Source organism: Notamacropus eugenii, chromosome 5 (assembly GCF_028372415.1).
Source record: "Notamacropus eugenii isolate mMacEug1 chromosome 5, mMacEug1.pri_v2, whole genome shotgun sequence".
NCBI lineage: Eukaryota > Metazoa > Chordata > Mammalia > Diprotodontia > Macropodidae > Notamacropus > Notamacropus eugenii.
In genome coordinates this window covers 274,277,060-274,565,417 of record NC_092876.1, presented here as the reverse complement: position 1 = coordinate 274,565,417, position 288,358 = coordinate 274,277,060, and the positions used below count along the sequence as shown (strand labels likewise).

General features: G+C 40.5%; 2 protein-coding genes and 3 non-coding genes across 5 annotated transcripts; all 5 read right to left on the bottom strand.

Annotated features, from left to right (window-relative positions):
• Nucleotides 1-78,705: 78,705 nt before the first annotated feature.
• On the bottom strand, nucleotides 78,706-84,361 carry HSPA8 (heat shock protein family A (Hsp70) member 8). Its single transcript, XM_072612906.1, has 9 exons — nucleotides 84,157-84,361; nucleotides 83,034-83,243; nucleotides 82,293-82,498; nucleotides 81,610-81,762; nucleotides 80,975-81,530; nucleotides 80,542-80,744; nucleotides 80,183-80,381; nucleotides 79,610-79,842; nucleotides 78,706-79,133 (listed from the first exon to the last, which is right to left on the bottom strand). Exons 2-9 carry the CDS (start codon nucleotides 83,236-83,238, stop codon nucleotides 78,948-78,950), a joined length of 1,941 nt encoding a protein of 646 aa, XP_072469007.1. The 5' UTR covers nucleotides 83,239-83,243; nucleotides 84,157-84,361; the 3' UTR covers nucleotides 78,706-78,947.
• Nucleotides 79,258-79,357, bottom strand: LOC140509446 (small nucleolar RNA SNORD14). Its single transcript, XR_011968760.1, has one exon. It is a non-coding gene; the product is annotated as a small nucleolar RNA SNORD14 (small nucleolar RNA).
• On the bottom strand, nucleotides 80,818-80,906 carry LOC140509448 (small nucleolar RNA SNORD14). Its single transcript, XR_011968762.1, has one exon. It is a non-coding gene; the product is annotated as a small nucleolar RNA SNORD14 (small nucleolar RNA).
• Nucleotides 82,006-82,096, bottom strand: LOC140509447 (small nucleolar RNA SNORD14). Its single transcript, XR_011968761.1, has one exon. It is a non-coding gene; the product is annotated as a small nucleolar RNA SNORD14 (small nucleolar RNA).
• A 7,344-nt stretch (nucleotides 84,362-91,705) lies between the features above and the next one.
• On the bottom strand, nucleotides 91,706-213,602 carry CLMP (CXADR like membrane protein). Its single transcript, XM_072612907.1, is given in 8 exon segments — nucleotides 91,706-95,068; nucleotides 97,665-97,803; nucleotides 100,142-100,264; nucleotides 101,213-101,380; nucleotides 110,444-110,645; nucleotides 127,697-127,854; nucleotides 213,339-213,381; nucleotides 213,383-213,602. Coding segments are annotated over 8 exon segments (1,245 nt in total). The 5' UTR covers nucleotides 213,494-213,602; the 3' UTR covers nucleotides 91,706-94,767.
• Between the last annotated feature and the right edge of the window lie 74,756 nt (nucleotides 213,603-288,358).

The following is a 288,358-nucleotide window of genomic DNA, read 5'->3' as shown; positions in this document are numbered from 1 at the left end:
GATTTATTTTCTTTTTTTAATGTTATTGCTATCTTTCATTTTTGTATTACCTCAGATGCTATGTCACCCTGGGCAAGTTACTTAACCTCTGCCTCAGTTTCCTCATCTGGAAAATGGGGACAATAATAACACTTATCTCTCAGGTTGTTGTGAGGATCAAATGAGATAAAAATAGGCATAGGTCTCTGCAAACCTTAATGCTCTGTAGAAATGGTATTATTATTACTATTGTTGATACTCACATTCCCCAGTATATTCCTTCTCCAACTCCTATTGGATACTTTTACTTAACTTCTTTCCTTGATGTAGAAAAGATTCATTGTGAAGCAGGGCTATGGGAAAAGACAGAAGAAATCAATAAATCATATTTTTAAAACTCAATTTACAACTCTACCAACAATGAATTAGCATTCCAATTTTCCCACATCTTCTCCAATATTTGTCATTTTCATATTTTGCAATGTTAGCCAGTCTAGTAGGTGTGATGTGATACCTCAGAGTTGTTCTGATTTGCATTTCTCTAATCAATAGAGATTTAGATCATTTTTCTTATGACTATAGATAACTTTAATTTCTTCCTCTGAAAACTGCTTGTTCATATCCTTTGACCATTTATCAATTGAGAAATGACTTGTATTCTTTTAAATTTGACTCAGTTCTCTATATATTTTAGAAATAAGGCTTTTATCAGAGACACTGGCTGTAAAAATTGTTTCCCAGCTTTTTGTTTCCCTTCTAATCTTGGTTGCATTGACTTTGTTTGTGTAAAAACTTTTCAATTCAATGTAAACCATTCTGGTGAGCAATTTGGAACCATGCCCAAAGAGAATACACTGTGTATACCCTTTGACCCAGCAACCTCACTCTAAGTTTGTGTCCCAAAGAAATTATACACCCACATATACAAAAATATTTATAGCAGCTTTTTGTGGTAGAAAAGAATTGGAAGTTGAAGGGATGTCCATCAATTCAGGAATGGCCAAACAAGTTGTGGTATATAAATGTAATGGAATGCTGTTGTGACATAAGAAAAAATGAGCAGGCAGACTTCAGAAAAACCTAGAAAGACTTATAGGAACTGATATTGAGCAGAACCAGGGGAACATTGTACTCAATAACAGCCACATTGCATGATGACTAACTTTGATAGACTTAATTCTTCTCAGCAATTCAAGGATCTAAGACAACTCCAAAAGACTCACAATGAAAAATGCTGTCTACATCCAGAGAAAGAACTTTGGAGTCCAAATGCAGATGAAAACACACTATTTGCTCTACTTGCTTTTTGTTGTTTTGTTTTGTTTCTTCTTTCCATGGTTCATCCCATTAGTCTTAATTCTTGTTTACATCTTGACTAATTTGAAAATACCTTTAATATGAATGCATAAATAGATCCTATTGATGGATTTCACACCATCTTGGGGAGGGGGGAGGACAGAGAGGGAGAGAAAATTTAAAACTCAAGAGCTTATGGAAGTGAATGTTGAAAACTAAAAATAGATAAATTATTTTAAAAATAGTCACATAGTCACAAATCAAATGTTCTATAACCCATCCTAGATATACAATGAACATTTGGTCAAACATCTCTCCCCAAAGACCTACTGAGCAAGCAATGCCTTCAATTCAACCTCACTACAGTTTAAGATAGAGATATGGTCTGGTTTCTATTTGGAAACTCCTTTTCCCAGTGTACAATGCACCTCTTCTGCAACTTATGGTCTTGAGAAGTTAACTACAGCATTGAAAAGTTGAATGATTTGCCCAGGACCACATGACCATGATGTATCAGGTTGAATCTAGGTATTCTTGGCTTCAAGGCAAACTCTTTATCCACTATACCATAATGACCCCTTATCATCACCTATTATGCTTGTTTTAATAAGATTCATCTTCACTGGCATTTGCCTCTTTTGTACCCATTCAATTATAAAATAATCTTAGAACTGGAAGTGCACTTGGAGGTCACTTAATTGACCTTCCCAACCAACAAATGAACCTCCTTTGCAACCCCTATTTGAAGACTTCTTGTGGTGCTCATTATGTGAGTCTCTTCCATTATTGGACAACTCTACTTATTAAAATTAATTCTTATGGAATGAAAATCTGCCTCAGTGTAGCTTCTGCCCATTGATCCTGCCTAGTTCTATAACTCTGGGGCTATGTAAAATTAATCCCTGCCCCTTCTTTTATGCAACAGCTCTTCAAATATTTGAGCTATGTTGAGCCTTACTCTTTCTTCTCCAGGGTAAGTCTCCCAAAGTATACTTTGCAGCATATGTGCGGTATAGTGAGAAAAACACTAGACCTGGAGTGAGTTTGGGTCTGAATCCAGCCTCTCTCACTTATTAATTGTGTAACCCTGTGCAGGTCACTCAGTGGCATCCTATTAAATGTTTAACAACTGGCTCTCCAAAAATTCATAACATACTTTCCAGTTTAATCTGCTTTATAATCAACAAAACAATAACTCAAACCCTGACTTATGGTGCCAGTTTCCAAGTTGTAAATGTTCATGCTGAAAATTTAACAGTTGGCTCTGTGAAGTGGTTAGAGCTACACCCCAAAAGTCCCTTCATTTCTCTGAACCTCAGTTTTCTCATATGTAAAATGAAGATAATAATACTGGAGGATCTATGTCATAAGGTTGTTGAGAAGATCAAATGAAGCAAATTATGTCATGTTTTGTAAACTTTAAAGAGCAAGACAGGGTGTCCCAAAAGTCTTAGTGCAGTTTAAGCTTTAGTAAGCTGGACCATGCCATATAAATGTTAACTGTGTTCATACATATACTTATATAGGTATATATATTTATGTGTGTGTCTTTGCATTATATATTTGTATGTGAAGTAATGGCTATACATCAACATAGGATGCATGAGATCTGATAGACTTGCCTTTTGAGAAGCTATGAGCTTAACTTTGATGACTGGCAAAATTCTATAATGCAGTATTAAATGGATGATGTGTGAATAAAGGATTAAAGACTTAAATCTGGAGACCTTAGAGACCATTAGGTCCAATCCCTTCATTTTATAGATGAGGAAAGTGAGACTGAGAGAAGCTAAGTAATTTACCTATGGTCATACATGTAGTTAGTGTGGTAGGCAGAATTTGAACCTGTCCTCTTGATTTCTAGCTTACTATACTATCTACTAGCCCATACCAAGGGGCAGTTAGGTGGCAAAGTAGATAGAGCACTGAACTTGGGATAAGAAAGACTCATCTTCCAGAGTTCAAATCTGGCCTCAGATAGTTATTTCCTGGGTGACTTGAGGCAAGTCACTTAGCTCTGCTTGCCTCAGTTTCCTCATCTGTAAAATGATTTGAAGAAGGAAATGGCAAACCACTCTAGAATATTTGCCAAGAAAGCCCCCCAAAAGGGGGTCACAAAGAGTCAGACACAACTAAACAAGAACAAAGCCCACAATGACCTACATTTAAAAAGGAAAATAGTTATGAACCTAGCATGCATTCATTTGCCCTCCCAACCCTCTTATTAAAAGCACACCATACCTAATTACCTTTATTTCCTTTTTAAAAGGAGTAACTATCATGTTACTGTGGAAGGAGTACTGACTTTGGAATCAGAGAACTTGAATGTCAGAAAACTGAGTCCAAGTTTTACAGAACAAATCCTTTCATTAAAGGGATTTGTTCTGTGAAGTTTGGATTTAGTCAACGGGCCACACTTGAGGACCTAAAAGGTCACACACAGCCTTGAGGTCATAGGTGCCCCACCCCTGATCTAGACAGCCTCTAAAATCCCTTCCAACTCTAAATTCATGATCAAATGATTAGGAAAGTGCTCTAGGTGTAGTTTACACCTGGATTTCCATGGGGCACTTGACCCAATTTCTCATTCTAACCTATCAAAGTTCTTTTGAATCCTGATTTCTGCCATGCACAGTTTGTGCTCTTTTTCCAAGTTTTTTATCATCAGTCACTCTGATAAACATGACAGTTATGCCTTCATCACTATCACTGGTGGAAAATGCCACATGGTCAAAAAGAAAGCACAGTGGAACTTTACATTCTATATCTCTCTCCAGATTTATCTGAATCCACTAATCAGTATGGTTTGTACCTGATCACCTGACCAATGATAATAACAAAACCTTTTCAAATAGCATATGGATTGAGTTGTCATCTTGCAGTATCATTGGCAAAGTAACTTATCTTCAACTTGATTTTAAACTAAACATCAAAGCTGAATACATCTGACTTCTGTGATTCAACCCACATCTTTCCATTTGCTCACTAGGAAATCATAGAGATTTTATCAAACATTCTGCTACTAAAGTCAGGTATTCTAGGTCTGTGGCATTTCCTTAATTCCTGCCACATTTCAGCCTAGTATCCATGGCAAAAAAAAAAAGTTATTGAATTTAGTGGTATGACCTGTTCTTAGTGACTCTATCCTGAACTAGCCACCATTTTTCTTTCCAAATATGCCTACACCATCTGCTTAATGATGCACCAAGTATTTCCAAGATTAAAGTCAAGCTATAGTTAGAATAAAACACTTTCTTCTCCTTTTTGAAGATCATGAACTATATCAATCCAACTGATTAGATTCTTGGCAGATAGGGAGAAAGGAGCCAATGTGTACACTCATATCAAGGGTTAAATCATTTAATAGAGACAATAGGAAAAGAAGGGCAGCATATCCTAGTGGATAAAGAGCTAGCCTTGAAGTCAGGAAGACCTGGGTTCAAGTCTTGCTTCTGACGTATCCTGACTATGTTACTCTAGACACATCACTTGTGTTACTCTAGACACATCAGTGCCCTGTAAGAGCACTAACCTGCATTGTCAGAAAAGATTCCTTACTCTAAACTCCCTATACCAAAGAAATTATAGGTCTAGTGGAGGAGGGGAGAAGGAAGGCAGGAAGAAAAAGAGAGAGTGAGAGAGAAAGGACTCCATAAGTATTTGAGCTATACCAACCACATAATTTGCCCAGGATTGTTGCCCCTGGGTTATACAATAGGCTTGTCCAAGTGTGAGGGCTCTTCACAACTCAAGGCAGAAGCCCAAGTTGCCATGACTTAATTATGCTTTGTTGCCAAGATCCACTATAGTCAAGTCAACAAGCATGTGTCAAGTGTTCATTATGTGTCAGGCACTGTACTAAGGGCTGGGGATACAAATACAAGCAAAAAGAAAGTCTTTGCCTTCAAGGAACTTATATTCTAATGCGAGGAAATAACAAATAAAAAGGAACTGAAAAGGGCAGGGAGAGAGAGAAAGGACTCATATACTGGCAAATTCCAAAGAGTGAGGCATGGCTGATCTGGGCCCTTCCTCAAAGTGAGGGTTCTGGGAGGGACTCACCAATGGGAGAAAATCACCATAGGGACAGAGGAAGGAGACAACTGAAGCATGGCTTATATCATAGTCTCACTGGAGGAAGAAGTACAACAATAACTAATTATCTCAATGGTGATTGGTCATACTACAAAGGAACTACATCTCAGACTGTATTTTCTCCAAGCCAATGCCATCTTAGGGAAATATCTACCATGTGTAAAGCTCTCTAGGGCATTAAAGAGAAATGGGTTCCTTTCCATCTTTGATCTGCACAGTGAGATGGACACATAAAAAAATCAACAAAGCTTATTCTTACTAGTTATCAAAGAGCAAGCATTATTCAATATAGAAAAGCAATGTACAATTGCTAATGTACCATCCATTATCCCAGACAGGAGTTCAATGACCACTTCTTGACCAGGCATGAAAAGCAATAAATTCCTCCCAGTAAGTACAGTTCAGCCACCTATGTTTACCAAGACAGACGTCAAGCTTTAGGTCATACCTCATAGACCACCCAAGAACAATATTTCCCTATCTCCAGTACTCTAGCACTTCTCCTTTTCTTCATAATTCTTTAAAGACAGCAGCAGCTCAGCAATCATATCTGACAGTTCTTTCCTAGAGACTTGAATTCTGCCATCTTGGTCTACAACTCCATGGCACTTTCTGTTTGACAAATCTGACTCTGCCCAGCATTTTTCTGGTAGAGAAATCAGAAGCAAAATAAGTGTTGAATACATCTTCCTTCTTTCTGTTGCACATTAACATCATCTGTGTCAAGAAGCAATATCATATCATATTATTCTTACCTCTTACCCCAAACTTAGCTTTAAAAGTTGTTTGCATTGTCTTGAACATTCATCACAAGATTTAGTTTATTCTAGATCTTAGCCTTCCTAATGCTCCTCTTCTAAGGTGACTTTGTCATTATCCTCCATTGCTTTCCCTTCACTTCCATCTTCCGTTTGTATCTCTTTGAAATCTGAGTTGGTCAGTTAGTTTTCTGTGTAGTCACATTGGTGTCGTTAAGTAATTCTACAATTTCTTCCTTCTCTGAATAATTGTGTTTATGCCATCAGAATTGTGTCTTATAAGCATCTGTTCTCCCTTGAGTAATCTTCAGGGGCCAGCTTGCAGAGTCTGGACTAGTAGCAGAGACAGACAGTTTCTGAAAAAAGATCTCTTAGATGAGGAGAGATCAACCCATCTGTCAGCACTTTCCTAGGTACTTTCTTATTTTTAACATTTCAGTTGAAGATATGGAATTGGGGCTTGAACATCAGCACTGAGGGGGTGAAAGAAGGTTATAGGATATAACCAGGGTCAAGAGCACATGTAAGAGTGCTGAAACTTTGTCTTTTGCTAAACTAAATAAACTAGTTGCTCGGAATATAAATGTAGAGGGTCGAAATAAGATGGGGAAAAGCCCAAATATCAGATGAGGATTGGATCTATAATTTTTTTCCTATTTTAACAATACTAAGCAAATTTCACATCAGTCTTTCTGCTACAAATCAGAACACTGCCAGGAAGATTTTGTTGTTTGTCCAGTTGTGTGAAGTCAGGTTGAGGTAGGAGGCATATGCATATGAACCAAAGAGTGAGCTCATACATGTACAGCAAAGAGAGGCTCTCATAACTACCTGCATGGTAGCTTGAGTATCATGCCACCTGGTGGACAAATCAGATGTGATGCTTCCTTGTTGGGAGCATCTTGTATGCATCCTGCCATCTTGTAGACTTGATGAAGGCAGAACCCAAGCAGATGTGGGTTGCTTCACTACTGTACATATGGAATGACTACAAAGTATCACATGAAGCCCATACAGTTGTCACATTTGTGAACACTATATTTACACCTTCATAAATTGTTTGTTCATGTCTTTTGGTCAGTGGTTCCATTGGAGGGTTTGAATTATTAGTCTTATCTATGTATAAGGATACAAGAACTGCTAAGAGAGTCTGAATGTCAGAATTTTATCTGATATCTTTATTGTAAATATTTTCCTAGTCTATTTCTTTTCCTTTAATTTTAGATATATTCTCTTTTGTTAGGCAAAATCCTTTTATTTTTAAAGGAACAAACCCATTGATTTTGCCGCCAAACCAATGATCTCTTCTATTTTTTTTATTGATAAAAATAACTGTCCTTTCCATAGTTAGGACACTTTCTGAAATGAAAAAATAGTACCCAGCTCAGGGATATTATGAAGTTCTGCAGTAGAGTGGGAAATTAAGCGATGTCTGCCCTGAGTCCTCTCCTTAGATGATCTGGGAGAAGCTTTCTGACATACACTCTTGACCCTACTGAGGAGGTGTGAATTGCAGAATTGATGTGATCTTGCAGAATGATGAGGTTTTGGAGACAATGACAAAGTCCAGAAGATCAGCCAGAGGAAAAATGAGCAATACTTAGGGAAGGCCACTACAAATTTATGTTATCTGATCTCATCTGGGCCCCCACTGCCACAAGGCAACCTTTCTTTGTTTCCTAATTGAATATCATTTCCAGAAAAGGCTCTCAAAACCACCTTCTCCCCCTTTCTCTTTATCTAAAGGTCTTGCTTCAGTTTACTGAGAAAACAGCAGTCTTCTCCAGGGGACTTGTCTCAAATCTCCTTTTCATTATCTTTTATTCTCTCCTCTTATACTCCAGTCTCTGATGAAGAGATGACCCTTCTCTTTGACAAGGCTATCCTTTCTACTTGTATGCTTAATCTAATTTCTTCCTATCTCTTCTAGCAGATTGTCCCTAAATTACCTTGCCCCCGCTCTAATCTTCAATTTCTTCCTGTTTACTGGATCCTTCCACTATTACCTAAAAGCATACTCAGGTCTCACACATTCCAACCCCCTTTAGCTATCACCTTAAGTCTTTCTATTTTCCCCCCTTTAAGAAGCCTTTTGTGTTTCTGCATTTTCTTCTTTTCTCTCACTTCACAACTCCTTGAATCTAGCATCAATCATCTACAATTACTTTCTCCAATCACCTAATAAGATCTCTTTTTTTAGTCTTTTTTTAAGTTTTATTTATTTTGGGTTTTTTCTTTTCCCCAAAGATCCCTTACCTGTCAAATTTAATGTCCTCTTCTGAGTCAATTTGATTCAGTAAACATTTATTAAGTGCCTACTATGCTCTGGGTACTGTGCTAACTTCTGGGGACACAAATAAGTTTTGTGCCCTCAAGTAGCTTACAAATTTAATGGGGGAAGCTGAAAAGCAGGGGAGAGGGGAAGGAAGGAGAATGATTTCTTTGGAATGGAAGCCTAGCAGAGCAGCTAATGGAGAATGTCTTCATCTTTCTTAATATATCTCGTACATGACACTCTGTCCTCCATTTATAGGGGCTGTGCACAGTTCCATGCCCAGCTGAAATGCATCTCTTACTCATCTAGACCTCATAGAACCCTTAACTTCCTTCAAAGCTCAGCTCAGGTACAGTCTCCTGCATAAGAACTTTCCTGATACCCTCAGCTGCTAAAACCTTTCTCTATCCACTCTTCTTCCACTTTTATATTCATTTTTTATCTACTTATTTGGGAACACTTTGTTTTCCCTGTAAATTCCTTTAGGGTAGGGATCATTTTAGGAGTATCTTTAGCTCCCCCCAGGCCTGGCACAAAGTACTTAACGACTGCTTTGGGAATGGATTGAATTGGGCAAAGAGCAAGAGCAAGAGCAGAAGCTCTATTTGAGCCAAGACAGCAGAGTAGAAGGATGGACCTGCTCTAGCTCAAACCCCATAGCCCATAAAATACCTGTAAAAAATGACTCTAAACAAATTCTAGAGCAGTAGAAGCCACAAAATGATGGAGTGAAAGAGAATTCCAACCTTAGACATCCTGGAAGGCTGACAGGAAAGGTGTATCACACCAGGGCAAGAGTAGAATGCAGCTTAGCCTTGGCTGTGCAGCAGACAGGATAGGAGTAGGCTTCAGGGAGCAGAATCACAGGCAGCAGCTATGGTTCCCAGATTCCTCAACCCACAAGCATCAAAGACAGCTTCAAAGGTCAGTGAGAAAGCTCTTTCACCTGGGTGAATCCCAGTCCCAGGGCTGCAGCAGCCACTGCTACAGCACCATCCATTTTTGGAGCCCTCAGTTGAATGACCCTGGGGGAACTGAGCAGCCAATCTGGATCTCAGTTCTGAGTGGTGGTCCAGGGGTGAGGAAGAGCTCTGGTGTGGTGGAGCTGGTGGAGACTTTGGAAAAGATCCTGGATAGAAAAGCTTGTGATTGCTCCCAGACCAGAGTGCAGGCCAGGAGAGAAGTAAACTTCTCTCCCTTGATTGTGCCACCTTGAGGAACTGAGAACCTACAAGTCCCTAGAGTATACCCTCCACTTGACAAAAGAGTAAAAAGTCAAATAACTGGCTGTGAAAATGCCCAAAAAAGGGGAAAAATAAGACTATAGAAGGTTACTTTCTTGGTAAAAAGGTATTTTCTTCCATTCTTTCGGATGAGGAAGAACAAACCACACTATCAGAGGAAGACATAAAAGCTAAGACTTCTATGTCCAAAACCTCCAAAATAAATATGCAATTGTCTCAAGCAATGGAAGAGCTCAAAAAGGATTTTGAAAATCAAGATGGAGGAAAATTGGGAAAAGAAATGAGAGCTATGCAAGAAAATCATGAAAAGCAAGTCAACAACTTGCTAAAAGAGCCCCCAAGAAATGCTGAAGAAAATAACACCTTTAAAAATAGACTAACCCAAATGGCAAAAGAGGTTCCAAAAGCCAGTGAGGTGAAGAATGCTTGAAAAATCAGAATTAGCCAAATGGAAAAGGAGGTTCAAAAGCTCACTGAAGAAAATAGTTCTTTAAAAATTAGAATGGAACAGATGGAAGCTAATGACATTATGAGAAACTAAGACATTACAAAACAAAACCAAAAGAATGAAAAAAATAGAAGACAATGTGAAATATCTCATTGGAAAAACAACTGACCTGGAAAATGGATCCAGGAGAGACAATTTAAAAGTTATGGGACTACCTGAAAGCCATGATCAAAAAAGAGCCTAGACATCATCTTCATGAAATTATCAAGGAAAACTTCCCTGATATTCTGGAACCAGAGGGTAAAATAAATATTGAAAGAATCCACCAATCACCTCCTGAAAGAGATACAAAAAGAAAAGTTCCTAGGAATATTGTAGCAAAATTCCAGAGTTCCCAGGTCGAGGAAAAAGCTTTGCAAGTAGCCAGAAAGAAATAATTAGAGTATTGTGGAAATACAATCAGTATAACACAGAATCTAGCAGCTTCTACATTAAAGGATTGAAGGGTTTGGAATACGATATTCCAGAAGTCAAAGGAACTAGGATTAAAACCAAGAACGATCTACCCAGGAAAACTGAGTATAATACTTCAGGGGAAAAATGGTCATTCAATGAAAGAGAGGACTTTCAAGCATTCTTGATGAAAAGGCCAGAGCTGAATAGAAAATTTGACTTTCAAACAAAAGAATCAAGAGAAGTATGAAAAGGTATACAGGAAAGAGAAATCATAAGGGACTTACTAATGTTGAACTGTTTACAAACCTACATGGAAAGATAACTTTTGTAACTCTTGAAACTTTTCTCACTACTTGGGTAGTTGGAGGGATTATATACAGAGGGCACAGGGTGAGTTGAATAGGAAGGGATGATATTTAAAAAACTAAAATTAAGGGGTGAGAGAGGAATATATTGGGAGGAGAAAGAGAGAAATGGAACGAGGCAAATTATCTCTTATAAAAGAGGCAAGAAAAAGCTTTTTCAATGGAGGGGGGAAGGGGAAGGTGAGAGGGAAAAAGTAAAACTTATTCTCATCACATTTGATTTAAGGAGAGAATAATATGCACACTCAATTTGGTATGAAAATCTACAGGAAAGTAGGAGAAAAGGGGATAAGTGGGTGTGGGAGGATGATAGAAGGGTGGGCAATTGGGAGGAGGGAGTAACTAGAAGTAAACACTTTTGGTGAGGACAAGGCCAAAAGAGAGAATAGAATAAATGGGGGGCAGGATAGGATGGAGGGAAATATAGTTAGTCTTTCACAATATGACTATTATGGAAGCCTTTTGCATAACTACACATGTATAGCCTATATTGAATTTCTTGCCTTCTCAGCAAGGATGAGTGGGGAAGGAGGAAAGGAAAGGAGTTGGAACTCAAAGATTTAGGAATAATGTTGAGAACTCTTTTTGCATGCAACTGGGAAGTAAGAAATACAGGTAATGGGGTATAGAAATCTATCTTGCCCTGCAAGAAAAGAGAGAAGATGAGGAAAGGGAAGGGAGGGGTGTGATAGAATGGAGGGCAGATTGGGGGAAGAAGAAATCAGAAATCATGGTGTTTTGGGGGGGAGGGGAGAGATGGAGAGAAAATTTGAAACTCAAAATTTTGTGAAAGTGAATGTTGAAAACTAAATATAAATAAATTAGTTTAAAAAATAATAATATAAACATGAAAAAACTTATGGAAATGAATATTGAAAATTGAAAACGAAAAATTAATAAATTTTGGGGGGTGAAAGAGCTCTATTTGGTCAGCCTAGAAAAGTGAAAACAATATCCAGTATGGAAGCAGGGTGATGGACTTGATGACCTCTGAGAGCATTTGACCTCTCGGAGTTTGAGTTCTTTCCTCTGTAAAATGTGGAGACTGGACCAGATGACTCTAAATCCCATGGTCCATCCAACTATTTTTTTCTAATAACCATCACTTTCATCTAACATCATTCATCCTGAGCAGAGAAATATCTACTTGTTTTTCCAAAGATCACTCTTAGAGTACAATATTTGTGTTCTCATTTTCACTCAGGTTCTTTTTTTAAAAAATTAATTTATAATTTATGGAATAAAACAAACAATTCCATAATATAGTATGATTTTTAAAAAGATGATTGCACATGAAACTGCACATCTATTATACAGAACTTGCTCTTCCTTTTAAATGTGTAACAACTACAATAATAACAATATATAATAATGATTATAAATATATAATACATAACACTCTCAGGTTCTGGATGGCCCTAGAGAAGGACCATATAGCCAATATTTTTTATCCCAATTTTTCTACTCTTGGCTCTAACCTCTCTGCTTTCCTCTTCTAGCCTCTAAATCATATCATTTATACGAATAAATTCTGTTGGACAGGCACAGTTTGACAAGGAAAATGTTCTTTGTCAATTCTTGTTCTTTTGGGGTTTAGGAAAAGGAGGGAGAAAGGTATTCAAAGCTTTTAATGGGTTAAGTCCCAACCAACCATGGAACTGGAGCAAAGAAACATGTATCAGCAAGAAGACCTGCTTCCATTCTTTTCTGATCTCAATAGAGATTACTTTTTAGTAGATGTCAGAATGTAATGAATTAAGATCCCAGCTTTAGGTCAGTAAACCTAAGATTTAGCCCTAACCCTACCATTTTCTCATTGTGATAGTGGGCCTGTCAATTTCCCATTCCTTCAGTTTTTTATTTGTGAAATGGAAAGAATTTACCCCTCAGGGACACTGCAGATAAAGGCAACTAGGTGACACAGAGCATAGGACTTGGAGCCAAGAATGCCTGTGTACAAATCCAACCTCAGATACTTATTAGCAGTGTAATCCTGGGCAAGTCACTTGACTTGTGTTTGCCTCAGTCTCCTTATCTGTAAATTGGGAGAGTTCTTCCCTCACAGGGTTGTTGTGAGGATCCAGTTAACCTATGTAAAGTTCTTTGTGAACTTTAAAGTGCTCTATAATTGCTAGCTATAATTAATACGAATCCATTATGAAGTGGACACACTTCATAGAAGCTCTATCCTACAGAGAGAATGCCTGAGCAAGTGCTGCCTAACCCCATGAGATCAGGTTAAAAAAGTATGTTTGTACTTAGTATCCTTCTCACCAGTGCCTCGAAAAATTAAATTATTCCCCTCGTATGATGCTAATGACTCCAAGGTCACCAGCTCAGTATGTATGTATGGGCCACAGTTTTGTTCTCCTCTATGGTCACAAATGCCTTCCATAAGCCCAACTCTTTGTCTTACCTTTGGTCAAAAGATAATGTCAATGATTCAGTATAAATTTGTCACCCCTACTTAAAGCACACCAGTAAGAGCTTTGTTGGGAATGTCTCTGAAGAATAGATAGATTGTTGTCATTCATTCATAGTTCTGGAAGAGAACTGCTGACATCAGGAGGGTGATGTCTTGACTTGCAAGTAAACTGGATTTAAGTGAGCCAAGGCTGTGCGAAGTCATCAGCCTCCCTCTCTGCTCCAGAGTCATCTGAGTCCAGTGGCAAGAAATTGGTTAGGCAGTGAGATGTAAAGCATTTCAGATGGGGAGATCATGTAAACAAAGATATGGAAGAAGGAATGGAAAAGACAAGCAGTGGAGGTTAGAGGTGAGTGTGTTCCTACCCCCCACAAAACATCTTTGTACATTGAGCATACCTGACTGTGGCATTCAACTAAATTATAAGGGGAACCAGTGTCTCCTAACTCCCTTTGCACATGGGTTTAAAGGAGAAAGTCTAAAATACAGCACAGAGCACTGGACCTGAAGCATGGAGAATTTGGGTTTTTTTGCAGTCATGTCCAACTCTTCATGACCCCATTTGGGATTTTCTTGGCAAAGATACTGGAGTGGTTGACTATTTCCTTCTCAGCTTATTTTACAGATGAGGAAACTGAAGCAAACAGGATTAAGTGACTTGCCCAGGGCCACACAGCTAGTATGATTCGAACTCAGGAAAAATGAGTCTTCCTGACTCCAGGCCTAGTACTCTATACACTGCACCCTTGTTCAGGTTGTTTAATCCCTCTGAGCTTCATCTGTAAAAAGAAGATAATCATCTTTGCAATATTTACTTCAAAGGGTTCTCAGAGGAAAACACTTTGTATACTTTAGATCGCAAGAGTAATGTGAGTTATTGTTATTAAGAATAGTCTGTCTGGGCCCCATCCTGGGAGTCGTTGCATAGTTGCCAACCTGAATTTTGTCATCTGCATAAGTTTGTGTGTGTAAGAATGCACAAGTTGCAATTAATTCCCAGCAAAGGCACTCCTCAAGTTAATTAGAAATGTAAAGTGTGAGTCTAAATGTTATGAGATTGTAAAATGGTTTAATAATGGGAACAATGAGATTGTGGCATATGCATTCTGGCCATGTAAATATTTTATAATGGTACTGCTCTGATTTCATTTGACTAATCATGCCATTGATATGCAACTGCTGCCTTGCAAATAGAAAGGCTGAATCGTGGCAGATCACCCTTCTAATGTCATAATTATTAATATTGGAGGGAAATGGAGATGCTACACTCTAATGGAGGTGACTTGGCCTTTCCCATTGACTGAGGGATGGCACCTCTGGGGGAAGAAGAGAGAGGAGAGACTCAAGCCCCAACATCTACAAGCATCTTGTTGGTTGGAAGCATGTAGGCAATCAGGCAGCCCAACCAATTACGACGACAGGAATGCCTGAGAGAGGAGTTTGGAGGAGCACATTCTCTAATCTGAAATAAAAATAACAATGTGAAAACACTATCTGAGTAGGACAGGTTGGAGAGATGATAGAGGACACCCCTGTACCCTGGAGTCTAGACAAGCAATAGACCAGTAGAGTGCAAGTGTATCTTGCCTCACAAAATTAGTGTATTATGTATGCCCCAAATATAAGTGACATTTTTGTAAAGGAAAGTACACTTCCTTTGTATCATTCTAAAGCCTATTCATGTGCTGAGAAACATGAGGTAGATAAGTAATATATACTTGTGCTCAGTGTTTCAAGTCAAAGGACTCTAGATTCAGTACTGGTTGCACCACATGGAAAATTCTACCCTAATTGCTTCTTTCTTCCAGAGAAAAGCTAGGACATGTTCAGATCAAAACAAACAGGATGACAAGAAGGATGCTAAACCATGTCGTGTGTGGAACAGTAGTCCTATGATACAGGAGCTAGGGATATTTAGCCTGGAGAAGACAAATAACAGACATGATCTTTGCCTTCATGTATTGAAGTGCTGTAAGGTATAAGAGCTAGTGGATATGGGATCTGCAGACTATACCTGACTGGGCCAAATCTACCTGCCCCCTATTTTTGTACTGCCATGAGCCAAGAATGGCTTTTACATGTAAAAACCATTCTTAGCTCACGGTAGTATAGAAATAGGCAGCCTGTCAGAATGTAGTTGGCTGATACCAGGAGCAGATCAATCAACTGATTCATAAACAAGCATTTAGTAATGGATATGCAACCTTTATTTTAAAGATTATATCATTTTAAAAAATCAGAAGAGAAGCAGATCATACACCTCTCACAGCTATGGGTAGATGTACTCTTAACCAAACAAGAGATAAAGGCAATTACAAAAGATAAAATAGACAACTTTGATTACTTGAATCTAAAAAGCTTCTGCACAGATAACATTAATGTACATAGGATAAGAAGAGAAGTGGTCAAATGGGGGGAAACATTCTTGTGTCAAATTTCTCTGACAAGAGTTTGGTATCTAAGATATATAATTTTTATACTAATAGCCATTCCCCAATAGATGAGCGACCAACGGATATGAATAATCATATCAAAAGAAGAATTGTAGAGTATCCTCCAAATTATGAATCATAAGAAAAATACAAATCAAAACAACCCTGAATTTTCACCTCATACTCTGCAAATTGGCAAGAATAATTTTTTAAATGGCAAAACTCCATGTTAGCACAACAATACTTTATTGGTACAGCTGTTAAATGCTTTAATTTCAGAAAACAATTTAGAATTATGCAAGTAAAATGATTAAAATATCTATACCCTTTGAACCAGAGACTCCATTACTTGACATACCCCAAGGAAGCCAGTTACAAGAATAAAGTCCTCATATACAATATATATGTATATATACATATATATATAACTTTTACTTATTAACTTACTAATTTTTGTGATAGATAAAAATTGGAAGCAAAGTAGATGCCTGACAATTAAGGAATGGCTAAACAAAATATGGAACATGAATGTAATAGAATATAGCTGTGCTATAAGAAATGATGTGTACCATCTAGAGAAAGAACTATGGCGTCTGAATGCAGATCAAAGAATATTATTTGCTCTCTTTTTTTGTTTTGCTATATTTTATTTTTTTTCTTATGGTTCCTCCCATTTGTTCTAATTCTATACAGCATGACTAAGGTGAAAATATGTCTAATAAGAATGTATATGTAGAGCCTATATCACAATGCACACTCTCTTAAGGAGGAGGAAGTGAAGGGAGGTGGAGAAATTTAAAACTTATGGAAGAGAATGTTGAAAACTACAAATAAATTTTTAAAAAGAAATGAGATGTGTAATGAATACAGAGAAGCATGAAAAGATCTATATGAACTAATAACAGAGTAAAACAAACAGCCAAGAAACAATATACACAGCAACCACAACAATGTAAAAAGGGAAAGGACAACTACATACCAAAAATCATGGGGATACATAACTTAAAGAGGCTTACTTTCGGGATTACTGGGACAAGTTTTCTGACATTGGAGGTACTTAAATAGAGGCTGGATGATCACCTGTCAGTTTCCCTTAACTTATGGGTTGGATGAGACTAGGTGGTCTTTAATGTCAGACTGGAAAGTTTGAACTTTGCTTCTGTAGGTTATAATAAGCTACGCTAGCTCTGTACTTTGAGGAAATTATTCTGACAGCAGAGCAGCATCCCGCCCCCCAACAGAATGATTTGCCTCCCATTAGAATGAGCTGCTTCCAAAGATAGGAATATCTACTTACTAAAACTCATCAAGCTGAGACTTAATAACTCCTCAAGTATATTTCAGAAAGGATGCCTGTTCAGATGATCTCTGTGATCCCTTCCAACTTTGAGATTATCTGATTCTTTTATTGTCCTGGAGAAATCCAAAGAAATGGGGATAAGGCACAGGGAGAAGAGAGATAGGTAACATAAAAGGGAAAGCAGGACTATGTGAGCTGTGCTAAAGGGACTTTCTAAAGTCCAGTCTGGCTGAGGTAGCCTCTCAGGGCATAAATGGAAGACCTCTAGATCTGGGGTCAGAAGAACTGGGCTTGAGAGCCGCCTTTGTCTCTTTCTAGCTGTATGACCTTGAACAATTTTCCCCCTCTCTAGATCTTGGTTTCTTCATCAGTAAAATGAGGGAATTGGACTGGATGATGTATCAGATCCCTTCCAGCTCTAACATTATGTAGTTCTTGGTTTTGAGAAGAGTAGGAGAGAAGAATGGAAGAGAGGGTTGGGGACCAAATAAATAGGTCCAGCCATATTGTACAAATACATACTTGTGTTTACTTTGTGTGTATGTATATGTAGTACATATATATGCATATTTGTATTTACTTATAGGTATATAAAATAAAATATAGGGGCAAGGACTGTTTTATTTTGTTGTCATATCCCCAGAACCTAGCACTGTTCCCTGATGCATTGTAAACACATTATAAATGCTTGTTGGTTGATTATTCATTCCTTTATCAGTATTAAATTTTCTTCATGCATGTATGTTTCTGATTGATTAAGAAGTGATCAAGAGTAGACCCAGAAGCTCTAACACTTTCCCTCCCCAATTTTCCGGGTTTCGGCTACTATCATACTTTGTAGGGGCTTCTCTGATGGCTCTCCCAGTAAAGAGCTTGCAGGTAGGTCAATTTAGGGTACAGTGACCTTTCTGTTTAACATTCTTTATTCATTAGCAAGGACTCAAGAGAAAAAGGACTTAGCTATCATGGCATAGAAAGCCCCAATACAGAAGTCAAGCCTGCTCCCTCTGGCCCTGACCTCTGACTTGCTCTGCCTTACTCTCCATTCCCCTGCACTGCTCTCCTACAGCTGAACATCCCTAGGGCTCAAAGCCCTGGTTCTTCTTTCAAGCCTAAGACAAAAGAGGAGCACAGCCTCCCTCCCTTTGTAACTCTTCTCTCTAGGGGCTGTGGTTAACATGTAATAATTGCACGTTGGACTCAATTAGGTTTCAGATTGCAAAGCAGATGCTGCTTTTGTGAGGAGGATGGAATAAGAGTATTGGCTATGGTAACTATGGAAGGCCTGGGACTAACCTATAGAGGCTGCTAATTGAGTTTTTGCTACTAATTTTTCACCCCTAAATGAACAAGAAAAAGGGCATCTTTGAGACTCATCTGCCGTGCTGGTCAAACAAGCAAAAGTCTCCAGATTTGGAAAATGAACATCCTAATCCAGGGGGAGATAAGACCTGTCTTTTCTTCTCCTCTATCTAGGGTCATGCTCTCCACCCCCTCCACCACCACCATCCCCACTCCCAAGAAGGAGTAATCATGCAGAGATTTAGTTCTTGCCACCTACAAAGGCAGGGTTGGCTGGCACAAGATGAAAGTGTCAAAGGTTGTAGAGTGGTTTGGGCCTTGAAAATTTTCAGGCAGTCCCACTCCCCCTGTGACTCAGATACTTTTCCTGTTTTTCCTCTGTGGCTGGGCACTAGAAGTGGGTTGAGGACCACAGACTGTGAAATGGACTGAATTTGCAGGTAGGAGGGATTTAGATGAGGCATTAGGTTAGCATTTTCTAGGGAGGATGGGTTGTGAAGCAACAGGGTACATTCATACTGTGCACACAGTAGGGAGATGAAAAGAACTCATTGAAAGAGAGATTGATCATGGGATGACCAATTTAGGCTTTTCTCCAATTAAACAAACATCTGCGATTAACAGCTGATATTTATGTAGAGCTTTAAACAGTTTTATGAAGTGTTTTACACTAATATCTCATTTGATCCTGGCATATAGTAAGCATTTAATGATGCTCAGTTGATTGATCAGTCTTTCACAATGTCCTACTCCAATTCCTCATTGTATTATGGGAGGTGACCCTAGACTCTTGAACACTATACTGACCAACCACAATTAAGCTCTATCAGGTTCTATCATACTGAAAAGATTTTGAGCATGGTTCCAGTAATAGACATTATCTGATTTCCAAGAATTAGTCTAACTAAATAGCCAAAGGTTCTTCACTAGGAGACATGACGTTCCCCCTTCCACTTTTGCAGTGATAGTAGGAAAGTGGAGGAAAAGGGCACAAAGGATGGCCAAGGATTATCCAGTTTTTAGACCATCTACAAATGTTTACTTAGCTGTGGGTTTTCTAAATGCAATAGCATTCAACTACCAATGAGTGGATATAATACTCAAGAAACTTAATCATATCAATCTTGATATTTTGTCTACATAAAAAAATAGAAAATTAAAAGGAAATTGCATTGAAAGATGGTTCACAATTTCTCCTCAGAAAATCATATAAAGGCTGAGTTGGTTCTGTCATCTGGCCAAAGGCAAGAAGAAATATCATTCTATAGGACATTTGGACATCTCATATGGCACTGCCCATGATAAATATTCACAAAAGCACCACTGTGAAAATAGTTGCAGTTTATGTGTCAACATCCATTACAGCAGGTGAAAACTGATAAATTCTTTTTTAAAATATTGGGGGAAAATGTTTCATGAGCAAGGAATGAGACAGGCCAATGACTTCTACACTACACAGAAGATTTATTGGTATAAATATCCTTCCTCCCATAAGTGTCTCATTTTTTACATCAATAATTTGTTTAAATAGGTCAAGTTGGAGTTGTTTTCTTTACATACCATGTTTTCTCATTTACAAAGAATTCAATAAGACCTAAATTAAAACAACATATACTTTAATAGTTGGTAACTTCAATACAAAGGTCAACCTGCATCATGACTACTTTGAGAAAATCATTGGAAAGTGTTAGAAATCAAGAGCAATAACATTAACAAAAACTGAAATTAATTACATTTTAAGGGAACAGAAACAACTTGTGACTAATGTAAAGGGGATTCCTGAGGTTTTGTCTGTGTATAGTCAGACTATCAACTTGTTTGAGTAAAAATAAAAATTAATAGAGTGATGGAATAAAGATTTTTTTAAAACCTTAATGTATGTAATTAAAACCAGTTACACCTAATCTATTTAAACATATTGTTGATATCAAACAATAGGAAATCAATGGAAGAAAGTATGCTAACATACAAAAGTATGCAATTTAATATAGAAGTTTAACTAATGTAAATCAATTACCATAGTGAGAAGGTACAAAAAATCCAAAAATAACATTAGTCAGGAAACACTGGATTTATTTGACAAGTGGAGGGAGGTGGCAGTTAAAGGCAATACCAGTTTATGATATAAACTCATTTGTAAAGTCTTAAGACAAAGGATAATGGAATATTATAATCAGTAATGCCAAATTTACCTTATGAACCGTTAAGAAGCTGTGAAAACACAACTTGTTTAGTGAAATCTTAAAAAGAAACGAAAGAAAGCAAAGTCATCCTGAGGGCATTCAAAGATAAAAATAGAAAGAAGATACAAACACACAGAAGATGGAAGAGATCTGCACATATTTTTATGACAAACTATTTTCACCATTAAGAACAGTAAAGTTACTACATTTGTATTCTAACATCATACTCCTGTATGTACTTTTAAAAGAAGTATGACTTATACTTAAGAAAACAGTTAGGAAAACCAGTTAGACTAGACTAAGGAGATAGATAGATAGATAGATAGATAGATAGATAGATAGATAGATAGATAGATTGATAGATAGATATAAATGTGTATATGTATACATATATAAATGTGTATATGTATATATGTATAGTATATATTGCCTTTATTATATATGTACACATGTATACACATATATTATAAAGGCGATACAATTTGAGAGTATTGAGGAATTGATTTTCAATGTATCTGAAGGAAGGAAAGATGCCACAGGATTGGGAAAAAAATCTCAGACCATATTATTATTACCCCCTCCCCAAAAAAGTGACCAAGAAAACATTAGTAACTATTATACTAACACATATATTCATTTTATAGCTATATAAAAATTTTATGAGAATAATTGAGGCCATTTTTGATAAGGATATTAGAAGACTTTTGCAAGCAATATTTTAGAATATATACCTTTTTCAACATCACACAATTGACTGAAAGATTCAGAGAATACAAAATCTAACTGTGCTTATTTGACCACTGAAAATCTTTTGATGCAATAGAATGAAGTACTACTTTGAAGGCTCATCTCCAACAAAGTGACTACTGAGCTTATGTCAAAATTATACAAAATTCCATGAAAGATGAAATTTTAAAAAATGACTTTATTTGATAACCTTTTGATAACTTCAGGTGAGGCATAGAGGATGTATGGAAGATTTTAAGATACATTTTTAAAAAGCATTGAACATTCTCATAGAGGAAATTCAGGGCAAGAGATTCACTATACATAACGAGGGCCATTGGGTTATCCTATAAGTGTGACATTGTACTGATGGTATCAAGCCCAAAAATATTGTGAAGCCTCTTGAGATTCATAATTCTTATGAAGAGCTTGGTTCATCTATCCATAAAGGAAAAACTAAGTGGATAAAGAATGTATATTCCTTAGATTGTGCTAAGCGGTTAAATGTACAATGTACAGAGCACATTCAAAAATGCATTTGTTTATTTGTTTAGTTATATCTTAGACAGACATGGCAAATGCCAGTGAGTTGGACCCAGAATTGAAGAGGAGGACAGCAGATTGGATTGCCTTTAGGAAACTGAATGATTCTTTTAGTTATCCCAATTTTCTCCCTTAAAAAAATATGCACTGGGTCAATATAACAGAAAAATGATGATGCTACCTAAATTAATTTATTGATTTTATGCCATATCAATCACACTAAAGAGGGATTATTTTATAAAGCTAGACAAAATACTAACAAAAACCATTTAGAGAAACAAAGGTCTAGATACAGGGGTGGGGAATCTGCACCCTTGAGACCACATGTGGACCTCTAGGTCCTCAAGTGTAGCCCTTTGATTGAATCCAAACTTCACGGATTTGTTCTGTAAAACTTGGACTCAGTCACACTCAAGGACCTAAAAGGCCACATGTGGCCTTGAGGCTGAAGATTACCCACTCCTAATCTCAAAGGAAATAATGAAAAAGCAAGTAGAAATGAAAAAAATAGCATTTTCAAACTTCAGATTATATTATAAAACAGATATAATAATAACTAACATTTAATTATCACTTTAACATTTTTAAAGTACGTTACATTTTATCTCATTCAATTCTTATTAAAACTCTTTGAGATAGACAGTATTTATCCTCATTTTATAGATTTGGAAACTGAGACTAAGAAAGGTTAAGTGCTTACCTAACCCAGTATATCACAATTAATAAGTATTCAAGGCAAGATTTGAACTTAGGACTTCTAACTCTGAGTCAAGCACTATATTCACTAAACCACACCAAGATTATTTGATACTGGTTTAAAAAATAGAAAATAGATCAATGGAAAACTAGATAAACAAGAATTAGAAAAAAAATGAGCCCAATATCCCAGTGTTTGATAAACCTAAGAATATAAATTACATGGAGAAAGGAAGTCTCTCTTATGCAATAGAAGCTAAGAGAACTGGAAGAGAATTGAGTAAAAAACAGTTTGAAAACAGGATTTATAACATATACCACAATAAGTTCTAAAACAAAAGCCCACATTTAAAATATCAATAGTTTTCCTAGAAACACACTTCAAACAGAAAGACACACAAAGAATTAAAATAAGGAGCTGGAGCAGATCCTTTCAATACTTTTCCTGTCATATAAAATATGAATCATAGAACACTACAGTGTTTGATGAACTGGAATTGAGGATCATTGAAAGAGCATTGGCAGGGTTCTGTGGTAGACATGAGTAGACTAAAACACACTTGAAACTAGGACTCATGAGGGAATGGTAGTATAAAGGATATCCCAACCTGAAAAAAAAAATCCATGAATGAAAAAAGTGAGCTGGTCATTTGATAAGAACAAGAGATAATCCAAGAAAATAAAAGACAGTCTTAGCACTTTGAATTAGATCACCTATGGCTAATGTAGGAGAGACCATGCAAGGGCAAGAGTCATATGGGATAGGTGGGAATGGATGGTCTGGGATCTTTATTGTTGGAGGAATACTCACACAGATGAGATTCACTTGAGCATTTGAACTCCTCACAAAGAACCTCATAGGTAGTACAAGAAATATTATTTTCCTCTTTTTCAAATGAGGAAACCGAGGCTCAGAGAAGAACTGACTTGCCCAAGGCTAGAAGCTGGAATTCCCTTGCTACCCCCTTCCCCTCTCTTTATTAAATTCAGTCACATTTTTAAAGTTCATTTGAGGTGCCATCTCCTCACAGAAGTCTGCCCTAATTTTTCCAGTTAAAAAAGACTTTTTCTCTGATAACATACCACTTTGGACTATTCTTGATACCCACTCTTCTAATTTGTATTATATACACCTATGTATATTTACCTAGGTGGCTAGGTAGTACAGTAGATAGAGTGCTGGGCCTGGAGTCAGGAATAATTGAGTTCAAATCCTAATTCAAACTAGCTATGTGACCCTGAGCAAGTCATTTCACCTCTGCCTGACTCCATTTCTCCATTTGTAAAATGGAAATAATAATAGTACCTATTTCTCAGAATTGTTACAAGGATCAAATGAGATATATTTATAAAGCACTTTGCAAACCCTGAAGCTAGTATAAATGCTAGCTTTTACCATCAGTATAAATGTATATACATATGTATATAAACATATGCACATATGTATATATACATACATATATATTAGTACATGTATAATCCCTCCTACTGGACTATAAGTTTCTAGAAAACAAGGACTATATGTTTCTGGCACAGTCTTCAAACTTTGGTCCATGAAGGCCTTTGAGGAAATTAGAAGAAAGTTCCTATAGAATGTCCTTTCCTACTTAGCAAAATAGAAAAAAATAGCACAGGGAAGGACCTTCTTGCAGATCACTCTATGTGCCAAAAAACAGTTTTAAAAATACACAAAAAAACCCTGTATGAGGAACAGATATAAATATATGAAGGAGATAATTTCATCATCCAATTTTCAGCCTACTAGATGAAATGAAACAGACACATACAATTAAAATACAAAGGACAATAGTTGATAAGTGAATAGAAAAAGTACACACAGAGTGACGGAAGACTAGTTTTCTTTCTCTCCATTCAATGAGAACGTTACCCAGACACTATGAGACACTGCTCTTAAAATCTGAAAACCATTCCTACCTCCCCCTGGGGGCCCCTGTCAGGAGTCATTAGACAACATTTCAAAAACCTCTGGTGCTTCTCTTATTCTTATTCTCTTTGGCTGAGATGCCAAAAGGGAAGAAAGCCAAGTGGAAGAAGGTGGCCCTGTGAACTCTGCTGTAAAGAAGCAGGACACCGAAAAAGAGGCTAATCCTTCATTTGAGTAGGGGCCCAAGAGCTTGGGCATTGGTCAGGATGCCCAGGCACAAAAGGGAGCTTACCCTTTTGTCAAATGGCTTGCATATGGCAGACTGCAGCATCAAGGCTCCGTCCTTACAAAAGTTTGAAGGTGCCAACAGTAATTAACCAGGTTTAAGATCATCAGACAGTTACTCAAATGATTAAACTGGCCCACAAGTACAAGGAGGAAGGAAGGAAGGAAGGAAGGAAGGAAGGAAGGAAGGAAGGAAGGAAGGAAGGAAGGAAGGAAGGAAGGAAGGAAGGGAGGAAGGGAGGGAGGGAGGGAGGGAGGGAGGGAGGGAGGGAGGAAGGGAGGAAGGAAGGAAGGAAGGAAGGAAGGAAGGAAGGAAGGAAGGAAGGAAGGAAGGAAGGAAGGAAGGAAGGAAAGAAGGAAGGAAGGAAGGAAGGAAGGAAGGAAGGAAGGAAGGAAGGAAGGAAGGAAAGAAGGAAGGAAGGAAGGAAGGAAGGAAGGGAGGGAGGGAGGAAGGATGGTTGCTGGCAGAAAGCCATAGGCAAGGGGGATGAATCTCCTAAGAGACCATCTGTCCTCCGAGTAGGTGTCAGCACTGTTACTACCCTGGTAGAAAACAAGGAAGTTCAGTTGGTGATGATTGCATATGATATGAACCTCAATGAGCCAGCAGTCTTCCTACATGCCTTTAGCTGAATAATACTGATTCTTTATGGTACTATAGAAAGTAAAGCCAGTCTCTTAGCTCACTGAGAGACTTGCCAGTCAAACCTTCATCCAAGTTAAGCCTGAAGTTAAGGGAGCCCTGGTGACCCTGGTAGAAGCCATCCAGATGAATCACAATAACAGACAGGATGAGAAGCATCTAGATTCCTAATCAATGGCTCGTGTTTCCTAGATGGAAAAAATGAAGGAATTTGGAACCAAACTGGGTGAAATGTACAAGTCTGACTTTTCCCCTGTAAAAATTAGCATTTCAACCAAAATAAAACAAAACAATGCAATCACTAACTGCCAAAAGAGAAGACGATGAACTAATTGAGTACTTGGAGCTCCGTCTGGCTGGGAAATCCTGAGGTGATGAGTTTATCACCTGAGTGAGGAAAAAGAATTATGAGATCTGAGGTTTGAAAGAAACTTCTAGGACCATTTACTGGAGTCCCTCCTTGAAGCATAAATTGCATTAACACCATCTTGACAAGTGATCATTCAACCTCTGCTTAAATATTTCCAGTGATATGGAACTCACCACCTATCAAGGCAATCCTTTCAATAGTCTGTTTTAAATGTCAAGAGTTTTTCTTTCTTTTGCACTGAAATCTGCCTCACTATAATTTCCATTCATTTGGTCCTGGTTCTGCTTTTGGGGCTTAAGCATAATAAATTCTCCTTTGCCATAGAGTTTTTCCTTTTTCATTCCGGGTTAGATAAATTCTTGCTCATTAGTACTGCTCCAGAGTTATGCTGCTAAGTGTTTAACAACTGGCTCTCCCCTTCCCCCCCCCCCAAAAAAAATTACTGTATACACTTTTAAGTTTAATCTGCATTGCTGACTTTTTCCCATCACTTTCTTGAGTCTAGACAATCAACAAAACAATAAATCAACCCCTGATTTGTAGCATTCCCCTCTTTCCAAGGTATAAATTCTCACGTTGAAAATATTAACAATCAGCTCTCCCAAACTGGTACAAGCTGACTTCAGAATACCACTGGGTGCTCTCTGAATTTCTACCCAGCCTAGGTCTCAAGGCTGTCTAAAAACAGGCAGAGTGGGAACTATTTCTTGAATATTATTTCAGGGGGACTTGTCGGAACCTCACCTGCTGCCTGAAACCACCACTATATCTTCATTCCTTTGGTAGGGCTTCCTCCCTTGCTAAAATGTAGATATTATGCCCTTGGAAGGCAAAATATATTATGCCTTAATAATAAAGGACCATATTTCTATTGTTTTTTAAAGTTGGCAGCACAAGTATCATTTTACAAATGAAGAAACTGAGGCTCACAGAAATAAAATTATTTATTAAAGTCACACTAGTAAGAGTCAGAGTCAATATTTGTTGGTGTGTGTTCATTTTAATACATTAGTTAAATTTCATTTTAATAATTAATTAACCATTAATTTTTTAAACACATTAGGAATATGTTTTGAGACTAGATCTCCCTGTCTCAACCAGGCTAGAAATCAGTGACCATTCATGGATATAATCCAATACGGATCAGCATAGAAGTTCTAACCAGTTCTGTTTTCTGACCTGGATAGCTTGGCCCCTCTTTTGGCAGTCTTACTGGACCTCTGCTTTGGAGGGCTTATGACCCAATTGGCTTTCTGCCCTCTAGCAGCTCAGAATTCCTGAACTCAAGCCATCCACCAGCCTCAGCCTCCTCAGCATCAGGGGCGGCAGTCCTCCCAGAACTACCATCTGAACCCGGGGCTCTTGTTTCCAAGTCTAGTACTCTTTCCACTACACTGCACTGTATCTTCCTCTTTTCTGGATTTCCCCTTCTCCTCATTCTGAATGAACTGGTCACAATCTTTTCTGAGAGAGGGTTTGGAGAAGAGGAGGAGGGGATTGGGATCTGTCTGAGCAAGTTGACAGATAAGATACCACTGAATGAGGGAAAGGAAGCTGAAAGAGGAGATGGGGCTTCGCCCACTTCATGATATTCATGGGCACAGACTTACCAATGGGAGGGAGTTTGTAGGGAGTCAGGGCTTGTTCATCCTAGTGGAGATCTGGGTGGGGGTGGGGAGAGGAGAAGGAGGGGACAATAGTAGGGGGTCCCTGATGTAAACACAGTCTGAATTTGCTTCCAGTCCTTTGGTTCCCCAGGCCTATCAAAGGGCAATTAAGCTCCTTCTCAGTGACCCTGCACTAAGGATGCATTTGCCTTTCAAGTCTTTTTTATTCCCGGTGCCTATTCTCCTCCCTTGTTTGGCTACTAATTAGGCTTCCCCTAATTAGACTTTTACAGTCACCTGTAATTAGGGCCATGTTTAGTGCTTTTGAATTGGGTACTTTTAACCTACAGTCGCTCTTGTAATTAGGGGCGGAGTGCAGGTGTGTGTGTGTGTGTGTGTGTGTGTGTGTGTGTGTGTGTGTGTGTGTGTGTATGTGTGTGTGTGTGTATGGATGTCTGGGTAGTGGGGGAAGGGCATTTGTTCATAGAAGTATGTTCGAGTGTGTGTGTATGTATGTGTGTGTACCTAGAGGCAATCTCTTTCTTTTTCCTGTTAAGGAAAGAAGGCTGGTTCCTGAATATAGTGCATAGACAAACGGGAAGGTCTTTTCACAGAGAACTGCTGATTCCTCCTGAGATGCTGCAGGCTTAAAGTCAGTCTGGCTCTCTGTGCCTCAGTTTCTTTATCTGAAAAAATGAAGGAGATTAGACAGACAATTAGGAAACTCCCTTCTGACTCTAAGTCCTATGAGCTCTAAGAATCCCTGCAGTTATTTCTGCTGAATTTTCAGCATTACTTGGAGAAAGGAAAGATCCCAAAGAGGTGTTTGAGTTCTGCAGATAATTAACTGGTGCTGCATTGCATAAATCACTGCCCAGGCTGAACCTAGAACACAGTTGGTATCCAGAGAAGTTCAAGTGCAGAGAGATCAAATGAAGGATTCAGCATAATTAGAAATCTTGGGAAAGGCTTTCAAGAGAAGGTGGTATATCAACTGGGCTCTAAAATTATGAATGCAAATTTAACAGGGGAAGAAGACAATAGCAGAAAAGGAATTCCAGCTAATGACCATGGGTAAGTCAATTCTCTAAGCCTCTGTTTTCTCGTCTGAAAAATGAGAAAAAGGGTGGTTTTGTACCTGTTGTACCCACTTCAGGGATACTGGAGATTTCAAATGAGGGGTTCAAACTAGGTCATCCCTCAGGCCAAAAGAAGAGGTTTTGTGAGTCTAAATAATTAAAAAACTATTAACTATTTGGGGAGGAAGATAGTAAATAAAGTATGAGAAAGAAACCTGACCCTTGCTTTCTTTCCCCTGAGGTCCTTGGAGTTGCCATAGAATTTAATCAGAAAACCACAGAATTTCAGAGTTGGAAGCAACCTCAACAACCAAACAAGTAATTCCATTACAACATACCTTGAAGAATGGTCTTCTGGGATCTTCTTGAATATTTTCAATTAGCAGGATACTACTATTTCCAGAGACATTCCAGTCTACTTTTGGGCAGTTCATTAAAGAAGTTACAGATGGGCTACCCAGTGGGTAGTAGTATGACTTTGTGGATATAGTCCTGGTTTGGAAATCAGAACAATCTAGTTTTAAATCCTGCCTCAAATATTTACTAAGGTATCTGATCCTAGGGAAGTCACTTAATGTCTCCAAATCTCAGTTTACTCATCTGTAAAGTAGGGAGAATAGCGTCAACTTCAATGGGTTGTGGTAAGGATCAAAAGAGATTAATGTATATAAAACATTTCACAAACCTTAAAAATTGCTATAATGCATATAAATGTCCATTGTTATTATTTCCTCCCAGAGTTTCAATTCCTTGCCTTAATGGAGATCTCTTAGCTGTAGTGATACACTTATTAAAAGAGTTTTCAAGTGTCATTTTTTTTTGGAAGTGTTCAGTTAGTCAAACATGAAGGCAAAGTCTGGATCTTATGAAAGGATGACTGAATCAGAAGTAGAGAGACCCTGGTTTTAGGAACATTTCTTTTACCTTCTTCCTAAATGTCCTAGATTCACAGAAGCACACAACTAGATCTGGTGACCTGCACAGCCCTCCCTCACTCAAAACAAGTCAAGTGCAACTCATGTCATTATTTTTCTGATGGCATGATCTTCTTCGGCAATGAAGGACGAACACACACACACACACGCACACACACGCACACACATATCCTAGATTAAATCACTGGGCTCAGCTTCCTCTCCTGTGAAATAAGGGGTAGGGCTAGATGTTTCTAAGTTTCCTTACAGTTCTGACACTCACTGGGTCTATAGAAAAGGAGAAGGACAAGCAGCAGTGTCCATAAGATGATCTCTAAAATAGCTACTATTCCAGAAAAAAAGTTTTTTGTTTTGCTTTGTTCTTTTCCCCATTTGAAGCAATTAATGCTATTTTATTGGCTTGGGTCACTTCCATTAGTAATAATTTTTTTAAAATCTCTGGCAAAGTCTTCATATAAGATATAATCAAAAGCCCCATGTGTGGACAATTGTCACACCAGTTTACCACAATAAAAGGCCAGGGCCTCATGATTACTAAAAAGCAAAACTTTTTCCCCAAGCCCCAATTCTTGAAGTTCTCTAATTTGAGCTTCATTCTTTTGTTTCAGGTTAATTAGGGTTTTCAATTCATTTGAAAACAATAATGGCTCACATTTCTATAGCACTTAAAGCTTTAAAGTTTTCCGGTCTGCAATACACTTTCCTTAGGACAACACTGCTGTGCAAATATAACCATCTCCATTTTACAGATGAGGAAACTGAAGATCAGAGAAGGTGATAACTCATTCATGGTCATGCAGATGGGAAGAGTTGGGGGTGGAACTGAAATTCTGGTCCGTAACTCCAGTACCATTTCTATGAATACACACGGCCTCTCTTCGGGAGCCAAAAATCATTCAATCAAATATTTATTAAGAGCCTATTTGAGTACAATACTGAATGGGAAAAAAAAAATGGACTTTTGAGAAGCTGGAAAACTTTCAGGTATTTGTAACAAAAAGACCAAAACTCAATGGAAAATTCTATATAAAATATCCAGAAGAATTATTAAGAAATCATTAAAGATTAATTATAAGGCACTGATTAAGGTCAATTTGTTTACTTATATGAAAATGTTATTAATATTAGTTATTGGTAGTAGCAATAGTATTCTTTAAACTGTAGTTTTATGTATGTTTGAAAGGCCCTCTGTTTTGGAGCGCTCATCATATTGGTGTCCAACTTAACGCAGACACCCAATTGGCTTTCTGTCCTCCTGCAGCTCAGAATTCCCGAATTCAAGCCATCCACCAGCCTTATCACCTCCCATCATTATAGACTATAGTCGTCCCAGAACTAATATCTAAACCTAGGGCTCTTGTAGTATTAATTTGAAATAATTTGAAAGAAAGGTGGGGATGAGTTGTGTAAGGATGAGATGATTCTAAAAAACAAAATAGGGTAGGAAAAGGTTGAAAGGAAAAATTATCTCATAAAAATGGAGCATGAAAGGAAGAACTAACACAGAAGAAGCAGGTAGGGGTGGAACCTTACTCTCATCTGACTTACAGAGCTAACAACATATTCTATCTGAAAAGGTTTAGAAATCTGAACTTCTAGAGAGTTGAGAAAACTGGAGAAGAGGGTGGAGGTGAGACTTTTAGAAGGGTATATTGATTAAGATTATGACGATGGAGTAAATAGATAAGGGAGGAACTTTAAGAGGGGAAGGTAAAATAAGGTAGAAGAGGGTAAAGACAAGATAAGGTAATAGGGATAGGGTAAAAAGAAAGGCTTAGAAGGAAAATGGTAAGTACAAATGAGACAGAAGGAAATTCACAAATAGCAATTATAACTTTGAATGGGAATGGGAAATGAATTGGGCAATGGGTGAATATGTCGTGGTATATGATTATGATGGCATATATATGATGTGATGGCATTGCAACAATGCTACAGGAAATGAGAGGTTCAAAGATTTTAGAAAAACATGGAAAGATTTGCAAGAAATAATGAAGAGCAAAATGACCAAACGCAGAGAACACTGAATACAGTAACAGCAATATTGTTTTAAGAATGATTTAGTCATTTTAACTATTATAAATACCCAAATTAACTACAAAGGACACATGAAGAAAGATGTCATCTGCATCCAGAGAAAGAACTGATGAATAGAAGTATGTATAGAATATTTTTACATATGTGTGTGTATACCTATTTGTATCTAATGGTAGCCATCTTTAGGGCAGGGGGAGGGGGAGAAAAAAGAAATGTACATTTCATTTTGTTGTATATTTTAAAGGAATAGGAAGTTGTGCATAGTACATTTACAATTTCATATATAATCATATTTTTTATTGGGCTATGTTATGGTAATGTTTGTTTTGTTCCATTAATTAAATTTTTTAAAAAAGAGACCGTGATATACCTTCGGGTGTGTTAGGCTCTGTCAGAGACACAAAGAGGGCTCTCTTCCTTCTGGGGGCTCATAATCTCATCTGGGAAAGAAGACATTCACATTCGATGGTGAGCTCCTTGAGGACAGGAACTGTCTTTTGCCTCTTGTTGCATCCCCAGCTAGGCATAGGCACTTAATAAATGTTTAGTGATTGATTGAAAAAAGGTAAATAGCCAATAAAGGGAAAAATGTGGTTAACTACCAAGGGCAGGGTACAGGCAATAAGCGTTTCAGAGGAGTTCAGAGAAGACAAACTGTTGAAGCCTGGGATGTTTATAAAGGGAAAGCAGAAACAGGGTCTCAGATCTAAAGGATAAACTGAGTTTGGATTAGAGCAAACGTTGGTCTGAACCTAGTAAGGAGACATGTAATAGAGATTAAGTATAAAGTTTTACTGAGTTCAGCTTGGAAAGCCAATTTTTACAAGTACAAAATGGGAGACGTGTAGGTAGATAGCAAAGTATCTGGGGGAAAAAAACAACCTAGAGGTTTTAATGGTCTGTAAGTTCAATACAAATCTACTTATGATAAAGCAGACCCAAAAAAAAAGCTATTTTGGGTTACCTTGACAGGCATGGCTGGAAATATGGAGTATCCGCAATCATCTCCCTGGTCAAACCACTTCTGGAGCTTTGTGGTCAGTTCTGGAATCACATTTTTGGAAAAAGTATTGATGAACTGGAAATCATCCAGAAGAGAACAATGAGGATTGTGAAGGGCCTTGGGTTCATGCCATACGGGAAATGGTTGAGGAAACTGGGTCTCTGAAATCAAAAGAAGACATAAGAGAGGTATGGTAGCTCACTGAGTTTGAAGGGGGAAAGGGATTAGATTTGTTTAGAAAGTACAACTAAATGGTGTTGCTAAGTGGCATGGTGGATAGAGCACAGGATCTGGAGTCAAGAGAAATTGAGTTCAAATCTGAACCCTGACTTACTAGCTGTGTGACCCTGGGCCAGTTGAAGGAGGGAAGGACCACGAGGAACAATGGGCAGAAAATGGAAAGAAGCAGATTTGGGCTTGGTGTAAGGAAAGCTTTCTAGATGTGGAATTGTGGGGTTCCTTTTATTTAGCTCTTAGAGTAAAAGCTGAATGCAGTGCTCAGGTGTGCTGCACTGAGGTTTCTTTTCCAAGTGTAAATGTGACTAGGTGGTCTCTGAGGTGAGATTCCATAAAGGAGAAAGATATTCCATATGGAAAGAAGGACAAGCCAAAGGCTCCAGGGTGGGAATGAACTGAGTACATGGAGGCCAGAGATTTGGAGGAGGAACATATAGGAGAGCAGCTGGAACAGTAGATTCACAATCAGGAGGAGGGTCATACAGAGGACATGACAGCTGGAGCTAGAAAGGGCCTTACAAGGCATCTACTTCAGTTTCTTCATTTTCCAGATGAGGAAGCAAAGGTGAAGTTAAATGAAGTAAAAAACCTAGAGATTATCTAGTTCAACCTCCCCATTACAGAGATTGGAAAACTCTATTTATCTGGGGCTCAGACAAGTGAAACGACCTCGTTTCTTTATATGTCTTCCTGGCATTTAGTATACGGCAGCATGACGCAGAGGATAGAGCACCAGACCTAGAGTCAGGATGACCTGAGTTCAAATCTTGGGCTCAGACACTAACTGTGTGGCCCTGAGCAAGTCACTTAACCTTGTTTGTCTCAGTTTCCTCATCTGTAAAATAAACTAGAGAAGGAAATGGCAAACCATGCCAGTGTTTTTGCCATGAAAACCCCAAATGGGGTCTTGAGGAGTTGGACACGACTTAAAAACAACTGAACAACAAGTGAAGATATCTGCTTGCCATTGTTCAATTTGCTCATAACCACACAAATAGTGGCAAAGATAGGATCACTGCATCACTGCAGTAACCTGTGGAGAACGAGGCTGGCATTTCCCCATAGGTCATACAGTGGCTGTTTCAATTAGATGGAGAATAGTACATTATGATGTATCAGTCCTTCTCACTAGAACATAGTTAAATTTGTCAGCTCTTTTCCTGAGGGAAGGTTAGAGATCGGGGAGAAAGTGAGAGAGTCCTAGGTACCTGGAATGAGGATACAGGGAGAAATTAGGGAAACCAGCAATTAGGGAGAAGGGTGAGGCTCAGGGACTGAATAATAATGATAATAATTAACATATGGTGCTTTAAGGTTTACAAAGCACTTTACACACGTCTTTTCATTCGATCCCCCACCAAATAGATTCTACAGCTATTATTCTCATGTAGTAAATGAGGAAACTGAGGCTCTGATAGATGTAGAGACTTGTCCATGGTTACACAGCCAGGAAGCACCAGATTGGTAGGTCTCTCCTTACTCCAGGTTCAGACAACTTTTGCCTACTTCACCATTTTTGGGGGGATCGCGTCAGAAAATCTAGTCCAGGAAAACCCTCTGTCATGGCCAGAGAGAGAGAGAAGGGCTTCTGGGAGTTAGTCTTCTGGCTGAAAAAGGTTGGATCTGGTTTTAAAAGTCTAAACAATACATAACTCTGGGGGGCCACCTGGTGGCTTTTTCTAGCTCAGGCAGAAAGAAAGGAGCAGCGCCATGTTCAGAGGAGTAGGTTGTTCCAAGTGGGACAGATTACTGGAAAGGTGGACTCTGTGGGGATGAAGGTGGTATGAAATGAGAGGTCACACGTGTGAGCTTAGTGCAAAGGGTTGGGGTAAGGTTTGGAGGCTGCAGCCTTTAAAGGGCATCTACTGATTTTTCTGAACCTCCTTTTAAAATTTTTATTTTTTAATTAGTCAACTGACTTTTTCATTAAAGGCCTGCTGTGCCAGGCAATGTGCTAATGGGGACACAAAGAAAGGCAAAAAATAGTCCCTCCCCTCAAGAAACTCGCAGTCTAATGGAGGAGACAGCCTAAAAACAATTACACAAAGAAGTTATATGGAGTATAAATCAGGATAGTCTCAGAGGGAAGGCACTAGGATTAAGGAACAGGAAAAGCTTCTCATTGAAGGTGGAACTTTAACTGAGACTTGACAACGATCAATAAACGTGAACATTTGAAAGACTTTGTGTGAAACCTTAAGCTTCTGGATTTTTATAATTATACTGAATTTAATCCAGTAGAAACAAAATTGTCCTATTTGCATCCCCTTCTGGACTTCTGTTTGTATTTTTATAATGCCTCATTGGGGTCTCTTCTTTCCTTCATTCGTTCCTTTTTCCTTTCTTTCTTTTTCCTTCTTCCCTTCCTTCCTTTCTCTCTTTCTTCCCCTTTATATTTGTATATTACTACCTACCAAATCCTTGGCCCACATCAAGGCATGTGTCACTAGGATCTTCAGGCACCCAAGGAGATTCCTTCAACTGTCTTTACAAAGGCTGATTGTGCATATTATAATGATCAGGAAAAGATCTGAAACCTAGTTGGAACTTTGCTTAGACTCTGGCTGTATGACTTTGTGCAGGTCAATCTCAGTCCTTGAGCCTTATCAATTATTATTAATTAATTCAACTAATTTATTATATTCAGTCAATTTGTTAAGCACCCTCTATATATTGGGTGCTGTGTTAGGTACTAGAGTTAAAGATAGGAACGAGATTTGTGATTTCATTAGCATTCATGATTTCCTTCAAGTAAGGAAACTCCGTCTACCCATACAAGTTGGTACCTTTTCTACAACTTAGGTGACAAGAGCATCTGTTCACCAAGTGCAGTGGGGACTCCTGGGGGGCCAAAAGGCCCTGTAAACTGTTTTTATTATAATACTAAAATATTTTTCATTTCTAATGTAGTAAATTTCAGTAGCTATAACCCACATAAACAAAAGTTCTTTAAGGTCCTCAATAATTCTAAGAGTGTAAAGGGTCTTGAAACCAAAAAGTTTGAGAATTGCCTGGAGAACTGAGGGGCTAAATAATTTGCCCAGAGTCACATAGCCATTACAGATCAGAGGCAGGATCTGAACTCAGAGCTTCTTGACTTTGAAGCTAGCTCTCTATTCACTAAACTAGGTGACGGAAAGGCAAGACTACTGAGCTTCCAGGCAGGAAGACCTGAATTTGAATTTTGCCTCAGACAGCAGCTTGTGATCCTGGGCAAGTCCCTTAACTTCTCCTAGCCTCGGTTTCTTTATCTGGAAAGTGGGGAGAATAGTAGAATTTACCTCCCAGGGTTGTTGTGAGGATAGAATGAGAATATATCTATGTAAAGCACTTTTAAAACCTTAAAGCACTATATAAAATCTAGTGGTGGTGGTGGTAGTGATGATGATGCCGCCATACTGTCCCTCTAGGCACTGGAAAGATAACCAAATGAAACTGTTCCTGTCATCAAGGTGCTCACATTCTATTGGAGAGACATGTACCTATATAAATATATACAAAAATTTTTAAAGTTATTCCGTCTTGATCTCTATATTTCCTGCCAGTAAGTTACTTTACCTAAAATTAAAGTCAGGATAGGGATGCCTGGGGATGGTGGACAAAGCAGGCAGAGCAGAAAAGAAATGACTTTCCCTTGACTTCACCAATCAGATTAAGGAGGTAGAGGCAAGCCTCCTATACATCCCAGAGCAAGGACAGTCCTATTGTTCACAAACATCTTTAACCATCCTAGCAGACCTGGCCATCTAAGCGCAAACGTAGTGTCAAAATCCCATCAGCGCCCCTGATTCATTTGCGATTGGGCTGCTATTGTCATCATTATTTTTAAGGGGAAGACTGTATTTCAGGGTTCAAAAAACATCTTTGGAGCGATCCTAATGGGAAGAAGATATTGATGGAAAGACACGGAGGGAAAGATGTCAGAAAGTTTGTGTTGGAGAATCTTTAAAAGTTGAAGAGGAGGTCAGGTAGGAAAAATAGAATATAAGCAAAGAATCCTGCAAACAAGGCCATTTCCACTTCCAAGAGTCATTTCCAGGAATCAGTCTCATGAATAATCACACAAGGCCTGTTCTGCCAAGAGCCATTTGTCACATTTATGCCAGGTGAGAGGTAAAGAACACTAGAGGGTTCATTTGTATTCTGGTGGAGAGGAATATTAGCTGGCTAGTGATGTTTTGGCATCATCAAAAGAAGGGTTTATCAAGCACTTCTTGGCGCTGTCTAAAGAAAATTCCTGTGGATTGACATGGTCCTATTCTTGAGACTGACAGCATTGCTCTGGATGTGTGGCTAGTGGATGGCCACATCACGGGGAAATACAACTGTGTGATGGGAAAGCAAACAAAACCAGGTACAACATGCTTGTCCTATGAAGATTCACTTCAAATACAGGATGTGACAAGATGAAAGAGGTCTACTGGTCATAGGAGATCCAGATCCAGCCAATGCACCATGAGAAAAAGCTGTAGGATTTTCCTTTGCTCCATCAAAGAAGACTTCCTGGAGAGAACTGATAGCCTAACCATAGATAAAGAGGTCCCGAGCATGGGCAGTGTTTCATGTAGTCTCATCCAAGGGCTTATTTATCACTGTGGGGACTGTCTGCTCTTCAACAACCACCCATTCAACCATGTTGCACAATCATCTAAAATGTCCAGATGTCCCACTGGGAGGCATATTGACCTCCCCATGGAAGTCCATAGCATCACTCTCTGTACTAGCAAGGAAATGGAAATCAAGAGGATGTCCATTAATTAAGGAATGACTAAACAAGGTGTGGTGCAAGAATATAAAGGAATATGACTATAAGAATATTTCCTATCTATTCATCCTTTCTTACAGAAACAATAAATACAAAGCATATAGAGAAGCATGGAATGACTTACGTGAATTCTTGTAAAGAGAAGTAAGCAGATTCAGAAAAATACTATACATAAGAACTACCACCTTGGGGGGGCGGAGCCAAGATGGCGGAGTAGAAAGATGCACATACACATAGCTCTGAACCCACAACCCACAGAACGGCTGCAGGGGAGCAACTCACGGTGAATTCTGCACGCAGAGGCCATGGAATATTGGAGCGAGGAAGATTTCTGTTCCGGAGAGACCTGCAAACCTCTCGCTGGGGGTCCTTCACGCTGCGGACTGGGCGCCAGGACTGGGAGCAGAGGGCAGCCCTGCAGCGGCCACGGCACCGAGAGGAAAAGATCCCAGCAGGCTTCAGGGACAGGATCTCCAGCAGCCATGCGGGTCCCTCCACCCACAGGTGACGGGGGTCGGTGAGAGAGTCTCTTTGGCGGGTCGAGAGGGGACTGGGGTGCCCCCATGATTTGGGCCCCCCCAGGAGGTAGAAGCTGAGAGGCAGCTGCAGACAGGGGCTCCCCAAGTGGGCGGGAGCCTGGATCCATTGTGGAAGGTCTGTGCATAAACCCCCTGAGGGAACTGAGCCTGAGAGGCGGCCCTGCCCAGACCTGACCACCTGAACTTAATTCTCACACTGAATAGCAGCCCTGCCCCCGCCAAAAGCCCTAAGGCGGGAAGCAGCATTTGAATCTCAGTCCCCAAACGCTGGCTGGGAGGATCAGGAGGCGAGGTGGGTGTGAGGGAATATTCAGAGGTCAAGTCACTGGCTGGGGAAAATGCCCAGAAAAGGGAAAAGAAATAAGACTATTGAAGGCTACTTTCTTGGAGAACAGACATTTCCTCCCTTCCTTTCTGATGAGGAAGAACAATGCTTACCATCAGGCAAAGACACAGAAATCAAGGCTTCTGTGTCCCAGCCCACCAAATGGGCTCAGGCCATGGAAGAGCTCAAAAAGAATTTTGAAAATCAAGTTAGAGAGGTGGAGGAAAAACTGTGAAGAGAAATGAGAGAGATGAAAGAAAAGCATGAAAAGCAGATCCGCTCCCTGCTAAAGGAGAACCAAAAAAATGTTGAAGAAATTAACACTTTGAAAACTAGCCTAACTCAATTGGCAAAAGAGGTTCAAAAAGCCAATGAGGAGAAGAATGCTTTCAAAAGCAGAATTAGCCAAATGGAAAAGGAGATTCAAAAGCTCACTGAAGAAAATAGTTCTTTCAAAACTAGATTGGCACAGATGGACGCTAAGGACTTTGTGAGAAAGCAAGATATCACAGAACATAGCGAGAAGATTGGAAAAATGGAAGATAATGTGAAATATCTCATTGGAAAAACAACTGACCTGGAAAATAGACTCAGGAGAGACAATGTAAAAATTTTGGGACTACCTGAAAGCCATGATCAAAAGAAGAGCCTAGACATCATCTTCCATGAAATTATCAAGGAAAACTGCCCTGAGATTCTAGAACCAGAGGGCAAAATAAATATTCAAGGAATCCACAGAACACCGCCTGAAAGAGATCCAAAAAGAGAAACTCCTAGGAACATTGTGGCCAAATTCCAGAATTCCCAGGTCAAGGAGAAAATATTGCAAGCAGCTAGAAAGAAACAATTCAAGTATTGTGGAAATACAATCAGGATAACACAAGATCTAGCAGCCTCTACATTAAGGGATCGAAGGGCATGGAATAGGATATTCCAGAAGTCAAAGGAACTAGGACTAAAACCAACAATCACCTACCCAGCAAAACTGAGTATAATACTTCAGGGGAAAAATTGGTCTTTCAATGAAATAGAGGATTTTCAAATTTTCTTGATGAAAAGACCAGAGCTGAAAAGAAAATTTGACTTTCAAACACAAGAATGAAGAGAACCATGAAAAGGTGAACAGCAAAGAGAAGTCATAAGGGACTTACTAAAGTTGAACTGTTTACATTCCTACATGGAAAGACAATATTTGTAACTCTTGAAACATTTCAGTATCTGGGTACTGGGTGGGAATACACACACACACATGCACACACACATAGAGACAGAGTGCACAGAGTGAATTGAAGAGGATGGGATCATATCTTAAAAAAAAAAATGAAATCAAGCAGTGAGAGAGAAATATTGGGAGGAGAAAGGGAGAAATTGAATGGGGCAAATTATCTCTCATAAAAGAGGCAAGCAAAAGACTCATTAGTGGAGGGATAAAGAGGGGAGGCGAAAGAAAAACATGAGGTCTACTCTCATCACATTCCACTAAAGGAAAGAATAAAATGCACACTCATTTTGATAGGAAAACCTATCTCACAATACAGGAGAGTGGGGGACAAGGGCACAAGCAGGGTGGGGGGGAGGATAGAGGGGAGGGCATGGGGAGGTGAATGCAATCCGAGGTCGACACTCATGGGGAGGGAAAGGATCATAAGAGAATAGAAGTAATGGGGGACAGGATAGGATGGAGGGAAATATAGTTAGTCCTATACAACACAACTATTATGGAAATCATTTGCAAAACTACACAGATTTGGCCTATATTGAATTGCTTGCTTTCCAAAGGGAAGGGGTGGAGAGGGAGGGAGCTAAAGAAGTTGGAACTCAAAGTGTTAGGATCAACTGTGATGTTCTTACCACTGGGAAATAAGAAATACAGGTTAAGGGGTAAAGAAAGCTATCTGGCCCTACAGGACAAAAGAGAAGACGGAGACAAGGGCAGAGAGGGACGATAGAAGAGAGAGCAGATTGGTCACAGGGACAATTAGAATGCTTGGTGTTTGGGGGGGGGAGGGGATAAAAGGGGAGAAAATTTGTAACCCAAAATGTTGTGAAAATAAATGTTAAAATTAAATAAAAATAAATAAATACATACATACACACATACATACATAAATAAAAAGAACTACCACCTTGGTACAGGCTCTCATCACGTCACACCTAGACTATTGCGATAACCTGCTAGTTGGTATCCCTGCCACAAGTCTCTCCCCACTCCAGTTCCATCCACCACTCAGCTCTCAAAGTCTGACCATGTCACTCCACTCTTCAACAAAGTCTAGTGGCTCTCCAACTATCTCCAGGATCAAATATAAAATTCTCTGATTTCTGAAACCCTTCATAACCTGGCCCCTCCCTAGCTTCCCAGTTTCCTTACACCTTACACCCTGACACTACCCTGAGATCCAGTGACATTGGCCTCTTGACTGTTTCTTGCACAAGTTTCTTCTTGCACTCAAGCTCCTGAACAAACATTATCAATAGATGTCTCCCATGCCTAGAATACCCTTTCCTCATTTCTGGTTTCCCTGGGTTTTTTTCCTCCAAGTCTCAGCTAAAATGCCATCTTCTAGAAGAAGCCTTTTTTTTAGATCTCCCTTAATTCGAGAGCCTTCCTGTCATGATTATCTCCCACTTATTTTATATATATCTAGTTTGTACATAGTTGTTTGCATGTTTTCTCCCCCATTAGAGTGTGAGCTCCTTGAGGGGAGGGACTGGTTTTTTGCCTTTATTTGCTTAGCACATTGCCTGGAGCATAGTAGGTACTTAATAAATGCTTGTTGACAACTTTACTACAACAATGTAAAGGGAAAAAATAAAAACAAGAAAATAATTTAAACAGAATGCTGTGAAATTATAATGGCCAAGCACAGTTTCAAAGACATATGAGAAAACACTTTCCCCCCCACCTTCTTTGCAGAGGTGGGGGACTATGGGTGTGAATCATTACATATAATGTTATTTTTTTTGATGTGTTGATTAGATCAGCTGAATTTTTTTTTCTCTGTTATCCTTTCTTATGAGTGATGGTTTTCTGGAAGAGATTTTTATATTTAGAGGAGCTAAAAACAAAAGATAACAACAAATATCTTATAACACTTTTTAAATGTCACACAATACGTGAGTGTTTCAAACACCTTAGATTTGTATGACATAAGACCCTCTCTATTCCACACTATTAGCGTTCAACTGGCCCTATCAGAGAACAAAAATGAAATTAGTTTAATATGGTTGATTTTTAGTGAATGCGTGCTAGCTTCTAATGATTGATTATTTTCTTTTTAAAATGTTCACAAAATATTTGACAACTCATTCCACAATGTCACTGGTGGGTGATCTCCATTTCTCTAGGATTCCTCAAAGATTATAAATAGCATTTCTCTGATCATTTTACTGCATTGTACTCTCAGAAGTCAGCCTTTCCCTCACTGGCCTTATGCTTCCCAGGACTCTCCCTCTCCTATCACCTTCCTTCTACACTCCCTGTCTCCTTCACCCATGGTGGCACAGAGGAAAGAGTAAGGGCTCTGGAATCAGAGACCCTGATTTTGAGTCCTGCTTCTAGCATTTATGACCTTTGTGATGTTAGGCAAGTAACCTCATGTCTTTAAATGAGAAAGTTTGACTAAATGATCTGAGGTCCCTTCTATTTCCAAATCTTGAATACAAATATAAGTTTACAACCAACTCACTCTATTTCCCCAACCCCAGGCATCACTCCCCAAATGTGAACCCTTATCCTGTAGTCACTCCCAACTTCTCTGGCATCTGTCTCTTTCTCTAAACTTAGAACTTCCACTCTTGTTCAAGCCCTAATCTCTTCTCACCTGGATTTCTAATTAGTCTCCCTGCTTCCAATCTCTTCTCTCTGCACTGTAGCCTTCACTCGGCTACCAAACTGATGTTCCTGAAACATGGATCTGACTAGGTAATTCTCTACTCAAAAATCTTCAGTGTCTCCCTATTGGAGGCAGGATCTCTTATTGGGGCAGGGACTACCCCCTCTGAGCATAGGCATGTACTGACAGTCTCTCCCTATTGCCTCTAGGATAAAATCCAAAATCCTCAGCCTGGCATTTGAAGCCCCTTGTAATCTGGTCCTCACACTATCTTTTTGGTCTTAGTTCCTATAATTTACATCTATGCATTCTCTGACTTACCACCTTAATCCATCCTCATTCCATCTTCCACCTCAGTGCCCTGGCACAGGGCCCCCCCCCCCCCCCGACTGGAATGGGCTCCCTGCTCACCATGGCCTGTTAGAATCCCTTCCAAACCCAGAACCTTTCCTGATTCTCTCTTCTCCCATCCACAATCATTAGTACTTTCTTGTTGTATAATGTTGTATTCACTGATCTGCACCCCAAACTAATATTCTACAAACACAGAACTAACCACTTCACTCTCTTGTTCAAGCTTGTCTTTTCCATTAGAAATATGTAGTGTCCTCCCAGTAAAATTCCTCGAGGGTTAGGAACATTTCATTTATGTCTTTGTGTTCCCAGCGCCCAGTACACTGCCTTGCACATAGTAGGCACTTTGTATTTGTTCAATTAACCAATTTCTTTCAACTGTGCTTCTACTTGCCTGCTTTTCAGTAGCCCCATTTTGCTAGGCTCATGGTGCAAGGTTGGATTTTTTAACAAATAGCTGCCAGCATAGTTGTACACTCTTATATAGAAACCACCATCTTGCTCTCTGGTGACTGTTCACCTGCTCCAGAGCCCACCCCATCATCCCAATCTCCCTAAAAGCTTTCAGCAGTCCACTAAAAATATCTGATGTTGACAGATGTAAGTTATCAATACAGAGACTTGAGATCACAGTGTGAGAAGTAGCCAGAGGCGAAGTCTTCATAAACAGCTCAAATTGGCTCTTACTCCACAGGTGATGCCTAGTTTATCTGGGTAATTGTAAAGGGCATTTTACAGCAAATCAATTAAATGAAAATCTTTTAAACCCTTTTTAGATGGGGTGGGGGAGGGGGTGAAGAGAGAGAACCTTTGTAAGTTAACAGGTGATTTTAATTGGAACCAGCAGTGTTATACCATGGTTTTGACCCTTTCGGTAAAGGCAGAAAAAGAAATCAATAAATTTCCATCAGCATTTGCTCTCCTGGAGCCTTATAAGTAGAATGGAGACACGAACCCCAGTTAATGGCTTCATCAAGCACCTCTCTGACTGTCTAACAGAATTAAATAGTTTTCAGGTTTGGTCGCCGTCCATTATCATTGAGATTAAAAATATCCAGGAGTGCCAGGGGGCTGAGGTCACCAGGGTGGCAGCCCAGGTAATGGATTCCTTGCCAGGGAAACTGTCCCAACCCCCTAGTAGCTGTGTTCCTCTAAGCACGTCTATCCCTTTCTGACTCAACTGGCCAGATTCTATAATCAGCTAAGGAAATGATTTCAAACTCTTTTCCCTGTTCTGTCTGCCCCATCCTAGACTTAAGATCTGAATGAAGCTGTCACATTCTCACTGAGGTAGCTGAAGAAAGAATCATATTTCTAGGAACAAATAAATAAGCAGTGGGTCCTTCTAAATATGTTAGTTAGAATGCTCAATATGCAAATTGAATGAATGAATTTGAAAAGTTAAGCATTTATTATGTGTTAGACATTACTGAACCATAATTTTTTTGAAGTATGCAGATGACAAAATGCTTTTTTGTTCCTATTGAGTTTCTTATTTATGAGAACTTTCAAGGCCACGGCCACACTCTCTGTATATAAACATATTCTATCCTCCAGAGTCATCATAGTCCAGTGGCAGGACAGAGTCAAGATGGCTGGCAATGGCTCAGGATGCAGTGGATGACCTTGGCGTATTCAGTGTCTAACCAAGCTCTAAGCACTCCACATCCCTGCTTCATCTGCTGTTATGGCCGTTGGAACAAATTGTTCTCATCTGCCCATTCCACCAGATGAAGTCTTCACATGCTTGGGGTAGACACCCCCCTAACTCACCAATGGGTTTGAGAACCCTTGGTTACCCTCAACCTGGTTTGGTTCACTTGCCAAAAGAGTTTACTAGGGTGTGGCTACTGCACATGGTGCAGTTTCTTGGAGCCACAGGTGAGAATTAGGCAGAACAGGTGGACACCAAAGGTGGAAAGAGCCTGGAAAAGGGCTCAGCAGCCCTTAGTCGTTGCTGAAAAAATTCTTGCTAGAGTCCTCCTTAATAGGCTGATCCTTCACCTGGAAGACAGGCATATACCTGAGAGCCAGTGTGGCTTCAAAAAGGGCCAAGGAACAGTCGGTATAGTGTTTGCTGCTGACAACCCCAGGAGAAATGCCAGGAACAGAATAGAGGTCTGTACACAATGTTTGTAGATCTGACCAAGGCCTTTGACACTATTAGTCATGAGGGCTTATGGAAAATTATGTCAAAATTTGGTTGCCCAGAGAAGTTCATCAATATTGTATGTCAATTTCATGATGATGTTTGCCTGGTTTCTGGATAATGGACAAAGCTCTTGTGCCTTCCCAGTCACCAATGCAGTGAAACAGGGCTGTGTGCTTGTTGCCACGCTTTTTAGCATGATGTTTTCAGCCATGTTGACAAATGCTTCAATGAGGATGAACCTAGCATCAAGGTCAACTACCATACTGATGGTAAGTTCTTCAATTTGAAAAGGTTACAAGCCAAGACCAAAGTGTAGGGAGTGTTGGTGCATAATTTTCTGTTTGCAGATGATTGTGCACTCAATGCAGCCACTGAAGATGACATGCAACAAAGTATAGATCAATTCTCTGCTGCCTGTGATAATTTTGGCCTAATAATTAACATTAAAAAAACACAGATGCTCCATCAGCCACCACCACACCATCCACCATCAGTTATGACAAATGGAGAAGATCTGAATGCTGTGGATAAGTTCACCTTCGTAGTGTACTTTCCAGAGATGTACACGTTGACAATGACGTTGATGCATGCATTGTCAGAACTAACTCAGTGTTTGGGAGGCTCCAAAGAAAGGTTTGGGAGAGAAGAGGTATTAGACTGATTACCAAATTGAAGGTCTACAGAGCTGTTGTGCTGATCTCATTGTTGTATGCCTGTGAAACATGGACAGTCTACCAGCTCCATGCCAGGAAACTGAATTGCTTCCATTTGAACTGTCTTAGGAAGATTCTGAGGATCACCTGGCAGGATAAGGTACCAGACACTGAAGTCCTTGCTGGAGTTGAACTGCCAGGTATTCAAACTATGCTTCAGAGAGTGCAACTCCAATGGGCTGGCCACGTTGTTAGAATGCAAAATGTACACTTGCCAAAAAGACTATTTTATGGAGAACTTACATGGGGCAGGCAATCACATGGTGCCCAGAAGAAACAATAAAAGGACACTCCCAAGGTCTCTCTCAAGAACTTTGGATTTGACTGTGCAACACGGGAGACACTGGCACAGGACTGCTCATCATGGTGTGCTCACATAAGAAAAGGTGCTGTGCTCTTTGAACAAAGCAGAATTGAGACAGCACAAAGTAAACTCAGGATGCGCAAATTTGGGATATCCACCCCAAATATTCATATGGACTATCGGTGCCCAACCTGTGGTAGAGCATTCCGAGCTCATATTGGTCTGATCAGCCACAGTTGGACACACTGAAATTTCACTTTACAATGGTGATGTCATTTTGGTCCTCTTCGAAGATGAAGAACAACAACCTACCAACCATGTAAACATCTACTTATAGTCTCTTAGCATGGTAACAAAAAGAGCAGCAGAAGGTGAAGATAAGCTAGGGAGTAAGATGAGGACACATGAAAAGAGTAGCTGGTTGGTACAGAGGCTATAGGAATCATGGCTTTTTCCCATCACCAGAGCCCTTGGGGTTCCCGGATATTACTTACCTGGGTGCCTGGGACTGAGATTATTAGATACGAGTGAGCACCAAGGAAAAGGCAGACTTGGAAACCACTGAGAGCTTGGAAATAATTGACATTAAATGACTATTGATTTAAAAAAAAATACAGACATTACAGATCTGGAAGAGACTTTTGACACCATCTAGTCCACTCTCTTCATTTTACAGATAAGGAAACTGAGACACAGAAAGATTCACTGACTTGCTCAAGGTTAGAAAGGTAGTGATAGAGGCAGGATTGGCTCTTCTCTCTCTATTACTCTATCATATGTACACCACACAGATATACATGTGTATATCACATGTGTGCATATGTGTGTACATGTGTGTATTATGTACGTGTGTGTGCTGTGTACATGCATATATATGTATATGTGTATATATATAATTTTTAATTGGCACTAATGATTTTGTAAGAACTTGGGTTTTCTCTGTCCAAAATTTAATATCCAAGTAATTAGGCTTTGCTGCTCATGGATCTTCACAATAAAGACAGGAATTCCAGCTAAGTGAATGGAAAATACCTTCTTATGACTTTTTTTCAGGCTCATTTTCATTTGAATCTGTCAGGGAGAATCTCCGGAGTATGTCAGAGTATATTCACCCTAAAATAGTTTGCTGTAACAGAGCTTTGTTCTCCACCCCAATGTAGGGATTGAAAAAGGAAAGAGCTAATCTTAGCCTGGGGCACTCTGCCTGGCTTTTATCTGCTGGGTATAGAGCTATGATCAAAAAACTTCCTTTGCCCTTATTAGAGAAAGTTCCTAGTCACTATGTCATAGCAGATTGAAGCTTCTACAACTTAACTAGTCTTGAAGAAATGAGCCCAGAAGATGGTAGCAGGGAGCAACTTTCAGCAGATATGATCTGCTCCAGTAAGAAGAAGAAGATCCATTCAGCCTAGAGCAATAACGGAACTTTTCTGGAACATTTCTGGATTTCTGGACAGCATCACAATGACATCATCTTGTTCCCTAGCTTATCTTCACCTTCTGCTGCTCTTTTTGTTACTATGCTAAGAGACTATAAGTAAGTGTTTATGTGGTTGGTGGGATATTGTCCTTCATCTTTGAAGAGGACCAAAATGACATCACCATTGTAAAGTGAAATTTCAGTGTGTCCAACTGTGGCTGATCAGACCAATATGAGCTCGGAATGCTCTACCACAGGTTGGGCACCGATAGTCCATATGAATATTTGGGGTGGATATCCCAAATTTGCGCATCCTGAGTTTACTTTGTGCTGTCTCAATTCTGCTTTGTTCAAAGAGCACAGCACCTTTTCTTATGTGATGTGAACTCCTTGTCCATAGTCTTACGAGTATTCATTCTCTCTACTGTTATACACCTACATACGTACATACACATACATATATATTGGTGTATTGTGCATGTCATATATACATATGTGTATATGTATGTTTATGCATCATATAAATGTATACACACATATATTTGTGGGAGTGTGCACCGTGGGTTTATGGGGAGAACATCACATTTAAAATTTTATTATTATAATACTCATTAAATGCCTTTCCTTTTAACTCATTTCCCTCTGGCTGATCAGATAAGAATAATAATAACATCAGTGGAGGCTTGTGAATTCTTTGCACACAAAAAAACTATGATACAAACCAAAGTGATATAAGTGAAAGTGGACCTGAGAGTGATGGAGAAGGAAATATCTGAGAAGGGAATATCTGAGTTGTGCCTTGAAAAAAGGGGGGATTTTAAAATATGGAGAAAGAAGGTAGTGAGGGTGACTCCATGATGGGTATGTGGGAAAAGGTGAGCAAAGACCCAAAGATTAACTAACCTTTCATTGCACCAAGAAGCGTTCGTTATCTTTGAATGAATGCGGAACCCAATGCTGGCTGCTGGAGAGGACTCAAATAAGCAAACAAAAAGGATAGAAATTGTAGACTTTAAGGTGTTTAAAATCCAGTCTAGCCATCAATTGGGGAATGGCTGAACAAGTTGTGGTACGTGAATGTAATGGAATTCTATTGTGCTATAAGAAATGAAGAGGAGGCAGACTTCAGAAAAACCTGGAAAGATGTACATGAACTGATGCTGAGGGAAATGAGTAGAACCAGGAGAACATGTGCACAGTAACAGTAACATTGTGTAATGATCAGCTACGATAGAATTAGCTTTTCTCAGCAATACAATGATTGAAGACAATTCCAAAAGACTCATGCTATCCATATCCAGAGAAAGAACTCTGGAGTCCGAATGCAGATTGAAGCAGACTATTATCTCTTTTTTTGTTGTTGTTTTCTTTCTCATAGTCTTTCCCTTTTGTTCTGATTCTTCTTTCACAACATGACTAATGTGGGGATATTTTTAATATGATTGCACATGTATAGCCTATATCAGATTGCTTGCTGTCTTGAGGAGAGGGGAACTTAAAATCTTATGAAAGTGAATGGTGGAAAAAAAATAACTGTAGACAATAAAAAAAAAGAAAGAATTATGGAGCCTTAATACAGACTGAAGGATATTATTTTCAATTTTTTCCCCATGGTTTTTCCATTTTGTTCTGTCTCTTCTTTCACAACATGACTAATAAGAAAATATGTTTAACATGACTTTGCACATGTATAACTTAGATTGCTTGGGGAGATGATAGAGAAGAAGAAAAATCTGGAACTCAAAATCTTATAAGAAAAAGAATGGTGAAATCTATCTTCACATGCAATTGGGGGAAAATAAAACATGAATGACAAATGAAAAATCAAATCAAATCAAGTTGGGAAGACCAACACTTATGCTGCATCTTTTATTCGATTGAATTAGGGGCCTGGAATGGGTTAGCTATTGTGAGGGACACACGGATGTGCTAGAAATGCTCTAGCCTTTCAGGAGCTCATAATTCAGCTGGTGAGAAAGGCTATATGCATAAGAAGTGGTTATACAGTCAGTCAGTTAACAAGTATTACTGACTTACTAATAGAAATGATATTATATACAAAGTAAACAGAAGATAATCTTTAAGGGAAGGCAATAACATAGGAGGAGACAAGGAAAGGTCTCCTGCCAAAGGTGAGATTTGTTATCTCTCAACTGAGAATTTGATTTAGTTCTAAAATTGTTATTTAAAAATCATTTATTTGGTCCTATGAGAATACTTCCAACTAGAAAAACAATCTGAAACACTGAGAGATAGAAGTTAAAGAGCACATATTAAGAGATGTTTAGGGGCCATCAAATCCAACCCCCTCATTTTATAAATCAGGAATTTAAGAATCAGAAGAATGAGGTTACTTATCTAAAGTCTCACAGGTAGTAAGTACTAAGTAACAAAGTCAGGATCTGAATTCACGCCCTCTGACTAGATTCACAATATTCTTTCCACAGTACCACTCATATGGCAGATAAGGAAACTAAGGTTCAGAAGGGTCATCCTCTCCTTGGGTGAGTTCAACACCTAACAGTATCTACAGGGTTATTTCTAGGGTCAAATAAGACAATGTATGTAAAGCACTTGGTAAACTGTAAGTTATCGTTATTTTTAAGCTTAATTTAAGTTTTAAGCTAATTCATCTCCTTTCATTTCTTCCTCCAGCTCGAGGGATTGGTCCACTAAGCTCTTTAGGAACATCAGAGGCAGTCTTGGCCAAGCTTTCTCATTTTTACAGATGAAGAAACAGAGGCCCAGAAAATGAAGGAATCTCCCCACAATCTCCCAGTCATCTCTCCATTGTGACCTCTAGTCTCTTCCAACATTCCTTCTCTGGACCATTTCATAAGAAAATAGTCATGAGCAGCCCTTTGAAAACTTCCTAAGAGTTTTCTTTTCTTTTTTTTAACTGTTAAGAGTAAAGGAGAAACAAGGAATAAAAAAGATACCCCACCACCACCTCTACCACCACCACCACCTCTACCACCACCACCACCATTGCCTCTACCACCACCACCACCACCTCTACCACCACCACCACCACCTCTACCACCACCACCACCACCACCACCTCTACCACCACCACCACCACCACCACCTCTACCACCACCACCACCACCACCGCCTCTACCACCACCACCACCACCACCTCTACCACCACCACCACCACCTCTACCACCACCACCACCACCACCTCTACCACCACCACCACCACCACCTCTACCACCACCACCACCACCACCACCTCTACCACCACCACCACCACCTCTACCACCACCACCACCACCACCACCTCTACCACCACCACCACCACCACTGCCTCTACCACCACCACCACCACCACCTCTACCACCACCACCACCACCACCACCTCTACCACCACCACCACCACCTCTACCACCACCACCACCACCACCACCTCTACCACCACCACCACCATTGCCTCTACCACCACCACCACCACCACCTCTACCACCACCACCACCACCACCACCTCTACCACCACCACCACCATTGCCTCTACCACCACCACCACCACCTCTACCACCACCACCACCATTGTCTCTACCACCACCACCACCACCACCACCTCTACCACCACCACCACCACCACTGCCTCTACCACCACCACCACCACCACCACCTCTACCACCACCACCACCACCACCTCTACCACCACCACCACCACCACCACCTCTACCACCACCACCACCATTGCCTCTACCACCACCACCTCTACCACCACCACCACCATTGCCTCTACCACCACCACCACCACCTCTACCACCACCACCACCACCACCACCTCTACCACCACCACCACCACCACTGCCTCTACCACCACCACCACCACCACCTCTACCACCACCACCACCACCACCACCTCTACCACCACCACCACCATTGCCTCTACCACCACCACCACCACCTCTACCACCACCACCACCACCACTGCCTCTACCACCACCACCACCACCACCCTCTACCACCACCACCACCACCACCTCTACCACCACCACCACCACCACCTCTACCACCACCACCACCACCACCACCTCTACCACCACCACCACCATTGCCTCTACCACCACCACCACCACCGCCTCTACCACCACCACCACCACCACCTCTACCACCACCACCACCACCACCACCTCTACCACCACCACCACCACCACTGCCTCTACCACCACCACCACCACCACCTCTACCACCACCACCACCACCACCACCTCTACCACCACCACCACCACCACCACCTCTACCACAACCACCACCACCTCTTCTACTACCACCACTACCACCACTATTCTTCCCCTTCTCTTTTCATAGATATTGTAGATCAAGGGTTCTTTTAGCCTTTTTTGGAATAATGACTCCCTTGGCAGTTTGGTGAAGTCTAGGAATTCCTCAGAATAATGTTTTTAAATGCATAAAATAAAATACATAGAATTACATAGACAGTCCACTGTATTGAAATGGATTTATTGAACATATTTTAGGTTTCTCTCATTGGTTCTAATTCTTCTTTACAATATGACTAATGTGAAAATATGTTAATATGAATGTATATGTATAGCATATGTTGGATTATACATTGTCTTGGGGAGGAGGGAGGGGAAGGAGAGGGAGAAAATTTAGAATTCAAAATCTTATGAAAATGAATGTTGAAAACTAAAACTTAACTAATTAATTTGAAAAATAAAATTAAAGTACCTCAAAAGTCTAAAAAAAAAAAATTTTACAAAACAAGTTCATAGATCAGAGGTTAAGACTCCTTCAGCAGTAGCGGGAAACATCTTGCATTGGTGTTAATGGTAGGCCTTTGTAACTTCATACAGTTTTCACTTCAGAAGCTCAGCTAGAGATGGGGTTCTAGGGAATGAGTCTACTGGCTGAGGGTGAGGTTGATAAGACAGCTGGGGGAACCAGGAGCAACCTAGAGTGGGAAGCAACCTTGGGTTTGTCTTTACCTTTCCCTCCGCTTACCCCTTCACCACTGCCTGTACTATCACCCAGAACCAATAACTAGTCTCAGGCAACTGGGGCTGTCAAAATCCAATAGAAACAGCTTGACTTAGTATCTAGTTAGGAAGAATAATTATTTAAAATTGGGAGCTACCAGATGGAAGGGGCTTCCTTTCCCTCTGTTGCCACACCCCAGGTGACATCTTTCCCCTACCCTGCCTTCCATGTCATTCTCATTGTGTCCTGGGAGCTCTGACCCTCAACCCAACTGATTGGCCTTACAGACGATTTGAAACTGTTTTCATGCTGCTTGCCTCAGTTATATTTTGGGACACTTGCCCCAGATGTGGAAAATTCTAGTTTTAATGGCTCTGCTACCATTAAAGACCCCACTGCCCTGACAGAAAGTAAAAGTGGAGACTAGGAAGGGGTATATGTCCCAAATGGCAGCAGCCACAGGAGGAGGGAGGAGGGAAGAAAGCAGAGAAAGCCTCAAAAAGACAAAAGAGAAAGAAGATTTCCTGCAGCCACTAGGCATTCCTAGATTGTTGAGTCCATGTAAGGGCCAAGAAGATAGAAGGGACTGCTGATTATATAATTAAATGACATACAGACAACATGTGATAGGAGTTCAGAGAAGGAAAAGGTTCTCCAGGTGACCTCCAAGGTATCTTCCACCTCAGTTTCCTCATCTGTGAAACTGGAATAGTAACTGGGCCCATCTGACAGAAATCCAATCAACGGGCCTTCATGGAAGAAGATCTGAAAAGGCTGTGGATAGATGGAGGAGAATTGAAAAGATTGTGAATGAATAGCATTCCAAGAAAGAATGAGAAAAGAAGGAAAGGTGAAAATGAGTATGGTGTGTTCAATGGATGCAGATTTCTACTGGAAATTTTGGCTTGGAGTCTTGGAAAAGGAATTTTAAAAATTAGCATTTGGGAGTTGAGGAGAGACACAGAGCTTGAGTCCACTTTCCACTGTACAGCCAAAATGGACAATTAGCTATTCTTTAATCTTATCCTCCACATCTCCTCTGGACCTTTATACAGCCCTGTCCCTCATACCTGGAGTATCCTCATTGTCTAACAAACAACTTTCCCCTCCTTCAATACCCAGCTCAAGGGACCACCTTCTCCACGAAGTTTTCCCAGAACCTCCACAACTAGAAGTGATCTCTCCCTCCTGGAACCTCTCCTGCCTTTCTGACCTCTCCTGGGCAATTCATTATACTCCAGCTTAGATTGTAGTTATTTGTGTACACATGTTTTTACCTCCTAACAGCACTGTGTCATTTTGCATCTTTGTATTCCCAGGGCCTTAATATAATTACAGGGTGCATAATAGATCTTTTATAAATGCTATTTGAATTCAAATGAATTGATTCCAGCCCCTTTCCCCTGCATGGGAATGGGAGGAGGGGAGAGGGAGAAGTAGCCTTCACCACACGTTCCAAATTGAATAGGAAGTTCCACTTTATTGTTTCAGGAAGGAAGGTTGCAACAGACATGAAGTCCTAGAATCTTAGGCTTGGAAAGGACCTCAGAGCTTATCTAGTAGAGGTCTCTAGTAATAACAGACAGCCTTTATATAGCACTTTACACAGATTATCTCATTTAATCATCTTAACACCACTGGAGGTATGTGCTATTATTGGACCCATTTTATACATGAGAAAACTGAGGCTAAGGGAAGTTAAATGACTTCTGCAGGATTTTGCAACTAGTCAGAGTTAGTGGAAGAATTTTAAGGCAGGTTGTCTTGACTCCAACTCTCACCCTATACCTAACTGACTGTCTAGTAGGTAGAGACCTGAGTTTGAATCCTCTCTCACACATTTACTAGCTGGGTGACCCAGGAAAGTTAACTAATCTCTTCATAGCTCAGTTTCTTCATCTACAAAATAGACTTATTAGCCTCCAAAATCCCTTCCAAATCAGTTTCCTCTTCTGTAAAACCAAGATAATAAATGCATCCATCTTAAAAGATCATTTGATCAATGATCAAATGAGATAATACATGTAAAGCACTTTACAGTATTAGCTACTTCAATTTGTCCAGGGCACTGAGGGGACAGGCCTAAGAATTTGGGAAACCATTTGTTAAGCTGCAAAATCACAGAATTTTAGTGCTGACTGGACCATTAGAGATCCTTCTAGGGCTTATTGTTGTTGATCAGTTAGTTTTCATTTTTGTCTGACTCTTTGGGACCCCATTTGAGGTTTTCTTGGTAAAGATGCTGAAATTGTTTGCCATTTCCTTCTCCAGCTCATTTTACAGATGAGGAAACTGAGGCAAACACGGTTAAGTGACTTGCCCAGGGTCACACAGCTGGTAAGGGTCAGGAGCCAGATTTGAACTTTGGAAGACTCATCTTCCTGACTCCAGGACAGCACTCTATCTACTCCAACACCTAGCTGCCCCTCTTCTCTTATGGATTAGGATAGTGCACCCCAGAAACCTGAAGTGACCTGCTCAGCATTTACCACTTTCCACTAAATCTCATTGTCGTTTCATCAATCAGTGCACAGATATTAAGCACCTACTATGTGCAGGTCACTGATCTATGAGCTGAGGACACAAAAAGAGGAATGAGAGATCTTTGAAACCTCTCCAGAATAGGTTCCCCTTTCAGCTTCTTTTGCCTGCTCAGTGTTTAGATTGTACCTGACTGGGCATAAAGTCTTGGGGAGAAAGAATCAATCAGAGTTCCAGGTCTGATTCTATTTCCAAAGGAGCCGAGAAAGCGTGGCGTCGCCCCTTTTCCCTAAGCCTGTGACAATCTCAACAAATAGGCTTTTAAATTAAGCAGTGATTTGGAATGTAAGTGAGTGCATTTAAGCTGATAAGAGAGAGAGAGATCCTAATGGCTGAAATGTTTGTCATATCACAAATAAACGGAGTGTTTCGGGGAGCCGCTAATGTAACTAATTTTGTCCAAATCCTCCACCGCTCTGCCAGAGAAGATGGGGTCAGTGCAGGTTGAGGCAGCCTAGAGCGAGCAGCTGTCAGAGGACTGGAGAGAATACTGATAGAGGGCTGCGAAGGCACCGGCTTCTCTCCCCGGGAAAGCAGCGCCGCATTGTGCCAATTAAGCTATGTCCTGTCGGCAGGTTGCTGCAAATGAAAAGGTAGGGAAACAAATGTGTTGCCCGTGGCAGCTCCCCGGAATACAGATTTCCTAGCGGCCCCATCCCTGAAACTGCCCAGCTCCCTCATCTGGCTGTCTGAGTTGGCACAAATCGCCTTCCCTCCGGGGACTGCATGGCCACGGGAGGAAATCAGCCCAGGGCATCTGTCCCCTCCGGCGACCACCACCCAGTGGGGCAAAGGCTGTTGGCTCCTGGGTCCAGCCCTCATTTCCAGGTTGAAGCTGCCTTTTCTGCCGTCGCCTCAATTCCAATTCAGTGGTTTTTTCCTCATCAGTCCTTTTTTTCCCGTTCAGCCTTCTGTGCAATCCCTTTGGACCACTCCCTAAAGCCATGTGTACTGTCTGGCCTGAGGACGATCCATTTTCTTCACAACTAGTCCATGTGCTGATGTTTCTGGTTTATTGAATCCCAGGGTGGCAAGGAGCCCCTCCATGTGAAAAGGGCTGTCAACTCGTGTGTGTGTGTGTGTGTGTGTGTGTGTGTGTGTGTGTGTGTAGGTGTAGGTGTTGCATGGGCATGTCATTCTGTGGTTCCAAGAGAGGGAGACTAGACTTCTCCCCTCCTCCCACTCCCTTCTCCAAGAAGACTTTTAATTCCTATCAGGAGCAGGAGCAGGAGGTTCTGGCCAACAGAATCTTAGCCACTCCACTCTCCTCAGAGAGGAATACCAGGCTAGAATTATATCTGCCTGTTCTCTTAAATATTGTTATTCCAGGTTTCCAGGTTCAACATAACTTCTGATTCTTTTTCAATATTGGAGGGAACACAGGACCCCAAGCTTTTTATCCAAGGCTTAGCTCTCTTCCCACCAAATACTGGTTCCACAATGAACATTTGTTGTTGTTTAATCACTTCAGTCTTGTCCAACGCTTCATGACCCCATTTGGGGTTTTCTTGGCAAAGATACTGAAGTGGTTTGTCATTTCCTTCTCTAGCTCCTTTTACAGATGAGGAAACTGAGGTAAACAGAGTTAAGTGACTTGCCCACAGTCACAAAGTTAGTAAGTGTCTGAGGCCAGATTTGAACTCAGGAAGATGAGTTTTCCTGATTCCAGGTCCAGCACTCTATCCACCATGTGACCTGGCTGCCCTCAATGAATATACATAGCAATTATCAAACAAGTCCATTCATCCATTTCAATAGTAAAACAGAAACCAGAGAAGGTATACATGGGAGAATAAATACCAGACAATACAGAGTGAAGGAACTCTCCCACTGGGAACAAGGTTTACCCAGCTCAACCAAGAGAGTCTTTGAACTCATTCAAGGAGAAGTTTCCCAAAGCCTCTGGTGTAGCAATCTGGGAACAGGGACATGATGTAGATTACTGCTTCTCTCATGTCTTTCTTCCCAGACTTTTCCTTCAGTTTCCAGAAGCACCCATAGTCAAAAAAGTCTCAATGACTCAAAGAAAGCTCCCTTTTCTCTCAGCAACTCCTACCTACCCCTCAAGCGTTCATCTCCACTAATGAATAGAGTTTCATACCAGTGGGGATTTGGAACTGGACTTACACCAGTTTCTACACAGAGCTTCTCTATTTCCTTTTAATATTAATCTTCTCCCCTTGTCTTATAAGTAGTTACGTGCTACATAATTTTCACCTGGCATAATAAAACTAGTGGATCTAAATTCATTTTTATTCTATGACTGTTACTTTTATGAGGCCATTCAGGCCTATTCTAAAAATCATATTTCTTAGGGGAGGATAATTTTCACCACAGAAGGCTTCTGTAAATTGAGAATAAGACCTCATGGTGCCCATGCATGTGGACAAAAGAGAACATGTATGAGAAACCTCAGTGAGTTGTTCAGTTTAAGTGGCAAACACCAACATCCTTTTTTGTGGCATAAGAAGGACTATGCGCTACCCAGAGTTAAAGAAGGAACTCAAAGGTTGGGTCTTGTACTTGCTTCTGATGGGTCAAAGACAGAGGGGATAAGGGAAAGACTCTCTCAGTCTGTTAACTCCCTACCCCTTAAAAAAAAGAAGGGAGAATTGATAAAAGGTCAAAGGGTATACACTGGCAGTTTTCAGAGGAATCAATCTAAGCTATGAATTGCCAAATGAAAAAGTGCTCTAAATCATTAATAAAAAGAGAAATGCACTTTAAAACAACTCCAAGTTGTGAACTTATCCAACCACTCTGAAGAGCAGTTTGGAATTATGCCCTAAGGCATATAAAAATGTGCATACCCTTTGACACAGCATTACTGCTTCCAGGGTTATATCCCAGAGATCATAAAAGTGGGGAAAGGACTCACATGTACAAAAATACTTATGGGAGCTCTTTTTGTGGTGGCCAAGAGCTGGAAATTGAGGGGATGCCCATCCGTTGGGGAATGACTGAACAAGTTGTGGTATATGAATGTAATGGAATACTATTGTGCTATAAGAAATGATGAACAGGCAGACTTCAGAAAAACCTGGAAACACTTATATAAACTAATGCTGAGTGAAAGAGGCAGAACCAGGTAACAGTCGTGGTATGTGAGGACTGACTTTGATAGACTTAACTCTTAACTCTTCTTAGCAATGCAAGTACCTAAAACAATTCCAAAGGACTCATGATGGAAAATATAATCCACCTCCAGAGAAAAAACTATGGAGTCTGAATACAGAGAGAAACAGACTGCTTTCTTTTTTGTTGTTGTTTTGTTTTGGTTTTTTCTTTTCTCATGGTTCCTCCCATTGGTTCTAATTCTTCTATACAGCATGACTAACATGAAAATATGCTTAATAGGAATGTATATATGTAGAACCTATATCAGATTGTGTGCCATCTTGGGGAGGGGAAAGGGGAGGGAGGGGGAGAAAATTTTAAACTTATGGAAGTGAATGTTGAAAACTAAAAATAAACAAACTTCGAAAAGACTGGATAAGATGACAAAAGGAAAAGGAAAATGCTGGAGAGGTTGAGGGAAAACAGGTAAACTAATGTACTGTTGGTGATACTGTCCATTGGAAAGCAATTTGGGACTATGTCCCCAAAGCTATTAAACTGTGCATATCATTTGACCCAGTAATACTGCTTACTCAGTCTATTTTGCTGTTCAACCATTTTTAGTCATGTCTGACTCTTTGTGACCTCATTTGGGTTTTTCTTAGCAAAGACACTGAAGTGTTTTGCCATTTCCTTTTCCAGTTCATTTTACAGATGAGGAAAACTGAAGCCAATAGGGTTAAGTGACTTGTCCAGGGCTGCACAGCCACTAAGTATCTGAGACCAGATTTGAACTCAGGAAGATGATTCTTCCTGACTCCAGGCCCATCAGTCTATCTGTTGTTCCACTTAGTGGCTCCCAACTAGTTCTATACCCCTAAAGACATCAAAGAAAGAGGGAAAGGACCCATATGTACAAAAATATTTATAGCAGTTTTTTTGTAGTGACAAAGAATTGGAAACTGAGAGGAAGTCCATCAATTGGGGAAATGATGAGCAAGTTATTGCATATGAATATGATGGAATACTATTGTGCTGCAAGAAATGACGAAAGGGGTGGTTTTAGAAACACCTGGGAAAACTTGTACGAACTGATACTAAGTGAAGTAAGCTAAATGAGGAAAGCAGTTTATACAATAACAATAAGTGTAAAGATAAACAATTTTTAAGGACTTGAGAATTTTGATCTATGCAATGACGAAACGTAATTCCCAAGGACACATAATGAAGCATGCTGTTCAGCTCCAAATAGAGAGCTAACTAATGGATTCAAAGCACAGTGAAGTATATTTTCTTCTTTTTCTTTTTTTAATAGCATGGTCTTTGCAAAAATTTATTTTGCATGACTACGCATATTTTTAATGAGTTTTGAATAGTTTTTTCTTTTTGCATCCTCAATGAATGGAAGAAGGAGAAAATTCAGAACTGACAGAAAAAATGGGATTTTTTTAAAGAAAACAAAAGGACAGAATGGAGCCAAAATGTGCTGGTGATTGAGAACAAATAAAAGGGCTCAAAGAAAGAAGAGTATGGAGTAGACAAGATGCCATTTAAAGGTAAGGTAGAAGCCACAGTACAACCAAATCCAAGAGTTTGGACAAAAGGCGAAAAAATGCATCAGTAATAGCAGTGCCCTAAAACTGAGTAAATTTGCATGACGTCAGAGCAGGCCTAGAGAGATGCAACTCTGTCTTGGGAACTTTGTATTCAGGAGGCTTTTAAAAATAGGGTTGTAGTCCTTCTTCACTGTTCCAATGCTCTGGCATTGCTATAATCCTAGGAAGAACTGGAGGATGGGAAAGGGGAAAAAGAAAGGGAAAGAAAAAGATGGAAAGGGAAAGAGAAAGATGATTGTGATGGAGGCATCACATACTCACTTTCTCTTAGTCAAATATAATAAATATCTAAGTGAGTTAATGTTAATATAGTTCTCTACTTCAAAGATACCTTATCATAATGGTGTGGATACTTTCTCCAACATCCACATTGCAAACTCACTTCATCCCTTAGGATAAGCCATCTTCATGAATTACTCTGGCTGAAAAATTGTCCATTCTTAGGGCAACTTTTTGATGATGATTCGTCTTAAACATAAATTGTCTGGTCCTCAGCCAACAGCCACTCAAACCTCATCACTCTGCTGGTACTGGAAGCCTCTCTGGGTCAGTGGGACCTGTGCCACAAAAACTGTAACGCATCCAGCACCGTGTCTGGCACATATTAGGGGCTTAATAAATGCTTATTTTCCTTCCTCCTTCCCTCCTTTCCTTCTTTTCTCCTTTTTTCCTTCCTTCCTTCTTTCCTTCCTTCCTTTCTTTCTTCCTTTTCTCCTTCCTCCATGTATAGCCTTCAAAAACTCAAGATAATTTCCTTGCCAAGAAGAGACCCTGGGGACTGTGTTTTTGGTAGAGGATAGAGTGCTATTCCTTTAGTCAGGAAGACCTGGTTCTGATCTTACCTCCAGTCCTTACTAGCTATATGACCATTTATAGTCCAACCATTTCATATCTCTGGGTCTATTTCCTCACTGGTAATATGAAGGAGATAATACTTTAGTAGCTACTTCACGGGGTTGTGAGGCTCAGATGAATAATGCATTAAAAGTGCTATATTTGACAGTTATTACTAGAAGAAAATGCACATTCCTATACTGCCATTGAATATTTTCTCATTTGAATCTCACAACAATACTGTCATAATTATTATCATTCCCATTTTGCTGATCAGAAAACTAAGTCTCAGAGAGATTTAAGAGCTTTCCTAAGATCACTCAGGTAAGATGTAACAGTGCTAGGATACAAATATAAGATTTCTGATTACAAGACTTTCCTCTCAACCACCCAACCTAACAAGAAAGGAGAGACTAAGTCACTAATAAGAGAAATACAAAGTAAGTAAACCAAACTGAAATTCCACCTTATATCCTTCAGGTTGGAAAAGATGACAAAATATGAAAAAGATAATTGATGAAGGGACAAAATATATCAAAGCCATTTCCATCTCTTTGTGACCCTATTTGGGGTTTTCTTGGCAAAGATACTGGTGTGGTTTTCCATTTCCTTCTGCAGATCATTTTACAGATGAGGAAACTGAGGCAAACAGGGTTAAGTGACTTGTCCAGGGTCACACAGTTAGGAAGTGTCTGAGGTCAGATTTGAACTCAGGAAGATGAGTCTTCCTGATTTCAAGTCCAGCACTCTATTCACTGCACCACCTAGCTGTTCTCCAGATAAATAAAAGGCATTGTTATTTATTATCATCATCCAAGAAATAGATATGTATAAATATATATCTATATTCCTATATCTACATATCTATATCTATACAGAGAGATATTGAATGGTGCCTATTATATGCCCAACACATTGTTAGGCACTTTGAGGGATGCAAATAGATATTAAATATCCTGGGCATCTGCTTTCAATGAGATCCATAGTGCTAGTATTGGTGGTGTTTTTAGTCAAGCTACCTGATGGATCAGTGGATGTCCCAGAATTCCATACTCTGTACCAAACCAAACCCCCATACCAATTACTGGAGGTTCCTTTGCACTCAGGGCTGAAAGAAATCATATAAAAATATAGAACTTTAGAGCTGAAGGAGATCTTAGAGATCAAGTGTACTGGGAAGAATAAAAAAGAAAATGGTTAACAGAGAATTGAAACCCAAGATAAGTGAGCAGATGATAAAAGAGCCCCTGGTTGCCTTCAGTGAATGAATCACTAGGCCCAGATGAACTACATCCCAAGATTCTGAAAGACCGGGCAGATGAAATTGTTAAGCCACTGTCTGTGATCTTTGAAAATTTGTGGTGAACAGGAGAAGTGCCGCAGGAGACAGACAAATGTCTCAGTTTTTTAAAAAAGGAAGAAAGTAGATTCTTCAGACTAGAAGTGAGTGAACTCCGTGTCCTTTCTTGGTAAAAATCCTGCCACGAATGATTAGAGGGGTAGTTTGTAAGCACTTAGAAAGGAAAGCGATTGTTACCAGACACGATGGGTTCACCAGGATCAGGAGATAACAACAGTCTTCTTCCCAGAAAAAACAAAATGGTGAAACACATTTCCCTTCTCTTGGTATAGAAGTGGGGGACTATGGGAGCAGGATGTTGAATATGCTGTCAGTCATTTTGTCAGTCAATTTTGTCTGACTTTTTTGTTATGAGGGAAGGTTTAATGGGAGCAGGATGTAAGTTGCAGATGGTAAATGACAGTGCTGTGATTTGAACCCAGATCCTCTGAATTCAGAGGCAGGATTCTTTTCACTGCATCATAAAATGTATTGCTTTCAACCACTTATCTCAATTTGATAGGTGGGATTTCTAGACAATGTGTAACATGCCTGGAGTTTTCTTAGTTTAAATGACCACATTTTTAAGAATTTTAAGAGAAATAGTTAAAACTTCTTTCCTTTTCACTCTTTCTCTCTCCCTTTCACTTTTTTCCTGTCTTCCTTCCTTCCTTTCTTTTTTCTTTCTCTTTCCTTCATTCCACTTTCTTTTTCTCTACCTTTCATTCTTTCTTTTTTCTTCTTTCCTTCCTTTTTTTCCTTTCATCCTTTCTTAAGCACAGGTCTTGCCAATCTAACCTTATTTCTTCATTTGACAGAAATACTAAACTGTTAGATCAGGGAAACCCAAGTTTCAACCAGGCATCAACCAATCTCTTGTGCTACCTTTGTTAACAAAGGATAAGATGTAGACTGGATGATAGTATGGTTTAGGATTCAGAAATGTCAAACATAGAGCCCACAGGCCCCATTGCTCCAGCAACACTCCTGAATGCAGTCCAGACCAGTTTAAAATATAATTTAGAATATTTAACAAAAGTACAAGAAAGCAAGGGCAGCTAGGTGGAGCAGTGGATACAGCACAACCCTGAAGTCTGGAGGACCTGAGTTCAAATGTTGCCTCTAACACTTAACACTTACTGTGTGATCCTGGGCAAGTCCTTTAACCCTGATTGCCTTGAAAAAAAATACAACAAAATATGTATAATGCTAATATGTGGTTTCCTAAGTCAATATGCAGCACTCAGGATCCTCAAGTATGGTTTCACCCCACCTTCTATTTGAGTGTGGCATCACTAGCTTAGATGCATTCAGACAGAAGGGGTTATACAACCAAATTCAAAGAGAGATCTATAGAAACCTGAAGAAAGGGTTTCTAATGATTCATTATAGGTCTTAGCCTATTGAACATATTTATCAGTCTCTTGGACGTAGTATAAATGACAAATGTATCAAATTTATGGATGATACAAAGTGGGGTGGGATAGCTCAAAGGAGAACTTAAAAGGGAGAATTCAGAATGGGAAACCTGTGGCCTCAAGCCACATATGGCCTTCTGGGTCCTTGAATGCCCTTTTGATTAAGTCCAAGTTTTACTGAACAAATCCTTTTATTACGGGGATTTGTTCTGTGAAGTTTGGATTCAGCCAAAGGGCTGCACTTGAGGACCACATGTGGCCTCAAGGCTGTAGGTTCCCCATCCCTAGAGATTAATTCAGTCAAATAAAAAAAGAATAAAAATTAAATGTAAAAGAATAAAATATATTTGCAAGGGATTAATGTAAAGATCTATAAGTGGATTAAAAAAATAAGAACACAAATATAAGACTGAGACAAAACAAGATAAGAAAACATGGTAAAGTTCATCGAGAAAAAACCTGAAGATTTTAATGGATAGAAGACCCTTGAAGGAAAGAATTTGTTTTTATACCCCCAGTAAATGAGGGAAAAAAAGATGCTGGAGGGTTGGAGAAGGGTAGCAAGGAAGTCCTGGGTTCAGGACCAGCCTTTGACACATACTAACTCTTTGGCAATGAGCAAGTTATTTTTACAAATCAGTGCTTTAGGCAACCATCCATGACAAGTAAGAGCAGATGTTGACCTGCATTGGCAGCAGTCATTCCCTCATCTGGAATTCCCTTTACTGATGGAGTCACTAGCCCCAGCCCTACCACCACACCCACTCCTCCTTGCTTAGCTCATTTTTTTTCCTGTTTTTGCAGGCAAGAAGGATGGTTCAGATCTGTGACTTTATTTATAAGGGAAACAGCCAAAGAAGAACCAATACAGACCTGCACCCACTTACAGGGTAGACTCTTGAGCGTACTTTTGGGGAGAGAGGGAGCAATTGGGGTGTCAAGTCACTTGTCCAAGGTCAGGCAGCTAATAAGTGTCAGATGAAAGAGTTGTACCTGGGTCTTTCTGAGGGCTAGGGCCAGCTCTCTACTACACTAAATGGCCTGTTGCCGTGCACAAAGTGTTGTTGTCGTTCATTCTTCATTCTCAAAGAGGATCAGTGACATCAGGAGGATGATGTCTGAATTTGAAAGTGAAATACATTTATGTGAGGCAGGGTTGTGCCAAGTCATCAACCTCACTCTCTCCTCCAGAGTCATCAGAGTCCAGTGGCAAGACATAGGGCAGGATAACTGGCAATAGCCCCCTGTGCACAAAGAGGTGTTTAGTAAATGCTTGGTGAATTTAATTGAACTGGGAGACTTTTCAGCCAAAAAGCTATTGTGATCTCTGGAAGAAGTAACAAGGGAGGTGATAGTCCTACTAGATACTCATAGATTACCTACTGAATACTACTGTGATCAGTCTGAAGGCACCACAGTTTCAAAGAGGTAAGCTTTCAAAAGAGAATGGCCAGGCAGGTAGAACTCACATCATCCAAGAAAAAGTTAAAAGAAGCAGAGTGGTTAGCCTGGAGAACAGAAGACCCAATTACCATTTTCAAGTATTGGAAACGCTGTTGTGACAAAAAAATCCATTTGATAGACTCCAGATGTTTTGGAGCCAGTTTGTATAGGCTCCCAAGAGCTCAAAGTCAATTGTTAAATTTTCATTTGTGAGCATTTATAACTCAAAACTCAGCAAATGATACTATAAACGAATTAGGGGAGCAAGGAATAGTATATTTGTCAGATTTATGGAGAATGGAGACATTTCTGACCAAACAAGAGATAGAGAACATTATAAAGTGCAAAATGGATAATTTTGATTACATTAAATTGAAAAGTTGTTACACAAACCCAATGCAACCAAGATTAGGAGGGAAGCAGAAAACTGGGAATTTTTGCAACTAGTGTCTGTGATAAAGGCCTCATTTCTAAAATATATAGAGAACTGAGTCAAATTTACAAGAATACAAGTCATTCCCCAATTGATAAATGGTCAAAGGATATGAACAGGCAGTTTTCAGAGGAAGAAATTAAAGCTATCTATAGTCATATGAAAAAATGTTCTAAGTCACTATTGATTAGAAAGATGCAAATCAAAACAACTCTGAGGTATCACATCACACCTATCAGATTGACTAACATGACAAAATAGGAAGATGATAAACGATGGAGAAAATGTGGGAGAGTTGGAACACTAATTCATTGCTGGTGGAGCTGTGAGCTGATCCAACCATTCTGGAGAGCAATTTGAAACTATGCCCAACGGGCTACAAAAATGTGCATACCCTTTGACCCAGCAATATCATTTCTAGAACTGTATCCCAAAGAGATCATAAAAATGGGAAAGGGTCCCACATGTACAAAAATACTTATAGCAGCTCTCTTTGTGGTGGCCTAAAACTGGAAATCAAGGGGATGCCCATCCATTGGGGAATGGCTAAACAAGTTGTGGTATATGAATATAATGGAATACTATTGTACTATAAGAAATAATGAACAGGAAGGCTTCAGAGAGGCCTGGAAAGATTTGTACGAACTGATAGAGTGAAAGGAGCAAAACCAGGAACACTTTGTACACAGCAACAACCCCAGTGTGCAAGGAATTTTTCTGGTAGACTTAGTCCTTCATAGCAATGCAAGGACCTAAAAAATTCCCAATGGACTGTTGAGGCAAAATGCCTTCCACATCCAGAGAAAGAACTATGGAATTGGATCGCAGAATGAAGCAGACCGTTTTCTCCTGTACTATGTTTGTTTTGTTTTGTTTTATGGTTTCTCCCATTCATTTTAATTCTTCCATGCAACATGACTAAGGTGAAAATGTATCTAATAGGAATGTATGTGTAGAATCTATTTAAGATAGCATGCCCTCTCAGGGAGGCAGTGGAGAGGGAGAGGGGAAGGAAAAGGAGGGAGGGAAAAAAATCTAAAATATATGGAAGTGATTGTAGAATACTGAAAACAAATAAAATAATTTAAAAAACAGCAAACACTACACATCTGGATTTGATTTATTGTTCTGTTGATTGTCTAGAAAAAAGTAACGGAGAAAATGTTATGGAAATTAAATTTAAACATATGTCATGGGTACTATAAATTAAAATTTTAAAAAACCCTTAACGTGAAAATTGCTGACCTTTAAGTGTCTCTGCTGATGAAATTTTTTTCTCTGCTAACTGATGTTCTAAACATATTTGTAGTCAAGCAATTTCCCATAGTTTATGCCAGGCCATGAGAATGTGAATTAAAAAAAAAAATTAATGAACTGAAAAAAGTGTGTCATAGGTGCAAATTTTTCAAAGAGTATTTGCCAGTTTACAAAGACCTTTACAAAGTGTTCTATGGCCTTACACAGTGTCCACACGTAGTAGGTACTTAAAAATGGTGACTGATTGATTTCTTTTAGTTTTGAGAAGCAGGTAGTACAATTATCCTTATCCTTATTTTACAGACAAAGAAACTGAGGCTCAGAGATTAGGTGATTCACTCACAACAATAGAGCCAGCAAATGTCAGAAGAGGAATTCAGTTTGCATTACTTAGTCTCTGAATAGAGAACTGGAAGCAATGTGTCTAAGTTACAGGATAGTAGCTTTCAGCTTGACATAAGGAAAAACATCCTAATAATTAGAGCTTAAGAGATCCTGAGCAACATCACGGAGGTGTTCAAGGGAAGATCAGATGGTCCTTTGTCAAGTGTTCCTCCTCAGATGTGTGTTAGACTTGGGGGCCTCTGGGACCTCTCTGCCAGCTCTGAGATTCTAGAAACAAGTGTGAACATCAGTGAGTCAATAAGCATTTATTAAACACCTACTATGTGCCAGTCACCCTACTAAGTGCTGTTTGTATAAGGAAATTAGGACCCAGAAACGTTGAGGCAGACTGGACATAAAAAAAACAGGCTGCATATTAAAAAAGTACTTGAATGAACATTAAGATCACCAGCCAGTGCCTGCCAGACTAATGAAGCTCTTTCCCATAAATATATCAACTCTGAGAGGTGGGCAAAGAGGACAGAGAAAATTACTGAGGGAGTTTCCCCATGTAAGGACCCCAAAGGCTTCACAGAAGTCTCCCTTTCTCCCAAGGTCTCCAACAAAGACTATTTTCAATTCAATAAACATGTATGAAGCACCTACTAGGTGCCAGGCACTGTGCGAAACACAGGTGGGAGCAGTGAAACTGTAATCTGGCAGATCCGTAGCAGTAATTAGTAGTAGTCACTTAGACGTAATGAAGGAGCTGAAATCAGCTGGGTTGCGGTCTCTTTACTCCCCCCTTACCCAATCAGTCTCTGACTCCCTCACCGTGAATCAATTGATGAGCGCCTGGCTAGGACCTAACTGTGATAATGAGGGGAGGACCCTAGGGGCCAAGGAAGGGGGGAGTCAGTGCCAACAAGATCTCTGTGGCCAGAGACAGTGCAATGCCCACTACTGGTCACCCCAGCCACTGGGGGTGGGGAGGGGCAGGGGATCCAGATGAAGGCTCCTTTCTGATCCCCGTTAATGGGTTTAATGAAATAATTATAATTCACACACATATACACACCCCAGCCCCCGCGGGATCGATGCCCGGGAGCCCCGCGCCCCTCTGAGAGTGGTGCCCTCCCACCCCCACTCCCAGTTCTGCGCAGCGGGCAGAGTGGGTGGAAGTGAATGCACTTGACCTCGAAGTTGCATTAAAAGAGCCCCATCGAGGGCAGTAATAGATTAAAAGCTGCCGCGCCCCCGCCCGCCGGCCAGACCGGTCGATACCCTCTGCCCCCCGCCTCGCCCCAATTCCGCCCCCTGCGCGCACGGGCAGCACCAGTCGATAGACCGTCAGTTGCCAGGCTGGCAGCTCCATTAATGCGAGCTCACAGAAGCGCCCGGCCGCGCGTTATCGCTTCGCTCGCTTTCAAATTACGCCCTAATGCGGGCCGGCGGGCGGCTTGTGACAGGTTAACACTATCTGCGATTTGTGGGATTGGACTAAACATTTCGTGGCTAAAGATTTCATCAGAGCCTTGATGACAGAAATAAACTGCTGCCCACAGGGAAATCACTCGGAATAATGAAATTAGGCTTTGCTGGGAAGTGGGGATGGAAGGGCTGCGGGTGGGGGTCCTCTGGAGAGGGAGGTCCCTTGGTGCTAGAGCCAGGGCTGAAGGGCAAGCGGGGCTGGAGGAAGGGGGGACACAGGGCCACAGCTGACCATGACTCCAGAGGGCTGGTGATGAAGCATGCTACCCACCACCTGACACAGAGGTGCCAAATGGGACCCATTTTTGGACCGGGTCAGTCCGGGAGTTTTGCTTAACTATACATATTTTGTTTTCTGTTTTTAAATGGGAGTGGGAGGGAGAGAAAATAAGTGCTTTTAAAATGACAAATCAAACCAAATGGTGGGGGAGGGGGGACAATGACCTCCATGTGACTGTGGTTTTTGAACTCCTTAGTTACAGTTAGAGGAACAGAAATGTGGCCTATACCTATTATAATACTTCCTTTCTACTTCTGCACAAGATGATGGGAATAAGTAAAAATGAGAAGAAAGTAGGCATGTGATTTATGCCATGGCCTGTAGTGGTCTCTGATTCCCTGGGGTGGGGGTGGGGATGTTAAGCTTTTGTTGTCGTTGTCCAATCCATGGGTTGTGTCCAACTCTTTGTGACCCCATGGACCATCTCCACTGTCTCCCAAAGTCTGTCCAAGCTCAGGTGTGTTGCTTCTATGACACTATCCATCTCATCCTCAAGTGTCTCCTTTTCCTTTTGCCTTCCATCTTTCCCTGCATCAGGATCTTTTCCAGTGAGTCCGTCTTCTTATTACGTGGCCAAAGTACTTAAGCTTCTGCTTCAGCATTTGGCCTTCCAGTGAATAGTCCGAATTAATTTAAGTTTTGACTGATTTTATCTCCTTGGGACTCTGGAAAGTCTTCTCCACCACCACAATTTGTAAGCATTAATCCTTTGGCACTCAGGTTTCCTCATGGCCCAGCTCTCACAGCCATTGTTAACGTTCTTCCTTCATGCTTGAAGAAGACCAGTGACTTTGTGGTGAATTAGATTTAAGTGAGGCAGAGTTGAAAAAAGTGGTCAGCCTCTCTCTCTCCTCTGGAGTCACTGAAATCCAGAAAAATCATATCTTTGGCTGTATGGACCTTTTTTGGCAAGGTGATGTCTCTGCTTTTGTCTATATGCTGTCCAGATTTGCCATAGTTTTCCGTCCAAGGAGCAAGTGTTTTTTAATTTCATGGCTGCTGTTGCCATTTGAGTGGTTTTTGAGCCCAAGAATATAAAATCTGACACTGTTTCCATTTCTTCTCCCTCTATTTGCCAAGAATTGATGGAGCCAGTGAGTAGCGAGGTGGTACAGTAAATAGAAGGCCAGCCCTGGAGTCAGGAAGACTTCTTCTTGAGTTCAAATCTGGCCTCAGTCACTAGCTCTGTGACTGGGCAAATCACTTAACCCTGTTTGCCTCAGTTTCCTCATCTATAAGATAAACTGGAGAGGGAAATGGTAACAGTATCTTTGCCAAGAAAACCCCCAAATGGGGTCACAGAGGGTCGGACACAACTGAAACAACTGAACAATGACAGGGCCAGGTCAAAAGCAGCCCCAGATCGGTCAGTGGCCCCATCAAGAACTAGTTTCAGGAACCCTTTTCTGAACTGTCAGACATATCCCATACCTGATGATTTCCCTTCCAACTGTGTGTGCTGGGGCAAGTCATTTAACTACTATGAGACTGTTTTCTCATGTCTAAAATGAGGGCATAGATCTAATGAGCTTTAAGGTTTCTTCTGCATCTACCACCCAGGATCCTTGTGAGGATACATTGAGACAATATTTGTAAAGTTCTATGTAAACCTTAAAAAGCTGTATTTTTTTAGCTGTTGTTGTTACCACTATGATTATTTTTTCCAATCTTATGTTTTGGAAGTAGCTGAACATACTTATTTTTTGCCCATTCGTTATTAAAATGCCTTGAGTATATTTGGAACTGAGTTCCTTGAACAACATACATTACATTCCAGATTAGAGCTTCATTGAAATGAGAATCTTCTGCGAAGCAAAATCAGTAGAACTGATGTATACAAAACATCGAATACAACCATTTAAATTTTTTTCCCACTGGATAGACACTGCTTTCATCAGTGGATGGAACTCTGGGTAAAGAATTTCCAGTTTAAATGTCTCTTGGATTTGGAGGGTGGGGTGGAGGAAGGGGCTTAGAGAATTGCCTAGGGGAGTCATAATTTAAATTACTTGTCCAGAATCATACACAGTCAGTAGATGTCAGAGGTGAGATTTGAACCCACGGTCTCCAGACTCTGAGACTAGTTCTCCATCCACAACAACTTGCTGCCTCTATGATTAGGACTATGACTAAGGACTGCCAGACTTTCAGAAAAACAATGTTTGCCTGTTTAGTTTTATCTTATTAACTGCTGTGTCTCATGCATGATTTCTACCTTATTTTGTCTGCTTATTTGATTATTTGCTTTTATTGATTGTCATTAAATTTGTAATTTAAAAAATGGCAATCTGGAGTTCTTGGAGGGGGGGAACCTTGCAGCATTCCCTATTCCTATTGCAAAGAGATACTGCCATCTGGTGGACAAAGGACACTCCTACCAACCCAAAACAATGTTAATAGAATTGAGTGATAAAGTCATCCAATCAGACCCTTTATCTCTATCTAACCACCTTTCCATGCCCCACCCATCCCTTGAAGGAAAAAGTAAACCACTATTTTTTCATCCTAAAGAAATTACTCCACTAACTACCAGTTCTCCATTACCAAACTTCACCTCTCCAACCCCCCTCACCACATACACACATACCTTTCTTGGATCTGCATTGGAGCCTTGATCATTGGGAAGTTTAGTGTAGTAGAAAGAACACTGAGATTTTAAAAGGGGTAGGGAAAGGGAGAAGAGAAGAAAGGGAAAATAGACCAAGTTTCAGTTCTACCAATTGCTTGCTGTATGACCTAGGTTAGACCACTAAGGCCAGGAACTTTTTTTTCCCATTAATAGGCCAAAACTCATGGAATATTATAATTGGGCATTCAAAAAGGCCAACGATAGACCAGGCACTGGGAAGAAAAAGACAAAAAAATAATCCCCATTCCCAAACTGGAAACAACATTAATCTAATCTTACACCCTTCATTTTATAGATGAACTCAAACCCTGCAAGCTGAGATGATCTGCTTCATGCAGAAATTGAGTGAGTGATCTAGTGAAGACTTGAAAGAAGGCTTTGTTTCTACTACTGCCATATTTATACCCAGGAGTCCTCATCAGGCACAACTATGAATGAAAGTGGCTATATTTGACATAAAGGGACGGTGTGGTGCCATAGACAGAACGCTGGATTTGGAAAGAAAAAGAAAAAAGCTGAGTTTAAGGCCTTGCTACTGGTGACCTGTGACCTACAAAGAGCCTCAGTTTCCTCATTCCAACCAGAGGGTTGAACTGAATGATCACCACTGTCCCTTCTAACCTTAATTCACAGAATAATAAAAAGTGCTACATGTATAATCTATTTCAGATTGCTTGCCATCTTGGGGACAGCGGATTGGAGGGAGAAAAATCTGGAACTCAAAATCTTATAAAAAATGAATGCTGTTGACTATAGTGAAAACGTATTCAATAGGAAAGTATATGTAGATCATATATAGAATTGTATGGTGTCTTGGGGAGGAGGGGGGTCATGGCGGGGAGGGGGAGGGTAAAAATCTAAGCTTTTTGGTAGTTATTGTAGAACATTTAAAAAATAAATAAATAAAAAGAAAAAATAAAAAGAAATAATGAATGCTGAAAACTATCTTCACATGTAATTGTAAAAAACCAAAATACTATTTACTTTTTTTAAAAAAGGAAATGATTCAATGGGGGGAAATTTGATCCTGGTGTGTGTTGGGGGCAGAGGAAGAGGAGGAGGAGGAGGGAGTTTATACTTATGATCTTCCTGTATCTTCACAGTTAACATTCATTTGTTTGTTTTTGAGGCAATCCGGGTTAAGTGACTTGCCCAGGGTCACAGAGGTAGTAAGTATCTGAAGCCAAATTTGAACTCAGATCCTTCTGACTCCCAGGACCAGTGCTCTATCCACTGAACCACCTAGCTGCCCCTAAACATTAATTTGTTTTTTTTTTTTAAATGCTTAGATTTTACCTGAATTCATTAGTACAGAAAGAAACAGACCAATTCTTTCATATTTACCCATTTTTTTAATACAAAGAAGTAACCATAATGTTATGATCTTTAATCAGTCCTAACCTGGGGGTATTTGTGATAAGATAGCACAGGGTATAAAATTGTAGACTTGAAATGGAGAAGATGAGTTCAAATCCTATTAGCTGTCTGACCCTGAAATCACTTCAGCTCTCTCAGCCTCAATTTCCGCTCCTGTAAAATGGACGTAATAACAGCACCTACCTCACTGGACTGTGGAGGATCAAATAACATAAGTAAAATACTTGGTAAACCTTAAAGTCTCAGATAAATTCTACCTATTATGATTACTGCTTTTCCAAACCAACTCTACATTTATCATATCTCTCCTTCTGGCCTCTGACATGGTTGTCCCCTGGGTCAAGGACTTCATCACTTCACTTCTTGCCTTTACTGTCGCAAAGACTGGTCCTCCTTCCTGGATCCCCTCTTCACTCTAGTCCTATACTCAGCTGTCAAACTGATCTTCCTTAAGTTCAGATCTGACCATGCTCAACTCCCACAATCACTTAACTCCAAACGCCCCCTATGACCTGCACAACCAGATAGAAACTCATCTTTGGGACTGAAAGCGCTTCATAACCTGGCCCTTTCCTACTTTCCAGTCTTACACCTTTCACCTCACCATTTCCTTAAGATCTGGTGACATGGGTCTTGTACTAAGGACACAATCTCCCCATTCCAGGCATTTTCAGTGACTGCCATGTATGAAACACTCTCTCTCATCAATGCCTCCTGGCTTCCCTGGCTTTTGAGGAGATGTACAAAACCGGTGTGCTGTGAGTTTGGAGGAAAGGGGGAATATGTCCTTAGAAATAGTAGCCTTAGAGGTCAAAGAAATGTAGTCTTCAGAGTTGCATAAAAAAGACATTCGCAATCTGATTTTATCTCATTTCCAGTCATTTTGGATTGGATTCTATCTCATTTTCCATCAGATATTTGGATGAGATTAACTAGAACATTCTCCTGCTCCACCAAGATAGTTTAATGAGAATAACTATAGGGAGACATCCCCACTGGAAAAGATCTGATCTTGGGGTGACATCAAGGCTATTTCAAAGTTAAGACATTCTCCCCTCAAAAAAATCACCTGACATCCTCTCCCTATAATTTAACCTCCCAAATAATGAAAGCAGCTGAGCAGACTCTTTTTGGCTTCTATGCTAAAGTTATGTTAGACCACTATATATGTATTTCTCTTCTGTGGAGTTGCTTTACCATGTGGCAACTGCCCATCAGCTGATGCTAATTTTTATCTTTTAGCCTTGTCTCTAGATTTATTGACCTCTAGTCAAATGAGCCTAGGTGAAAAGAATTACTCTCCATGAAGATCTTAGGCTGAGAAATTCCATTAGTCTGTGAGCTCCTTGAAATTTAGGACTATTTTTTGCCTTTGTATCGCTGCTAACTCTCATCTGGCCTTTGTAGTGCAAGTCCTCCAAGAGATTAACTACTATAGGTGCTTCCACTTTCTCTCTTCTCACTCTTCTTAGTCTTCTTAACCTCTTACAATTAGGCCTCCAGCTTTATCATTCCACTAACGTTGCCTTCACCAGAGTTTCTAATGATCTCTTAGTTGCCAAATCCAATGGTTTTTTTTCTTGATCCTCTTTCCTCTTGACCTCTCTGCAGCCTTTGACATTGTTGATCCTTCTCTCCTCAGGTCTTCTCTCTAGGATTTCAGGATACCACTCTCTCCTAGTTTTCCTCCTACCTAATGGACCAATCCTTCTCAGTCTCTTTTCCTGGATCCTCCTCCAGATCATACCTTCTAACCAAGACGTCCCTTGGGTTTCTATCCTAAGTCCACCTCCCCTTTCTCTCTATATTACTTCTCTTGGTGATCTCATCAGCTCCCATGGATTTCATTACCCTCTCTCTGCTGATGATTCTCAAATATGCCTTTCCTTCTCTAATCGCTCTAGTAATCTCCCATCTCACATCTCCAACTGCCTTTCTGAGGTCCTGAACTGTATGCCTAGTAGACATCTTAAACTAAACATGTTCAAACCAGAACTCATTATCTTTCCCCTAAACCCTGCCACACACACCTTCCCTGTAACTGTAGAGGGCAACACCATCCTTTTAGTCTCCCAAGTTGATTCCTAGAAGTCATCCTGGATTCCTCACTCTCTCACCCCCCATGCCTAAGCTGTTGCGAAGACCTGTCCATTTCACCTTTGTATGATCTCTCGAATATAATCCCTTCTCTCCTCTGACACTGTGCAGGCCCTCATGACCTCATACTTGGACTAATGCAGTAGCTGCTGGTGGGCCTGCCTGCTTCATGTTCTGCTTGATATTACAAACTCTTCATACCCTAGCCCCCCACTACCTTTACAGTCATTTGACACCTTACTTTCCAGCAGTACTCTTTTTTAAAAATTTGTGAAATAAAACGAGCATTTCCATAACATAGTATAATACAAAAAAGATTGTACATGAAACTGCAAATAAACTTTGCACAACTTGATATTCCTTTCAAATATACAAGATTATCATGTAAATTTCTTTCTCACTCCCATGACTACCATTAGACACAAATAGGTATGTATAGATAGATGTAGATATATATATACACATATGTGTGTTTGTATGTGTATATACACACATACATTCATATACATATGCACACATATATGTATATATTTATATACAGTTAATTTGGGGATTTGCAATAGATAATATGAAAGTCAAAGTTGTTTTTATAATAATATTGCTGTTACTACATACAATGTTGTCTTCATTCTGTTCATTTCGCTCATTATCTCATGCAAGTATTTCCATGTTTTTCTTAAATCACTGAGCGCATCATTTCTTATAGCACAATAGTATTTCATCACAATCATACACCACAATCTGTTCAGTCATTCCCCAATTGATGACATCTCTGCAATTTCCAGTTCTCTGCCACCACAAAGACTGCTACTAAAAACATTTTACAACATATAGCTTCTTTCCTTCTTCTCCTAATCATCTTTGGAAATAGACCAAGTAGTGGTACTGTGGGTTAAAGAATAAATCATAGAAACAATAATTTCATTAAAGAGAATGAGAATACTGAAACAACATATCAAAACCTGTGGGATATAGCAAAAGTAGTGATTAGAGGAAAATTGTATCTCTAAATGCTTACATCAGTAAAATACAGAAAGAGCAAACTAATGAATGGGGTATACAATTAAGAAAAACTAGAAAAAATAACAAATTAAAAATCCCCAATTAAACACTAAATTGGAAATCCTAAAAATGAAAGGTGAGATTAATAAAATCAAGAGTAAAAATCATCGAATTAATAAATAAAACTAAAGAGTTGGTTTTATGAAAAAACAAATAAGCAATTGGTTAATTTGATTTTTAAAAAGTCAGAAAACAAGATCACTAGTATTAAAAATGAAAAGAGTGAATATATCACCAACTAAGATCAAATTAAAGCAATTATAAGGAGTTATTTTCCCCTATTATATGACAGCAGTCTTCTTTTAATCCAGTGACACTGGTCTTCTGGCTGTTCTACAGGAAGCCTTCTCCAACACGTCTTATTTCCAAGGTCTTCTCTCTTTTAATTACTTGCTATTTATATCATTTTGTATATATTTGTCTGTATATTGTTGCCCCTCCCCCCACATTAGATTGTAAACTCTGAGTTTACATAGTAAGAATCCTTCATAAACGTTTTGTTGATCAGCACATATATAATAGGTGCTTAATAATGCTTGTAGATTTCATTTCAAAAGGCAGAGGAATCACAGTTTTGGGTGAAAAGAGATTTACCTATAGTCATATAAAAAATGCTCTAAATTACTATTGATTAGAAAAATCCAAATTAAAACAACTCTTGAGCTACTGACTCACACCTGTCATATTGGCTAATATGACAAAAAAGGAAAATGATAAATGTGGGAGAGAATGTAAGAAATCTCCACTGCTAGTGGAGTTGTGAACTGATCCAACCATTTTGGAGAACAATTTGAAACTATGCCCAAAGGGTTATAAAACTGCATACCCTTTGATCCAACAATAAATACCACTAGTAGGTCTGTATCCCAGAGATTAAGAAAAAGGAAAGGGACCTGCTTGCACCAAAATATTTACAGCAGTTTTCCGTGATAGCAAAGAATTGGAAATTGTAGGAATGTCCATCCATTGGGGAATTCTATCAAGTTGTGGTATGTGATCGTAATGGAATAAGCAGGATGATTTCAGAAAAACTTGGAAAGACTTACATGAACTGATACAAAATGAAGTCAGCAGAACCAGGAAAACATTGTAGTAAGAGCAATACTGTACAAGGATCAACTGTGAATGCTGTGAATTATTTAGTTCTTAGTAATACAGTGATCCAAGACAATTCCAAAGGACTTGATGATGAAAAATGCTATCCACCTCCAGAGAAAGAACTGGTGGAGAATGAATGCAGATCGAAGGATGCTGTTTTCACTTTTTTTTCATGGATTTTTGTAACGGGGGATGTCTGTCTTCTTTCACAACATTACTAACATGGAAATGTTTTGCATGACTGCACCTGCCCCTATATCAAATTGCTTACTGTCTGGGAGAAGAGGAAGGGAGAGAGAATCTGGAATTCAAAATATTTTTTAAAAAGCAATATTCAAAATTGTTTTTACATGTAGTTGGGGACAAAATATTTTTCAAAAAACAAAATGGAGATTTACAAATAGGCTCTAATTGTGTTTCAGATGTATTCAAAGGTCCTATGAGGTAACAAAAGGTCCTAAGTGACAAGTCCCCCAACAAGACTTGCTGAGTTGGTTTTGTACAATATGATTTTGTACCTTCCAAAGCAATTCTTTGTATCAAGTTTTTTGGGTATGTTATTCCTCCTTCTAGACTGGAAGCTTTTGTAGAGCAGGAACTGTTTGCTCTGGTTTAATCCTCTTGCCTTCATCCCTAGAATCACAGGATTGAAAATGCACCCATCATGGATTATCTAGTCCACCCTGATTTTGAAGATGAGAAACCGAGGCCCATTAAGACTTGTCCACGGTCACACTGGTAGTAAGGGGCAGAGCCACTATTCCATTCTCCTGCCTCCAAATCCGATGCTTTTTCCACAGTGCCTGTGAAATTATAAGTACTTTATAATATTAGTAGCATTATATCATATTAGGCATTAAAATGAAAAGTTTTTAATGACTTGGGGTTGACTGCCCTTGTTTCATTTCATGACATTCTCAGGAGAGCTGGAGTGCACTTTAAAAGTGGGGAAGCAGAAATCATGGGGATGAAGTTGACTGTAGAGCAGAGGACCTTACAAAAGAGGTGGGGGTGGCTTCTGTTGTATTGGAAAGCACTGCTCAACTTCTCTCCTGATGAAACAAGAGGATACAGAACTGTTAAATCTCAATCACCTCTCTGATGCTTCTTAGGAACTTAAGTCAATTGAAATGAGGATTGAGAATAAAGTTGACACTAGGGAATGCCCCTGAAATCTTAGTGTCCTAAACTGACCACTAGGTGGCTTGCTAAGTCTCAAAATCTTATGTTCTACTGTAAAAACAGAACCATTAACTCGAAGGGTTTAAGACCAGGGTATGTGCATAGATGTCTTAACTTGAATAAGGAAACAATTTTTAACCCTCACTAAACTTCAGCTTTGTAAAAACATTGTAAGCGATCCACAGGCTTCACCAGGCTGTTGGGGTATGTCACACAAAAGCTCAAGAAGCCTAGTACAAGTTAATTCATAAAATTGAGACTAGATCTTCTGAGGGTTAAGTGACTTGTCAAATATTTTATTTCCAGGGCACTTAAAAAAATGAGAAATGCCTGTCATCTGGCTCATTTGTGCCCCAGGCCTTACTTAGGCGAAATCAGGACATACCACCTGATTAAGAATGGGGATATACACCTATTTCTAGTACAAAGTTAACAGAATCAAGTTTCAAATAAAGAGGACTTAAGGACACCATGGCTGATGACAAATGAAGGACTTGAAACCAAAGGCCAACGTGCCCTTCTTGTACTAAAAATAGTTGTAGACAAAAGGGCAAGTGCTTTCCCTTCAAAGGCCAAAGCTTTGGGCCCATGTAACCGTGAAATATGACCTAGAGCTGTGCCCATGGAACCTCACTATACAACCAATTTTTCTTTTCCAGATTTAAATAGTTTCAGTTAAAAGCCAAAAATACATTATAGGAATTCAGATCACAGATCAGACCTATACACACTTTACATATCCATGAACCCTTCTGAGTATGAGCCAAACAGTATATGGCACAGCAAGTCACAAGAACCTTAGTATTCCCTCAACCCCACCTAGGCCCAAATTTTATCTGTTGTTTGGCAAGCTTCCCAAAAACCCACAAACCTGATAAAACTCTCATGGACTTTTTACGCCATTAACTAACGTAGATGGGATATCCTGCCAATCCCTTTTCCCAGGATCTAATTCAGATTTCTGAGACTCAGACTTAACAGTTAACTTGGCTACCATCTCATACTATGTTCAGCAAGATTTATATTAGCAAAGTCTTCCATTTCTTTTGTCCCCCATTGTGTGCTTTGAAAGACTAAGGTAAAATGATGTGCTTGTCTTGGCTTAAATGCAGTAGGACGCCCCCCCCCCATATAAACTCCAGTCCAAAACTATATCCCAACCCACCCACTTCTTAGTCTTGTTACAGATTTGGAATTTCTACACTATTTTTCATTATATACATATGCAATCACCATTAAGAAAACCCAGGAGTCATCTGTATGGTGCCAATTTTAAATAATTTTTATTCTCCAGGACAAGAATTGCATTTCCACTTGTTTACAGTACTGATAAAGTGCAATGTTGTTCACTTCTCTCCCCTCTGCACACATTCAAGTATTCAGAATGCCCAGATTTATACAGTAGCTTAAATGTTACTTTTAAACTGCCACTGCCTTGGCTACAAATTTTGAGTCCTTCAATTTTTGGAAAAGCTGTGTGGAATGCTCTTTCTTCTGTTGTTTAGTCCACCTCTTCAATGGTGGGTCCAGAAGAAGCACCTCCAGATGGGGCTGCTCCACCCCCAGGGAATCCACCAGGCATGCCTCCTGGCATGCCCCCTGCACTCTGGTACAGCTTGGTAATGATGGGGTTGCAGACCTTCTCCAACTCTTTCTGCTGATGCTCAAATTCTTCCTTCTCAGCAGTCTGTAACGAATAAAGTATTTCAAAAAGTAGATTCAGAATGTCTAAGACTAACTGGTGGGGATTGGGAGAAAGGGGTAAGGAAAAGATCTACTAAACAAAAATCTACCAAAGTTTTAGAAGATGGTCGCTCAGACATCCAAGGAAGGATCTTAGCCAACACAAGTCATGCTGCGACTTCTGGTGGAAACTACGAATGGTTTGGGCCAATACTATCATCACAGCGGCCATGGTTTTGTTGTTCGTATGTATGTTTTTTTAAAAACAGCTAGAGCCAATTAAGAAAAACTGGAAAAGAAGCCCCTGTGCTTTCTATGCTTGCAATCTCTGTAAACAATGTAAATAGAATTAGGAATACTCATAACTAATGTCATTAAATCACCAGATGAATTCAGTGTGGTTTAAACACTAAATTCAAAACTACAGTTAACTTTTGGCCAACACTAATATGCATGTTATTTCCCAGGACTTTGACATACCTGGTTCTTATCCAGCCAGTTGATTATTTCATTACATTTGTCAAGGATCTTCTGTTTGTCTTCATCACCAATTTTGCCTTGCAGTTTTTCATCCTCCACTGTAGCCTTCATGTTGAAAGCATAAGATTCAAGAGAATTCTTGGAAGACACCTTGTCTCTCTGCTTCTCATCCTCAGCCTTGTATTTCTCAGCCTCCTGGACCATACGCTCAATGTCTTCCTTGCTCAGACGTCCTAAACACAAGGAAATGTTTTTGCAGTTACAAACTACAATACTTCACTAACAACTGAAAATTAGGACGGCGCATAAGAAAAGCAGTGGTCGCTCAGACAGCCAAGGAAGGAACTTGGACCAACATTAGTTTTTAAACTTCTAGTGGAAACTACGAATGGTTTTGCTATCACTTTCATCACAGCAACCTCTTTTTTGCTTTTTCCTAACCATGCCGAGCCTTAATACTAACACCAGGGGTTTATTAACCAGTGTTTTAATCAGAAATTGGACATCCCTTCCTCCAGGTATTAAAATATCACTCCCCCAACACTTAAAATGAAAGATCGTGAAAAGCATTACCTTTATCATTGGTGATGGTGATCTTGTTCTCCTTGCCTGTGCTCTTATCCACAGCAGAAACATTGAGAATGCCATTTGCATCAATGTCAAATGTCACTTCAATCTGAGGAACACCTCTGGGTGCTGGGGGGATTCCTGTGAGCTCAAATTTGCCAAGCAGGTTGTTATCCTTTGTCATTGCCCTCTCACCTTCGTAAACCTTTAGAAAAATTAACACTAGTTAGCAGTAAGCAGCTTTACCATTTGCTAACCCCATCATACTGTGTACTCATGTAATGTATTTGTATTATTTACTGTATTATTTGTAATGCATTTCAGTGTCATTGGGTGGCACAAATAACAACCTGGCATGAACATACCTGAATAAGCACACCAGGTTGGTTGTCCGAATAGGTGGTAAATGTCTGTGTCTGCTTGGTGGGGATGGTGGTATTACGTTTGATCAGAACCGTCATAACTCCACCAGCAGTTTCAATTCCAAGAGAAAGAGGAGTGACATCCAACAGCAACAAGTCCTGCACGTTCTCAGATTTATCTCCAGACAAAATGGCAGCCTGAACAGCTAAGAAGAAAAAAAACATGTTTGGTAAAGAATATCAAAGTAAGACAAGATTTAACAGCATTGCCAGGCCTGTTCGCTCAGACATCCAAGGAAGGTACTTGGCCATCATCAGCAAGCTTCCGGTGGAAACTACGAATGGTTTTGGAACATTCATCATAGCGAACCTACTTGTGTAAAAATTACCCCTAAATTGGAAACCTAGTAGTACTAGTTTCAAGTAAAGAAATTACCTGCACCATAGGCAACAGCCTCATCAGGATTGATACTCTTGTTGAGCTCCTTGCCATTGAAGAAGTCTTGCAAAAGCTTCTGGATTTTCGGAATTCGAGTGGAACCACCCACCAGGACGATGTCATGAATCTGTGATTTATCTAGCTTGGCATCTCTTAAGGCCTTTTCCACAGGGTCCAGCGTACCACGGAAGAGATCAGCATTCAGCTCTTCGAAACGGGCTCGAGTGATTGATGTATAGAAGTCGATACCTTCATAGAGGGAGTCAATCTCAATACTGGCCTGGGTACTAGAAGAGAGGGTGCGTTTTGCACGTTCACAAGCGGTGCGAAGACGGCGAACAGCCCTCTTGTTCTCACTGATGTCCTTCTTGTGCTTTCGCTTGAACTCGGCAATGAAATGGTTGACCATTCGGTTGTCAAAGTCCTCCCCACCCAAGTGGGTGTCCCCAGCTGTGGACTTGACCTCAAAGATGCCATCTTCAATGGTAAGAATGGAGACATCAAAAGTACCACCTCCAAGGTCAAAGATCAACACATTTCTCTCAGCACCAACCTGTTAATCCAATGACAAGATTAGCTGAGGCAAAAAAATTGTGGAGACACGACATCAATCAAAATTCACAGCAGCCTACCTTTTTGTCCAAGCCATAAGCAATAGCAGCAGCAGTTGGCTCATTGATGATTCGGAGCACATTGAGACCAGCAATGGTGCCAGCATCTTTAGTGGCCTGACGTTGGGAATCGTTGAAGTAGGCTGGTACTGTGACGACAGCATTTGTGACGGTCTAGGCAAATAAGGTCAAGTTTAGCAAGTTGTTTTCTCAGCATTACTGGGTTAGCATATTACCGTGAAATTTAGGACACCTCAGGTTGAATAGTGGTTGCCACAAAATTACATGGCCTTAATTTACATCCTCATCCACAAAATTGGTATGGGCTTTTCAATTTCATCTGAAATTCTTTAGTTTGTTCTACAATGACCATTTAAAGCACTACCCAAATAAAAGTAATTAACAGTCAAATCAAGCTCGCTCAGACATCCAAGGAAGGTTCTTGCCATCATTAGGAAACTTCTGGTGGAAACTACGAATGGTTTTGGTACCAATATCATCACAGCAAGCCAGCCTCAGAATACCATATGACATAATATCAAATAGTTATTAAAATACACATACTAACACTTAGAAAACCTACCATAACTTGTACTTTTGACTAACTTTACAGGACTCATACTCAATATAATTTAGTCACAATTGCTTATTAGAAACGATTGTTAACTCACACCATAACCAATTTACTAATACTCAAGCTTTACCTTCCCAAGATAAGCTTCAGCAATTTCTTTCATCTTGGTCAAGACCATAGAAGACACTTCCTCTGGATAGAAACTTTTGGTCTCCCCTTTGTACTCCACTTGGACCTTAGGCCTGCCTGCATCATTCACCACTGTGAAAGGCCAGTGCTTCATGTCTGACTGTACAACTGCATCATCAAATCTGCGACCAATCAGACGTTTGGCATCTGAAACAAAAGGTTGATGAGGCCTTAGTTTTACATATTTCAATATAATTGAGCACCCCAACTTGGCCTATACCACACCTTTGAATTCAGTGATCTCAATCTAATTACTTTTCCTCACCTTTTGACATCGTATTTTTACCAGAAAGTTACACAGCAATCGCACTTCCTCTCCCAAGATATACTTAGTCCCCATGATTTGAGAATTTGTAATTTTTTCAATTAGTTTTACCTTCAATAAGAAATGCTATGTTGCCAAATGTTGTCTGTAACTATAAGGCATTTTACTCCTTTGTAACCAGGACAGGTTAAAAATCAATCTGAAATGGGACAGCTTGTGCTAGAAAAATATCCTTAAAATGAGGGTTTTGGGCATTTGCCCAGAAACTGTAAATGTAGTTACCTTAGTTGGTGCCTGGATTTGGAACCTTCACATTTTTTACCTTTGTCTTTTCTCAAGGTTTTATAACCAGCTAAGATTAGACTTACTAAAATTATGATGCCTCGTCATTTTAATTACTATGGTTTGATTTCTTACCAAAAACTGTGTTGGTGGGGTTCATTGCAACTTGATTCTTTGCAGCATCACCGATTAAACGTTCTGTGTCGGTGAAGGCGACGTAGCTGGGGGTGGTCCTGTTTCCTTGGTCATTAGCAATGATCTCCACTTTCCCATGTTGGAAGACTCCCACACAGGAGTAAGTGGTGCCAAGATCAATGCCAACTGCGGGTCCCTTCGACATGGTTTCTGCAATGATACAGGTTTATAAAAAAATATCAGTAATGCATCAGCACCTAAACCCCCTAGGCAAATAAATACCTCAACCTTGGCAGTTTTTTAAAATAAAACGCTATACGCTACAACATCGGGAGCAACCTCATCACCCCACAGGCAGAAGCATAAGTGCCAGAAAGGTTTTTTTGGCTGCGCACGTGGCCTGTGCCAAGAAAAGGAGGCAGGAGCTCCTCCCCACTTCCCCCTTACTCAAAAGAACAAAATGGCCTCAGTTATTTTTGATTGTTTCTCCTGAACTCCCCAGCCGCTGAATCTAAGTCAAGTTGCTTACTCCCTTTTTACGAACTGAGCATTTCTGACGGAAGCCGAACGGGCACAGCGAAAAGCCACGTGGTATACAGAACTACATTACCCGGCATGCAACCCGCGGCGCCCCCTGAACTCTAGCCACGCGGTCCGGGCGGAAAAAAAATCTCATTAGGACGTCCCCACCTTGACCCCGTGACGCCCGCAAAGGCTCCGGAACAAGTAAGTCCCACAAGGGCCAGCGTGTCCCCTCCCCCACCCGCCCCCGCTTGCAATCCCCTCCCTAACTGGTTCTCCCCCCTTTGCTTTCTGTTCCCCATGCCCCCCTCCAACCCCGCCCGCGTTCGACATTGCGGATTGCTTTGCGGCACGAATGAGAAAAAAAATTTTTTTTCTTAGCTTTAAAAACGGCAGTACGTTTTTTCTCCAGCGTATCTATCATAAGGTCGCCCCAAATCAGCCTTCTCTTAGTAGAAAATACACAGCTATATAAAAACCCCACAAGCCTTCCCAATAATTAAACTTACTCGATATTAAATGCACAATAATAAAGACTACAATGATGACAATGCACGTTAAGACTCAAGAAAACCATAAAAATCGTTTCTTTAGGCCTTACCTGGGGAACCGGGGGTCGTAGCTGACCGCTGTGGAGAAAGAAGGGCTGCTGCTGCGCTGAGTAGACCGGCTTCCGCCTGCCCCCCTGCCTCTTATACCCCCTCGCCGAACCTTCCAGAAAGGACCCGCCCATTCCGGATGTCCATCTTAGAGCTTTCGTCCAATAGATGACTGCGCCACCAGCTGCGGGACCAATGAATGGAGCCGTTCCCCTCCTCAGGCCGCGCCCCCTCCCTCTCATCCCGCCCCTCGTAGACGTGACGCGGATCCCTCCGCGTTCTCGAACCTTCATTTTCGCCCCCGCGGTCCGGCTAAGGAAGGGCGGGGGAGAGAATAGAAGGGAGAGGCGGAGCCAATGAGAACCCGCGCGCGGGAGCCCACAGTCTCTGGGGGAGGGGAGGAGAAAATGGAGCCTTGTCTGGTCTAGGAATCCAAGCATGCGCGCACGGGAATAAAAAGGAAGAAAAAAGAGTTGGGAGGCAACTGGGGAAAGAGCCAGTCACCCACCGAGAGTGGGCGAATCTTGGGGACCCCGACTGCAGCCGGGGCCCAGACTGAACCGGGAATGGGGGGATGGGAGGGAGGGAGGGGGAAGCTCTTCTCGGGAAGGGCGGAAGTGAAGAGGGAACAAAATGGTCGCCGGCTTTCGCCGGTTATCCCGGCTTCCTTTTCCTGACTGAGGTCGGGTTGCGCCTTCCCAGAGCCCTGGGCGTGCCGCGTTTTTTTCCTGCATTTTGGACCCGGGCGTTGCCTGGGCAGAAGAAAGAGTGCGCAGTGCCGGCCTTTCCTCCCTTCCCCCACCTACACGTGGTGGGATGAGGGCCAGGCTTCCGACCCCCGCTGGGCCCCACGTGGCGCCCCTCTTCCCCAGCCGCAGTATGTGTGTGTGGAAGGGGGGGGGAGGTCTTGTGGCGTACTGAGAGAGCTCTGCTGGGCACCAAAGCCCGGATGCCCGCCGTACCCGATCCCAGAGTCCCCAGGCCCCCACGCCCACGAAAGGACTTTGGAGGTCACCCACCCCACCCCCATCCTTGCGCCACTGAGGAGAAGGACCTCCGGGCACGCAGCAAGCGCCTCTTAAATCCAGTCTGGATCCTTCTAGACCGGCTCCCCCCCACCCTGGTCCTCTCTGGCTGATTTCCCCCATGTGGAAGCAGCTGCGGCCCGGCCTGGAACCTGACCCGGTCTTTTCAGTAACAGCCTGAGCTCTGCTTCTTAATGATGTTAAAGGGAAAGAAAGCCTGCCTCCCTTCCCCCCGCAGCCAGCCTTGTCCCCGAGGAGTTTTCAGTGACGGGCCCAGCTCGGCTCCCACCCACCCCCTCCCCCGCAGTTAGTTTTTTCTAGGTTCTAACCCAGGAGTCGACCTCTTCAGAGGACTCAGTTTCCCCCCAATGCCCCACGCCGCAGGGCCGTGGGGTAGCGTGGAAACACCCCAGAAATGACCAAGGGCCGTGCCCAAATTCGGTATCCTTAGCGTCATTTTCCGCGGGAGACCCCCTCCCCCAGCTCCTGTGCCAAAAGGTGCCTCCCTTTTTCTCTCTGTTCTACCCCATTCTTTCTCTCCTCGCCAGCGGGAACCCTAAAATGTAGGAAGGAGGGTGCCTGCTTGGCGGAGGGGAGGGAGGCAGACAAAGCCCGGGCTTGCTGCGGCTCGTTCCTCCCCAAGGCCCTCGCCTCAGTTAACCTCATGGTGGGGCAGAAGGATTTTCTTCTTGTCATGTCTATAAAATCCCCTTCCCTCGGCACTCTCCCCTGTGTTTAACCTTATTGCAAAAAACCTTTCCATTTCCACAGTTTCTCCTGCAGCTAGTTCGTAAATTTTAACACTTGGGATCTCGTCCAGCCCTTCTGTTTCACAAAGGAATGAAGTGAGATGCCAGAAGGTTAGGAGACTTGCCCAAGGTCACAGAGAGCGGGCTCGCTTTTCCCCAAGGGGACCTGGGATCTCGGGTTGCAGCATTTCTGACATCCCAACCTCCGCTTGCTTCTTTGGAGTGAGAATATTCAGGGTTTCCTCGTAAGGTGAGCAAGCAGAAGATGAGGCAGGAATCCCGAGCCGGGGCAGGGTCTCCTGAGGACAGCTGTGGAGCCCCTCGGGCAGCAGCCTGTCCTGTGAGCAGTGACGGAGCCGGGGACCCGGTTCTAGTTGCTTCCAGCTGTTGCTCGAACCTTGATTGTGTCCTTATTAACCGTAGTATTTCACTGTGGCCCAGCTGGGTACTGAACTTCCTCTCCCCTGGCCTCTTCTCAGAGCTGGCAACCAGCTCCGTACGTTCAGCTTCTGACAATAAGGCTAGACCCTGAAGAGGCCGAGGGCCTAGGACCATTCCCAAGGGCGAATCAAAACCACAAGTGGAAGCCACTAGTCCTTCCCTTTGTGTTTTTACGTTAAGGAAATTAGGTTCAACCTCAAGGGCAGCTTTAACATAGAAGAAGAACCTGCTGAAGGGGAACTGAGTAAAATGTGATGTAGAATGGGGAGAGCCTGCGGTGAAGTGTTGAAGAAGTTTGGGATTCATTTTAAGTATTATCCAGTCATGGGGTGGGGAGGGGGAGAGGAGTGTTAGACTAAAAAATAATCTATTTTACTCTGGAAATGATTCTGGATGGGAGCAATGAGCATTTAGCCACATTTCAATTAAGAAAAGTAAGGCTAAACTTTCAGCAATTTAAAATGAAGATTAGGCCATCTCTGAAAGTAAAGGAAACTAGTTTATGGGAATGTTGAGTCAGCAAAGGGTGTGGTTATTTTCTGTTTTTATACCAAGGAAGCTTTCAAAATCCAGCAAGATAGACTATTATGTTACAAACCTTTCTTTGTGGACAATGAAGGTTGCATGTCATTTGATCTATCAGTCCTGCCCTGAAGCCTGAAGATACAAAGGAAAGCCCAAGGCCACCATCCCTCCACTCTTATCAAGAATAAATTGTGAATTTGAAAGTTAACCAAAAGATTGATGTTTACATGTCGCCAAATACCTCAGGGAAATACAGTAGCTTATTTGATATCAGTCATAAAGAGTAAACAAACCCCTTTAGAATTATAAATCCTAATATGCACCCTCCAAATTACATCTTTAGTGTTTCATAACTTTATTAGATTCAGTATGTTACTGTTGATCATAGTTATCATTTCTGTATAGCATTAAAATGTATTACATACTTTAATCTGATCCACAAAGTAGCCCTGTGAGGTAGGTAGTGAAAGTATTATTGTCTCCATCTTACGGGAGAAAGCGAAGGTAGGAAGACCCAAGTCTTCTGTTTTTTACTTCCATGCTATCAAGACTTTTCCAGGTTAATTAAAAATTATTCCTTTTCACGAGCCCCACAATGTTGCCAAACTTGCCTTTCTTTCCATTTCTCACATAGGATTCACATGCATACTTAACAATCCCATTCTTTCTGATGAGATGGATGACTATCAGCCCTTTTCATTTACCCTGCTTCTGTACATCCTGAAGTCTCCTACATGGTTCAGTGGATAGAGTGTTGGACCAAGAGTCAGGAAGACCTGAGTTCAAATGTGGCCAGACATATTAGCTTTGTGACCCTGAGCAAGTCATTTAACCTTCATCTCAGTTTCCTCAAATGTAAAAAATTGGGGATAATAATGGCACCTACCTCCGAAGGTTCTTGTGAAGTGTTATTAAAGTACCTGGCATGTGGTAGGCACTTGATAAATATCTATTTCCTTCTCTCTGGTACTGTTGTCTTTTTACACGTAACCTAAGGAGTTCTTGGTCTTGTTATCAGTCCCATGGTGCACACTTAGGACTTCTGGACCTTTTCATCTGCCCCACAGTTGAAATTTCCTTTTTATGTTGTCTCATTCCTGTATTCCCCCCACCCCCTTCCCTGCCAGAGCATGAGCTCTTTAAGAATAGGAATTGTCTTGATTTTTCTGTTGGTGCTTAGCCCATAGTAAGCTCTTAATAAGTGTTTTTTCATTCATTCATTCATTTTATAAACATGGAAATGTGTGTACCATTTCCTTCTATTGAAATCAAACTCCTTAAAGGCAGGTACTGTTTTGTTTTTGTCTTTGCATACTTAGCACTTGGCATGGTGCCAGGCACATAATAGGCACTTTGTAAATGCTTGTTAGTTTGGTAGGAAAAGAAGTAAAATGTTTGGGAGATTATGGTGCAGTCAAAAGAGCCTGGAAATATGAGTTCAAACCCCAGCTCTAAATGTATGACCTTGAACAAATTATTTAACATGTCTGGGCTCCAATTTCCTCATCTGTAAAATGAGGGAATTGGATTAGATGGACCATAAGGTCCCTTCCAGCTCTAGAGCTGTGATCCAGTAAAGAAAGGTCTTACCACTGTTCAGAGACCAAAAGTGTTCCATTTCATCATATGTGAGAAGGAATCCCAGGGAAATGTGGATGCAACTTGTACTGATATTTTAACTTTCTAACTAGTCAGCTCTACTGGAGGACAATATATATTATGGAAATTCACAGATAACCCAAAATTTTTTCATTTTAGCTGATGGTTCCAACCTCCTCCATGATGTCTTATCTGTCCTCTGTGTATTAAAGGGATTCCACAAATATTGAGGGATTGATTTGGGTAGAGCTGCTCAACTGTAAACTGTATTGATTTCAGTTTCTATTCGTTTAATTTACTCTTCCCACACTCAAGTAGAGGCATCAAAGAGCAATGAAATAGAGATCAGCAGAGAGAGGAAGACAAATCAGCCTAAATAATTGGAAAAACACCTATAGACAACAAAAAGTTTTCTCAGGCATTTGAACTAGAGAACAGAAAAGGAAAATTGCTATTTTTAATAGTGTTCTGTCCTTATAAGGAAAATTCTTCACTTTCAGTAAAGTCTTGGGTGTGTGGAATGGGAAGAGTGTGGTGATGGAGGTATGCTAGAGGCAAAGGTCCTGAGACTTTAGGAAGTTGAAGTAATAGGAGACCATGATGTTTAAAGGGAAGAAAAATTGAGGTAAAGAAAGAGACTGTGAGCTATGTAGTAAAGTAACTGGAGGAAGTGACCTTGAGGACTATGGATAATAGTCAACAAGCATCTGGATAAGATGGAGTAAATTCTGAAGGATGCAAAGTGTATGTTGAGTTTGAAAATGGCAGTGGGGAGCAAGGAGTAAGGCACCTTGTCTAGGGCCTTAGAGAAGATGCCAAGATGGTGGCCAGTTTCAGTGAGCGCCAGAGGATGGAACAGATGAGAGGAAGACATGGATGACAATTTAACATTAATTATCAATTTAACAAATAAATAATATCAGAGGGTTACAAGAAAGCGAGGAAAATAGGACCTAGGGCTTATTTATAGTTTCACTGTTGTTCTTTCTCTCCTCCATCCCTCTCCTTTCACCCAGTTTCTCATCCCAAATGTTGCAGAGTGATGTGTCAGGGGCAGTTCACACTCTTAGAAAGGCATGGTCAGAGAGAGGAGTGTGATGGCCTTGGAACAGCGTATATGACAGAATGAGGGCATATCAGACATATGATGGTGAGTGGTGGGTAAAAAACAGCCCTCCTGTGACATTTAGGGCAAATCTGTAGGTAATTTTTATTTGGGGCTCTGGGACCATCTAACCTCTGTGGTGCCTTGTGGTTCTAAGTTTATGATCCTTTTAGCTTTATCTGGATTTTTCAACAACATCTGAAAACTACTGTGTCCCAAACTGAGTTTCCCCTCTAAATCTCTTTAACTGCTTTATTTCTATCAGTGATTCCATGTTGAACACTTTGGGGTTATCTTTCATTCTTCCTTTCTTTCAAACACTTCCCAAGCCCTGCCTATTACACCCCCACAATCTCTTTCACATCTGTTCCCTCTCTTTTCTCATTGCCATACTTCAAATATACCCCTTTAGACTAGACTATGGCAATAACCTCCTTATTGTTGCCTCCAATCTACCTTCTTCAGGCCACTACCAGACTAATCTTCTTTATGATCTATCTTCATGTGACTCACCATTTTGCTTGCAACTTTTCAGTGGCATCCTATGCACATGATGTAACGTTCAAATGGTCTTCAAGGCCCTCTCTGATCCTTTACTACCCTGCTTTTCCAACCTTATCTCATATTTGTTCCCTCTTTGCAATTTTTTCTCTGGCCAGCTCAATTGTGTTACTTACTCTCTGTGCCTCCCACACGCTGGTCTTTCCTGATACTAGTCATTGTTCATGCTGTTGTTTAAGCCTGAAATATCCATCCCTCTTAGCTAGTTTATTTCCTATCTACCCTTTAAATGCCACCCACCCTCAAATGCCTCCTATTCTTTCTTCCTCACCTCCCAGAATCTTTTGTTGGGCACTTCCTTCTTTAATTCACTTACCATCCACTATCTTTATCATAGTCATCTAGTACTAAATTTTGTCTCAGAGGACCTGTGTCCGAATCCTAGATATGCCACCTTGGGCAAATCACTTACACTCTCTGGGCATCAGTTTCCTTCCCTGTAAAAGGAAGAGGTTAGACTAGATGACCTACCTCCAAGGTCCCTTCTATATCTAAGTCTGTGATCTTATGTTTATAAGTTATGCTACTACAAGACAAGGTCCTATGGGAGCTGGTACAGCATTGTGCACACCGTATAGACTTAATGTTTTTGAATGAATAAATGAATGTTGTTAGTTTTCAGGCCATATGAGAAGGCTTTTAGTCTCTCTGAAACTGTTTCTTAATCTAGTGAACGGAGAAGATATTCCATCTATCTACTTTCTCCTGACCTGATAGTGGGTTGTAGAAATTAATCTTTTCATGTTAAGTAAATTCAAGGAATGGCTTTATTGTTTTTGTAATATCCCTGGCCTTTGCTGGACTTCTACAGTGTTTAGTGGGGAAAGGAAGCTGAGGTCATTACTCTGGAAACCCAGACTTCCAATTTTATTTTGTAAATAAATTGTATTAAGTTCATGTAGTTTGCAGACACCTGAAAAGTTAATTAGGGCTAGACCTCCTCCTGCCTTCCCATATCTGAAATGCAATTTTGTGTTGTGCTATCTTATCATGTTTTTTGTTTTGTTTTGTAAATTGATCATGTTCAGTCATTTTCAATCATGTCTCACTCTTTATGAGCCCATTTAGGATTTTCATTGCAAAGATATTAGAGTGGTTTGCCATTTCTTTCTCCAGTTCATTTTACAAATGAGGAACTGAAGCAAACAGGTTTAAGTGACTTGCCCAGGGTCTCACAAGTAGTATGTGTCTAAGGCCAGATTTGAACTCCGGAAGATGAGTCTTCCTGACTTTAGGCCTAGCATTCTATCCATTTCAATACCTAGCTGCCCTCAGATTAACCATATTCTAGTCTATTTCAGTCCTTCAGTTATTCATTTGAACAACAGGGCTGATAAACACTTTTCCCAATACAATTTATATGAACTGCAGACTCTCCTACTGCATCATCTTTATTTTTTTTTTAAAAGCTATTGATTCAGAAGAATCAAATAAATATTTGGCTTCCATATTGCTCAAATACAATCCCAGACACACTAAACACTATCAAGTAAGAGAGGAATAAATTCAGTTTAGCAAAAGAAATGAAAAAAAAAAGACATATAGCAACTCTACTTCAAAAGTTTATATACAGTGTAACATTAATTGTCTTAAATACATTAATATATAAAATTGTTTGGTTTATATATTTTATTAAAATGGTTTCTTTCTAAACATTATCAGCATTCCATTTTCATCCTCTTTTTTGCAAACCAAATAGTCCTGCATGCACAAAGTTTCTTCCAACTTTGGAGGTTTTTTGGTCCCTTATTAAAGAATCAATGGTTAATGGAATACAGATTGGAATAGCAATAGATCTGCCTTTATCTTCAGACCTCCAGAGTATTAGGTAAAGCTTCTCTAAATAAATACTCTAGCAGCTTTCCTTCCTAATTCTTACTTTCGGGGTAACAATCTGTGCTATGAATCTGTTGTACACTTCCATGGCCAAAAGAGTTCCAAAATAAATGGAGCATTGGACAGAGATTTTAGTCTTCTGGTAACTAGACTTTTTGGAAGAGCCAAATTTGTTTCTCTTCATGCAGAGAGGACAAACTTATATCGATGAAGGCATAGGCAGGAAACTGAGAGAGTATGGAAATCTGGGACACTAATCAAAATCTGAAATAGTTAATTATTGAAGATATAAAGGAGGCCTCCATGGAAAATCTAGGCCTGTGAATTCCAATATGATCTTAACTCAGTTGATGATGTTGCTGGATAGGTTCTAAAGCAGATTCCACAGAGTAATGCCTTGCTCCCACTACTCCACTTTTTTTCTGCTTTGTTTTATATAAAGCCAGTAAGGGTGTAATGCTTGAATATAATATTGTGTGATGAACCAGGAGTTAACCGTGGGAATGGAAAACCAGATTGTTGGGACAATAACCTTGCTAAGTACTTGTCAATGAAACTATTGTCGCCATTCGAATACATACTTTAATACCCAGACCCTCATTTGAGAAGCTATACATATATAGATTTCCATCTTTAGCTTTACCTTTTCTCTCTTAGGATTCTGCCCTTGTGTTCTACTCCACTAATTATTCCCAAGGACACCTCAGTAGACAGTGAAATTTGAGAACTGTATATGTGTGTTGTGGCAAGGGAAGGGGTGTATAGTGTCACCAGCTCTGGAAGGGGAAATTAGATCTACTTAAAGAAGAGATGCTTTTTGAAATAATGTAGACAAAACCATGAAGAAAGAAATTTGATTTGGCAGTACCCCAACCCATTCCCACACCCAACTTTTATTCACCATTCCTACTGGATTCTTCCCCTTCCCCATTAAGATGCTAACTGATAAGTGGTTAGCTGCCAAGGGCTTAACCTCTGAGCTAAGTGAGAGAAAATCAAGCCTGACCACTACTTGGCCAGCCAGCCCTCCTACCACAAAATCCTTTCCCAACTTTGGTTTTGTGTTGCACACAGTTACCTCTAGCTAAAGGAGCACTGATCTCTGCTAATTGTCTTAAGATTTAGACAAGTGCTGTCTTATTGGTCAGACCACCTACTTATCACCACCTGCTCCACCTTCCTGGCCCTATTCACTTCTGAGGCCAGGTACATTTTACGTTTCCTCCCACACCCTTACAGTTGTCTATCACCCTTGGAATATGAGTTCATTGTTTGTCTCTGTATTCGCCGTGCTTAGCCAGTGAAACAGCTTAATAAAAACTAGCTTCCTTCCTCCCCAGTCTCCCAAGACTGGGCAATACTTAATATTTACCATCAGAAAGGTTGTCAAGCCTTGGCCTGAAAGATCATTCAAAGCCCAAGAATACACAAGGTTTCTAGAGCCACAGCTATTATGGGAAAAGTAAGAGGCAGAATTCCCCAAGTGGAGACAGAACTTCTTAGAAACCTCTTAGCACTCCTTAGAAACAGACTGAAAAAGTCAATCCTCTTGTTATTCATTTGGTATTGAAATGTGGTTGTTTGTGGCCTCAGGAAGAGAAGACAAGGGTGGCATTTCAGGAGACTTCTATGACATTCAGAGGCAGCGCGGTGTGAGAGGCAGCATGTGAAGTGGGCACTAAACAGAGAGCTGGGAGAACTGGGTTCAAGTAGAGGGTAGCAATAAGTAATTGACTGAGCCCCTCTGAACCTCAGTTTATTCATCTGAAATACAGGGTGAAGAATATTTGCACTATTCATGGGATTGGGAGGGCCCAGGTATGTTCCAAAATATAAAGCCCTCTATAAATGTGAATTACCCACTAAGAATCCCTTCTAGCTTGAAGACCACTTAGTACTACTTCAGAACATGTAACGAACATTCTTTTCCTATAGAGATCCCCAAAGCAAAAATCCTGGTAGATAGAAAAGAAAGAAAAGCCAAGATTGCCTTCTAACTAGGTTCTTGATGTTTCTCAGAAATCCCTTGAACAAAAACACTATTTATATCATTAACATCCCTGGAAAGTTATCAGTTTGTTTGTTACAGAACTTTGCCATTAAGTAAGAGGATTCCAGGCAGGTGAAATATGGAAAGACTCCTTTGCTTCATATTTTTCTTGGACTGCTTCAATTCCCCCGTTAAAACTGTGAGCCAGGCCTCCCCACAAGTGAACTCAAATCAGGATGAGAGTCAGGGTTCTGTGTTTCAGTGTTCTTAGAAGTGGTGAGTCAACTAGACTGGGCAGGTGAGTGAATGCTAAGGCTGTCTGAATAATCCACATCTCTGTGGACCCTGTTTGGTTATTTGCATAAACCTAGTAATTCAACAGGTGTCAGTACAGGTGCATAGAAAATCATAAGCAAAACCCTTTTTCTTACTGGAAATAGTAAATCAGAGTAGTGATGCCAAATAGACTCTAGCATGCTCATCCCTCCCCAGGTATCCAGGCTAAGAGATAGGTAGGAATGAGCTTCTTTAGCCCATTCCAGTCTTAAAGCATAAAGAAATGCTTCTTTGTAGATTACTCAGTGTACATCCCATCCTTATTTGGTGCCCTTTTGAAACAAAGTACTCAGATGGGCACATCCTTTGCAATGTTTGCAGTCACCTCAATGACCTCTCTCCCTACCCTGAAGGGTTGGGTAGCTGGTGACTGAGTTCCAAGTAACCAGGAGTATCCCAAAACTTTGTCCATCAGGAGAGAATGTGGAAAGAGGATCCATCTCAACTCAGACAGTTTGGAAGGCTCTGCTCTGATTGGGAACCGTGCTGGGGATGGTCCCTGCTTTGGATAGGGTGGCATGATGGACTTTCTTTGGCTCTGGGCCTCTTGCTTCTGACCCCACCAAGCTGTAGGGGTGGGAGGCTGCCCCTGGTTGGGCTGCAGCCTCACTGGATAGTGTCCTCTGGCTTCGGGAAGCACTGTTGGCTGTAGAGCGAGTGGAGGAGGAGCCAGAACGGGAACTCCTGGAGCCGGAGGATGAGGAGCCAGGTTTTACAAGTCGAGCTTTAGGTGCCTCAGCATCTTCTCTGCAGACAGAAATAAGAGGGGATTAAAATTCAGGAGAGAAGGCCTGAATTTAAGTGCAGAGATGCTCTTCTCAAATCAATCACCATGCATTTATTAAGCTGTTACTTTCTGCTGGGCATTGTACTAAGTGCTGGAAGTAGCAATAAAAGCCAAAATTAAAAGAACAAACCAGTCCCTGTTCTCAAGGGACTCACAGTCTAATGGGGAAGACAACATGCAAACAACTATGTACAAACAAGATATAAATAGAATAAATTGGAAATAAATCTCAGAGGGAAGTCACTAGCATTAAGAGGGATCAGGAAAGACTTTTTGTAGAAGGTGGAAATTTGGCTAGGATCTGAAGGAAGCCAGGAGCCAAGGATAAGGAGGGAGAGAATTCCAGGCATTTGGGACAGCCAGTGAAAATGCCTGGTCAGAAGGTGGAATGCCCTGTTAAGAAACAGGAAGAGGCCCTATCACTGGATCTGATTCGTGGTATGCAGAAGGGAGAATAAGGTACAAGACTACAAAGGTTATGTGCCAGGTTATGAAGGGCTTTGAAAAGCCAAACAGGATATTATATTTGATTATGGAGATAAAGGAAGTGATTAGAGTTTATTTAATAGGGGGAGGTGAGTGATCAGACAAGCATTGTAGTAAGATTTATTTGACAGGTCAGTAGAAGACAGAGGAGTGAGAAAGACCTACTCCCAGGCATTATATAATGAGGGTGTGAATCAGGGTAGTGACAGCATCAGAAAAGAGAAAAGAATGTATGAGAAATGTTCTCAAGAGCTTCCTGCTGAGGGGTGTTGGTTGTAGGCTCAGCCCTAAAAAGAGTTACAGGAGTATGTGGGGCATTGTGCATTAAGGTAAGAGAAAAGGTGTTAGAGAGGTTAGACCGGAAGGTTTTCTATCAATGTGACAAGGAATCTGTTGAGGGGATGGTGTCTGCATGTTTGTGTGTATAGGACAATGAAGAGATCAAGAGGTCTAATAGGAAATGTTGATAGAAAACAAACAAGAAAAGAGAAAAAGGCTGAGAAATGTAATTCAGAAGCAAGGTCACATCTCTATGTGGAACCTTAGATAGGCTCTGTTAAGTGCACTGTATAGGTTTCCTTTGAACAAAGGTAGAAGGTTATGATAGGAAAGGGAATTACGACTTCCATTGTTTTGCCCCAGAGAACAGAACCAAGGGGTGGAAAATACCAGGAAAAGAGATTTCAGCTTTGTAACAAATGTGGAATAGACCTATTTGGCTAACAGTAAGCTGTTCATCTCTGTAAGTCTTTAAGCAGAGCTTAGACATTTGTAGTTGTAAAGGAGATTTATACTGTAAATAGATGTCAGACTAAATGATTTCTGAGATACTGTCCTACTTTGAAAGTCCATGACAATTTTTAGCATACAAATAAATCAGACCTGTAAAGTTGAGTGGGTGTCCTGGTCCTTGACCATCTTCTAATTAATTGTATAGCTCTTTCACCGTGTTTTCACTTTTGCTATCCCATTCAGTCCTAACAACAGTTCCATTACATTGGTAGGGTATCATTATTTTATATTTGAAGAAACTGAGGCTCTGATAGGTTTTAACTTGCTCAAAGTCTCATAGCTAGTTCTTGGCAGAATAAATGTTAGGACCTACTGGCGATTTCTTGTCCAGTGCTCTTCCTATTATATCCTGCTACCTTCTGGCTACTCAAAGAATTCTAGGTTTCTTTACTGTCTTAGGAGTGACCCAGTAAAGCTCTTTATTAAGTATTATGTTCTAAGTAAAAGAATATTCAATTTGAGGAATCTGATGCATGGCTAAGAGGCATTTAAGAGGAAATTGGGAGTGCTTGCCATGGTATTGCTGATAACCACAAAGCTAGATCTAGAATTCAATTCAACCAAAGTCACCAAACATTTGTTAAGCTCTTACTCTGCAGTACACTAGATGCTGGGAATAAAAACAGGAGTTTATGCTCTATTGGGGTTGGGTACAGGTGAAATATAATTTACACAGAGAAGTAAAGGTGGTTTGAGTGGGCAAAGTTATCAAAGTAGCACCTGAGCTTAGCCTCAATGAAAGTTCTCAGAAGAGAGAAAATTTCAGGTATGCAGGGTGGCTTATCAATATGGAATGTTGTTTAGGAACAGCTTGGCTAGTCCAATATGGCTAGAATGCAAAATGTGAGAGAGAAGGTTATACAAGGTAGATGGAAGCTAGATTGTTTAAAGCTGAGTTTTACTGAGTCCTTGAAAATCATCAAAGTTTCTTGAGCAGCAGTGTCAGGGTCAGATGTGTATGTCTTAGGAAAATTATTTTGGCAGCTATGTGAAGGATGGATCAGAGTAAAGAAAGTCTAAAAGTAGGGACACCAGCTAGCAGGGTATTACAGTGATCCAGATGAAAGGGCCTGAACCAGGTTTGTGGCAAAGTGAATACTGAGAACAGAATGTGTTTAAGATACGTTAAGGAAGGAGAATCAGCTAGACTTGGGGGTAACTGGATGTGGGTATTAAGGCAGTGGGAAGAAAAACCCTGAGGTAATAAGCCAAGGTGATTGGGAAACAGAAAAAGAAGTGAAATATCTAGAAAAGGTTTGGGGATCTTTATTTTTTTACCTGATTTCATTGGGTCTCTCTTCTTCATATCTATTCTTGTCTTTTCTTCGGATGAGCAGCCATATCAATAGGCAAATCAGCAAGGCTCCAGCCACCATACCCGTCACTGCACCCGCAATCATGCCAAAGCTTTGTACATCTGTTTCCTCAGAAAGCAGAATCAGAACTGGACATGAGCTGAGAAAATCATATACTTAGAAAACACCAACCTCAGACTGGGTTATGGAGTGCTTCCCTTTTGAGTATAAAACAACCACCACCATCCTTTTCTGGGGTGAGTCACTATCATTTTCTATATTTCTGCTACCAAATACTGAGCTCTGGAGCAACTGTTCTAGGGATTGGCAAATTAATAACCTTCTGCTTATATCCTTTTTCTTTCTTGTTCTCTTTCTTCTCCCTCCTTTCCCCATAATAAAAATGAATTAAAATGGAGTCCTTGGCTTAGAGTCAGGTTGAGATTTAGCCATAGGAACTTAGAAGTAGAATTCAGGCAGGGCTGGGACTTCACTTAACTGCTTGGTATTTCTCTTCCCCAGTTTATACTCGGAGCCTATAAATTTCTGTATCTAGCCCAACAACAATAATGCTAATAATAATAAGTAGTAATGGTGGTTCACATTTACATTGTATCCTTTAGTTTATGAAGTACTTTATTCACAACTTTGGGGAGGTGCTGAATGAATTGAGGGGACTAGAACATCAAGTGTAAGTGGAAATTGGGTGAACCACGCTGACTTCATCTTATGACTCAATTCTGGAGCTAGCTCAAATACCTTTTATTCAATTATGGGTCTAATTCAAATTTTTGTCTTATGAGAAAAGTTTATTCAATTGTGGGAATTGGGAGAAAACCTTATTGTATTGTTAGAACCTAGCCCTGCATATCTGGGACACTGGATCACCTCTACTTGCTGTTTAGAGACCCTTAACCAAGGACCGAAGTTATGCTGACCAGAAACTTAGTGAGATCCAAAGACTGATGCAAAGAGTTTTCTCACAATTGTACATCTCAAACAATCCATATGTCTTGTCTGAAAACTGACCCCGGACTGATCAATCAGTTATTTTTTCCGTGTTCATTTGATTGCTTACAGACATGTGGGAGGAGTGAGACACCTCGTTTCCTGATTTCAGGGAATTTCACATCTGTTCACTTTCACCTCCCAACTTGCAAAGTCCCCAATCTTTCCTTCTATTAGAAATTAGACTACCTGATGTCTTATTGTTTCCTTTTAATTAGTTGATCTTATTTGATTAATTGTTTTTAATGTATAAAAATGTATCTCCTCTGTATTCAGGGTTGGGGCCTAAGGTAAAAAGGTCTGGGCCTTGTTTGTTGGGCAGTTACCATGCATTGCCTAATCAATATGCTCGAAAGAACAAACCTTTGTTTCCTCAGTCTTGTCATTTTTCATCTGCCATAGGGATAGATAGGTTGGAATTTATTATTACCATTTTACAGATGTGAGAATGGCGGCTTACAGAGGTCAAGGTAGATTATATCTATTAAGTAGTTTGGGTTTGGAGACTCCCTAAACCAAGATTTTCACCCTACATCTGAAATGCCTGGAGCTTTTCTATTAAGTAAATCAGTTGCCCATATGTCATCAAATAGTTTATTTCGATACTAATCTGTAGTAGCTGGAACCCCTATGCCCATGGGGTTATCATATATATACTCTGACATCCTTTAAAAAAATACCAGCCATCAATTACTCTTAGAAGGGTTACACTGAAAGATCTTCAGATCGTGAGGCTAACAAACTGCTTACTACATTAAGTAGACCCTGATAGTCCCCTACATGGTTAGAGTATAGATTTTCCTCTTTGAAAATCGAAAACTATCAAACTGACCGTGGCAAATTATTAAAAAGCCACATTCAGAACTATATCTTTAGGGACAGTGTGTGTGTGTGTGTGTGTGTGTGTGTGTGTGTGTGTGTGTGTGTGTGTTTCAACTTATGATTTTTAAAAAATTCACAAGTATCTTTTTTTTCTCCCTTCTACTTCCTTCCTTCTGCTCCCCACCCCCCAGCAATCAAGCCCATCTTTGCAAAAAAAAAAAACAACACACAAACTTTTATTGTCTTTGATGAGTAGTGGTATAGGCCAACCAGAAGAAAGAAAGAGAGAGAGAGAAAGAGAAAGAAAGAAAGAAGGATTTTCTTTGGCTCCCTGTGGTCCTCGTCCAGAAGGGTAGTAAAGTTACTAAATACATTTGATGGATTGGTAAATTTTTCACCTTTGTTTGCAAGTATACTCCCAAGCTCAGGTAGAATAAATCTTCCCAAATCACCTGGAAAATTATGAAATCATTCTGGGAAAAAGAGCTTTGATCTTGACCTTGTTAATGCTTAGATTTTCTATCCCTGAAATATAGAACTTGGTACAGGGAGACTCAAAAGAACAGGACTTCCTTTTTCCTCTGCTGCTTTTCCATACTTACGCTGCTTCCACTGCCCTCTCATACTCACACTGCACTGTCACTCGAACCACACAGCTTTCCTTCCCCGCCTCATTGCGGGCTGTGCATTGATACAGTCCAGAGGAAGACAAAGTAAGATTCTGCAGCAAAACCCGCCCAGGGTTTTCATAGTCTTAACACAAAACAGAAAGACAGATTATAAGTTCTTCCTAGGGAGGCTCATGGTTACCTAAATTTTGCATCTTGAGCATTGTGGACATTAATAACTAATAAATAGAAGTTGATTGAATGACCAATAAAATTCACTATTAACCAATGGGGAGAAATTGGGGGGCATTTTTATTTTAGGTACCTTCCTAAAATTAACAAGGGATGATGGGTTTCTAGAGAATACCAAGTATGATAAAATAAGAATGACTTGGATTGCTCTATCCTTTCAATAAAAGTAATTTGAATTTACAGAGAGTTTTATTGTTTCAAGTTTCGTTCCTCATACCAGCATAGGAAAGTAATGCAAGGATTATTATTGACATTTTAACATTCCTACCATAAGGCAGCTAGGTGGGAGAGTGGATAGAGTGCTGGACTTGGAGGCACGAAGACGAGTTCAAATCTTGCCCAAGAAACTTAATAGCTTGGTGACTCTAGGCATGTCACAACATGCTTTCTGTACCAGTTTTTTTCATCCAGAACATGGGGATAACAACAGGGTCTACCTCACAGAGTGGTATGTAACAAACGTGAAATGCTTTACAAACCTTAAAACTATATAAATGGTAGATTTTGTTATTTTACAGGTAATTATCAAAGAGATCATATGATGGATCCAAAATCATACAGAGAGTTCATAGCCGAGCTGAGATTTGAACCCAGATCTTCTGGCAACAAATCCAGGGCTCTTTCTACTGCACCATACTGCCTCTGAATATCACATACAGCTTTCATGAAGTAGAGAGGGATCAGCTATCATATGTCCATTTGATAGATGGAGTAATTGAGTTCCTGCAACTTACTCAATACAGTGAATTGCTGGTAAATACAGATTTAGAATTCAGTTAGTTTACCTCCCAATACTAGACTCAATCTGCTAGTCTGATGAGAAAGTAGAAAGATGACTTACCAACCCTTGATTTTGGGGGCAGGTGCTCCTCTTCTCCCTCCTTTTCCTTGATGCGCTGCCAGTGGTACACAATAGGCTTTGTGCCCGAAGATGACTCACACTGCAAGGTCAGGTCCCCTCCCTCGGTCAGCACTCCTTCTAGCTCACATTTGGGTTTAGATGGTTTCACTGGCATCAGGAGAATAATCATTATTCAGTTAGCCACCAGAGATCCCAAAGGGTAAGACTCTGAGACAACTCTTAATCAATCAGTCATGTAATCCAGCCATGCTGTGGCTTTCCCTCTCCTCCCCTCCCTGTGTATCATGTCACCCTATTTCCCCTATTTCATAGTAGAGACAGTCCCTCCATCTTTCCCTTCACAAAGCACAGAAATAATTTTAGAAGAGATGTTGACAAGCATTAATAACACTATGACTAAGTTCAATAAAACTGGTTTTCTCTGGTCAGTTAGCTCAGCTGGTTGTAGGGTGGTGCTCATAGTCAGTAAACACTAATTAAACACCTAATTTATGGCAGTGAGGGAACACAGTGTATAGAATGCCTGGCCTGGAGACAGGAAGACATTCCAGAGTTCAAATCTGTCTTCTGACAGTAACTGTGTGACCTTGGGCAAGTCACTTAATCCTGTGTGCTTCAGTTTCCTCATCTATTAAATGAGCTGGAGAAGAAAATGGCAAATCACCCCAGTATCTTTGCCAAGAAAACCCCACATGGGATCAAGAGACTGACACAGCTAAAAATGACTAAATAACGATAACAATGTGAGGCAAAAGACACCCCCTGCCCCTCTAGGAAATAATGATCTAATCATACCAAATTTAGTCCCATATAAGGACTAATTGTGATTTTTGAATGACAATTTAAAATAAAGAAATGATGAACTCTTGATCTGGGATGAAGTGCACACAAGAGAAGCAAGTAAAAATATATTTGCCTGTAGTCTTGCAAATCCAATCAAAAGAGCTTTAAAATAAAAAGGAAAGGGAAAAAGGACTGTGAAGAGGAGAAAACTGCCTGTTACAATGAGAATACTAGCAATGGAGATGCTTGGTAAGAGGCAGAAATTGAAGAAAGTAGCCAACAATAAAACCCATTAGTCAGATGTCTATCTATCTATACATACATGTGTGAGCACACATGCACATGTGTGCGCACACACACAAATATGGGTAATAAGCAAGGTGAACCAGAGTGCCTAAAATAAAAGAAGCAAATTTGATTTTATAGGTATCACTAACACTTGGTCAGAGGAGATCTTTGACTGGAATAAAGCTTAAAAAGGGAAAAGCTTATCCAAAAGGATATACTGATGTAAAGTAATCCAAGAACCAGAAGTCTAGTAGAGAGAATTCTGTTGAAAATGAATGAAGTGAAAAATAGTATTCATATTTGTCAATGGAGTAAGTTAACAACAGGTCACTTAGACACATGCAGAAAATAGATGAAGAGTTGGAAAACATATCCCTATCCTGGCACAAGGGCATGATGTGGAAGTCATTGAAGACTTCATTCATCCAGATATCTGTTAACTAAATAAATACACTCTGCCAAAAGCAGAGCAGCTAGTTCCGTCTTGTTATTCAGTCTTGTCTGACTCTCCTGACCCCATAGGAGGCTTTCTTGGCAAAGACACTGGAAGGGTTTGCCATTTCCTTCTCCAGCTCATTTTACAGATGAGGAAATGGAGACAAACAGTGTTAAATGACTTGCCCAGGGTCACACAGCTGCTAAGTGTCTGAGGCCACATTTGAAGTTGGGAAGTTGAGTCTTCCTGACTCCACTGGCTACAATACTTCCATTTATTAAAGGGTCGAGTATTTGACAAAATGTCTTAGGGCCACAAACAAAATAAGGATACTGATAAATCCAGTTTTGACTAGGTAACTTCTCCATTTTCTACATATAGCAGTAGAGTATACATTCGAAAAATGTAGTAGGTTCGATTATTAACCCAGCCTTTTTTTAATCTACAATGTCCCTACCTAAAACAATAGAAAAGATATTGACTCTTTAATGTTTTCCCTTTCTGAGTTTTATTCCAGTCAGAGTTCCCCTCAGACTAAGTTTTAGGGATACCTATGAGATCATAGTTGCCTGTTTTGTTTTAGGCACTCTAGCCTGGTAAATTAATAGACAGCCTGATTAACTTGTACAGTATAAAGTCCTCCCTTGTAAATGACTGAATAGTTGAAAGAAGAGAGCCAGCTCTTCTTCATACAGCTACTTGCGTTGACACTGAACCAAGAACGATATAAAATTAGGGAAGACACCCCATTCAGATGTGTGCATAGAACATATATGCTTCCTTGGGCAGCAATGAACAGAATTGTAGGATTTAATTTTACAGATAAATATGGTTCCTGAGTTTACCATTTGGTAAACTGACCATACTGGAAATCTTGCTGGGTCACAGCTTCATTTTCTGTAAAATTTCTGTAAAATGAGAGATTAGACTAGGTGACCTCCAAGGTCTCCCCCATCCCCATCCCCCCATTCCAACACTATGAAAATCAGTCACCCAGAAAGCAGTTATTAAGTATTTATTGGGTACCAGGCATTTGGGCTAAGTACTGTCGATGCAAAGAGAGGCACATGACAGCCCCAACCCAGGGTCTAGGACATCACAATCTAAGGAATCCTGCAAGATAATAAAATGCTGAACTGACTGGGAATCAGAAAACCTGTTTTGGAATCTCTGTTCAGACACTAGCTGTGTGAGTCTGGACAAGCTCTCGGAATTTCAATTTCCTCATCTATACAATGGGGATAATAGTAACAATAGCCTCACAAGCATTTTTCTAAGGAACTAATAATGTATGTAATGCACTTTGCCAACCTTAAATTATTCTATAAATGGGACTATGGATTGTCAAATACAGCAGACAGAAGCAGACCAGGTCCTCCCTCCCAGATCCATGAATTGCCTGAGGCTGACCAGACTTTATCACTCCCAGCCTCTGATTATTATGTAAATGTCCTAAACTCTCCCTTCTGGGAACCCCAAGCTTTCTCTTATGGATTTTCAGTAGTTATGCAAAACAGTTTACCACAGGAAAGCAAAGAAAGTCCCAACTGCGTAGCCCTAGCGGCCCCTCTAACCTCTGCCCCAGAGCCCTTCCTCCTGCCCCCTTTTCCAGCTCCCCAGTACTTGCTGCTGCATCAGAATTCCTTGCCCTGACTAAAGACAAGTTTTGCTAAATTGGCTGCCTTCTCATTAATTCAAGTTGACAGGTTCTGTGAATGATGATGAAAATGGCTTATGACTCAGACTGTTTAGTGAGAAGATACTTGTTTTTATGTCTAATAGTCTGCAGACTAGTGTGTAGCTCTATCCCTTCCAACCATTTTGTTCCTACTGTTGTGCTCAGTTATTTCAGTCATGTCAACTCTCTGTGACCCTCTTTGCGGTTTTCTTGGCAAAGATACTGGAGTAGTTTGCCATTTCCTTCTCCAACTCATTTTATAGATGAGGAAACTGAGGCAAACAGAGTTAAATGACTTGCCTAAGATCACACAGCTAAGAAATGTCTGAGGTCAAATTTGAACTCAGGTCCTCCTGACTCCAGGGCATAAGCTGTATCCACTGCCCACACTTACCTTTTTGTATCCCTGGGTGCTTGGGTTCACCCACTAACATTTTACAAATGGCTCCATGTGGTGTTTTTAACTGAGGCCCAGCATGTATTTGGATATTTGAATGTAAAAAGAAGTCTGAGAAGCTTCCTCTTTAGGAAGTGCCTAGAACACTTTTTAATCAGTTGGCCATCATCTGCCCTTACAATTTCTTTATTATCCTTTTGTATTTATTTAATTCTTTGGCATTTTAAAACCTGAAAAGAGGTACTTGGGGTTAAAATGATTCATACCCACTCTCCACAAAGATATTAAAAGATAAATTAATTTTTCATGAGTATTTGAAGTTTTAATTCTTCTTATGCTTCTTAATTCTTAAAACTCAAGAGATGGGTACACTGTGAGCTACGAATACTCCAGAGATATTAAAAGGGATTTCTCTTCTTCATTCAGACCTCAATCAGTAGGCACTGTCATCCTCTCAAAAAGCCTAACACTGGACTGCCAAACAGCACTCTGCAGGCCAAAGGGCTTTAGCCAAAATAAATTTTTAATCAGATAAGTGACTCTGCTAGGCTTTTAGATGTTTGTTCCCCACTAGGTGAATAAAGTAATTTATTAAACTCAATATACTTAAATGGAAGCTGCATTATTCAAGCATTAACTTGTTCTGTGATCTTGGATAAGTCATTTCTCCCCTGAGCCAGCTGCCTTCTCTGTAAGGGGGATGGGGAAGAGAAGAGGTGATCTTAGATTTTGGCTGTATTAACATTTTATGAAGTGACTTAATTAGTCTTTTATCAGAATATTAAACATAAAAAATTATTCTTATTCTTCAAAGTGTTGATCTATTAATGTGGTTAAGAGAAAAAAATGGAAAACTAGCAAATAAAAAAACAAACCTATACTGAATGGAAAAGTATTAAATATCACATTATCATTCAGCAAGTTTCTAGGTGGGCTACCTTAGGACTGACATCATTTAAAAGTCCCTCCCCATCCCCCAACCACCTTTGCTTGTCTTCCCATCCTCCAACCCCTTCAGTTCCTGTCAGTGCTACTGAATAGGGTTAATTCTTAGGTTTGGAACTAGTCCTTACCGTGGAAGAAATGATGAAATATATTTAAAAACCCGTGACTAGGAATTTTTCCTAAGCAAAGGGGGCACGTGGGTTTGTGGTTAACATTCTAACACTGAAAACCTTAAGAAGTCTAAAAACTTAGGGATGAAGGTATCATTCATCTGCTGGGATACCTTCAGATAAACTCCCAAGTACATTAGATTTCTTGAAATAAGTGGCATTTTAACCTAAAAGACTACCTTCAGATTCCTTTATGTGAGAGTTAGGTGGTATGGTTAATAGAACACTAGACTCAGAGTCAGGAAAACTTGAGTTCAAATTCTGATGCTTCCTCATCTGTAAAATGGGGATAATAGTAGTGTCCTCCTCCCAGTGTTGGTGTAAGGATGAAATAAGATAATATTTGTTGTTGTTTTTATGGGGTATAGTAAACAAACGAAGTAATACAAATCAACAATCGATTGAATTTGATCTTTTTTTTCCCTCTACAATTTCATTCTGTAGATGCAGCTCTCATTCTTCAGTGTGGAGGGAGCTGTGTGTTATACTGTAATGATGGTTTGGGAGATGGGCTTCATAACTACCAAGGGACAGTTTATATAGTATGGATTTTTTGAGGAGGGGAGGAAAGGGTTATTTGTTAACTGTAAGTAAAAATAGGCCCTTCATCCTGTGGGGCTTCATCAACTTCCATAGTGATAGTGGCAATGGCAGATGGCATTATAAGAATCACACTTTTAAAGAACATCTACAAACATTTATCCAGTGATCCAATGGGGGTATCTCACCAGAGGAATTAGATCACACCTACACAACCATCTGAAGGTCTTTGTGTTTGGTCCCTTTGGGGAGAATTTACTGAAAGCTAGGGAATAGGTTCACCTAGGATGGTAGAACATGGCAGCATTTTAGTCTGTACCAGATGAGAAATAGCCACATATATCATAGGCAGGAGATTTTTTGGTTTGCTAAGGTTGCTAAGATTCTTCTGGAACTTCAGATCCTTAGAGACAGCAACTCAGGAAGTTCTAACCAATTGCTCAGTCTTGTTTTATTAATATATGAAATGCCTGCCCTGCTCCTTATCCTCTGAAAGAGTCTTGACCTCCCCTTGGGCTTCCTATCTCTCAGGCTCCCTATCTTCCCTTGTTAGTTGTCAGGCTCTAATTGTCCATTAGTGAAGCTAGATGACAAGGTAAATCGAGTCCCAGGTCTGGAGTCAGGAAGATCTGAGCTCAAAACCAGCCTCAGACATTTACTAGCTGTGTGACCCTGGTCAAGTCACCTAACCCTGTTTGCCACAGTTTCCTCATCTGTCAAATGAGCTAGAGAAGAAAAATAGCAAACCACTTGAGCATCTTTGCCAAGAAACCCCCAAATGGGGTCATGAAGGGTGGGATACAACTGAAAAACAACTGAACAACAACAGTGGGCCAGTAAAAATGTCAAGAATGCTAAAATTCAGAGGGAATTGAGGTTGGTGAGGAAAGCTAAAACCTAAAAAAGGGCTTTTTAAAGCCACACTGAGCAAAAGAAGAGGATCACAGAATAGATCTACTCCTCATGTGGGACCAGATAAGTATAAGAAATGACATAGAGAAGGAACTCATTTTAATTGTTTCCTCTGCCAAGGAATAAGATCCTTGGATTGAAAAGGTTGGAATAAAAATGGCTGATAAGAAGTTTAACCTGGAGGAAAACAAGGAAATAGTGAGAGAACCTCTAGTTGCCCTCAAAAAGTTCAAGGCACTAGGCTTAGATGAATTACATTTCAGGAGACTGAATGAACTGACAGATGTGATTGCTAAGTCAATACTACTGTTTTTCAAATGACTATGGAGAACCTGTTATAGGACTGAAGAACAGTGAATATGTCCTGGTTTCCTAGTTTTCAAAAAAAGAGATTGGATGGAGTTTGTAAGCTATAGGCCAGTAAGGCTGAATTCAATTCTTAGAAAAATTTGAGAATGGATTCTCAAAGGGATCGTTACTAAACAAGTAGAAAAGAAAACGGTGATCACAAACAATCAGTAGGAACTGGTATGTCAGATTAACCTCAGTTAATTTTTTGACAGGGTGCCTAGTTTAAGTAGATTTAAGTCAAAGCATTGACACAGTTTCCCTTGCTGTGTATGTGAACAACATGGAAACATTTGGATTAGATAAGAATAAATAGTATTGTGAATTTTGGGAGATTGGCTGAATGATTAAACCCAAAGAGTGGTTAGTAATGGCTTTAGGTCAGTTTGGAAGGAAGTCTGAAGTAGAATGATCCAGGGAGCCGCTCTTGGCCCTGTACTGTTTAAAATGTTGATGGATGCCCTGGGATAAAGGCATAGATAACATGCTTATCTAGTTCAGAAATGTCACAAAGCTTGGGGAAGGAGAGTTTGGAGAGGGGAATGTTTAAGTAATAGACTGGATGACAGAATTAGGATCCAAAAAAAAAACTAGAGCATTGGGCCAAACCTAATAAGATGAAGTTTAATTGGGACAAATGTAAAGTTTCACACTCAGGTTTAAAATAATCTTCACAAACGTAAGGTTAAGGAAGGAGAATTGGCTAGATAGTTTATCTGAAAAAGGTTCAGGTTTTTATTTTTAATTTTTTAAATCTAGACTGAAAGCTTAAGATGAATTATTGTATAGTATAATGGCCCCCAAACCCTAATATGACTTTTGACTTAGGGAAGAAAATACTCTTTCATGTATGCTCTGTCTAGGTGCCATATTTTAGGAAGGAAATTAGTAAATTGGAGAGCATGTAGTGTAGGATGACCAGGATGGTGAAGGGCCTCAAGATCATGGTATCTGAGGACTGACTGAAGGAACTGGGGATGGTTAGCCTAGAAAAGGGAAGATATTCAGTGCACAATGGCCATCTTTTTAGTATTTGAAAGGCTTTTACATGAAAGAGGATTCGATTTGTTCTGCTTGGCCCTAGATCACTTAGCAATGTGACGCAGTGAACAGAACGTGAATATGGTACTCATGCAGTTTGGCATGCTAGGAACCCTGAAATTCAAGGGTACAGGGTGTGTCTGCCTTGACCACTAAAGCATTCTTTCTGTCCAAGTACTGAGTTTATTAAGTCACAGGCTGGGTGGTGAGATTCCTAGTGAATCTGTGGTATTTGGGATGCCAGTACAAGTGCACCAGATTCTAAGAATCTGAGCATTTGATGACAATGAACTGATATTTTTATACAAAAAAAGACTGTAGGAAGATCTGGATGGGACTAAAGAGTGACAAGTAGCCTGGGGTGGTCTGGAGGCAACAGAGGAAGGGTCTAGATGGGATGAAGGAGTGTCAATTAAACTAATTAAGTAATCTAGGTGGGCTGGGGTAGGCCAGAGGCACCAGTGATCTGGGCTACTGAAATGTATGGGAAAATTCAGGGACTGAATTTGCTTTCAAAGACGTGGTATTTTCCCTTAGGGTTCAGATCCCATCCCCATCAGTACCTTGGGACCTGGATTCAAATCCTGACTCTAACACTTGCTACCAAGGTCACAAACTTGAGCAGTAAGATCTCCTAGTCTGACCTCCTCATTTTATGGATGTAAAAAGTGAGATCCAGAGATATTGAATGACTTGCTCAAAATCTTAAAGATCTTTATAAATAGGTTGTTATTGTCGTTGTTATCTATATCCTCTTTAACGCCCCACAAATAGTAAGTAGATCTTGGGTCTGAGATTGTCCTTGACTGTTCTGCTGTAGTGGCTCAGCTTCAGGGAGTCTGACTCAGACTTGGGAGTCAGGAAACAGGTGGGATTTAAATTGTGCCTCAGATATTTCTTAGCGGTGTGATCATGGGTAAGGTATTTTTTCCTTCATAGCATCAGTTTCCTTATCTGTTCATCTCACAAGGTTGTTGTGAGGAAGGCACAGGCTGTATGAATCTTAAAGAGCTTTGTAAATATGTTGTTATCTATATTCTCTTTAACACTTAACAAACAGCAAGCAGCAGATCTTGGATTTGAACTCACACACTCAATCCCAAACACAGCACTCTTTTTACTATATTTTCACCTCTGAGATTCTTTCTACCTGTAAGATTCTGTGATTGAAATAAAGGAATTCGGGAGAATGAGTTAAGTAGGATTTCAGTGATAAGGAAAACAGTTCTAGGTAAATATACATGGGGGGGCAATTATGTAGAGGCTGTTAGCTGTCTTTAACCAATACAGAATACGTAGAAATAGATTCCGTGGGCTTATGGGAAGGATGGGTAGGATTTAGGTTACACCTAAGAAATCATGTTCACCCTACAGAAGATTCTTAAATATTAGAATGTGTTGCCAAAGAGGATGATTAATTTTCTTTTACTGGTGGTGGTCAAAAAACAGAATAAGCACATTTTCAGAGGAAGATTTAATGGGGTCCTACTTGGAGATCTGGAGATGACCTCTGAAGGTACCTCTGAAGTAGATCCCAGCCTGAACGTAAATTCCTTGGCATTGCCACATAATGGAAGTGTCCAGGAAATGCCAGTCAGTATTGTGCATATATCGTAGGTCTACCTAGTTCATTCATGGCACGTAGGGGATTCCCCTAGGACAGCTGTCTTACCCAGGACTTTCAAGTTGACACGGTTCCACTGGTAGCGCCCTGAATTCTTCACTTTGCAGATGTACTGGCCCTCATCACTAGGCTTCAGAGGCTCAATCTGCAGGGAGGCATCTCCTGCCAGGAAGTTGGAAGCAAAGGCTACACGTCCTTTCTGCTCCTCAGTCAAATTATTATAGACCTGACGGCTGGAGTAGGTGATCACCTGTAGAATGGATAGGGGCAGGGTTAAATGGTGCAAACTTCAACCATCCTCACACATCCAAGAGAGGATCAAGGACACTGACATCAAGCACAGAGGTATAAACACCAATTTTTGCTTCTTCCCTACCCTGAACTGGAAGAATTTAGCTAAAGTACAAGTGCACTCTGCACTCACCTATCTTCCTGGCAAAATTTCTCTTGCACCTTAACCCATGCCTCTCTCCCACAAATCAGGACCTCTTTGACCCGACATGGCCCAGGCATCAGAATGCAGTCATTTTTTTAGTCTCCATCTCTGCCATGACCCTGCTAGACTGATTCCTCAGTGTCTCTCCCAGACAGCATTCTGGGACACTTGCCTGATGGCTCATGGCCATTCACCAGAAGTCTGTTGTCCAAACGGCAGAGCAGAAAAGAGAAACTAACTCTAGTTTATATGCAATTTTTGACACATACAACTAGAGGACTTATAAGGTGGGTTATATAACAAGAATGAGGACCAACAGATGGGCAGTTAGAGGTCTCCACTAGTACCCCCAAGATGACAAAAAATCACCAGAGGATATCTTTCATTAGGTTGGGCGGATATGGAAGAAAGAAGGATTACATGGAAGGAGATAAGCTTCAGCGGAATGAGTAACCATAATGATAAAACCACAGACCCAGCCAAGTATCAAAGTCAAAAACTTATCCAATCTTCAAACGCTTTGCCATCTGTTATCATTTCTAGTGCTACAGTAGCCCAGAGAGCAGGAGATGGATTATAGTTAATTCTTGGTTATCTGTGCCAATAATGGGAACATGCATGGATAATTCAAAAAAATGGAAATTTTCAAGGTTTTTATAGGTATCTCTAGAATGTATTTTAAGTAACCAATATACTTAACCTTTCAATTATATTTAGTCCTCTTACCTTATACCAACTAAGAAAAACCTCCCAAACTTTCAACTTTGTCATCCTCTGAAAGCTTTTGTCTTTCCTTCGCTGCTAAACTTCTAGAAAGAGTGACTCGCTTTCATCGCTTCCATTTCTTCACACACTGCCCAACTTCACTACTTGACTAAAACTTCTCTCCCCAAGATGACCAGCAACCTGTGAATTGCTGAATCCTTTGGCCTTTCTCATTCTGTATTGTCCTTGACCTTTCTGCTGCAGTGGATCAGACTCAGGACTTGGGAGTCAGAAAACAGGTGGGATTTAAACTGAACCTCAGATATTTCCTAGCTGGGTGATCTTGGGCAAGGTATTTCTTTTTTCAGAGGATCAGTTTCCTTATCTGTTAATCTCACAGGGTGTTGTGAGGAAAGCACACACTGTATAAATCTTTTTTTTAAAATAACACATTTGTTTTATTTAAAACAAATAAAATAAAAATGTCTACTTTAAGATTTGAAAAACACTGTATATCTTATCTCATTTGATTCTCATAATTATGGGATAAATATGATAAATATTATTGTCAGTCAGTCAATAAACATTTATTTATTTATTTTTAGTTTTCAACATTCACTTCTATAAGATTTTGAGTTTTAAATTTTCTCTCCCTCTTTCCGCCCTCCCCAAGACTGTGTAATCTGATGTAGGCTGTACTTATACATTCATATTAAACATATTTTCACATTAGTTATGATGAAAAGAAGAATTAGAACCAAGGGGAGGAATCATGAGAAAAAAGGGACAAAACAAAACAACAAAAGAAAAGGACAGCAAACAGTCTGCTTCCATCCGAACTCAGACTCCAAAGTTCTTTCTCTGGATGGGGATGGCCTTTCCATGAGTCTTTTGGAGTCGTCCTAGATCCTTGCATTGCTGAGAAGAGCTAACTCTACCAAAGTCAGACTGTATGAATCTTGAAGAGCTTTATAAATATGTTGTTCTTGTTCTTGTTGTTATTATCTGTATCCTCTAACACTCAACAAGCAGTTAATAATCACTTACTAGGTACCAGGTACTGGTGGTAGATACTGGAGATAAAAACTAAACAATCCCTATTCTCTAGTTGTTTACATTCTACTGGGGAGAAACATCATAAGCACAGATAATTCAATGAAAAATACAGACAAAGTAATTTCTGGGCTGGGGGTGGGGAGGGAAGTGGCACTAGCAACTTTGTAGGGATCAAGCTAGGACTCCTGGGGTGAGGGTGACACTGGATCTGAACCTTGAAGGAAATAGGTATTCTACCAGGCGGAGATGAGGAGGGAGAAGAGCATTCCAGGCAGAGGGAACAGATGGCCTGTGCAGAGACAGAGCTGGAAGATGGAATATCATGTCCAGGGAACTAGGCCAGTTTGGCCGGTACATGGTGTATATGGAGGCAAGTGCTGTGCAGTAACTGGATATTCTCTGTTTCCCTGGCTTTAGTGACAATGCTCTTTCCTCATTCTACTCCTTTCTAAATAACTGCTTCTTCTGCTCCTTACCTCCTTCATCCTCCTCATCCCATCCCCTAAGGGGGGGGGGGGTATCCTCTTTGGACTTCTCTTCTTCTGAGGGAGTAAGTACAGGGTAGTGGAGAGGCAATAGGTAGGGGAAAAAGTATTGAAGGAACCTGGGTTGGAATTTCTCTTCTGACATTTAATAGCTGTGTGACACTAGTCGAGTCTCTCAGCCTCTCTGAGACTCACTTGTAGATACCGTATTGTATCTATGTCATGGACTAGTGAGAATCACAAGAAAAAATGCATGCAGCACACTTTCTAAGCTTTAATGTCCTCAGCTGGGAATCATCTTATTCTTTATAATAAGCAGACAGAGTCAGGAAGGGCCTGGAAAGAAGCTCCTTGTATGACCAGGAAGAAGTCACTTAATATCTCAGCTCTCCAATCAAGGCTCTGAAGACTGCAAGTTACATGGGGCAGCTAGGTGGCTCACTGACAGAGCACTGGCTCTGGATTCAGGAAGACCTGGGTTCCAATCCAACCTTAGACACTTACTATCTGTGGGACCCTGGGCAAGTCACTTAACTCTGTCTCAAAAACAAACAATCAACTATAAGTTATATACTTATGGATGTGGATGGAAAAAATAATAATAATAATAATAATATTTGGGCTTGAGTCCCAGGTCTGCCACTTGGTAGCTCTGTGACCTTGGAAAAGTTCAATTCTCTGAACCTCATTTTCCTCATCTATAAAATAGGGGTTAATAATAATTTCACTACTTCACTGAGTTACTGAAAGGAGAAAGAAAACATTTAGTCAGAGTACTGGAATTAGCAAGACCAGATTTATAGAGCAGTAAGATTTTAGCCTAAATGTTAAGAGAAAGTCATAGGAGACTAGAAAGATGAAAATGTTCATCAAAGGAGGAGTGAAAACCTCCTTCTCTGGAGACTTAAGGAAAGAACAAATGAGTTATTTTTCTAGGCTAGGCAAAGGACTATGAAGTCAGAGACACAGTCTAGGAGAGCACTGTGTGTTTGTGCTTCATTGCCAAAGAAGACCATGCCATCAGAGAAATGATGACATGACTTGCACTTGACTTTGTTTTGAGTGAGGGAGGGTTGTGCAGGTCACCAGCCTCACTTAGGGGAGCATTACATTTGGAGTCAAAGACTTGAATTCCATTCACTATCTGTGTGATCTTAATAAAGTTATTTAACTCCTATGCGCCTTAGTTTGCTCATCTATTAAAATGAGGGAATGTTGGGTGACTAGATGATCACTAAGATCCTTCCCATTTCTAAATTTCTCCTTTGATTCCAGAATCTTACCTTTCTATATTCTCTACCCAGATAAAGATTTTACTCCACAATGGCTTCATTTATCACCGCTATACTGATGACTTCTAATTCTATTACTCTAGCCTCAGTCTCCAGCTCCCTGCTAGATCTTTTACCTTAATATCTCATTCTTATTTCTAGTTCTATATGTACAGAATGAAACTCATCACCTTTGCTTGTCCTCACTTCTCTTTTTCAGTTAATGACACCACTCTTGCGGTTTCATGGTATTTTGTGGTGGCACTGTCTCAAAGAATTCAGGGTCAGACCACCTCTAATCCAAATACAGGCATTTATTGAGGATTGATGTCCCTCAGAAGTGGGCTAGGTTCCAAGAGGAACCAGCAACTTAGTAAAACAACATAGGCAAATTTATAGTGTAATGATGCTGATTACATAACAGAAATTATGAATATTAAAAAAGCAGGAAGGATTTGTTAAGGAATTAGGTAATAGGGTAGTGGTCCCAGCCTCAGTGGAACTGTGCATGTGGTTACCCACAATACATATAGAAAAACCCATTTGGGGGGGTATACATGTATGTATGATAATGATATTATAATAAGCCTCTCTATGACATAAGTTCACCTAAAGGACACCTTTTGCTATTACTTTCCAGGTGCCTTCTTAGGGAAAGTCCCTTCTATTGTTTTGGGGTCTATATACTGCTTGGGCATCCTGGTGGCGCTGCTTTCTGATTGGCTGAGTATTGTGGTTGTGTCTAGGACTAGATGGATGTGACTGTGGTCGAATGCATGGACGCACTTGCTGTTTCTGTGAGAAATATGAGTTCATGGACATATCTGTTGTTATAGTGAGCAGTCAGGCATATATGAGGAAATTAGGGTGTTGAGTGGGGGGGGCAGGTCAGTGGCTATGTAGGGGGCAGTGGCTATATTGAGTCTAGGGGCCTATAGTGTAGTTAGAGCCAGATTGTGTGGTTAAATCAGGACATGCCTGCTGTTCAGTCGGGCCCATAAGGAAGTTAGAATATTGGGGCTGGGGGCAGCTTTATTAGGATTTCATTACCACCATCCTATTAATAGGCATGTATCAAGCACATACTATGTCAGTCAAAAAGCATTTATTAAGCACTCACTATGTGCCAGCCTTAGCACTATGTGTTAAGTACTGGAGATAAAAAGAAAAGAACTCGGTTATCTCTCAGTCTAGTGGGGTTGACAATGTGCAAACAGTCCCAGAGATAACCTCAAAGGGAAGGCACTAAGATGATGGACTAGGAAAGGCTTCCTATAGAAGGTAGGACGTTAGCTGAGACTTGAGGGAAGTTAGTCACCCCAAGCTCAAGACCCTGAGGTGATCTTTGATTCCTTCCCCACCATGTGGAATCAGTATACCTATAGTATACCTTCCCCACCCTAACATCACTCTTATTCAGATCTTGGGCCACCCTCATGCTAATAGCCTCCTTACTAGTCCCAGGGCTCTGTCTTTCTTTGCTCTACCCTCCACACATCTTCAAAAACAGACTTCCTGAGTAGGTCACCATCTCTCCCATCATTCTAGTTGTTGCTCAAAAGCTTTAAGCAGTTACCTGTTTCCTATAGGGGGCAAGTGGGTGGCCAAGTGTTTAGAGTACCAGGCCTGGAGTGAGGAAGACTCATCTTCCTGAGTTCAAATCTGACCGCAGATACTCACTAGCTGTGTGACTCTGGACAAGTCACTTACACCTGTTTGCCTCAGTTTCTTCCTCTGTAAAATGAGTTGGAGAAGGAAATGGCAAATCACTCCTCTATCTTTGCCAAGAAAATCCCAAATGGGGTCACAAAAAGTTGCACACAGCTGAAAAATGACTAACAACAACAAATTTCCTATGGGATAAACTAGAAACTGCTTAACTTGACATAATCTGACTCTAAATCTTATTTTCTGCTTCTCCCCTGAGTGCACTCTATCTTCCAGGGAAAATGGACAACTAGTTATTTCCCAGTCTTGTCCTGTATTGAAATGATACAGGCCTTTACAAGGCTTAGAATACACTCTGTTCTACTCTTTGCCTATAGAAATCTTTCCCTGCCTTCAAGGATGATCTCTGGTGTCACCTTCTCTATATGAAGACTTTTCTTATCTTCACAGCTAAAAGAGTTCTTCCCAGCCCCTCCCCCACCTCCAAAATCCGCAACTTCCTAGAGTACTTGGGATCTCTCTTTTGCCTCAATCACATTCTACCTTTCTTCAAACTGGTTTGGGTGCCTTTTGTATTCCCTCGTTAGACTGTAACCTGACTGAAGACAAGGGATGTGTCATTTTCATCTTTCTATCCCTAGGATCTCCCATGGTCTTACAAAAAAGTAGGTTCTCATTAAATCAATCAAATGGTGCTTATTAAACCCCTGCTCCTAAGACATTGTTCTAGGTGTTAGAATGTAAACTCAAGGAGTTGAGTTGAATTTTGTTTCATCTAATACTAAAATAAGTTTATATTCCCCTAACATATAGGAATTAACTACAGTAAAAAGCGGGCCTGAATATGCCCACATGGCAGAAGGAAATTAAATATTTAAATTAAATATTTCCTTGGTATTTCCATAGTGGCTGATCCATACATAAGTTAATAATAGTAATAGCTAGCATTAATACAGCACTTTAAGGTTTTGCAAACAGCTTTACATATTATCTCATTTGATCCTTATAATAACTGTGAAATTAGGTGCTCTTAATATCCTTATTTAACTGATGAACAACTGAGGAAGGAGGTTAAGATACTTGCATAATTATATACCTAATAAGAATGTGAGGGAGGATTTGAATTCAGATCTGTCTGCCTTTTAAGTCCAGTGCTCCAGCCCCTGGACCACCTAGTTGCTTCTTATATTTGTTAGTTGTCTTATCAATACCTCATAGAGATGAGATGTGAGTAAGGTAAGGCCATCCCCATTTTACAAATGAGAAAACTGTGGTCCTAAGAATTTAGATACCTGAATTCAATCTGGGGAAATAGGTAGGAGGAAAGCAGTTTATGATGTAACAACAATCCCAGAGATAGCTACAGTGATAAGGAAGAAGTGTTGCAGTCTAGGGGTGCTAGGAACCCTGGAATACAGGGGAACAGGGCAGGTGTCTGCCTAAACAGAATTCGACCACTCAAGCTTTCTTTCAGTCCAAGTAGTCGGTTTATTAAAATACCAGATGGGTGGTCAAGACTCCTAGTGAGACTGCTGTATTTGTGAAACCAACAGAAACTAACACGGGGAATCTGGGTTTGGGGTTGAATTCTCTGAAATTTGTTGGAAAGTTCAGGGGCTTTTCCTTTTAGGGGTCCAGGGCAAATCCCATCCCTTATAGAGGGACCCCAGTATGGTTGGAATATTTCAGTGACATGGGCAAGACTAGATTAAGTTTAATGGAAATTACATGGAGGATAATCTGGTTTTGCTGGCTGGTTTCTCAACTTTTAGCTTCTGCCTCCTTACACATCCTAACTTGACAGTCATTTCATTGATACTCCCACTAACACCCTAGAATATTTTATTCCTTTAACTTTTTGCAGCACCAGTCTGGCCAGTCCCCAATACTAGGAAACTCCAATCTTCTTTTAGCGGGCTGGAGAAAATAAGGAAGCTGACCAATTCAATCCACTAAAAACTCCAGATCTCTAACTTTAGAAGAGCCCTCGAAGTTTCAGTAATCCTTTTATTCATTCATTAGTACCAGCTCTTTTGTTCTAAACCTTTAATGGTCTCCAAAAGACTCCAACTTCTCTATTTTAGTAGATATTCTTGCCTCTAAAAACAAAGATTTGCCATCCTAAGTGAGCTTCCTTAACATCCCACCCCTGCCCCTCAAAACTCCTGGTAACCATTTTCTTTTTTTTTCCCCTCCCCCTTCAGAGGAGAAAAATGTTCCTATACCTTCCCAAAGTAAGGCTGCACAAGAATGAGGTTTAGCCTAGGGGCAAGAGGATTAGCCTTGGCAGTAGAAGACTAGAGTTTGAGTTCAAGCTCCAACCTTTTCTAGCCCCTTGGACGTGGAGGAAGGCCCTTTATTTCCTACCCCACACTTGTGAAGAAAGTGCTTTGCAAATCTGAAAGAGCTATTAAAACATTTCCTGGTTCTAATTTTCTCACCTGCCTCAAAACCTCTTTGTTCTTCACTCACCATCTTCCTATAGCAGAGGAAGAAATGTCCTTCTAATGAAGACTAATCCTTTCACCTTTTTTCCCCCTCCCAAAACCTTAAACCTACTGCACTCTGAAACTGGGACGCCAAAGGGTCCCTGCCTAAGGGCTCCTCTGGGCCTCTAACTTTAGAGTGATTATCAATAGTAACAGTTGCTGTTTTCCACCCAGCCAGATGTCTTTGTTTTTTTTGGCCTCGGTAAAGGGGCCATGCCCTGGTTACTTCTTAAACAGGCCTATTCAATGAATGGCCGTTGCCTCACCCTAAGTACCTGGAAAGACCCTGGCCTAAAGGGCTCAAGGTCTCCCAATGCATCCTGGGTCATCTCTAGTCATCCTGATGAATATCTGGTCACTGGATTTAGATTGCCCTGGAGAAGTAAGGCTGGTGATCTGGCACTGCCCTCTCTCACTCAAAACAAAGTTAAGTGCAAGTCATGTCATCGTTTCTCTGATGGCATGGTTTTCTTTGGCAACGAAGGACGAACACACAATCCTTTCACCTCCACCCTTATAGGCTCCATTAAACACTAGAAAGACCAGAGTTGTTAGAATGCAAAATGTACGCTTGCCAAAAAGACTATTTTATGGAGAACTTGCATGGGGCAGGCGATCACATGATGGTCAGAAGAAGCGATACAAGGACACTCTCAAAGTCTGTCTTAAGACACAGGAGACTGGCACAGGACGGCTCAGCATGTTGTGCCCACGTAAGAAAGGGTGCTGTGCTCTATGAGCAAAGCAGAATTGAGACAGCACAAAGTAAATGTAGCATGCGCAAATTTGGCATATTCACCCCAAATGTTCACACACACTATCTGTGCCCAGCTTGTGGTACAGCTCTGAGCTCATATTGGTCTGTTCAGCCACAGTCGGACACACTGAAACTTCACTTTTTCATGGTGATGTCATTTTGGTCCTCTTCGAGAACAAAGGACAACAACCAATCAACCAGAAGGATCAGAATTAAAGAATACCTGGAAGTGATGGGGTTCAGACTCTGGGAGCCTCCTTGAATCTTGAATCTTCCCACTTAATCTGGCCTTTCTTACTCAAATCTAATCCTTCCATTTGTTCCGGCAGTCTCAGGAAGACCATGGGCTTTTCATTATCTTTCTACTCACGTCTGTTGCACCCCCCCCACCCTTGATCCCATCAAAACCCCATTTCCCCAGGCTGCCGACCACTCCCATCAAGATCTGAATCCATCCACATACTGCCCCTATCAAGATCTCTGGATTGCCCCACCTGCTTCCCACCTAGGTGCCCCCTAGTCTGCCCCCTAGTCTGTTTGGTGATAGCCTCCAGTTGTTTCCAGCCTTTGATCCTCCTTGGATTCCCTCCTTGGACTTTTCCTCAAGACCCTTCCTAAATCCCTCCTCCCATCACCCTGGACTTTCCCCCCAGATCCCTCCTATACTCTTTTCTGTATTTAAGTCCCACCTTGCTTCCATAAAGGCGCTCAGATGCAATCCAGCTCAGACTCTGTCTAGCTGAGATTCTATCTGGCCCGCTTGTGAACACAAGCGTTACAAATTCTTAGGCTCCTTAAGAGGCAGCCCAATTTGGCGAATCTTTAATAAACTTTGTTTTCTATGGCTTTAAGAAGGCTTGAGTCGAATTCATTCGAGCACGACCCAGACTGTCTGTCGGTATTTTGGGGTCCCCCATCACCCCTCCACCTCGTCAGAAGGACCAAGCTGATAGATGCAATGTATTTTTTATAATCCGTAAGATACAGAAAATAAAGATAGGAAGATGAAAAATGTTTACTTCAAACTAAAACCATATCTGTTTGTAATTATTTGTATTTAAAGTACATAAATGATAGTAAAATGCTACAAAAAATTTGTGTCAAATGATGTGCCTGTTCTTTCCATTTTAATCATACCTCCCTCTTTCTTCTCCATCTCTGTCTCACAAGACAACTTCCTTTTAACCAACAAGGGCTATTGCCTTTCCCAAAGGACTGTTTCTTTATTTTTGTCTTTGTATTCTTAACATCTAGCACAGTGCACTCACTGCACGGGCTTTGTAAATGATTGTTGAATTGAAACCCTGCTATCTAATCAAGGGACCATCGTCCTTTTTTCTCTTTTCCCCTTCACACTCAAAATTCTTGTCTATACTCGTTCATTCAGTCTACAGGTAGTAAGTATTTCCTCTTTGACAGACTGTCTCATCCAAACTGTAGTTTGTAGCAGCGTAGTGGAATGGATGCAGAGCTAGTCTGAATGAACTGATCAACTCTGGGAAGCTGGACAAGCTAGTAGTACCCACTGGCAACCTTCCGAGTATGACTGGCAGAGCCAGTGCTGATAACTGTGAGAAGGAATTTCCTTAACCGGCAGTGGTATAGGAACTCTAGATCAAAAGAAATCACAAATCCTTCTTCCCTCGCTCCACAATGTGCCAGGTGCTATGCTAAGTGCTGGAGATTCAGAGATAAAAACAAAACTGTCCCTGCCTCAATTACATGTATCTATATAAATATATGATAATTATTTGGGGAGTGGTGGTGTACTATGAGTCTGTTGCTAGGGGAATGGAAAGTGAGATCAGTCTAGGTCTTATGGAGGTGACCTTTGGGGTACGCTTTGGAGGAAGTTAGAAAAGAAGTCTAAGGGATAGAAGTGAGGAGGGAGGATATTCCAAGCAGCCAGATAATCTATACAAAAGTACAGAGACAGTCGATGAATGTCCAATGGCTTTTTCTCATTCTCATCCTTGATCTCTGTAAAGCATCCAACACCTCTGCAGGTACATTCTATCTGTAAAACTCTGGTGACACTGCTGTTTCCTGGACCTCTCTTGACCTGTCTGATCCCTTCTCCATCTCTTGTTTCATACTCCATTAACCATAGGTGGCTAAAAGGCTGTATTCTGGAGATTCTTCTCTTTTTCTTATGTTGTTGTGGTTCACAACCCCATTTTGGGTTTTCTTGGTAAAGATACTGGACTGGTTTGCCATTAACTCCTCCAACTCATTTTTTAGATGAGAAAATTGAGGCAAAAAGAGTTAAGTAACTTGCCCAGGGTCACGTAGCCACTAAGCTAAATGTTTGAGACTAGATTTGAACTGGATTTGAAAACGAGTCTTCCTGATTCCAAATCCAGTGCTCTATCCATTGCATCACCTGGCTGCCCTTTTCTTATATACCAGCTCACAAAGTAATCTCAACTTCATGGGTTCAATTATCAACTCCATGCTGATGATTCCCAGATATGTAAGTCTAGCACTAACGGTTAACCTCTCTCCTGAGTTAGTGTGGAATCATCAAAAGAGGTCTTTTGGATAACTAGAACTGAATACCTCATAGGTATCTCAAACTTAGCACCTCCAAAAGAGAACTCATGTTGAGGTTATTACCATCCTCCCAGTCCCAGGCTCATAATCTTGGTATCTTTAACTCCTCACTCTCATACCTCCTTATCCCCACTCCTTACCCCACCCCAGCTCCATTCAGTCTGTTTGCAAATCTTGTTTTTGTAACATTTCTCGTTTAAGTTCTTTTCTGTCTGCTCTACACTACTCTCTACTCCCTAGTCTCTTGCTTGTACAATTGCAATCACCTTCTAATTGGTCTCCTGGGTTCAAGTATCTCCTTATTCCAATCTATCCCCCACTAAGCTACTACTCAGCCAGTGATTTTCCTAAAGTATAGGTCTTGACCTTGCCACCTCCCCCCATTTTTGTTGTTTTTGAGTTGTTTCTGTTATGTCTGATTTTCCATGACCCCTTTTAGGGTTGTTTTTTTTCTTGGCATATGCTCAGTAAATTTCAGCTTAAAATATAAACTTCAGAATAGACTACAAAGTCTTCTGTTTGGTATTTAAAGTTCTTCATAAGTTGGCTTCCTGTGCCCTTGCACTGCTGGTTGCCCATGCTGGGCTCCTCACCTCTGCCTTTTCTTTTCTCTGGCTTCCTTTAAGTCTCAGTTCACGTATCCAACTTCCTGCATCTGATTTTTATGATTTCAACCCCCTAACCCAAGACAACTCCAGACTCACATCTCTTAATTCATCAATATTTATTAACCATATGCTATGTGTAAAATCATTGTGGTAGGCAAGGAGGATTTTTAAAAAGCTATGATACATACCTTACTCTTCAGGAATTTACAACTTAATAGAGGAAAGACATGGAAAAGTAAAACTAAGACATAAAGGAAACTGAGATAAACATAAATGAGAGGGCAGGGCAAAGTGCTGTGTGATGATTGAGAGAGAACTCACTTTTACCTGTAGTAGGGGTGGGGTAAAGGAATGGGAAGTGTTGAAAGAAAGTCTTGGTAAGGTCTTTGCCCTAATGAATCTGGCAAGCTCAGGAAAATGAAATAAAAAAGGAATTTATTATAGCATGCAACACATACACATTGTACCTGGCTGTGCTAGGATTTCAAACCACCCACTGCTTTTATAGACAACTTGTCCTAATAGGAGCAAGATAATCCTGATGGGCCTTGTTGTTTTCAGTCTTGTCTGACTCTACATGACCCATTTGGGGTTGTTTTGGATATTGGAGTAGTCTGCTGTTTCCTTTTCCAGCTCATTTTACACATGTGGAAATTGAGGTGAATAGGGGTTAAGTGACTGGGAAAGGGTCACACAGCGAGGGAGTGTCTGAGGCTGGTGCTCTATTCACTTCAATACCTAGCTGCAAGACAATCCTACTAGGTACAGGTTTCCTAAAAGGGATGGGCCCTTGTATCTCAGCTCCTTCCACCTGCAGTATCACAGGGGAATGAGATGAAAGATAAGGGGGTGGGATGAAATAACGTGTGTCTACTGCCACCTAGCAGGAAATAGAAAAGACAATGGGATGGAATCCAGTGCCCTGGGGGAAGACTGTAGACTATGGGCTCACTCCAACTGACTTAGCACAATTTCAGTGGTGGTTTAGGTGAGATAGATAACTTCATGGAGGAGGTGGCCCCTGAGTTTGGCCTTAAAGAATCTCAGGCTTACCTTTACTTTAGATAGGCTTTATATTGGTCTTTACTCTTTTCCTGGCTCCATTCCTTATTCTCTGGACTTTCTCTACCATAGGCACCCAGGGACTTTTGCTGCTCTACCTCCCCCAGTTTTCAGCTTCCTTTTATAAATTGTCTTCCCCCATGAGAATGTAAGCTTCTTGAGCGAAGGATTGTCTTTTGCTTGTATGTATATTCCTAGAATTTAGCATGGTGCCTGACTTAATAAGAGCTTAGTGAATACTTACTTGACTTCACTTGACTTTACAAAGTTGCCTGTGTTCACTTTTAGAGATAGACCTGGGAATGATGAGAATCTATACCAACCTTCATGGCTAGCAGAAGCAGAGTAATTCAGGAAGGAAAGGTAGGTTGAGAATAGTGGACAAAAATAGTCTGGTTTGATTGTGACATAGAATATACAGATAAGTCTGGAAAAGTAAGCTGGAGTGAATTATGGAGGGCCTTGAACGCCAGATAAGGAGCCTATGTTTTATTCTGTGGGAATAGGAAGATGATGAAATTCTTTGTCAGAAAAAAAAAACCCTTCAATTCTAGGAAATGGGGAAATGATATTAACCAATCTGATTTGGAAGAACAATGAATAAAAACCAAACCCATTGTAAAGGACATTTTATAAATGATGAAAAATAATAATTATTAATGGCAATTATGTAACAATTAAAAAAACATAGTTGGCAGCTGTTGGCTTGTGTTTGCCCTTCATTTTCAAAGAGGACCATGGCATCAGGGAAATGATGACATGACTTGCAGTTGACTTTGATTTGAGTGAGGGAGGGCTATGCAAGGTCACCAGCCTCACTTTCTCCTCCTGAGCCATGTGGGTCAGGTGGCCTGATAATGGATCAGGAGGAATGAAGATGGCTCACGATGCAATGGGAGACCCTGGCTCTTTTAGGCGAGGTTCTTTTTAGGTTCTCACTTTGAATGAGGTAATGTCCATTCTGTGAACAGGCCTCTTAAAGAAGTGAGAGGATGGCCTCTTTAAAAAAAAATCAACCTGGGAGGGGAGGACCCTCAGGGTTGCTGGTCAAAAGAGAAACTGTTACTATCTACATTCACTCTGAGCCAGGAGAGCCCAAAATATAGCCATTAAGTGGTGCTTGACCAGGGACCTATTGTTGTCCAATCAAGGAGCTCCAGAGGAAATGGATTTAAAGTTTGGTCTTTGAAAAAAGAGAGAGAGAGAAATAAAGGAAGGCATCTATCAGTTACCCCAAGTTAACTGGGCAGTTTCTAGCCATCAAAATTGGCTCATTTGTCCTGTAAAGAGCCTGGTGGAATCTTCTATAGAAGCACTGTTGTTCAGTACAACTCTTTTCTTGGCAAGGATACTAGAGTTGTTTTCCATTTCCTTTTCCAGTGGATTAAGGCAAAGAGAGGTTAAGTGACTTGCCCAGGGTCACCCAACTAAGAAGTATCTGAGGCTGAATTTGAACTCTGATCTTCCTCATTCCAGGTCCAGTGCTCTATCCACTGAGCCACCTAGCTGCCCCGGGGCATTTTTGTTACTGTTCAGTTATGTCCCACTTTTCCTGACCCCATTTGAGATACTGAAGTGGTTTTACAGATGAGGAAGTAAGGCAGAAGAGGTTAAATGATTTGCCCAGGGTCACACATCTAGTAAATATCTGAGGCCATATTTGAAATCTGGAAGAGGAATCTTCCTTGACTTCATGCCTAGCACTCTATCCACTGTGACATTTTAAACATTTTTTAGCTGTGTGTGTGTGTGTGTGTGTGTGTGTGTGTGTGACAATAGAACAAGTTATACTTGTTAGGGTTTGCATAAGAGCAGATGGAGTAGATTAACTTTCTCGACGTTGTTTCTCTGTGAACAGTAGAAATGTGCACTAAACCGGATAGAATCGAATGTCCCTTTAGGTGACAATGATGGAAAACCTATTTGAAAAGTGTGAGCAAAGGAGTGGAGGTTGGCCTGGGAATCAAAATTCCTGGATTTTCTTTACATCATTCCTTCCTGTCTGGAGCCCTGAGTGTGTGAGATGCTCCAGCTTCTTTCTCTACAAAATGGAGAAAAACCACTTCTGTCTTCTGATCGATGTTCGGCCTCAGAAATGTAGTCTCAGTCATTGTGAAATTTTTCCTATGAAGGTTGTGTCAGGTTTGGTTACCTCCCTCTGGAAGCCTGAATTTTCAGATATTCCCAATGAGGCCCCCTTTGGATACTCAGTCTAGGCCCTTAGGCACAACCACTTGTCCTCTGCCTACTTTGTAAACTGACCTGCAGATGTTTCTATTCTCCTGAATGCAGGTGCTAGACTTCTAGTTGGCCTTGAGTTGATTCCTATGGGGTGTTCAGTGGCTAATGCTGAGTAGCCACACTGGCCGGAGCAATCAAAAGTTGCTTCCCAGGTCCTAGAATCACTTGTCTCCACAATCCAAATGATTTTTGCTTTGGCAAGGCTGAAAACACCAAATGTCAGCTTTATCCAGTCATCTTGGATATTTTGCAAAAGATAGGGCGGCTTCCAATCTGCTCTGTGCAAAACTGACAAACATCTCAGCATAGGCCAGGAAATTTGTACAGATGCCTCATGGAGCACAGAAGACACACATACACAGATGTGTATGTATGTATGTATGTATGTATATATCTATGTATGTATCTACTGTGTAATATACAATAGATATGATATTGGACATTACATCTATTACATTTATATTATATACTGTTACCAATGTATATATACACATATATGCACATACATATGTAATACACACATGTGTGTGTGACATGGCCAGTGAAGAAATTTGTTTTGTTTGACTGCATGTTCATAACAAAAGTTTTGTTTTCCCTTAATTTCAGTGTCAGGAGAGAGGGGATGAAGTTGGTGAAAAGGAGAGAAGATGGATTTTTGCTGATTGAAAAAAATATATAACTTAAAAAATGCTTCATGCTCTCTATGTGTGTTTCGGGAAAGGAAAGGTTCCAGAAAGTGACACCTTGTGGGAAGCAGGGAGGGTGCTGATGATGAAGACTGACTTGGGTTCATAAACAGCTGCTATCAATTAAATTTAAACTCCACTCTGCAAGACCTGCATCCACATAACTGATATTTCTTCTAGTTTAAACCTTCTCAGTGTCCCCTTGTGTATATTCTCATTGGTTCCAGTTGTAATAACTAGGGAAAAAGAAAAAGACCACACCCCATTTCTAAGCAGTTGCTATATCTTCTGAGAGACATATGACTTACGGAGGAAGCGGGGACATGTTGGCCGGAACAGAGAAGGCCAAGGAGTGGGAGACATGGTAGTGATCTTAGATTATTTGAAAGGTTATCACATGAAAGATGGATTAGAATTGTTCTGTTTGACACCAGAAGGCCGATAAGAGCAGTGAATGGAAACTGCAGAGAGGCAGATTATTGTTACCTTTTAACAACTGGAACTAACCAAAAAGGAATGAGCTGTCCCAGGAGGTACAGCCTCCCCAACAGTAGAAGTATTCAAGAGAAAGCAGGATGACCACTTGTTGGAGATTGTCCTGGGGGGAATCTTGATCAGATACAGATTAGACTAGATGGCCTCTAAACTCTGAAATTCTGCAAAGAATTTTTTTTTTACAGCCTCAAACTGATATTAAAATTAATGGGTCACCATAGTCCTTACTACCCCAAATAATAATAGCTAACATTTACATAGCACTTTAGAGTTTGCAAACTATTTTTACATATTATCTCACTGATCCTTACAACAACCTGTGAGACAGATGCTATTATTATCCCCATTTTACAGATGAGAAAACTGAAGCTGAAAGAATCGACTTGCCCAGGGTCACATGATAAGTGTCTGAAGCAGGATTCAAACCCAGGTCTTTCTAACTCCAAGTCCAGTATTCTATCCACTGCACAATTTAGCTGCCCTCAATATAAAAGTCCCACAACTAACTTGTCTTTCTTTACTTCCCAGGTATCCCTTGACATAAACATGTTACCCACTCTTTTGTTTACTTATGTAGTTGTTCTTCACCTAGTATTTTCTGTGCCCCTCTGCATCATTAATCCATCTTATGCTGTAGGTTCCTAAATAGCAAAAACAATAGCTGTATTAATCACCCCTTGTTCCATGCTAAAGGTTTTGGCACCATGATGGAGGAAAAGAAAGGAAAAAGGAGAGGATTCAGGCTAATGGTGGCTCCCACTGGTCAACTGGAAGCACATGCGAGCTTACCACTTTTTGATTCCCATCAGGTTCCATTAGCAACCACTCGATATCCAAGGTGTCTCTTTCTGGGAGCCCCAGCTGATGATGACAAGGCAAAGTGACCTTTTCCTCAGCCACTTTTTTGATTTCCATATGAGTCCCCCATGTTCCAACATAACAGGAAACTGAAAGAGAGAAATCTTGTCAGTGATGGAAAAATGGATGGTGACAAGATAAGGCTGGGAGATCAGGATCCTGGATTTTTCTTTTTCTTTTTTTTTTAATTTAACTTTTAACATTCATTTTCACAAAATTTTGGGTTACAAATTTTCTCCCCTTTTCTCCCCCCCCCCCAAACACCAAGCATTCTAATTGCCCCTATGACCAATCTGCTCTCTCTTCTATCATCCCTCTCTGCCCTTGTCTCCGTCTTCTCTTTTGTCCTGTAGGGCCAGATAGCTTTCTATACCCCTTTACCTGTATTTCTTATTTCCTAGTGGCAAGAACATTACTAGACAGTTGATCCTAACACTTTTGAGTTCCAACTTCTTTACCTCCCTCCCTCTCCACCCCTTCCCTTTGGAAGGCAAGCAATTCAATATAGGCCAAATCTGTGTAGTTTTGCAAATGACTTCCATAATAGTTGTGTTGTATAGGACTAACTATATTTCCCTCCATCCTATCCTGTCCCCCATTACTTCTATTCTCTTTTGATCCTATCCCTCCCCATGAGTGTCGATCTCAAATTGCACGCTCCTCCCCATGCCCTCCCTTCTGTCATCCCCCCCACCCTGCTTATCCCCTTATCCCCCACTTTCCTGTATTGTAAGATAGGTTTTCATACCAAAATGAGTGTGCATTTTATTCTTTCCTTTAGTGGAATGTGATGAGAGTAAACTTCATGTTTTTCTCTCACCTCCCCTCTTTATCCCTCCACTAATAAGTCTTTTGCTTGCCTCTTTTATGAGAGATAATTTGCCCCATTCCATTTCTCCCTTTCTCCTCCCAATATATTTCTCTCTCACTGCTTGATTTCATTTTTTTAAGATATGATCCCATCCTCTTCAATTCACTCTGTGCACTCTGTCTCTATGTGTGTGTGCATGTGTGTGTGTGTAATCCCACCCAGTACCCAGATACTGAAAAGTTTCAAGAGTTACAAATATTGTCTTTCCATGTAGGAATGCAAACAGTTCAACTCTAGTAAGTCCCTTATGACTTCTCCTTGCTGTTCACCTTTTCATGGTTCTCTTCATTCTTGTGTTTGGAAGTCAAATTTTCTTATCAGCTCTGGTCTTTTCATCAAGAATGCTTAAAAATCTTCTATTTCATTGAAAGACCAATTTTTCCCCTGAAGTATTATACTCAGTTTTGCTGGGTAGGTGATTCTTGGTTTTAGTCCTAGTTCTTTTGCCTTCTGGAATATCCTGTTCCACGCCCTTCGATCCCTTAATGTAGAAGCTGCTAGATCTTGTGTTATCCTGATTTTATTTCCACAATACTTGAATTGTTTCTTTCTAGCTGCTTGCAATATTTTCTCCTTGACCTGGGAACTCTGGAATTTGGCCACAATGTTCCTAGGAGTTTCTCTTTTTGGATCTCTTTCAGGCGGTGTTCTGTGGATTCCTTGAATATTTATTTTGCCCTCTGGTTCTAGAATCTCAGGGCAGTTTTCCTTGATAATTTCATGAAAGATGATGTCTAGGCTCTTCTTTTGATCATGGCTTTCAGGTAGTCCGATAATTTTTAAATTGTCTCTCCTGGATCTATTTTCCAGGTCAGTTGTTTTTCCAATGAGATATTTCACATTATCTTCCATTTTTCCATTCTTCTGGCTTTGTTCTGTGATTTCTTGCTTTCTCATAAAGTCCTTAGCCTCCATCTGTGCCATTCTAATTTTGAAAGAACTATTTTCTTCAGTGAGCTTTTGAATCTCCTTTTCCATTTGGCTAATTCTGCTTTTGAAAGCATTCTTCTCCTCATTGGCTTTTTGAACCTCTTTTGCCAATTGAGTTAGGCTAGTTTTCAAGGTGTTATTTTCTTCAACATTTTTTTGGGTCTCCTTTAGCAGGGAGCTGATCTGCTGTTCATGCTTTGACTTCATGTCTCTCATTTCTCTTCCCAGCTTTTCTTCCACCTCTCTAACCTGATTTTCAAAATTCTTTTTGAGCTCTTCCATGGCCTGAGCCCATTGGGTGGGCTGGGACACAGAAGCCTTGATTTCTGTGTCTTTGCCTGATGGTAAGCATTGTTCTTCCTCATCAGAAAGGAAGGGAGGAAATGCCTGTTCACCAAGAAAGTAACCTTCTATAGTCTTATTTCTTTTCCCTTTTCTGGGCATTTTCCCAGCCAGTGACTTGACCTCTGAATATTTTCCTCACACCCACCTCGCCTCCTGATCCTCCCAGCCAGCGTTTGGGGTCTGAGATTCAAATGCTGCTTCCAGCCTCAGGGCTTTGGGCGGGGGCAGGGCTGCTATTCAGTGTGAGATTAAGTTTAGATGCTCAGGTTGGGGCAGGGCCGCCTCACGGGCTCAGTTCCCTCAGGGAGTTTATGCACAGACCTTCAACAATGGATCCAGGCTCCTGCCTGCTTGGGGAGCCCCGGTCTGCCGCTGCCCCTCAGCTTCTGTCTCCCGAGGGGGCCAGAGCCATGGGGGCACCCCACTCCCCCCTTGACCCGCCAAAGAGACTCTCTCACCAACCCCCGTCACCTGTGGGTGGAGGGACTTGTGCGGCCACTGGAGATCCTGTCCCTGAAGCCTGCTCGGGTCTGTTTCTCTTGGTGCCGCGGCCGAGGCAGGGCTGTACTCAGCTCCCAGTCCTGGCGCCCAGTCCGCAGTGCGAAGGACCTTTTGCGAGAGGTTTGCAGGTCTCTCTGGAACAGAAATCTCCCTCGCTCCAATGTTCTGTGGCCTCTGGGTGCAGAATTCGCTGTGAGTTACTTCTTTGTAGTTGTTGTATGGGTTGTGGGTTCGGAACTATGTGTATGTGCGTCTTTCTACTCCGCCATCTTGCCTGGATTTTTCAAGTAGAGGGGTTGGATGACTGCTTGGTAAGGATGGCTTCATGTATCACTTTGGGAGATGGGGACACTTGGAGACCTCTTAGATCCTTTCTAATTTGGTATTCTGTGATTGTTTTCTGGATCCTAGAAATGAGGTTAGGAGTTCTAGGTTCAAATTCTTACTGATTATAATGGACTATGTTACAAGTTATTTAGCTTCTCTGAGTCTCAGTTTCCTCCTCTTTAAAATGGGAATAAAATTTTTCTTTCTTTCCTTCCTTCCTTTCTTCCATTTTTTCTTCTTTTCTTCCTTGCATTTTCCTGTGTTCCTTCCTCCCTCCATCCCTTTTTTCTTTTGTCCCTCACTCTCTCCTTCCCTTTTTACCTTTCTCACCTCACTGTCATGAGAATCAAAGACAATAATAGATCTTAAAGTACCTAGAAAAATGTGAGATACTATACAAATATAATGGTTTATTATTATCCACCAGAGTGGACTGATTTGAATCCAGAAATTGTTTTCAACCTCTGCCTTTGCCTGACAATTTGCTTCTTTCTGTGTATAAACCCTCCACTCCCATTCATTCTCACCATTTTTATTGCCATGGCAACATGAGATGTTGGAGGGTCATTTAGTAGATGAACAGACTCTTCCCAGAGTTCCTCAGGTTCTAGTGTCAGGCCCCCCTAGACAAACACACACTCCGGCTGCCACATGCAATAGCCACAGCTGCTGCTGGAAAAAAATCCCCTCGTCCTATCCCTTATTAGTTCAGGGAAGAACTGGTATTGGCTTATGTCCAACAAAGAGATTGCCTTGAGGGAGAAAGGAAGCTGATTCTCCTTGTTCCTCGTTCCCTACAGAATGAGCAGTTCTTCCTAGCTCAATTGGCTGTCGTCTTTCATACAACCCCAAGCAAAGGACAAAGGACCAGCCAGGAGCGATTGGTCATACGAATCCTTTAGCAAGGGCCCAGGGCACTGCTCCATTCCCACACATGTAGCATGACTCTGTTACATGTGCATGCCTCCTGAGCATACCCAGAGTGGCTTAAATGTATGCTTTGATTTATTCTCTTGAGTGCTTGCAGACCCTATACCAGCTATGTAGATGAAATCATCCTAACTGGGACAATGCACAGGGAAGTCCTGGGGCAAAGTGTCGGTGTCATATTCTCATAGTCATAGACTATTAGAGCTAGAAGGAACTTTGAAATTGAATCATCCAGACATCTCATTGTACAGATGAGAGAAACTGAGACACAGAGAGTTTCTATAAAAGACAGCATAGTATAGTAAAAATAGTACTGTACTTTCCAGTACTGTACTTTGCCTTTCATAAGTTTCTGTTCCAGTGTAGTGAACATATTAGATGTTCCCCATACATGGCATTCCATATTCCATTTCATGCCTCTCATCTCTGTGACTTTGCAGATATGGCCCCTCGTTTTTTGAATGAATCCTCTTCTCATCTCTAGCCTCCCTGAAAATTCAGTTCAGTACCCCTTTACCCTAAATCTTTCTGGATACTCTTTCTGTCTGGAAGTTTTCTTTTCATTTGCTTGTATAGAAGAAGCTTATAATAAACACTGTGAAAAAAATTATTTTTCTTAGTAATCTTGGAGACTCAGAGCTTGCCCCTAACCCCCTTTCTTCAAAAGTTCAGTTTCTTCTTCAGAAGGATATTACTGATAATGAGATTGTATTGAGTCTTCTTATCCTGGTCAAACCCCAACCCAAGCCTGAATTAATTTAATCAAAAGTATGGAAGTTCCCTTGTATTCTGCTTAGACTTGAGTGGAGGCAGATTCATCTGTCCAGATAGCCCAAGGCTGGGAGTAGTCTGTATTTTGGGGTGTGATCTGATAGAAGAGGTATTTCCTATGACTAGAGGTAAAAGCAATGATGGGGTGCTATCAGCCCCTGTTGAAAAGGTATAAACTGGACACCCCAACCCCAAATGAAGCCCAGTTCTAGACTGGCTTCCTTAGGGGGTCTCAGTCTTTAACTGTACCTTCCTATGCATGCCACTAGCTTGAGAGAAATAAAAACATGGACTCAGACAATCTAATGTTGTTTGTCTTTGTTAAATCAAACTCTGTCAGGTTGGCAACATACACGTGTAGATATAAATTCCAGTATAATATAAACTCCTCATAAATAAATAAATGCAAAGTGTGTATACATAAATTTATATAGTTATATATACATTACATATATAGTTACATGTAAATATGTTTACATATAACTATATGTGTATATGTATACATACATATGTGTATGTATATATATTATTATTCCATTAGAATACAAATTCCTTGAACAGACTCTTCCCTTTCTTTTTCCTTTCTTTTTCTTTTTTTTCCTTTTTAAAAAACTTTTCATCCTCAGCCTGGTGCTTAATAGCTTTGTTGAATTGACTGGGAATCAATCACTTTTACTCATTTTCTTTTATGCATTCATTTCTTCAGTGTTCTGAACACAGGATTAAACCTTTAATATGCTTGAAAATGAGATACAAATATATGCATCTGTTGTGGCTACTACCTTTACTGGGGGAAAGCTGCATAGTAAAGATAGTTTGCAGCTTTTTCCTTTCCTCCCATTCCCTCTCCTCTCCCCAAGCAATCTGACGCTATCGGTTAAACATGACGCACTACTTTTCAAACATGAAACCAGAACCTCTTAACTTAAAGAAAGTAACATCATACATATGGATAGTAGGTGCTCCATAAATAGCAAATGATAAAACAAGTGTGGAAATGCACCTCTGGGCCACTAGAGGGAAACACAGGCTCAATTATCCATAGCTGCAATCCCCAAAAATAAATAAATAAAATAAAAATGGGGGAGGGGGAGGCCTTGGTGTGATATGTTTAGGAAATCCAGGATATTCACCAAACTTGTATTTTTTTCAGACATTCTTCCTCCTCCCACAGCCTCAGCACCACCCGTCCCCCATTCTCCACCCCCACCCCAATCCAGATTTCTGTATCCAGGTGGCACTGTGGTCCATGAACCCAACCTAACCCAATTAAACAGAGAGGCCTCAGGTGCCCAGACAAGTTCACACCCTTGGCGGTGCTCACATGCTCCTTCTGGGCTTGGTCTGCCCTAGCCCTCTCAGAACAGGCAGATGAGGGTCAGTCCAGGACATTCTGGAGAAGAACTGTGCACTGAGCCACTTCAAAGAAGGAAGAAATGCCACCCCCCACCCAGTTACATCCCTTGTCGTAGGTTCTTTGTCTAAAGGATTCATTTTAATTTAGAAGGGACTTTAGAGGTCGTTTAATCCAGTCCCCTCACTTTACAGATGTGAAAAGTGAGATGACAGCCAGAATTTGAATCCAGAGGCTCTGAGTCTAGAATCTGCATTATTTCCACTGCATAAGTAAGCTGACGGTCACAGCAGTAAAGTAGTCCTTCTCAAATCACACAGCTAGTTAGTGAGAGAGACCAGAAGACCAGGGCAATGGAGAGGACCAGGATGCTCTGCTCTGGCCTTTGTCTCTGGGGAGGTGGGCAAGTGGGAGAGGGAAACACTGCCTACCTCAGCTAGAAGCTGGGAGGCATCGAGGTGACTCATGGGGTAAAGTGCTGGCAGGGAGGTCAGGAAGACCTGAGTTCAAGCTGGCCTTAGATGTGTCCTAGCTGTGTGACTCTGGGCAAGTCACTTAACCCTGTTTGCCTTAATCCACTGGGGAAGGACATGGCGAACCACTCCAGTATCTTTGCCAAGAAATCCCATGGGCAGTATCGTCCATGGGGGTCATGAAGAGTTAAGCAAGACTCAACAATTACCCCAGCCCATGCAAAAGAAATATAAGCTGGTCCTTCTTTTGTCTTCTCTTTCAAGGCAGTGTCTAACTCTCTGATGACTTCTGATCCCAACCATGGTAAGCTTTGAGAGGCCGGGTGGCTTAGTGGTCAGAGTTGTTCATTCTGTAACCTTGGAAAGGATTTCCAGAAAGAGACATCCCCATTCAAATACAATCACAGATCTCATGCCTGAATTTTAATGGGAGACTCTTTGAAGATTAAAAGTTTTCCAGTCTCAAAGGAATGAACCAAACAAAAGAATTCCAGATGCCTCAACAAGCAACCTAAGAATATTTTTGGTCTGGGAGATGGAGGGGAGAGGTTGCTTCATATTACATTACATGGAAATGGACCTCTTCTCTCTGCTCATTAGTGGGGTTCTGAATGGGAGGTGTGCATGTAGCATGACGCTGACAATCACAGCATGGAATACTGTCCTAATGCTATCATGTAATGGCAAACACACGTAGAAGGTTTATGGTTACAGAGAACTTTTTTATGTACTTTCATCTAATACCTTAAACAAACCTTCAGAGGAAATTGTATGAGCTATTAATATTAATGGTTTATGACTAATTAATAAATAACTTTTCATGAATTGATTTACGGTTAATTAATGATTTAATTAATATTAATTAATAATCATAATATTAATGATTTCTACAGATGAGGCAAGGAGAGACTAATTGACTCTTTCAAGATTACGTAATGATTAGGCATTAGAGCAGAAATTCCAATATGGTTCTGAAATCAAGTTCCATGAACTTCTCACTGTACCTGGCTGCTTTCTCACACACCTGAAACCCTTTCCCTCCCTTCCTCCCTCCCTCAATTTAACAAATGGTTACTAAATGCCTACTATACTTGAGGCATGGGGCTAGACAATGAGGATGCTACAATGACACAGATTCTGCCTCAGTCCAGTCTTGCCTCCAGTAAAATACAGTGGGAGGGGTAAGTCATATCCATGCACCTGTTGATAGCAAAAGGTGATGTGTGAAAGAAGAGTCCTGGCAAAATGCTACAAGAATTTTAAGAGATTTGGAGTTGGAAGGAACCTTAGAAATCATCTTCTTCAACCCTCTCATTTTATAGATGGGGAAATGGAGGCCCAGGGAAAGGAAACAACTTACCCATGGTCACACACCAGATGACCACTAGAGCTGAGATCAGGAGGGAGACATTGGTTTAGAGAATAAGATAGGATCATAGTAGGGCTTTCAATTAAATTCAACAAACATTTATTAAGTAAAAGGCTTTCACTACGTGACAGGCTCTGCATTAGGCCTTGATGGAAGGAGAGACTTTTAGCAAGTGAAGGGGACTAGAGGTTGGGAAAGAGTCCATTCTAGCGATGGAGATGGCATGAGCCAAGACAGAGAGGTAGCAAAAGACAGACTGAGGCTGGAGAGTAGTGAATAGTCCCATTTGGCTACCATGTAGGGTATGTGAAGGAGAGAATTATGAGAGAAGACAGGAAATGTAGGCTGGAGACAAGTTGTGTAGGATTTTGAATTCCAACATAAAGAATTCATACTTTATTTGGCAGGCAATGCGAAGCTAGTGACTTTTTGATTAGATGAGTGGTCTAATTTACAGTGATGTGGCAGGGTGAAGAATAGTTAGAGAGGGGGAGGAATGGAAGCAGGAAGACCAGTTTGAAAACTATTACACTTGTCCAACTGGTGCCAAAAACATTTCAGCAAGAGTGAGAAAAGGTACTTGTGGGCGGGAGTGGAGGTGAGGGAGATTTGCCAAACGTTGAAGAGAGATTGGCACTTAGGAACTGACTGGAAAAATCACCATCATCAAATATCTTCTGAATGTTGACAGGGTAGATAGCACCCTGGGATCTTAGAGTTATTCCCTGTCTTGGGTACCTTTATAATCCAATGTTGAAACAAGAGACCAGGTACACTATTATCATAATCTCAGGGGTCAGGGGTCAAGTCTAGGAGGAGACACACCAACCAGTTGTAAAGAGAGTAGTCTCCCCACTAGGACTTATGTCCATAAGACACTAAACAACCCAGTTTGATTCTCTTTAATAAATTGGGAAGTTATTTTTCTGTTAGCATTGAAGTATGAAATACTTGAATGATAACCAGTGGTAGCTGGGCAAGTCATTTACACTTACTGACCTGCTTCTTTATCTGTAAAATAGGGATAGGGCCACTAGGTGATACAGTGGATAAAGCTCTGGGTCTGGAGTTCCTGAGTTCAAATCCAGCCTAGCTGTGTGACCCTAGGCAAGTCACTTAACCCAGGTTGTAAATCAGTTTCTCGTCTGTAAAATGGGCTGGAGAAGGAAATGGCAAACTACCCTTTGACAAGAAAACCTTAAATGGAGGCTCAAAGGGTTAGAAATGACTGAACAACCACAAAAATGGGGATTTTAATAATACATAGCATTTATAAAGCACCTAAACTTTACAAATCACCTTATATTATCTCATTTTACCCACACAATAACCCTAGGAGTTGGGTGCTATTATTATCTCCACTTTTCACACAATAATAATGAACATTTCTATAAATGCTTATTATATGCCAGGCACTGTATAATTATTATTTCATTTGACCCTGAGAGATAAGTATCTTATCCCCATTTTATAGATGAGGAAACTTAAGCTAACAGAGGTCAAATGACTTGCCCAGGGTCACACAGCTAATAAGAGTCTTAGACCAGATTTGAATTCAGGTCTTCTTGACTCCAGGCCAAGTGCTATTTATCCACTAAACCACCTAGCTGCCTCTATGAAATGGAGATAATAACTTTAGTACTTAGTTCATAGTATTGTTGTGAGGATTAAATGAGATAATGTAAAGTGCTTGGCAAAGTTTAAATGCTTAGTAGCTATTATTACTATTACTGTTATTAATTAATGACTACATGCTCATTAATGTATTCCTGTTGCAGCTCATGTGTAATATTTTGCAACAAGAGGTTATAGCCTGGCACTAATCAGAGAACTTGAAATGCCTTCAATTTTGTGATCAGATCTTTTTTAAATGATCTGGAATATTAAAGTATTGATGCATTTCATTCAAGGGATAGAAGAATTTCTCAGTGGTCAGCTTATTATGGTGAGGTCTCAAAATATCAGAATTGTAAAGGACCTCAGAAGTCATCTAGCCCCAACTGTTCACTTACAAATGGGGAAACTGAGGTCCACAGAGGTGAAGATGGCCCATCATCATTCATGCCTAGTTAACTGAAGATGGAGGACTAGTTCCCAGAGCTCCTGACTTTCAGATTTAGGGCTTTTTCTTGTAGGCCACTAGGACACTCTGACTCCCACATAAGCACCAACCTATTTTTAGCATAAGTCATATACAAACAAGGGAGCTGTGCATATTGGGATTCAGAGAGATGATTTGGAGATTTAATTATGGAAGGCTTCCTAGGAGAAGAATTTATATTTGGAATGGAAAAGATGGCAGGAAAGCTTATATGTAAAAGAAGGAAGGAAAGGAGTGATATGGGAGCCAGCCTGAGGAAAGATGGGTTTCATAAGGATACCAGAAGATTTGCTGAGGTAGGTGTTGCCCTGGAATAGACATCTAGACATTCTGTCTGCCTTATGAAGAAACTTGGTGTAGGGGCTGGAAGGAAGGAAGGCAGGAAGAGTGTGGCTCAGATTCTCCACTACAATCTGGGCAAGATACTGAAGCTCTCTGTGCCTTAGTTTCATCATCTGTAAAATGGAGGTAATACTTGATGTAACCGAGGCAGCTGGGTGGCTCAGTGGATAGAGAGCTGGGCCTAGAGTCAGGTAGTTGTGGTCGTTCAGTTGTGTCTGATCCTCTGTGACCCCATTTAGGGTTTTCTTGGCAAAGATACTAGTGTGGTTTGCCATCTCTCCAGCTCATTTTACAGATGAGGAAACTGAGGCAAAGTTAAGTAAGATGCCCAGAGTCACAGAGCTAGTAAGAATCTCAGGCCAGATTACTCAGAAAGATGAGCCTTCTTGGTTCCCAGGCCCGTGCTCTATCTACTGTCACCTAGCTATCCCTTAAAGAGATAAGTGACTTACTTAAGGTCACACAGCTGGTGTTTGAGGTCAAATTTGAACTTCCTGACTTCAAGCCTAGCGCTTTCTCCATGTGCCACCTACCCTCCCTGGACCCCAGATGTCCTGAGTTCAACTGAGGCTTCAGGCACTAGCTGTGTGACCTTGGGTAAGTCACTTAACCTCTGTTTGCCTTAATCTACTAGAGGAGGAAATGACAGACCACTCCAGTATCTTTGCCAAGAAAACCCCATGGACAGAATTGGCAAGCTGTGGTCTTCAAGAGTTGGACATGACTAAGTGAACAAATAATGACACATGAAGTGTTCACTTCATAATGTCTTGAGAAGCTTAACTGAGGTAATATGTGTAAAGTGCTTTGTAAATATTAAAGCACCATATGAATGTTAGGCATTGTTATTGTCATAGAAATTTATTCATTAATTAATTTACTGAACAAGTATTTATTGACTGTCTACTAGGCACCTTGTTGGTGCTGGAGAAAGGAGGAGGATAGTGGGTATATACAAAGATAGTAATTCAATTTCTTTACAACAATTTGTTAACAGTTTAAGTGTCTATGACCAAGGCACTATTCTACTTCCTGGTGGATACAAAGATAAAAAAATGAAAAATATTATTTGTTCTCAAGGAGTGCTGCAGTTGCAGTCAGGAAGACCTGAGTTCAAATCCTGCCTGACATACTTACTAGTTGTGGGACCCTGGGCAAGACCCTTCACCTCTCTGAATCTCAGTTTTGTCATCTCTAAAATGAAGGAGTGGGTTTGATGGCCTTCAGGGTCCCTTCCAGCTCTAAACCTATAAGCCTATCAATGACTTCCAAAAAGAAGGTTTTATTATTTTTTGCTTCTACTGGAACACCACTATCCCTTATGAATGGTCACAAACCTATCCTTTCTTTTTTAATGGCATTTTATTTTTTTTCCAATTACATATAAAGGCAATTTTTAACTTTTATTTTGTGTGTGTGAAGTTTTTTCTTTTTAAAAAAATTATTTAGTATTTTATTTTTTCCCCAGTTACATATAAAAACAAAGCATTCATTTTTAAAATAAGATTTTGAGTTCCAAATTTTTCTCCCTCCCCTCCCTAGGATAGTAAACAACTTGATATAAGACAAACCTGTCTTTCTAAAAATCCATTCTAAAATTTATCAAGCTCAACAGCTTATTTTTATGCATATATTCTCTTACCCCCTTTTGAAAATCATGACAACATATGCCCATCTTCAGTCCAGTGAAGCATTTCTCATCTCCCACAGTTCCTCAGAGACCTCTGAAAGTAGCTCAGTCATCCAGCCCATGGCTTCTTTCTGCACTCCAGGACATAGTTGGACTGTCCTGGTGCCTTGAACTATTTGAGGACATTTTTATGCTCTTTTTATAATCTCCTTACTGATCATAGGTTTCAATTTCCTGCTCATATGTTTCTTCTTTCTTTCTTAATCTGAAGATCATTCCCCAAAGCAGAGAAAACAGGACTGAAATATTAATGTTGTTGATTGGTTCTGTCTTGTCCCAGACATTAATTCTCATATCCCCATTCCCATCAGGCAGTAATCCTATCCATTCCACGTTCTTTGTCTAGCCTTCAAGGTAGCTGCAAATGTACATTTTTATCATTTTCGGCTCATACAAAGTATCAGGCTTCTGGACAGTTCTTTCTTTTTGGCACATAGTTTATTAACTGATGTTTCCCCTGGAGTTGAATATATACATACATACAATAATCCCTAGCAAAAAGTTATTGGAAGGGTAAACTAGATGCTTCCCAAGTCATGTAATTAATTTCAAAACCTAATAAAAATAATAAAAATAGCTATGGTTGTTGGAAGGGTGGGAGGTGAAGAAAGCTAACAGTTATAGACTACACTGATAGAAGCACTGCCCCAGATTATGAGAGTAAAAACAAAGTTTTATGGTACTCTGTTCTGGTCAGATTATATCTGAAGTGTGTATCAAGGGGAGGGTGGCCAAGATGATGAGGGTTCTAGAAAGCATGTCTTCTAAGGAATAAGTGAAGGAAAAGAAGACAGTTATCTTGAGGGAAAAAGAGCTAAGAGGAGACATATTAACAATCATCACATATCTGAGGTGTTATAATGGAAGGAGAAATAGACTTATTGTTCTGTGTGGTTTTAGAAGGTGTAACTAGGACATCACTGACGGATCTGTGGTTTTATAGGTGTGAACACTCTATTAGTGCACAATGGATTAACTCCCTCCCCTCCGCCCACTCCCCAATTTTCTTATCTCATGTAATTCTTACTTATGTCTTTTTGAAATTTTTGATACATCTTGTTTTAACATTTTAGTCATTTCTATGTGTAATCTCCCAACTATCCAATAAACCTTTCCTTATAATTTAATAACAGCTATATTAATAATTGCTAAAATTGATTGAGTAATATAAGGTTTGCAAAGCACTTTACAAATATTATCTCACTTTGTCCTCACAACAACCCTGGGAGATAGGTGCTATTATTATTCCCCCCCCCCCCCCCCTGCCATTTGACAGTAAGAAAAGTGAGGCAGTGAGGCAGACAGATTAAATGACTTGCCCTGGATAACACAGCTATTATCTGATCTCAAATTTGAACTCAGTCTTCTTAACTTCAAATCCATCCTTCTGTGCCACCTATTTGACCGCTAATGCAGTCCATGTCTAACTACCTGCAACATTTTGTCCTCATAGTGCCCCACTTCTGTAAGGAAAAGCAAGAGGTATATATTCCTTATCTCTTTCCATAAATCCTCCTTGAGGATCCACTAGATACACCTAGTTCTCATTGGGCTAATACCCTTAAGGGTATCTATATAACACCTGAGACCTTCCATGAATCTAAAAATTAAGACCAAGGGGTAAAAATCAGGCAAATTTTGGTTTAAAAGAAGAAAGGATTTAGCATCAATTAAAAGAGGCCCAAGTAGTGAAATAATCTCTTTCATCTGGAGATGTTCTAACATGATCGAACAGCAATTTGTTAGGGATGTTGGGGATTCTGCAATGTGTAGGAGGTTAGACTAGGAAACTTCCAAGGTTCTTCTAATTCTAGATTCTATAAAATGCTTATAGATCCACCAGCTTCTATGTACAAGTCATGATGCTGGACACTTTCAGTTTGTCTTATCTCAGTCTATTAAACTGTATATTGTTGGAGAATGGGAAATCACTTTGTTTTGCTGTAGACAACTTGGGCTTATGCCAAGAGGGCTATTTGATTCTGAAGGCTATTTTGAGAACGATTTTGATATTGAAATTCCATATTATGCACAATTGGATTCATCACTGAGATTTTTTTTTTAATCCACAAGGGGGCAGAATTTACTTGGAGAGGACCTGTCATGTGTCTTAAGTGAATATGATCCATTTACCAGGATTATAATGGATAAATCATTACAGTCCATTGTGGTTTAATTTTGTGAAGTGCTTTGTATTTATTTGTGGTTATTGGCCATGGTTCTTGTCAGTGAAGTAAATTTTATTTTTTCATTTTCAAAGACCTATGTAATAAATGGAAATTCTGGAAGAAAGAGTCAGGCCATTAAGAGGAAGACTACTCATGAAAATAAATATCCATCATCTCAGTAACCAAGGCCATTGTTCCCAGTTTTCCAAGTGGGGTACGTGATTAATTTGTCTTTTGAAACAGCAGCTTTCTCAACCAAAATCCAAGAAAGAAATAAAAATATATAAAACCACCTTCAATTCTTACCTTCCTTTTACCTTCTCCCCCAACTCCCCACATCCCATCATTTGCCAAATCCTTTGGATGGTGCATCTGAAGTATATCTTAAATTGATTCAGTGGAGGTCCACCTTTATACATATATGTGTATGTACTTTCATGTAAGGCTCCAGAGAAACATTTTCACCTATGTACATACATATAGACACACCAGTCAGGAGTAACACACAGGAAAAAAAAGTGTGAATTTCTCCTTGGTGACCAGAATTAGACACTAACCTATTTTATTAACATATCTATTTATAGGTTTTATCTAATTCTAAATGCTAAGTTGCTTTCTAAACCTAAATCTTTTATGAGCTTCAGCAGAGAAATACAACTGGGAATGAATATTAAATGTAAAAGGATACATACTTCCTGCTAAGAAAAAGATTGCCAACTCTCTGTGGTACATGGTAATGGGACACTGGACTAGCGTGAACATTTAAATTTAGATAAACTCCATCAAAGACAAGCCTTCCAGTCAACTTTCATAGACTCCTTGCTTTCCCCATAACAATTGCTGTACCTTTCCCACTGCTCTCAAATCTACTAAACCCTGTTTGCCTCTATTTCTTCATCTATAAAATGAGCTGGAGAAGAAGATAGCCATCACCCTGGTATATTTGCCAAGAAAACCTCATTCACTATCCAAAGGTGATCTAGCACATACCTAACTGAGAAAAGGCCATCTCTCTCATTTCCATCCTGTCCCAGAAAGAAAAATGACCTTTCTTCATATTTCTTTCCTCTTAGCAGAGAGGTGGTAGACTGTGGGTGTGTCATGAGGCATACATTTTTAGTCATGACCGATATATTGATTTGTTTTACTCAACTGTATTTATTTGTTACCAGGGAAGGTTTTGAGGGACAGAGGAGTCTCTGGGATGAATCAGATGAGCTTAAAAAAACAAATAATTTCTTTTTAAAGAAGTGGTCTCCTTCCTTGACAAGGCTAAATCTCTTCTGTGTCTTAGATTCCCTCCTGCCCTTTGCATTTTCCTGGTCCCATTCCAGCAATCATCTTCTCTCTCTTGCTTGTCAGTTTTTCCTTTGTCGCTTGGTACTCAGAAGATGTTTGTTGAATGAATTAATGTGTAGTTGTCTGTAGGTCCTGCATCTGATACACACAGCCTGTATGACTGACTTTTTTGTGACCTTTCAGGACTCTATGCAATTCTTTTAGACCAGAGGTATCAAACAGCTCACAATACTCTGGGATCAGACTGAACCAGATTAAAATGCAATTAGGAAATATTTAACAAAATAAATAAAAATACAGTAAAACAGATAAAATTACATTTTAAAACTGTCAGTGGCTAATATGGAAATACGTTTTGCATGATTTCACATGTATAATGGATATCGTATTTCTTATCTTCTCTGTGAGTCAGGGAGGGCCTGGAAGGAGAGAAGGAATTTGGAACTCAAAATTAAAAAAAAAAATTAAATAAATAAATAAATTGGAATTTAGGGGGAAAAAAAAAACTAAGTCAATATGTGACCTGTAGGGATCCTTATGTATGGATGAGTGGCTCTCATTTCTATCTGAGTTTGGCACCACTAAAATTTGTAGTAGAGGTGCTGACCTACATTGATAAAAGGAATTGCTTCATCTGGTAGTTCCTTACATCAATAAAATGACAGGTCTAGTCCCCATTCCTAATCCTATTCCTATGCCTACCCTAGACCCTACCCCTATTCATCTCTATTTCAATTCCTTTCTCAAACTCTACCTAATGGTGGTTGCAAATATCTGATAAGCTTTCTTTGTTTAGGGGATGCTACAAGAATTTGTATGTATATGTGTATATACATGTATATTGTGTGTATATATATATATATATATATATATATAGGTGTGTATATGTGTATATATACGAGATTCTCACAAACCTGTATATTTTCATAACATTTCTAATTTGCAGACCCTTAAATGTAATGAGAGTTTGAACAATGTGATCTATTAATCTGTCTCAAAGCAGAGAAATGAACTAAATGACCTCTTTAGGTCCTCCTCCAAGATTTAAGATTCCAGAGCAGGGGTGGGGAACCCGCGGCCTCAAGGCCACATGTAGCCCTTTGACAGAATCCAAACTTCACAGAACAAATCCCCTTAATAAAAGGATTTGTTCCGTAAAACTTGGACTCAGTCAAAGAGCTGCAGCCAAGGACCTAGAAGACTGCATGTGGCTTGAGGCCACAGGCTCCCCACCCTATTCTAGAGTTTCATGGGGATATTCTTGCATTACTTAATTCTCTGATTCCCTGTCCTAGAATAGAGCAAAGGAGACTCTTTAAACTGGAAAAGACCTGGGAGAGTCACATAGTCCATCCCTTTGCCCGTGACCCATCGCAGGGAGGTTATTGCACAACATACCCACCCTTTCCTTTCCCTTTTGACTGCCAACACTTCAGGTCTCCCTCACTCTAAAAGAGATGTTTCTTTGACCTCGCTGTCCTGTGAGTTTTTTCTTTCCTTCACGCCTACATTTGAAAGAAGGGCTTTATACTTGCTGCCTCCATTGCATGCTGCCCTTTATTCATCAATACTTTTAGAATATCTCTCTTTCTGTTCCCTCCCCCCCAATTTGCTAAAATTGCTCTGTCAAGAGAGTCAAAGTGGTTCGGTGGAATCAACCAGAGCTCAGTAGGTTGGAAGTCAGGAGCCCTGAGATACAGCCCCATCTCTACCAAGTTCCTGTATCTTGGCAAGTCATGTTCCCTCTCTAGAATTCTATTGCTTGCTGAAATGAATATAATTGAATCTACAATATGAAAGAGAATGTAGATGATCTCTATAATCCTCAGTTTCTAGTCACTAATAACCATTTGTTAAAAAGCTGATTTATTCAGAATTTAACAAAAGTAAATAAAATGGACACTCATATATACATAAATATATGCATACTTATAAATATACGTACATATATATTAGAGCAGAAAAAACTGTACATGGAACTACAGATCTCTATTACATACAGCTTGTTTTCTTTAATAACCTTATTGTCAAATCCAGCTTCCTTTTTGTTTATCCTCTATTTCTGTGACCTCTTTGCTCTGTTTGACATGGCCAATTATCCTCTCATCCTTGAAATTTTCTCTGTCCTTTCTTTTCATGACACTGCATTCTCATGGTTCTCCTTTAACCTCTCTTCTTCTCTGGGGTCTCTTTTACCTACTCCCCTTCTTTAACCTGAGTCTTAAATAGCAATGGTTCTGTTCTTTCTCTGATGATGATCTCATTAACTCCTGTGGCTTCATAAAATAAGTAGCTTAGACTTTTTTTTTTAAGCACAGTGGACCAGAAATTAGAAGATCTGCCATTAACTAGCTGTGGGAAGTCAAGAAAGCTACTTGCCTCATTGGGCCAATGTCATCAAGGAATCACAGTCTTCAAGTTGGAGAGGAACTTGGAAACCTGTAGCTTGATCATGCCTGAATAGGAAGCCACCTTGCGGTATTGCCATGTGGTCATCCTGCCTCCCCTTACTCTGATCTGTAAAATGAGAGGGTGACACTAGAGAATCTCTTAACTTTTCATGTTGTTGTTCAGTTGTGTCCAACTCTTCATGACCCCCATCTTGGCAAAGAGACTGGAGTGGCTTGCCCTCATTTTACAGATGAAGAAACGAAGCAAATAGGGTTAAGTGACTTGCCCAGAGTCGTAGAACTAGCCAGTGTCTGGGGCCCAGAACTCTATCCACTATACCACCTAGCTGCCCTAACTTTCTATTATCTAATAGAATAAAACTAGAAAGAGCATCACCAGTCCTTCTCTCCCTCCAAGGGGAATTGAATGTATTTCTGTGTATGTATGTATGTGTGTACCTAGTTGTCTAAATCAAATACAATGATTAATTATAAGATCATTCATTTAGAGCTGGACAACACCTCAGATACAATTATCCAATTCCTTTATTTTACAAAGAAGGAAACTGAGGCTCAGAGATGTTTGACTTGCCCAAGGTCTCACACTGTGTAAGTTATATTTGCATTATCCATCATTTTTTATTATCCAAGATTCTGCTGGCTCCTCCCATTACTATGGAAAATAATATTAATAATGAACAATATTATTATGATATGAAATATGGATATAATATCAATATAATATTATAACATATACTATTAATAATAATGATATTAATAATAGCATTTTGAATTTTACAATGAGCTGTATTTGATATCTCATTTGATATTCACAACAGTCTCATGAGTGGGCATGTATATATATATATATATATATATATGTGTATTATTATCACCATTTTATATTTGAGAATACTGAGACTTGGTGCTGGTAAGTGAGTGTACGTGTCAGAGACTAGATTCAAACTCAGGTGTCCACTGGCTCTATACCTTATGTTTATTCTATCCTAACAGGCTGCCTTTCTCTGGATCACAGGGTCAGAGATCTGGAGTTGGTAGGGACTTTAGAGGTCATGTAATTTGAACACTTCATTTTACAGGCAAGATCCAGGAGGTTGTTATAAGCCCAAGATCACATGTGGGATTTGAATCCACACCCTCTAAGAGCTATGGGTTTCTATGCTCCCACTTACCCTGCTTCCATCATCTTAGGCTCTAACTTTATCCTCTGGTTCTTCTGCTAATACCTTTGTTGAATTAACCTCTTGGCTCAGCTCCCTCAGTACAGCTTTCTGCCCTGGAAGTGCATTCCTTTTGGGAAGTGGAACTGCTTGTCCTTATGGACCAGATGTTTATATTTACTGCCACAGAGTCTAAACAAAGGCACATCTCTTGCAACACCCTTAATTTCTGACCCATCAGAAAAGAAAAATTCTCAAATAGGAACCTTCCTTTCAAAGTGAAGGACCACTGCTGAGTGTGAAGGCAGGTCATGGCTGAGTTGTCAGCTATTTGACCACTTTCAACCTCTGAAGCCTAGACAGGAAAAAATAATAATAAAGAAATCCAAGATTCTAGCTTTGCCGAATTCCCCTGGGTAGGTCAAACAAAGATCTTTTGGCTTCTTTGGAACAGATTAAGAACAAAATACATTTTCATTAAACTCCTAATGAGAGTCCCAGGTTGAAGGCCTTTATTCCCAGTATAAAATAAGTCCCATGTTCCCACCCTTTGGCTGTGCTTGTAACTTTGAAGCTCTACCAGAGGCCTAGAGTCTTCCAGTAACAATATTTATTTAAATCTTCTATTTGCTCTGTGGTTGTTATAAGCCTAGGCTAGACCAACACTGTGGTTTTCCAGTATTAAAGTTGGATTCTTAAGACATTTCATATTGGCCTGCAGCTGTGACCCTTCTGGGAACGTGAACTTGACACCTAAGGACTTCTAGCAAGTCTCCAAATTTACCTTCAGTGGAAATTAGTGGCAATCTTTGTGTGCAGACACATGGAACAGAGGGAGAGGTAGGGTTCAATGGCCTTCCAAAGCAGGCTGAACAAGTACTCATGACCAGTGTATCACAAGAGAAAACTCACTAGACCAAGGCTCAAAAGACCTATGTTCCAATCCAGTTATGCCACTAACTAGTTGTGAGACCTTTGGCAACTCACTAGATCTGTAGGGGGCCTGTTTTCTCATTTTAAAAAAGAGTAGGTTAGACTAGATTGTCTCATAGGTCCATTTCTACTCAAGAATTTGGTTGCTATAGAAATATTAGAGGCAGACTTCTCTTGTGACATTTACTATTCCTGTGACCATGGGCAAATAACTTAATTTGCCCATACCTCTGGATAATTTCCTTAAATTTCTCTATCAAGTAACACTAGTTTTGTGACTCGGGGTCGAGATATTTAACCTTTATATGCCTCCTGAAGCTCTTTGTACAAATAGATTTATGCATAGTAGGCGTTTAATAAGTGATAATTGATACTTGGTCTCCAAGAAGAAAGAGGAGATAGTTATAATTATAGAATATCTATATACATTTATATTTATACAATTATACAATGTAGGTATGCTATAATTGTGATATTAGTCCCACAATTCCTTATAGTCAGAGACTGAGATTTTTTTTCATGCTCTTATATAATTACTTGAATCTAGAAGTCTCATTTCATTTGCTGGTAAATTAAATTTTTGTTTGGTAACTATAATAAAATGACTCCTTTAAAAACTAAAAAAAAAAGAGATATGGGGTAGGAACTGTGGGTGTGTAATGCTACATATAATGTCAGACTTTTTCCAGTATGTTGGTTAGTTTTGCTAAACTTCCCTTTCCCTATTTTTAAGTTCTTTCTTATAAGGGATAGATCCCCAGAAGAAGGAAGAGGGAGGGATACATTGCAAAATGTTTATTGTTCAGTCATGTCTGACTCTTTGTGACCCCTTTTGGGGTTTTCTTGGCAAAGATACTGGAGTGGTTTGCCATTTCCTTCTCCAGCTCATTTTACAAAAGAGGAAACTGAGGTAAACAGAGATAAGTGACTTGCCCAGGGTCATAGAGCTAGGAAGTGTCTGAGACCAGATTTGAACTCAGAAAGATAAGTCTTCCTGATCCCAAGCCTTGTACTGCAGCCTCTGAGCCATCTAGCAGTCCCAACAGCTTAACACATTGATGATTAGAAATAGAAGAAATCATGAAACTGGGCTAGGCTGGCCACCACCAATTTATCTAATCTTAAGTGGATCCTCACTACAGCAAGGCAAACATTTTGTTCCTCAGAATCATTTTGTTATCCCACTCTTCTGAACAACTATTCCAAACCTTCTTGTTTCTCCCCAAGCCTCCCGTGGCACCCTCTCTCCCAACCCCATCCCCTTAAGATCTTGTCTAATAGATCAGTGAAAAAAAAAATTAAGACAATTTGCTGAGAGTTCTCCCTTCTTCCATCCTCCTCATCTCACATCATTCAGACATCTTCCTCCACTGTGTCCTTCCCTCTGCTTTCACATGAAGATGTGGTTCTTCTTGCTAAGGCAAAGTCCTCTACTTGAACCCTGGGTCCTTGTGCCTCTAGAGTTTTCTAGCAAATTGTCCCCTCCCCAATCCCCCACACTTCTCTTATTGTCAATTTCTGCCTAACCACTTCCCCTTGTCTAGAAACATGCACCATGTCTGTTTCAGGGCAACTCCCCCATCCTGAAAAGATAAAATGTAACAAAACCTCACTTCTCTTCTCCTTTTCACTGCAAAATTCCTTGAGAAAGTTACGTGCCCTCGATACCCACACTTCCCCTCTTTTGGAAGCCCTCTCTCCAGTCACCAAGGATCTCTCACATGCCAAACATTGGCCATTCTCGGTCCTCATTCTTCTTGATCTCTCTGAAGTATGACACTATTGATCAACCTTTCCTTTCAGATTTCCTTCTTTCTCTCCTGCTTCTCTTCCTATCTGTGTGACTCCTCCTCAGATCCCTTCCCTAGTAATTCATCCTGACTGCGGGCATCCCCTTGCTGTCCTGTCAGTGTCGGGGTCCTACTCCCAAGTGTCTCCTCAGCCCCTCCCCCTTCCTCCTCTCGGTTTTGGCCATGCCCCCAACGTGGCTGGCCCCTCTCCCCAGAGCTACTCCTTCCAGGGCTTGTTTCTCTGTGTTCTTGAATTGTGTGCGGGCCACTTGTGGTGTCTCTCCTGCCCTCCCCACCTCCACAGACAAATGTACATTATGTAAAGATAGCTGTACTTAGAGGTCAGCTGAGCAGTCCACTTACTTAAAGCCAGAACTGTCTGTGCTCCAAGATCTAGAGCTCTGGCATTGAAAACGCTGCATAAGCAGAACCCTTTTCCACCTTCCTCCCCTCCACATAACTCTGATCCAGCATCACTGGCCTGCTTAGAGTCCCTAAAATAATGAAACTCTGTGTCTGGACCTCTGCCCATCTTCTACAGGAGGCCTTTCCTGGCGTCTGGCCTCCCCAACTCACCAGCTGTTAACTCTGCAAATCAATCAATCAATAAACATTTATTATGCACCAATTATATCTCAGTCAATGTGTTGAGCCCTGGAGACATATCCTGCCCTCAAGGAGCTTATAATCCAGTGAGGAAGACAACACACACAAATAAATATATACACAGGATAACCAGGAAATAATTAACAGAGGAAAGGCACTAGAATTAAGAGGGCTTGGGGAAGGCTTCTTTGTAGATGGTGGTTATTTAAAGGAAGTCCAAGAGGTGCGGTAGATACATATAGAGACTGATAGATCTGGAGATATATACACACACACACACACACACATACGTATATATATACATATGTGTGTGTATAGATACACACAGATACATCTATAGGTCTATAGCTGCATTTTGTACATATACCTATTTATATGTTGCTCTCAAATTAGAATGTAAACTCCTTGTGGGAAGAAATTGATTTTTTTCTCCATTCTCTTTATCCTTGTTGTTTAGCATGGTTTTTAGACTACAGTAAGAGTTTTATTGAGTTCAAGAGAAGGAAATCAAGGAGAGCCGGATATTTGGGAAGACTTATCAGAGAATCTTAGAATCCTAGAATCTCAGACTTGGAAAGGGCCTCAGAAGTCATCTATCCTTTTGCAACTTGAATTCCCTCTGAAGCGCTGCCAAGCAGTTGTCCATATTTTATTTAAGTACCTATGCTGTTGGGGAACTCTTTCTCACCATGTAATCTATTTGCTTTATTTTCTCTTTTTTACAGTATTTATTAATTTATTAACAAACATGTTTTAAGTAGCTACTATGTGTATGGCATTGTGCCAGGCTGTGTTGTGGACACAAAATTTAGGTAGTAGATTTTAGACATTTTATCTGCCCTCATGGAGCTAGTTGGAGGATAAAACACAAACATGGATCTCTAAAACACCCACTGTCACGTGGGAAATGCCTTAGAGAGGTACCAAACAAAAGGCCATGAAAGGATCAGGAAGGGAAAGTTATCACCCAAGGGGGAAGATTAGGATGGGCTTCGCGTTGGTGACTTTTGAGTTTGCCTTTAAAGACTGACATAGTCCAGTGGATGGAACAGTGGATTTGTATTTGAATTCAGAAAAAATCTGTGTTTTTCTGGAGCTAGTATTTTTTTTTGCAATGGACTGTCTGGTCTATATTATCTTTCCCCTCTTCTTGCCTAACACCTCTACCCTGACCCTTTTCTGAAACCATCTACTGCTAGTTTTGGAGGGCGGATAGTAGCCTAGAAGGCAGCTACATGGAACAGTAGATTAAGTGTTGGGTCTGGAGTCAGGAAGCTGCAAGTTCAAATCTGACCTCAGACACTTCCTAGCTGTGTGACCCTTGGCAAGTCACTTACCCCTGTTTGCCTCAGTTTCCTCATCTGTAAAATGAACAGGAGAAGGAAAGGGCAAACCTCTCTAGGATCTCTGCCAAGAAAACCCCAGATGGGGTCATGAAGAGTCAGACATGGTTGAAATGACTGAACAACAATAGTAACATGGAAACAGCAAGAGATTTTGGTCACGGGATATAAGTTCAAAACCCAGGCTTTTGTGTTCAACACCCAGGGGATCTTGAGCGAGTCACTTAACCACTGTTTGCCTCAGTTTCTTCACTTGTAAAATGGGCTTCATACTAGTACCTTCCTTCCAGGGTTGTTGGTAGGATCAAATGACAATAATATTTGTAAAGTGCTTAGTACTGTAGCTGGTACATAGTAGGTGCTCTCTAAATACTTATTCCCTTCCCTTAAAAAACTACACATAGTAGGCACCTAATAAATGCTTGTTCCTTTCTCCCCCTTATTTTATAGATGAGAAAATAAACCCAGAGAGGTGGGATGTGTATAAAGGATAGAAATCAGAACTTGGAGTCAAAAGAATTCTGGTCTCGAATACTGACTCCACCACTTAGTAGCTATGTGATTCGAGCTTCAGTTTGTTTCCTCATCTGTAAAGTAGGGATAATGATGGCTATTGTACTTACTTCACAAGGCAGTTATAAGGATCAAATGAGAGAATGTATTCGGACATATGTATATATGTATATGCTGATTATTAGTGTTATAATTATTAATCATTTTAGAGGCAGCATGGGACAGTGGATACAGTGCTGGTCTTGAAGTAAGAGGTCTGAATCTTGTCTCTGACATTAGCTGAATATGGGCAAATTATATAAACTTTCTGAACCTCAGTTTTCTTATCTGTAGAATGGGGTTGTGAAGCTCAAATGAGAAAATGCATGGAAAGAACTTTAATATGCCATATAAATGTCAGCTATTATCATTATTACTTGCCTAAGAGCACACAAAAAGAAGACAGAACTAAAAACCCAGACGAGTGACCCACATGGTCACTCTGGCAACCTCAGCAAAGCCAGAGACCCCCAGAGAAGGAGGGGACCTTTTTATGAACACATCAGTGGTGTTCTCTTACACCGTTCTGCTTCCAGACAGCAGAATTACATGTCTAAGTTTATAAATAAATGCTTCAGTACTTTTTCAGCATGAATGCTCCCTTCATCTATAAATACATACATGTATATGTGTGTGTCTATATATACATACATATGTGTGCATATATACACACATGTATATATGTGTATATAAATGTGTGAATATATGCATAAAACACATAGTCCAGGATCTGCCACCAATACCTTTTCTATTCTACTACAGACTTTTTTTTAAAAAACCTATAATAATGCCACATTATGGGGAAAAAAGAATTTAGCCATTTGGTTTTGGCATATTTGGTTTTTTTTCATCCATTAATGGGACATCAAAAATTCAGCCAGTGGCTTTTATTTGTTTTCAGAATAGCATTCCCTGTCTTGCCCAAGCTTTGATTTGATCCTACTCCTGATCGGCACTGCAGCCTAGACCTACTCATTTTGTACCTGGATGTCTCCTTCAACAGCCTGGTGGGTCCGCACTCTTAATCTCACTTGGCTGTACTGGTAAGTGTTTAATAACCAGCTCTCCACACACTCCCCTCCCAAACATGACAGATTTTTAAGTTTGATCTGCATTATTATTATTTTCTCCATCACTTCCTTAAGTCTAGACAAACAACAAAACCAAGAATTGAGCCCTGATTTGTAGCATTTGCTTATTTCTCAGATGTTAAAGCTCACCCTGTAAATTTAACAATCAGCTCTAGTTCCAGTGCACTGTATTGGTATGAAATGGATGTTTGGACATCCATTTCCTTTAGCCCAGTTACATCTCAAAACTTTTGAATGCCACCTGCCTTAATCTCCCCAGGAGTCCTGTGTGCTACCATGCCCAGGAAAGACTTATTGACAAGGAGTGGAGACTAATACATATAAAAAGGTGATTTCTTACTTTTCGAGAAATTCTTAATTCCTCTTAAATTCATTTAATTTCATCAAAATAAGAGACAAAAAGAAGGCAAAAGCACAACAACCTTCACTTTTGCTTTCCTTTCCTCCTCCCTTTCTTTGGTAAGAAGCATGGATTAAGGCCTTCTTTACTAATTATACTAGAATAGGATGTAATATCAGTCTTTCACACATAGTCCTCCTTTCCTGCTTCTGCATCTTGTTCAAGCTGCTTCACTGCCCTCTACTCTTGCCCCCCCCCCCCATCTCCCTTAAACTTCCTGCCAACGTTGGTGATACTGGCTGTTTTTATTAGCTACCTGAATACTCCCCCTGAAGAAGAATGGACAGCAGAGGAAGGATTTGGGCCTCAGTTCAAACAGGACTATTAACCACATCTAGTGACTGAATTCAAATCATTTCAGAATTTATTAATTACCTACTGTGTGCAGAGGGTGGGGTTGGGGGCGTTTACACTGCTAGAAAGTTTAGATAAGGGGCAGCTAGGTGGCATAGAGGATAGTGTACCCACCCCAGAATCAGGAGGACCTGAGTTCAAATGTGGCCTCAGAGCCTCTGACTCTAGCTGAGTGACCCTGGGCAAGTCACTTAACCTTGATTGCTTTCAAAAACAAACAAACCAAGAGGAAAAAAATAAAATTTAGATAAGACATCTTGCCCTAAAGGAGAATGGGTCTAATGATAAGAAATGGACTTAGAGAATACAGAATACAATAATATATTGCATTGTAATAACTATGATTTGCATCAGAGATGTGCAAAACAGGAATCTGATTCCCCTCCTCGCCTTCCACCCAAAGCCATGTATTTCCAGCCAACCTCCATTCTCTTTCAGCCACATTTTTCACTAGGAATGTTCCTCCCCGCAGGAATGTAGACTCTTTTGCTTTGTCCCTGTGAGTGCAAAAGCTTTGGCGGGCAGTGTCAAATTTAGAGGAATTTCTTTTAGAAGTAGGAGGACGGATTGGAGAAGGATGATGAGGAGCTGAGGTCCCACTGGGGAGATGGCTGCTCTCTTATGAATAAACAGTTTCACCAGAGGCTGCGTTTGGTCCATCTGCCTCGTGTTTGTCTTGGACCGAGCTGACCAAGAGGTCTTAGGGTTACTTTCTCCCGAGAGCTCTTGAGCCAGGCCCAAGGAGCCCTAGTCCCACTGCACACTGCCGGCAGCCTTCTGCTGCCCTGGGATTTCCGGAATTTGGTGGAGAGGGAAAGGCCCAGGCGAAAGCAGGCTCCCCCGCCCCTTCATCCCCAACCTCCACAGACCCCAACTCACTACTGCAAACAAAGAGGTCAACCCGGCTCCCTGGAGCTGCCGGGCTTCTGCGCCAGGCTAAAGGCGCCATGCCTCCTGATGGAAACCACATGTGCTCCTGGAAGCTTCCGACAACTCCCACCCAGACACCAGAGAGAACAAACTTGCTTTTTCAGTTCTCTCCTAGTTTCCAGACTTAGGTGCCTCCAAGGAACCTAGACCACTAGCATGCAAGCAGAAAGAGCAGTTTTTCTTTCTTGAGGTTTAATGAAAGGGTTTATTTGTTCCCAGTAGGTAAAGAGGGAGGGGAAGAGGAGTAGAAAAAAAATAAGTGTTCCCAATATAGAATATCATATCAAAAGCTACTGCTTCCAATGAGGCAGGTTGAGCTGCGGGCAGCCAAGGCTCCTTGCCATCTCTGCACCACTGGAGATTCCTTCAAATAGGAAGGAAACAAGCATTGATTAAGCATCTACTGAATGCCAGGCACTCAAGCACTTTCCAAATATAATCTCCTTTAATCCTCAAAACAATCCTATGAGGTAGTTGGTGTTTACCTCCTTTTTACAGTTGAGGAAACTGAGGCAGACAGAGATTAAAGGGTCACACAGGCAGGATTTGAGCTCAGGTATTCCTGACCTTAGGTCAGTTCTCAGGTGATACAAGAGGGCATATGCAGGACAGAGCTAGATAATGAGAACAGGGAATGAACATGATGAGACCCTTACCCTGAACACTTATGGGCTTAGCTCTACAGAACTTCTGAGCTAGGGAGATTCACCAGCCTTAGCTTCCTCAGAAGAAGGGATTTCAGGTCAAGGATGTTAAACAGATCACGTCATAATCCTTGGGTAATTCTACTGGAAACCCCCTTCCAAAGACAGCCATTGTTGAATTTTGGTTCAATCACCCAACCTGTTTTAAATCTACCTAATTGACTATTGTCTCCAGGGGTGGGTGGAGGCCAGTGGGGCCTTCTAGGTCCTTGGGCTCAGCCTTTTGATCGAGTCCAAGTATTACAGAACAAATCCTTTTATTAAAGGAATTTGTTCTGTGAAGTTTGGATTCAATCAAAGGGCTGCACTTGAGGACCTGTAAGTCCACATGTGGCCTTGAGGCTGCAGGTTCTCCACCCCTGGATCCCATACTTGTCATTCACAACAATAGCATGAGAAACTTTATCAATTTTTTTCTCTGAAATCCAGGCTTAATTACTTATACACTATTTCTCTGATCTGAGAGTTTAGTACTTGTCAAAGGGAGATAAAGTCAGTTTGACATGCTCTGTTTATTTTTAAAATATGTCCTATTAATACCTTTTGGTGTTTTTTTATTAATTATTTCTAGATGTATGGGAAGGCAGATGGTGGTGGCCCAGTGGATATAGTGCTGGGGTTGGAGTCAGGAAAAACTGCGTTAACATTTGGCCTCAGAACCTTTTTTGCTGTGTGACTCTGGGAAAGCCACTTTCATCTCTGTTTGCCTCTATTTCCTCAACTGTAAGATGGGGATTGTAATATCATCTGCCTTGTAAGGCTATTGTGAAGATCAAATGAGATAATATTTGTAAAAAGCATTTTAGTATAGTTCCTGGAACATAGTAGTCACTATATAAATGCTTAGTTCCTTCTTTTCCCTTCCCCATTCCACTTCAGAATTGAAGCCTCTCTGGTAATGAAGATGGACAATTAAGCGAAATATAACCAGCAATTGATTATATCTGGTAGTGGATGCAATATTTTGCCCAGAGGAGGAAGATACAGAGAGAGCTGGCATGCTTGGATTTTTGTCTGTACTGGGAAAAACCAAAGGGTTTAGAAGGGCTAGGACTGCTTCCAGTTGGATAAGATGATGAGGTTTCATTATCTGTTCCCTGAGACTATGATTAGTTTTTCAGTTAGAGTTTCATTGAATATTCATTTAGTTGTAGTTACTGTAAATATTGTTCTTCAAGTTCTACTTATTTCACTCTGTATCAGTTCAAACAAACCTTCTTCTATTTCTCTGACATCCTCAGATGCCATTTCTTGTGGTACAATAATATTCCATTATGTTCATACAACATAGTTTGTTTAACTATTGCCCAGCTGATGAGTACTCTGTTTGCAATTCTTGGCAACTACAAAAAATTTTGCTGTGATTATCTTGATGTATGTCAAACCTTTTCTTCTTTTTCCTTGTACGATTTGATTTTTTGGGGGGAAGAGGATTCTATTTTTTAAAACTATAAATGTACCCAACACCAAATAAGATGAGCATTTCTGTATATAAAAGGCAAAAAGAATGATATATGAAACTGTGAACCTCCGTTATATACAGCTTGTTTTTTAAAAAAAAAATTATATAATTATATAACATTTTAGATAGCTATTTAACATTTAATTATAATATATACTATATAATTATATAACAAACTTATAGTGTCACTTTCAAAGTTATTTTGCTTGTTCATATGACCTATCTTCATGAAGTCATCTTGGCTTTTTGTGATCCCCGTTTCCTTTTCTAGATGTTCACTAACCATCCTTTTGCATAATAGATTCTAGGGTTTTTTTTCCAGGAATCAAAAGTCAAGTTCAATGCCAGTGGTTCAAGGACTCCAATCTTGTGGGACATTTACCCTTCTCCAATTCTGTAGTACCTCTCCAAAATTTTTCAGATCATGACTCAGCAACCACATCTTCCAATTCTTTCAGTACACTTTCAGTACACATCTGGGCCATGTCCCTTGGACTCATCCTAGGGCAACTGGGTGCTCACTTACTCCTTATCAGGGATATCAACCATGTATTAGCCAGTCTTGTGCTATCGTTTCTTATGCAAAGATCATTCTTTTTGGGGAGAAAACAAGATAAATAAGAGTTGAGATGCTCTATCATCTGTCATCTGTTATCATCATCTTATCCACCTGGAAGCACTCCTAGCCCTTCTTCAATCTTTTGTTTTTCCCCAAATACAGATAAAAACAGATAAAACAAATAAAAACAGAATAAAAACAAAACTGCTCTCTTTCTCTCTCCCTCTCTCTCCCTCCCTCCCTCTCTCCTCCCCTCCCCTCCTCTCTCTCTCTCTCTTCCTCTCTCTTTCAACACCAACTCCTATTCTGAGCTTTAGCACTTTTGACACTTTTTAAACAGACCCTGTTTTTGTATTTATCTTCCACTATTTTATTTTATGTGTTTTTTTTTTTAACGCAAATTGAGTTGTAGAATGTTCCTTGTACATCTACATAAGTCTCTTTAAACACCTCTTCCTTTCCCTCTCTTGGAATTGTTTCTTTGTATTTTCAAAATTTCATTTTTGAGAGCTTCCTAACTCTCTTGGGCTGATTTTTACTCTAGAATTTTAACATCCAGAATCCTATCTTTGTCTTACCCCTTTGACATCTACTGTGCCCAGATTGAATGTGCATTTCAGACTATGCATAGGAAGGTAGACTAATTCTGAACTAGGAAACATCAAGTCCTGGGTTCAAATCCTCCCTCACGAAAGGACCATAAGAAAATAGAAGTAAAGGGGGACAGGATAGGATGGAGGGAAATATAGTTAGTCCTATACAACACAACTAGTATGGAAATCATTTGCAAAACTAAACAGATATGGCCTATATTGAATTGCCTGTCTTTCAAGGGGAAGGGGTGGAGAGGGAGGGAGCTAAGGAGGTTGGAACTCAAAGTGTTAGGACCAAATGTAATGTTCTTACCACTGGGTAACAAGAAATACAGGTTAAGGGGTCAAGAAAGCTATCTGGTCCTACAGGACAAAAGAGAAGACGGAGACAAGGGCAGGGAGGGAGGATAGAGGAGAGAGCAGATAGGTCACAGGGGCAATTAGAAAGCTCGGGTTTGGGGGGGGGAGGGGAGAAAAGGGGAGAAAATTTGTAACCCAAAATTGTGTGAAAATAAATAAAAAAAATAAAATAAAATCTACTTTTCCTTGGTTACAAAAAAAAAAAAAACAAATCCTCCCTCACACAATTACTAGTTGTGGGACCTGGGGTAAATCACTTAACCTCTCTGTCTCAGTTTCCTCATCTGCAAAATTAGAATTATAATAGTCTCTCCCTCACCAGGTTGTTGTGAAGATCAACAGAAATAAATATGTAAAGCACTTTGTCAATCCTAAAGTGTTATATAAGTGATCATTATCATCATCATTCTCAGCCACAGTAACAGCAGCAGCATCTCCTCCAAGATGCTTTCTGATTTCTCCCATAATACTTTACTTTGACATCTCTCATGCACTTAACAACATATTACATTGTATTAGAGTTATCTGTGCTATACAAACACATGCCATATACATAGTCTTGGTGGCACTTTCTTGTCTTAGCTATCTTTGTGTCTCTCCATTACCTAGCACAGAGGGTGGGTGCTTAATGCTGAATTGAAATCAAATGACCAGAACCATCTCCCCTGGATCACAACCCAACACCCTGGTCCAAATGCAATGATACAGACACCACAGTAGGGGAAGACGGTCAGTCACTCCAGGGCAGAGTTCTGTGGTAGAACAGTATAATAAACATGAGCTTCCCAAGTATTTTATACTCTCTGAGGTCTGACTCTACAAAGGTTCTCCAGCAAGGTTCTTTATTGCTGGCACAGAATGTTTTCTTGTTTTGGTGTTTTTAGCTACCACTGCACTGTGGCTTCCTGATAGGTGAGGGTGGTGTAAATGAAGGCCTAGGACTTGGGGTGAGTCTCCTCTATAGCTACGGGAAGTCTTTCTGCTCTGTTAGCTCGGTTTCTCTTTCCTGATGGCATACAGTTATAATATTAACATCATGGTGACATCACTCAACCTCTGTCTGCCTCAGTTACCTCTTTTGTAGACTAGGGATAATAATAGTACCCACTTCCTAGGGTTGTTGTGGGGATAAAGTGAGATAATACTTGGAAAGTGCTTCACAAACCTTGAAGTACCACATAAATGCTAGCTGCTGTTATTACTGTGAGTAGTATACCTGCCCTGAAGGGCTATGGACAGATCTCCCCTAAATTCTTTGCCTGTTTCTCATATAAAACTGTTCACAACATGCTATCATTCTGACTTGAGTAATCTTGACATTTGAACCATGGACCTACCCAGCCATATCATTTAGGGACCAATGACCACTGATTTGGGTAATTTGATACGCCATCTTCTCCTCCCTCGTTCTGACAGTAGATAGGGCTCAGTGAATGTTTATTGAGCTGAACTGAATTGAATCTAAACAAATGCTCAGTTATACGTGGGTATTAATGACTTTAGTAAAGTTAGGACATCTGACTTTAAAACCAAAAAATAATCAGTCTTCTCTGTAGACATACAGAACATCCTAACTAATGGTAATATTCACTTTTCTTCCCAGTTTCTTTTCCCTTTTTTAACTTTTAATATTCAATTTAAAAAAATTTTAACCTTTGATTTTTACAATTTTGAGTTCCAAATGATCTCCCATCTTTCCCCTCCCCTTCACTGAGAAGGTAAGTAATTTGATAAAAGTTGTACATGTGCCCATTTCCATGTTCTTTCCAGGTTCATGCATTAACCTAAAAAAGGTAGGATATATATAGAATGAGACAGTAAAGACATGAAATTGATTTTCATTTATGATTTATGGGGTCAGTCTTATTACTGTATAATCACACAGCACCCAAAATATATTCAAGAAATGGGAGCTAATTTAATTGACTTAGTAAAGCATAATTAGAAAGGCAGAAAAGAAAAATGACATACTATATTCCCAAACCAAATCCAATTTATTTTTGGATTATCTGATGTTTTAGACTTTCTTTTAAAATCATAGACTCTCAGAACTGAGAGACTTCAAAGATCATTTAATTCAACCTCTACCTAAAGCATTAATCATTAAGCAATTAATGTAGTAACATTCCTGACTAGTCATCATCCAGCCTCCACTGAAAGACTGCCACCACCTACCAAATGTAGCCCAGACTACTTAATCTCTCCCTGTACAATTTGGCCCTAACTTTCCTTTCTACTGTTATCTCACACTTCTTTCCTTCACATACTCTGTTTTCTCACTTACTCCCAGAACATACTTCACCCTTTCCTGGCTCCCAGACTTCACTCTTCCTTTCTCCTGGAATGCTTACCCTCTTCTCTCTACCTGCTGAAATTCTAATCATTCATAATCTGTTAGCTCAGGGGATCAGAAGTAGACAGTGACCAATTCCATCCGACCTGCTTAAGCTTCCACTGCCGTGAGAGGATTGTCCCTGCCCAACCACCTCTTAATGGTTATTTTGGGGCCCTCCTTCCTCAGAGTGAATGTACATAAGCAACTGGTTTTCTTTTGGCCAGCAACTATGAAGGTCTTCCGCTCCCAGTTTGTTTGTTTGTTTGTTTTAATTAAAGGGGCCATCCCTAGATTCACTTCTTAAAGAGATCTATTCAGTCAATGGACATTGCCTCACTCAAGGTGGGAACTTAAAAAGACCTTAGCTTAAAAGCGTCAAGGTCTCCCATTGTATCCTGGGCCATCTCCAGTCATCCTGATCCATATCTGGCCACTGGACCCAGATGGCTCTGGAGGAGAAAGTGAGGCTGGTGACTTTCCACAGCCCTCCCTCACTTAAATCCAATTCACTTTCAGGTCATGTCTTCATCTCCTTGATGTCATGATTGTCTTTGAGAATGAAGGACAAACCACATACAAAGAAATCAAATAGCACTGTAGTTGTTCCTACCTATAGCCTCTACCAACTATATGCTTCTCTTATTTGTCATGTTTCCTTGTATGGCTTTCTTTGAGCAAATGACTAAGAAGCTACATATATATGTACAGTTATTCTATACGTACTTCAAATTTATCATTTCTTTCTCTGGATGTATATAGCATCTTTCTTAATGTGTTCTTTATGAAACTTATGAACAATATTTAAGGAACAGATAGATATACTTATAGCCCGATGACCCCTTTCTCTGAGGACAGCAAGGTGGCCTGTGGCCTTTGACCCCAAATTTCTCCTTCCCCTCCTGCAAGAAGATATGTGTATTCTGCCTCTCTTTGAGTCATACAACAAAAGTCTCCTCCACAAAGGTAGGCCTCACAAAACCTATGAGACCCTATGTCCTCTCTGCTACAACTGGAACATACTTCTCCCCAGTGTCACTTTTAAGAATCCCTAATTTCCTTCAGAGATCAGCTTGTATACCCCACCTCCTACATGAGGCCTTTCCTGATCACCCCAGTTGTTGGGGTACCCTTCCTTAATTATCACAATATACATAGGTGTTTACATCATAACCTTTCAGCAGAATGTAAGCCCCTTGAATGAAGGCACAATTTTACATTTTGTCTTTTTATCTCCATCACCTAGTAGAGTGCTTCAGACACAGTAAATGTTTGTAGAATTGGATTGGATTGTGTGGATTTGTAAGAGAGAGGAGATTTTTGTGGGTTTTTGGAGGGTGGGAGTATTGGTTGCCTTCCCCTCCCTCCCTCCTCTCTTTCACCATAGATACTGGATCTTCCCAACTACTGAAGTGTTTAAGTCACACCAATTCTTTCTTAAGTTTGTTCTTTCTACTCCATTCTCACTACCACCACCATCATCCTTATTAAGTAAACTAGGCTCTTAGGTATTCTTCTGTCCTAGAATCTTTCTCCCCACCAATCCATGCTATATACTAGTGCCATGAAATGGATTGGGGCATATGCTATCCACCTGACATTTCCAGGCCTCAGTTTCCTCATCTGTAAAATGAGAGGATTGGCCTACATGATCTTCAAGGTCCCTTCCAGCTCTAAACCCTATGTTTTCTCCATGCAATTTCTTCCATTTAAAATCCTTCACCTGTAATTCAAGTCTTTCCATAGTTTAGACTAACCTACCTATCTAGCTTTCTCTCCTGTCAATACCCAACCTGAACCTTCTGGTCTAATAAAGTTTGTCTCTATAATGATAATAGGTAACATTTATGTAGTGTTTTAAGGGTGCAGTCCAGTGAGCATTCATCTATTGTTGGCGTTCTTCAGTAGTTTTCAGGTGTGTCCATCTTTTTGTGACCCCATATGAGATTTTCTTGGCAAAGATTTTGAAGTGGTTTGCCATTTCCTTCTCCAGCTCATTTTACAGATGAGGAAACTGAGGCAAGCAGGGTTAAGTAATTTACCCAGGAACACACAGCTAGTTAAGTGTCTGAGGCCAGATTTCAACTCAGAAAGATGAGTTTTCCTGACTCTAGGACCGGTATTCTATTCACTGCACCACCTTGCTATAGAAGTAATCTCTATTTTACAGATGAAGGCTTTCTCCCTAGAATTAATTTCAATGCAATTACAAAAAACATTTATTAAGTGTCTCCTTTGTTTCATATACTATGTTTAAAAGTATTCACTGTGGCTACAAAGATTTTTAAAAACTGGAATGGTTCTTGCCCTCAGGTAGGTTGAATCCCATAGAATTTAGAAACAGAAGGGGCCTTAGGGGTCTTTTCATTCACCCCCTCACCCCCATTTTATCATTAGGAGGGAGTTGGGAATCTAGGGAATCCTAAACCAAATTAAGATTTTCTCCAAACAATCTACAGCCCATATAGAATTGAGAAGGATGAGGTGCTTATGAGGAGATGATGAAGGGAGGCAGGATGTGGAGGGAGGTCTGCTATCTTCTCACACAAACATTCCTCTGTGCCTGGGTTAGCCTAGCTTTGGGTTATTTTATTCTTTCCTTTCACTGTTTAGTAAAGCTTTTGAACTGTGGCCTCCATTAAGGGTGGGATGTTCACAGACACACCTACTTCTCCAGGGAGCAAGTAGGAATGGTCAGGGTTAGACTGGTGTCAGCCACAGAGAAAGAGAAGGAAGGAACCTGGGTGGGAGAGCAGCTTTTTGGGGAGGGGAGGTGGTCCATGGCAGAAAGCTATTGATCACCCAGTGGCCTGGCTTCAGGGGCTGCTCCAAAGGAGAATCTATAGATAGGAGATGTTCTGTCTTTCCTTTCCTCCTGCTCCCTAGCTAACATTCCTTATGCCCCCAAGACATCAGCTCTTAAGGCTCATGCTTTTGATGTATTTAGTGAATCTCTGCTCAGCCAACATGTCACATTGAATGGGACAGCAGTGACAGACCCACTAATAGGTTAGAAAAGCAGAAGCTACTAGGGTCACTTCGCATATTTTCTCCCTTTTCTCTGCTCATATCTACAGAACTCCCTGGTGTGGGAAAACCAGGAGTCAGCTGACTTCCCAAGTCCTATTCACATCACCATGACTTAAGGACCTTTCAAATGCACAAAGCATTTTTCACATGCCAACCACCTTACAAAGATCATTGTGCAAGGATTTCTACCTCGATTTACAGATGAGGAAATTGAGGTACACTGAGATAAAATAACCAGCCCAAGATTACATAGCTAGCGATGATCATAGCCAACATCGATTCTCAAATCTTAGGATTCCAAACACAACTGACTTTCCCCTACACTGCCCTCTACAGGGCTTTATATAAATATACGAGGTAGAGAAGGCTGTGTAGAGTGGAGTGGAAGGGGATGGTTTGACTTCTCTCAGTCTAGCTAGGATAGGCAAAGACAGTGGCTGCCTGAATTGTACCATCACTTTCAAAATGTTCCCCCTCCCCAAAACAAAACAAACAACCCCCCCAGACAGCCCACCTTTCACTGATGCCTGAAATTCTGTCATAAATGATTTCTCTGAGTTAAAAGCAATTTCTCTCCATCAAAATGCAAATGAAAACATGGATTTTATTTTAAAAAGCTAGCATTTATATAACGCTTTAATGTTTGCAAAGTGTTTTACACTTTGATCCTCACAAGAATCCTGTAAGATAAGTGTATATTATCCCCAATTTACAGATGAAGAAACTGAGACCAAGGTTAAGTGATTTGTCCAGGGTCATGCAACTAGGCATAAGGTTTAACTGCTTTTAATTCAGGTCATCCTGACTCCAGATCTAGCACTGCATTACCTAGCTACTTCAGCTCAGCCACCATATAACTATTAAGTTGCTATTAGCCAGTAGCACTTGAGTGTGAATTAGTTTATCAGTTCCTTTACTGTTTCAGCTGAATGAGAACAAATTTTGAAAAGGGAAAAGGAGCAGAATTGCCAGGAGCAAGGAGAAGCATCCTGACAGGGAAAATGGGATGGAACCCAAGACCAAATTTAGCTGTAACATACAATTTGGCTAACACTGGCCACAGGGACCAAGACATCAAAAGGATGCTTAGTTTGGGAAAACATCTTTGAGGCACTCTCCTCTCAGCTGTGATACTGCATCCTCTTTAGGAGAGAGGCATCAGCTTCTTCTTCTACATACTTTGAGTTCAGACCTTGTTGAGGTCAGTATGGGATTCTTCCAGAAGACAGTTGTCCATTTCTCGGTGACCTGAGTGTCCCAAGGTGGAGGTACTCTGAACTTTTTGCAATTTTTAGGGGGAGTGGAGGGACCCAAACCTTTGGGAAGTGTACTCAGTCTATTTGTTCTGTCTGCTTTATGGGACATACTGCAGTTTATCCTGGAGAAACTGGTCTGACTCTCCATTTCCAACCATTGACCATCTCCCTCACTACGTTTAGCAAAGAGGATGAGAAAGTGGTCTTCTTTGGCAACGAAGGACGAACACACATACCTAGAAGAAAAATTCCCTCCCAACTAGGGGTCATCCATCTTCTCCTAGAAAAACTCTAGAAGTGGGGAGCACAGCACTTCAACAAGGCAGTCTGGTCCACCCTTGGGCAGCTCTGCTTACTAGAAGTGAAACTGAAGCTTACAGTTTCTATAGCTTCCTCAAATATTATTGTTCTGCCTTCAGGGAGTATGCAGTGTAGGTGCAATCTCTCCTCTCCAAAGATAACTCCTTAAATAGGGAAAGATAACTATCACAAATCTCCAAGTATTCTTCTTATCCCCGGGCTAAACGTCATCCCTCCATATTCTTTCACCTGGTCCCATACATATGGCATGATCTTGAGGCCCTTTCAGCCACCCTCCTCTGAATATTTTAAAAATTATCACTTTATTAGCAATGAATAATTAGGGGGCTTATATATACAAGTGTCCCTTACTTTTCAGATTAGCCTCAGCAGTAAAGTGTCAGATTTTAGTGAATTTTCAATCGTTAGTATTATTAAAATATTAAAAAGGGAATGAAGGGAGAGAAAAACATAAGATTAGAATCAGCTCACAGGGGCAAAAGTCAAAAGAATATGATTATTGTCTTCCAGTATTTAAGGCCTGTGCTTGGTTCTAGAAGGCAGAGATACTCAGGCTTTCTATCTTGCTAGTTCATCATCTTCATCATCATTATTTAGTATTTATATAGAGGGTATTAAAAATTTCCATAGTGATTTACCTATGTTAACTCATTTGGTCCTCACAATCACCCTGTGAAGTAGGTGCCACTGTTAGCCTCATTTTACAGGTAAAGAAATTAAAGCTGAGAGAAATTAAGTACTCAGGGTCACACAGCTAACGTTTGAGGCAGGATTTCAACTCAGCTCTTCCTGACTTCTAGAAATCTAGCACTCTCTATAGCCCCTAGCTGTCTCAGTGAAAAGAGAGCCAGGTGGTCAGTGGCAAAGGCTCATAGGTAAAGATCATTCTGTTTTTATTTTTTAAACATTGCCTTTTAAAAGTATTGCCGAATCATGCCCTTCCTTAACTATGCTTTTTTCATTCCAGGAAGGATGAGGTCTGGGGAGAGGGTATGATGCACTGTGAGCCACCTCCCTCTAGACACAGGATGCCGGGATTTGGAATTAAATGGGGCCTAGTCCAACCCACTCCTTGGTTAGATGAGTCATAGTCCTGATGGTGGCTTTTCCTTAAAATGATTTCAGGCATGTGACCAGGACACATCGAGAGACACTGCCACCCTTTCAGACTCTTCACACAAGAAGAAACAGAGATAACAAATATCTTGTATCTTTTACAAGAAACCTTTCTCAATCTTTCCTAATCCTAGTGCCTTCACTCTGAGATCTGTCTATATCTTTTTTGTATGAAGTTGTTTTAAGTAGTCTCTCTCATTAGACTCTGAGATCTTTGAGAGGAGGGGTTGATTTTAGCCTTTCTTTGTATACCTCACACTTAGCACCGTGCATCTCAAGGATCTCAGAGTCTTGACAGAGGTAGGGTGTGAGGCATGACATATGAGACATGCATTATATAAGACTTAAGGAGCTAATATATTTAAAGTGCTATATACATTTTAGTTATTATTGTTAATATTGTCATTATCATCAGAGGGGAAATGTGGTACAGTAAATACAGAGCTGACCTTGGAGTCAAGAAGGCCCTGGTTTATGTCTCACTTCTGACACTTACAGGTTGCCTGTGTGATCCTGGGTAAGTCACTGAAATCTCTTTGTGTTACCTGAAACTCTCTAAGACCTGAGTTTCAGAATATTTGTTGATCTGAATTGGTAAGGAGGGATTTTACTCACTGGGATTTCCTTCCACTAATGAAATCACAGGTCTCAATAATTATTATGATTTATTTCTATTTATTTGTCCTTTATCATTTAAAGTTCCGTATTTCTATATTAAGGTAATTGCTGTATTATAGCTCTGCATAAGTTGTATTTCTCTCTTCCTGCTCCCCCTTAAATCTATACTGTAAATTTCTTGAGGGAGGGCTTGTGACTTATAATTCTAGCCCCTAGCATGGTGCCGCCTGCAGAGGAAATACTGAATAAAAATTCCAAAATTGATTCACTGATTAAGGAGGAAGGCAGCTGGGAAAGGATGGAAGGAGGGAGCTGGGGCAAATTGTCATTCAGGGCATCCCTATAGGACTAGATGTGGAGGCTGAGAGAATAAACCAGCTAATAAGATGGGAAAAGGTCATCAGTGCTCTCCAAGAGCACCTTGTAAAGGTCAGCTGCTGTATTAATGGCACTCAGTCAAGGGAACAGAATAACAGCTATTAGTCTTCACCTAGAAGGCAATTCTAGGCTCACTGAATTTTTCTCCTCCCCTTCTGGTGATGCGTTGGTGTTGCAAAAATCACTGGAAAAATTGACTACAGCTTGCAACAGAATCAAAGCTACTTTCTTGTTTTCATCCGGGAGACAATTGATTGAGACGTTAGGAGGTGATCTCCTGTGTCTAGGAATCCTGCCTCTAGGCAAAAATATACAAACTACACCAAGGATCTGGCAGATGGTATAGGTCCAGAGCATAGGACTTAGAGCCAGAAGACTAGGTGCAAATTCCCACCCTGACACTAGCTATGTGACCCTGGGCAAATTACCTTATCTCACCAAATCTCACTTTCCTCATCTACAAAATAAGGATCATAATACTTATACTGCACACCTCATGGGTTGTCTGAACAAGGTCCAAATGGAAGAACCTCCCTTGAAGATGGGGAGGTTCTCTAGGTGTTGGGGATGACACATACTCATTGCATTGGGCGCTGGAAGACTACTTGGTCTCCAAAACAGGACCATGACCTCTCAAAAGGTGTAAGCCTAGTCCTCTGTATTGGGAAGAACCAAAGCAATAAAGACAATCTATCAGTTGGAGTATGACTTGCAACTGAAGGGTCAATTGATTGAGTTAGTTGGTTGGACTCGTGATGATGTCAAGTTATTTTTTTGCCATATTAGCTCATTTTCTTAGCATCCATGTTTTCCTCCAATGCTATATGGCTGTTGTGAAAAGAAACTTAATACTCCTATTCAATTTAATCAGTATTTATTCAATTTATTGTGATTTAATGGGTATTAGATTTGACTGGAATAGAGTTAAGTTTAATATAGTTAATGCTGTAAGTTTATGTGTTGTAATTGCTGTAGGAATAAGAGTTAATGTAGACGGCAATTAATCTACTATGCATTGAGGATTATATTACTTCTGATTGATTTATGAGATAGAAGTATAATATATTAATAAGGCCTGTTATAAATACAAGGGCATTTATTAACTTGTGTAAGAACTGGTTGTTAGCAACCCCTTCACCCCAATGAATTACTACCATCCACTCTCAAATGACGTTTTCTTTGTAACTACAACTTTGTTGGTCCCCCAGGATTGGTCAAATACTAGTGTTTGATGGCCTATGGAAAGCCCCTGCTGAGATAGAGGAAGGCTGATGATTTAGGAAAGATCTGATGACAAAGTAACTGATGGACGTTGAGCCCTTAGCCAATCATGGGAGCTCCTCTGATTCTGAAGATTAGGCAATCATAGGAGTTTTTGTGTTTCTGAAGGAACCTTCTAAGGTTTTCTCGAGTTCTATAAAATCCCTTAGCTTCTGAGCATCGGGGTCCTTGGCTGAGAGGAAGGTCTTGGATCCAATTGTTTAGAACCACCTACCTCCCTAATAATTGATATTTGTTCCAAGCTCTGCCTCAGTTGCATTTTATTGCAAATTAGGATTTTTGTAGTCCATACTATAAATCAAAGAATTCTAGGATTGTCAAAGAATTAAAATTGCAGGTGACCCAGAGGACAATGGAGGAACACTTGGTGGGTGTAATCTGTAGCTTGTTATCCAAAATGATGTGCTGATGAATTTTTGGGAGGACATGGATAATTACCCCAGATCAGAAGTCATAGATAGATGATGGAAAGAGTACCAACGTTGGTTAGATTTCTTCACAGGTCTTCAGTGAAGAGGGAACTTTATTAAATTATTTGTCAAGTTATCAGAAGTACCATGTGACCATAAATCTAGACCTGAAAGGGACCTTAAGAGTCATTTAGTCCACAGGGGTCAAATTTGTGGCCTACAAGTTGCCTGCAAAACTCTGTGACCAGAAACAGATTAAAACATAATTGGGAGATGTTTAACAAAATAGAATAAAATATAGCACACCATCGATAGTCAATTAGTGGTTTTCTAAGTCAATATGCAGCCTTCGGGGCATCCATGTTTTGATGTGAGTTTGACATCCTTGATTTAGTCCAACCTTTTCATTTTACAGTTGAAGGAAAGGAAGCCCAGAGGGGGAGGTACTTGGCCAACATCACAAAGGTAGTAAGATAATCTGAACCTGGGGGTTCTGAATCCATATCTAATGCACTTTCCATGACATTGTGCTGTCTATACTCTGGGTTTAACTGGTGGTGAAAAGTGGGGAAGGAATTGTCTCCATTTCAAACTCAAGGGAGGTTACTTCTTGACTCTACAGAGGGCAGACCCTCAGCAAAGCTGTGAAGTCACCTTAAGCTTTCTTCACCTTCTATTTGTTGCCTTTTTACTCCTTTGTAGTTCTGGGAGGCAGCTAGGTGGAGCAGTCGATTGTGTTCTAACCCTACCTTCACACACTTACTAGCTGTGTGACCTGGACAAGTCACTTAGCTTCTGTTGCCTCAGTTTACTCATCTGCAAAATGGAGATGGTAATAGCACCTGCCTCTCAGCTGCAGTGTGAAGATCACACAAGATGGTATTTCCAAAGTACTTTAGGCACACTTTAAGGCTATATAAATGCGAGCTATTATTATTAATAAAGTTTTTATTTCCTACTTAGGGGCCCATTTTTCTATTGCTTTATTCTATCCAAATCTTTCCCTAGAAAAGAATCTGGTAAACTCATTTGCATGGATAGGGAAATGATTGATAGTGTTGAACAATTTGGCCCTCCCACTGGTACTTTCACTTTATCAAAAGACCAAATCTTAATATAAGGAAATGAACCGTGGTTTGGGGAATTTCAGTTATGGGGAGGAGGGGCTCAGTCCTTAAAAATCTCAGAAGGGGGGCAGCTGCTTAACTCTGCAGATTGTATGGTCACTTTAGAGCTAAATGGGAATCTCAAAATTTAATTTGGTCTATTCAGCTCCTTTCAGACCTCCACTTTATAAATGAAGCAATAGAAACTCATTAGCATTGGGCACCAAGAGGGAGTGTAGCCCAGTGGATAGTATGTTGGTCTTGAGCCAGGAAGGTTAGTTAGAAGAGATCATATTTGTAAAGTGCTTAGCACAGGGTCTGGCATCCAGCAGGTGCTATTTACATGCTCGTTCCCTGCCTCTTGTTGTATTAGAATATGGATTCTTCACCCTTTTTGTGCTGTGAACCCTTGGTAGTCTGGTGAAATTTATAGACTCCCTCCTTAGAATCATGTTTTTTAAAATATATAGGATTACAGAGGAAACCAATTCTATTGAAATATAGTTATCAAAAATTTTTTTTATCAAGTTTTTTAAATCAAGTTCATGGGCCTAGGTTAAGAGGTCGTGGTCTGGAGCTTTAAGTTTTAAAATATATAAGATTACAGAGGAAAATGAATTATATTGAAACACAAATATCAAATTAAAAAAAAAAACCACCCAAGTTCATGACTCTAGGTTAAGAGGTCCTGGTCTGGAGATTCTGTAATTAAGTTTTTAGAATATACAGGATTACAGAAGAAATGAATTGTATTGAAATGGTTATCAAATTTTGATTTTCAACTAAGTTCATGGCTCTGGATTAAGAGGTCCTGGTCTGGAGATTCTGTAAGGTACCCTCCAGTTAGAACTCAATTATCCTGTGACCCAGTAGGAATAGGAAAGTCTGGTACTCACAGGGAAGCCTTCAGGCCTTTGGGTGAGGGATTGCAGTTGGCTACCTGTTATACTGAGGTGGTGGGAGTGAGGAGGTGATTCCACCAAGACAGAGTTGGCATTGGGGCAGGAGAAATCAGGAAAGAACAATTTCATGAAAGTTGAGAAAGGACAGAAACAAGAGAAGGAAGGGATGGTCGTTAGTGGCCATTCTAACAGAAACGTGAAGACTCTGAAGCTTATGTCCTGAGTGACTTTGCACAAGTCACTTAACGTCCCTGGGCCTCAGTTTCCTCATCTAGAAAACCAGAGAGTTAGACTAGATGACCTTTAAGGTCCCTTTTTGCTTTATGGGCCTATGACTCAGAAAAGGTCACTGAACTTGGTAATTAAGGAAATCAATAGTGATCTTGGGGAGAATAAATTCAGTGGCATGCTGGGGACTGGGCCCAAATTCTGAGGGGTTTGGGGGATGAGGAAAAAGTTTGGGAGTGAAGGAGAAAAGAGATGAAAAGTTGAGACAATGATTGGATGCATAGGGTCTCCAGGGATGTATAAGATCCTCCAGGAGAGAGGATCACAGCCAGAAGCAGAGGGGTGAGCCTTGTCAGAAAGCCAGGCCATCTCATCTTCTGAGACTGGAGGGAAGGAGTCAAGATACATATGTAAAGACATAAAGGGAGATGACTTGAAAGAAAACTTTTAGCTATTTGCCAATGCAAATTCCCCTCAGGGGCAGCTAGCCAGGGATGTTTGCTTACTGGAAATTCTTTTTTTGTTTTCCAAGTAAAGATTTTCTCCAGGAAACTGAATTCTTGCCATGAAACATCATTGGCTAAGTGGGTATGGGGCAGTGACATTCAGTGTAATTGACATTAAAATGTTCCAACATTTTTGAAGATTCTCCTTGGATGGCTGCTGGGGGATTTGATGATTGAGTCCATAGAGTTTCAGGATTCATATTGCAGCAAATGCTGACATTTTAGCTTCCCAGTCTGCTGGAACAGAGGGAGGCTGAATTATGACAGGTCACACTCTTGAGTGCAGCCCCAACCAGATTAAAATATAATTAGAAATATTTAACAAAATAAATAAAAATACAGTAGAATGTAGGTAATGTTAACATGGGACTTTCTAAGTCAAGATATGGCTTGTCGAGATCCTGATGTACTGTTTAGTGGACATCTTTTGTATTTGAGGTTGACATCACTGTCCTGGAATATATTCCATCTTTTACTCCTTCTCTGACTCCATTCCTACCATTCTTTTAGCTCCTGCTTCCTTAGGGTATGGGGCAATGGTATGGGATAGGCCAGGAAACTAGCTCGTATTTCACTGACCATACTTTGAGGCCCCTAGGTAGGTGGTGCAGTGGATCAAGTGCTGGGCCTGGAGAGAGGAACATTCGACTTCCTGAGTTCAAATCTGGGCCCAGACACTTACTGTGCGAACCTGGGCAAGTCATTTAACCCTGTTTGCCTCAATTTCCTTATCTGTGAAATGAGCTGGAGAAATAAATAGCAAACCAATCCAAGAAAACCCAACATAGGGCCATGAAGAGTTGGAAACAACATAACAACTACTTTGAGATGTGATCATTGGATTATAGAACCACAGATCTAGAGATAGAAGGCATTTGACATACAATCTAGTCCAACCCTTTCATTTTACATATAAAGAAAATGAGACCTAGAGATAAAATGACTTGCCCAAAGTCACACAGGTAGTAAGTAACAGAGTTAAGATTTGAATTCAACTCTTATGATTCCACATTCTTCCCACTGTATAGCTTTTCATCTTTGTATCCCTAGCATTGGAACGCAGTGCTAGAGCAAACAGAAGGTCAACCTTAGAGTCAGCAAGCTTGATTCAAGTCCTGAGTCTGACATAGAATAGCTATGTGACTGTAGGCGAGTAACTTAACCTCTCAGCCACAGACAGCTGTCCAAGATAATATTTGTCAATCTATGCCAGTGGGGAAAGTCTGTATTACTGGAGTTCCCACACAGATGAAATTACAGGTCTGGACCAAAAAAACCCTTCCAGCATCTTGGTATGGAATCTTTCTTATACAGAAGAGGTGTCTAATAAACGTTAGTTGAAATCAATTAAAAACCTCTAGGGAACATGCCTGTGGGGAAAGAAATGCTTCCTTGTTGATAGTAACATTACTTTCTTTCCTTTTTTTTTTTTTTTGCTAATAAATTTTTTTGATCAGGAGTCCTATCAAATCATTTGGCTAATAACCAAATAAATGTTTAGCAGTTTCAGAAGCATGCACAAAGAAGACACCATTTGCTTCTGGGAGAAGGGAAGAATTACTGGAGTTGAATGCCTGAGTTAATGAATGTGCTGGCTGCACTTTCCAGAACCAAGATGGAGCTGAAGGTTAAGGAAGTGAATGCGAAGGTAGGGAGGTGATGGAAATTCCCCAGGAAAGTGTGGTGGCAGGAATGGCTCAGAGGGCCCAGCCCAAGCCAAGTCATCCTTGCTTTGGGGGTTTCCCACCTATGATACTTGGGACTTTGGTGACATAGGTAGACTTAGCAATGACTTGGGAAAATCTTTAGTCATAAAATGATGGAGATGGATTAGATAATCCCCACTGGCTCTATGTCTATGATCCTATGATCTTGGGGAAGGAATTTGGCAATGGGACCTTTCTTTCTTCTTGAAAGAGAGGCATGGAATTGGCTTAGTGGTAAAGAGAGGGAAGAAAAGATGAAGGGAAGAAAGGATGGAATAAGCATGTTCTACACCTTCTATGTGCCAGACGCTGTGCTAAGCACTTTAAAATATGATCTTATTTGATCGTCACAACAACCTTGAGAAGTAGGTATTATTGTTTCCATTTTGTAATTGAGGAGACAGACAGAGGTGAAGTGATATGCCCAAGGTCACAAAGCTAGGAAGTGTCTGAGGATCTTCCTGACTTCAGGCCTAGCTGGTGAGGCCCAATACTCACTCTGCCCAGTGTGCCACCTAGTTGCCTAGAAAAGCTAGAAAGGACCTTATATAGAGACCACTTAATCAGATAATTTAGAACCAGAAGGGATATCATTCATTCATTCATTCAACAAGTATTTAATAAGTGCTAACTATATGCTAGGTACTCTACCAAGTACTTGGGTAACCAAGACAAAAATTAAGTTGTCCCTCCCCTCAAGAAGCTTATATTCACAGGTATGCAAATAAGTCAATGCAAAATGTAGATGAAGTTAATGAAGTCATTTCAGGGGCATTTAGGAGTAGTGGTGGTGGTGGTGGTGGTATGTTCATCCTTCGTTGCCAAAGAAGATCATGCCATCAGAGAAATGATGACATGACTTGCATTTGACTTTGTTTTGAGTGAGGGAGGGTTGTGCAGGTCACCAGCCTCATTTCTCCTCGTGAACCATCTGAATCCAGTGACCAGATATTCATCAGGAGTTCAGTGGATAGGTAGAGTGTTGATCTGGGAGTCAGGAAGACCTGAGTTCAAATATGGCTTCAGAGGCTGACTAGATATATGGCCTTGCGCAAATCACTCAACTTTTGTTTACCTTAATTCACTGGAGAAGGAAATGGCAAACCATCCCAGTATCTTTATCAAGGAAATCTTATGGACAGTATTGGCATGCTGTGCCCCTAGGAGGTCATGAGGAGTTGGACACAACTGAATGACAACAGGATGCTCTTGAGGTGAACCTTGAAAAAAGCTTAAGAGTCTAAGGGGCAGAGAGGAGGAGTGAGGGCATTCTAGGCACATGAGATGATCTAGATGAGGACACAGAGGCTCAGAGAGCATAAGTAACCTTTTCTAGATTAAACTGGAATATGGACCCAGATCTTCAAACCCAGAATTTAGTGCCTTTTGGGCTTCTCTGTCAAGTCACCCTCTCTTTCTATGGTGACCCTGTCTCTATGGGAATATGCAGGGTACTTCCCATCCTGAAAAAGAAAGGGGGTTCATCATAAATCTTCTAAGCCCACAATGCCTTTTTTTAAAAGGATTCATCCCTGATTTTAATTTAAGAATTTTGAGATGTTGTTTTGTTTTTTTTTAATAGGGATTCATCCCTTATTTCTTTTAGGTGTCAAGCATATGGTAATTTTTACAAAGGCAAGGGCTTTGAGATCCTTAGGGGAAGACTCTGCTAATGAGTAATTATTTAAATCAGCCAGCCAGACCATAATGTTATTTCACTTTCTGCCAAGAGTAAAGAGGCAGAGAAATAAGCCCACAGCAGGAATTCTGGGGAAGGACATTTCTTAGAAACATACTTTGTTGAGCTGCCTGACTTGGCTGTTTTCTTTTTTAATGATTTGCTGTATTCTGGATCATGTACCACAGGACTGTTTATTCAGGGGGGAAAATCTGCATGGAGGACCCAGTTATAAAACAGATGACCCTGGAAACTGCCTGTGCAGAATGATTTGTGATCATTCAGGTTTGAAAAGCTGCTCTGACTTATTGATGGACATAGCATCCTGGCCTCCATCCAGCTTCTTCCCATCACACTGCCTGCTTTGGCTGTTTCCCTTCCTTAGCCGCCCTCCTCCCAATAATAACATTATCTCATTTTACAGATCACAGGCCATAGTCTAGAGCAAGAAAGGACCTTAAAGGCAATTTATTTAGTTCAATCCTTTCATTATATAGATGAGGAAATTGAGGCCTAGAGAGGTTAAATGACTTGGCCTGAACTTACATGAGTGGCAAACATCAGAGGCAGGCTTTGAACCCAGGTCCTGCTCCATAGCTGGTGTTCTTTCCAACCTATGCTTTTTTTTTTTTTTTTGGAGGCAATTAGGATTAAGTGGACAGAGACATATAGCTGGTAAGTATCTGAGGTCACATTTGAACTCAGATCCTACTGGCTCCAGGTCTGGTGCTCTATCCCCTGTGCCACTTAGCCACCCCCATCCAATCTATTGTACTGCTTCTTAATATCCCTGAAAGGTAAGTACTACAGATGTTACCCTGTAGTTAAGGAAACTGAGGCTCAGAGTGATTATATATTTTGTTTTACTAGTATCAAAAGTGGATTCAAGCCCAGGAGCCTGCTGGGTCCAAAGCCTGACCTACTTCTTCTACTTCAAGAGACAGACATCTTAACAGCTCACATTTATAGTGAATGCTTATTTTACAGAGCTTTTACATACATTATTTCATTTGATCCTCCCAATGAGACTGGTAGTACGAATGCTATTATAGCCATTCTACAGATGTGGAAATAGAAGCACAGAGAAATGAAATGTTCCAGGTCACAAACCTCATAAGTGACAGCACAGGAAATAATAACTTGAATTCCTCTCATATTTACTGATTGGAGGAAGCTGATTTGATTTCCTTGGCATTCATAAGAGAGACAAGCTAGAGGGAGGATGGGGAGGGAGAGTAGGAAGAGAAAGGCAGCAGTTTGCTCTTCAACCAACCCATCAAACAAAGACTGCTAACCTGTGTTTATCATTATTAATAATAACAGCTTACAACTTATATTCTTGCATATTTTGCAAAGTTCTTTATGTGTCAGAGATTTCTTAACCTGAAGACTATGGACCATCTGACAGATTTTGGGGTGGGGGGGAGGAAGAAAAGGCCCTATGGACTTGAATTTAAAAATATTATATCTTAATTGTCATTAACCTCTAACTAAAATTTAGCATTTCCTTCAATTATTCTGAGAAGGGGTCTTTAGATTTCACCAGATTGCCAAAGGGGTCCATAACCCTAAAGGGTTAGGAACCTCTGGACTAGATAGTCTCTGAGGTTCTTTACGGGAGTCAAACTCAAATAGAAACCAACTCCATTAAACTGTACATAAGGATCCCTGGCCATATTGACTGCATATTGACTTAGAAAACCATATTCTATATTTTTACAGATTTTTATTTTTTATTTACATTTATCTATTTCTTTTTTTAAATTAATACACCAACACATTAAAATCAGATAGGAACTACATTTTAATATGGGTCAAGCCCCACTTAGGAGTGCTGAGGGCTGTGTGTTTAACACTTCTCTTTTACAGCTCTGAGATTCTGAATCTGTCAGGAGATTTGGTTACAAGTCTTAGCTTTGATTTGTTGTGTAGAGCAGCATGCCCCGAAGAACAGAGGTGTAAGGCAGTGATGGAGAAGGGGGAAGAAAATAGTGAGGTCAATTGTTCTTTGTTCAGGGGGTTCAAAGAATAAGGTAAGGTAGACTGAGGAGACCAATAGTTAGAGAGGAGGGCAAGAGCTCCTCAGATGAATTCCAGTCTTTACCCTAAACTCTAAAGTATTGTAAAATGAGTCACTTGAAATAACTACCTTATCACACATTTAATATTTTGTTCTGTAAAATGGAGATATGGCTATTTCACAAGAGCAATTTTAAATGTGATTAACTCAACCATTTTGTTATTCAGTTGTTTTAGTCATATTTGACTCTTCAAGAAGACCCCATTTGGGGTTTTCTTGGCAAAGATAGTGGAATGGTTTGCCATTTCCTTCTCCAGCTCATTTTATAGATGAGGAAACTGAGGCAAACAAGGTTAAATGACTTGCCCAGGGTCACACAGCTAGTAAGTATCTGAGGCCAGATTTGAACTTAGAGGGATAAGTGAGCCTGATTCCAGGAATGACACTTCATCCTCTGTATTATCTAGCTACCCCTTAAGTGATCTAATCTTATAGCAACGTGTGTGTTTTATCAATAAAAATCTCAAACTACTGATCAAATCAATGAAATCATGGTTTTGATTTTGAATCATAATTTTCATTGCTGTGGAGACCCTAGTGCTTGGAATATTGCCCATGAGAGGGAGGCAGCTGAAAGTTAGCCAGACAGCAGGCTTCAGGCCTTCAGGAGACACAGGGACCAGCCATGAAAGGAGATTGAAAGTTGCCAAGACTATTGGCTAGCTTGTGAATTTCACTGGACTTGAGAGTTGGGGAAACTAATTTCCCCCATTGTCTTCTTTGGTTTTTGGTGTTTTTAGTCTATGATGGGCATCTTCCTTTGTCTCAGTTACAGGTGATAAGGAAAGGATTCTTTCTGACTGTAACTGAAGGTCTCAGAGGACAATCAGAAGGAGGTCTAGGAGAAGGTTGGAGAGAAATGCCTCCATATTGGAGCCTTTTATCCATTTTCCCCCACTTTATTCTTTGTACAATAAATTGTGTGAGAATACAATAAAAAAAGGCACGACAAGTACTTAAGTCTATGAATGAAGTGGGAAGGGGAATGAGAGAGGGGAACCCAAATAGGGTAGGAACTCAAAAGCAAATTTAATAGTTTAGTGTTTTGAGATATATTCCATTTTGTCCTGTAGATTAATTTTGAACCTGGTTGTTGAGGGTTAGTCTCAGTGGCAAGCATAGGATGGATTTGGGCAGTGAGGGAAGCGGCCTAGGGCATTTACTGGCTGAGAGGCCTCTGGTGGCCATATGGCAGCCTTTTAAGAAGGCCACCCTACTCATGCACCAGACTGATCAAGCCATTTTGTTGGTAGTTCACGTAGCTCACCATCTGATGGGCCTTTCAGATATTGCCCTCTCTTAATGAATAATTTGCGCAGTGATGGCACTGTTTTTCTGTGTGCTTGGGGAAGTAGCTGTTGAACCACACAACTCAAGGATCCAGAGAGGGTGGTTGCAATAAGCGTCACATATAGATGAAGAAACTAAAGCCCAGAGCAAGTCAGTAACTTGTGGCCACAAATCCTCCATAAAGTTTTCCTGTTCTCTCAGGTGATAATCCCTTCCCCTCCCCCCAAACAATGCTTGATTCGCACCTACCTAATGAATTTATGTGTTATTTTGTATTGTGGTTTTTTGTATATGCATCCACTTGTGTATGTGTATATTTGGTCCCATCATCCTACTAGAATTTCAGCTCCATTGTGGGAAGGACAAAGTCCTTAATCATTCTGTTCATCCCAGAGACAGACTGTTGTAGAAAAGACCTGGATTAAAGTCCTGCTTTGGACATATATTAGCTGCATGACTCTGGTCACACTGAATAAATTATTCAGTGTCTAGGCAATCCTTTAAGTCTTATAAGTTGTGGAGAAAGTAATGACTTGCATTCATAATTTTTTCACCCATAAAAGCTATTCATACTAATGAAATCGCAGGTCCAGGACCAATTCCCCCATCTCTCCCAGTACCTAGCACAGTACTCTAATGATGACGACAAAAATAGAGACTTGTGATTTCATTAATGTAGACAGCTTCTGGTGTGGAAATCTCCTCCACCATTGTAGACAGGTAACTTCTATAATTTAGGATAGAGTTGCCTGGGGCACTTAAGAGTTTAAGTAACACATAGCACTAGCTAAACCAAATCTTAAGCCTTACGGACTCCAAGGGAAACCCTTTAGTAATGCCTCATTGTTTCTCATAGTATTAACTTAGTAAATGTTTGCTAAATAAATGTTGAACAGATTGAATGACTTTCAACGAATAGAGGTGCCCTGCCAGGATGCCTTGTGGTCCTTTTCTCCCTCAAAAACTCTATTCAAAACTCATGCCATTTCCCCAGATTAACCCGTTGCTGCTGCCCTCTGGTCACTCTCTATAACCCTTCCCATCAGGATATCTGTGCTTATCTCTGAGGACTAGTAACTGACTTCCACTGGCCTTTGTTCCTAGGAAGGACTTTACAAGGGCATATACTGCCACCTCTGTCTCCTCCTGTGTTATTCAGTAATATGCTTTGTACTCAGTGGGAGATAGATACATGCCATGTGACTCATTCTGGTTGGTAGGGCTGTGATGTGGCTTATTCAGAATGAGGGTCTGTGGGGGAAAGCTACTGAGCCTAGTGTCTCTCCTAGTTCAAATCTGTGGGTGTATTTGGATGTGTGAGAAGGTTTCCTTAGGGTATATCCTCTCTCCACCCCACAATTCCTCCACCCCCCACCATGGCTATCACCCTTCTCTAGAGCCAGTGACTATAAATGGTCATCAGGTGGAAGCTGCCAGATTGCCAAGAGACAGAAGCTTGACAAAACTTGTATTTAAGTTGGCTTCATTTAAACAAATTGAGAGCAGGCCATGTTTGGATTACAAGACTGGGGACCTTTCTACCAGCCCTAGTGGAGAATGTTAGGCCCACAGACCAGGTTTATAAAGCCACGCTTTCCTTGTTGATATCTTCTCTTGGAGCTTCTGAGGTCCCAGAAGTCAGGAAAAGTTTCCTATAATTGGTGCCAAAGGACAGCTACCTGAGGTTTGTTTTAGACACAAGCTGATTAGTTCAGGGACCAGAGAATTGATTTGGAGAAGGGGGAAAAGCACTTGGCTTCTCTTCTCGGAAGCAATAAGCTTCTTTGGTAAACAGATAAAGGTAATATCAATTACTAAGGCAGGCAAGAGAAGATCGATGAAGTCTGTTTTTCCTAAAAGGGCAAGCACAGGATTAGACCCCCAGGCAGTGCCCTAGACTCACCTTTCAGGCCACATAGTAGGTATTTAATAGATAACTTGCTAAATGAATGAATGAATGAATGAATGAGCAGTCACTTCAGTTCCTCCTTTTATATGTTTTTTTGGGTATGTCTTATCTTTTTTTCCTTGTGTTCACTTGATCTCTTCCATTAGACAATAAATTGACTACAAGCACAGAAATATGTCCCTTCCTTCACAGTCCTCTCCCCAATCTCCCACAGCACTCATTATAGGACTTTTTGAATAAGGTGGGAGCCTTTGCCAGACATCCTGCCCTATGCCTTGCTACTGGACTCAGATGACTCTGGAGGAGAGAGGGAGGCTGATGACTTTGCACAGCCCTGCCTGTCTCAAATCCAATTCATCTGCAAGTCAAGGCATCACCCTCCTGATGTCATTGGTTCTCTTTGAATGAAGGATGAGCAATAACAATTTTGAATAGGGTATGCCAAGGTTAGTGAATGAGGTGATATTTGTGCATAAAACATCACTGAGTGTTCTGAATGGTAGGTAAACTTTATCGAGTCCAAACGACACCCTTCTATTTGACATTTTCATTCTGCTCCTGGTTTTTAACTCAACTTCTCCCTCTGGCACTGCTGTGACTGCCTTCTCGTCACATTTCCTTGGTACTGGTTCTTAGAACACACTTTTCCAAGATCACATAGCTAATAAGTGTCTGGGGCAGGATTCAAGTTCAGGTCTTCTTGACTCCCTCTTCTACTTAGCTAACTTAACATGAGGTACCTTCGCACTGCATTGAGGAGTCATCCTCTTCTCTACATCACCTCCCACTAGAGAAGTCCCACATTTCCTCTACACCTCCCTAATGTGGTTTTCAGGAAGAGAAGATTCCATTTTCCTTTGCCTTTAAAGAATAACTCCTTGTTAGGCTGGTGTCAGGGAAAGGAAGATAGGGTTGGGATTTGCTTAAAATTGCTTGGGTGGATGAGCTAAGTGCTGACCTCAGACATTACACAAACCATGCATAACATAACTGTGGGGGCTGCTTTTTTAATATCTCCCATGGCCTTTACTGGCTTGGGTAACTCTTCTGTCTTGGGTGGTCTGGATGTACTAAGTGCTTCAGGGAACTCTGCATGGGTGATGGCTACTGGAATATAGAGATTGGTCTCTGTTCTCCCAGACTCTGCTATTTATGTCACATATCTTGAGGAAGGGCATTAATTCTTTTAAGTTATGCAGTACTCTTGTGCATGCAATCAGGTCAACAGTAGATGACAGGGTGGGGGTGGCTGCCTGAAGTGGAGAGAGAATGCTAGCGAACTTTAGAAAATAGGCAAACTTTAGTCTCAACACAAATAGCTTCTAGGAAACTGCATCAGAGTACAGGTGTGAAGCTGTGAACCCAGTGGTCAGGCTTCTTATTCATTTCCTATGTGATTGGGGGTGGGATGTGAGAGGGGGAGGGGAAGATGGGAGAACCATCTCCGAAGGGGTGGATCAGGGCCACAGCCTTTGTTGACCCTGTGTGTTACCACAAGGCAGGCCAATTCATCTGCAGGACAGGAAGGCAGCAATTCTTGCCGATAGTCCTAATGAGGACACCAGCTTCCATTAGACAGTGAGCTCTTGGAGATCAGGGACTGCCTTTTGCTTCTGTATTTCTAGTACTTAGCACAGTGCCTGCACTTGTTGCTTGGTCATTCAGTCATGTCTAAGACCCCATGGACCATACTGTCCATGAAGTTTTCTTGGCAAAGATAACTAGAGTAGTTTGCCATTTCCTTCTCCTGTGGATTAAGGCAAACACAGGTTAAGTGACTTGCCCAGGGTCACACAGCTAGTAGGTGTCTCAGGTTAGATTCGAATTTAGGTTGTCCTGACTCCAAGCCCAGTGCTCTATCCACTGTGCCACCTAGCTGCCTCTTTCATAGGTACGTAATTAAATGTGTATTCATTGACTGATTTTTTTTTTTAAGAATTAAATTTCATTCTTTTCAAAGAACAAGAAATTGATTTTTTTTCTCCTTTCAAGTACTCTACCATTGGGGAAAAGAAAGAAAAACAAAGCCTTTATATATAAAAATGTATAGTCAAGCAAGGTAAATTCTTGCATCAGCCATATCCAAATGATCGATATCTTTCTCTGTCCCCTGATACCCTGAATCTCTCCCCTTTCAGTAAGGGGGTCAGTAGCATGCTTTGGCTCCTCTAGAATCATGGCTGTTCGTTTCATTGGTCAGAGTTCTTAAGTCTTCCCTAGTTTTTAAAAAAATTTTTTCTTAACAATGTGGTGGTTTTTGTATAAATTATTCTCCTGGTTCTCCTCAATTTACTCCTTGTCAGTTTATACAAGTCTTCCCAGGTTTCACTGAAACCATCCCTCTCATCATTGTGGCAAAATAGTATTCCGTTCCATCCACATATCACAACTTCTTCGGCCATTCCCCAATTGATGAGCACCCCTTTAGTTTCCAATGTTTTTCCACTACACAAAGAATCAGCCTTTTTCCCACCAAGGCTGAAACTGCTGTGCAACCACATTGCGAAATCAGGGAGAGTGCAAGATTCTAAGCTGGCCTTATGGGGCACAGATGTATGTTATTGATTAGCCAAGAGAGTAAGCCAGGCAGGTGGGACCGCTTGTCAGCAGAACCGAATCAAATCGATGTTGACATTAAACTATAAATGAAATACACAACACCTAGCAACAAAAAAACATTAGGCAATCTGGGAAAGCCACCCAGGTAATTAGATTCTCCAGACGTGGGCTGCTGTGCTACAACAAATCTTACCTGGCTCTCTGGCTGTACTCTTCTCTCAGTTTTATGGGCCAGTTTCTGGGTTCTCTGTGCTTTTATCTGCTGCCTATACAGGCAGCTTTGGAAAGAGGTGGATGCTCTCATTGGGATCATCGGCAGCAAGTGCTGCCTTCTTGCTTCCACGATTCAACCATCCTACTTCCCTTACTCTGATAACACGAAGGAATCTTACTATTCAACATAAGGAGAAAAAACTGCTGGAAATACATGCCCTAGCAGAAGTGTTGCCCTGCTGCAATAGGGGACTATCTATCTGTCTGCCTACCCTCTCCAAGAACTAACTGGTCTGTGCACAAGCTATGAGGGCCAGTTTCCAAACTCCAGTGGTGGGAGTCTTGCCTCTTCCTGATTATATCCTGGCTGAAGGCAGCTCTAATGTGGAAAGGGAGCCGGAAAACTCCACGAGAGTATTGGTTCTAGCTATTCTTATTCACTTGGACCTAAGAGGTAGACTTGAACCAATCGATAAATCAATTAATCAATATTTATTAAACTCCTACTAGGCGTCAGGCACTGTGCTAAACACTGGGGACACAAAAAGAGGCAAAAGATATCCCAGTCTATGAGGTGTTTGACAATGCTTAATTACTCCAAGCTTCATTATATCTGGGCCAGTTACTTGAATTTTTTGGTCCTCAGTTTCCAGTAAAATGAAGTGATTAGATGAACTTCCTTCCATTTCATTTCTCACGCCTGAAATGCAAAGTCTCCCCATTTATGAATAGTTTATATAGAGAAAGAGCTAAAAAGCCTTCATTTACTCACCATGGTGAGGTAGATTAGTTGCTCTGTTATGAATGACTCTTCATGACCCCATTTGGGATTTTCTTGGCAAAGATACTGAAGTGCTTTGCCATTTTCTTTCTCTAGCTCATTTTACAGATGAGGAAACTGAGGCAAATAGGTTTAAGTGACTTGCCCAGTGTCTAAGCCAGATTTGAACTCAGAAAGATGAGTTTTCCAGACTTCAGGCCCAGCACTTTATCCACCATGCCACCGAGCTGCCCTTTAGTGCATGCTTTTTCTTTTGAGAGCCAAATGTTAAACATTTACCAACACACCAATGACTCCCTTCTTGAATCTCTCTTGCGAATTTGTCTGATGTTTCATTTACATTCAACCATTCTTTAATTGAAAACTAATTCTATTTCTAATTAAAAACTAACAAATAATGTTCTAATTTTCAGTAAAGGTATTTATACATGTCTTAGCTCTTCTACTAGATTTTAAAGTTCTTTGAGGGCAGGGAATGAGTTGTTCACTTCTGTTTAATTGGCATCTAAATCACGAAGGTGTGGTATGGAGAAAAGAGTGCTGATTCTAGAGTGAGAAGAACAGGATTCAGATCCCACTTCTTAGACTTACTACCTGTGTGACCTTGGGTAAGTCACTTACCTTTTCTGTACCTCAGTTTCCTCACCTGTAAAATGAAGGTGTTGGACTAGGTGTCCTCTGAGATCTCTTTCAGCCCTGGATCTATGATCCTATGACCATAATAAATGTTTGATAAATATTGGTGGAAATAAGATGAGCTATGATTCTGATGCAAAAGGTGATAAGGGATAGCAATGTACACAGTAACTTGCCGGTCCAAAGCCCATGTGTACTTGCATGTGCACAAATGTTCACATGGGGTTGTCCCCCTTCTCTACTACAACTACTGACCTCCCTGGCTACCTTTAAGTCACAGTTAAAATTCTGTGTCCTACAGGATGAGTTCCCTAAGCGCTCTTAATTCTGGTGTCTTCCATCTGTTAATTATTTATTTATCCTGTATATTTGTTGTTTCAGTCGTGTCGAACTCTTTGTGACTCCATTTGAGATTTTCTTGGTAAAGATACTAGAGTGGTTTGCCATTTTGTTCTACAGATGAGGAAACTGAAGCAAACAGGGTTAAGTGACTTGTCCAGGGTCACATAGCTAGTAAATGTCTGAGGCCTGATCTGAACTTAGGAAGAAGAATCTACCTGACTGCAGGCCCATCACCCTATCTAGGCACCACCTAGCTATCCCATACATACTTTACTTTGCATGCATTTGTTTGCATGCTGCCTTCCCCCATTAGACTGTAGTCTCCTTGAGGGCTGAGACTGTCTTTTGCCTCTTTTTGCATCCCCACTACTTAGCACAGTGTCTGACACTTAGTAGGCATTTAATAAATCTTTATCAAATTGAATCAAAATGTAGACATTTACATGTAGGTCTCTCTGTGCATTTACACATTGTGTCCCATCATCTCTAGTCTATAGTCCCATAGGTCTATACCTTACATATATAATACAGATTTATACATTTGGATATTCACTCCTAATTGGGGACCAGATGCACATATCATTACCCTATTCAGTGTCTAGGGTTCTGATGGAAAAAACAAAATAGATTGAAAAATTCCTATTGTCTCTGGAGCAGATTGTGCCACTTCCCTGGGCCTTGTTTTCCCTGTGTGTAAAATGGGTGCCTTGTGTTTATAATTTCCAATGGCCTTTCCAGCTCTAACATACTGAATTTGAAAGCTGCAATTCTTTCCGTCTTCCTTATTCTAGAAAACAAGATGTCTAATCAAGGAGACATAAGTAGAGGAAGGATCATCTGGACTCCGCCACATTCTGTCCTAAACATGACCCCCTTTTACATCTGGACACTATGAAAATATCTCTCAGAGCATAATATTTCACACACTGGGCCAACAACAGGTCTCCTTGTGCTGTTTAGGCGAAGTATGAAAAAAGAAAAATATTAGATCCTCCTTGCCACTTCCTGACTCTTCTAGGAGATAGATGTGTTTGGATTGTGTTGGTTGTGAAATATAATGATGGGACATGAAACTTTCAAAAATATGGGGAGCGTGGAGAAAGAATTCCTATATTGCACAATTGCTTGTTATTACTCCCCCTCCTCTGCTCTAAGAAAAAAAATGCAATCTGTAACTTTTCAGCTTTGGTTGGATAAAGATGTATTTGATAATGTAATAAATATAGAGTTAAAGCTGCCAATTTGGGCAACTGAATTTAGTGATGGAAGTTGGAAGCCTTTGTATTCCCCAGATGCTCTCTGGGATAGACCGCCAGGAAGCATTCAGATCACAGAAAGGATCTTTGAATTTATCTCCTCCAACTTACGCGTTTTCGATGAAGAAAGTGATACTTTGAAAGGGAAGCAGCCAAAACAAGAAAGGTTCCAGAGGAGGATGCTTCTGAACTGGAGGCTTACTGCTCTGCATGAGGACAACCTCCCCTCTATCTCAAAAGGATCCAGGAAAAGGTTGAGGTTTATCGAATGTGAGACATCTTGGACTAGAAGGACTCCTGAGGGATCAATCACTTCTTCCTCTCCCCTCTGCCCCCTGCACTCCTTCCACCCCTCCATCTCTAGGCAGCAAACTAGACTCAAGAAATATCAGCCTGACCTATTCTTTAAAACAAAAATGCCAGGATTGGCCTTGCCCACAAAATACCAGGTGTCCTAAAAGTCTTGGTGCCATTTTAGAGCTTAAAAGAGCACTGAGACTTTTGGGACACCCTGTCTCATTCAGCACCATGAATCTATTACTTCTCTATCAGCAGCATGTTTCATCATAGGTTGTCTGGAATCATGGATGGTCATTGCTTTGGGCCTGATGTATTCTTCAAACAAAAACATAGCTATTTGGCCTTTTCATTGTTTGAAAAAAAAAGCTCAGGCTGTACATTTTCTGAAGTAGGATTTGCCTTATAGCAGGTGTGAAAGCACCATCTGTTCTCTCTCTCTCTCCTTCACATCTTTGGCCAAGTCATGTCTAATGAACTACTTGTGCATATCATTCCTCAGCTCACCTTATGCATCTGCCCAGAAACATTTCACAGCTCCTGGTTGCCCATGAAATAAAGTATACCTTTCTGATCCTGGCATTCCAGGCCTTCCACAATATAACTTTAACTTTCCATTTTCATCTCTTACTTTAAGGCCCCACTTAGGTGCCATCTCTTACCTGAAACCTTCCCAGACTCCCCCAAGTGAAAATGATTTCTCATTCTTCAAATTTTACTTTGTCTTCTACCTAGACTTCACTTCCACACTTATTTTTGTCTCCATTGTATGAAAGTTCACAAGATCATGTGATCTTGTAAACGTGCATTTCTTTTTTTTCTTTTGAGTCAATCAGTGACTTGCCTGGGGTCACACAGTTAGTAAGGGTTTGAGGTCAGATTGGAACTCATATCTTTCTGACTCCAGACCTGGAGCTCTATCCACAATACTACCTATCTGCACCTTGTGGACATGTATTTTTTTCTATTACTCCCTACAAAATCCTTGAGAGGAGGGTGTGTATCATCTCTATCTTTGTATCACCAGAGTCCAGAATAATGGTTTGTACCTAATTGGTACCTACAGATTCGTAGATTTAGAGCTAGTGGGGACCTCAGGAGCTACTGAGTCCAACCTCTTCATTTCAGAGATGAGGTAACAGATTAGAACAGCTAAGTGATTTGTCCATAGACACAGCTAATAAGCGTCTGAGGTGGAATTTAAACCCATGTCTTTCTGACTTTATCCACTAAACCATGCCCTATCTTTTATTGTTCAGTTGCTTCAGTTGATTCCAATTCACTGTGACTCCACTTGGGGGTTTTCTTGGCAGAGATACTGGAGTGGTTTGACATTTCCTTCTCCAGCTCCTTTTACAGATAAGGAAACTGAGGCAAATGGGGTTAAGTGACTTGCCCAAGGTCACACAGCTGGCAAGTGTCTGAGGCTGGATTTGAACTCAGGAAGATGACTCCAAGCCTGGGACTATATCCTCTGGACCACCAAGACGCCCCTGTCTATTAATTAATAAATGCTTGTTGAGTTGAATTGAAATTAGCAGCAACTTGAGATGTTGTATTCTCTAGCCTGATTGGGAAGATCATCTCATCTTGCTGAATTCTTTTTTCCTACTGCTTCCAATGTCTTTTCCCTCTTTTGACTCATTAACCCAAACTAGAGCAACATCTAAGACTCATCAGCCAGCATTGACTGGTTTATCTCAGCAGGCCATCTCCCATGCTTTACTTTTGCTGTGTATTTACAGCCCATATAAAAGAGACATTAGACAGGGTGAAAAACATCATCAGGATGGAATATGCTAATGCTTTGTGCCCGACATGATAAAAGTCTACCGTGTGATATAGGAAAATGAAGTGACTCTTACATGGCTGGGCTGTCCTCCCCAGACTCCCAGAGCTATATACATGAGGGACCTTGAAGGCTCATGGGATCATAGATAGAGTTGGAAAGTATGGCAAAGGTCATCTATTCCTCATTTTGCAGATGAGGAAACTGAAGTTTGAAGAGGATGGGTGACCTTGCTTAAGGTTATAGATTGTAAGTGACAAAGAGAGCTAGAATTCTAGTCTGGGTCCTCTGATTCCAAATCCGAGGCTCTCCTAATTTGAACCCTTGCTTCTGGGCTAGAAAGCCCTTTGCCCTGATCAGGAAAACAGTTATCTCTTCATGTCTCAAAAGTTTCCAGAAAAGGAAATTCCATCATCTCTCTTGATTACATAATCTAGTCTTTTTAAATTTCTTGCAACTATTGACTATACACGTATAATCTATATAAAGTTGCTTGCCTTTTTAAAGAAGAATGACAATGAAGAAGACAGTATGGTAGAACGACAACAGCCACCAGTCATGGAGGCAGAATGGAGGGAGAGAATTTGGTACCCAAAATTTTAAAAAAGAACATTAAAAATAGTTTTAAATAATTGTTTTAAAAATAAAATATGAAAAAGTTAAAAAAATTCTTGCCACTTTGTATATTCAGTTTTTCAGTATCTAACCTAAATCTTTACTGCTGCATTATATTTATATAATGTCCTCTTGCTTTATGTGTTGCCCCAGTGTTTCCTTTCTCCTTTTAACAGCTCAGTGAAAAAGGTGCTGAAAATATAATTAGCTTTATTTTGCAGATGAGAAGGGAAATGAGTGATTTTACCAATTTCTACAGCCAGGAAATTGGGAGATCTGGGACCCAAATCTGCACAGACGCAGACAGAGACAGACAGACAGACACACACACACATACACCCAACACACACACACACACACACACACACACACACACACACACACACACACACACACACACACACACACACACTGGTTTGGAGCAAGGACTAATTCTGTAACTCAGAGTCTAAAATGGTTCTTCTAACTGCGATGTTTTCTGTCTCTTAATTACCCTCCATCTCATCTCTCCTGTATCTACTGTTTGTACATAACTCATTGCATCGTCTCCCATGTTAGACTGTGAACTCCTTGACAGCAGGGACTGGTTTTTTTTGGGTTGTTTTTTTTTTGCCTCTTTTTTTTTTTTTCCAGCTCTCAGTACAATCCTTGGCATATAGTAGGTGCTAATAAATGCTGACTTACCTAGGATAAAAAGAAATTAAGTGACTTGCCCATGGTTTCTTGTTGTTCAGTCGTGTTTGTGATCTGGGATTTTCTTGGCAAAGATATTGGAATGATTTATCCAGCTCATTTTTTTTTTACAGATGAAAAACTGAATGACTTGCCCAGGGTCACACAGCTAGTACATTCCCGAGGTCGCATTTGACCTCAGATCTTTCTGACTCCAGGGCCAAAACTCTATGCACTGTGCCACCCTAGCTACCTATGGTTACAGAGATGATATTTGACAAATGGGACTTAGAATGAAGTCTTCCTGACTCCACGACTGGTGGCCCTCTTCGCTTCACCATACTGCCTTCCATTATTAGTCATTAATAGGAACAGTTACTTATCAAGGATGTTCCCAAAGTTTTAGAGCAATTTTAAGCTTTAGGAGCTTAAAACTGGGGCACCCTATTACAAAGTGCATTCCACACATTATTTCATTTGATTCATACAACCACCATCCTCACATGAGGCAGGAACTGCAGTTATTATTATCTTCATTTTACATATCAAAAAACTGACCAAGAGGTTGTTATTTGTCTAGGGTCACATAGCTAGTGAGTGGCAGGGGAGAAATCTAATCCCAGGTCTGTTGAACTCTTATGCTTTTTTTTTCCATACAAGTTGACTACACTCTGTTGCTTTGGTTATTTAACCTGGGGAGGAGAAGCTGTTTTCAAATATTTGAATAGCTATCACATCAGAGAAGGGTTGTTTTGTGTAGCTCACATGGGCAGAAATAGAATCAGTGTGTATAGGTTAACTCAGAACTGATCCTGGTTCAGTGAGGGCTAACTTTTAACTGCTTAAATTGTTCAGCCATAGAACAGGCTGCCTTAATGGAAAGCTTCATTAAAGCCAGAGGGAACTTTGGTGAGGTCAGGATGAAGGCACTGCCTGTTCACTGGGGCTGTATGAACAGTGGTGGTGGTGGTGATGGTCAGGGGGTGGGGTGATTGCACACCTGGGATGGGCCACGGAGCATCTGTCTTGTGACAGCATGTCGAAACCCTCGAGGAAGAAATTCCCACCTTGTCACAACCATGGTAAACTTGCTTTCCTAGAGAAAGGCTAGCCTAAAGGGACTAGAGCACTGGAATGTCTGTGCTGCTTAGGGAGCAACACTATACACTATATATATATATATATATATATATATATATATATATATATATATATATATATATATATATATATAGTGTATATACACACACAGGCACTATATGTGTACACACATATACACACCTGTACACACATATAAGTGCACACACATACTCGTGTGTGTATATAATATATGCAGTACATTTAATTTACCAAATTCAAACTATATGCCATTGATTTTTTTTTTAAAAAGAAAGTACACTTTAAACAATGTGGGTGATTTCATCCATCATTTTACTCAGTGAGGATACATGTCCTGCAGAGAACATGAGATAAAGGATGTGGATCTGTTGTTTCCTCAGTTGGTTTCAGATTCCTGAAAATCCTCTTCCTCATACCCAGAGGGAGCCTACTCTATCTGCTTAGGCTGGTAGAGCTAATGAGGGCAACAGCTTGAACTGACCAGTGTTCCTGGTCAACTAGAAAGCTCCAATGGACTTTGCATCCTCTTTTGACACACAATTAAGCAGGAAGAATAAGCAGTTATATGATGGTGTGATGATCACCCTTTAATAAAATTACACTTGTGTGAAGTCCATCTTTAAAGCATTTTCCCCCCAGAATCTATTTCATTTCCCCTTTTTGTAGGGAAGTCCTGGTTTCTCTTCTCCAACTTAGCATGGTGTGAAAAATTAAATTTACATTCAATTGTTTTTATAGTTATCGTCCACATCCATGTGCCACTCTCTGATAGAGACTGCCTTCTTTTAAAGAGAGCCTAGCTGGGAGGATTTTTAATCAAACAATGAATGGAAGCATTACAAAAGATAAAATAGATAATTTTGTTATATAAAATTGAAAAGTGTTTGCATGAACAAAATCTATGCAACTAGGATAAGATGGAAAGCTGTCAGTGGGAAAAAAAAGTCTTTGTATGAACTATATCTGATAAGAGTCTGATATTCAAAATATGGAGGGAAGTAATACAAATATGTAAGATCAAGGGTCATTTCTGAATGAATATGAACAAATATTCTCAAAAGAAGACTTGCAAATTATCAACAAAGACAGGGCAGATTGCTCCAGATCACCAATAATAGACAAATTAATGAACAATAATATAATAATATAATATAATCACCAATAATAAAATAACAAAAAACAAATTAAAATCACCTTGAGGTTTCATGTCACAAAGATATCTCCCTTTCCCCACCTTCCACTGTGTTGAGCAACACTCTCCCCCACACCACTTAATGCTCCACCCCCACACATATGGCTTTGTAATTGTTGCAAGTGTACTGTACTCTTCCTCCTATGCCTGGAACCTTCTACGTATTTATTTATTTGGGGAGGCAATCAAAGTAAAGTGACTTGCCTGGGGTCACACAGCTAGTACTTGTCTGAGGTTGGATTTGAACTCAGGTCCTCCTGACTTCAGGATCAGTGCTCTGTGCCACCTAGGTACTCCTTCTGTCCCCAGCTCATTAATTAAGCACCAATGGTGCTGAGCACTTGCTGGAGGATAGCCAAAGTTTAGGCAAATTCCTGCCTTCTTGGAACTTACATTTTAGCAAGTGGGATATGACACATACACAATAGCTATTGTAAAAAATAGTGTATAAGGGAAACACAAGCAAAATTCTATGAAATGTTCTCTTTCTCTTTCTCTTTGTCCTTGACATCCTACATATTCCTCAAAACCCAGGTCAGATGCCACCCACCTCCTCCAGATAGTCTTCCTTGATTTCTCTACTCTCAGGCATGAGTAATCTTTCTTTCCTCAGTCTTAAATAACCCTTTGTAATCCCCAACTCCTCAATTTGTAATATAATTTATGTTGCATTAGATTTATTTAACCTCTCCCCAAATAGACTGTAAATTTTTGGGGGGGCACCCACTGTACCTTATTTGTCTTTGCATTACTTGACCCATCACCTTGCTTATTGTTTAGTTTACTACGTGGTTGATGAACCAAGTAGAAGACATTTGTCTCATAGACTTTTTTAAAGAAATCCCACAAAACAAACAAGCCCCTTGCTGGGCACAGGGTACTCAATAATGCTCTCTGAATGAAATGTGTGCTTTCTATATCTTCTTGTGAAGTTTACGCACCCTTTTTCTATTCACTATGAATCTAATTAGGTCCTGTTTTGAGATATGGGGAAATGAATTGATGAACAGAAAGCATCTGTAAATCCTCAGTCAGAAGAGCCTCTGCTTACCTGGAGAGCAGGAGTTTAATAGGGCCCCCTGCGGATACTGAAATTCCTCTAATCTTGTCATTTCAACTTTTTCCTCCTTGTGCCTTCCCCTCCTCCAGCTCCCTCACCCCAATACATCAGACAAGAACTCAGGGCCTGGATGCTGCTATGTATTAGAGAAAGGAAGTCTGTGAAGATAGAGGATATGTGGGTTGGCTTTGTTCTGGCAGTCCAAGGCTGCTCTCTGTGGTTCCAGAAAGATGAAATTTCCCTTCCTTCTCAATGCTTTTTATCTCAAAAATTTCACAGCCCTGTAGTATTACCACAAGGGGACAAAGAGAAAGAAAACCTGAAGCTTTTCAAAAGAACAGGGGGTAGCTCATGTGATGCCATTTTCACTCAGGGGTAAACAGGGACCTGCTGAGACTGGAACAAAGATAAGGACAGATATTTCTATAACTTTGAAGTTTGTAAAATACCTTATATTCATTCGATTCTCACAACCCCTTGTGAAATAAGTACTGGGATTATTATGTATATAAATAAGTAAACTGAGAGAAATTAAGGGACTTGAATAAATCCCACGGGTACTAAGTGTCCAAGGTGGGATTTGCACCCAAGTTTTCTGACTCTAAAGTCAGTGATCTTTCCTCTGTATGTTGTTATTGTTGGGTTGTGCATGATATTCTTTGTGAGCCTGGTCTATAGCTCCTTGGGGTATCCTTGGCAAAGATAGTGGAGTAGTTTGCTCCTTCCTTCACCACTGGATGAAGGCAAACAGAGGTAAAGTGACTTGCACACAGTCACACAGCTAATTAGTATCTGGGGCCAGATTTACACTCAGGTCTTTCTGACTCTAGACCCAGCCAGCACTCTACCCACTGAGCCACCTAAGCTGCCTCCTTCCTCAATATAGTCGATCATTTTCATAAATAAACAAGTGTGTTATAGTGGAATGAGCATTGACCCTAGAACTGGGAGAGAAGGCGCTTGATCTTTCTAACCTCAAGTTCCTCATCCCTAAAACAAGGCGATTGGACTAGATGACCTCTAAGGTACCTTTCACCTTTAAATCTGAGCCCATGGCCTTCCTTACTTGGGGGCATTGGTTGCATTAATTTTACTAGTAGCTCAAATAGTGAAATCCCTATGGGAAAGGAAAGGCTGGTCAATCATCCTGTTCTTTATTTGCAAGGCTGGGTTAAGGTGATATAACTGAGACTTTGGGGCAAATTTGTGACACAAGTAGGATAGGAAGCCACATCCCAGACACCCCTGTCAGCATCCTTGGAAAGGATTTGTGGGCTAGAAATGTAGCATTCTCCCACAATTTCCAGGACCACCACCGGACACTTAACCCTTTGTGCACTAGTCATAACTTTGCTTCAAGGCCAAGTCTCTAAGTGCCCTCATGGGACTGTCTGCTGCAGTCTGGGTCATGCATCAGTTTGGAAAGCACTAAGGACAGACAAAATTTCACAATGTTCATGCACAAATCAATTTGCTATCAGGTACTTTCTCCAGTTAAAGAGCAAAGGCTAATAATGTCTCAGTGAAACCATAAAGCCTTCCAGGGAAGGTGAATACTGATATCAAAGGATCTGTGATCTCATCCCTGAGGAACATAGAGGCTAAGACGTAAGTGTGGTGGGAGGAACCCTGAATTTAGCATCAGTTTTGAGTTTCAACTTGAATGACAATTATAATCTGTGTGACCTTGGAAGATGCTTAACCCTCTCTTGGCCTCAGTTTTCTCATTTGTAAAATGGGGGTGTTGACTACCTAGACTTGGGCTTCTAGGGTCCCTTAAAGCTGCAATTCTATGATCCTATGATCCTCATTTGAGTTTGTCTGACTGCCAGTTACTACACGTGTGACTCCGAACCTTTCTGGGACTCAGTCCACTCATCTGTAAAATGAAGTTAGAATAGATAACCTTAAAGTTCCTTTCCAGTTCTAAGCCTGTGGCCCTATAACTTGTCCCAAGGGACACAGTTAGTAGGTAGAGGCAGGTTCTGGCGCCAAGTCTTCCTGACTCCTAGGATTAAACTTAGTTCTCAAGGAAGGTCCCCTGACCCCTGGGAGAATCTAGACCCTCTCAGGAAGTCTGTGAGGTCAAAATGATTTTTCCATCATACTAAGATGATTTAATTTCTAATGTGGTAAATATTGATAGACATAACCTAAATAAACAAAAAATGTCTTTGGGTTCCTCAATTTTTAAGAGTATAAAGAGGTTCTTTACCAAAAAGTTTGAAAACTGTGGCAGTAGGGCATCCTATCTCTATAAAAGATGATTATTTTTTTACAAAAACAAACAAAAAAATTGGAAGTAGATCACATTAACCCCCCAGAGCTTGTGCTTTATCAAAATCCCTTCTAGTCTCTCATTCCTTGTAGATGAAAGTGTCTCCTATTCCCATCCTGCATCAGTCGAGGTCCTGAAGCTTTAAGTTTAATGCTTATCACTTAAGTCTGAATCAGCAGAGGACTCCCACACATAACAGCTATATGACCACAGGTCAATCTCTCTGAGCCTTGGGTCCCTTGCCTTTGAAATAATAGTAATAATAACTACCACATATTAAAATCGAATAAATACTATATATAATATAATTTTAATACATAGTATTTATATTTAAATACTATATATAGTATTTATGTGTATATATATATATATACATATATATATTACCATATACATATGCTGCTAGAAAGTGCAGTAGATAAGAGTGTTGGGCCTGGAGTCAGGAAGATTCAATCACCTGCGTTCAAATCTAGCCTCAGACTCTCACTAGCTGTGTGACCCTGTTTGCCTCAGTTTCCTCACCTATAAAATGAGCAGGAGAAGGAAATGGCAAACCACTCCAGTACTTTTGCCAAGAAAACCCCAAATGGGGTCATGAAGAGTTGGACACTACTGAAAAATGATAACAAATCACTTTAAGCACTTGAAGGCTTGCAGAGAGATTAATGTAGTTATTACCCCACCTCACACAGTTGCTGTGAGGAGTGAAAATGCAGCAGTGTTTTCAAAAGGCAATAAGGCTATCTATAAATGTCAGTTGTTGCTATTATTATTAAATTCCTTTAACTTATTTAATTTTAATTAATTACCTTTAATCTCCTCACTCTCTTCCTAACCTTTCATCAGTCTTGCTGATATACTCTTCTCAGATCAGTTAGATGAAATGTCTGTACCTGACACTTGTTTTCACTTCCCCACCTCTACCCACAATCCTCTAAACTCATCCACTCATGAAATCAAAGGGAGAAATTAGAACAGAAAACCAGGAAACAGAAATTCCCCAAGGCTAAAGGAGACCTGGGCCTCTGCTACTACATGGCAGGGTTGCTACATGGGGTCTTAGAAAGGCAACCTCAAGAGGCTTTGAATTCCCTGCACAAAACCTTGCACAGAAGAGGTACCCAAATAATATGTCACACTAAGGAGGGACTGGAGACTTATTTTTCATCTAGAAGAGGGTGGAGGTGCTCCTTAAGCTTTTGAAGCAGTAAAATCTAACATGGCTGGAGGGTCTGACTTCTCTTTGTGAAGTGAAATCAACTTGTTGGGTTGTTTCCATCTTGTCCCACTCTTTGTGAGCTCATTTGGGGTTTTCGTGGCAAAGATACTGGGGTGACTAGTTTGCCATTTCCTTTTATAGAAGAGGAAACTGAGTTAAACAGGGTTCAGTGACTTGGCCAGGGTCACACAACTAGTAAGTGTCTGAGGCCAGATTTGAACTCAGGAAGATGAAACTTCCTGATTCTAAACCCAGTGCTCTATCCACTGCATTATCCAAGCTGCCTAAGTCAACCTGAAGTCAACTCTAGGACTGTTTTTTCTTGCTTAAGCTTAGATCATATCCTACAGTCTGGGATTCAGATATGATATCTCTAGGATTTGTGATTTTGCTATGTGTGACACAGAATTTAATTCCTTTTTACATTTTTAAGTGATTTTGAAGTGCTTTATATATGTAGCATCATAGGATTTAGAGTGGCCAAGCTTAGAGATCTCATCCAATACCCTCATTTTACCAAGGAGGAAACTGTTGCCTAAGGCGACATAGCTACTAAGTGATGGTGCTGAAATTAGAACCTGGACCCTCATTACCTACTCTTCCCATTCTACCACGTTTCCTTCCCCTATACTTTCTGTGACTGAAAATATTGATCACAGTCATTGACTTTCTGGTGACGATCAGTTAGTAATGATGAGTTTCCCCAGTGTTAGCTAGAATAATCCTTGAATGCCAGACATACAGACTGAGCCCTGATTTAAAGCATTTCCAGCTTGATAGGATTTGCTACAGCTTGTGGTTCACTTCCTTAGAGAAGCCAGGGTCACTCCCACTCCAGGATGAGGCATTGGGGTGACTAGCTCTCTAGCAACATTAATATAGTGCTTCATGGTTTGCAATGCCCTTTACATAACCTACCTCATTTCATCCTCACAACAAACCTGTTAAGGTAGGTGGTACTATTATCACCCTCATTTTACAAATGAGGAAACTGAGACCAAAAGGTTAAATGACTTGCCCTAGGTTACACAGCTAGTGAAAGTCTGAGACAGAATTTGAAATACAGGCCTTCCTAATTCTGATAGGTGGTGGAGTGAATAGAGTGCCCAGTATGTAATCAAGAAGACTCATCTTCCTAAATTCAAATCTGACCTCTGATACTTTACTAGCTGTATGAGTGACCCCGGACAAGTCACGTCACCCTGTTTACCTCAGTTTCCTCATCTGTAATATAAACTGGAGAAGGAAATGGCAAATCAGTCTAGTCTCTCTAAGAAAACTCCAAATGGGATCACGAAGGGTCACACACAACTAAAAAATTAACAGTGACTTCCTAACTTTACACTAACCTACCTACTCCCTCAGAAAGGAGCTTTTCAGAATGTGAGCAGGGAAAGGGATCTTTGAGATAATCAGGTCCAAACCCCTGGCCTTACTAATGATGAAACTAAAGCCCGGGGAAATTAAGAGATTTGTCTAAGATAAAAGAGCTGATCATTTTGTCTAAAATAAGTGACAGAGGCAGGATTCAAACCTAGTCTCTGATACTAAATTTGGTGCCATTTCTATTATGCCATACAGCCTCTCTCACCTCTACATGTAGGAGCAACTTCATGATTAGACAAGTTTCCCATGAATTTTGATGTGATTGTGCGCATATATCATGTTATATTTATGTATTAGGCAGTTGGATGACTCAGAAAAGACTTTTAAGACCTGAGTTCAAATCCAGTCTCACATGTTCATTAACTATATGCCCCCTAGGCAAGTCATTTATCACTTACTTTTGTCTGCCTCCGTTTCCTCATCTGTGAAATAGGGATAATATTAGCCTCTACCACCGAGGGGTAGGAAGATAAAATAAGATACAATTTGTAAAGTGCTTTGCAAACCTCAGAGCTCTTTATAAATGCTACCTGTCTTTATTATATTTCCCTTATCACCTGTCAGGGTGCCTGCATTTCTAGCATTAGAAATTCTTCCTTTTGGGTTTCATGAGTCAACTAATATCTTAGGACAGATTAGTACATCAATAGTATGGACCATTCATTGAAATTCAGCACACAGGCCAGATACTGGGCTAAACCCTGGGAAGGTGATAGTCATCTAAGAACACAGCTGTTCAAGAATAGTACCTTTTTTTACTGGTATTGTCTTTACAAAGCCCTTTCATACTCATTCTTTCATCAATCTTGCAACAGCCCTCTGGGATATAACCCCCATTTTACAGATGGGGAAATTGATTTTTCCATGACTTTACAGCTAGTAAATGGCAGAAATGGAATTAGAACCCAGGGCTCTTGATTCTAGGTCTAATGCACATTCCATTACACTCCACAGAAGGAAGATAAGAGGCAAGGCAGTGCTAGTTCCAGGGAGCAGTGCTAAAAAGGAGGGTATGAGTGGAGATGGAAAGACCAACTTCATCTCCTTTACAATTCTTCTTGGCTCCATCCTGAGAAGATGCTGGTTTGTCCCAGAAGAAAAGAAATCTGAAGGTCAAGATGAAGTAGCTGGGCTGAAAGGCAAGACTGCCTGGGGCTTTGGAGACTGACAGCCCTAGGGACTTAATGTGAGAGGCAGGAAGGTCATCCTAGAGAAGTTACTTCTCTGGGACTTCAGATTATTTTTTAAATCTGTTAAATGTTAGAATGTAACTAACATATCTCTTTGGTCCTTTCCAGCTCTGCCATTCTATTAGGGGAGCCTATGGATCCATGATGACCTTTGTACACACTTCTCTGAAGGCATAGGAAAATGATTGAGTGATAGCTCTCTCTGAGCTCAGAGTACCCTGGGGAGTATCAGATGAAGACCAGAGCAGAGTTAAAACTAGAATCCAGAGGCTTCTTGGGCCAATGAGCCAATCTAGATAAGAATTCTAGGTCCTTTGAAATCTGGGACACCCAACTTGGCCCATGTGAAAGGAAGTGGAAAAAAAAAGTCACAGCCTTTAGCCTTCAGGCTGATGGGAAATACGCAGGCATTTTACTTCTCACCTTGAGGTTTTCTATTCCCCAAAAAGCTGAAAAGGATACTGAATTCCACACATTTTCCAGGTCAGTGTGAGTCTGTTAGAGAAGAACCAGTGGACTGTCTGCAAAGATGGATGTTTTAGGAAATACCTTTTTTCAACATTCACAAGACCACACATCAGAATCTGCGCAATGGGAACAGGGGAGTTGGGTCCTTTATAGACCACACCAATCTATTCCATGTAGACCAGGCTTCTATATTTTCTGTCCCTGTCTCTAGGGTTGCAGTTGGGATTGGGTGTAAGTAGGAAGAGTCCAACTAGTCATTATCTCCAGGTAGACCAGTCCAGTCTGACACTTAAGCCAACAAGTATTGTAAAGTGTAGGGCTTCAAGCCTGGTACAGGACCTCATGGTGCAGCCCACCTGAATTATTTTAGAAAAAAATTTTTTTTTTTTCATTAAGTAGTACTCATAAAGTAGACCAGTAGGGTCTAAACACTCTCTGGCCCATGTAACTGATTAGCTTGCGGACTTATATCAATTAGTAATTATTTTAAAACTTCTTGGGACCTCACACATATCTATTTCTGATCATGTGGCTAACTTTTGAAGAACAAAAATAAAAACTTGCATGTGTCTGCCCTGGGTACATTTTTAAAGCCTTGAACAAATGTAAATGAGGTGCAAATAGCCTGACAATGAGCAAAGTGAGTAGCAGGTGTCTACCTGTATTGGGGCTCTCATGCTACTTTCTTGCAGAGAGAGAGAGAGAGACAGAGAGACAGAGAGACAGAGACAGAGACAGAGAGAGACAGAGAGAGAGAGAGACAGAGAGAGAGAGAGAGAGCTGAGTAGCAAAGATCCCCAGGAAGCCAAATGATGTTTCTTGCAGGATGGGGAGACTCTTTGGTTGAAACCTTTCTAGAAACTGGGTAGTAGTAGTCACCCAAACATACCCCCTTGTGGCTTAACATTACTTGCCCTGTCTACTTTGGGGAGTCTATCCTCCTTTTTCCTAGATGCCTTCCCAAGTGACTACTGGTAAATCAGTAGTTCATGCATCTCAACAGGAAGACTAGGGTGGGGAGACAGCACAGCCTAATGGAAACACCACTGGACCAAGAATCAGAAGAGCGGGAGTCTAGCCTTATCTTCACAAGGCTGGGTGATTGGGGGTAAATCGATAACCACCTCAAATCTGCATCTCCTCATTTGTAAGATGAGAGCAATAAAACCCACCTTGTCTACCTTATCCCAGAGGGTTTTTGTGAAGACGATGAAATGAAGTCATGTATACCAAGAGCTTTGAAACTCCCAAACTGTTGTCATAAAAAATATAAAACAATATTATTTATAGTGACTGGTCCACCAAGAAGGGCCTTGTGCTGGAGCATCTGACTTGTTCTCCATCCTATGCCTGGAATGGTGATTGGAAATAATTGAAACTGTCACTGGAAATAATGAGAAGTGACAGAGCCTGGGTTACAAGGGCCATCGCTTCCAGTCTTAACGATCCCCACAAACTCAAAACTAAATTTAAACAATGAAGTCACCAAGAGATTTGCCTTCCAGGGACCTGAAAAAATTTTTTTTTGGTCATAAACAGGAATAAAGACATGTCTGGAGCTGTCTCAGTTCAATATGTGTTTTTCTCCTGGTACAGGAAATCCATTCTACCTGTCTTATTATTACTTTCCTTCTACTTCGTCCTGGAGTTTAACATTGACACCTTGCTACTCTGGGCTCCAACTTCTTTCTTTACAGAAGGAGGAGGTTGAGGCCTCCTCTGACTTGATACAGAGTGAAGCAAACACAACTCGAGACCAGAGAGCTCATTATCTTTCCTTCAAACTCTACCCTCTTCCAAATTTCCCAGTTTCTGTAGAAGGCACTTCTGTCCTTCTAGTCACTGAGACCCGGAACCTTGAGTGTCACCCTCGATTTCTCTTACACACTTACTTACACACTCCAATATCAATCCGTTGCCAAATATTGTCATTTCTCCCTTTATATCATCTCTTTGATATGCCCTTTCCTCTCTTCCCACATAGCCTCCACCATGGGGCAGGCTCTCATGCTCTCATACCTGAGCTATTGCAAGGGCCTTCTGGTTGGACTCCCCACTCCAATCCATCCTTTATTATATGATTTTCCTAAAGCACTGATCTGTCTATCAGCCTCCTATTCAGTAAACTTCAGTGTCTCCCTGTTATTGCCAGTATGAAATGCAAAATGCCCTTTTGGGGAATATTTGGTTTTTTTTAAATATTAGGTATTTATAACATATTTTTTAAAAATTGAATTCAAATTCTGTCCCTCCCCCACTCCACTGAGAAGGCAAGGTTTTGTTTTGTTTTTGGGGGGTCATTTAAGCCCTGATTCCCAACTTATCTTCTTCCTACTTTTCCATTCTCCTTACACCTTCCTTCCTTCCTCTCTCCCTCTCTTCTCTCTCCCTTCCTTCCTTCCTTCCTTCCTTCCTTCCTTCCTTCCTTCCTTCCTTCCTTCCTTCCTTCCTTCCTTCCTCTCTCCCTCTCTTCTCTCTCCCTTCCTTCCTTCCTTCCTTCCTTCCTTCCTTCCTTCCTTCCTTCCTTCCTTCCTTCCTTCCTTCCTTCCTTCCTTCCTTCCTTCCTTCCTTCCTTCCTTCCTTCCTTCCTCGTATTCTGTGACTCAAAGACACAAGCCTTTTCCGTTCCTTGTACGCAAGAGCTCATAATTCCTGTTTTTTCCAGGACTGTCCTCCAAACCTGGAATGCCTTCCCTCCTCACCTCTGCTTCCCAGTTTCCCTGGCTTTCTTCACTTTAAATCCCAGGAGATTTTCTGTAATCTGTCTCCTTCCCACACCACCTTATCCACCTCCCCTCCTCCAGTGCCTTCCTTTTGTGATTACCTGCCATTAACACTCTGTAGAGCTTCTGTTTACATAGTTTGAATGTTATCTTCTTCTTAGAATGCTTTTTAAGTTTTTAAAGAACAGAGCCATTTTTGAGGGGGTCCCTTTTTTGTATCCCTTTTGCATACTATAATGCCTGTCAACTTAGGTGGTATAGTGGATAAAGTGTCTGACAGAATGTCAGGTCTGGAGCTCAAATCTGGCCTCAGACACTTACTAGCTATGTGACCCTGGACAAGTCACTTAACCCTGGTTGCTTCTGTTGCTTATCTAGAAAATGAGCTGGAGAAGGACATGGCAAACCAGTCTAGTATCTCTGCCAAAAAAACCCAAAATGGAATCATGAGGAGTTGAACATGACTGAACAACAACACATACTTGACACAAAGTAAGCCTTTAATAAATTCTTCTTGACTGAATGGAGAATAATACATACATACATGTACACACATATATACATACATATATCACATGTAAGTTATATATATGATATACAGTAAGTGCTTATAGTACATATATACATATGCATATGTGCACATATATATACATACACACACATATATATATAGCCTTCATATATACATATACTATATAGATTGTAAATTTATAACTCTATGTGGCAGGTAGGTGGCATGGTAGATGGAGTACCAGGCCAGAGACAGGAAAACTCCTGAGTTCAAATCTGGCCTCAGATACTTACTAGCTGTGTGACCTTGAGAAAGTCACTTAACTCTGTCTCAGTTTCCTTGTCTGTAAAATGAGCTGGAGAAGGAAATGGCAAGCCACTCCAGTACCTTTGCCAAGAAAATCCCAAATGGGGTCATCAAGAGTCAGACATGACTGCAACAACTGAACAACAGTTATATGTGATGTGTGTGTGTACGTGTATATAGTTCTCCATCAGTCAGTCAAGATTTTAAGTGCTCATTATTTATATATGTGTGTGTTTGTGTATATTTAAATAACGTAGATGAAAAGCAACTAAATGGAAGCCAAATCTGCAGTACTTGTAGTGGCTGATCTGGGTCCCAGAGAATACATAAGGACAGATATCTGCCTCCTTTAGGCAGAGCGGCAGCTTGCAGGGGCAGGACATTCCATACATTGTCAGGCTTGGTCGCTGTGTCAGTTGCTTTGGTTTAATTGGTTTCCTTCACTACAAGTAAGGATTTAATGGGGGGAGGTGATATTTCTGGATATATACAGAAATGATTGTCTTATAGAAACAAAAAGTATCGATATAACTTTAAACTAAAATTAGAAGGCTGCATTGGATGAACCATCAACCAATGATCAGCATCTTCAATGTCTGCTATCCTCTAGACACCAGGGAGACGTAGATATTTTGATTTCTGAACAAAACGCTGGGAGGTAATTGTATCAATATTATCCCCATTTTACAGATGAGGAAACAGAGGCTTTAGGAGGTTACATGACTTGCTTAAAGTCATAGAGCTAATAAGTGTCAGATCTGGAACTAGAACCCAGGGCTTCTCTAACCCAGAACAGTCTCAATCTCTCTCTACTTCACCTCTGGCTGCTTGCAAGAGCTTAGAATGTACCTGGGGAAAAAAAGCCACCACACAAGAGACAACCAAGAGCACCATCTATAAGACAGTATAGAATCCAGCTGGAGAGACCTTGTGGAACCAAGGACTTCAGCGTAGGGGAAGATCGGGGCAGGGGCAGGGGGGATGTGCTGCCTGCTGCTGCATCCGCTATTCTGAGTTAGTTCTTTAGTGATGTATGCTATGGAAATCCCAGGAGGCTCTTTTAACTGGTCTCCTCGTCCTCCAAGTGTCTGCTGTCTGCCCCATCTCTTATTGACCTGAGATGACCCCATTCTCACTATTGCATTGCTTTTGAAAACTGCCAATTTTCTATACCAACTCTGGAACAACTCTGAAGCTAGCCATTCATTTTCTATCCCCAGTGTGGGCAAAAACAAAACAAGACAAAACATCTTTCCACTCCTTGCTTTTGTCCCATTGAAACCAAATAACTCTCAGACTTAATGTCGTCTATGCACACTAAATAGTGTGACTGCCTTCATTTTATGGTGGGAGGAGAGGGGAGACGGAAGTCAAATGCAAAAAAAAAATTCAACCACCCCCTTTTTTGGTCTGCCTGGTGCCAAACCCAACAAACCTTTATTTATCCACAGTATAAACTATAGTAAAGCTGAAATAAGAAAGTTGTTTTTTACACATTTAGCACAGTTTCTGGAGAAAGACACAAATGTTAAGCACACAAGCTGATATCAACTATTTATTCAAAAAATGTAACAACTGGAGTGAGTCAAAATGTCGGTACAAGAGGTAGCCCAATCCCCTGGACCTTCTACAAATACATCCACATATCTGTTCCATGACAACTGCTATTCAAACTCATGTCCCAAAAGCATTTTGAGAGCCTTTGGAGTTATTGAAGAGTAAATATTTTTCAGAAAGATGAACCAAGATTCTGAAATGTCTTTGAGACAGGAAATGGGTCATCTATGAATAACGCATGTGGTTACTCAGTTAACCAGAGAGTTATTTTATTTTATTTGGCAGGGGGAGGAAGGTCTAGAGTTCTGATTTCACTGCCATGGGGGACTCCCAGTGTGGAAGCTTTCTTCACCAATGAAGGTCAGCAGCCTGCTTAAAGAGTTTCTTGGGGGTGCCAAGTGGCCAAATGACTTTGCACATGGTAACATAGCCAGCGTGTGTCAAAGGTGTGATTTAAACCCTGTTCTTCCTGAATCTAAGGCTGGCCCCTCTAGCCACTACAACTACACTGATAATACAAATAACAGTTTAAATGTTTATAGCTTTCCAAAGTTTGTAAGATGCCTACCTCACACCCACGTGTGTGAAGTGAATGGTATGGAAGGGGGACAAGATCTGCGATTTCATCAGAGTAGCAAGGTTCTGATGAAGAACTTCTTCCAGTACTTATTTATCAGAACCTTTTCTGCAACTTACTGTCTTCTAGTTCCCTGACGCTAAGTGATCCTTGCCCAGGGTCACACAGTCAGTCTGAGTCAGAGGCAGGATGTGAACTCAGGTCTTCCTGTCATCTCGCTATCCCTTGTGCCACACTACCTTATGAGTGCAAGCATTATTATCTCCATTTTATGTATGAAAAAAATCAAAGCTCAGAGAGACTTATTCATGGTCCCAGAGTGAGTAAAGCCTGGATTCAAACTCAGAAATCCCAGCTCTGGGTCCATTACTTTTCTTATTACATCAGTCAACTTACCAAAACACCCAAGTTCCCCTTCCTTAGACCTAACTTCTCCAAACCTCAGTTTCTACATTTGTAAAATATGGGTAGTAACATCTATATTGGGGCAGCGGATAGAGTGTTGGACTATGTGATCCTCCCCCTGTTTGCCTCAGTTTTCTCCTCTGTAAAATGATCTGGGGAAGGAAATGGCAAACCACTCCAGTGCCTTTGCCAAGAAAACCCCCAATGGAATCATGAAGAGTCAGACACGACTGAAAAATAACTTTACAACAGCAACAATGTATACTAATGTACCTCACTGCCATGAGTAAATGAAGGCTTTCAGCTCTTTCTGTATATAAACTATTCATAGGATTCTCAGTGGGTACAAAGAACCCTCTACATGAGAACCCTAACAGAATGCCCTGTGTACCCTGGCCATTGCACGGACTGCCTTTAGCCTCGCCTTGAGGCAAAATCAAACTTATAATAATGTTCTTTCCTGAAGTGGGGATTGGTCATGAGGCTGCGTGTCCACAACACAGTAGCCATATGCAGGACCGAATGCTGCTGGACAATGGACACAGTGATGGGGACATCCCAGAGTATTTATGGCAGTCACATTGTCCAAATCGACGATAGGAGCATCATTCTGACACAGGCTACTCCTTTCAGGAAGCCTCATTAAAAGTATATCTTCTGACCCAGAGATCTCACTGCTAGGCATATATCTCCAGGAAGTCAATAGAAGAAAGAAAGGTCCATTATATACCAATATATTTACAACAGCACTTCTGTAGCAGCAAAGAGCTGGAGACAAAATAGATGCCCATTGATTGGGGAATAACTAAACAGACGGAGGTACGTGCACAGATAGAATATTATTAATATTCCATAAAATATTAAATATTAAGAAAAACATGGGAATACCTGTTTGTATAAAACTCTTTTAATTTAAGGTAATTGAAATGATCCATTTTACATCTAACTTTGCTTTCTAACTCTTGTTTATTTACAAATTGTTCACCTATCTATAAGCCTGGTAAGGAATATTTCTATGTTTTTTAAAATTTTCTTATAAAATATCTCTTTTTAAGCTAGGCCATGTATGTATTTTGACCTTATCTTGGCAAATGGTATGAAATATTGGTCCATGCCCAGTTTCTGCCATACTACTTTCCAGTTTTTTCAGCAATTTTTACCAAATAATGAATTCTTATCCCCTAATTTTAAGTATTTACATTTGTCAAATACAAGGTTATGATGTTTATTGGCTGCTGTAAATTGTATGTCTGCTCTGTTCCATTGATCCTTTCTATTTCTTAGCCAGAGTCAGGAAGTTTTGATAATTATAGGAATATCTATAAACAGATGTGGACTAAAGCAAGCAACACCAGGAAAGCAGTAGACTGGTATAAATAGAAACAACAACCCCTCCCCGCCCCACCCACAAAAATGTAGTTCTAATGACCAAGCTTATCCTGAAGAAAAGATGGAAAAAAAAATACCTCCTTCCTTGGAGAAATGAAGAACTATGGGTGTGAAACATTGCCTGTGCTGTCATACTAGGCTGATGTGTTGGTTAGGGTTGTTAAACTAATTTACTTTTTTTATTATTATTTTTGTGTTATGAAAAATGTCTCATCTACGCTAGGGGAAGAGGAGAGGAATTATCATATCATGTTCACGAATGAAGGTGTTATAAAAACAAAAGATAGCAATAAACTTTTAGAAATATTTTTTATCTTGAAATTGGCACTGCCTTGGAAAATAAATGATGGGCCTCAGTATATTATGCATTACTTCAAACTTACAGCTGCGCATTTTTCTCATCTGTTCTTCACGATCCCCACAATCTTAAACAGCCTTGCCAAGTATGAGCAGGCCCATGTAAATTAAACCACATATACCCTATTCACACACATACATGTCTTCAGGCTTGATTACTCAGTTCCTTTCTTCAACAACCCCACCTTCCACACCTCACTTACTGTTAGAAACTCATGAGTTTCCAAGTACAAGATCTACCTTGAAAGTTACAACATCCATGCTTGAAAAGTCAACCTTGTTTTGCAAAAACAGCTCAAGAATCAAACTGATGCCCAGTTTTAGTTTTATTTCACGGAACTGAATGATCAGAGAAACAACTGAAATCTTGCAGAACAGAATCACTTAAAGAGAAAGGCAAGAGTGACTTCTGTATGGAAAGAATCTGCTATGCTAGGCAGGATTGGTAAAAGCTGGGTCTAGAGGTCAGGAGAGTCCTAGCCTTTGTTCTGTCACCAGCTGGCTCTGTAACTCTGGGCAGAGTTCTTCATCTTTCTGGGCCTCAGTTTCCTTATCTGTAAAATGAAGAGGCTGGACTAGATGGAGCTTTAACAATGCTATGAGCTTCTCTTTCCTAGAGGCTCATTTCATCATTCTCAAGTAGTATTTTTGAATTTCAGTCACATGAATAACCCTGCTCTGACTACAGTACAAATAATAATGACACTATAATTACAATTATTGCAATTTCCACTTATACAGGGCTTTAGGTTTTCAGAAGCGGTATTAAAGAAATCAATGACAAAATGTATGCTGATAAAATGAGGCACAGCCAGCACCACACTGCCTCCTAATGACTGTATCAGTACATCCAGACAGAATGCCCACATCACCGAGCTCACATCTTTTGACTTAATAGTGTTTTTAAAGTTACAAGAAAACCATCAGCAGGTTGCAGGGGGAAAGAATACTGGGTTAGAGCCAGACGATCTGAGTTCAAATTCTGATTCTGCTACTTAGCAGCTCAATGACCCCTGACAAGTCACTGAACCTCGGAGTCTTAGTTTCCTCATCTATAAAATGATGGGGGTAGGACTAGATGATTTCTGAGGTCATTTGTGGCTCTCAGTCTATGATTCCAGGAAAGTAAATAGGACCTGAACTATATTACATAATTTTACAGATTGGGAACCGGAGGCATCGAGAAATTAAATGGTTTGTCCTCAGTATTATTCAAGCTAAATGTCTTCTGAGAGCCTAGAGACAATGGAAAAATAGCTCTCAGTTTCCAAAGCATCTTCTGAGTTACAAATCATATTCCTTAGATCAGGAGTTTGGAAACTTATTGGATGGACACCTTTGGCAGTCTAATAAGACCTATGGACTCCTCTGAATAATTTTTTTAAATGCATAAAATTAAATACATCAGATTGCAAAGGAAGTCAATTATATTGAAAACAGTTCTCTCTGTCTCTGTCTCACTTCCCCTCCCTCCCTCTTTTCCCCCTCTTCTCTCTCCTCTCCTTTCTTCTCTCTCCTCTCCTTTCTTCTCTCTCTCTCCCTCCCTCCCTCCCTCCCTCCCCCTCTTTCTCTCTTTCTTTCTCCACACACACACTGTTGTTCTCAACCCTTCCCTAGCCCCCATGGCCCTAGGTTAAGAACCTGACCATAGACTGAAAACCATTTCAGAGAAGGGCTCTATATGATAAAGCTTCTTCCCCACTCTGACAAACAGACCTTGAGGTCACTGGATTTTGTTGATTTGTTTACAAAGAAATTCTTTACAAAAAAGAATTTTGCATGATAAATGTGCTCTCTGATCTTAGTTCAATAATTTCCACTACAGCTGTGGTCTAGAGGAAAAAAATAAATAAATACTGGACCTCAAGTGAATCAAGTTAAGTTAATGAACATTAATTAAGGCACTGTGCTAAGTGCTGGAGATGAGATTTGGGTTCAAGTGTTAACTGTAATGTTTCCTAGTTCTGTGACTCTGGGGACAATCATTGAGTTTTCAATTTCCTCATCTATAAAATGTGAATAAAGCTGTTTTGACTACCAATCATACAGGGAAATGATGAGACCACACTGAGTAGAATTAAAGGTGCTATAGAAATGTGCTACTTTTATTATGTAATTTCATTTATCCTGTGTGCATTATAGTGGAGGTAAACCCGGATGAATCTGAATTCTTCCCAGTTGTTTTCGTTTCTTTGCCTGAGGCTCTTTGTGGTATGGCAGATCCTCATCTCTGTAAAGGTGTCAAGTGCAGACCTAGCAAGAGATTAAGCTGCTGCCATTTGTGGACCATCCCAGCCAAGAGTGGAGGGCTTCTTTTCCAGAAGGCTGGCCATCAGATAATGAATTTTCTAGCCACAGTAACTCATGGAATGTGGACATGTTTCAGTCTGTCATTGTGAGAGAAACATTCACCTTGATGAAAGCATAGTTCTTTGAAAATATCAGTCACCCTACCCACCTCAAACATCTCAGCTATCCTCACTGGAAAAAAGTTACCTTAACTCTGTAAGAGGAGAATAGAGAGCATATAGGTCTCCTACTGAGCTGTAGGGGCAGCTAGATGGCACAATGAATAGAGCACCAAGCTTGGAATCAGGCAGACTCATTTTCATGACTTCAGATCTAGTCTCAGATACTAATTGTGTGAACCTGGGCAAGTCACTTAACCTTGTTTGGTCTAAATTTCCTCATGTGTAAAATGAGCTCGCAAATGAAATAGTAAACCACTCTAGTATCTTTGCCAAGAAAATCCCAGTTGGGGTCACAAAGAGTCGGATATGACTGAAAAATGACTGAGCAACAACAGCTGCACATCATAGACTTTCAATAAATATTTGTTGAATGAATGAATGAATCAGTGGGATGTTTTGCCTAGAATGTTCAGTCCATTAAGAGGGTCATGGAATTTAGAATTTGAAAGGAGAGGAATCCTAGAAGGCAACTAGGTGACATTACAGCACTGAGCCTAGAGTCAGAAAGATCTGAGTTCAAGTGTGACCTCAGACACTAAATCTGTGTGAACATGTTTAAGTCACTTTACCTTAGTTACCTCAACTATAAAATGGGGATATCAGTGCCTACCTCCCAGTGGTGCTGTGAGGGTCAAATGAGATAATATTTACAAAGTTCTTAGCACAATACCTGGTACCACATAGTAGGTGCTGTATAAATCTTCTTCCTTTCCCCTTATAGACTTAGAGCTGGAAGGAACCTCAGGGATCATTGACTTTAATCCCATTTTACAAATGAGGAAGCTGTGACTTGCTCAAGGTCACAAAGTCATCTGTGTGCATCAGGTTCTTTGACTCCAGAGTCAGCACTATTTTCATTGGATTTTGTTCAATCTCATTGTGTTGTCAATAAAGTGGTGCCTACAGAGGTGAAATGACTTGACCAAGCTTGGAATTTGAACCCAGGTCATGAATCATGGGCATCACAGTTTTAGAACTGGAAGGGACCATGGGAGTCACCTAGTTCAACCTCCTCAGTGTACAGATCAGGAAACTGAGGCCTATAGAGGTTAAGTGACTCCATGTCCTCTGTCTCCAGAGATCTCAGAATTCTTTCCACTGAACCACACTGCCTTATCAAGTGCAGTCATTCATGCTCATGAACTCAGTTGTTGCATGTACCATTAATACACATAGTTTAGAATATTCTAGCTGACTTTCATAAATACTGGCAGGTTTTAAAATCTTTCCTTTGTTATCTTGTATGGATCTCCTCCATGCAATCGATGCTTTGGCATACCTGACCTACTGATCATTCCCAGTACATACCTCCCACTTTCACATTTCTATACCTCTGCTTATGGTCATTTCTGTGCTTTTCTGTGCCTAGAAAATTCTTTTCCCCACCTCTCCCTCTTTTCTCCCCATTGAATATCTACTTATCCTTTAGTCCAATTCAAATATCACCTATTCCATGAAGTCTTCTCTAATTCTGCCTGTTAGTAATGATGCTCTCATATCTCATGTAGCACTTTATATACCCTCTCAATTCCTTAGCAGGTATTATTCTGTATTCTGCTCATTTAGGTAGATGTCATACCCTTCTAGTAGGCTGTGAACTCTATCAGAACAGGGACTGGTTCTTATAAAAATTTTCTGTCAACCCCACATGTACGGGTTTCAGAGAATTAGTCATAGGAAGACTCTTGGATAGTGTGACTTTGGAGTTGAAATGTTTTAAATACCTTCTGGTTTAAAGGGTAGCCAAGATGGTGTGTCCATGATGAGAGGAACACCCAGATGTGCTGAATAGCTTACCATAGCAAAACCTCCCTCACAGGCATAGGACATCACATCTAAATTCCTTTAGCTACAGTCCTAGGTAAACAGCAATGTTACCGGAGACAATGATAAAAAATGGTCATTTTATTTCTGGTCTTCTGTGTGTGTGTGTGTGTGTGTGTGTGTGTGTGTGTGTGTGTGTGTGTATGCATGCATGTGTCGGGGGGAGGACTCAATTTCAAGTTCACTTTGATGTATGACAGAAACTTCTACCCCTCTGTTTTAGGGAACTGCCCTTCTCACTTCATCCTTGAACCCTTTTGACCTCTAGCTAGTCCTGGATCTTCCATTTTCTCAACTCAGTCTCCTGGAGGATTTGCCTTCCAGGTTCCTTCTGATCTCCCTGGCCCTGTAGCGTTGGTGGTCAGGAGCCCCTCCTCATGTGTGGGTTTAATCAGTTTTCCTGGGACCCTGAGCTCCCACCCTGCCTCTGTGGCTGCCTCTCCAGGCAATCCCAGTCTCGTCCTGCCTGTTCTTGCCCACACACATCCCTGACAGGTATTCTTTCGTAAACCTGTCTGCTGTCAGCTCAGTCTGGAGAGTGGAATGGAGGGAGAGATCTGACTGAGGCTTATGGGCTCACAAATTCTTTGTGACCAAAGTTAGTTACACCCAAATGGATGACCAGGAGAGCTTCTGCCTTCCTCTCTGGAGTCTTCCCTTCATTTAAACACACACACACACGCACACATACACACACACTCCCCCAAACAAAACAAAAAAGCAAACACACACAAAACAGAACAAAACACCAATCCCCCCAAATCCTACTTGGTTCATCTTCCTTTGTCCTCCTCTCCCCTTTTCCCCTAACCTATTCTCAGATTCTCTGTCCTAGTTGTTCTTTTTCTCCCTTTCCTGCTCCCCATCCTTTCTTCTTTCTCCCTACCCTTTCTCAGCTTTCCTTCTCTTCTTTTCCACTCCGTCTGGTCACATTTCAGGGTCTCTACCTTCTTGTTTCTCCTTTTTATGACCCATTTTCATTCTTTCTTTATCTTTCCAGTCTTCAACCCCTTCACTACACCCTCTGTTTCTCACTTACACTTTAACACATCTGTTTCTAATCCTAGTTGTTTGAGCCGCCTGTTGGAAACAAAAAAAGCCCCTTCCCCCACCTTAGGGACCTGGAAGGAACATTCCTAGATCAAAGCCAAAGCTCATTTCCCTAATTTTCCTCCCCAAACAAAAGCCAACCCAAAGGGGGTCCCAACTTTCAGATGGTGAATGGCCAAGAGGCCAACGTTGCACCTTGAAAATGCTGCCACCAAACAAGAACTAAAAATGCTTTTATGGGACTCCCTTCAAGAGAACAGATGTTTCCAGCACTCCACAAGGCAGAATTTACAGTCCTCTCCTGCCCAGATGCGCTGCCCATTTGCCCTGAAGCAGAAAGAGACGGCCCTTCCACTAAGGGGATGAGGGGAAATGATTTCATTCCAAGTTCGTCTCCCCTCCAACTGCTGCCGCTGCTCCTGACAATACGTCCCTTTGGGGACGTGTCGTCCCCGAGACACTCACCGAGGAAGAGGATGGCCAGGAAAGACATTCCGTTTTCAGGGCTCGGACACTTTTCCCCTCTGTGGCTCCCCAAGTCCCGGGCACGTCAGGCAGACGGAGAAGACCTGCACGGAATGGAAAGCAACGTCTCTGGCATGCGCTCCGTATAATTGCATCCATGTGCCAGCCAGGGACCCCGACTTCTTTCCTCCCTCTTCCCCCTCGCCCACTTCTCCTCTGCCTCTGCCTTCTCCGACTCCGCAGCCCCCCGGGGAGGGGCCTGGAGCTCACCCTTCTCCTTTCGGCTGGGAGTGGGAGGAGAGAGATCGGGGATGAAGCTCTTCCCCAGAGGAGAGGTTGTGACAGAGACGCTCCCCAGCCGCATGGAAACACTTTTCCCTGTTTGGAAAGAAAAAGGAATGAAGAAGGAGAAAAAAAATCTACTGAGCAGTAACCACATGGCTGCCTCCTCCTGCCAGCCCCTCCCCACCATCATCTGGGATTAGCGGGGAACACCAATCGGTGGCCTGGCTGCGGAGCTGGCAGCCGGGAAGGGGCTTTTCTTTCCCAGGAGAAATGCAAGGGGGGTTTCAGGGCAAAGCGGTGAATCTAGCCGCAGTTTAGGATACAGAAGAGGTTGGGAGCGGTTCGTCTCTCCTGGTTGCAGAGCCAGGGCCCTAGAGGAACTCAGAGGGAAGCTGTAGACCTCTTTCAGAGATGTGGAAACTGAGGCCAGGTGTGGTGACGAGGAGTGACCAAGGTCATCCAAAAGATGGTTTTCCCAAATCACAGGGGCACGAGGCAATCTCAACACTAGATATTTTCTCTTTTCTCATTTTCTCTGGTTTAGTCGTCATTAGAGCTGGTACCTGGACCATTTGGAATGAGAGCCTGAATGATGTAGGGCGTAGAATCTTAGATTCCCACTCTGGAAGGTGTTTTCAATTGGTTGGATGACCCTAGGCGAGTCACTTAGCATTCTGTGCCTTGGTTTCCTCCTCTGTAGCGTTCCTCCTTGGTTTTGGAAGGGGACCATGACAACAGAGAAATGGAAACACAAAGGGGTTGGACTTGCCGGCCTCTCAGGGTCCTTTCCAGACTCTAAATCTATGACCCTATCTATGATCGAATAAGTCGGTTAATTCATTCAAACAAGGGGTTTGATTTGTCCAGTGGCATTGTGTTGATGGTCAGTTCTCATATCCTGCAGACACAAGCTCAGATACTTTTGGTCTTTACTTCTCTCTCTGTTCCTGTTTTCTTCTTTTTGTCAAAGTATGTGGAAAAGTGTATTGAGCAAAGAACAAAAGAAAAAGAAGGGAAGTTATGTGGAGATATCTTGCTGGTGAATGGTGTGGACATCCAGAAGCCAGATGATGTGGGGCTAAAACCAAAACCAACCAAACAAACAAATCTGCTTGGCCCAGAACAGAATGCTAACCCTTTGCAGAGAGCAAAGAAGGAAAAGCAGATGAAACTCTCTTTCTGCGATGGAGGGCCCCAAATGGACTGCAGGACCCCAGCCAAAGGAGGCCAGCAGAAGGATGAAGGGAGGGCCAGATAGACCAGCATGAAGGGAGAGCTGAGATCAGCCTTGCTGGCATTCATCTGCTCTCCCCAGGCTGGGGAAGTAGAAGCCTGTCATTCGGGGAGACTGTAGCACGGAGGCAGCTGGAGGAGGCTGGACCTGCAGCTCTGGAAACAGAGCAAGAGGAATCTGCCTGAGTCAGGCTCTAGGCAGGGGGGTGCTAGGCGAGCCTGCTCCTTCTACCCTCTGCCAATTTCTGGCACACGCTTCCTGTGACTCTGCTGGAACTCTGGACCTGGGCTGTCCTCTGCTCTCCAACTTTGAGGGTGGCTCTGGAATAGGGGCAGCCCACTGAGGCACCCTGGGCTGTGATTATATGATGCTGACACAAAGGCAAGGGGGGAGGTGGAATGCTCCAACTCAGTCTCATTGCCGACCTATATTGGGAGTGGGGGGGCCTGGTCCCCTGACCCATATAAATACAAAATCCTCTTTTCAGAGCCCTTCAAAAGATAGCCTGTCTCCCATTCGTGTGCCTTTCCAGTTTTCTTACTCCTTGTACCACTCCCACCCTCCCACATACTCTTGGATCCATTGACTCTGGCTTCTCTTGATGTTCCTCAAACAGCACACTCCATTTCTGGACTCCAGGCATTTTTACTGGCTGCCCCCACTCTCCCCCCATGCATGGAATCCTCTCTTTTCTCATCTCCACCTCCCTATTTCCCTGGCTTTCTTCAAGTCCCACCTAAAATCTCACCTTCCACAGAAAGCCTTTCCCAGTCCCCCTTCATTCTAGTGCCATCCCTCTGCTGATTATTTCCTGTTTATCCTGTATATGGCTTATTTGCATGTCTCCCCCATTAGATTATGAGTTCGACGAGAGCAGGGATAGTCTTTTGCCTTTCTTTGTGTTTTTGGTGCTTAGTACCACGGTGGGTGCTTAATAAATGTTTATAGACTGACTGACTGAGTGGAGCTTCTGCTGAGGGAATCATTTAACTCCCTCAGTGCCAGAAGACCTGAGGTGGACAATCCCACAGCCCTTCACACGTCCTATCATTTGTTCATAGTGTCTGGGGCTAAGAGTTGGTGGGGAATGTTAGATGCTATCTAGTCCAGCTCTCGTTTTATAGTGAAAGTCCACAAAAGTTAAATCACTTGCCCCTAGTTACATAGCATGTGATTTGAACCTAGGTTCTCTGACTTCAGATACTGTACACTTTCAGCTACATCCAATTATCTCTGCTTGAATCATCTCTCCATTAGTCTTAGTCCTCAGTGTCTTTAGACTCATTCATTTATTAGTTGTCCTTCATAGTTGTAAAATGGAGCAGTTCCATTGCACAGAGGCACGTGCCACAATGGATAGAGTGCTACATCGGGAGTCACGAAGACTCATCTTCCTGAGACCAAATCTGGCCTCAGACACTTCCTAGCTGTGTGACCTTGGGTGAGTCACTTAACCCTGTTTGCCTCAGTTTCTTCAGAGAAGAAAATGGCAAACTACTGTAGTATCTTTACCAAGAAAACCCCAGATGGGGTCATGAAGAGTCAGACACGACTGAAAAGCAACTGAACAATAAAAATGTTAGAGGGGGAAAACAGAAGCCCCAGAGAGGGAACAGGCTTCTGGACCTCTGGCAGAGGCAGGAGTTGTACTCAGGTGAGCCTGTGCAGATCATAAAAACTCACAATTTGGAATTGTAAGCCCCTTTGTTGATTATTTAGGCCAACTTTATTTTATAAAAGAAGATTGTAAGGCCTGGAGAAGTGATTTGCCCATGGTCCCACAGATAGCAAGTATCAGAGGTAGAATTTGCACTCAGACTTTTTGGCTCCAAATCCAGTTCTGTCACCTCAATTCCAATTTAGATTTCCTGTCTAAACTGGAAAGAAACCTGGAAGTCAGGCTAAGAACTTTCCTTTACTCGTACCCACCTAATATAGAGATGTTTTTCAGGCCAGTGGCTCTGGAGCTGCAGAGTAAACAGCACTTAATCTTACTAAGACATTTCAAAGCCTTCTCCACTGCCTCACAGCTGGTGGCCTTTCTCCCAGATCTGCCAGTGACAACATTGTTAACTCATGGGGAAAGCCTGTGTGTTGCTACAGACAGAGGTGGGTAGGTGTGTAGGCAGATTCTAGCTGCATTTCTCAAGAGGAAAGGAATAAGATGCCTTCAGCGCCAAGGCACCAGTACAGGTGAATGTGATGGGGGAAAGATATGGCAGTGGACCATTGCATTTCACCCAATGAGGTTCTGCTCTGTAGTTAGTAGGAACTGCTCAAGGAGAGCTGGACTGATTAGGTGGATAGTGGGAAGACATCCAAGCTGGGCAGTGCTGCTAATTGTTCAAGGCTTTGCTTCAGTTTTGGGTGCCATCCTCCGCCAGCAGCTAAAGCAGAGTGAGTAGGGCAGGTCATCACAAATGGAGGCTGTGCCAAGATAAAGTTCTCTCCCGAAGTAGCCCGTGATCAGAAAGAAAAGCGTTCTATCTGATAGAAAAGATACACACAATGGACAGCAAGCTGAGCCAGAGTTATAACTAGGACAAGGCAACTGGAGCTTTTCTCCAGGGCACTACAGAGTGGGTTTTCTTCCCATGGTGGACCTCCAACCACTATTGCTTTGCCTTGCTGCCTCTGATCCTTTCCTTGACCCTGGGCTACTGTCTTCAGGTTTCTGTTATTTTAACACCTTTCTCCCAAGGTCCTCTGTTTTTGGTGCAAGTGGTGTCCTCCCACAAATATCTACCACTTTCCTATCACAGTCCCCCTGTTTCCCTAGCCTTGACCATCTCCTTTGGAAGTGAGGAATCAGGGCCCATCAGCTATGCCATAGGGGCAACTCTGGAACAGGCTGCTCCTTTTCTTAGCCCTCTTTGAACCGCAATTGTTTCCCAATATAACCACCCTATACACTGATTGAACTCTCTGTTGTAACAAATGAAACAGTTAAGCAAACTAACCAATGTAGTAATACAATCATTGTGTTTTATGGAGTATGCTATATTGCACACCCATACTCCCTCACCTCTCAAATGAGATAAAAGAGATAAGGGTTCCATCATCTGTTCTCTGGGACTGAGATTCATAATTCTTAGCAAAATTTGCCTAAGTTTTTTTGAGTAATTAATTAATTTTTAGTTTTCAACATTCACTTTCATAAGATTTCAAGTTCTAAAATTTTCCCCTCCCTCCTCTCCCCCCTCCAAGATGGCAAGCAGTCTGATATAAGTTATATATGTACAATCATATTAAACATATTCCCACATCAGTCATGTTCTAAAGAGAAATCAGAACCAAAGAGAAAGCCATAAGAAAGAAAAAAGATAGAAGGTGGTATTAAGCTTTTTTTTAACCTACTACACAAGAAAGATTTTTCTCAAATCATATTTGAGTTTAATCTAGGACCATATCATCCCAGTTCTCTTTATATTTCTCCAGGTCCCTGCACCTCGGTGGATGGTCTATGTGTTGGGGAATATAAATGTAGATAATGTGTGTAGACAAGATGTATGTTTGTAGTTATAGGTGCACTTAGGTATTCAGCTCACCTTTGACAGAGTGCTGAGAGACATGCTGAACTTAAAAAAAAAAGAATATTCTCTGCTCTCCTAGAGCTCAATATGTAGGTGTGTGTGTGTGTGTGTGTGTGTGTGTGTGTGTGTATGTGTGTGTATGAATATATATGTATATGTATATATATTGGTAGAGGAACAAGACACAAACACAAACTGTAGTACAAATTTTGTGGTTATTGTTTAGTTGTTTCATTCATGTCCAACTCTTTGTGACTCCATTTGGGGCTTTCTTGGCAAAGATGCTAGAGTGGTTGGCTATTTCCTTCTCCAATAATACAAAATATTACATGTCTAAAAGTACTTTAGAGAGATATTCTGTGAGGCCTAAGGGAAACCAGTCTCTTGAAAACCATCTTTTTTTTTTCCCTAACAAAAGACCTATCTTAGGATTTACATTTTGTTAAGTCAGATCTGACACATGGAAGAGAATGAGAATAGACCCCTAGAGCTATTGGTGTTGAGGTCTGATTGGACTTCATGCAGGATCCAGGAGGAATATAGATTGCTAACCCACAGGCCTCAGAATCATTACAAATTAAACTCTGGGGTCCTGAGTAGGGTCAAGGGAAGGGTTGGGTGATTGATAATAGTTGTCATTTGCAGAGGGATGAAAACACCATGGATCTCGCCATTATTTATGAGTATTATACTTTCTTTCGAAACAAAACAAAAAATCTCTGAAATTTCTGTTGGCTGCTTGGAAGGTCTGTTAATTTGTATTGCATTTCTATCCTCCACACAGGAATCTATACATGTCTTATATATTTAGGGCTATTGTTAGTTAGATTCACAAATTGTGAAACTCATTTTGTTGGGTTTGTGTGTTCATTAGTGAACCAGGGATTTCCTTGATATTGTTTGTAGTCAATCTTCTCAAACCAAAGATAAAATTATAATATCTGATACATTTTTGTGCGTTTTATTTTGCAATATATCTGATATGGAAACATTTTTACATGACTTCACAAGGATAATTGATGTATTTCTTGCCTTCTCAAGGGGTGGAAGAAGGGTAGGAGGGAGGAAGAGACTTTGGAACTCAGTTTTTTTCTTTTTAATAATATTTTATTTTGTCCTCAATTACATGTAAAGATAATTTTTAGCATTCATTTAGAAAAATTTGAGTCCCATTCCTTCTTCTTCCTTCCAAGTTTCTGAGATGGTAAGTAATTTAATATAGGTTGATACATGTGCAATCATGCAAAACATATTTTCATATTGGTCATGTTGTGAAAGAAGACACAGACCAAAAGAAAAGCTTCACCAAAAAATAAAGTGAAAAATAATATGCTTCAGTCTGCATTTAGGCTCCATCAGTTCTTTCTCTGGAGGTGGCTAGCATTATCCATCATAACTCCTTTAGAATTGCCTTTGATCATTGTATTGCTAAGAATAGCAAAGTCATTCACAGAGGAGGAGCAAAATCAAAGCTGATCATCATACATTATTGCTGTTGCTGTGTACAATGTTTTTCTGGTTCTGATCACTTCACTTTGCATCAGTTCGTGTAAGTCTTGCTTTTTTGATACCATCCTGCTTGTCATTTCTTATAGCACAATACCATTTCATCACAATCAGATACCACACGTTGTTCAGTCATTCCTCAATTGATGAGCATTCCCTCACTTTCTAGTTCTTTGCTATTACAAAAAAGCTACTATAAATATTTTTGTACAAATAGATCTTTTCTCCTTTTTTTGGATCTCTTTGGGATACAGACCTAGTACTGGCATTGTTGGGTCTAAGGGTGTACACAGCTTTATAGGCCTTTGGGCATTGAACTCAAAATTTAAAAAAGAAAATGAATGTTAAAATTTTTATGTAATTGGGAAATACTTAATGAAACAAATAAAATATATTTTTTAATAATAATAATTGACATTCATAGAGGGCTTTCAAGTTTTCAAAGTGCTATCTCATTGAGGTCATTGGACCAAAAGAGAAAGAGTTAAGATGTGTCTGTGATTATGTGAAAAACTTGGAGCTTTGTTGAGTCCACATGTCCCATTTTTAGAACGTTGTGCTGAGTGTGCTACCTTTTCTGGTCCTTTTGAAAATCCATCTACCCATAGCCCTCTCCTCCAGAGATCATCATGTGGGATGACTCCAAAGCCTAGCTGTTGATAGACCCATTTCTAAACCAATAAGCCTTAGAGGATTGTTGAATGAATGAATGAATGTTTAAGTAATATTCACAGGTGCAGAATTGAACACTGAGTTGGAAAATCTCACTAAAACCACCAGACTGAAAAACAAATAGAATAGACTGGGTCTATTGCATTTGATTGAAGGTCTTGGTACCCTTACTGCTTCCACTGCCTCAGGCATATCTTTCACGTGTACTATTTAAGTAAGTACTTTGATTTTTTTAAAAAATCCTTTAAGCCCCTCAGAATTTGTACATACATGGGGACTTGTGGCATTTAGGAATGTATGTCTGGACATTTTATATTTCTGTCTGTATCCAGGGCATAGCTGACACTTAATAAATGCTTATTGTTTGGCTAGTTAATGGGACACACGTGGAAGCTTAAGTTTTGAACCAATGTATGTGGATGGATGGGGTTAAATTGCTCTTGGAAATTTCCCTTTTTCTTTTAATAGTAGAATGGTAAAATTGGAGTGATCTTACTCCTAAAATCACATCATTTCTTCTACTGGCTTGGAGAAGTTACATTGCATTCCAAATTCTGGGCACCATTTGATTTAATTCAACAAACACTAGATAAGGATTCTTTACATGTTGGCACTGTGGTATTAGCTATGAACAGAGGCAGAGAGAACCCTTGGGAGAACTGCCTTCCATCTGTGGGTCCCCAGAAAAGGTACACTACATTATAGGTATTGCGGATTAATACTCAAAATTATATCCCATGAGCCTTCACTGATGCATTTACTTTTATTGACAAGCCAGGGGACATATTTCTTCAAAACCAAAGAGGTAATCTTAGCAAATTAAGTGAAAAGAAACAGATACTCTATCATGTACTTTCCCACAGCTACCATACCACTAGTTAGGAAGAATTCACATGAAAGAACACATATGATCACAGGACATGCATCCAGGTATCATACAATGAAAGATTATGTAGCCAGGGATTATGTCTCAGGGAAGACACACACCGTTAGGGAACTGTGTGATTAGGGAACACACAGAAAGTGTTTCCTTATTCATATAAGGACCATTCTATCCAGGACTCATGTGTGGATAGTATCCAAGAAATCATGAATTACTTCAAAACTGCAAAACTGTCTATTTCCTCTACCAGTACCTGGCACAACTCCTTGGGATGTTGTCATGTTGCTTTCTGCTGCTTTCTCTTGGACATCACATCTCTATTCTCTGCCATCTCCCCATCTTGTTTTGTGGTTGTCAAGTTGTTCTCAACTACCATCTTTTGGGGTTCGACTCTTGAGTTTCATCTGCTGCTTTTTGCTTCTGATAAAGTGTAGTGGTTAGGAAGCCTCCAACTGACAAGGCTACCAGACCAAACCAAGGGGGACTTTTCCCCACCCAAAACTCCCCCAAAATGACAGTACTCCATAGATCAAGATTTTATTCATTCTTTTTGCTTCCTTTTTCTGGCACTGATTTGAGGACCATGATCTCAGGCAACTGTCTGACTTGGGGTAAAATGAATTCCTTGTAAATTCTGTTAAATTTCTTGTTTGGATCCAATGTCCCCAAAGTCCATATGAGAGAGAGATTCTACTTAAAAAAAAACACTATGGAAATTTTGTGGTGATAGGGACTATGGGGTGAAACAGGATTTTCTTTGATTGACATATAAATGAAGTTAGGTAAAACAGGCATGGTTTTCATTTTTGCCTTTATTATGCACTGCTACCAACAATAAAATCCTTGATTTTGCGCTATATTTTGTGCAGTATAAAATCTTGCTGGTCTCCCTAAATATATATAACACAGACTGCTCTCAAGGAACTTACAATATAGGTGGTTGTTGTGTTTTTGCATTGTGTATATCTCTGAGTGTAAATATGCACTAAATAATTCTAAAACACTTTGGATTGAGGTTATGAATAGAAATCAAGAAGCAAGGAATGAGATTGGGGAGGGAATCACCTCTAGCTGTAAATATCTGATTGGATATGAAGATGAGAGAAGGTAAAACAATGAATACATTTTTTCTTTTAAATAGTATTTTTTCCAATTACATGTAAAGACAAATTTTAACATTAATCTTTTTAACATTAATCTTTTTAAATAATAAATAATTAATAAATTAATAAATAAATCTTTTTAAATAAAAGAACTTGAGTGACAAATTTTCTGCCTCCCTCCCCTTTGTTCTCCCTAAGATGGTAAGCAATTTGATAAAGGTTAGAATGTGTGTGCGTGCGTGCGTGCGTGTGTGTACACACATACTAAATCTCTAAAGATGACTTAAAGATTTTGAGGTGGAGGATGATTTTAGAAAAGCTCAAAAAGACTTATATGACCTGACGCAAAGTGAAGAGAGCAGAACCAAATAACAACAATATTGTAAAATGAAGAATTGTGAATGACTTGGCTATTTTCAGCAATACAATGAACCAAGACAGTCCCATAGGCCTCATGATGAAAAATGCTGTCTACCTCCAGAGAAAGAACTAATGTTGTCTGAATATAGACTGAAGAATACTGTTTTTTACTTTCTTTTTTTTGTTTGAGTCTTCTTGCACAAAATGATTAACATAGAAACGTTTTACATGATTGCACATGTATGACCTATATCAGATTGCTTACCATCTTATGGAGGGGAAGAAGGAAGGAGGGAAGGACAGAATTTGGAATTCAAAAATTCAAAAGAATGTTAAAAATTGTTTTTACAAGTAATGGGGAAAATAAAATATTATTTTAAAAACTGCATTTGGAGCTAGGGTGACTGAATTATATTTTTTTTACCAATAGAAATAGGAAAGTTAGAAGGAGGGGTCAGTTTTCAAAGGAAGATGATGAGTCTTGCATTAGACATTGAATTTTGATGTTGAATTTTCAGTATCCTTCAGAGAGTTAGGTGACATTCAATCTATTTCCATTAGATTGTAAATTCCTTGAAGGCAGAGATTATCTTTTGCTTCTTTTTGTATCCCAAGTGCTTAATATAGTGCTTGGCAAATCGTAGGCAATTTTTAAAATGTGTATTGATTAATTGATTCAGTAGGCAATTTGAAGATTAGATCTCAGGGGAGGGTTTGGGTCTAGAGATATAGATTTGGGAGTTTTTTATGTAGAGGTGCTAATTGAGGCCTTAAAAAAAAGATTTGAGGTTGTTTGGGAGAAGGAGAATAAATCTCTTTACCACAGTGGAAAGGGACCCAGTTCAGAGAAGAGAGGTGGTGAGAGCTAGAAACCAGTAGAAAATTCCAGGAGTTGAGTTCTAGAGTTTTGTAATGGAAGAAAAGTCTAGGATCATGGGGGACCTGGAAAGTGACTTCTCAGCATCATATCTTTGTTGTATGTCATGCCATAAGCAGCCTTCCCCCCCGCCCCCCCGACTTGGAAATCTTGAGTCTTTTTGCCAGGGAGCTTAGGAAGAGGATCAGTGACATAATTCCCAAAGGCATCTCTTTAAACTAAGATTTTCCACCAGTCCAGTCCCCATATTGTTGGGGTACTTGCTCAGCCAGGCTCACAACAAGTGCAGCTGGAATATGGCCTCCAAACTCTCCCCACCCCTGTCTATTAAACCTTTGTTCTGCTGCTGGGCCCCTGTCAAACCGTGATGAGGGAAAGCTTGCCAAACTCAGAGTGCTGAAGTTAGAAGGGGCAGAAAACACTTGTTTTTCAGCATCATAGAAACAACAGAGCTTAGAAATGAGCAAGAATAGTTGTTCAAATCAGAAATAGAAGAAATAAAAAAGAAAAATCAAACTAGAAAGCTTTCAGAGGGTGTGCCAGGTGAGTACCTGTCTCTCCACCCTTTATGCTGTGGCCTTCCCAGCAGCAGTCTTGAGCAAATATCCTTGAGGGGAGGAGTTTCTCTGTTCTCTCTTACTCCAGAAGATGATGACCCCTTCTCCCAAAAGAGAACAGACTCTTTAAAACAATCAAGCACCTGTTATGTTCCAAGCTCTAGTAGGCACTGGAAATATAAATGCAAAGAATGAATCAATCCATATTTTCAAGGAGTTTGCATTCTATCTTGCAGCCACTTGCCCTGAGCCCAACTGGTATTTGCCTTGGGCTCAAGAATTCCTGATTATGGCTCTGCCCACAGCTGCTGCCACCATTTACTCTTCAACTCCATATAGGGATTACTACTGCTGCAGAATGGCAGTACAATTTAAATTGGGAAACTGTTATTTTGGGGAAAATTTTAAGCAACCAAGCTGCTCACTTGGCAGTACTTCTCCCTGGTACATTACCATTTCCTTCTGACCAGAGTAAACGTGACCATACTCAGCTCCACTCAGGATGAGGTAATCTGGGTTTTGGCAAATACTAATCTTACTATACTCTTTGAATTTCCTACCAAAAAAAATCCCATCATGTGGCCTTGTATGAGGCTTCTAAGATGGAATGTGCTTGTGTGTTATACTTTAGGCTTAATCAACTGGAAATACAAGAACAATTTAACTACACATGGAATTGAATCCATTTAAACTTTAAAGAATTAAAAGTAAGCTGCAGTTCAGCCTAATCCAAAATTTCATCGTTCTGTAAGTCATTTGTTTGGTGATGTTATCTGTGTGGATAAAAATTGTTCATAGGGAATTTGGTAATTATTATGGGATTTTGCAGTATCCTAGATATGGCATGTTAAATTCCAAAGAGCTCAGAGATTGTCTTGTCTAATGCTCATTTTATAGTTGAAGGATCCGAAAATAAAGTTTTCATGAAAATCAATAATTTATCTTGGGGAGGCATCGTGGTAGCCTGTTCCAAACTGTGCACTGGTGGTAATCAAGACATTGAGGGTTCAATTCAGTTTAACATGCATTTGTTAAGTGTTTACTGTATGCAACACACAGGATACAAAGCTAAAAAGCCTTTTCCCTTGAGGAGATAGAATAACAATTATTATTAATAATCATTAACATTTATCTAGCACTTACTATGTGCTGGGCACTGGGCTTAACACTTTGCAATTATTATCTCATTTGATCCTTACAACAACCCTGGGAGGTAAATGCTAGTATTCTCCCTATTAACAGATGAAGAAACTGAGGCCAATGAGGGTTTTAAGTGACTCGCCCAGATATGTACTGCCAATATGTATCTGAGACTGGAGTTGAACTTGGATCTTCCTGGATCCAGGCCCAACACTCTGCTATGAAGTAGTTACAGTCAATGTCCCCTCAGGCTTTTTTGTCTGTAAAATAATAAAAAGGCTTCTACTAAATCATCTCAGGCCCTTTCTAGTTCTAAAATTCTCTGGTTCAGTACAATGCAACCACTGGTTCCTGGCTAAACAAGTTGTCTTATCTGGGCCAGGTTGATTTTAGGCAAAACCAAAATTCTATGTTGAGGCAAATACTTTTGTCTTGCTGCCCCTGGTCTTTGCCACCATAGAGTGGTGAAGGCATCCAGAATTTTCCATCATTGGAGACCCAGTTCTCATTAGCTTACAGCTCGAGTCATGAAGTAACAGCCTAGGGACTTTGTCTCACTGAGGATCCTGTCCCTATATGGTTCCACAAGAGCTTGCTTTGGAAGCAGGGTCCTGTTCCCAGATTCAGACAGATGTTTTCAGAGAAATAGTCCTCACTTGTTCAGAAGGAACCACCCCACCCCATTAAAGCAACAACTCCTCTCTTCCCTCCTCTTTCCCTAATTAGCATCAAGTACTAAAGCCACTGGACTGAGTAGAGTTATTTGAATTTGAGGCATGGATCCTTTTGGCAGACTGGTGAAGTCTACAGACCCCTTCTCAGAATAATGTATTCAAATGTATAAAAGAAAGCAATTTTATTGAAATATCATCATCAATATACTAGAAAAAAATTAAACAAAAACCCAAAGCGAGTTTGTAGATCTTAGGTTAAAAACCCTTATCTTGGTGGGTAGTTGGGGAAAATTGGATTTTCTCCAAGTTTTCTAGCTCAGAGGTGTATTGGAACAACCTTGAATTAGCCTTCTAACAACCATTGTTAAATGATCAGTGTGACTATTAAACCTTAGAAAACAGGGTTTGATTTATCATTGTTTTGATTGTTGACTCTAGATTTCAGAAAATGATGGAGAAAACAGTAAGGCAGATTAAACTTTAAAAACGTGTTCTCTTCCCCCATCCCCAGACCTGATTATTAAACATTTACCAACATACTTCTGACTGTTCATTTTGGGAAGGGATGAAGGGGGAGGGGAAAAAAAATCTCAGCATCAGCTATAAAGATTCAACATATATTTATTAAGTGCCTTTGATGTGTAAAGCCCTGTACTAGCTGCTAGGAGACATGAAATTTATATAACACATTGTCTCTGTCCTTATTAAGTATGTTGAGTCTCTGACAGTGACTATATAGAACCCTACTGTCTGGAAGCCAGGTGTATCACATTTCACCCCTCCGCCAGTATTCTCTGGCACCCTTAAGAGGATTTAGGGGTATCCAGGGTCTACTCCTGGCTCTAGCTACCAAAGAGTATTTTCCTCAATTTTAGAGGTACCCTGCACCTGAGTTCTATTTAGCCACTTGAAGTTGGATTAGCTATTAGAAAAGAATATTTACTTCAAAGGTACCGCAAGATCAAACATACAAACATTCCCTCCCCTCGCACACCTGGAAGGCAATTTCCACCACTTCAGTCTCTAAAGAGGACAATGGGATTTGATTGACAATTTAGGTCAGTTCTGTGTAGCATAGTCTGCCTAAGTTCCAAGTCCAAAGCCCTGTCTTGGACTCTTGGACTCCCTGGCTTCTCAGGACTTTTCCTGCTGGCCTGGAATTCTGGCTCCAAAGTCATCAGGGCTTGATTCTGAGGTCCGAGAATTCCATTGCATGTGCCTAGAACTGAAAAGGATGAAACAGACCAAAACAAAATCCCAAACTTGTTTTGGGGGCCCTAAAAGGAAGAGGGTCAGTCGGTCTATGGAGTCCTTGCTGTAGTGAACATGACCCTGTCTCCAAAGATAGGTTGGGGACAAGTTTGTGAAGGGCTGTAAAAGCTAAACAGATTTTCTAACAGGTGAAAAGAGAGAAATGGAAGGTCATTCTAGATGTGGAGAACAATACAAGCCAAGATATGGAGGTGGTAAAGAACAGGGAGCTTTGAGATTGGGGAAGTGCTGAATTTAGTTAGAGAATGTGGGAAGCTGGAGGACACATTGTGTGAATGGGACATGAGATATAGCTGCAAAGTTAGAGTAGAACCTAATTATAGAGGTAATTAAATGACAGGCAAAGGCATTTAAACATTATTCAGTACATAACAGGGAACTACTTGTGATTTATGAACGGAGGCAGGTCATATATAAAAAGATAATTCTTACACCACTATAAAGGATGGATAGAGGGAGGAAAATGGAAGTGGGAAGTCTTATGAGGAGGATATTGCCAGTCCACGTGGGCTGTAATGAGGGTCAATCCTAGGGCAGTGGTAATGGGAAAAACTCAAGGGGTGGACCTTGCAGGGTTGAAATGGACAGGACTTTAACAACTAATTGGATATAAAAGGGGAACAAAGGGAAAAAGTCAAAGATAACTTTATCAAGCTTCTTACATGAAAGGCCAATTTAGTAGGGATCCCCTAGATGAATATAGTTGGGTCAGAGAAGGGGTAGATTTAGAGGGAAAGAAGATAAGCTAAATTTGAATTACATTGAATTTGAGGTGTTAAGATAACATCTGGATGGACATCTGTTATAGAAAGTTGTAAATATGGGTCTGGAAGCAAAGATCTAGAAGGAAAGTGGATGTCCATCCATTGTCCAATGGCTGAACAACTTGTGACATATGAGTGTCATGGGATATTATCATGCCATAAGAAATGACAACCATGGAGAATTAAGAGAAACTGAGGAAGACTTGCATGAACTGATGAAGAGTGAAGCAACAGAAGCAAGAGAATAATTTATAAGATGAGCATAAAAAAAGTAAAAGCAAAACAATATTGAAAGATTCTAGAATTCTTGCCAATGAGGTGTCATCAGTTCATGTGCTGATCAATTACAAACATAGCAAGTGTTTAATAAATATTTGATATTTGAGTGAATTCAGAAAACTGAGGACTGATGGTAAAATGAACCTTGCACTTCTTGTCAGAGAGGTAGTGGATTACGGGTATGGAATGAGGTATACGCTTTTGAGATATGACTAGTATGTTGATTAGTTTTGCTTGCTTACACTTGTTAAAAGAATGAATTCTATTATGGGGGAGTCAAGGAAGGGAAGTCATCTGGAAGCTGTTGTTGTCCAGCCATTGCAGTTGTGTCTGACTCTTTGTGATCCCATTTGGAGGTTTTCTTGGCAAAGATACTGGAGTGGTTTGCCATTTCCTTCTCCAGCTCATTTTACGGATGAGGAAACTGAGATCAACAGGGTTAAATGACCTGTCCAGGGTCATACAGCTGCTAGGTGTCTGAGGCCAGATTTGAACTCATGAAGATGAGTCTTCCTGATTCCAGGCCTGGTGTGCTATCTACTGTACCACCTAGCTGCCTCCATTTGGAAGTTAGAATGATGTTTAAAAAAAAAAGAGCTTTAATAAATGAGAGATCCCTGGGAAGCTATAGTGTTGTTCTAAGGGACTCATCCATGCATGTGTGTACCATTTTTTTTCATTTTAATTATTTTATTTATTTATGTGTTAGAATCTGTGTGTTGGGAACCCCAGATGACCAATGCAGATCTGCAACTGTTCTTCAATTTACCATGCTAGAGCAAGGTTTGTTAATGTAGGGATCCCTTGAGGGTTCATGGACAGATTTCAGGGAATCTGAACTTAGATGAGATTTATTTTGATTTCATGGGTTCCCTTTGAAGTCTCATTTATTTCATTTTATACATTTAAAAATATTATTTTGAGAAGAACACAGGCTTTATCAGATTGCCAAAGGGCTCCATGATACAAAAAACCCCCCCAAAACCAAACCCTAAGAATTGCTACCCTAGAGATTTTCTGTGGGCCTTTGAGAAGTGAAAGGAGTTTCTTAGGCCCCCATAGCCAGTATCCAGATTTGCCTGTCTCTGAGGCTGGCAACAAAATTCAGTAAAAATAATTTGGCAGACCTTATTTAGTGAAAATAAATAATATGTCAAGCATGTATATTCATAATTGCTTTTCAAATGTATATAGTACTGATGTAGCAAAAGTAGAAATTCATTTATAAGGCATTCTTGAATTCATAGTAGCTTTTTGTCATATATTTTCTCACTCAATGGATACTAATAGTACAATTATGATGACATGGGAGATGTGAGAAAGGTTTTTTTATGTTAAAGACTTTTTTAATGATTTAAAAAACTTTTTATATTATATTCCTCACTCTTAAAAAATGTTGTGAGCCATTGAAAATCACAAAATACAGGACAGATGAAGAAGTCTTGGGTTGGCTTTATGAAGGGAATGGGGTTCAAGGTAGGTGTTAGAACATGGGTAGGATTCAGACAGAGAAGACAGGAAAGACCTGATGGTAGATATTTAGCATTGGCTCTCTGAGTATGATACACTTATAAGTTTAATCTGTATTGTTAACATTTTATCTGCCACTTAAGCCTGAGTGATCAACGAATCAAGTTCTGATTTGTAGCATTTGCTGATTTCTGAAGTGTAATTGGGGTATAGTAGATAGAGTGTGGGATCTGGAGTCGGAAAGACCTGGGTTTAAATTCAGCCTCAGACACTAGCTGTGTGACCTTGACTAAGTCACTTGCCTCAATTTCCTCATCTGTAACATGAGCTGGAGAAGGAAATGGCAAAGTACTCCAGTATCTTTGCCAAGAAAATCCCCAAAAGCGGTCATGAAGAGTCAGACACAACTGAAATCAACTGAACAACACCAGAAATATAAGTGCTCACACTGAAAATCTAACAATTGGATTCTCAAAAGCTGGTATGAGCTGGCTTCAGCATACCCTTGCCTGTTACTATCTCATGTGGTGGGGCAGGGGAGGGCATAGCATGCCAGTGTACAGATACTGTATGTGTCCAGTTAACTAACTTTATGTTGGGGAATCATAGAACAGTAAAATAGTATAGATTTTTAAAGGGAAAAGTGACTTATTTTAAGGGATCGAGTGCCTGGTTGAGTATTGAAATTGAAACCTTTAAGGTTTCTAAATTTGAAGATCTTGGTGACATTGGGGAAAAAATTAGGTAAAACAGTTAAGTGAATTTATTTTTTTTAAGGGAAAGATGATGAATATGATTTTGGATATACTGAATTTAAAATTAAGGGCCCCCGAAGCATGGATAGTAATTGGAGCTACAGGTCTGGTGTTCAAGTGATCATTCAAAACTCCAGATGCTGATTTTAGGTTCATCTATTATACAGAAGTAATAAAAACTATGGAAACGGATGAGAGACCACAGAGGAAAAAGAAAATTAGGATTGAGGACTGAGCCTTAGGGAATGCCTAGGGTTCCAGCGTCAGAGAAAGAGAAGTCTTAGAAGGAGACATAGTGGGAGTGGTAGAAAATATGAAGGTAACTAGAGCAATCCTCTCTCCTTATCCCCCAGAACTTTCCATCGGTCTTAGGCAAACTGAAAAGCAAGGTAGCGCAGTGGGAGGTGTGTGGGTCTGTGTGCTGAGGTGAACTCTGTCAGGAGCCCAGTTATCTCATAGAAAGGCTTTTACTGTGGGATGCTGGGCTAGTCACTTAATCACACCCTCCCCTGCTGCCTCCCTGTTTGCTCCAGACGAGGATTCTTTGAAGGAACATCCACTTTGATTCTATTTTTTAAAATTAATAACAAAGCTGTATTTATATGCTTGTTCCTATCCTATAAGGATGTTTCAGAACTTGGCTCCTTCCCTGTGGCTTTCTATATTTATGGCTGGACAGGAAACATCTCCATCTAGCTTTTGGGTTTTCAGCCAGACTAGAGCTTTGTTTTGTTTTGTATCTTTCAGAGTGATGGGATGCTGGTGGCTGCTGAAGAGTTTCATTTAAATCAATTCATCAGAGAGTCACTGAGCACCTACTATGTGCAGAGAGCCTCATGGTAGCTCTGGAGAAAGTACAGAGTTCAGACGAGACTAAACCTGCCCTCATTCTGTCAGGAGTATGACCTAGGCTCAAGTAACTCACAAAATAAGGCCTAAGTACCTTTGAGACAAATGATTCTCTTTCTCTTTCATCCTTTCTTCCTTTTTCTCTTCTTTTTCCTCCTCTTAGAAATGACTAGGTGACTCAGTGGATAGAGCGCTAGGCCTGGAGTCAGGAAGATCTGAGTTCAAATACAGCTTTAATAGATGTGTGACCCTAGGCAAGCCACTTAACCTCTGTCTGCCTCACTTTCCTCAACTGTAAAATAGGAATATTATTATCAATTACCTCCCAAGATTGTTGCAAGGTCACATGAGATAATATTTGTAAGCACTTAATAAATGTTTGTTCCCTTTTTCCTCCTCTCCTTTCTGTCTCTCTTATTCCTTCTCCTTTTCCTTCTGCTTTTCCTCACTTTCCTCCTCCTATTTCAGTGTGGGAAAACCCTTTCACAAAAGCACCAAGCCTTGCAGGGATGGGGGTCAGCGTTTGCAAGAAAACAGCTGTCCCCTTGAGGGGTTAGTCCCCCGCTTTGATCCTTGCCGTGAGCTGAACAGGCTGATAATCTAAGGCATGGCTTTGTAGCATAGGGAGGCAAAGGGAGCTAAATCTCTGCTGGAACCCAGGGAGTTTCGAGTCTGTCGGTGTGTATCAGGGTAGGTCAATCAACGTCTGCCCCCAGCTCAATACACATGCTGCTTCTCTATCCTTCACACCATTACCAGGATAATTATTCTAACACAGAGAGCTGGTAAAGTTATGTTTTTTGTGATTTCAATGACTCCTTATTACCTATGGAGCAAATATCAGATTCTTTTACTTGGATCATAGGATCATAGATTTAATACAGAAAGGGACCTTAAAGGTGATTGAGTTCAACCCCCTCATTTTACAGATATAAAAATGAGACAAACAGATCAAGAGACTTGCCCAGGGTCATACAGATAGTAATTCTAAGATAAGATTTGAACCCAGATCTCCCTGACTTGAAGTTTAATCCCTTGTCCACTACACTATGCTATCTCTCCTAGAATTTGAGGGCACCACAATCTGGTGCCACCCTACCTAATCTCCTGTTATTCATATTTCTAGCCTTAATCACAGTCTGCCTCAGTTTCCTCAGCTGTAAAATTGGGAAAAATAATAGCCGTATTGCTCCCCCTCATTACCAGGTCTCACAGCAATCATCTGGAACTGTCACTTCCAGAGCAGGCTAGCCAGCCTAGCTAAAGCAGTAGACCTCTGGAGACAGACGGGAGACAGCATGTACCATACATATGGGCAAACCACTCCCAGTCCGTCTTGACCACGCTCTCCCTCTGACTCTGACGCAGACAGCCCAGGACCATGAAACCAGGCGTCTTTGCTTCCAGTCCAGTGTCAAATGGTTCACATCAAGCTGATGTAATTTTGTCAGTGGGAATGTCATTAAAGAAGAGTTAACATCTGCTTTGTTGCTATGTGTAAGGCACCATGGGATCATTTCATCTGACCTGAAACCTTCCATATGTATTTTCTCCCCCATTAGAATGTGAGCTTCTTGAGATTAGGGACTGTCTGACTTTTCTATTAGTCTCCCCTTTGTTTAGCACAGTTCTTTGCACATAGTAAGTACTTAATTAATGCTTCATTCCTTGCTTCCTTAATGGAGCACTTTATACTCCAGACAAACTGGATCATTTTCTGTGTTCTGAACATGCTTTTTACTCTCTTGCCTCTCTGCCTTTGCTCACATGGTTTCCTCTACCTGGAACACCCACTTTACCTCCTTTTACCCCATCAGTTTACTACACATTCTTTTTTTAAAGTCCAATTTAAATATTATTTCCCTTTTGAAAACTTTGTTGCTAAAACCCCCTACTACCAGACTTCACATAACTTGTTGTTTTACGCTTCTCAAATTCATTTGTAATATGACATATTATAGTAATCTGCATATGTTTTATTGTCCTATAAGTTTGTAAGTTTCATGGGGGAAGGAAGGAAGAAAGGAAGGAAAGAAGGGAGGAAGGAGGGAAATAAGCATTTTAAAAATGCCTACTATATGTCAGCCACTGTGCTAAGTACTTTACAAATATTATCTCCTTTGATTTTCACACCTGGGAGGTGGTTGCTATTTTAAAAATTTTAACATTTTATTTTTCCCTAATTTCATGTAAAAATAATTTTTAACATTCATTAAGAAAAAATTTGAGTTCCAAATTCTCTCCCTCCCTCCTTCCCCTTCCCACCTCATTGAGAAGGCAAGCATATAGGTTACACATAGGCAGTCATGCAAAACAGTTCCTTGTTAGTCATGTTATGAAAGAAAACACAGACCAAAAAATTCCCAAGAAAAATAAAGAAAATAAAGAAAAGGTATGCTTCAATCTGCATTCAGACCCCATAAGTTTGTTCTCTGGATGTGGATAGCATTTTCATCATATGTCCTTCAGAATTGTCTTGGATCATTGTATTGATGAGAATAGTTAAGTCATTCACAGTTGATCATCATACAATATTGCTGTTACAGTATACAGTGTTCTCCTGGTTCTGCTCATTTCACTTTGCATCAGTTCAGGTAATTTTTTCCAGGTTTTCTGAGAGCATCCTGCCCATCATTTTTCATAGCACAATAGTATTCCATTACAATACGTACAACTTGTTGAACCATTCCTCAATTGATGGACACTCCCTCAATTTCTAAGTCTTTGCCACCCCTGTAAGAGTTGCTGTAAATATTTTTGTACATATAGGTCTTTTTCCTTTTTGTTTTTCATCTCTTTGGGATACAGACCTCGTGGTGATATTGCTAGGTCAAAAGATATTCATGGTTTTCAAGCCCTTTGGGTGTAGTTCCAAATTTCTCTACAGAATGATTGAATCAGAATACAACTTCACCAACAGTACGTTACTGTCTCAATTTTCTCACATCTCCAAAATTTGTAATTTTTCTTTTCTGTCATATTGGCCAATCTGATAGGCATGGGGGTGGTGCTAGAATTATTTTTTTTATCCTAGTCATTTAAAGTTGAGGAAACAAAGGCAAACAGCAATTAAGTGACTTACCCAGGGTCACACAGCTAGTGTCTCAGGTCTTCCTGACTCCAGGCCAGCATTCCTTCCATTGTACCATCTGGATGCTTCTAGACACTATACTCTCTAAATCAGAATCTCCCCCAGCACTGTGTCTTGCACACATTAAGCACCCAACAAACATTTGTTGAAAGTTGAAGAGAAAAAAACCAAACCAAAACAAAAGCAGAACTGTGATTTGAAGACTCGAGAAGATCTATATAGGCTTGATGATAAAATAGAAATCATTGTTCTCTGGGGTCTTCCTTCTTCCTCTAAACTTCCTAGGAGAAGGTATGTTTTTCAAGTCCTGGCCTGGAACATTACCTTGTATGTATGGAAGGTAAAGTCACAAGGACAGTCACCTTGTGTCTGGGATTGAATTAGTTCTTATCTCCTCTTACAGAACCCCAAGACTTCTTTTCATGGCAGGAAAAAAAGATCCAGAGTGAGGAAATGACTTACCTATGATTCTGTGGTTAAAAAAAATGAGTAGATAAACAGAACTCCCTACCTCTTCTTACCTGAGTTTATCTTTAGCCAGTTTAGTTGAAGTTACCTCCAAATACCCAAGTTCCTATGAAAAGCATAAGGCAAAGGGAGTAGAAATGAGATGTTGAGTTTAATCCCATATATTTTAGGTCTGTTGCTTGATTTGTTTAAGTCCTGGACCTGTCTAACCTCAGCGAAGCAGACTTGTGTTGTCTGCCAGCACCTGTGGCAGAGTAGATGGGGGCTCAAGGCCCTTTGCTACACCATTCTCTGTAAACTTTGACCCATAAGTCATTGGGCATGCCCAATAGCCCTTTGGTGGTGTCCAGTCAGTACTAAGCCCTTGGACAGATTCAGACTACTCTTGTCTCCCAAGTGGTAGTCAGAGCAGATTTCTGTGGTTTTCAAGGCTGCTGGAGAGGAAGCTCTCAGGAGTCAAACTTTCATTAGTTAGTGATGCCATGCTATCATCCCTAGAGATGGAGGAGGAAGAAGAGAAGGGAGAGAACAGAGTTGGGAACAGAACGAAGGCAGCCCTTGGAAACATGATGTATTAAATATGGAAAGGAACTTAGAGGTCATCCACCCCACACATTTTCAGATGAGAAAATGGACCCAGAGAAATGGAGTCATTTGAAGTCAAGTCAGTAAGCATTTCTCAAATGCTTAAAATGTGCCAAGCACTGTGTGAAGCACTGGCAAATACAAATATAAGCAGAAAGGCATTCCCTGACCTCAAGGAGCTTCTATTCTAATAGGGGGAGATGGCACAGAAAAGGAAATTGGAAAAGGTGGAGAGGAAGAGAGAGAGAGAGAGAGAGAGAGAGAGAGAGAGAGAGAGAGAGAGAGAGAGAGAGAGAGAGAGAGATGAAGGCATATGGGGCAGCAGTATGGTAGAGAAAGTGGGAGAGAGAGTCTGGAGAGGAATGAAGACATGACTGGGGTTTGCCTAGGTATCCTCCTTAAATTGGAGATTTTGGATAGGACCAGACAATCAGAGGGAGAGGCTGAAGGAATGGATGCTTACTTCCTATTTGAGAAGTAGTCCAGATCTGGAATGAGCTTCCAGGGAAAGATAGGGGAGGAGATTTCTGGAGTATTGTAAGGGAAGTCCAGGAGAATCAGGAAAATATCCTGGAGAAAATGAAGATATGGAGGCTTCCCCAAGGTCATGGAGCTGGTCAGTGGTAGAATTGGCCCTAACCCACAAGGGTCCTGACTCAGGCTGGGCCTTGTCCCAACATAGCTGGCCACCATAGCTGGTTTCCTTTTTCCCAGTGTTGTGGAGGTACATCACAGACCACCGGGGTGAGGCCTATCCTTCCTCTGAAATAGTCTGGGAAAGAAATACCATTTTCAGCCCCTTTCTCATCATCATAACAGGTAAATTACAATATTCAGACAGTACCATATGTTTTCTCCTGTTGACAAAGAAACCTGTGATCAGGAGCTGGAAACTGCCCTCAAACTCAGCACTTCCCAGCTGAGGAAGGCCAGTTTGCTGTCCCCAGCCAGCATGGGTTCCCTTGTACTTTTCATTTATTCAGGTTCAGTTGGAAAGAAAAAAAAAACAAACTCCAGATGGACTCAACATTAGTTCAACTTCCAACCAGCTGTGATACCCACCACTTGAGGGCTGTGGAGCAGAGAGGGAGGAGGGCAGGTCGTCACAGATGGAGGACCTGCCGTGATAAAGGTCTCTCTCTCCCTCAATAGCCAAGAATCAGGGAGGGAAGCATGCAACCTGATGGAAAAGTCAATCTACAATAAGGTAACAGAAGGAGCTGGCTCTTGTTCTCTGGCATTGGGGCTCAGGCACTCTAGGTCACCACACAGACCACAACAGGGGCCATCTGTCCAGTCCTCATGGTGACACTGATATCCTGTGGGAAGCACATTTTCTGCAGTTGGCATCTTGGGGTTCTCAGTTACTTTCCAAGACTACTCAGTAGGGGGCAAGATTTCTGGTGGCAGCCTGACTAGGGAAAACTCTCCCAGGGAGCAATGGATATTTGGATCCCATGTGGGAGAAATAATATGGATTTACATTTTTCTAGGAGGAAAGAGAGGGAAGGGTAAAAGTTATGGGTTGGGTCCTTGGACACTCCTGAGGTTTGGCAGAACTGCTTCAGAAATCTTATTTTATTCTGGGCTCTGGGTGGAATGGAGAATCAGTTCATCAGCAGGTATTGACTGGGTGATGGTCATGTGCCCAGACTGAGGAGGGCTCTCTAAGGGATTTAAGAAATATAGAACACAAAATTGGGATAGAGACGTTTCTCTTCTCTGAGGTCACAGAAATTATGTTGTTTTGTTCTTTTTGAGTTCAAAGGATGATTGTAAAATAATTTCTGGGCCCGAATAGAAAGGGTCAAAAGTTTGAGATGGAGTTCCCCCATGTCTCAGGGATAAGGAAAGAGGAGGGACCTGAATCACTGGGTCAGGGAGAACCACAGGTTGCTGTGAAAACATATGAATTGCAAAGCAGGGGGACAAAGGGAAAGACTGGCTGAAGATTTGGGGGGTTCAGAATCAGAGCTATGATTTGATTATCAAAATTCAGGAGGCAAGTGAAGGGTTGTGTTTTGGGATAGTTAGAAGGTCCAGCTGCCAAGAGATTTAGAATATGAGTTTCATAGATAATAGAATATTTGTAGCATTCCATGCTGTGTGGGTACGTCTGTGTTTTTATGTTGGGACAGGAGTGACTATCTGCCTCTTTCCTCTAAGATTCTTTTGGGCATCTCTTTATCACCACTGATATGAATGTCCCCTACCCTTTGTCCTTCATATGAGGCAGGAAATTCCATGGAAATGAGCAAGAGTGTCCATGGCATGACAACTCAAGCTAAGTCAATTCAGGGAAGCTAGAGCGTAGACATAGTCTTTTAGACTATTGACTGTGATGAACTTGGATTTTCCTGGTCTACTCTATGCTCAGTAGTCTATTGCTTACCTACTAACCAAATGATTGATTCTTAAACTGGCCTTTTTTTAGACCCTTTGGACTGGATTCTGCTTTTGGTTTTGATACAGGGATACTATCTCAGGATGATCATCAATTTTGACAGCCAGTGTGAGCTTACCCTTTAGTACCCTTTGCCCTACTGGGCATTGCAGTTTAAGATCTATATCTCTGACCACCACCTTCTTTGTGTTCATAATAGGCTTCTTCCCTCACCCCTGACCTCACTTGTGTTGGCTTGTCTTGGCTAAAACAGTGGAGAACAGGGGAGCGTGCATTGGGCTTGGTGTCAGAAACCTGGATTTGATTCTGGCTGTGACCTACTTAAACTCTAAACTTCAGTTTCTTCATCTGAAAAATGTGGATCATATTTGAACCACCTACCTCAAAGTGTTGTTGTGAGGAAGTATTTTGCACGTCTTCAAGGATACTGTGAATGTTATAGTGCCACAGTGTGATAGTTTGAGAATGAGACAGATCTTAGAGATCATGTAGTCTAAGCTCCTAGTTTTACAGATAAGGAAACTGAGGCCTAAAGAAGATTTTCTGGGAGTTGTCATTGTATTATTATCATCATTATCATCATCTTCATGACTAACACTGCATTTGCAATTTCGAGTCAACAGCTTATGCCATACTATTCGCTTCTGATTGGGTGCCTTGCCCAAGATCACACAGATAATAAGTGGCAGAGACAGAATTCAAACCCAGGCCCTGATTCCAAATCCGGTGCTCCTTCTACTATGTTGGCATATAATAAATAATAATGTCACCATTATTCTGTGTTATATTTATTATTTATGATGATGATAAACTTTCCCCTTGCTTTCTCCCACTAGAAGAGACTTACATTAGTACCATCTATTCCCTACTGGTCCCAAACTTGGGTAGGCCCAGGGTCAGGACCAATGGGAACAGTACAGTCAAGGGTAAAGATATGCTTCCAGAGTTGGGGAGGAAGCAATGGAAGCCCAGGCTGATTAAGTGAATTACCCAATGTCACTTAATCAACTATGAGGCTAAGTCCAGGTCCTGATGCCAAGATGAAGTCATGGGAGACCCTGCCCAATCAACTGAGCAGCCTCAGCAGGAGCCATGCAGAACCGCTCCCTGCATGTCCCCAGGGAGCTGCCTCTTGGACTCCTGGCTAAATTGCAACTCATCACGGTTTCTTTAACCATCTCCGCCCATCCTCTCCACTCTTCTCCTTTCAGTCTGGGGAAAACTCCAATGTACTTTCGCTTTTAAAGGAACACAGAAAGGGAGAGGAAAGCAAAGCGAAGTGAAAACCTGGAAGGATATCTTTGGCTAGGTAGTCTAATTATATTCTCTGCCCACAAAATAGATATAATTACACCTTCTGTTTATATAGCACTTTCTTCCAAAGCTCTTTATAGATGCTATCTAACTCATCCCTCTGGAGTGGGTGGGAAATTGGAGATCTTACAAAAATGTGCCCACAGGAAAGTGAAATGACTTGGCACAATCAAATATTATCAGAAAGAGAGGCTACTGATTCCCAGGCCAGTATTGCTCCTCGGAGAATGGGAAGCCCCCCAAATCTCAGACAGATATGGTGGGACGTGTAAGAATGCTCATACCCATACCCACTCATGTATAAAAGCCTTCATCTAAACATCTGAATGTAAAAGTAGCCTCCTCCTGTGTACATACGAAGACAAAAAGTTTCGAGTTGTAATTTTCCCTAATGGTGAGGGGTTTATAGAGAGACATTCAGCCTCTTGGCTAGTCCTCATGGCATCCAATAGAAAACATTAGTGAGATGCCTGGCTGGTGAGAGGGTAAAACCTATTGTTGGGGAACAAAGACAATTTTCTCCCATGGGAAATGAGTTAATTTGTAAGTGAATTCAATCTGTTGTAGCGTGGTATAGCGCAGAGTGTTGGATCTGGAATCAAAGGACCTGGGTTCAGAGCTTGGCTCTCCCACTTACTATAGGACTAACATCACCTTGGGCAACTTCACAACCTCTCTGGGCTCCAGATTCCTCACTTGTAAAGGAGGTTGAGAGAGATAGTGTGGTAGAGTGGGTAGGGCACTGGACTTGAAATCAGGAAGAACTGAATTCAAATCCCACCTCAGACATTTGTTAACTTTTGTCTGCTTTCCTCATCTGTCAAACGCAGATATTAATATTCCTTACTTCATAGAGTTGTGAGGATCAAATGAAATAATATTTGAAAAGCACTTTTATTGGTAGTTGTGTGGCGAAGTAGGCCTGGAGTCATAAAGTCTTGAGTTCAAATTCAGTCTCAGACACTTACTGGCTGTGTGACCTTGGGCAAGTCACTTAAACTCTACCTGCTTCGGTTTCCTTACCTGTGCAATGGGGACAATAACAGAAACTACCTCTCAGGTTGTTGTGAAGATCAAATGAGATATTTATAAAACACTTAGTTGATAAATACTTGCTTCCTTCTTTCCTATCACCGAATTACCTGTAAGGTCCCTCTCTGGCTCTAGGATCCTATGATTTGGGACCAATTTAGGTTACTAAAGGAGACAGTGTGATGTAGAAGAAAGAGCACTGAACTTCAAATCTAAAGCTCTGTCTTTATTCTTTCTCCCCACTTGTTTCTGTAATCTTGTGTAAGTTATTTCTCTGGGTCTCCATTTTTTTTTCTTTCTTTCTATTTTTTTGGTTTCTATTTTCTTACCAGCAAAACAGAAGTAATACTTGCAGCACCTAATGCAACGTGAAAAGAGATAATGCATGTAGAATACTTTGTAACTGTAAAGAACTACATAAAAGTAAGATATTATTATCATCCATGATTTTGGCATTTTGCTCTAACCATCCAAGCTGACAGATGCAGATGGCCACACCACAGAAATGGCAAGACCACCCCTGGTCTTGGTAGAACCTACTCATTTGGCAACAAAGCCCTACTCTCTCTTTCAGGCAGGTCTTTTTCTATAACTATGCCATCCTCTTCACTCCCTTTTGAAAGAGGATGAGGAATCCACAGATTCTCCTGTGTAATATTGGGCTAGATGCCGATCTCTGGGCCTCAGTTCCCTCACTTTAAAATAAGGAGATTGGATTAAACAGAGATTCATGACTTTTTTGTGTCCTGGAATCAGGTAGTTTGGGAAAGCCTATGAAACCTCTCCTCAGAGTAATGTTTTTAAATGCGTAAAATAAATGACATAAGATTTCAAAGGAAACCAATTATAGATTTGTTGTGAAATAGTTTTCACAACTTAAAAAAACCCCAAGTTCATGGACTCCAGATTAAGAACCCCTGAACTAGATGACCTTTTCAGCCCTGGCATGCTAGGGGCCCCAATTATATACTCTAAAGTTTTCTAGTTTTCCCTGCCTTCTTTCTATCTAACCTAAATTCTTCCAGGCACAGTTCAGCATGGTTAGAAGTGGTTAATCGTGGCTTTATCATGATTTTATCGGACCTTATCATGGGCTTATCAGACTTCAAGTACAAAAATTCTTCACCATCAGGCAGGTGTTAGATATGAAGCTTGAACCATTCAGACCTACTCACTTGCTGTACTTAATTCCTTTCAGGGTCCAGCAGTTTGGATTTGAAATTCCTGGCTGTCATAGCAACACAGAAGGCAAGAGCATTAATGTGTCCTCCGCAGGACTGTTTAATGTCTTCTTTGAAGGCATCCTCAATTCTGGCTCCACTTAGGTTGGCCCAGAACTGACCTGACCTTCTCATGATGGGCTGAGACAAGGGGTGGGGGAGGCAGGGAGCAAAAGCCAAAATGGTTTGCTGTACATTTCAGTGCCTGGTGTCTCTCCAGCTCTCCATCTGCTGCTCCATCACTCAGAGGCTCTGCCAGCATCAAAGCAGAGAGGGTGGATATATACCAGAAAGGAAAGGAGGGAATACGGGAAAGAAGGAGGGAGGGGGAGAGAGAAAGAAAGGAAAGAATGAATGAAAGAATGAAGGGATATATATATATATGTATGTGTGTGTGTGTGTGTGTATCTATACACACATATGCAAGATAAAAATTAGGGCAGAGGTAAAAATGAATGGGTGGGTGCTACATAGAGGCTGGTTGGATAGGGTTAGGTACAGATAGGTTCACCAAACCTTGAATAGTTCACATGCTGCTGAACTATGCATATGATTCAGAACTGAATGTTCCTTTGTTTTTTCCCCCACTTAATGCCACAGAAGAGAGAGTTTTCCCACATATGGATAGTTTAAAAATGTTGCATAGTGGAAACCAATGGATTGCAACTTTATTATAGGGTTTGTTGTTAATGTAGCTGCTTTCATTGTGATTTTCATGGTAAGCTTTCCCACACATCATTGCCATGGGTGGTTGGCTGACCTCTTCAAAAAAGCATCTGAAATCTTCCCTCTGGTCTTTTCATCTCTTTTTCTATAGCCCTTAAATTCATGACTATTTAATATAAATGCAACACCAAATCTGGACTAGCTATACTGCAGTCCACACACAGGACGGACGGAAGGAAGGAAGGAACTTAACAAGCGTTAAGTGCCTACTGTGTGCCAGGCTTTGTGCAAGGCACTTTGCAAATATTGTGTCATCTCATTCTCATAGCAATGTTAGGAGGTAAATGCTATTATTATGCCCTATTTTACAGATGAGGAAACTGCAGCAGACAAGGGTTTAGTGACTTGCCCAGGGTCATGCAGCTAGTAAGGGTCTGAGGCTGGTTTTGAACTCAGGTCTTTCTGATTCCAGATTCAGACCTCTATTCACTGTACCATAGAACATGACTGGAAGTTTCAGCACTTAAAACAGTTTCTGGTACATAGTAAGCATTTAACAAATGCTTATTGATAGATTGATTTCATTCAACCAATGGAAAGAATTGTTGCCTCTGTCTTTGGGGTTCACTTTCTAGTAAGTATTATGCCATGTACGAGTAGGCAATTAAAAAGAGATATCTGAATATGAGTAATAATGATAGTGAAACCTAGCAGGCATGTTTACTATTTACTTGACTATTTACTGCTTCCCTTCCTCCCTCTTTCCCTTCTTCCCTCCTTTCCTTCCTTCCATCCATCCTTTCTTCCTCCCTCTTTCCTTCCTTCTTTCAACAAAGATTTACTATGCACACACTGGGTACAGAGAATTGTGCTAGGGGCTGAGAGATAAAATTTCCATAAGACGTTAAACCTGCTTTGATGGAGGTAACAGACTAGTAAGAGGGTATAATAAGTGTATAAATAAATGCAACGTATGATAGAGAAATAGCAAATGAACTTGTGATTTCTTTAACATAGGGAACTCTCAGATGGAAAAGGAATAAGCATTTGTATAGCCCCTACTAAGCGCTAGGAATTTCTACAAATATTATCTCATTTGACCTTCACAGCAGCTCTGGAAGTAGGTGCTATTACTGTCTGAATTTTACAGATAAGGAAACTGAGGCAAAATAACTTACCCAGGCTCACACATGTCTGAGGGTTAATTTGAACTCAGGTCTTCCTGATTCCAGACCTGATGCTCTACCCATTGCACTACCTAGTAGAAGAGGAATAAGACATATATGGTCTGGGTGTCCTCTCTAAATGGAGGCACTGGGAGGAACCATTCCATCAGAAGGAAAGGCTGCAAGGACAGAGGGTACTCCCAGTGTGTAAATTCCAGCATTGGAGGAAGACTTCAGGATGAAGAGCTGAGGCATGGGGGAAGATGTTCAGAGTGTAGACTGGAGAGGAATGAGATATGGATAGGACAGAGTTTTCAGTGACCCCTAACTACTTATAATTGCAAAAACCCATCTTTCAAATCTCCTAGTGATGCCCAATGAGTGCAAGTCAGGGAACATTGTAATCTCCAAAAAGATTCAGAATTGTATATCATCAGAAAGGCAGTAGAAAGATACACGACAGAAACCACATTAACCATAATGATTTAAAAATGAGAAATGACAAAAATGACATTATAAAAGATATATATGACTGGACAAGAGGGTGTTGTGGGGATAACACAGAGACAGTTTGAGGGCTGCCCTCGTATAGGTTATTCTTTTTTTCTTAAAGTTTATCAGTTATCAAGTGTATATATTTTCCCTACTCCAAAAAAAGAAAAAAAAAGAAAATCCTTGTAACAAACATGCATAGTCAAGCAAAACGAATTCTTATATTAGCCATGTCCAAAATTATGTATTTTATTCTGCATATTTAGTCTGTTATGTCTCTGTTGGGAGGTGAGTAGCATCCTTCATCATTTGTCCTCTGAAATCATTATACATACACTTACCCATACACACACACATATAACATTAAACAGAAGAGGAAGTCTTCTGGCACATTAAGTGGATTATCTGTAGAATATAGTGGAGACATATAAATATAGACTCCATGTACCAGAAATACTTATGGCTGAGACAGAGGAAATTCTCTGGGTTAAATCTCCCAGAAGCCTCTGCATGAGTTCCACAGTATGGTGATGTCACACATTGTGTACCATAATTAAGTGGGAGCATTTTCAGGTTGTCAGTTAAAAAATAAAAGGCTGGAAGAATTAGATGGAAGTTAGTGAAACGAGAGTTGAGCAAAAGTCACAAGAGTCAGGAATAAGTGGTAGCCGCATTTACCAGGTTAAGGATACAAATGGAAGCTTGAAAGCCAAGCTGGTGCCACAGAGATGACAGTGACACAGAGAGAATCTGTATTGTGAGAGATCTGCTTTGGACGTCTGTGGTTTCCAAGAAGTCAATTCTCAGTAGCTGCAGTTCTGAGACCAAAAGAGAAGCGTCTAAACTGGGAAAACTAAAGATGTGGTCCTTGAATACCTGTGCCTTCCATCTAAACTGATATGGCCTTCTCTTTGTTGGACAGTGATTAATTGGGGAAAGTGTTTCAATTTCCTGTCATTTACCTTGCATTTTGTTTTAATTAACTCGTCTTTTTTTTTTAGTTTTTGCTCTGACTCGATGTGTCATTTGACAAAGAGTCATTGAGTGGAGACTTGGAAATGGGTATTTGGAAAGACAGTGGGCTAAGACAGCACTGGAAACCTGGGAAACAGCAAACCACCCTAGAGTTGTAGGGAGGTTCGGAGCTATGGATCCGAACACATGCTGGCCCAAATATGGAACAGAACCCACCTCCCCAGCAGATTCCCATGTAAAACTGGGATTCCTCCCTACATTCCATTCAGTCCACTGCTCTGGGTCAGCATATATTCAAATGCACAGCTCTAAGCTCCCATCAAATGACTCTTTGTAGGACTAAATCACGACTTGTGAAATCCAGAAGATAGGTGCTGTTGTAGATGTAGTAGAGTACTGGATCTGTGTTCAGGAAGATGAGTTTAAATCCTACCTCAGATATTTACTGGCTGAGCAAGTCATTTCATCTTTTTTGGTTCCATTTCCTCACCTATAAAATGGGGATAACAGTACTAGCTACTCTCCAAGGTTGTTGTGAGGATCAAATGGGATAATATTTGTAAAGTGCTTTGCATTACCTTAGAGCTAGCTGTACATATACTGGCTATTATCACTAATTAAAATAATTATCATTGCTGACATTTATATAGATAGTTTTCAGGTTTGCAAAGTGTTTTATATACATTATTTTATTTGCTCTTCTGAACAACCTTGTGAAGCAGGTGCTATTATTATCCCATTTTAAAGATGAGAAAACTGAGGCAGGCAGAGGTTAAGTGACTTGCTCAGTTGCATGACTAGTACACATCTGAGGCAGGATTCATATTCAGGTCTTCATGACTCCTAAGTTCTGTATTCTATCCACCATGTTGCTCAGTCATTCAGTGGTGTCCAACTCTTCATGATCTCATATGAGATTTTCTTGGCAAAGATCCTGGAGTGGCTTGTCATTCCTTCTCCAGTGAATTAAGGCAAGCAGAGGTTAAAGCAACTTGCCCAACATCACACTGTTAGTGAATGTCTAAGGCTGACTTTGAACTTCCTGACTCCAGGCCCAGTGCTCTATCCACTAAGTCACCTAGCTACCTGTGGGGATTTTCAAAATTTTCTAATCTTCAAGAAAAAACTCCACTGAGGCAGAGTTCTAAGCCAATGGAACTTTATTAGATGGTCCATGGTCCTCTCTAATGAAGTAGACCTCAGATCTTCCTCACAATCTGAGGTGCCCACTTCTTCCAAGGCCTTAGCTTTATAATGCTTGATACATGGACAATACAGATAGAGCAGGCCAAAAATACAGAGTCTGAGCCCCTCCAGCAGGGTCTACATAAAATACTGTAATGTTAATGTACGGTTGATGGCGGGGAGGAGAAGAGTTAAAGATCTTCCCTGACCATTAGTAGGCTCCAGACACTTTTTGTTGATTTCTAATGAGGCACTGGGTCAGAATGGTCATGTCCTCCAGCTCTGAAAAGCATATATACACTCTGAGGTGACGTTTTGCTTTAGGGCTTATTTTTCGGAAGAAAGTTAGCATGTTAGATGAGACTCTGGGCAGCTGCGAAGGAGCCCCTGGCTTTGAAAACCCAGATGTTGGTGCTTCTTTCTCTGAAAATGATATTTGTATTGTGTATGGTCAGGCAGTCGGATGCCCTGTCGGTTTTTCTGTTTGTAATTTCTGCTTCTATTTTCTCTGAAGTTCAGGGTGCTGACTTTCCCCCCTGAACTAAGTGAATGATAATATGTACTTGATTAAAGTAGGTTGTTGACCCCTCAAAAGTTGCTTTCCTTCTAAAAAAGCAGGCCTAAGAACCTGTACAGCAGGCCCTCCTGTGTATGCTGGGGTGCTTGCTGTTACAAATACAGAATCCCATTTGTTGACAAACAGCTGTTGAGCAGACCTATCTTAACAGACCTTTCTTGACCTTCCACAAGGTCCTACCAAAGCTGATGAGCAGGCTCATGTGTTTGGGATGATAAACAAATATCAAAACATCTACGTGGGCTGATGGGCCATAGGAAGGCAAGCTGCAGATCAGCAACCAGGATCACTCATTGGCTACCTGCTAATGGCCATCTCCCCATGTTGCGCAATAGAGGGATGATAAAGATGGAGGGGCACCAAGAATAGGTGGGAGGCTTTCAGTGTAAGTAAGTCACCTTTGCCACACTGGGTTTGGTCACCAAAACAATGAAAACCAAAATGGGCTAGCTTCCTGTCATTAAGCAAGTAAATTTACAATCTGCAGTTCACAGCTCTGAGGCCTAATATATAGAACTTATAATCACCACCTCTATGGAATCATGCCAAACTGATTAATACTGATTGAAAATAAAAGAGGAGTCCATAAAATAGAGGCCCAATACATCATCTATCACATATATCTCATATGCCACCTAGGAAATGTATTGTAGATTTAGAGCTGGAATGAAGCTAAGAAACCATCTCTTTCAACTTTATTTGACAGATAAGGAAACCTAATTCCAGAAAGAAGTGACTTGCCCAAAGTGGCATAGGTGACTCACCTATAAACTGAACCCATATTCTTTAATTCCAAATATACTTCTCTTCTCAAGGTACAACAAAGAACAGAATCTGGTCCCAAACAGTTCCTGATAATCCTTCTGTTTTCCCAACACAGTTGGAGAAAGACACATCAATTCACACTCAAAGCCCTGGTGGGTAGAGAATGTCACTGTAGCCCTCCATGATTGTCACTTTCCTTTCATTCTTGGCACAGAAACTAGAAATGTTAATATGTTGGGAGCCGGAGCTTTTTGATAACTCACCCAGGTCCAGAACTCTCAGAATCTCTCTCCAGATCTTTGCCATCTCCATCATTTTTTCTGCACCAGGTTGGTTCTCCACAGCCCACCCACATCCATTCCCTTAGTGTCTCTCAGTGTCCCACAACTCTGTTCGTATTTATCAAGTATTATAACCCCCGTCTTTCCAATCCCTGTAAGATTCTCCTAGATTCTTTTTAAGCTGCTCTTTCCCTCCCCTGGAGGAATTTCTACCCAATTGGAGTATATGTTAGGTGACATTATAATATGACAGGAGGGCTGATGCATAATGTTCGGAGTTATTTACTCCAGAGAATTTAGGGAGTAGGAGAAAGATGGATGAAGGTAAGGAGGGATTTTTAAAATGGAGAGTTAAGAAGATTCTTCTGAATTTCCTCAATCCAAGTATATGTGTGCCCTTGAGTATTTTCATCGCTAAATTCTTTCTCTGTTGCTCCTGGGTCCCACGCACTGACAAACTCGTCTCTGGCTCTGGGGACATATTTAGTATGCCTGGCTGTCATCTCAATGAATGTGTAAGGCTAATGAGATCTGAGCTACAGAAAGTGAAATTCACAATATGAGTTCTTTAAAGCGTAATTATGAAACCCACTTGGTTACTGATGCCAAGTTTGCCCCTATGAGCTTGTAAAAGGATCCTAGACTGAATTTCTCCACCCACCTATATTAAACCTTCCTTGATGATCAACAGAAAACTTCAAGCCATCAGTTGCCAGTGAGTCCCTTCTGGACTGCTTAAGAATCACTGATTCTTCGGTCCTTAACAAAGTTCATTTAACAATTAGAACTATCTAAAAATAGAGGCAGTTAGGTGGCTCCATAGATAGATCACTAGACCTGGAGTCAAAAAGACCTGAGTTTAAATCTGGCCTCAGACTCTCACTAACTGTGTGACTCTGAGAAAGTCACTTAACCTCTGTTTGCCTTAATCTACTGGAGAAGGAAATGGCAAACCAGTCCAGCACCTTTACCAAGAAAACCCTATGTACAGTATGACCCACAAGGTCACAGAGAGTTGGACACAACTCAACAACAACATGTTGTAAGAGTGATCACCACTTCCCTGGAAGTGTATAAGGAAAGTCTAAATGATTCTTGGTCAGGGATGCTGTAGAAATCACTGATCTTGGAGAATAGTTTGAACTAGTTGATCTGAAAGGTTTCTAGTAATGCTAAGATGTTATAATCCTATCAAGATTCTTCCCATGTTTCCAGTCAAAACTGCATGAACATGTCTCAGGCTAATGAGAATTTGTTCTGTTTTTTCATTTTGTTAATTTCTAGGGAAAGATTCTGCATCCTATCTGGGTTTCCCTTTTCGTGGCCCAACACCCAATCAAGAAATCTGACCCAAATCTCTCCTGCTACAGTAGAGAAAATTCAGAGACTTGCTTTTATTCCATAATTCCCCACTATTCCTTTTTTAAAAACTATAGCCAGTAAACTGCTTCCAATTATCTGAGGAGTTTGGGGGAAAGGAATCAAGAGATATACCTAGCTAGCTCCACCTTGAAATGAGTGGGAAAAAGGACTGTTTGGCTGATTAGACAGAATACTTTCTGCATTGGGCAGTTTGCCCTAATCCCAAACAAATGATCTCTGCTCACGGTAGAGATGGCTCCTGGGAGTAGAGATATGCTAATGGTAGGAGGAGGAGTCTGGGCTGTAGTAAACAAAGACTTTGTGGAAACTTAGAGACTGAGCCTGGGTGGTCTCCATCAACTGTTTGAATCTTATAGGAATCCCCAGAAGCATTTTTGCACCTGGGCTCCCTCATTAAAATCTCTCTTCCCAGAGTCTGCTGCTTTTCCACCCTCCCCACTTAATCACTGAGCAGGGAAAAGGAAGGAGGCCAAAAAAACAGGAAGGAAGAAATTTTAGAAAAACTCAAATGGAAGTAAATTCCATAAATCATTTGTCCCCCAACACCATCCAAAGTGCATGTCTTTATGCAAATGTCTTGCATGACTGCACATGTAGAATCTAAATCAAACTGCTTATCTTCTCAAGGCAGGGAGAGAGAAAGGGAGTGAATATCAGAAGGAATCCAAAATTTTAAAAAACAAATGTTAAAAATTTTTGTTTATGTGTAATTGAAAAAAAATGAAAATTCAATGCAAAGTACATGTCTTGGGTGTGTGAGGCTGGAGGAGAAGGAGAGCTATATTTATGTAGTTACCTGGAAGAGGCTATATTGGGGTTAGACATAGACAGAAGAGAATTTGTTTCAAACTTTGCATCTAACATTTATTATCTCTAATCTGTGACAAATAATTGAAGCTCCCCCTCCCCATTCCCCACACCTCATTTTCTTCCCTCTGGTAAAATAGGGATCCCTGTGTGGTGTGGTAAGGTAGACAAGACATTAGCAGTGGGGAGTTGAGTTCAAAATCTCATCTCTAGTTTAGTAGCCATGTGACTCTGGGCAAGTCACTTAAAATCAGGCAATTCTCTAAAAGTGAAAGCTTTAGAGAAAATGCTGATTAAGATCCCAAACCAAAATTTCTTTATATGAATAAAATCACAGATCTAGTAAAACAGACAAAATAAAACAAAGATGAAAAAAGCCCCCCTTCTCGCAGAGTTCATTGAGATAATTGGTGCCTATATCTCAAATGCCTTGCATGCTTTGAGGCTGATGCTAATTATACTATTATACAAATAAATGAGTAAGATCTAGAGTGTCTTGCACATAGTAGACAACAGATGTTTGTTGAATGATGTTGGTAGGGGTAGACTTGCCTATACTAGAACCCTATAGGAATACTGTTTATGAGACCAGCATTCAGAGGGAAGTAGATAGATGCATTTTGAACCTCACCCAAAGGATGGTTATTTACAGAGGCACCAAAGAGACGTCCTTTTAAATCAATCAAACCTCTGTTATGGTTCTGTGACCTCTGCTTTGAGAACAGAGCTGGAGTATGCTTCTTCTGGGGCAATCCCAGTTATGACTGTGGCAGAAGAAGTCTTCAAAAGGAAGGAAAAGGGAAGAAGTAAGCATTTTCTGAGCCCTTATTATGTATAAGGCACTATGCTTTGCCCTGGGGATGCAAATGCAAGAAAATAGAAAGATAGTTCCGGTCCTCAAGAAACTGAAGATGGCACACAAAAAAAGGGGAACTGAAAAGGGTGGAAGAGGAGATGAAGGCTTGATTTTGAAGGCCAGAGTGTCAGGTCTGGAGAGGAATGAAGGCTGACCACCCTGAGTCCTTTCACAAAAGGAGGCTCCAGGTAGAACTCACCAATGGAAGATGGGAGCGGACCTGTGAAGAGATGCTCTATGTTGAACAAGCCAAAAAGAATGGTGGAGTATTACAGGGTAAAGAAGCCCCAGGTGCTGAGGAAAGTTGCAAGATGAGACATGGAAAGAGGCATGATTTGGAAATCTAGAGGGTCAGAAACAGGGAATGAATCATCCTACCTGTCCCCATCTTACCTGTCCCCATCTACTTGTTCATTCTTATCTCTTGCTGGGCTCAGTCAAGCGAATGTTCTTAGGTCTTTGACTTCTGCCTCTGAGGCTTTCTCCAGATGAACTGTTATGCCCAGAATAAATTCCCACTCCCTCACATAGCTCACCTTTTTAAGATTTCTCTTTCTTTAGTTTAAAATCATGGAAATCAGTTAGGTGAGGAAACCAAAGGCTAGAGATGCTGAGGCTTCCGGTCTGCAACTCAGACTTTCCATCTTCTCTCTTATCCCTTTGCTTGTCCTTATTGTTAAGCCAAGTTTCCTTTTGGAATTCTCTCCTGGCTTCATTTAGGAGACCAGAAACACCACTATTATATGCTGTTTACTGCAATTACCAAGATGACAAGCTGATATTTAATCCTATAAATACCCAACAGAGTTTCACAAGTGTAATCACATTAGCAAGAAGACAACTTGGTATCATTTTAAGGGGCAGATGTGGGTAACCAGTCAGTCTGAGCTCAGAAGGGACTATTTTTGTATCAACTATCCCTAGCCTACTATTCAGGCCTCTATGCACTTACATTCATTTCAGGTCTTTGAACTGGGCTGCATTTTGGAACTGTATGAAATGACACCAACCTCCTAAAGAGTTAAAAGAAATCCCAGTGCTTGACTCAATGAGCTGAGTAAGATACCTTCCTTGGAGTGATATTCAACACCTCCTGGAAATGAAAATACATGAGATCATTGGGATTGCTATAGAAGGGCTTGGCAGATTTTCACACTCCCTGCGCTTACAGGATAGCACTTGGAGTGGGGCCTCTGACTTTTTCTCACAGTGAAATCTAGCTATTGGTATGGGGCCCAGTTTGACTTTCCAGCCTCAAATCTGTCTGACTTTTGTCAATGGGTGTTAGCCTGATAATGCTGAAGAGTTTGACTCCAGCTTTCTCCAAATAAAGGTTGTCTCTTCAAGCAATCTGGTTGTTTGAAAGTTTGAGCTATATCAAGAGGGACTGAGGTAACTGTGAGATCCTGGGTGAGTCACATTTCCTCTGGACCCCAGTAGATATCAAATAAATTGTTGGTTTAATTCAGTGAAAATGAATCTGTAAAATGAAAGGGTGTGACCTAGATAATTTCTGAAGTCATCCCCTGTGTTGATATCCTATGAAGTTAGACATCTTCTGAGAGGGAAGGTCCTTGAACATTAGAATGGGTGTGAAAGTCATATCAAGAAAGGGTGTGGAATCACCATAAGGTGAAGAAAAAGAAATTTCTTTAGAAATCAGACTCTCATTTGTTTGTGGAGTCAAATGCAGTCCTGCTCCAAATACCCATATAACCAATTTAACACCGATCAGTGTGCTGAAACCAGTTTGAATGGACTGAAGAACAACTTAAATTTTCAATGTGAGCATTTATAGCTCAGAAATTGGCAAATGCTACAGTTCGGGACTTGATTTATTATTCTGTTGATTGTCTCAACTTAAAGAAGTGATAGAGAAAATGTTAAAGTAGATTAAACTTAATAGCATGTTGGGCATACATCTTTCTTCAACCAGTTGTTATTTATCAGCACATCCTTGCCTATATCTATCTTTTTTAAGCCTCTAGCAATATGAAAAACTATGTCAATATAAACTAAATATAGTATTGTTTAGGGCTTACTTCTGATTTTCTGAGTTATCATCATCACCCATAAATTTCTGGATACACAGCTTTGAGCATTTGCAATACGTTCATTTCAGATCTGGATGTCCTGCTTTTCTGACAGCCGTTTTGGAAATATTTATTTTTCAAAATAATTTTAATTGATAATTTTTGTTTTTACAACACTTAGATTTCCCACTAGATTTATCCCCTTGTCCCCTCCCAGAGAACCAACTGTTACAATAAAATATGAAAAAAAAAAAAAGCAAAGAAAGAGAAGGTGTTCTACAAAACTAAAAATCAAAGGAGTGTGACATTATATGCAGCATCCTACACCCTTGATTCATATGTATGTAAATAGATAAATCTAGAGGATTCCCAAACTTATTTGACCTACTGCTCCCTTTAAAAAAATTACTTAGCACCCCCTGGAAATCTACTTTCTTTAATCCTTTAATTTTTTAAAAAATGTGTGTCATTTCAAACTACTACACCCTAGGGGGAGGTATCGCCCACTCTGGGGTATTCCCACCTATGGGAAACAGATCTTGTAAGGAAAAGAATAAAAGAACTGAACTCTTTGAACTTAGGAAACAGAACTCTAGGGGGAATGGATGGTTCCCTTTACCTTTGTCCTATCTAAAGTTGGGAATTCCATAGATGATTACTCAGTTCTCCCAAACAGTATTAAAAATGGTAGATTTATATTGAAGATGTGTGTGTGTTCAGTCATTTTTCAGTCATATACAACACCTTGGGACCCCATTTGGAGTTATCTTGGCAGAGATACTAGAGTAGTTGCCATTTACTACACCAGCTCATTTTTCAGTTGAGGAAACTGAGGCAAACAGGGTTAAATGATTTGCCCAGAGTAACATAGCTAGGAAGAGTCTGAGACCAGATTTGAACTCAGGAAGATAAGGTTTTTCTGACTCCAGGTCTGACACTCTATCCACTGCACCACCTCACCGCTCATACTAAACACATCTTTGTACAAATCCAAGCTCCAACACTTACTGACTGTGTGACTGGATAAATCATGTGCTCTTTCTGACTTTCAATTTCGTCATCTGTACAATGAGGACAGTAATACTTGCATTGCCCCCTCAGAGGAGTGTTATGAAGATAAAAAGCTTAAACCATTATGTCAAAGTAAGCAAATATTACTCTTCACATCTTCACAGTCACACAATTGACTGAAAACTTTAGAGAATACAAGTTCCTGGTGTGTTTTGATTATAAAAATAAGTGTTTGACTTGGTAGTTTAAAAATACAGACTTAAAGACTCCTCGCAACAGATCTCTCCCAGGCATATATTTGTGTCATTCAAGGTTCCCTGATGGGTACAGTCATAGAGATGGGATTTTGAGTAGATTCTCTAATTATTAATACCAAGTGAGACACAAACAGGCTACATATACTTGTGGGAGAGGTTTGATACCTCCTGGAAGATGTCTTGGACAGTTTCAGATAGAAGAGAGATTCTAAGTCACCATATTAATTTAGCTGGATTTAGTTGGTTCAGCATAACTCCTTAGCTGGACTTCTGCAATAGCCTTCTAATTGACCTCCTTATATCATCTCTCTCCATTTTAATCCAACCTCCACTCAGCTGCCAAAATGATTTTCTTAAATCATAAGTTTCATCCTTTTTCCTTCATTCTCTCCACTTCCATTTAATAAACACCAATGGCTTCTTTTCCCCTCTGGTATAAAATATAAAATCCTTTGTTTAGCATTTAAGGTCTTCATAACTTGTTTCCTTCCTACCTTCCTAGTCCTCTGTTTTTTGCAATAGTACTTTATCCTCCCCCACCCCCCCATTATGTCTAAAGCCGATTTTTAATATTCAAGTTTTTTTTTTTAATTTTGAGTTCCAAATTCTATCCTTCCCTCCTCCCTCCCTGAGATGTTAAGCAATCTGATGTAGATTATACATATGCAATCATGTAAAACATATTTCCATATTAGGCATTTCCAGTCCTTTTACACTTTTCTCCCCTCTATACACTCTGATTCAACAACATTAACCTACTTGCTGTTCCTCTTACACAACATTGAATATTCCTGGGATGTACCCTATAACCAGAATGCCCTTCCTCTTCCTCCCCCCCCTTTTTTTTTCTGATTTTCTTCGGACTCCACTCAAAACCCATTTTCTGCAGGAGTCCTTTCCTGGTTCCCCCCGGATGATAGAACCTTCTCCTCCAAGGTTATCATTTATCTTTTCTGTATGTTTCTAAATGCTTACATCTTGTCTCTCCATCTCATTAGAAAGTAAGGTCCTTAAATGCAGGGACTACTTTTGTCTTCTTTGTATCCCCAGGTATTAGTACAGTCTGGTACTCATTGCGCATTGGTAAATATTTGTTGATTGATTGGTTAATTGACCAATGATTAGGTTCTCCAGATGCTCCTGTTTATGAATAATATTGTGCTGATTATACCAAGTCCTAAAATACTCAGTGATATCCTTCTCAATGACATTGAAGAGAAAAATGAGGGCCCCCAAAGATAAAAGCCTATCTATATAGCCAAATGGGTGAAGAATGCCTTTTATCCAGACAAAAATATGGAATGAGATGGGCAGCTCATTGAGTTCATCCCTGAATGTATCTATCATGTAAAGTTTGGATTCAATTAAAGGGCTGCACTTGAGGACCTAGAGGGCCACATGCGGCCTTGAGGCTGAAGGTTCCCTACTGTTAACCTAGAGCAAAAATTCTTAACCTTGATCCTCAGCCCCCAAGAGGTTTTAGGAGTTTAGATTTTAGGGAGTCAGTCTATGAACTTGAATAGGAAAAAATAAAATTTTATTTTCATTAACTTCTAATTAAATGCTATCGTTTCCTTTCATGATTCATTTTAGAAAGTTATTCTGAGAAGGACTCCATAGGTTCCACCAGACTGCCAAAGGGATCCCTAACACAAAAAGGATGAAGACTCCCTGTCCTAGAGGAAGGATTTCATTAAACTGTATGTGTTGTTTATGAAGAATCTATGGGAAGATATTGTCAAGGATTGCATGTTTGTAGGAAATATATATCCTCTGAGATCATTGGTCCTTTCAAGCATTGGTTCAAATTCTTTAAACTTATTCAGATATTTCAATATTCTCATTACTACCTATAAAATGTATTTGAGTAGTGTTATATAGTGAAAAGGATCTGGAAACTGAAGTTCTTGAACTGAGTTACAGAAACGCTAAGTCATATGTTAACCTAGCAAATCAGATACACACTTTGAGATTTCAAAGGGACTGTGATTTCAACTTTCTGTGTCCTATCTCAATGATCATCCTGTGCAATGATTGTCCACATCCTTCTATAAATTCTCCACAGAAAGTCTGCCCAACATGTTGGGGGTTTTCCTCTAGATCTCTCCATGATGCATGGATACCAAAGAAGTACATGGATAGTCCATGCCATTGTTATCTCTTGCTCCCTCTGCAAGACTGCTCTACCTCTTCTTGAGGTCATGCATGTCTCTGATTATATATTTTTACAAATTTAGTTGCATAATTCTTCATCTTTATTACTCTTCAGACTATTCACACCTACGATACATCTGTCCATTAACTTCTGGGTGACTTACAACTTTGGTTCTTTAGGTATCCTATGATTTCTTGCTCTTTACCAGGAGAATATTGGTATTAATAAAATGGTCCTTTGTTTCAGAAATAAGCTTGGGATTATTAAAAGCAGTACTCCATCATTTCTAGCTCCCCAATAGAAGAATATTGGTAGAAATAATATTATCCTTTGTTTCAGAGATAAGCTTGAGGTCACTAAAAGTATGCTGAAGTTTCCAAAATGCAGACCAGCTGCATTAACCTTCCATTTTAATTTTCTTGGCTTGGTTTATTTGCCATCTGCAATGTCTGTTCAAGACGTACTGATGGACCAGTCAGATTAGAATCTATAAGGAAACAATAACACAACTCTCAGAGGGTTATTGGGAAGAGAATAAGATAAGAAGGGAAGTCTATGACATACTGGAAGAGAGAGAATATTTGATAGTTCCTGCCTTCAAAGAACTTATAGTCCACACATTTATGTCTGTGGTCATATTCTCATAAAAAACAAATATTTTCTGAGACTCTTTGTCCAATATGTGGGAGTCCTAATATACCTGATGATGCCCACCTATGCCCTCATGTTTCTGGTAATTACTTGATATAAGTGGCGAAGTTTCTTCTGAGGATGCTGGGAAATTTCTTTATTGATAGATCAATTAATGGAGACCCTGGTATGTACCAGGCTACGTAAGTGTGAAGGGCTATTATAAATAGGGTCAGAGTATGGGTGACATTTTCCAGGAGTGAAAACTTGCTGGAAGATGACTAGTGTTAAAATGAAAAAAAAAAGTGTGGTAGCTAATGGCACAGGGGCAGGAGGTCCCTTGAGGCCACTGTTGGCTGATGATGAGATGGTATGAATGAGGTTACATGGAGTTTTGGGGGGTTGGGGGTGGGATGGAGGGGAGACAATCCCAGTGGAATAGAACCCTGAACCTGATTCACGTTCATGAGTGAGCTTTACACTAAGATGTTGGCTAAGAAATGCTTATTGGATGAATATGAATTAGGAGTGGTGCTAGACCAATAGCCAGTCACAGAGATTGATGGTCACCTTTGGGTTCATTTCTTTTTGCTAGCAGCAGGTTGTGGTGGGTCACTGGACCCAGAATCAGAAGACCTGAGTTCAAGTCCTGTTTCTGGCACTTACTGGTCCTATGGCATTAGGCTAACCACTTAGGATTTCTGAATCTCAATATCTCCAACTATAAAATCAGGATAATAATACGAATACTATCCTGCTTTGTAGTGTAGATCAGAACAAAGGGATTTTAAAGTCTATTTGCAGGAGAGTGGATATTGATTCAACACACTTTCACTGTGAGCAAGGCACTATGCCAGGTGTTACAATCAACAAACCATTATTAAGTACCTACTCTGTGCCAGGTACTGTGTTAAGTGCTGGGGATACAAGAAGTCCTTGCCATCAAAGAACTGACAGTTTAACGGGGGGGGCCCCATAAGCTCTCTTTGAGCATGTTCCAATCCACTGCTGCAACTTAAAGGGACTTCAGAAGAATTCAGCTAGTTGTTAACACAAAACAGAAGGCTTCTTTTATGAGAGCATTTTAACTTGCAAGGAAAAGGCTTGTGCCTTAACAGAAAACTAGGGACTTCAGAGTAGCAGGACAGTCACCAGCCAGACAAAGATATAGTGGGGAGTGGGAGGGGGGAGCATCCATGGGATCCAGGCCCATGGTGAGATGACTTTCAGACTCAGACAGAAAGTGAAGGGGTTTGAAGATCCCATGCTTCTGTCATACCAGGATCTCATTGCTTCATCCCAGTTCATTATGGGTAGGCCAGAGTCAGTCATGTATAATAGGATGGTTCCCAGATGTTGAAGAGGACCAGGTGCATTATAGAGAGGCAGAGAGTTTCTAGCAGAAAGATTGGATGAGTTTCCCACAACTGCTATCACAGGTAGACAGGTAGCTGGGAAGCTGGAAATTTCTAGCAAGGAAAACTCCAGATATAGAGTGTTAACAGAGTAAGAAGGCAGGAGTGGTGGTAGGATAGCAGCCAGGAGGAGGGGAGTGTTTAGAGCAGAGACATTCTGGTGCCAGAAAGACTGGGCTCCACAAAAGAAGTTTTCTGGACTAATGCAAGCCATGACATGTAAGACAGGGAAACATTTAGATTAATATGAAGGGTGGATGGCACATTGTATGGAAGAAAGTGATAAGGGAAGCTCTCGATCAACTCGATGAGATTACAGGGTATTGACCTTTATCTGAAGGGCACCTTCATACATGAAGTTACACATATATCCTTGGAAGGTAAGACAAAGGAAGATCTTCTGACTTTTCCGCATTGGCTAGCAATGCCTCCAAGCTGATTGGTGAATGAGTCAGGGGAAATGGACTCTTGTCTGAAATGGCACCTTTTCCAAACCATGGCACAAATGAATTCAACCTTTTTTTTCTTTTTATCTCTTTCTCTCTTGCACTGCCGAATGAGGAGGGGGAGAAGGAAGGGGAAAACAGAGAGGAAGGAAGGAGATTTCTCCTTTTCTCTCCTATCCTCCACCAGAGAGAAAATACTACCTTGCAAGAGCAGCTTATGGTAAGACTGAGAGGGAAGTTCCTGGATCCCCACTTCCTGGCCATCTTCTTTTGATTTCTTTTTCTCAGAACCAACCAGAGACTGGAATTCCTGAGAATGGACTTTCCAGGAAAGTTTGAAGTTTTAATCATTTTAGCCCAGGCTTCCCATAGGGAGAAAATTTCTTCAACTACATGCTCCATGGAGAAGAAAGGAGACCACCCTGAAGTGAAAGGCCTAAAGCCATGCTTTGGTTGGGGGGTGGGGCTGGGGAAGAGACCCCCAGACCTTGCCAACTCTCCATTTGTAGAACACATGGTGAGTGTTGCTTAGCAGCCCTAAAGTGTCTTTACTTTTCTTTTTCAAGAAGGAGTCTGATGAGCTATTTTCTGCTTTACTGTTTTTGTATTTGTTAACTCTCTTGAGTCCTTTGCATCTTATACCTTTACTGTGGTGTGTGAAATAAAGGCTGCCCTATACCCTCTAGCCATATTGTACAGTTGACTGCTTGTGTTGGAGTTGAGGGCCTGGTTATCCAGGGTGGGGAATAAAGGAAAAGTATAAAATTGTTATGGGAATCAGGAAGAACAGCTGTGGCAATTCTATGATTGGATAGAATGGAGATGCTTGATGATATTTTTAACATAATACCTTTGCACCAGGATGGGCTGCAGGTTTCCTGAAAAGCCTGTGATGTTGTTGTATATGTGCAGAGAGATCTGACTCCTGATTGGCTGAGAGATCTCTGAGCTTGTGAAGTATCCTACATCTTAGAAGAGGGAGGACTTTGGAGAGCTCATAAAGAGAGAAGTAGAGCTTGAGAAAGATGTCATGGATGGCAAGGTGTGATGTTTTGGTTGGCTAGCTGGAGTCCATGAGCCGGCATCTCATCATGTCCCTGGATTCCTAACACCCACATTCCCTAAGATGGCTTAAGAGTGGACTTCAGAGTCAACTCATTTTCTCCTTGTTTGAACTGAGATTTTATCTGATTCCCAAATCAAAGAGCCTATTTACCATTGTGTATCCTAGCATCAATTCTCATTTGTATAACTTCCCTTATTTCTGTTTTACTGCTTGCTTAGATAGTTTGCTTACTATCTGTGATTGTTTTTTTGTATAACAAGCATTTGATACTAAGTTGGCCAAGGGTAAACTAACTTTTACTGTAACCAGGGGAAGTGACTTTTATCCTGAAACCCTACAGAGCATTGTCTCCCTAGACTATACATGTCTGATATAGTATCAGATATAATAGTGTATATATATATATATTTTTTTAACCCAATATTCTTCCATCTTTAAGATTATGTAATTCTATGAGCTCCCTTTTGATAAAATTTCAGAACAACAAATGAGAGATCAAGAAGAGCCTCCTCTAAAATGAATATTGGAAATGAGGTATATATATATATATATATATATATATATAAAATATATTATTTTTAACCCAATATTCTTCTTGGAGATAAGAGAGTAGAGGAATGAATGCCTGCCTTTGGCCCACCTCCTGCTCTACCCAGGAGGGGGAAATGATAAGTATTTTCTAATGATGGCCAAGTATTTAGGATGTGTGAGATGCTATTCCAAACATAAAAATTCTTGCCTTCTAGGAACTGCCTTTAGAAGAAGTCTGTGAGAGATAATATGGCACAGTGGAGGGAGGGCTGGATGGACCAGGAAGAACTGCGTTCAAGTGCTACCTCTGACACATACTGTCTTTTTAGTCTCCAGCCAGTTGTTTAACTTCTCAGCCTCTCTGGCTAGTGTCTAAAAACAGTATAAGCTGCAGAGCAGTAACCTATCTCTATTGATTGAAGAATTTCCTCACCTGGGAGTTCCCCCCCCACATTAGTGAAATTACACTTTCCTCTGCCTTGCCCTTCCCTAAGCTTCCCTAAAATAGCAACCTGCCCATTGGGACAGCAATATCAATGCACAAAGATAATGACCTCATTAATTAATCCTGACACATCGTCACCCAGTCTTTGCTTGAAGGCATCTATCTAGTGAGAGGCTCTTGAGGTAGTCAATTCCATCTTGGATAACTCTGTTAGAAAATTTTCTTTACATTGAGCCTAAATTTCTCTACATCATTTCCACTTGTAGCTTCTGGTTCTGTCAGCTAGGGTGAAGCAGAACAAATCTAGTTTCTCTTCTGCAAGACAGTCTTTCAAACACTTGGAGATCCCTATTGTGTTCCCTCTAAATCTTCTCATCCACAGTCTCTTAAGCTGATTCTTTTATGACCCGATCTCAAGATCCTTCTTCATTCTTGTCACCTTTCTCTAAAGTTTCTCTATTTTGTTTTTCTAGATCTATATTCTGGGAAGACAGCAGACATCTCTATTATTTATGACAGGTCGATAAATAGATACCTTCAAGAGGAAGTCACCATCTATTGCTTCTTATCTCTTCTTCCTTTGTATCACCTCCCTCCTGATGGTACCTATGGATAGACACCATAATTCAGACACCTCAAAGACAAATCATGGATCAACTGCTTTCCTGGGTGGCCCTGGGCAAATCACTTACCTCTTTTTCTTAGTTTCTTCATCTGTAAAGTGAGAAGGTTGAATTAGATGATCTCTAAGGTCCCAGCTCATTCTAAGTCTATGAAACTATGATCTCTGGAGCAGAAGATGTTGTTTCTTTTTCAGAGGTTCTAAGGAAAAAGCCTATTACTTAACTCTATTCAGTGTTTCTTCCTTTTTCCCTTCTTTCTCTATGTCACATTCTTCTCCCTTCCAACCTCTTGACATGAGTTGGAATTTCCTTCTGTCTCTTATTTGTTTTCTTTCTTCCCCACTAGGAAACATTTCTTCCATTCTTTCAGGGAACACTTCATTCTCTCTGATGAAAAGTACATTGTCTCCTTTAAGGGGAATACCAACCTACATTTTTGCAGACACTTTGTTGTTACTATATGGTAGTAGAATTGCAAAGTACATTCATGAGAAATTTCTCATCTGCTTTCACTGTATTTAGAGCTGGAAGGGATCGTAGAGGGCATCTAGTTCAACTCCTTAATTTTAGAGAGTAAGAGGCTTGAGGCCCAGAGAAACAAGTGATCTACTCTAGGTTACACAGGAGGTACCTTGAGGAGTCAGAATTTGAACTCGGGTTCTATGACTACATGTCCTGTTCTTTCTCTACTACTCCAGACAGCCTACCTTATCCTTAGTCTTTTGTCTTTATTGCTAGTTGCTCCTGTGACCAGTTCTCATATCAAATTGTCAAGGTTGAGCTGTCTGTCCTTTTCTTTCATTAGTTGCTTTGTTGAGATTACAGAATGATAAATTGAGGTTTGGGGTGCTTGGGACCCCAAAATGTGACAACCCAGGTCCTGCTGGAATGAATTCAACCCAAGCTTTCTTTCAGTTGAAGTAAAACAAAGTTTAACAAGATTTGCCTTACTGGGTTGACTCTTAAGAAACCTTACCATATGTGACACTTGTGTTAACAAGCAGGCTAGATAGAATTTAGTCTGAGATAGATTTAGTCTGAGCTAGATTGAATCTGAGCCCCATCATGGAAACAAGATGGAATTTATATATAGAAAGATTACGGAAGGAATCTGGGGGTGGTCTAGTAATCTGGGGTGATGAGAGGAGGGGTTTAGGGAGGGTCTTAAGGAGGAATCCATGGAGGATCTTAATGGGACTGGGGTGACTGATAACAGACAAAGCAGGGCTGGGGTGGGAAGCAGGTGAGGCAATCTAGAAGTAACAGATAATGGAGGACCAGGCTAGGTTAAGGGTAACAGATTTGGGTATGAAAAGTCAGATTAAGTGGGAAGATTCAAGATGAGTTCAAGGAGGTTTCCAATACCTCATCAGCTTCATTATACTTCTCGATAGTGGAGGAGTGGGACATCTCCAGTCATCTAGATTTCTGTCTTGCCCCTGGACCCAGATGGCTGAGGAGGAAAGTGACTTTATATAACCCTGCTTCACCTAAATGCAATTCACTTACAAGTCATGGCATCACCTTCCCAGTGTCATGGTCCTCTTCTAGAATGAAGGACAAACATCAACCAGTGAGTAATAGTAGCTGTCTCCTCTGAGGACCCAACTGGACAGTTCTAGTTGGGCAACACAGCTCCTTCCTTCCTTCCTCTCCTCTCTTCCTCTGTTGACATAGGGAATCACACCCTTACCTGAGAGTGCTCTGCCCAAAGGAATATACATTTTGATTGCTGAAACCTTGAAAGATAGCTTGGAGTTTATGGGCTAGATTTCTTTTCTTAAACCTAAATCACTCTGACTGTCACTGTTTGGTCAACAGTAGGTCCCAGCTCAAGCCTACTTTGGTCTTTAAGTGACATGCCTAGGGTCACACAGCTAGCAAATGTCTGAGACTGGATTTGAACTCTGGTCTTGAACTCTGGTGTTCTCGTTACACTTTCTACTGTGCCACCAGTCAAAACATAAAAAATATACAAAATGTACAAAAATATCTGCAGAGATGATTCCGCTCACCATTGGCACATGGAACATGCACACACTAATAACACAAAATTCAGTAGACCTGGGAGGTGAACTGCTCTTGTTGCAAGAGAACTCAACAGGTATCACATCCAAATAGCAGCCCTGAGTGAAACAAGGTTGGTAAATGAAGGCAAGCTTACTGAAGTTGGAGCTGGATGCACCTTTTAATGGAGTGGGTGCAGTGAAGGGGAGCTCCATGAAGCTAGCGTGGGTTTTGCAATCAAAACCAACCTAATAAGCAAGCTTGTATGTCTTCCAAAAGGAGTAAATGACAGGCTCATGACAATGCAATTGCCACTCACAGGAAAATGCCGTGTCACCATCATCAGTGCCTATGCTCCCACTATAACACAGTGGAACTGATAAAGTCAAAGAAAAATTTTATGAAGACCTAGAGATCTTTATCATCAATGTACCAAAAGAGGACAAGCTTATAATTCTGGGCAACTTTAATGCTAGAGTAGGCTCAGACTATCAGACTTGGCAGGGAGTCCTAGGGAGGAATGGAGTTGAAAACAGCAACAGCAATAGTCATTTACTACTGAAGACTTCTGCATCCTATTACCTTCCCATCACCCACACTGTTTTCTGTTTACCTAAATGCAATAAAACTTCATGGATGCACCTTGGCATCTAATAGACTATGCAATTATAAGGAGAAGAGACAGACAAGATGTGAGAGTGACAAAGACAATGTGTGGTGCAGAGTGTTGGACTGATCATAGACTTATCCTTTCCAAGCTAAATATTCGCATTCATCAAAAGTGCCACCCCCAAGGCAAAATGACAGAAGAATTAATGTCAACAAATTAGAGCTCTTCTCTGAGGGTAAACAGTTTGTTGCTAACTTGGAGGGAAGTTGAGCCACACAGTTGGCAGTACTGAAGCAGAAAAGGAGTGGGCAGCCTTGAGAGATTTGGTGTTCAGCACTGCATTTGCTCATCTGGGTCAGAACACTCACAAACACCAAGACTGGTTTGATGAAAATGATGGGGAAGTCCAGAAGCTGCTAAAAAAAAAGAAAAAAGAAAAAAAGAGAACTCCACAAGATATACCAGCAGGATAGTTCATCCATCTCTAAGAAGGCAGCATTTAATTCCATCAAAAGCAAAGCACAAGCAAAGCTTAGAGAAATGTAAGATTCCTGGCTCAGTAAGAAGGCAGATGAAATTCAGTTTTATGCTGGTAGTAATAATCCAAAGCACTTTTATGATTCCTTGAAAGCTTTATGAACCAAAAACCTATGATACATATGATATTCAGTGCTGATGGAGTCACTTTGATTAGTGATAAGGACATGATTCTAGAGAGATGGGTTGAATGCTTCTATAGTGTTCTCAACAGACCATCATCAATCAATGCTGAAGTCACTGACCGTTTACCTCAGGTTGAAGTCAATCCCTCCTTAGCTGAACTTCCAAATGAAGAAGAGTTTTTGAGAGCCATTAGGCTCCTTTCATATGGCAAGCACCTGGTGCTGATTCTATTCCAGCTGAGATTTACAAGGTAGGGGGACCATTGCTCATACAAAAGCTGACTGAAATTTTCCAGGTTACATGGCAAGAGGAGGTTATCCCCTGGAAGTTCAAGGATGCCTCCATTGTCCATCTCTATAAGGGTAAAGGGAATAGATTGTCCTGCGACAATCGCAGGGGAATCTCTCTCTTAGTCATTGCTGACAAAATCCTTGCTAGAGTCCTTCTTAATAGGTTGATCTTTCACCTGGAAGATGGGTCTATACCTCAGAGCCACTATGGTTTCAGAAAGGGCCAAGGATCAGTCGATATGATGTTTGCTGCCCAACAACAACTCCAGGAGAAATTCCAGGAGCAGAGCAGAGGTCTGCACACAATGTTTGTAGATCTGACCAAGGCCTTTGACACTGTTAGTCATGAGGGTTTATGGAAAATTATGTCAAAATTTGGTTGCCCAGAGAAGTTCATCAGTATTGTACGTCAATTTCATGATGGCATATTTGCCCGGGATCTGGATAATGAACAATGCTCTCATGCCTTCCCAGTCACCAGTGGAGTGAAACAAGGCTGTGTGCTTGCTCCCATACTTTTTAGTATGTTTTCAGCCATGTTGTCAAATGCTTTCAGTGAGGATGAACACAGCATCAAGGTCAACTACCATACTGATGGTAAGTTCTTCAGTTTGAAAAGGCTACAAGTCAAGACCAAAGTGGAGGGAGTAGTGGTGCATGATTTTCTGTTCGCAGATGATTGTGCACTCAATTCAGCCTCTGAAACTGAGATGCAACAAAGTATGGATCAATTCTCTGCTGCCTGTGCTAATTTTGGTTTAATAATTAACACTAAGAAAACACAGGTGCTCCATCAGCCACCACCACACCATTCATACATGGAACCATAGGTTACAACAAATGGAGAAGTTTCTAACGGTGTGGATAACCTTGGTAGTGTACTTTCCAGGGATGTACACATTGACAATGAGGCTGATACATGCATTGTCAGAGCTAGCTCAGTGTTTGGAAGGCTCTGAAGAAAACTTTGGGAGAGAAGAAGTATTAGACTGACTACCAAATTGAAGGTCTACAGTGCCGTTGTGCTGATCTCATTGTTGTATGCCTGTGAAACATGGGCAGTCTACCAGCACCATGCCAGGAAACTGAATTGCTTCCTTTTGAACTTAGAAAGAGTCTGAGGATTACCTGGCAGGATAAGGTACCAGACACTAAAGTCCTTGCTTGAGCTGAACTGCCAAGCATTCAAACTATGCTTTAGAGAGTGCAACTCTCATGGTCTGGCCATGTTGTTAGAATGCAAAATGTATACTTGCCAAAAAAACTATTTTATGGAGAACTCACATGGGGTAGGCGATCACATGGTAGTCAGAAGAAGTGAAACAAAGACACTCTTAAAGTCTCTCTCAAGAACTTTGGATTTGGCCGTGCAAGATGGGAGACACTGGCACAGGACTGCTCAGTATGGCGTGCCCACATTAGAAAGGGTGTGAAGCAGAATTGAGATGCCACAAAGTAAACATAGGATGCACAAATTTGGAGTATCCACCCCAAGTATTCACACGGACTATCTGTGTCCAACCTGTGGTAGAGCATTCTGAGCTCGTATTGGTCTGATCAGCTACAGTCAGACACACTGAAATTTCACTTTATTGTGGTGATGTCATTTTGGTCCTCTTTGAGAATGAAGGACAACAACAACCACCTTGGTCTTTATTTGGGTTCTGATGGCTCAGAGTAAATGTAAATGGCAACTGTTTTTGTTTGGCCAGAAACCCTGAGCATCTTCCCTTCTCAGATTGATTATTTTTTTGACTATGTAAAAGAAGTCATTTCTCCCTCATTTCTTACCTGACCCTAATCACTGAATGAGCATTGCCACAGAAAAACTGAGACTTGGGAAAGACCTTAGCTTAAAAAGATCAAGGTCTCCCACTGCATCCAGGGTCATCTCCAGTCTTCCTGATCTATATCTGGCCACTAAACCCAGATGACTCTGGAGGAGAAAGTAAGGCTGGTGACCTTGCATAACCCTCCCTCACTTAAATACAATTCACTTGCAAGTCATGACATCACCTTCTCGATGTCATGGATGTCACGGTCCTCTTTGACAACGGACAAACAACAACAGTGGCAGTGACCATAGGGTCAGTGGCTCAGATGAAGGCATAGAGGATGTTTGTCATATTTTCAAGTGACACAAAACTAGGAGAGATGGTTGATCCTACTGGACAATAGGCTCAGAATTCAATAAATTTTAGAAAGTTTAAACAATGGGTTGAATGTAATAAAATGCCTTTTAATAGGAATAAATGTAAAGTTCTAAAAATGCATTGAAAAAATCAACTTAACAAGTAAACAAAGGGATGAGGCATAGAAGGAAGAAAAGAAGGAAGGGAAAAAGAAAGGAAGGGAAAAAAGAAGGAAAAGAGAGAGGGAGAAAGGAAACAAGTATTTATTAAATGACTACTGTGTGCCAAGCACTGTGCTAAGCACTTTAAAATATTATCTTATTTGGACTTCATAATAACCCCAGGTTTAACTCTTCATGACCCCATTTGGGGTTTTTTTGGCAAAAATGGTGGAATGGTTTTCCATTTTCTTCTCCAGCTGAGGCTGAATTTGAACTCATGAACACGAGTCTTCCTAATTCCAAGCCCAGTGCTCTATCTGCTGTGCCACCTAGCAGTGGGAGGGGGTTAATATTAGTAACCCCATTTTATAGATAAGGACACTGAGGTTAAGCCAGTTGCTTAGGGTCACACAGCTAGGAAGTGTCTGGGAGCAGATTTGAATTTAGATTTTTCTAAATGCTGGCCTAGAGCTCTATCTAATGTGTCACCTAAATGTATGGCTAGATAGCAGGTCAGCTATTGAGGCTATATGACTAAACAGTATGACATCAATTTTTTTTTAAAGCTAATATGATCTTCTGCTGTATTAGGAAAGGCACAATCGTCTAAGTAAGTAGAGGTTGACAATTCCACTGATATTCTGTCTTGGTCTGTCTACACCTGAAGGATCATCTTCAGTTATTCCAGCCATATTTTCAGAAGGATATTGATAAGCTACAGCATGTCAAAAAGAGGGTGACCAAGACAGTGAAGGAAGGACCTTGCTGCTGTGTCATATGGGTATCTTTAAAGGAACTAAGGATGTTTAGTCTAGACAAGAGAAGACTTAGAAAGAATGTGATAGCTGTCTTCAAGTGTCTGAAGTTGTCTTGTGATAGTGATAATCAGCTGGTTCTTCCTGGCCCCAGAGGGCAGAATTAGATGCAATGAGTGAAAGTGGCCAAAAGGCAGATTTTGTCAGGATATGAAAAATAAACAAACTTCCAAACAATTGAAGCTGTCAAAAAGAGGCCATAAGATCATAGGCTTTTAGCTGGAAGAGACCTTAGAAACCAATGTATCCAACACCCTAAGAAGTTTCCCAGATGGAGGTCTTCAAGCAGAGGCTAGATATTCCCTTCTGGGGGATAGTATAGAAGGGATTCTTTATCAGTTATTAGTTGTACTAAATAGATGGCGGCTCAGGTCCTTTCCAAGTCTGAGCTTCTGTGACTCTACAACATTATTTAATAGCGTCAAACCAATGAAAATACATCAGGAAGAGTACTGGTTCTGGAGTCTGGGTTCAAATCTCACCTCTGATGCTCACTTCCTCTATGACTTCAGGCAAGTCATTTAACATCCCTGGGCCTCATTTTCCTCATCTGTAAAATAAGGCTCATTTCAGTTCTATATCTATGATCTTACGAGCAACATTTAGCATATTATTTAGGGTTTTCTTAAGAGATTATCAAAGGATTTCTGGTCAATTGTCACAGACAGGACTGCACAAACCCAGGCTACACTGATGATTCTTTTTAAAGTTCAAGGCCAAGAATACTTCATGAGTTCTCTCTTTAAGCAACTCAAGGCAACATCCTATATCTCAATACAGAGGGCAGACACCTCCACTGATCCCCAACTTGATAGGAATTCAATTGGATTGTAAATGCTGGCAGCTTTGCTACAAAAGAATACCAGAATCATGCTTAGTTACTGGTCATAGAATCCCAAATTTCTACTTAAATAAAATTTCAGCTCACAAATATTTTAAACCATTCGAATCTTTGAAATGAGTTTTTTTTTCTGGAAGTTCTAGTGTGTTGGTAGGGAAGTAGAAATAGAACATCTTTCTCCGACCCAGAGAAATATTCATGAAGCTAGCACTTGGACTGGGGTATTGGCCTCCAAGCGACCCATCAATAAGTAAGGAGCATTCTCAATGGGCAGCACTAGTTAGAAGAGAATAACATCTTTTTGCTTTTATTTCCATCTATTTCAGAACTCTCTGCAATATTATTTCACTGTAAAGTTTCTGACAGTTTATTAAAAAACCCACTGGGTCTGTGAAGTGAATTCATTAAGCGCGGTGGGAACAGGCAGATCTTACTCTTCTGCTTCCCTCCAATGGGCCATTCCTTACCAGAAAATGACTTGGCAGGAGAAGTTTGTTGTGCCTCAGGGTTTACCCTAATTTCTGAGGAAGTAGGGGGAGAAAACAAAAACTCCATCTGAAACTTCCCCAGCTCCCTTTTGAAGCTCATTCCAGTAAATTCAGAAATTCAGAGCTGAAAGAGACCTCAGCAATCATCTTGTCCAATTTGCAGGTTAGTGGGAAATTAGCTCTACAATATACCAGAAAAATTTCGGTCTGGATTCACCTCCAGTTCGTATCACTTCCATTTTGTACCTTGGGACTTAACTGTTTTTAAATTGTTTCAAGTAGACACTCAGCTAGGTTGTGAGGTCCTCAAGGGCAGGGATGAGGTTTTACATTTCAAAGACTCAAAGGATCATAGAATTTAGGCCTTGAAGGGAGGTTGGAAATCATCCAATCCATCCTTCTCATTTTGCAGATGAGGAAACTGAGGCCCAGAGACATTAAACGTCTTGGCTAAGACATAGAAGTTACAAGTAACAGAAAAGTGAATTTTGAACACAGGACTTCTGACTAATCTTCACTCCATTACATTGTTGTCATTCAGTTGTTTTCAATAGTGTCCAATTCTTCATGACCCCAATTTGGAGTTTTCTTGGCAAAATACTGGAGTGATTTGCCATTTCTTTTTTCAGCTCATTTTACAGATGACAAAACTAAGGCAAAAGGGTTAAGTAGCTTGTCTAGGGTCACACAGGTAGTAAGTATCTGAAGCCAGATCTGAACTCCAGAAGATGAGTCATCCTGACTCCTGGCCCAGTGCTCCAACCACTGTGCCACCTAGCTCCCCTTCACTCATTATACCAAGGAGATTTGAATCTTTTTCTTGGTGTGTTGTATTGCTAAACACAGACTCTCAGAGTTACGTAATTTTAGGTCCTGAATATCACAAGTCCAAACCATTTATTTCATAGAACATAGTACAACCTTTGAAAATATTTGTTGATGTTACCTCATTTTTGCCAGACTGTGTTATTTCACTTCTTTAAAACTCACAGAATCTCATAGTAGCAAAATACTTTAGCATCCACTAAGTCCAATTTATATATGAAGGAGAATCCCCTCTATCACAAGTGGCCATCCCACCTTTGCTTGGAGACCTCCAGTGAAAGGGACCTCACCAAGTCCTAAGGCAGTCCACTCTAATAGCTTTTGAGTAGCTCTGTTAGGAAATTTTTTTCTGATCTCAAATCTATATCTGCCTCTCTGCAATCCCTATCCACTGACCCAACTTCTGCCCTCTGAGAACCAACAGAAAAAGATTAATCTCTCTTCTACACAATAGCCCTTCAAATACCTGATGATATCTATCATGCCTTCGACCCAGTCTTCTCTATTCCAGACAAAATATCCTCTATTATTTTACCTTATCCCTATATTGCATGTTCTCCCCCTCCCTCCAGTCCTCTTAACATCTTGCCCTCTTATGTACATTCTCTAATATGTCTATATCTTTCCTCAGTTTGTTTCCCAGAATTGAACACAATATTCTAGATGCAGCCTGAACAAGGCAGAGTCAAGTGAAACTGTTAGCTCTCTCATTTTCAATTATTATTTTATTGATATCTTTTGCTTTTATGCCATCTAACTTTCCCAACCCTCTTTCCTCCCTTTCCCAGAAAGGCATCTCTTAGAACAAAGACTTAAAAAGACAAACAAATAAACAGTTTACAAAACTACCTATGACCAAATCTGATAGTCACTAGGCAATGTTTCACTCCCATATTCCCCCACCTCTACAAAGAAGGGTGGTACATTCTAACAGCTCCTAGTTAGGGCCAAGGTCTCCTCATTCATTGTTTTGGGGGTGACTGGGGGGTAAGTGACCTACCCAAAGGGTCTGAATAATAAATGTCTGAAGTTAGATTTGAACTCAGGTCTTCCTGGCTCCAGGGCACTACGTGCGCTTAGCTGCCCTAATCTTCCTCATTCTTAACGAAGTCTCTGATAGCATTAGATTCTACTGTCAATTCATTTTGAATATGCTCTTAAAACACCCAATTCCTTTTCAAAGGTGCTGCTGTTTAGTCATATCTCCTTCATCTTGTATTTAAGAAGATGATTTTTTTAAAGACTCAGTTTTACATTTTACATCAGTCCCTACTAAATTTCATCTTATTAGTTCAGCCCATTGTTCTAGCCTATCAAGATTTTTTTGGAATCCAGACTCTGTTATCCAATGACATCTGTCCTTCTTAGCTTCATATCATTTAACTACCATGCCATCTATGTCTTCATCTAAATCGTTGATGAAGATGTTGAACTGAATAGGGTCAAAGACAAAAACCTGGGGCCCCTTATCCAAGTTCACATTGAACTGTAAGAGACGACTTGTATGTTCCTGGTATTAACCCATTTCAAAACCACCTAGACCCTATGATCTAACCAGGGCTGTGCTGGTAAATGTTTAACAGCCAACTTGCCAGAGGGAAAATGGTAAACTTTTAAGTTGAACCTGCATTATCAACAATTTGTTAATTGCTTTCTCGAGCAGACAATCAATAAAACAAATTCTGATTTGTAGCATTTGCTGATTTCCAACGTACAATTTTTTTTAACCTTAAACTGCAGAATTGGGGGGCGGAGCCAAGATGGCGGAGTAGAAAGACGCACATACACATAGCTCTGAACCCACAACCCATAGAATGGCTACAGGGAAGTAACTCACGGCGAATTCCGCACCCAGAGGCCACGGAATATTGGAGTGAGGGAGATTTCTGTTCCAGAGAGACCTGCAAACCTCTCGCCGGGGGGTCCTTCGCGCTGCGGACTGGGCGCCGGGACTGGGAGCTGAGCGCAGCCCTGCCGCGGCCGCGGCACCGAGAGGAAAAGATCCGAGCAGGCTTCACAGACAGGATCTCCAGCGGCCACGCGGGTCCCTCCACCCACAGAGGGATCTGCAAACCTCTCGCAAAAGGTCCGTCGCGCTGCAGACACAAAGCTCAGCCGAGACCTGCTGCGGCCACGGCTGCGGCACCGAGAGAAACAGATCCGAGCAGGCTTCAGGGACGGGATCTCCAGCGGCCGCACAAGTCCCTCCACCCACAGGTGACAGGGGTGGGTGAGAGAGTCTCTTTGGCGGGTCGAGAGGGGAGTGGGGTGCCCCCATAATTCAGGCCCCCCCCGGGAGGTAGAAGCTGAGAGGCGGCTGCAGACAGGGGCTCCCCAAGCGGGCGGGAGCCTGAATCCATTGCGGAAGGTCTGCGCATAAACCCCCTGAGGGAACTGAGCCTGAGAGGTGGCCCTGCCCCGATCTCAGCACCAGATCATAATCTCATACTGAATAGCAGCCCTGCCCCCGCCAAAAGCCCTGAGGCTGGAAGCAGCATTTGAATCTCAGACCACAAACACGGGCTGGGAGGATCAGGAGGTGAGGTGGGTGTGAGGAAAATATTCAGAGGTCAAGTCACTGGCTGGGAAAATGCCCAGAAAAGGGAAAAGAAATAAGACTATAGAAGGTTACTTTCTTGGCGAACAGGCATTTCCTCCCTTCCTTTCTGATGAGGAAGAACAATGCTTACCATCAGGCAAAGACACAGAAATCAAGGCTTCTGTGTCCCAGCCCACCCAATGGGCTCAGGCCATGGAAGAGCTCAAAAAGAATTTTGAAAATCAAGTTAGAGAGGTAGAGGAAAAGCTGGGAAGAGAAATGAGAGACATGAAGTCAAAGCATGAACAGCAGATCAGCTCCCTGCTAAGGGAGACCCAAAAAAATGTTGAAGAAATTACCACCTTAAAAACTAGCCTAACTCAATTGGCAAAAGAGGTTCAAAAAGCCAATGAGGAGAAGAATGCTTTCAAAAGCAGAATTAGCCAAATGGAAAAGGAGATTCAAAAGCTCACTGAAGAAAATAGTTCTCTCAAAATTAGAATGGCACAGATGGAGGCTAATGACTTTATGCAAAACCAAGAAATCACAGAACAAAGAGAGAAGAATGGAAAAATGGAAGATAATGTGAAATATCTCATTGGAAAAACAACAGACCTGGAAAATAGATCCAGGAGAGACAATTTAAAAATTATGGGACTACCTGAAAGCCATGATCAAAAGAAGAGCCTAGACATCATCCTTCATGAAATTATTAAGGAAAACTGCCCTGAGATTCTAGAACCAGAGGGCAAAATAAATATTCAAGGAATCCACAGAACACCGCCTGAAAGAGATCCAAAAAGAGAAACTCCTAGGAACATTGTGGCCAAATTCCAGAGTTCCCAGGTCAAGGAGAAAATACTGCAGGCAGCTAGAAAGAAACAATTCAAGTATTGTGGAAATACAATCAGGATAACACAAGATCTAGCAGCCTCTACATTAAGGGATCGAAGGGCATGGAGCAGTATATTCCAGAAGTCAAAGGAACTAGGACTAAAACCAAGAATCACCTACCCAGCAAAACTGACTATAATACTTCAGGGGAAAAAATGGTCTTTCAATGAAATAGAGGATTTTCAAGTATTCTTGATGAAAAGACCAGAGCTGAAAAGAAAATTTGACTTTCAAACACAAGAATGAAGAGAACCATGAAAAGGTGAACAGCAAAGTGAAGTCATAAGGGACTTACTAAAGCTGAACTGTTTACATTCCTACATGGAAAGACAATATTTGTAACTCTTGAAACATTTCAGTATCTGGGTACTGGGTGGGATTACACATGCACACACGCTCACATACATAGAGACAGAGTGCACAGAGTGAATTGAATAGGTTGGGATCATATCTTTAAAACAAAATGAAATCAAGCAGTGAGAGAGAAATATATTGGGAAGAGAAAGGGAGAAATTGAATGGGGCAAATTATCTCTCATAAAAGAGGCACTCAAAAGACTCATTAGTGGAGGGATAAAGAGGGGAGGTGAGAGAAAAACATGAAGTCTACTCTCATCACATTCCACTAAAGAAAAGAATAAAGTGCACACTCATTTTGGTAGGAAAACCTATCTCACAATACAGGAAAGTGGGGGATAAGGGGACAAGCAGGGTGGGGGGGATGATAGAAGGCAGGGCATGAGGAGGAGAGTGCAATTCGAGGTCGACACTCATGGGGAGGGATAGGATCAAAAGAGAATAGAAGTAATGGGGGACAGGATAGGATGGAGGGAAATATAGTTAGTCCTATACAACACAACTATTATGGAAGTCATTTGCAAAACTACACAGATATGGCCTATATTGAATTGCTTGCCTTCCAAAGGGAAGGGGTGGGGAGGGAGGGAGGAAGAGAAGTTGGAACTCAAAGTGTTAGGATCAACTGTCGAGTAATGTGCTTGCCACTAGGAAATAAGAAAAACAGGTAAAGGGGTATAGAAAGCTATCTGCCCCTACAGGACAAAAGAGAAGATGGAGACAAGGGCAGAGAGAGATGATAGAAGAGAGAGCAGATTGGTCATAGGGGCAATTAGAATGCTTGGTGTTTGGGGGGGGAGGGGATAAAAGGGGAGAAAATTTGTAACCCAAAATTTTGTGAAAATGAATGTTAAAAGTTAAATAAATAAATTTAATAATAAAAAATAAAATAAAATTAAAAAAAAAAAAATAAAAAAAAAAAGCAAAAAAAAAAAAAAAACTGCAGAATTTATTGATAACTTACAAACTACCACTGAAATACTCAGATCAGAACATATATGTGTCTGTCTCACCAATGTCCTTAAATCTCTGCCTTCATCTGACTGTTTTTAAAACTGAATGTTTTAAAAATATTATTTATTTTTAACATTCATTTATTAAAAAATGTTATTGCAAATCCTCTCCCTTCCTTCAGCTCTTCCTCCACGCGTTGAGAATGCAAGCCATGTGATATCAATTATATATGTGAAATCATGAAAAATATATTTCCATATTAGCCATGTTGCAAAGAAGCAAGAAAAATAAAGCAAAAAAAAAAAAAGATTATACTTCAATTTGAACTCAGAATTCATCAATAGTTAGATCTCAAGAGTCTATTTGAACTGGTTCCAGTAAGCCAGTCCCCTGGGTCTAACTCATCTCTCTCCATCTTATCATAGCATTAGTAACTTTATTAAATGACCAACTAAATTTAAGTATAAATCACATGTACATAGTGATGTAAAGCTTGCAAATTTCCACACAACAACCTTGTGAAATAACCAATGGAGAGACTGAGTTAATGTCTGGGGTGGGATTTGAACCCAAGCTTCTTTGAACCTAGACACTCCAAGTCCTATCTTTTCTTTTCATATTGTGTCATTTTGTCTTTACAATAGCTGTGCCATTTCTCTGCTCTACCAGTCGAAGAACTTTGTCACAAAAGTAAGCGAAATCAGTCTGGTTAGTCTGGGGAGGTCCAGGTCTACAACATCAACTGATTTTTGGCCATTTCAAAGAAAATGTCCCACAGGCACATCAAACCCAGCATCTAAAAAACTGAACTCACTGTCTATCCCTCCCTCTACTGTCTCTTCAAACTTTCCCTTTTTTTTGAGAGTTTTACCATTCCATACCCCCAACAGCTTCACCCATGACCCATGTGCTACCCATGACAATTACAGTCATACAGATTCACAATCTCAAAATCATTTTCATTCTCCTTCATCCTACATAGTCTATAAATTACTCATACATTTTTGCCTACACCCCACCCTCTCAAATCCATTTCCTTTTCTTGACTCACACCTCCACTACTCCAGTTCCAATTCTTATCACATCTTACCTGAACTATTACAACGTTCTCCTAATTGTTTTCTTTGTCTCGTCTCTCCCCTCTCCAATTCATTCTCCAAACAGCTGCCAAAGTGATATTCTTAAAGCACAGATCTGACCATGTCACTCTTCTACTCAATAAACTCCATAGACTCCCCATTACTTCCAGAATCAAATATAAAATCCTTTGCTTGGCATATAAAGCTCTTTATAACCTTACTCCAACCTAACTTTAAAGATAATTTCTTGAAATATTATACCTGAGCTCTTTTCTTGTTCTTGGTTTTCAGATAGACCAATGATTCTTAAATTATCTTCCGTCGATCTATTTTCCTATCAGAATATGTAACAATTTCTTCTATTTTTTTCAGCCTTTTGATTTACTTTATTATTTCTTAATGTCTCATGGAGTCATTAGCTTCCATTTAGTTATTTCTAATTTTTAAGGAGTTATTATTGTTCATAAGGTTTTGTATCTCTTTTACCTATATGGTAATTCTCTTTTTATAGCTTTCTTGGATAGCTTTCTTTCTTTTTTCCAATTTTTCCTCTACTACTCTTAATTGGTTTTTAAAATCATTTTTTTGCTCTTAAAAAAATCTCCAGTGGGCAGCTAGGTGGCAAAGTAAATAGAGCACTGGCCCTACAGTTGGACCTGAGTTCAAATCCACCCTCAGACACATGATACTTACTATATTGTGTGACCTTGGGCAAATCATTTAACCCCAGTTGTCTTGCCATCCCCCCCTCCAAAAAAAATCTTTAGATCTTTTTTAATTTAAATCTTCTAGGAATTCTTGTTGGGCTTGTACCCATTCTGCATTTTTCCTTGAGGTTTTGCTTGTAGATGTTTTCCAGTCATTGTTTTCTTAGGTGCTTGTGCCTTGAACTTCTCTGTCACTCTAGTATCTCTTTATGACCAGGTTCTTTTTTTGTCTGCTCATGGTTCCAGCCTACTTCTTGACTTTGTAATGTTTGACTCAGTTCACTTTTTGGGGGCATGGGGGTGGGGAGGATGTTTGTACTGACCCTCGGTTGTTTTCATAGCTTAGTCTAGGTGCCTCCAAGTTTTCAGTACCAAAGCTATATGATCTGGGGAGAGGTCTGTCTATTGCCCTTCTGGTCTGAGCTCTGCAAGTTCCTGACTCAGGTTTAGGTCTATTGGCTTGAGTTCCAATAAACAGCTACTGACTAATTTTTGTTAGTCTGCTGAGAGGTTATTCAGGTTCAGAGCAAATGAACTTGCTCCCCTTTGATCTTGGTTTCCTGCCCTGGTTTTTCTACTCTAGGCTTATGTATAAGGGCTAAATGTTAGAACTGAATTATTACCTCTGCTCCTGTGCACAGGACCACATTGCTAAATTTCTAGAATTTGGCTTGTGCTCAGTACTCAGCTATGGCCTGACACTCCGTCAGGGTCACTCCTCTCTATGCAGAACTGGGTAATGGGTGGCAGAGCTGCCAGATGGCTCCCAGAGCTAGCTCTGGGGTTCCCTGTGATCTCTTTATGTTCTGGTGCCCCCTGCCCTGGTACTCTATGTTGGTTCCCTTTCAGTTCTTGGGCACTAGAACACCCTGTTCCACTGCTGCTGCCACTGCCACTTTACTGTATTCCTGGACAGTGTTCATTTCATCATTCCTAGACCGCTATGTCTGTCTTCTCAAGTTGACTTGGGTTGGAAAAATAACTCACTGTGACTTTTTTCTTGACTTTTTCAATTAGAATTCAGTCTGGCACATTTTCTAGGTTGTTGTGGAGGAGATAAGTTGGGAGGACTACATAAAAATGTTTCCTCTCACTCCACTATCTTGATTCTACCCCCCATCTCCCAAAACTAACTTTTTAGCATTATTAAATATCACTCCCATTCACACAGTCTATGGTACAGCTGAACTGGCCTTCTTTCTGTCTCTTACAACACAGTCACTACATCTCCTATTTCTTTACCTTAGTTCAGGATTTCATCCCATGTCTGGAAAACTCTTTTATAACTTCCAACTCTTAGGAGCCCTAATTTCTTTCAAAAGTCAGTTCAAATATTATGTTCTACATAAGGCCTTTCTTGGTGCTCCCAGCTATTATTGCCTTACCATCATTACACCTCTATTAGCCTTTTCTTTCTTTCTTTTTGCATGTAATTCATATATAAGAAACACCAGGGCATAACGGGTGGAGAACTGGCCTCAGAGGCAGGAAGGCCTGGGTTCAAGTCCTATTTCAGACACATACTGCTTACATGACCCCTGGGAAGTGACAACCTCAGTGCTTTAGGGAATCCTATAAACTGCAGAGAAGAGCTCCCTGTATCAATAGAACCAACCTCCAGTCCCTATCCCTGTACTTTCCTATATATATGGTGTTTCCCCTAAAAGAATGTAAATTCCTTGAATTCAAAGCTGCTTAATTTTTTTCTTTTTATCTCTAGTACCAAGCAAAGTGTCTGGTGTATAGTTTATCCTTTAGTCATTTCAGTCGTGTCTGACTCTTTGTGACCCCATTTGGGGTTTTCTTGGCACGGATACTGGAGTGATTTGCCATTTCCTTCTGCATCCCATTTTACAGATGAGGAAACTGAGACAAATAGAGTTAAGTGACTTGCTCAGGGTCACACGGTAAGTGTCTGAAGCCAGATTTGAACTCAGGGAGAGGAGACTTCCTGGTAGGCACTCAATCAATCTTACTGATTGACCTCCATTAACATGACCTGCTATAGATCAAACCATATTCTCTTTTAGTGATAACCATTCCCTCCCTAAATACTCACAAACCATACTGTAGGAATTATGGTTTTATAAGGGATTTTGTGAGGAACTGACATTCAGTTCACTGACCTCTGAAGACTCTAACACTTTCCCTTGTCAGAAACAGAGACAACATTTGCCCTTACAGAATCATAGATTTGGAGTTGAGAATAGAGGCAAGCTAATCCAGCCTCTTCATTTTACAGAAAATGAAACCAAAATGTTCTCTGGTTCTTTGGAAACTCTCCAACTGCAGTGAGGTGCAGCCCTGGGTCTGGAGTCAGGAACACAAGAGTTCAAATCCAGCCTCAGACACTCACTAGCTGTGTGACCCTGGTCAAATCACTCAACTTCTATCAGCTTCAGTTTTCTCATCTGTAAAATGGGCATAATAACTGCACTTACCTCCCAGGTTGTTGTGAGATGATAATTATAAAACACTTAGCCCAGTGCCTGGCCCATAGTAGGAACTTAATAAATAAATACTTGTTTCCTTCCTTCCTCCACAATTCTGCAAAATGACAGACAGAGATTCAGCAACTCAAAGTTCACCTTCACCAGAAAGCCTTTGCAGACATACCCTTATAAATCCTTTTTATTCCAGTTACCTCTTCACACTTATGTCTATGGTTCCATATGCCGTAATTATTTGATAAGGTGTAGACATCCTGTGTTCTTTACAGGGCATTCATCCAAAGACATAAAGCTGGAAGGAAGTTTAATGATCCTCTGTGCCAACCCCTCATATTATCAGAGAGGTCAAATGACTTTCCCACAGTCACTCAGGTAATAGTCCTTGGTAGGCCTGAGATGGAACCTGAGGCCTTATCTCTCTATCTCCACCGCCACTACATTCTACTGCACCACACTGCCTACTATGTAACAGAGTCCTCTACCTCCTCACGACCTCATCCTGCCTCTGGGGAGGTGTCTCAGCTGTTTTATATTTTGGTCTGTTTCTTCTTTTCTATTCAGGGCTGTCCTGGAACCAGGACAACTCCATAACTGTAAAATTTTTCTGGGTGAGCATTTACACCTAGGAAACCACAAATGCTACAAGTCAGGGATTGATTGATGTCACACACACACAAAAAAGGGATCCATGGGGACTATATCCTCTTTTTCCTTCTTAATTTTCCACAGTTCCCACCATAAGCTCATGCACACAATGGGGACTCAGTCACTGTTGTTGACCAAATGGCATCCATTTCCTCCCATTCTGTTCCTTGTAGAGATGAAGAAAAACAGGTCACCAGCAGAATGATTACAGCTCTCTGATGCAATGAAGTTGGAACTAAACTGAGCTCTGTAAAGAATAATATTTTCTCTGTCTCTAAAATCCCCTGTGGGACTTCACCCCAGCAGGATATCAGGCTTTTGGCTTAAAGGTCCGAAGGGTAGCCTGTGTGTAGGGTATATAAGGGGTGAGGGAGCAGTGGGAGCCCAAGACCCTAGAAATTCTGCCTTCAATCTTTGTACTTTTGCTGTCCTACTTGGTGGAGGACTTCCTCCTCATCGCACCATGGGAAGGTGCTTGGCTTGCCTGGTGGAAGTAGTCTGACCTTAGTCCCCAGGATCAAACCTCATCAGAACTGGAAATTTCAGTGCTTGCATGGCATGGTGCCCTGGTACAGGGGCTTCAGACACATGGGCTGAATAGACACAGCTCTTGTTCCAAATGACTTTACCTGGAGGTGATCTCTTCCGCCAGGCTGACTTTGACATTAAAAATGGATGAGGCTGGGGACATTTCCCACCCAAAGCTCAATGGGAAGTGGCAGGTGTCAGATTTGCAAATTTCTCACTGTAACTCACAGGCTTCTGCTGATGGGGGACTTGAAGGCTCCAACCTGGAAAAGCTCCAAACTCAAATGTTGACAGCTTACTCAGGAATGAAAAAGACAAAAAAGACCCAAATGTGACAATAACAAGAGATAAAACAGGGAGAGGTTATATGCTGTGGTACAATGACAAGGAATCAAAAGATGTGGGTTCTGATGCTCATGGCTCAACTTTGCGACCATGGGTTAATGAAATCAACCAGAGGGGTTAAATCATTTAGCTTCACTAAGCCTCAGTTTCTCTTATTTATAGAATAAGGGGTTGGACTAGATGATCTCTGTAGTCTCTATCCTATGATGTTGTGAGGAGAAAAAAACCTAGCAGAATTAAAAACAAGGTTGAAATCTCAGTCCAATTTCCTAATTTAGCTATTTCAGCAAATCTATAATCCCATCAATTCTTTCCACTAATGCACCTGAACATCCATCCACAACTCATCCTGTGGGATTCTTGCCAATGTCCTGCCATAAATCTTCCATAGAGGATCTCCCCAGCACACTGAAGACCCTCCTCTAGGACAGGGGCTCTTCATTCTTTGGGGTTCATGGACCCCTTTGTCTTCCTGGCAAAGTCTATATGTACAATGACACATTTTTAAGTCTTCCCAGAATTGTGTACTTAATATATAAGATAAAACACATGGGGTTTCAAAGAAAAGCTTCTTGGCTTCCCTGGCTTCCTTTGAGTCCTACCTAAAATCTCACCTTCTACAGGAAGCCTTTCCCAATCCCTCTCATTCTAGGGCCTCACCTCTCAATTATTTCCTATTTATCTTGTATAGGGCTTGTCTGTACATATTTGTTAGCTTTTTGACACCCCCTCCTCCCCACATTGTGAGCACCTTGAAGGCAGGAACTGTCTTACACCTTTCTTTGAGTCTCTAGTGCTTAGCATAGTACCTGGAACATAGTAGGTGCTTAACAAATAATTGACTGACGGACTGAAATACAGTTATCAAAAAACCAAGTTTGCAAACCTTAGTTAAGACCCTCTGCTCTAGGCATTTTGACATTTTGGGGAACAAGTATAGCATCTAGTGCATACCTGGATCTTAGGGGCCAAGGGATAACCATTCCTCAGATGTCTGACCCACCTCCTTTTCTGAGCACACATTTCTTTGATGATATCTTTTATGCTACTTCTTGTGCCTAAATTATTGTTGTCTCAATGAAGATTTAATAATCTGTGCGTATCTTGCAACTGTGTCTCTGGTCTTCTCTGCCCCTAAAACCCCCAAACTGAGAAGAGCAGAGTGGGGCAGAGATGGATGAGGTATATATCTCTGTCACTGCAAACTTGAAGTGCTAGAGATTAGAGAGAACGGAAGAAGAGGGAGGATGACTTGTAGGGTGGAGACAGTTTCTTTCCTGCTGGTGGAGAGAAGCAGAGAGTGGACCCTTCTAATGTCAGGACACCAAAAGGAGACACTTCAGGCAGAAAACTTGGTGGTTGCTGTGTTTCTGCCCTGCCTCCCCCAAGGTCATGCTCCTTTCTGGGAGGATTAGCCAAGATTGAATCAAACATTCTAGAGTTCTTCATGTAGGTACTGGCCCTATTGGATGCATAAACCAAACATCAGTTGGGATCTTTGCCTGTTCAGAGGAAGAACAGAAATGGGGATACTAAACAAATTTAACTCTGACCTTTCTAGACCTCCAGGGATTAGCATGACCCATGTGCTATTTGCAAGTATCCTGGGTATAGGAAAAGCTGTGTCCACATAATAGATGTTTAATTATATATTGTTTATTCCTTTTATTGATTCCCTGTAAAGAGTGAAACACAATGTGCAGTATCCAAGCTTGCCTATCTGTTCCTGAGGGGAACCAACTCTATTATATCAAGGTCACTTATCTAAGGCTCTATAAAATCTAATAAAGTCTGGGAAGAGGCAGACTTTCTGGGAGGTGGGAGAACCAAAACAAGCAATATGGCACGTACACCCAAAGAAAGGTAGATCTAAGAGAAAAATTTGCTCACTCTCTGAGAACCTGTCACTCTTATTTATCAAGTTGGAGCTTTTAATTATTGGTTTATTACAGTTATTGACTCCAAATTTATATATCTGATTCAAATTTCTCTTTTGAACTTTACTCCCACATTGCCAACTGCTTGATGTCCCATTATACAACATGGAGCCCATTATCTTCCTCTTCCCTTTGCTTGAGTTTAGCATAGTGGATAGAGAGGTGAATTCAGAGCTGGGAAGACTTTGGTTCTAGTTCTATCTCTGACATAATAGTTATGGGACCAGGAACAAGTCAATTAACCTCTCAAGTCCTCTAGGCAACTCTCTAAGTCTACAAATTCCAGAGAAGGTGTTGACCTGGTTAAAAGGCAATTTCACATCTGGGAGTTCCCTATATCAATGAAATCACAGGTCCACTTTCTAACCCTATCTCTTCCCTCCCATTGTCTGCCACCCTTATTCAGGACCTCAGTATTTCTCTCCTGGATTATTAAAAGTATCCTAACTGGTCTCCTGCCTTCCTATCCCTCCTCTCTTCCATCCATTCTCTTCACTGTTGCCAAAAGTAGATTCCTAGATCACACATCTGGCTACATCATTCTCTTGCTCAAAAATTCAGTGGTTCCCCAGTATTTCTAAAATTAAATGCAACTTTTTTTAACCATATTAATCCTTTATTATGAAAAGAAATGTTATGAACATACATTATAACACTATGCACAGAAAATGATCATTATGAAAAAACTAACACAACATAATCTAATAAGTAGACAGAAATCATAACATGGCAAATTACATGTTATTTCATTAAAGCTTTTTTATGGTTTTGTGTGATTTTCCCCTCATTGTTGATAGTTAAATTTATAATAAAAACAAAATTTCAAAATGTTAAACCAAGGCAGTATTTTGAGCAACAGTGTAAATGCAGCCTTCTTAACCTGGCATCTATAGGCTCTCAAAATATTTCCACCCTACCTTTACATGAATTTTGTTGTTCAGTCATTTCAGTCATGTCCAACTCTTTGTGACCCCATTTGGAGTTTTCTTGGCAAAAATACTGGAGTGGGTTGCCATTTCCTTCTCCAGCTCATTTTATAGATGAGGAAACTGAGGCAAACAGGGTTAAGTGACTTGCCCAGGGTCATACAGCTAGTAAGTGTTGGAGGCCAGATTTGAACTCAGAAAGATGAGTCTTCATGAATCTAGGCCTGGCCCTCTATCCATTGTCTTACCTACTTGCCTGTCCTTTATATACTCTATATTCCAGGCAAACTAACATTTACTGTTCCCTGCATCTGACTTTCCATTTCCTTCCTTGTCCTAGGTGGTCCTCCATACCTGGAATGCACCCCAGCTTAGAATTCTTAACTTCCTTCCAAGCTCAGTTCAGACGCTACTTCCTACTTCCCATCTCCCTCTAGCTGTTTATACTCTCTCCTTTCTGAAATGATCTCGTATTTATCCAATGATAAATACAAATAGAAGGTAAGCTCCTTGAGGGTGGTGACAATTGTTCATTTGTGTCTTTGTATCATATAAGTGCTAACTGAATGTTTATCAAATTGAAATGAATTGACTTTAAGAAACAGGTTACAAGTATCATGATTATATAATATGGTTTGTGATAGGGAACCTCAGTTATTTTTACTATCTGCTAAATTTAATTATTTATAATGTTCTGAAGCAATGCATATGTTGCTAATATAGAGATATATTAAAATATATTTATAAATATATATAATATATAAAATATATTAAAAACTGCACAAATTATTATTATTGTAATTTTTTGTGCCTCTAAATGTTGGTGCCCTGAGGCAAAACACTGGTTAACTCATCTTAGTTAGGTTTCTCCATAGGAGCCAAAAAGGATAATTCAATCCTAGGCTTCATTGAAAGAAGCATTTTAAGTCTAAGACATGTGCCTTAGGAAAATGATTGATAGCTGTAGAGAAGGGGGAGACTGGAGGCAGCTAGAACAGGTAGGAAACCATTTTTAGTGGGCTAGGTAAAAGGGGATGAGGTTCTGAAGTAGACATGATGTCACCTATTTTGTGGAAACCCAAGTCACATGTATGAAGGCTCCTGTAGGCAGTTGGGAGGGAGGAATTTTCTACCACAGGGCACCTTAATGTGCCAACCTTGCCTAAGACACACAAGTGGCTTTTTCAGGCTTTGACTGAAGGTTTTGGAACAAGTGAATGATGGGTTTCACAAGGATTAAAGGGAACTACCATCTTAGAAAAATACCTAGAAGAAGTATGATATAGTAGAAAGGAGACTAGTTTTGGAGTCAAAAGACATGGCATTGACTCAGCACTATTATTTACTAGCAAGCCATTTTATTTTTGTGAGGCTCACTTTTCTCATCTACAAAATGAGGTAGATGATCATGGTGGTATAGCAAGCCATTTTATTTTCTGTGTCTATAAAATGGAGGTAGATGGGGGAAGGTTCACTAGATGACCTATGCGGTCTTTTCAAGCTCTAACATTCTGTGATTCTTTGAGTGACTTTATAAACTTTTGGAGCTGGTGAGAACTCCAGATAGTCCCAGCCTTTGCCTCTAATCAAGCTTTACTGAAATCAGTCTCCCCACCCCCAGCCAAAAAAAAAAAAAAAAAGGAAAAAAGGAATATTACAATATCTTCAATGTTCTATTAATGCTAAATCAATTCTAATGGTCTGTGGAAAGAGGGGATAGAAATCCTCAGATAAGGTTTTCTAGGGGAATGAGTCTTAGGGAGGGATCTATGAGAAAAAAAATTTTTTTGTGGGATTTAAATAAAGCAATGTGATCATTCAAGTATGATGCTGAGCCTCGACTATACATGCATATACTGTTGGGGAGGAGGAGGTGCCCTGGTTTTCAGCGAGACAGAAAACTACCTTGTTTTAGCTCAAGGGAAAAGAAACAAAAGAACAGTAGGGGTAAGAGGGAGAAAAGGAAGAACAGGAGGAAGAAAAGGAGAAGGAGAGGAAGAAGGAGAAGGAGACAGAGAGAGAGAGAGAGAGACAGAGAGAGAGACAGAGAGAGAGACAGAGAGAGAGAGAGAGAGAGAGAGAGAGAGAGAGAGAGAGAGAGAGAGAGAGAGAGAGAGAGAGAGAGAGCGCATGTAGTGAGAAGCAATATAGTCGGTCCATTACAGCCTCAGTTTCTGGCCCCTGAACCCTAGGCTGTCTGCCCCAATTTAATACAGTTCATTCAGCTGGTCGAGATCAAATGTAGGGATTTTCATTCACTGTCCACGAGGCTAAAATTAGGCGTGAACTGAATTTAGCTTTTGGGCTTTGGACAATTCATTTTCTTAAATGTTGGAAGAAAATCTTCTGGCTCAATCTCATTTCTGGGGAAAGGAGACTTGCTCATCAGTCTTCCTGAACCTTTTGTCTTCTGGAGAGTATCATCTGTGTCAGATCCATCTGGACTTTTACACTTATTTTCCAAATGAATTTGCCAGGAAGAACATGGTCAGATTTGAAAGCTAGGAAAGCAGGAAAGAATTTGTACTCAACTCAGTTTATCTCTTGTTGCTGAATTCCAGGGAACCTGACTGGAACAAGGGAACAATGGGGCTGGCAAGGATTAAAGGGAATCACTACTTCAGAAAAAAAACTTCAGAAGGATGGTATAATGGAAAGGAGGCTGGGTTTGGAGTCAAAAGACAGGGTATCAGCCCAGCTCTATTTCTAGTCAGCCATTTCATTTTTCTGGTTCTCAGTTTTCTCATCTATAAAATGGGATAGGTGAATATGTTGGTGTTCACAGACATCAACAAATGCTTATTAAGTACCTGCTGTGTGCAAAGTATTGTGTTTGGTGCCAGAGAATCAGGAAGATAAATAAAAGCGATCCTCTTTCATGGGGCTCACAGGCCTGTCTGCTGTCCAGGTCTTTAAACACAACTGAATATTTAAACCATCCCAGGAAGATGCAAATCTGTACGGTGACAAAGAGCTCCAGAGAAGGAAATTGCCCAACCTTCTTTGGACATCTCTTCCACTGAGAGACAACCCTGCTGCCGCCGCCTTATTGCCTCCCTAAATCTCTGATATTCAAAAACGCTTCTCTGGTCTTGTTCTTTCTGGAGATGGGAATGGCCGGCTTTCAAAATCTTGAGGTGGCTCCTTAGTCATCTCTTTTCCAGAATAAAAAATCCCTCTTGCTCTAATTTTTCTTTTCTTTTCTCTCCTGTCTCCTCCCCTTCCCTTCCTTCTTTATCCCCTCCTCTCCCTTCTACTTTACAGGGCCCTATTTTATCTCTTTCCCTTACTTCAAAACCAGAGATTCAATCAGGAAAATGTAGCAAGCTTCTATCTTAATAAATATTTGATTGGTTTTAAAAAGAGTTGTCATTCTGATTTACAGTGGGAATTACTAGAATCTCTCTAAGCAGATTAGAAAGTGATAGCCACAGATCTTGCTGTTGACTTTATAAAGCAAAAAGGTCTTTAATAGTGGGGATGGGGGGAGTGGGAGCAAGTCTGTCAAAGAGTAGCCTGGGAATAAGGCTGCTGAATGTTCAAGTCCTTGTTATAGTCTCATTCAATTCAATTCAAAAAACATTTATTAAGCACCCACTACTATCAGTCAGGCCCTGTGCTAAGTGTTGGGGATGCAAAGGAGGCAAACAACTGTTCCTGACTTCAAGGAGATTACAATCTAGTGGAAATTTAGAGTGGAAAGGAACCTGGGAAATCACCTAGTCCAGTTCTGTGAACTTGTTCTTTTTTTTAATGTTTTGATAGTTGTATTTCAAATACAACTTCAAATTCTTCACCAGACTGCCAATAAGCTCCATCCATACAAAAAAGGTGAAGAACCCTGAGTCCAACAGCCTCAATTTACAGCTGAAGAAACTGAGCCAGAAAGGGAAAGTTACTTGTTCAAGGTCACCCAGATAGTAAGAAGACAATGGGGGATTTGAACCCAGGTCTTTGGACACCACCTCTGTCTGATGAAATCTCTGTGAATTTCCCTTGATATTCTCTTGAGCAGTATCACCATGGTTCATTTGGTAACTTCTCTGAACCTTAGTTTCTTTATCTTTAAAGTAGGAATAATAAGAGTACTCTTCTCTTAGGGTTATAGTGAGGGTCAAATGAGATAATACATGTAAAGCACTTTGTAAACCTTTTTAGTGCTACAGATAAATGTGAACTTTATGATTGTTCTTAGTTTAAACTCTGTACTGGTCCTGCCTGTTTCCCAGCTCTCTTAAGAAAGATGAGTGATTAAAAATAAAAGATCTAAAAATCTTTTTTTTAAAATTTATTTATTTAACTTTTAACATTCATTTTCACAAAATTTTGGGTTCCAAATTTTCTCCCCATTTGTCCCCTCCCCCCACCCCAAAACACCAAGCATTCTGATTGCCCCTGTCACCAATCTGCCCTCTCTTCTATCATCCCTCCCTTCCCTTGTCCCCATCTTCTCTTTTGTCCTGTAGGGCCAGATAACTTTCTATACCCCTTTACCTGTATTTCTTATTTCCTAGTAGCAAGAACAGTACTTGACAGTTGTTCCTATAACTTTGAGTTCCAACTTCTCTTCATCCCTCCCTCCCCACCCATTCCCTTTGGGAAGGCAAGTAATTCAATATAGGCCATATCTGTGTAGTTTTGCAAATGACTTCCATAATAGTCGTGTTGTGTAAGACTAACTATATTTCCCTCCATCCTATCCTGTCCCCCATTGCTTCTGTTCTCTCTTTTGATCC

What these genes read in the sequence shown, in the direction of transcription:
- HSPA8 (XM_072612906.1), bottom strand. Translation starts at nt 83,238, where the DNA reads ATGTCGAAGGGACCCGCAGTTGGCATTGATCTTGGCACCACTTACTCC. An exon ending in CTGAAGCTTATCTTGGGAAG is followed by an intron (nt 81,763 to 82,292) that starts GTAAAGCTTGAG and finishes TTATTTGCCTAG; the next exon opens with ACCGTCACAAATGCTGTCGT. An exon ending in AACCTGGTGTGCTTATTCAG is followed by an intron (nt 80,382 to 80,541) that starts GTATGTTCATGC and finishes ATTTTTCTAAAG; the next exon opens with GTTTACGAAGGTGAGAGGGC.